Source organism: Balaenoptera physalus, assembly GCF_965194825.1.
Source record: "Balaenoptera physalus genome assembly, chromosome: 2".
In the NCBI taxonomy this organism is placed as follows: Eukaryota; Metazoa; Chordata; class Mammalia; order Artiodactyla; family Balaenopteridae; genus Balaenoptera; species Balaenoptera physalus.
The window spans coordinates 152,381,855-152,625,647 of NC_138883.1; the positions used below are offsets into that span (position 1 = coordinate 152,381,855).

Consider the following 243,793-nt stretch of genomic DNA (forward strand, 5'->3'; position numbering starts at 1 on the left):
TTAGAATTTTTTCAAAGATGTCGTCTAAATTTACAGCACACCTGTGCCCACGACACAAGTGAAGATAGATCAAGATGAGCGGGCTATCGACAAAAAATACTTGACATGATATTTATGTGGTAATTTTTAAAAATAAATTATCAGAAATGCTGGGCTTAAAGTACACAGAAAAAGTGTTGCCATAAAACAATCTCTTGATTTAGTAAATAAATTGGACCACATTCCAGTCATCTAGATATTTAAGGTCAATAAGATGGATTTCATATTGTGTCCTGATCGTTGATCAATCCTGGCTTGTTCTTATAATATGATACTGCTTTGGACTTAATTAGATCCACGCACTCCCCCTGTGATAAAGAACAAAAGGCCAGAATTCTCATGTACCCAAATTATATGGTTTTATTATTTCAAACTATAAATTGCCTGAACAACCTACTGATTATTTTTCCAAATATATTATCAGAAAGAAAGGTTCTAAATAAAAATCCTCAAATCAAAAATTGTCTTTATAAGTTGTCCAATTTTTAAAAGGATGTTATTAGTTGTATAAAAGTGACGTGTATTCATTATAAAAATCCAAATAGTATCAAAGAGTACTGAAAAGAAAATAGAAATCATTAGAAATATCACCCTCCCAACCAAAGATAATGACTATTCTTCTTCTTCTTGGGTATTCTTCTAGGTAACTCTCTGGGTAAATATCTACATTTTAGGTCCATGAGTAACACTGCCTCTTCCAGGATTTCCATCTTAGGACCAAGGGGTGTTTTCCCAGAAGCCCGCAGGAGACCTGGACCCCTCAGGTTTCCTTCTCTGGCCACTAATAAGGATCTGGTGTCATGATTCTTGGTTTAGAACAGCCCCGGACAAGGTTTGCCCTCCCTGGGTGAAAAACAGAGACACCAGGTCTGCACAACAAAGAAGGAGGACTGTGCCATTGATGTCACCTGGAGGGGAGGAGGTGATAAAGAGTCTTCCTCACTCCTGTCCTGTACCCACTTCTGTCCTTGTGGTCCTTGTCTTGATCGATCATCTTATTTCATGAGTAGGCTTTTTGCATCCTTTCAGAACACTAATAATGTGACTCGTACACACATTATGCGTTAACACCTGCAGGCACACATTTTGGACATTCAGTTACAGGGCAGCTGCACGTACACAATTTCTTCTGATTCCCATCACAACCCTGTGAGGTGAACGGGATGTGTATTACTTTTTAAAGTCAGGCAGGCAAAATAAACTTCAAGAGGGAATGAATAATACCGGCTGGTACATCGCCAACTTCAAATGTGAACCAGGGTCTCTGACCTCAATTCCACTGTTTTTCTCACCATCCTTCCTCACTCACATGAGTGCATGTCTGCAGAAAACCCTTCCCGCTCATGGAAGTTGGAAATTCCAAAGGTATGGAGTAAGAAACACCTGGAATATTCCTTATTGTTAGGAAAGAAACTAAACATAAGAACGTGAATCAAACATAGGATTTTGTATCTTGGCCAGGATTCCAAAAGTTATGGTTATGCATTGAAACCACAAATTATAAAAATAAAGAAAAATCAAAAGTTTTCATATATCCAATACTTTGCTGTGGACTGAATGTTTGTGTTCCCCCAAAATTCATATATTGAAGCACTAACCACCCCCACCAAAGTGACAGTGTCAGGAGGTGGGGCCTTTGGGAGGTGATTGCATTGAGAATGGGGCCCCCATGATGGGATCAGTGCCCTTATAAGAAGAGACATCGGAGGACTCCTTCTCTCTCTCATTCTTTCTCTCTAGGTCTCTCTCTGTCTCTGTCCCTCTCTCTGTCTCTCACCGTCTCTCTCCCCCCTCCCCCACGTGAGGATATAACAAGAGGACGGACGTCTATAGACCAGGAAGAGGGCTCTCACCAGAATCTGCTGGCGCTCTTATCTCAGACTTCCAGCCTCTAGAATCATGAGAAATACATTTCTGTTCTTTACAAACCACCCAGTCTGTGGGTCTTTGTTAGGGCAGCCCAAGCTGACTAGGACGTTCTTAGAACTTAAAAATATTAAGATTGGCAATAACGGGAAGAGTCCTGATGTAGGAAAGAACTTCCTGACAACAGAAGATATTCTGCCTCCCCGGGTCCCCTTTTCTATGCGTCCTTTATACAACCAGGTGGAAAACTGACTTCCAGCCAGGTGCCAATCCTCAACCCAGAAAATTAAATGAGTGCAACTCAGGAGTTTCAAACATTTCACCATCTCAGAAGTTACAGTTAATTATCTAAAATGTTCTATTCATACTTACCAGTAAATCAGTGATAGTTGAGCAAAGTTTCAAAACCATGAGGGAAATTGTAACTTTTTGGTGGCTGTAACTTCAGTAGAATCTTTTATCAGAAAAAAAAAAGTGAAATGATATATGTGACTATTTCAATATATTTTCCTGTTGATTCTATCACAAAGGAAGAGAAAAGGTAGCATTTTTTAAAGGTATGGAATACTGGGTATGGATGAAGTCTATCAAATAATGAATCCTGGTCCTCTCGTGCCTTTTTCGCTTCCCCTAGATGATACTGGTTACGGCTTACGGGAGACCAGCGCTGAGGCGATGGCATTAATGCAATCAACATAATTTCATCAGCTTCATTTTTCTTACTTTCAGTACCTGCTGAAAAGCACTGAAAGCATTTTGAAAGATTGAGAACTTCTTTGAAAACCTTTTCCAGTTACAAATCCAAAAAAAAAATAGGTTTTCATCTGTAGTGCCTCTCTTTGCCTTGTAAATACGTTCATCCAAGTAGTAACATTTTCTTCTGTAACACTCAGTATCGATTTTCTTTTTGGTAGGGGGAAGGAATATAGGTACACCTGTTATGACGTCCACTGACCCAGTTAGAATGATCACTCTCTAGGTTAGAAAAGGTAGGTCAGGGAACATAGCACAGCAGGTGAGCTCACGGATTCTGGAGCCCTTGCTGGATTCTAATCCTTCTCCAAACTAGTAGCTGTGTGACCTTGGGCAGCTACTTAACAGTTCTGGACTCTGTTCATCTTATGCATAGCAGTGATAATAAAATATAAAGATGAACGTTTTAATATTTAAAGAGCTGAGGCCTGTGCTTGGCATATACTGTTACATGTGTTTGCTTAATAAAATACGTAAACAGACAGTCTGATTACAGACATAATCACTTCTTCTGATGCTGAGAAAGCTCTTTCTCCTACACCCCTGTCCTCCCGTGTGAGTCACTCTTTGGCACCTGCACAGATCAATGTTACTTTGACGATCTTAACTCACTGTCATCAAGAAAAGTAAAACTCTCACTAGAACATGATACAATGAATCACAGGGAGAAAAAGCCTTTTAAGAGAATTTTGAAGATGAGCGATATGGATGTTTTAATTTTAGTGAGATCACAAACCTGAAATAAGTTCTAACTTTTCTCTGCTCCATGCCTTCTGATTCTAGCAGCCTGCAAAAAAGTAATAATAAAGAGGTAAGAAACAATTCACTACATTGTGAAAGACCTGAGTTATGAAATCAAAGTTCAAAGAAAATAATTTCAGGAAGAAAGAGTGTAACATTTACTTAGTTTGACAGTGTTATTGGCTAATATATGGAACTACCTGTTATGCAAGCAAAAGTATTTCAAGGTGAGGACTGACATAGGCTCAAGAGAATTTTAAAATTAGTCAAAGGTGACACACCATATTGGGGCAATAAGAAATTAATGATGTTCAATTAACAACCCCTGGAACAACTATGATGTTTAATAAAACATACCCTATTGATACCGAGAATTCTGAGTTCAATGGGCTATTGATAAAGATATGGCATAGTACACTTTCAGACAATTCCACATAAACCAGTAAAGACGTAACAAAGCCAACTTATTTTTAAAGATTTTCCAGAAAGAAGATGCCATGATATTACATAATATTTTGTTCTAGCATGCAATTGCTTCCTTTTTTTTTAAGCCTGGGAAGTAAACTAACAGCCACAAATACATAGACGTGGGATTATTGTGCTGGCAGAAAACTCATATATATCTGCTAAGAAGTAAAACTAATACCTCAGGAAATCCTCAGCCAAGAGTTGAGAAGAGATTTACTACTGTCTCCAGAATTATGAGGTACTCTATTAACTTGTCATAGTTTGTAATTAATATGCATAGATAAGCAGTATGTCCTGACTGAAGATTTATGCCGAGGATACAAACAATAAAAAAGGAATGAAATGACACAATATGAACTGTGCCATCATTCACCTCTATGAAATATCACAAGGCTTCCTCAGACATTTTGGACCAACCTAAAACTTATTTCTCTCTCTTACACTTCAGCGCTATAACAGATATCCCCAGCACCAAGATGAATCAAGGCAAAGAAGGATTTTACTAAGTCGAGGCCAGCTGGTTGATAACCTCAGTAGAAGTTCCAAATAAGTGCAGAAGAATTGCACCAAAAAGGAAAAATGGGTCACTGAGCTGGCCAATATCTAGATCACCCAGTGTGAGTTCTGTATATCTATAGGTAGATGGTATCAACTTTCTATTTTAGAAAAACATGACTTCATCTTAAAGACAGTCTATCTCCAGACCGAGGGAAGTACAAAACTAAAATAATCTTATTTACAGAGTCGAACAACATAAAAGATAAACAATTACCCAGGGGTTAAAGTTGATATTTGTGTTTTGGTTTTTGGTTTTTCTTCCAGGGGATTAGCACATTTCATTTAGTTATGAACAAACTCACCAAATAAAGAAACAGAGTAAATTTAAACTTCAAAGATAATCCCCTTTCAGCCCTAATAGGGAAATAAACTGTATAAGATGATAAACCATACAAGATAATAAACTTGTAAGAGTGAACTATCAAAAACAACCTGTTCCTTACCTTCATTGAAGAAAAGTGCACATCACAGTAAAAAATGTCCAAGGCAAGTTCCTCAAGTTATTCAGCAGGATGGAGGCACCTTCCCCTCTTTGGTCCCAGCTCGGCCGCAGACCAGCCGTGATGCAGGGAGGATCCTGACTTCCTTCCTCATGAGGAGGGCTCTCCCCAACCTGCTGGAGTTGGAGGTGGGAGGGAGAGCAGATCCTGGTTTTTGGTTTTCTCACCCATTGTTAAGAAATCTGCAGATGGTAGAAAGCTACACAAATAGATAGCTCCTTCTAAACACTTATTTCTTTCCTTATTTTGGAGGTAGCATCTTTTTAATAAATAAATCTCACATAGCTGCATCCGTGGACCTTACAAACCTCTTGTGCACATTATATGATTCCATTTACATGAAAGTACAACTACCTGAGGACTGAAGTCACCACAGTGTTGTAATTTATTATTATATATTATGTATAATATATATAATTTTATATATGATAACATTTATTATTATATATTATACAGCTATATGTTGTATGTTATTAATATATACTATTATATACCACTGTATATTACATAGCTTTATATATTGTATGTATATGTTGCATATACATATTATATGTAAATATATAATGTGTGTGTATACACACACATACACACACACACTGGATATCTACCACTGAGTCTTGAGTTGCTTCACGGATTTATTCATAGTCTTGAGTAGCTATAGAGACCTACGTTAGTTAGCGCTCCTCTGCTAATTGAAAATCCAAACATCCCTCATCCATAAATTAGACCTTGATATTAACAAACACTTATCGAGTGATCAAGGGCACAGCAGGTACAGAGCCCTCACTAGGACCAGAGGTGACAACAGGTGACCAGGAAGAACAGTGAAAGGAAATGAAGGATAAGCACAGTCAGTCATCTGCAGCATCTGCATCATTTGCTGCAGGTGATGAACCACGTGCTCAGGCGAGGGAGGGAAAGGAGAGGGGGCAGTGGGCAGGCTGAGCCGGAGAGATCTGTGGGGTGGAGCCGTCCTGCTGAGAATGTCCTCCAGGTTTGGGGCCACTTCGAAGCCCTGGCCCATCAGGATATTTGGAAAGAGGCATTCTTCCTGCGTCCCTGGACAGGAGCTTTGGCAACAGGGAGAAGCCTATGCGTAATTGCTCAGGACCCCCAGGAAAACCATAGCCTCACCTGGCATAGACTCTCTCTTCCATTCTCACGTATCCCACATTGTCTGGTAGGACCTTGAAGAGACAGTAAATTATTGCTGAATTGAATCGAATTAAATTTCGTCACTTCCCAATTATGTTGTGAGGTCCCTTAAGCCATGCTGGCAAATTTACATTACTCTGCTGATAATGTTCAGTTTGTTTATGCGTAAAAACCTTCCATATGACTTAGGAAAAAAGGTCCTTTTCTTAGGCCAACCGTGAAATCAAGAGCTTGTTTCCTACCTTTATTGACTCATGATCTTTCTCCAAAACCAACTGTATTTGCCTAATTTTGCAGATGACAAAACAAGCAATCATAGGAGGATTATTTCTTAACGAAGGACAAACTCTCCCCTTGCTTTTCTATAGCTTGCCTTCAGATTATGGGACATTCATAAATAGGCAATTTCCTCACTAGTTTCTCTTTTCCTTTAAGCTACAGAGTTTAAGTTGTTTTTCTTTGGCAAGCATGTATTTGTGCTTTTGTCTGATTAGATTAAATTTGGCTTGCTTTAAAACTGGTGCATGTACATATATACACATGTATGTATATACTTATATCTTTGTGCAGGACAAATGGGGAGGAAACCAGTGCCCATCAGCAGGAGGTTCACATGTAAAGTGAAGCACTGAAGGACTTCTCAACAGTAGTTGGTGTAACTTGCTTCCCATGCATTTACAAAACTGCAGGTTTGGCAAAGTTCACTCATTACGTTCCTTGTGAAACTGCCAAAGGAGTTGGGGGAGGCTGTTGAAGCCTTGACAGCGATTGTAACAGAGACATCTAAACAAAATAAATCGCTACATCCCATTGCAACATGGTTTTTTTAAATACCCAATTTTAATGTATTCATAACCTTTAGCTTAATAGCGTTAAGTCTATTAACTGCCCCTTAAAAGCTCTCTGTGACCCCATTCCCCAGTCTTTAAAATGAGGATAATAATTGCAACTTTATATGGTTGCCATAAGATTAGAAATGAGTTAATAAATGTTGGTAAATTAGAACAGTGTCTACACATCCTGAGCACTTAAGAACTATTTGCTGTTTTTACTTCCCTCACTAGACAGTAAATTTTATGAAAGCCGTGATATTTGTCTGTTAGAAAAACTGCTTTTTCCCTCTTTGTTAATTCCTTTATGTACTAAATAAAGGAACAAATGAGTAGGTTAATGAAAGAATGAATATAATATGTCAGGTAAAGGATAACATTTTCAAACGGCAGACTGAGCTGTCATATCTTCAAATGGTTTTTTGATACAAGTAAGTTCTGTTTTGGAGGGATTAACCTGTAATTGATCAAATCTACCCATTCCCTAATGTCATTCCAAGATAGTGTTAGTACTCATGACCTTTACACATTTCTCAGCAAACTCTGAGTGGAGTCAGGTATTCACATAAATCATTTAGAAAAAATGTTTCTTTGAGGAAATAATTACATGTACTTTGAAGTATACTATTTGTAGCTATTTTTTTTAATTTTAAGGCTCTGATAGGGGAACTAAAATGCCATAAAAACACCACAGTTACTCATAGATAATTGAGTGATTCTTTTCAAACTAATATATGCATTTTATTCACAGATTAATTCCATCAAAAATAGTTTGGGACATAGAAAAAGGTAAAGAAGATACTGGAAAGTTTGAGTCATATCTTCAGGTTGTCTTCCAATCCAAGTTAGTTCTGTGTTGGAAGAAATAACCTATAAATGATAAAATCCACTTTAGTTTGAATATGAAATATTAAATTTAATTAACCTGTTGAAGAATAACCATAAGGCCATAAAAATTCAATTTTACACATTAGAATTATATGTTCAAATGATTAATTAAAAATTTATTATTAGTGCTACTACAGACCCCAGCCATTCTATAACTCTGGATCCAATCGACCAACATACATAATGAAGCAGAAACTGTGCTGAATAACTAGCTGTTGCTCAATAAAAACTTTACTGCTGGATGCTTACATTTCTAACGTGAAACATGGCTGCCACTCATGCCCCTGGGAACAGGTTGGGTTTGTTTTAACTCAGGTGGAAAGGAAATAGCCTCGTTCAAATTTAAAAGTTTGAAAAAAGAAGAACAAAAAAATTTTTTAATAATAAAAAAGAAAGAGATAAACCCAAAACAAGCAGAAAGAAGGAGATAATAAGCATAAGAACAGAAATCACTAAAATTGAAACAAGAAAACGGTAAAGTCAATAAAGCCAAAAGCTGGTTCTTTGAAAAAACAAATAAAATTGATAAAACTCTAGCAAGACAGAAAAAAGCACTAAAGATTATTAAGAGTGGGAGTAAAACATAGGACACCACAGCAGACCTATAGCCATTAAAACAATAATAAGAGAATATTACAAAAAACTTTACACTAATAAATTTGACAACTTAGAAAAGACCAGTTCCTTGAAAATCACAGACTACAAAACTTAACAAGAGTGAAATAGACAACTTGAATAAGAATAGTTTAAAAATTAATTTCTAATTATTAAAAAATATAAAAATTAAAAAAATTAAAACCCTTTAAAAAATTAATTTCTGATTATAATACTCCCGTCAAACCTCAGGCCCAGATGGCTTCCCTGGAGACCTTTACCAACAATTTAAATGAGAATTTACACCAATCTTATACAATATCTCTCGGAAAATAAAGAGGAGGAAACTCTTAAAAGCTCACTTTATAAGGCCAATATTACCTTGATACCAAAACCAGACAGACAGTACAAAGGAAGAAAACTACTGACTGGTATCTCTCATGAATTTAGACACAGTAATCCTCCACAAACTATCAGCAAATCAAATCTACTAGAGTAAAAGAATAATTATATACCAATATGACCAAGTGGGATATATTCCAGGTACGCAAGGCTCATTCAATATTTAGAAACCCATCAATGTAATGTACCATATCAATGGGTTAAAAAAGGAAAATAATATGGTCATATCAGTTGACACACACAAAAATATTTGACAAAGTCCAACATCCATTCATGGTAACAAAAAAGAAAACAAAAACAGAAACCTCTCAGCAAGTTAGGAACAGCAGGGAACTGCTGCAATTTGGTAAAAAGCAACTAAAAACTACCTACGGCAAGTGTTAAACTTAATGAGGACTGCATATCAGTTCCTAACATCAGGAATGAGGCAACGATACTCCCTGTCACTATTCTTGAGTCAATGTATTGATAGTACTGCATGTTTTGGCCACTGCAATAGAACAAGAAAAAGAAATAAAATGTATGCATATAGGAAAGGAAGGAATAAAAGAGTTTTCATTGTATTTATGGTTGATATGATTGATCATTGATGAATCCAGATACAGACTCATGCAGACATACCCTATTTGTTGGTATATTTTGCACAAAGGTGCAAATGCAATACAATGGAGGAAAGATAGCTATTCAACAAATAATGCTTGGGCAATTGGACAGTCTTGGGCAAAAAGAAAAAGGAAATGAATGACATACTGTCATCTTAAGTCTCTCAATTTATACAATTAACCCAAAGTGGATCACAGATTTAAACGTAAAGTGTAAAGTGACAAAAATTCTTAGGGAAAAAGCAGAAAAAATTGGGGGACTGAGAACTAGACAATGAGTACTTAGATTTAACACCAGAGGCACAATTGATTTTTTTTTAATGATAAATTAGATTTCATCAAGATTAGAAGTGTTTGCTCTATAAGAGACCCTGTTAAGAGGATGAAAGACAAGCTACAAATGGGAGAAAATATTTTCAAACCGCATCTAAAAAGGACAAGTGTCTACAATATATAAAGAACTCTCAAAACTCAACAGTAAGGAAGAAAAAATCCAATTGGGAAATATGCAAAAGACATGAACAGTCATTTTACTGAAGAGAATATACAGATGGCAAATGAGTACAGGAAAAGATGTTCAACTTTATTAGCCATTAGCAAATGCATACTAAAACCACAGTGAGATATCACTACTCTAAACCACTATCTGAATAGCTTAAAAATATATAGTGACAGCATCAAATACTGGCAGGAATGAAGAGAAGAAATGGATCCCTCACATATTGTAGTAGGAAAGCAGAATGGTATGGCCACTCCAGAAACAAGTTTCTCATAAAACTACACATGGAACTAACTATGACCCAGCAGTTACATTCTTGGGCATTTATCCCAGGAAAATTAAAACATGTTCACAAAAATGTCCATACAGAAGTGTTTATATCAACTTTATTCATAATAGCCAAACATTGTAAACAATCCAAATGTCCTTCAATGGGTAAATGGTTAAACAAAATGCAGTGCATGTGTATCATGGGATACTCTTCAGCAATAAAAAGGAATGAAATGTTGATACACACAACTTGAATAAATCTCCATGGAACTATGCTGGGTGGGGAAAAATGCCAATTCCAAAGGTTATGCCCTTTCTAATTCCATTTATATAACATTCTTGAAATGAAAAACAGATTAGTAGTTTCCAAGAGTTAAAGGCGGGGGTGAAGGGGTAGCGGGGGCCTGGGAGGAGAGAAGTAGATGCTTTTATAAAATAGCAGAACAAGGGACCCTTACGGTGATGGAAATGTTCTGTATCTTGACTGTGTGGTAGATACACAAACCCAGATACATGATAGCATTTCATGGAACTAAATATACACATATATAAATAAGTACAAGTAGAAATGGGGAAAATCTGAACAAGATCAGCTGAGCATATTAATGCCAGTATACAGGTTGTGATATTGCATTATGGCTTTGCTCAGTGTTCTCATTGAAGGAACCTCTGTAAAGGGTATATGGGATTTCTGTAATATTTATCACATATGCATGTGAATCTATGATTATCTCAAAATAAAAAGGTGAATTGAAAACAGTTTTTGAGGTATTTTTGGATAGATTCAAAGATCTCAAATTGAAGCAAATGACAATTATGAAAGGATGCATTCAATTTCTGGCAGCTGTTGAAATCCTGCTACTGCAATATGTAGTACTGCTATGATGCATCTCTACCCCATGTTATTTCCACTTGGCGTCATGACAACTTGGGTTGAGGATATGCTCATGGTTTGTGCAAACGACTGTATTATGTCTCATTAAGGATCATAAATACCAATCAACCTAATCACAAAAGTGCTGTTTCTGTGTTCATATGGCTATTTAATCTGGACGATGGTGACAAAGATGAATAATTTTATTATGTTAATCATTGCATTTACTGCCATGGAGAAGAGGAGTGCATCCCTTATGCTGTCTTGAATGAGTCACATCTGAAATTTTGCTTGTGAGATTTCTTTAAAAAGAGGAGAGGGAGGGAGAAAGAGAGGGAGGAAAAGAGGGAGAAGGAAGGAAAGAAGGAAGAAAGGAGGGCTGGAAGGAAGGAGGGAAGGAGGGCTGGAAGAAAGGAAGGAAGAAGGAAGGAAGGAAGGGAGGAAGGGGTGGGGGAAGGAAGACAAGCAAAGTTGTCCTTAGAAATAGAGGCAAGATAAAGACTTTCCCTAACAAACAAAAGCTGAGGGAGTTCATCACTGCTAGACCTGCCTTACAAGAAATGCTGAAAGGAGTTTTTCATGCTGAAATGAAAGAATACTAATTAATAACATGAAAACACACTGGCAAAGGTGAGTATACAGTCAAATTCAGAATACTCTACTACTGTAATATGGTGATGTGTTAACCACTTAATTCTAATACAAAGGCTAAAGAACAAGAGTATATAAAATAACTATAGCTGCAATAATTTGTTAATGAGTACACAACATAAAAAGGGGTAAATTATGACATCAAAAGAAATGATAATTACATGGCATTTTACAGGTATTTTAGCATTTTAGCTAAAGCCTCATGGTACCCACAAAGATTCAAAAAAAAATGTAAAGAGAAGCAAATCAAAGTATACCACTATGTAAAATCACCAACTCCCAAAGGAAGACAGCCAGAGAGAAAGAAAACAAAGGAACTACAAAACAGCAAGAAAACAATTAAAATGGCAAGAGTAGGTCTTTACCAATCAATAACTACTTTAAATATAAATGGATTAAATGTTCCAATCAAGAGACATAGAGTGGCTGAATGGATTAAAAAACAAAAAACCCAACTGTATGCTGCCTACAATAGACTTACTTCAGCCTCTAAGACACACATAGACTCAAAGTGATGGGACAGAAAAAGATAGTCTAGATGTTGTACGCAAAACAGTGCCCTAGGAGAGCTGGAGTAGCTATATGCATATAAGACAAAACAGACTTTAAGTCAAAAACTGTAACCAGAGACAAAGAAGGTCATTATATAAGGATGAAAAGGTCAGTTCATCAAGAGATTATAACAATTATAAATATAAATGCACCCAACATCAGAGTACCTAAATATATTTGGCAAATAATAACTGATATAACGGGCATTCTTCTAAGTAAGATAAGTCAGACAGAAAAGTCAGATATTGTATGATCTCATCTGTACGTAGAATTGAAAAACACTGAACTCACAGAAACAGAGGGTCGCTTGGTGGTTGCCGGGGCCTGAGGGAAAAGGGGAGATGTTGGTCACAGGGAACAGATTTTCAGTTACAAGTTGAATAAATCCCAGGGCTCAGAAGTGCAGTTAACGATAGTGTATTATATACTCGAAAGTTGCTTTGAGAGTAGAGCTTGAATATTCTCACCATAACGAGAGCAACAACAGAATGCCAGTTCTGTCTGGTGAAGAATATGTTAACTAACCCTATTGTGGTGAATATTTTGCAACATACACATGTATCCAATCATCACACTGTACACCTCAGACACACTGTTACTCGTCAGTTATAGCTCATTAAAGCTAGACAGGAAAAAAAAAGAATAGGCTTGCTTCAAGTTTGCTCTTCTGCTATTGGCTAAGGCAAGTCACATGGCCAAGTACGGGGTCAGTGTGGGGAGGAGGGGCCACACAGGGAGGCACAACTCATCAGGGGTGGTCATTATAATAGTCTTCCACAAAGGTTTGAAAATAACAATACAATAATATTACCTACTATTTATTGAATGGTGCGTTAGAACCCTGCTAAGCTCTTTACATTTAGCCTCACCTACATATCAGGGAGTTCATTTGACAGCTGAGGAGGCACGTTTGGAGATGTCCAGTGATTCAGGATACAGAATCAATTATGACAAATCCGGATTCAAACTAGGGTCTGTGTGATCTTAGATTACGTCTCTGTATTATGTCTGTATTTAACCACTGTGTCATACTGCCTCCCTAGGTATTGGGTTTCTAAATGAGAGTCTCAAAAATATTCTTGGGTTCTGACATTTTCTTTAAAGAAGATTTCTTTTCCATCATTTCGATACGAGAAAAAGATATTTCTGCATTACATTTCTGTAAGAAATATCAACAAAAGCCCTAGTTGTTTTTATGACTGGCTTTAACCAATCAATAGACAGTCATCAGAACCACATTTTTGTGTTGTAAAATGAATACTAAACTCATATAGTTAGAAGGGCTGGGTTTGAACTCCACTGTGTAGATGTGTGAATTCTGATGTGACTCATTTTTCCTTCCTGCACCTCCATTTTCTTATTTGTAAAATAGAGACAATACCCTTTTCATGGGGTTATCATGAGGATTAAAGGTGGCACTGGAGAAAAAAAACACATTTCGCTAATTATGAAATGCTATAAAAATACAATGCATTAGATTAATAAAAAGGAATCTGAGCTGTTCTTATGCATGACCATGCCTCTTTTGTTAAAATCTCTTAGAAGCTACTGCCATGACCCAATAGAATGATAGATTAATTTGGCTGGAATGAGTTTTCTAGCTCCTGGCTAGAATAATCATAATAAATATTTAATGTGGCATCTTTATAAACTCTTTTCTTTTAAATTCACCTTTATTCCCCTTGGATCTTTACACAATTTTCTCCTCGTAGCTGCTGGATAACGTACCATTTTTTTCCTCAGTCAGAGCTGGGATATGAGGAAACTGTGCTTTCTTATTCTCCTTCTCCAACTATCATTCTTGACTCGATGCATCGTATCTTCATCTACGTTCCCATTTATGATAAACTTCAGCTGTCTCTCCTGCGGGTTCCCCGTTCTTTTCCAACACATCACTTTCTATTTACCAGCACAACCCTGTAAGTCACATCAGATCCTGCCTTGGATACAGCAGCTTTCACACATCACTGTCAAAGTGCTTTTGATGATAGCGCATTTCTCTCCACCACTGCCAGCTACTTGAAGAGCTCTTGAAGAATTGCGTGCGTCTTTTTGACAGCGTCTGCCCTCCAACAAGGAACCCATGCTGTATTCTGGAACCTGGTCTCTGTAAACACTCAGGGATCATTCATTTGGCTCAATAAACCTTTACGGGGCACTTAGCATCTACAAGTCTCGGCACTAAAGGAATAAGTCAGAATTCTTGCTTTCAAGAAACTTAGAGTTTAACGGGAAAGGTAAGAATCAACACAGAAAAGTCTAACAAAAGGAACGAACCGTTCTTGGGTGATGCAAACACAGTGTGATAACGAACACCTGTCCAATTGGCCCACCTGAGCTTTGCTACATATTTCTTTTCTGGATCTTTTACAAACACTAAGTAAGATATTTTTAGAGTATGAATTACAAACAAGTATTAACCCATTTGGATCATCTGGATTTTTAATAAATACTTCTAAGTTTTTTTTATTTTATTTTATTTTGAAACCATTTCTCCTTACCAAGACACTTAAATTACACCTTCAGAATTATGGCAAAATGTTAATCTGTAGGATACTATTAATATATTCAGTTCTTTACTCTGTTTTGTTTTTACTGGTAGAAAACCAGACTAAATACTTACAGTATTGTATAATACTTATAGCCCTCATTTTATCAGATTCTGGATTTCTTAATTTTCATCATATTTTTAATATGTGGTTAGCTTCTGCTTATGTGAAAATTATTTTAGTTAGTTTATTTTAACTGATTTACTTCAAGCCAATGCATCATCTGATACCATTACTGCTTTATTCTTCTTAAACGCCTTTTCTTGGTGTACGCTGGTGCTAAAAAGACTTCTCACATTTTTTCTGAACTTACTGCCTCCGTTCTTCTGGTCCTTTTCTTGTTCCCAAACAAACACACCTTTTCACATCGCAGTGACAAAGGACAGTAAATTAGCACACACACTGCTATGCCACAGAACTGTTGTTAAAACCTAAGCTTTCCGTTATATCTATTGGTGCTGGTGATTTTATGATACAGTGTTTACTAGTGTGCATGTCTATTGCATCACTAGACTGTCATGATTGGTCACTTTTTAGCAGCATCCTGTGATTGGTGGTTTCTCCTTCCTCCCTCCAGAGGCAGCCTCCACCCTTCCCCACCCTGCTCTGTGTCCCAGGGGCTGACCTGCATCACTTCTCACTGGCCTCCAGCTGGACCTGGAGAAGGAGGCACCAGAAGATGGAAGAAGGAAAGGGAGCAAGTTTGGAGAGATGTCTCAGTCAGCTCCTGCAGCTGTAACAAAAATACCATAGTCTGGGTGGCTTACATAAACAGACATTCATTTCTCACAGTTCTGGAGGCTGGACATCCAAGATCAAGGTTTCAGCAATCCAGTGTCTGGTGAGGACCCTCCCTCTTCATGGTTCATAGACCAGGTATTCAGCTGTGTCCTCACCTGGAGAAAGGGGGGAGGGAGCTCTCTGGGGTCTCTTTAATAAGGACACTAATCCCATTGTGGGGGTCCACCCTCATGACCTAATCACCTCCCAAAGGCCCCACCTCCTGACACCATCAGCTTGGAGGTTAGGTTTCTACATATGAACTGGAGGACACAGACATGTGGCCCATAGCAAGATTTCATTCTCTCTGCCCCTCTATGTGGGAACTTCCTGGATAGTCTCAGTGATCAAGTGGCCTTCTCCACACAGCTGGACTGACTCCAGGTTACCTTAACCCCGACCACCAGACCTCTAGATCTAGGTGCTCACTGGCCCTGTTCTTACAAGTCTCTGACTGTCTTTTTGTTTGATTTTTTTCTTTACAATCTGCCCACACTTTTAAAAACAGTTCCTTTATTACACTCTTTCAAATACCCCATTTGAGTATGCCTACTGTCTCTTTTGGAGATGATTTCTTTTTCTGACTGATAGAACAAGCAACCAGCCCAGTGCCTGGCATGTGGAATTGTTTTATTTGTCGAATGAGATAAATAAATAGGCTTGTAATGTGACAATATTTCCTTGGGAAAAGGATGTTAAGGAAAAGAGAATTGCCTTTAGAGTTACCCTTCCACAGTATGCAAATGAGGAGGTGATGGGGACAACCTGCATGTTGCCGCGTAAATAACTTCCTTTGGAAATTTAGGTCACCACGTTCTCAGAGGCAGAATCCTAAAGTAAAGAATTGCACAATGACTCATGTGTCTGACCTCGATTTTGCCTTTTTAAAATAAATCTGACCTGGAAAACATATATTTTAAAAAGTGACCTATTTTATGACCCGGTTGGATTTCCTCAATGAACACATCAAAGACTCGGGTCAAGATGGAGAGTCTATTCTTGAGAGAGAGGAAGAGTGATGTGGTCCTCAGTACATGAGACATTATAGCTTATTTAAAGGGCTTGACAATACAGGGCCTGTCATGTTACTAATTTTAATCAATAAATAGGTCATTAGCACATAAAAATGGTCTAATTTCACCTTCCTGAGGCAAAGCTTCCCTTGAGACATAATGACTTCCACGAAGCCTGGCTGAAGTGCTCCTGTCCTGGGAATCAAGGCCTCCACATGATCAGAGCCAAGTTTCTAGGGTGGGAATAATCATCCTCAAGTGGGTTGTCCAGGGTCAAGGCGAGAGGGCCAGTCCCATGTCTGTCCCTTGTTGCACAAAACAGTGCTTTTCTCCACTAAAATCTCTGATATGCACAGAATTTTTTTTAATTTTGTAATTTTTATGGTAGACTTTTGAAGCCAATACCATCTGAAGCCAATAGTCATGACTTAAAAAAGCACAAGGTTGTATAAATGTTCTCTTCCTTCTCAAAAACCATATTCATTTTCTCTCCATGAAACAGGGCTGTGTGGAAAACCTTGAACCACAGTGGAACCCCCAGAGCTAACTTTGGTTCATCCAAGCAGGGTGTCACACCTAGGCCGGGGCCTTGGCACCTCTTTAAGTGTCCAAACCGGTGTCTGTGAGCCCGTATTTCTGAATGTCACTTGATGTGGTCATCCCGGCAGACCCTGTGCCGCCCACTGTTACTTCTTCACCACGAGGCAGGGACGGAAGGCAGAGTAATATCCCCCAACAAATCTTGGGAAAGTCAGTCATCCACTTTGAACCTCCATTTCTTCATTTATAAAACATCCCAGAATCTGTGACTATGTTATGATGTGGGCAAGGGGAGATTCTGGTTGCAGATGAAATTAAGGTACTTAATAAACTGACCTTAAATAGGGCAATTAACCTGGATTATCTGGGTGGGCAAGGACGTAATCACAAGGGTCTTTATAAGCAAAAGAGGGGGGTGTAGAGTCAGAGTCACCCTAGTCCCCAGGACCAGTGAGTTTGTTACCTTACTCAGCAAAAGGGACTTACAAGTATGGTTAAAAGTATAGACCCTGAGATGGGAGACGACCCTGGGTTACCCACATAGCCCATCTAATTACATGGGTTCTTACAAACAGAGAACCTCTACCGTCTGAGTCTGAGAGATGAAACAGAGAAGAAGGAGGAGAGATTGGAAGATGAGAAGGACCTGACCCACTGTTGCTGGCTTAGCAGATGGGGGAAAGGGACTGAACTAGGAGTGCCACAGTTTCTAGAACCTGGGAGCGGACCTCAGATGACAGCACTGTGTGAAGTGCTAATGCCAGTCCTACAAGGCTGTCTCTGTCTGTTCAGCTGCCCTAACAAAATACCATCTACCAAGTGGCATATATACACCAGACATTCATTTCCCACAGTTCTGGAGGCTGGAGGTCCAAGATCGAGGTGCCGGCAGATTGGGTGTGTGGTGAGGCCTCCTCCTGGTTCATAGACAGTCTTCTCGCTGTGTCCTCACCTGGAGGAAGGGGTGAGGGAGCTCTCTGGGGTCTCTTTTATAAGGGCATTAATTCCATCATGGGGGCCCCACCCTCATGACCTTGTCACCTCCCAAAGGCCCCACCTCCTAATACTATCACATCGGGGGTTAGGTTTCAACTTGTGAATTTGGGGGCACATGGACACTCCAACCATACCAAACAGTAAATATATTTATTAGTGGAAAGAGTGACATGTTAGAGTTTGGTGATGACTTCGAGTCTCTATGATAGATTACTGTATTTTTGTGATTCAGAAGAGCTGACAATGTGTAAACCTGGTAGATGCCCATTGGTAGCTGTGACTTCCCAAAGCTTATACAGCTGGAGAGGCAACAAACAAACACATGGAAAACTTTAAGGGGGAAAAAAAGCTATTTAATACAATAACACTGGAGCTGTCCCAAGGGAAGTTCACTGTCAAGGGAACGAGACCAGCGGTGAGAGCTCTGTGGGTACAGGGGACAGCAAGGTTGGCCGTGTCCACTGTAAGATTTGCTGAACACTCTGAGCCATTGGCCTGATGTTGCCCCTCATAGGAGGTGTATCATCCTCAGATACAGGCCCACCTAACATGCCTCTGTGCTGGAGAAAACTTCAGTCATTAATCAGGCATCTGTAACTCCCATTTTAGGCTTGTTAACCCTAATAATAGACTCAAAGAAGTGAAGAAATTACTTATATTACTAGGTTCCGTATGGATTGGGGATCTACGTGTAAGACTTTTTCTTCAACCTGGCAACTGGAATAAAGTAAAGAGAGAAGAAAAGCTGGCTCACTTTCTATTTTAATCAGTTTTTAAGAGAATTTTTAAAGACGAATTTCAGAGTCCCTGCTCGGCGGTGAGAGGAATGGCAGGAGAGGCTGTCACCATGGACACGAGGTCGTCAGCTGGCTGGGACAACACTTGATGCCTTTGATCACGCGGCTGCCATTAGCTTCGGCGGCTGCCTCTTTGCAGCCTTGAATATGAACTTGTTTATCTCACTGCCAATTACATTTCAGAAGATCCACCACACTGAGCCTTCTCCATCTCGCCCATAAATTAGCCTGAGGGTTGCCTGTCTCCTTCCCTCTGCCACCCCTGCCATCATGCGCACGCACGTGCATGCACACACACACACACACACACACACACACACACACACACACACACACACTGATCCCCTTCCTTCTCTGTGTTCCAGTCCATGGTGACTGTAAACATTGTATACATTTCATGTGTACAACATTATATTTCACTTCTGTGTACTCTACCGTGAGCTCACTAAAAATTTAGTTTCCATCCATCACCCTACAGTCGATCCCCTTTACCCATTTCTCCCTTCCCCCCATCCCTCCCCATCCCTCCCCTTCTGGTAACCACTGCTCTGTTCTCTATATCTACATGTTTGCTTTTGTTTGGTTTGGTTTCCTCATTTATTTAGGATTTTTTTGGCTTGTTCATTTATTAGTGTTCTATATCCTACAGATGAGTAATATCATACAGTCTTTCTCCACCTGACTTAGTTCACTTAACATAATACCCTCAAGGTCCCTCCATGTTGTTGCAAATGGCAAGATTTCATTCTTTTTTTTAAGGCTGAATAATATTCCATTGTAAATATGTAACCACATCTTTATCCATTCTTCTGTTGATGGACACTTAGGTTGCTTCCATATCTTGTCTATTGTGAATAGTGGAGCTATGAAGATGGAGGTACAGGTAACTTTTCAAGGTAGTGCTTCTGTTTTCTTTGGATAAATATCCAGAAGGGGAATTGCTGGATCATATGGTAGTTCTATTTTTAGTTTTTTGAGGAACCTCCATACTGTTTTCCACAATGGCTGTGCCATTTTACATTCCCACCAACAGTGCACAAGGGTTTCCTCTTCTCCACATCCTCACCAACACTAGCTATTTCTTGTCTTTCTGATAATAGCCATTCTGACAGGCATCATAATCGATTTTAAAACATTTTCCTTAGTATGTTTTCCAGTTTTCATCATCATCACATGTTTATTGGTTGCTGGGTATCTGGGCTACAAAGACCAGCTTCCCTAAGCTATTCACACGAAGCCTCTTTATGTAAGTGATAATGAAGCCTGCAAGGGGAGGTGGACCAAGTGCTAAGGGACCAGCACAAACCAAGGATTTCAATGGGCTCTTGAGGAAAGAGATGGTGCTGTGGGTTCCTTCTGTTGTAGACTTTACAGCAACTGGCCCCAAAGTGAGAGCATGCTGCGGGCAGCTCAGAGTCAGGGGTAATAATGAAGTACCGTGTGATGTTCCCACAGATCCTGACTCAAACTTCAACCTGAATACTTTCTCTGGAGGTGATGGGCTGCATCCAAATTATGTTGGGGATTATTTTAAATACAGCTTCCTAGAGCCCACATTCCCAGAGACCCTCAGAGGTTCTGGTGCAGCTGGGGTAGGACTCCCAGTATAGGGGCCAACACATACAGAGGAAGCATTGAATTAGAGCTCTTCCTGAAGACGGCTTTCTGTGGGTCGTATTGTCTTTATGCTCATTGCAAAAATAAATAAGTAAATAAATAAATACAGGAAAAGATGAAGGCTGCCCATGTTTCCACCAACCAGAGAAAACCACTCTGAATATTCATATCTTGGGGACATTTTCTACAGGAATCATGATAGATACGAGACACATTTTATTTCTACACAGACAAAATTTGTACTAATACTCCATATACTAAACATGCCACACGCCTGTTCACTTAGCTGTGACCTCAGTGGGCCACAGAAGGTCTCCTTTCAAAAACCCAGTCTTCTTCATTTATTCTTGACACAAATAGATACTGAATGCCTCTTGTGTACAGGGCGCGCTTCTAGGTGCTCGGGATACAGCAGCAAATCCAATGGACAGAGATCCTGGCCCACATGGAGCTTACATTCTAGCAGGAGGGAAGGAAAATAGAATAGAATAGAAGCATCTTAAGCCAGTAAGTCATACGGTATGTTTAAGGACGAAAGCCAGGTGAAAGAACCAGGGGTGAAGGATGGAGGCAGGTGCAAGTTAAATAGGGCGGTAGGAGTCCCCACTGAGGATGCCAGCCTCACCAGACCTGAAGAAGAGGGGATGTGACCTGTGGGATAAGTGTGGGGCGGGCTTCCCAGGCGACGGGGGCAACGTCGGGTGCAACTGACCTGATGGCCAGCGTGGTTCCAGATGAAAGAATGAAGGGAGGGTAGTGGGGGATGAGAGCAAAGGGCAGGGCGATGTGGGGGAGGCTGACCACACAATGATTTTAACCCGAGCTTTTGCTCCAAGTGAAACAGGAAGCCATTTCAGGGTTTATGACAGAGCAGAGATCTTAGGTTGTAAAATATTGACTCCAGCTATACCGCTCTCTGCCCAGGTTCCAAGACAGAATCAGCCCTAACGCTCTAAGACACCTATTGAACTAACGTCTCTTCTTTGCATCAGAAATGGTACCAGTTAAGTACCATGTTCGAAATTGTTGAACATTTTTTTCATCAAATAATTTTCTGTGTTCTGTAGTTTGGACGAAGAAGGCCAGGCTAGGCACCTGTCCTGCCCTACCCCCACCCCACCCGGGGATAAGTAGAAGCAAGAAGTAAATGAAGAGAGAAAGTGACAAGGAAATGATACTAACGACTGAACATGGAATCAAGCTTCAGAGGAGAGAGGAAACCTGGAGGCGGCGAAGGGCATCAGAGGCGACGGCAAGAAGAGATGCCCAGGACGCGGTGGTCAGGGGGGTGAGTGCTGCAAAGGGGAAGGGATGCTGGTGTGAGGGTCCCTGGTGGGATGAGCACAAGGTCAGCAGCTGCTGGTGGGAGAGACTGGCGTATGCATGTGACGGGGGCGGCGAAGGAGAGATGGCTGACAAAGAGGACAAGAGGGGCGGAGGGGCCAACAGCTCTGAAGCTCCCCTCCGTGTATGTCTAAACCACAGAACTAAAGCAGTGGTGATCTTGGAAAGAGCTGCACCGAAATTATTGAGAAGTGAGGGATGACCAAAATGCAGGGACCACACAATCAAACGATACAGTATTGGAAGCTGGACGTTCTAGGAAGGAGGAGGGAGAGAGGTCTTCAAGTCTCAACTGAGGAGCAAGAAGACAATGGCGCTTCCTCCAGGCCCAGGAGAGACAAAGGACCCTCCCTGTGGAAGGTTCTGGAAAAAAGAGCATCCTCAGTAAAGAGCCAGGTGTCCCCCAGAGCAAGATGAAAGCACATCCGGAGCAGAAATGACCGGTCGCTGAAGGGTTTGGTCCCTGCCCCAGTGCTGAGCCCTGGACATTGTGTCCGCACAATGTGAATTGATTTTCTCCATCATAGATTTTACTGAAGCAAAACCTACAATGCAACAGTCACTGTCACACAAAGAGTTGATACTTACTAGTTCAAGGTGCCTGTGACAAAACGAACACCACGTGAATCGGGCGGAAGTAAAGCCCCAAGACAGTCAGTCAGTCCTTCCTGCAAACTCCCTTTTCATCCTCCTGCTGCGTAGCTCAGGGGTCGAACCTCCTGAGAGCTCTGGGAAGCGCCCCAGAGGGGGCTCTGCTGGTGGATGGCACGCGTGTGCAACCACTGAGGCTGCAGCTCCACCCAACTCCTCTGATTGGGTCAGATTTACAGTTCCTGTAGACCTGAAAGTGTCATTTGTGGTGGTGCCAGGACACTTGCTCACCGAAGAATCAGATGATCTGTAAGTCATTCTACCTGATGGCCAGCCTCGCCCATTCCACGCTTTCAAGCGCACGGATGCAAAGAGAAACAGCTTTGAACGCTTGCGTGATTTTTCACCAATCTTCTATCCTGTGCATGGAAATGATTTTCACATCCTCTCTGCATGGAAGGCAGTGTTTAGAGACCTCTAAAGCAATGTTTCAAAATTATTGTCCTGCTACCTTGATCTTGAACATGAATTTTACTTTATGTCTATGTGTGTGTACCTTTTTGACTGCCTTCCAAAAATCAGCTCTTGGAATCCTCTCCTAGTTCTGATGTTTTCTGACTTCTGTTTAATTTAATTTCTGATACTATATATGCTTATTCATTTCTCCTAGCATTACCTTTTTTGCTTTTACAGGAAAAAAACTGAATTTATGCATATATATTCTTGTGATTCATATATATGCTTTTTAGTTTAATAATAAGATCTCTAAACATGAGCTTTCTTTGGAGTACAATTTCTACTGAATAATATGTTTATAACACAGTATTATTATACTTAGTTCCTACCTTGTATATAACTGCAATTGCTATTTTCTCTCTGAATCAAGAGATGAATATTTTTTTCAAAATTATCCAAATCAATTCGTTTTTATTTTATTGTTGTTAATTGCTAGCTTTATTATGGCTAAGGAATGTTTTCTACATTCAATTCCCACTTTGGCGTATTTATTCATGTTTTCTTCGAGTCCAATTTTTGTTTATGTTCCAGAAGTACTGTACTTTGGAAGAAAGTGTATTCCCTTTACACTGCACAAAGTTCTGAACTGAGCCTAATAATTACAGTACCTAGTCTTCTGCTGTTAATTTACATGGTTTATTTTTTAGATCTGTCAGAAAAAGAGAACTCCATTATGCTTATAGTTTAACATTTTTAATATTTCTTGTTGATACCATGATATTCATAAAACAAATAGTCATAAATATTCTATCTTCATTGGAGATGATCAGATTTTTGCCTTGTATTCTACGTTTTCCAATTTATTTTAGCAATACATTATTTTACTTGCATATGCTTAGTATATATTTGATAGTCCTTTCATTTTTATCTTTTCCATGTCCTGTTTTCTTAGATCTCTTTGTAAATAAATATCATGTTTCTTACTCCATATGAGACATTTTGTCTTTTAATATCATGAAAATGAATATAGCTGGTAGATATCATGACTGTCATCATAGTTACAATTTCAGTTTTGCTATTTCAGGCTTTCTTGCTATTAATTCTCACACTTTTCCTACAGTCTGATGTGCTTCTCAAGTCTTCCTGATATTCTTTTTGTTTTTTCCAAGTTATTTGGAATTGAATGAAACTTCTTTTTATCCTACAAATATGTAAAGCATGTTTAAAACTCCATTTTCTACCACATCAAGAGTAATTGACTCCACTCAGTTTTACCCTCTGTATAGAAAACTTGGTTGTTTTATTACCCAGTTCCCTAACACACTTAGAAATTCCATTGGAATAATCAGTTATTGACCAAGATAGCAATCATCAATATGTCTCATAATATATATTTTTTCTTTTAATAATATTTATATTAGCATTAAAACTTAAATTTCATATTTACATAGATACAGTGTGAATTTTTACATTTATTTTATATTTTATATTTTGTATATACATTTTATATTATATTTTTATATGTCATAAGTATAATGTAAATAAATGTAAATATGTTAATTTATATTTACATTTATATTAAAATTCATAAAATTTCAACAATCTTTTTTTGAGAATAACTTTTGTTTTTAAGTGGTCAAATGCTCAGAGCCATTTCCCCTTCTGTGTCTCATTCACCTCCCAAATGAGCATTTTGATACGTTCGTCTCTAGGACAGCTCATAATCTCCATCTCCTTATCTGTCACGTTTGGGTGTGAGGATAATTTCCACAGCTGTTTCTGTCTGCAATAAACAATCAGATGTTTTAATTCAGAAATCAGGTTTTTCTACTGAAAGCAATATTTACTAAACTTAGGTTGCTCTATTTTGATGCAATGTAATCTCAAATCTTGAAGAGAATACAAATCTTAGTGTTGAGCTTTTTTTGCCCTATTTTTTTCAGGATGTAAACCCATTTCAAAAGAAACTAGTAGTCCTGAAACTTTACAAGATTTCTTTCTTATGAAGAAATGTGTCTTTCTGCCTATTTCCTGGTTTTTCTGTGCTCTTTGGTAGAGTGATACCCACATTTATCCCATTTGGAAATCGCACTGAATTTTTCAAAGATCATGTTAAACTCTATTAGGTCCTGACAAAGGAAAAGGGGAAATTGACATTGTCTCCATCTTCTCTTACTTAATTGAGGGGTCTGACTGTCAAGAGCGATGCAGGCTTCCCCCCCTCCTCAGTGCTGCCTCCAAGTCTATGCTGTGTGCAGCCACTAAGGGTCTCTTCCCAAAGCCAGCTGCCCTCACCTTCAGTTCTAATGAGTCTAAAAGCCCACTGGTCAGAGCCACAGCTGCCCTGTGGTGTTGCACGAAGACCCAGTGCTTAAGGAAGGGCACCTTGTTTTATTCAGGTATCCAACGTTCAGCGGATACTCACCAGGCATCCACCACTGTCAGGGTCTCCGAGCCCCTGCTGTGCACTGCGTGTTTCCCTGCCTCTTCCCCATCATCCTCAGCAGCAGGCACTTTTCTGGGGTTTCCAAATCTGATGCTACTTCTTGAATTCTCCGTTCGACCAACATCCAGTCCTGAGAAGCCCTGATCCGTCGTCCAGCTGAGGTTTCCTGGGCCCCTGTGCCTAATTATACAGGGCTGGCTTTACTGTTTCTTCAGTTTAGATGTGCTTGAAAGCCTGGGCAGGTCCCATTACCACAGGCCTAACTTACAGAAGTGAATGAGTTACAGGTGAAAGTCCATCATTACAGGCTCAGTGGGTCCTTAGACACCTCCTTTTATTTTGACTCAAGAAATACATGAGGGCTTCCCTGGTGGCGTAGTGGTTGAGAGTCTGCCTACCAATGCAGGGGACACGGGTTCGAGCCCTGGTCTGGGAAGATCCCACATGCCGCGGAGCAACTAGGCACGTGAGCCACAACTGCTGAGCCTGTGCGTCTGGAGCCTGTGCTCCACAAAAAAGAGAGGCCGCGATAGTGAGAGGCCCATGCACCGCGATGAAGAGTGGCCCCCACTTGCCGCAACTAGAGAAAGCCCTCGCGCAGAAACGAAGACCCAACACAGCCATAAATAAATAAATAAATAAATAAATAAATAAATAAAAATTAAAAAAAAAAAAAAGCAGCACCTTATTGAGATGAAGTTTAAAAAAAAAAAAGAAATACATGAAAACTTAGTTCACAGCAGTAAGTGTAAATTTTAGCATACGAAACCTAATTTCTTTCCCTACCCCATAATTGTACTTGCTAAAACACGATCAAGGGCTTCTTATACTTCACCATCGTGTAAGAAAATGTTTGACTATGCCCGTCCTTGGGGTATGGGACATGAAGCAGCTTTTGGTTTGTACACTCATAATTCGCAGTTAACATCTTACCTCTTAACATCCTACCTCTTCTTTACCAAAGGGCGCTGTTCTTCCTGGAAACCCCAGCTGCAGCACCCCCATTTTGCTCAGTGAATGCCAGGGCGCTTTCCAATCACTCCACATGCCAGGGTCTGGGACCTTCAGTGTGCTCTTGGCTCCCTCATCCAGGGCCCTGAATCTTGTCCACCTTTGAAGGACAGAGCCATCCTTGTCAGCTGGAAAATCACAGAGGTTGCAGGAAGACTCAGCAAGAGACTATAACCCTCTGTAGCAGAATCTTCCAGACTTCTCCCAACCCCAGAGTTCCTTTTTCTTGCAGTTTGTTTCTCTGAAATTCTCTAAAACCCTCATAAGCCCCCTTGCATCACGAGGCCAGCTTTCCCAGCTGTGTCTGGCCACCGACAGTGAATGGAGACCCGGTCAGGAGCAGGGCAGCCTGTACACGTCTGGAGTCCTACACCTCCCAGCTCTGAGCCTGCGGTGCGGAAGGTTCTAGGGTTCCTCTGGGGGAAATCTGTCTACTAAGTGCCTCCATGGACCCTTTCACTGGCTTCTCCCATGATCTGATCTCATGTGTGTCATATTCTCCAGACACGTTTAAAGTGTCTGTTTTTTTGGGAACACCCTTCTCTGTTTTCCAGTGATTTTAGATATTTTTCAAACTCTCATATTTTAAGGTCATTTTACGAGAAAGAGAAAAAAGCAGAAAACTGGGGAGAAAACTGTCATCTTAAAATTCAACGTCTCTTCTTGAGCCTGACATCAGCTTCCTTTCTCCACGAGTCCCAGTGATTTCGGAAAGTTTAAACACCAGTCCTCTTGCCACAGCACAGATGTTAGTTTCACTGGACTGCCTGGGATGCCAATTTGATACACAAGTGATTTTGTTGTAACCAAGCTGAAGCAGGGCTGTAAAAATTACTCATGAGTAGCCTGTGGGGCTTTCTAGATTTACTGAAATTCCTCTTTCGAGCAGATGTGGATACTCCTTGTGTAATGACCTTTTGTTTGAACAGTTTCTCTTTCATATTTAGGTCTTAGTGACCAAATTCCCGCCCCTTCCCAAAATTTCCAAGTGGATTTTTCTCTCTCTTCTGCTTCTTCCCCTCTTCTGGCCTGACCCCAGCCAGACTGGGGAAGAGCAAAGGGGTCTGCATTGTCAGTGGAAGGGCTAAGCTTCCAGACAGAAGCTGAGAGGACGCTACCTGATGCGCTGAGCAAAGCAGGTGACAGGTGATGCAGACCAAGCAGGAGCGGAGATGAACGTCCACGTGGAAAAGGAAGGCGGCAAAACACCCGCTCAATACTCAGGACAGTGTCTAGAAATGCACAGCCCAGGGAGTGATGGGGCTGGAGGGATGGGTTAGAAGCCAACCCAAGCTGTATCGGAGAACCAGGAAGCTGACGAGGAAGGGGCAGGTCCAGGGGCGCAAGAGGGCAGGCAGCGTGATGGACACAGCACTGGGCCATGACCCCTTCCGTAAAGGCAGAGTGCTACTCCTTCTTGGGGCTGACTTCTTACATTTCCTGCCTGCTCCCCACGGATGCCCCTCCTTGCCAAGTTGGACTGTCACCCTCTCTGTCACTTGTTCAAAAAGTGGCCTGCACTCCCAGGACTGGCTCACACCCCGTGCAAGCAACATGGCAGGAAGGCACTTGCGCGCTGACTAAATCTTTGATGTCCTATTAAATCCACGTTTGCATTTTTTAGCAACAATGTATTGATCAAAAAAGTGGTTTCTGTCTGTGGAGAGAAATGGAGCTACACATCTGGCTTGTGTTTGTTTCTGTTTTTTAATGTTTTGTACTTTTGCATTATTCATACACCCAGAGGCTCCACATGACGGCCACATTTTTATAAATCCCCCAAATAAATAACTAATAGCCTACTTAGAAAAGCTCCATTGGTTTACCCAGGACCGTGGCCGCGGGTGTCTGATGTGTCACACGTAGCCACGCCAGCCAAAGGACAGGCGACGGCAGTGTCACCCGGCATGCTCCAAACAGTGGAAGTAAAAATTACAGCGTCCCTCCAATGTGTAAGTTGGATGTGGGTACTGCAGGGCACTTTGCTGTCAAGCTTTCCTCCTTTGCTTTATGCAGAAATCCAGCTCACTCATAAATTCTGGACAACACATAGATAATCGAATGACAAATGACCTTATGAATGCTCTTTCATTAAGAAAAAAATAAAGATATTTTTGTTAAAAAGCACTTTTCTTTTAAACTTTTGTTTGCCCTATGACCCATGAGGCTAATAGTTACTCCAAGGTGATTTAGCCAGGGTTGATTCACTTTGGCAGACCAAGATGGAAAAGGAAGATAATTTCCCTTATCATGCTTCTGTTTTTGAAGAAAAGAACAGAGGGCGTGAGTTTTCCATTGGTGCAAATCTGGCATTAATCTAATTCTCTGGGAAATTCCTCAAGTCTCCACTAGCCTAGACTCACTTCCATCAAACTGTCGCCCTCCACCGCGGTGTTTCCCCCTGAGAGACACGGACCGAGGCTCTGATGCTGTTACACCATGTGACTTGCAATGAATAAAACTCATTTAAAAGGATCCACATTGCATTGAGATATTTCCTTCTCCGCAATTTATCTTATGTCCTCTAATTGCAAGGGCAAATCTCCATGGCAACTTGCTGGGTTGTCATGAATCCAAGGCTGTGCCATGGATGCTGAGGTTCTTCCTTTACTGGGTCGTATCAGGAGGACTTCAGGCTCCTGAATCTTCCCGTTCCTCCCCTCCTGGATGTTTCACTTTATAAAGCACATTTTATGCACACGTCCCTCACTCTCTCCTTTGTGGTGAAATGCATTAAACTCTCCCTTAGTTTCACTTTGGCTGAAGATCAATATTTCGACTAAATTCATATCTTTGATATATAGCATTTCACTAGGAGAGTATAAGAAGTCATATATTATTTTGCTCTTAAGAAAAATGGGAATCTGATCTGGAGATTACCTGCTAAGCGGTTGTGAGGATTTATTTGAATTCCCCTAAGAACCTGTTAGTGTATAATTTGCTGCACAGGATTTATGACCCTCCCAGGAGATTTCATTCACCGCATAAGAACATTTCCCTGACATGTCAAAGATGTGCCACAGAGCCCGGGACTTTTGTGTATTCAGGACGGGGTTGCCACGGTGCTTCTCGTGAAGATTTGGCTACCCGGAGAACACTTGTCTCAGAGCTGTTTCTACATGAGGACCACGTGGCACATTCCCTGCCATGGAGCCCATTCTCATCATCAAATTCATCGTATTTTAAAATTCAACCCAAGTTGGCCCTAATGTTCTTTGTCCTCTCAAATCTCTACAATGGGTATTCGTTACAACAAAAGGGTCTCTGACAGTGTATACATGTCAATCCCAAACTCCCTAACTGTCTCTCCCCTCCACCCTTCCCGCTGGTAACCATAAGTTCGTACTCTAAGTCTGTGAGTCTGTTTCTGTTTCATAAATAAGTCCATTTGTATCAATTTTTTAGATGCCACATATAAGCGATATCATACGATATTTGTCTTTCTCTATCTGACTTACTTCACTCAGTATGACAGTCTCTAGGTCCATCCGTGTTGTTGCAAATGACTTTATTTCATTCTTTTTAACGGCTGAGTAATACGTACACATGTACACACTGCTATATTTAAAATGGATAACCAACAAGGACCTACTGTAGAGCACAGGGAACTCTGCTCTATATTATGTAACAACCTAAATGGGAAAAGAGTTTGAAAAAGAATAGATACATGTGTATGTATAACTGAATCACTTTGCTGTACCCCTGAAACTAACACAACATTGTTAATCAGCTATACTCCAACATAAAATAAAAGTTTAAAAAAAAAAAGGATCTCTGGGTTTCATTGACCTTATAAAGCCTATGAATTATAAGAATATACGAATATGACTGCAGCCAGAGAGAATGCCTTAGTCCCTCTTAAGTCTCTTCTTAAAACTGAGGGACAACAAGTAGGACCTCAAACACAGGCAGGTGGCACAATTTCCTGTGCCTTTACTCTGTTTCTCAGCCAGAGCTTCAGGATTGTACGATAAACAAAATGGGCAGCTAAATTCTGCAGGGGCAGCAGAGCTAGGCCCTCTGTGTAATTTCTCATCCACACCCGGTACCCGGGAGTAAGAGGGGATGATATTGGCCATCTTGTTGACAAGAGCATCAGTTAAGACCATCCCAAACAAACTGGGACACAGGTACCCCATGACCATCTGGCTTCAGATGGTTAGTTCCCAGATGACGTCAGCAACGCGGATTGCCCGCCCAAATCCCCACTGTCTTAAGCGACACGGAAGTGCGTTCAGGGCCAGGGAGGGACGTGGTGGGGGGCAGGTACCGAACTCTTGGAATCATGGAGATCATCGTGAGCCCTGAGGCCCCTCCTCTCGTGTGGTCTCCAGCCAGCTCTGACTCTGAGCTTGAGTTTGGATTTCAGAGACCCCTGTCTGTCACTTTACCTCTCAAAAGGGTGGAGAGTTGTATTACTCAGCGGAGAGAAAGTGATGGGTCTCGTCGACTTCAGGTGAAATAAAGAAAAAGTTCAACGGAGATATTTAGCATCCAAAAGTTAAGACACCGATCAGACAGGCCTGTGCCTGGACTGTCTCTATCTAGGTCTCCTGTTTGCTCGGGAAATCAAGGGGCAGCGGGACTGGTTTATAAACATCCTTGGCTTTGCCCTCGGGAAGAGGAGGGAAGTCGGACCGCGGAGAACAGAGCGGGCGAGCTGGCCAAGCCTTCGGTCTATGCCGTCCCGGGGAGCGCCTAGAGGAAGGATCAGGGCGCCGGAGGGCATTAGGGAAATAAAGCGATTTTAATGTGTCTGGTGGTCAATAAGACGTCAACTTTGAGCCCTGGAGCAATAACGTCCCACACGCTGCTCTCAGAAGGAGAGATCACGTGTGTGTGTGTAGAGGGAGTGGTCCTCCCGGCCCACGTAGGCAAACAGCCGTTTTCCCAGTTGAATTGGGATCAGAGTACCTGGGCCACTGGCCTGGAACGAGAAACACGCTCATGAGGCTGAGACGGAAACGTGCGTCTGACCCGCTTTCTCCCTCAGGCACCACGCAGCACCTTGGGGACCATAATGTGGGTCTGGATTGGGTCAAGTTCTGGCTTCTGGGGACGTCACTCAGAGCTGATCCAGCACTGGGGCGTGACTTGCTTTCCTAAATTAAGTGGATGTGGAGTCAGCCCTGCGAAGATCCTGTTTCCTATCCACCCAGTGAACACACCATCTCTGGGTCCTAAAGAGACCAACGCTAGTGTCAGAGCACTTGGATGAACAGCCACTGACTCCACCCAGGTTTGGGAAGGAGATCCACCTGGCAGGGTCTAAACAATAAGGATAAGAAAGTATTCTCTGGATATGGGTTCACAAAGTTAAGAAAATTTTTTTCTTTTGACTTGAGGTTTAAAAGATGAACTTTGACTTTTTTTTTTTCCGCCAAAGATTTCTAAGTAAAGAAGTTTCTCTGGTGTATTAGGATTTTTTGGCTGCAAAGAACAGAAATAAGCCGAGTCAGCCTAAATAAAAAGCAAAGCTGTTCCTGAGAGACCCGTGCATCTCACGTGTCAAGCTGAGGTCATGCCTGGGCTTTTGGAAAGAAGCCAAGCTTCCTGGCTTTCCGTTTCCTGTCTCTGCAGGCTGGCTCTGTCTGCTCCCTACACCCCAAGATGGAAAGTAGCGTCCACCATCCCCAGGGAGACAGCAGTTAATCAAGCCCGCAGTCTCATGGATTGATCCCAGGTCCAAGGGTAGCAAAGATGGAGCCTGTTCAGGCAGGCGTCCCTCCAGCCCCCCCTTCACGTGGCATGTCCACTGGCTCTTGGTTCTGGACACCCCCCCACCGATATGCCCAGCCCTTCATATTTTGTTACTTCTTCACACTAAAGGATGAAAAGGCTTTAATATACTTTACTGCAAGCTTTCCAAGCTTGCCACTACTCTTGACATTTGGGGCCAGATGATTCTCTGTGGGGGGCCGTCCTGGGCACTGAGCGAGGTTGAGCACCATCCCTGACCCCAACCCGATGACAGGAGCACCCCGCCTTGCTTAGCTGTGGCCCCAAAACGCCCCCCAGCCATTGCCAAACGTCCCCAAGGGGCAGAACCTGGTGAACTACTGCTTTAGAGGGAAAGATACCTGCAATGACACCCTAACTCCTGAGTTCCATGTGATTTTAGGTAAATTAACCTCTTTGTGCCTCAGTTTCTTCACCTGTAAAGCAAATTTTAACAAAAATAAAAATATTAATAACGGGAAAACATTATGATTTACATGGAAGAATGTAGGTGAAACGTAACACAGGAGCATGTCATAAATACTCAAAAATTATCATTATTATTTACAAAATAAATCCAAATAACAAGCTAAATTCTTTTATTTTATAAGAACTATTTTATAAATCATATAAGTGTCTATGGGTAGTAAATTATTCTTTAAATAATGAATTCCCTTTAGCCAAATTCTTTGTTAAAGTGTATTGACTAGATGAGTCTTGCCATACTTTGTTTATGAATATCTTAAACTATTATTTACTTATTTATTTCTTCTCCACCCTCTCAAATTTTTATTTCCAAAGAGGCTTAAAATTTATATTAGCATTCTTGAATTCATCCTCCCCCAAATATTACCTTTTTTAAAATTTTCAAAATGGAAGAGATGAAAGGATAAAAAATGAAGGATGCGAGAGAGAGAGATAAACAACTTTGAATTAAAACATAATAATGAAAGTCTGAGATGAAGAAGCTACTAATACATTTCTGGAAGTGAAGAGATATGGTGCATAGTGATATTTAAAATATAAGTCTTGTGCTTTAGCAACGAAGGATGAAAGGACCTCTCAGCAGAGCATGGCAGCCCCGAGGCTGGGGTCTCCTATTCTGGAGAGTCTCATTCTCTTAACACTGGAGATGAGAAGAGATTTGACTCAGATTTCTAGAAAGCTCAGGAAATTCTCAAGGTACAACACAGGGCTTAGCCTGAATTCACAAGCGTTTCCCCAGCTTGAGGCCAAGAGTACAGCCGCCGCCCACCAGGCTCAGGACCGCCAAGGATACTGTTAGTCTTGTGGGAATTGCTCCCTGGGGTGCTGAGTCGAGGCCCAAAGGAAGGTGACTCAGCTCCACACACACACATCGTCAAACAACATCACCTGCTTTCCTACAGATCCTGCATGGTCAGTCCGTTCAGGGACTCGCAAGTTCCCACACAGACACCCCCCAGCCCAGCTGACACCTTGGAGCATCAGAGCATCCATGAAGGGGAGATAGGAGCTCTGGACAGTGGGGCCAGCAGGCGTGAGGGGCGAGATCACCAGCCGGACTCTGCTGGTCGCTGAAGACAGAGGATGTGTTCTCAGCCTCAGGGCCTTTGCACATCCAAAACCAGTGGCCTGGGCAGGGAGAGGTGAATAGGTGAATAGGAGGAGCATAGAGGATTTTTAGGGCAGTGAAACTACTCTGTATGACACTATAATGATGAATACATGTCTTTATACATTTGTCCAAACCCATAGAATGTACAACACAAGAGTGAGCCCTAAGGTAAAGTATGGACTTAGGGTGATGAGGACATGTCCATGTAGGTTCATCAATTGTAACAGATGCACCATCTGGTGGGGATGTAAATGGTAGGGAGGCTATGGGGAGAGGGTAGAGGGTATACAGGAAATCTCTGCACCTTCCTCTCAATGTCGCTGTGAACCTGAAATGGCTCTAAAAAATAAAGTCTACTTTTTTAAATGGGGCGAAAGCAATGGCCTGGTTTTTTTCTTTTAATCACAGATATTTCAGTAACCAATGCTGCACGCGGGGCCACAGCCCTGCAGCATGACCCCGGCTCTGGACCCCCATTCATGGCATGTGCTTCCTCTATGTGAGCCCAGCTGGCCAGGCTGCCATCCTGAGAAATCCGGGTGATTCCTCATGAGAGAAAGCACGGGGCCACACCTCGTGGCCACACCTTGTGGCCCTTGCTGCCGTGGCCCGTACTTCCGTGGCCCGTGCCGCCATGACTGCGGGCAGCACCGTCTACCAGCCTGCAAGGTCTGTCCCCGACTGTCTGTCAGAGAGACAGATGGTAGCTCTCTTCTGCACCTCATTTCCAAGTGACTTCTTTTTTTCTGTAATTCATAAATCCTTACTTTCATGTGAGGCTTCTTTATGATATTTTATCAAATGCCTTTTGAAAGCCTCTGCAGAAAATAGAACCTATGTCCTGGACTTCCTCCTCTCAGCTATTTCTTCAGTAATGGAATCAATTTTTTAAAAAGGGAGATGTGCAGCGGGGCAGCACGGCTCTTGGATACACTGTGGCTCCCCCGTGTGGACCCCAAAGCGCTTCATGCAGACTCTGTGTAATTTACCCTCATCATGCAGCCTCTGTGACAGGAAGAGATAAATTCTAGATTCTTCCTGCTGCGAAAACCTCCACTTCCCTGAAACCCTTTAATAGGCGCACTCAAAAATAATCCTACATCCCAAATTGGTAGGAAGCATATGTTGTCTTCACGTAATGACAAACAGTGGGGCTTCGAGAAAACATCTCTGAGATGGGGGTCCCTCCACAATGCTGTCTTCTGAGCTCTTCTGCTGCCCCAGCACATGAAATAAGGGGCTTTCTCCTTTTTAAAAAAAAAAAATTATTTTTTAAAGCAGTTTTAAGTTCACAGAAAAATTAAAGGGAGAGTATCTGCAAAGCAGCTCAAAGACATTGTTATGCAGAGAGTAGAGAGTAGAGAGGCTTCCATGTACCCCCTGCTCCCCCACGTGCACAGCCTCCCCACCATCAACACCCCCACGGGATGGGATGTTTGTTACAACTGATGACCCTACATGGACACGTCATCATCACCTAGAGTCCGCAGTTGACGTTAGGGTTCACTCCTGGTGTTGTACCTTCTACAGGTTTGGACAAATGTATAATGATATGTATACACCATTATAGTGTCATACAGAGTAGTTTCACTGCTCACCACCTGGTCATCCCTCCCTCCCACTTAACCCCTGGTAACCACTGATCTTTACTGTCTCCATAGTTTTGCCTTCTCCAGAATGTCATAGAGTTGGAATCATACAGTCTGTAGCCTTTTCAGAATGGCTTCCTTCACTTAGTAATATGCATTTAAGTTTCCTCTCTCTTTTCATGGCTTGATAGCTCATTCCTTTTTAATGCTGAATAATATTCCATTATCTGATAGACCACAGTTTATTTATCCATCACCTACTGAAGGACATCTTGGTTGCCTCCGAATTTTGGCAATTATGAATAAAGCTGCTATAAACATCCACATGAAGGTTTTAGTGTGGACATAAGTTTTAAACTCCTTTGGGTAAATACCAAGGAACATGATTGCTGGGTCATATGGTAAGAGTATGTTTAGTTTTGTATGAAACTTCAAAACTGTCTTCCAAAGTGGCTACATGATGTTGCATTCCCACCAGCCATGAATGAGAGTTCCTGTTGCTCCACATCCTCACCAGCATTTCGTGTTGTCAGCATTCTGGATTTTGGTCATTCTAATAGGTGTGTAGTGTTATCTCATTGTTGTTTTAGTTTGCATTTCCCTGATGACATAGGATGTGAAGCATCTTTCCATGCACTTCTTTGCCATCTGTGTATCTTCTCGTGTTGGGGGTCTTCTCTTCACAGACCATAACCTAGAGACCACAGCCTGTACATTGCCTGCTCTCCCTCCTGAACTCTTCCTGCCTCCATCACATCTCTGTTTGCAATTTAAGATGCAGACCTACCCAGGGGCATGAACTGCTGCCTCCAGGTAGTTTTTACACTGCTATATTTAAAATGGATAACCAACAAGGACCTACTGTATAGCACAGGCAACTATGCTCAATACTCTGTAACAACCTAATTGGGAAAAGAATTTGAAAAAGAATAGATACAGGTATATGTATAACGGAATCACTCTGTTGTACACCTGAAACTAACACAACATTGTTAATCAACTATCTCCAATAGAAAATAAAAAGTTAAAAAAAAAAAAAAAAGATTAGCCACTGAGTCCTCTTGATTCACAGAATTCCAGCATCACAGGGCTGTACAGCACTGTTTTCTGACCATTTTCTCATGTGCCTGTGTTATCCATTAAAAGAATGAACTTGTGGAGCACGGCACTGGGCATTGAGCGGAAAGTCCACCCACAGAGACAGTCTGCTGCCCACAAGGGGCTCCCTGTGCTGCTTCTTCAGGTGGTCCCTCAAGTATCTGGTCTCCTTTTTCTCACCCTTTCAAAGCTGAATCCAAGCCCTCCCAAGACCCTACATGATATGGAGGAGGACCCCGTGGAGCTCCTGAGCACAAAAGACTTTCTGTGTTTCCCTGTCTCTTGTTTACAGGAAATAGGCTTCATTCAGCCCCCATGACCTTCCCTGAGTTCCAAGGGGCAGGTTCAGTTGCTAATCAGGGAAGGGAGGGGACCAGGAGACAGGGGAGGAGCAGTGAAGAAACAATAGTGCAGCCTTGGGGCAGGGTCCTGGGGCCCCCTCAATGGGTAAGCATAACAATGTCTTTGAGCTGCTTTGCAGATACTGAAGCCCACACCAGGTGGGAGAAGTTAACTGTGTGCTGCCCACAAGCATGTAGACCCCAGACCAGTTGGAACCAGAAGGTCGATGATGCTGACTCCCGATGACCTCACCACCAACCAATCAGAAGAATGTCTACAAGCTGATCACGCCCTCTTTGAACCATTACTATAAAACTCCTCACTACCCCCTCCAGGTCGGGCCGCACAGTCTTGAGGGCGTCAGCTCGCTGTGGCCCCCTTTGCCTGGCAAAGCAATAAAGCTATTCTTTCCTACTTCACCCCAAACTCTGTCTCCAAGATTTAATTCGGTGTCGGGGTGCAGAGGCCGGATTCAGCTTCATACATTCACACACAAGGAAACATACATGCCAGACCCCTACGAGACCTTTCTCCTTAACTGTTCCTGCATAGAGTCCGTCCATAGGAAGAGAGAACTTTGCCTATACGTCCCAAAAAGAAAAGCCAAGTTCAAATTGAGTTCATTTAAGTTATCTCACACTTTACAAAGAAATACAAGTATCTAAATTCACCTCTTGATAAAAAAAAACTTGAGAGAATTTTTTAAAATAGCATTCTTTAAAAACAGCTTCTACTGTAGCCGTTATATGATAAGAACCTAGGACAGTAATAGCACAGTGATTTGGGGCCAATTTTCCTTAAATACCTCTCCCATAAGGTATTGAGCCCTTTTGATATTTGGAAGCTTCGGGACTCTGTCCTCTGAAAAGGCTGCATAAATTGAGGACTTCTCACAATGAGGTTTGATCTAATATCTCCCCAATCGTGACTTCTCAATGGCTCGCAGTTCTGGCTGATGGGGCCGCTCAGCCAGAACCCCCATCACAATGGCGACTCCGCTCGGGGCTGGCCGCCTCTCCTTTATCAAACCGCTTTGTCGGAGCTTTATAATTTAGCTGTAAAAATCAGTGTGAGCCAAAGCTCAAGCTACAAGCTGAGGAGACCTTTGAAAAAAAGTCACTTAAACTGCATTTTCAGGCACTGTGAGATTTGGAAGGTGGGAAGCTGGTGATGAGAGAAAATGATACTTCGTCCCTTGTCTCAATTTTCTGCTTAATCCTAGCGTCCAGAAGGAAATGTTGATATTTTTCCAAAGCATTTCCGACTCCAGGAAAAATACTTTCCTTCTAAAACTTCCACTATCTCTTTGGATGAAAACTCATTATTTAGAACATGTAATGTGTGTATCTGGAAATACATTGACTCACCCGGAATATTGGTCACGTGTTCAGTTTAGTGAAGTAGGCGTGAGCCTGTGGGAGCCGAACCAAACTGGTGATACCCAAGTGCATCCCGTGGGTCCTCTCTAAACCCCTACCCCGAGCTCCACCCTGACCTTCAGAATGACAGTCTGTGGAACAGAATCGGACCTTTACCGGCTGCCCTGAAGATTCGCCAGCTCACCCATGTTCCACCCCGAGGTCAGGCTTAGGCCTTTCACCGTGTCCATAAAGCTGAAGAAAGCCTGGGATTTAACTAAATGCTCTGTGTGTGAATCAAGGACACAGAATCTGGAAACATCGTTAGGGCAAATGTATTTATTTGTCTAGGAGCCTTTGCCTCTGCCTGACTCCCGCAGGAGACAGACCCCATGTCAGCAACGACTAACGGATTTACCGAAATCACACCCCGTTTTAGCTAGCCAGAGAAAGACCATCTAAAGCACGTGGAGATGGTATGTGAATGTTTGTTTTTCAGATGCAAAGATTTAAGGAGAATTGACTGACAAGTAACTAAATGTGGCAGAGATGACGAGGTTGGAGGGATGCAGAGGCTGTGAGTCTGGTGCTGAACGTCCCCCTACGAGGGGGGGGCCGGAGGGGGGACGGGCTGGGGGGAGGCCCCGAGGAGGCTCAGATGACGGCATCGCCTAAATGTGGGGAGTGGCTGGAGGCGGGTCGCTCCTGGTCAGAGGGACCAGAGAAGGAAGCACAGACCAGACTCCAGGCGCTCCAAGGAGCGTGGGCTTCAGCTTAGAACGGGGAACGCTTTCCAAGCACCTGGATCAAGAAGGAGCAGATGCCAGGAAACAAAGTGCAGCTTATTAAGAACCCGATTTATGTGCAGAAATGGATTCTGGGGCAACCCCTGCAATAGTGACGGCAGAGGCTGCTGTGTGAGCAGCAGATGAGCTCGTAAAAAGAAAACAGTCAAGCTTCCCTGGTGGCGCAGTGGTTGAGAATCTGCCTGCTAATGCAGGGGACACGGGTTCGAGCCCTGGTCTGGGAAGATCCCACATGCCGTGGAGCGACTAAGCCCGTGAGGCACGACTACTGAGCCTGCGCGTCTGGAGCTTGTGCTCCGCAACGGAAGAGGCCGCGACGGTGAGAGGCCCGCACACCGCGATGAAGAGTGGTCCCCGCTCGCCGCAACTAGAGAAAGCCCTCGCACAGAAACGAAGACCCAACACAGCCAAAAATAAATATAAATAAATAAATAAATAAATGTATTAAAAAAAAAAAAAAAAAAAGAAAACAGTCAAGCGAGTATCAAAATGAGACTGACATCAAGGGTGGGACACAAATCCAACTTCATAGTTTATTGTTCCTACTTTTTATCTACACCCCAATGTCCATCAGCACCTCCAATCCTTTCGCTTAAATATGAAGTCATAATCTGCAGCCCCCCGCAAGCAATTAGAACCCCTGCTTGCAAACCCTCCTTCCTGTAAGGCACCCACTTTCTCAATCACTCAGGTATAAAACCATCAAACCTGCTACCGATTACCAAAGATTTTTACGTTAGCCATATGCCCAGGATTCAATTTCTCCCTCCCCTCCGGGGCCGTTGCCACCAGCCTAGTTCATTTTGCACCCCACCTGAGTGCTCATTATCACCCCCATTCCATTCTGGAAGGATCTGCAGCATTAACCTCCCTGATCAAGTTGGCCCCATCTAGTCGCCAGCCACCACCAGTCCATACAGCTGCCATCAGTACAAAGGACACAGCTCAGATTCCAAGCCATCCCCAAAATGTCCCCACTGGCCACGCACATCCCACAGGGCAGCTCGCCTCCCAGGCACCATGCGTGTGTGCTGCTTCTCGGCCCGACCCCACCTCTGCTCCGTGCCGGGCAGCCCCCCATGCCCTGGATTCCGTTCCCTTACTTACTTCTCTCTGAGCTCACTCTTCAATCACAGAAGTCCCCTCCGAGGCTTTCTTAATCCCTCCCTTCTGTTTTCTAATTTCACATTCGCGAGCATCCCTATTCTGGCTCCTCTCTGTCTTCCTCCTCCAAACACCTAAATCTCTAACTCAGCTTCAGTTACTCCAGTTTTTCCCTAAACCCTGGATCCTCCTATCCCCATGCTCTTTTCCTAGAGCCTCTTTTTCAGGACTTTCCCACCTCAGCCTCATCTATTGTTGGCAATTTATTAAATGATGGGACAATTCTAATGATTTCAGATTACAAGTATTGGTAACACTTGTCATGAATCTCCCCATGGCATGAGCTGCACACGGATAAAGACACGTCGGGAACATCGACCACTTAGCCGCCTCCGCCAAGACTGTCAGGAGAAGGCAAAGGAGTGGATGGATCTTCGTTGGGGCTGCTGGGGGAGCCAGGACTGGCCTCCAAGCCACCGGGATTCTGTCCCTGAGGCCGTGGAGCCGGACGATGTCTGCCTTCCAATCCCCCACGTCAGCAAGATGCCAGGACTCATTTGCTTTCTGCTCTTTCCTTCATCTGAACCCGCTGCCCTGATTTCACAGATATTGAACTAGGTCATTCAAACAAGCAAGATGGCAACAATAAAGAAGGGGCCCACGTCACCATTCTGAATCCAATCTGCCACCTCACCCTGGTGTCCGTGACTCTGTGACCTCCTGACCTCCTGCCCTGTGGAGAAATGTCTACCCAAGTTGCTCCTGGCATTTTCCTTTCCATTTTACCATATTGTGACTCAGCACTTTCTAGACAGTCCAGGACCTCTGGCTGGTGTGAAATGGCCTCATTCTCTCCCCCGTGTTGCCACCAGCAGAAACTGAGGCCTTGGACGTGCAGGAGACGCTCCTCACCTGTGAGAAAACTGCCACCTCCTCTCAGTGTCCCCTGGGGCACCTGGGTTCCAGCCCCAACTCCTACCCCTCCTCAGTCACCTGTGCACAGCCAGCTACACCGACTACAAGCTCCCAAATTAGGTGTTTATTGAATAAATTATCATAAAAGCAACAAAATGCCAGGGGCCTGATATCCTCTTTACATTGTTATAAGTTGGCTATCCTTGCCTTTCTGTTTCTGTTCCCATTCTTAGTTTTATTTATTCTTTTTTAGAGTTGGAAGAGACCCCAGAGAACAACTTGGTTTTACTAAAATCCACTCTCTACTTTGCATAACATACTTGAGCTACATGGAGAAAATAATGAGAAAATATGACTTACAGACACCGTGTCTACTCCAAGGGTTAGAAGACAAAGCTCACATGTGTTCATTTCAGGGATAAAAATGTGTTTGTGATAACTAGCTGAGGTAACATCACCCTTGTGATATTTTCTGGATTAACTATTCTATGATGACCCTGCTTCCGGTTTTTATCCCATCAAGTAAAAAAATGGGGTTGAACCTGCAGTCCAGAGGCCTGGGGGGGGGACGGGGGGATTAGGGGGCAAGTGTGTAGTGAGGACAGATTTAGTGGGTCATCATGACAGGTCTGAGGGACAGTCAGTATTCAGAATATCCTTTAGAAGTAGAATTTCCTAATTACAGATACCATACAAATGACTCTCAGTAGGACCATTATTTAAGAGTTATGCCCTCCCCTTTCATTCATGCCCTCCAGGATGTTTGGTCTGCTGCCGACCCCTGGCAGTAGAGACATTCTTCTGAGTTGAATTTCTGTAGTTTGCATTAGGAAAACAACAGCTAGCTGTGCTTTTTCCAAACTAAACACCATTCCTGAGTGGATTTGTACATCCCACATCCCTTCCCAACTGAGATGGACCAACTAAACCAGAGACACGGCCCTGGAAACTCCCCATTACTCTGAGAGCCTCCCGTTGACCTCGGTCCCTCAGAGCCCTCTTTTTCAGGAACCTCCACTAAGCACACAGTTAACTTCTCCCACCTGGTGAGGGCTTCAGTACCTGCAAAACAGCTCAAAGGTATTGTTATGTGTATCCCTTGAGGGGGAACCAGGACCCTGCCCCAAGGCTACATGATCGTTTCTTGACTACTTTTCCCTTGTCTCTGTATCCTCTCCCTTCCCTAATTAGCAGCTCTTTGAACCTGCTCATTGGAACTCAGGGAAGGTCAAGGAGGCTGAAAGAAGCCTACTTCCTGAAATCAAGAAATGGGGGACACAGAAAGGCTTTTGTGCCCAGGAGCCCCACAGGGTCCTGCTCAGTTTCAATCCCTACGTGTAAATAACATTCCATCAGACAGTGTGTGAGGGTGACAGGAGAGCCAGGACACACCCCAAGCTTTGAGGAACTAACAGCAGAGGAGACTGAACATACACAAGATGGACCCTCTTAGGAAGCGAACCTTTTGCAGAGAACCAGTGCGATCAGTAAGAATACCTGTAGCAGGTCCTCAACACGTGATGTGACATAATAAGCCTCCTCCTCCCATCCCACTGAGTTTAGACTTCCTGGATAACTGGACAGGTCTCCAGAGCATCATCCTCTCCCCTTCCCTGCATCCTCTCCGTGGAGTTGCTTCCAGCACGATGTTCTGAGGTCAAATCTGATCATGCTGCCCCACAGTTTCTACCACCTCTCTTTCTCTCCATGGCTGTCACAGATACAAAGCCAAATCCCTACACAGGCTGGGCAGACAGGAGGAAGATAACACTGGAGCTCAGTTATAACTGGTGATGGACACTTGGTCTCACTGCAGGGTGACACTGTGGAGGGGTGAGGACTGTGGCAAACTGGAGCCTTTGTCCAGGCTAAAGGAGGAGGAGCCACTCAGCTCCCACTGAATGTGGCCCAGGAGGCACCTGGGCCTGGGATCACCACAGACTTTGATTTCTCAAGAAAGGCTAGAAATCTGAAATTTTAATTAAACTCTCTAGAGCTTTAAATGTTGAAATCCGATACAAATAAATGATATGCGTTAACTTCATGCACATCAAACAAATCACAACTGTGGGCCAGGAGCCCAGTTAGTTACCTCTAGCCTGTGAGATTAAGTCAAAACACTTAGCACGGTGTCCGAGTTTCCCTAAGACCTTCACAATCCTTCCCGATCTGCTGCCACGTGGCAGAATCACCTGATAGAACACATGCATGCACACACACGCACACACACAGAGCTTATTCTCCAGCCCCATGAAATGCCTTGGAGTCTCATGCTCGTCCAGGGGGTTGGAAAAAAACTGTGTGTGCACCTGAGCAGGAAAAAAAGTGGGATTCTGGTTACTAGAAGGCACTGACCTCATGAACCCCTTTTTTCCCTAAGGAAGGTAGGTATGAACGATGGCATGATGGTGGACACTGGGAGACAATGAGCAGTCTTTTTTTTTATTATTATTTTTTATTTTTGGTTGGGTTGGGTCTTCGTTGCTGCACTCAGGCTTTCTCTAGTTGCAGCGAGTGGGGGCTACTCTTCGTTGCAGTGGCTTCTCTTTGTTGCGGTGGCTTCTATTGTTGAGGAGCACGGGCTCTAGGCGTGCAGGCTTCAGTAGTTGTGGCGCATGGGCTCAGTAGTGTGGCTCACGGGCTCTAGAGCGTAGGCTCAGTAGCTGTGGTACACGGGCTTAGTTGCTCCGCGGCATGTGGGATCTTCCCGGACCAGGGCTAGAACCCGTGTCCCCCACATTGGCAGGCAGATTCTTAACTACTGTGCCACCAGGGAAGTCCTGAGCAGTCTTGATTGCCTCCTGAACCTCCCATTTTAGATCTGGAAAATCACAACTTCTATTCAGAGTATGCTCAGAAACTCCATGGGTAAAATCTTAGAAAGTAACTTTCTGTGAATTACAAATTCACCACATCTACTCTTTTCCTTAACACAAAAGAGTTTTCTCTTCTACAGTCTTAGGTGTCTTCTCGCCGTGTCCTCGCATGGGGGAAGGGGTGAGGGGCTCTCTGGGGTCTCTTTATAAGGACACTGATCCCATCGTGGGGGCTCCACCCTCATGACCTCATCACGTCCCAGAGGCCCCACCTCCTGCCACCATCACCTTGGGGGTTAGGATTTAACACAGGAATTTGAAGGGGATACAGACATTCAGTCCATAGCAGGGAATAAAAAAGGAAAATGGGGATCTGAGAATATAGTGGGGGAAAAATGGACACAGTATAAGTGATACAATGTTAGAAATAATTTATACTGAAATGTGAACATGTAATTTCATGGGAAATGAAACCAGTGAATAGATCAGTAGTAGGAAAAAAATACTTTCATTTATAGTATTTTCTTTACTCGCTTTTTCCCCAAAAAATATCTACTCAACTACGTCCTGTCAAAATCTGAAAGACAGTATCTATGAACACGAGCTGCGCCCTCTGGCAGAGGAGCTGCATAAATCGGGTGGTTGTTATGGTGCCAGGGAAAGGTTGCCAGGTCAACGAGGAAAAGACAGAACGCCGGAAAACAATGCATTTGTCAGGAGCCTAGCTCCATTGTTCCAGCACCAGCGATGGTTCTGAGAACAGAGCGGGCAGGAGTGTACACTCATCAGCGGAACGCAGGCTACCTGGAGGCCGAGCTAAGTGTCTCTCCGTGGACCCGAAATCTTACTGAATTTCTCACTCTGAAAGCTTTCCTTCTTGCCACTTTTTAAATCCGTGTCTCTGATTCATCCCTGGCTTCAGCCCAAGTCATCCCATCCACTCCTAAGTGCCAGCAAAGGCCACCAAGTGCCAGTGGGCCCCGAACTTCAACCCTCCCGCGCCAACGGATGGGCTTGAGGTGGGAGCCAAGTGTATTTTGATCTGGATTCTGTGTGTTCAGCATGTCTGCCTCACAAGAAACACTGTCGGTTTCTCCCTGGTATAGAGCCTAAGACATGATAACAATCTACCCAGAAACGGTTTATCTGTCCTGCCCAGGCGGACAAAGCTTTGTCAGTCTCCCCAGGAAGGTTTAATCAGATGTCTTTGAATATGTGAGAGGGAATACAGCCCGCTTAATAAACATGTCTTGCTTAAAAACTCTTTGTAATAGCTCAAGATTTGTTTCCTTTTCTTCCCTTCACTTTTTTTTTAATGCCTTTGAAAGCTGCCATTTGAAGCTCCTGGTGTCTGAACTTTCCCTGCTCTGCGTGCACACACACATGAGAAGAAAAGCCGGCTATTGTGAGCCTACTCTGTTTTTTGGCATGAGAGATAAGGCTCCAGAGAAAGCTGCCACACCGCCCTGAAATTTAAGAAGACATGCAACCCAGAAGTGCCCGACATGCAACCCAGAAGCGCCCGGTGCTAGGCTTTTAGGAATGCTCTTATATTATTTACATGTAGAGACAAAGATACAAAAAAAAAAAAAAAAAAATCCCCTTAGATGGGAGAAAATAGGGCACATCAACACCCACCGTGAACAAACTTATCAACCATTATGAGAGCATGAAAGCAAAGCACACGTGAGCTTTTTCTAAGGGGTGAAACTTTCTGGGCACTGGCTGTGTTGAGATGCAGAAACTAACCATTTCTGTGGTTTGCTTTTGTCCTTTTTCAAAAGCTAGAACTCTACGTCCTTTACAAAGGTTACTGTCCTAAGAATCATGCTGTTTATAGCCTCCCCCACCCACAAAAATAATGCACATTATGCTTCAAAACTTCTAGCTGCCTGGTTATTCAGACTCACATCCAAAGATACACATCATCCACCTGGGAGAGTCTGGGACGCGTGGTCCTCACACACCAGCCCCGTGTTTGTGGACATCACTGCACAAATATTTCTTGCCGTCGTGTCAAAAACGTGGGTTAGGGCTTCCCTGGTGGCGCAGTGGTTGAGAATCTGCCTGCCAATGCAGGGGACACGGGTTCGAGCCCTGGTCTGGGAAGATCCCACATGCCGCGGAGCAACTAAGCCCGTGAGCCACAACCGCTGAGCCTGTGCGTCTGGAGCCTGTCCTCCCAACAAGAGAGGCCGCGATAGTGAGAGGCCCGCGCACCGCGATGAAGAGTAGCCCCTGCTAGTCGCAACTAGAGAAAGCCCTCGCACAGAAACGAAGACCCAACACAGCCAAAAATAAATAAATTTTTTTTAAAAAGTACTGATTTGCATAAAGAAATAAAAAAAAAAACAAAAAAACAAAAAAAAACGTGGGTTACTAGTCGAGCCAACTTGGAGGAATCTGAGCTATTTCGTTTCACACCTGCGACCTCAGCCCGTTGACTTAATTCCTCTGCACCCAGGCCCCTGTCTGCAAACTGACGACCACCTCCCAGACCTGGGTGGATGTAAATGAGATACTGGATGTAAACTCTAGGCAAGGGCCTGGCACTCACATTACATCATTCCGAAGAGGGACTGCGTGCATTGGCGGTATTTTTGCTCTTTACATCCTTCCATGGGCCAAAAGGATTCCCATTTGTCTAATATCTGGCCTGAAATGATTTCTAAACAAACTGGCTCAAACGGTCTGAATAACTTCCTTTGCCACTGTCAGTTCGTCTTTGATATACAATGCATTCTGACACATTTTTTGCATCAATTCACAAATCACCCTCTAAAACAACATTCCCTGGGAAACGGTGAATTTATGAGACACAAGCCTAGGCCAAAACGACTCAGGCCAACAACCTGAAATTAATCGGTCCCCATGCATCTTTATAATTCCGTCCTTTGCTCTCTTGTGAATTTCTGCTTTGTAAAACAGAAACTGGTGATCATCCAAATACATAGGAAGGAGCTATAATGAGTGCTCTCAGCGTGGACTCACTCATCTAAAAACGGGGGTGCTTTTGTGTAAAACAGTGTGGGATCCCGGGGCAGTGACGTTGCTATAGACCTGCCGACACCCAGCCTCTCTCCCTCCCCTGCCCGCCTCTCCCTCACAGTAGGACGGGACAGGATGCTTTTCAAGGAGACGTAGGTGAGGTTTACGTGGGAATCTGTGGTGGTTAATCTTACATGTGGTCTTGACTCGGCTGAGGGACACTCAGGTAGCTGGTAAAACTACTTCTGGGTGTGTCTGTGAAGGGGTCTCGGGAAGAGGTTAATGTCTAAATCAGCAGATGGAGTAAAGATTGTCCTTCCCAGCGTGGGAGAGCCGCAGCTGAGGGCTGATGAGGGCCCACACTGAGGGCATGAGTAGATCAAAAAGGCACAGAATGGGGGGATTCACGCTCTGCTAGAGCTGGGACGGCCGCCTTCTCCTGCCCTTGGACATGGGCACTCCTGGTTCTCAGCCATCAGACTCGACTGTATCACACCACCGGCTCTCTTGGGTCTCCAATGCAGATGGCAGATCACGGGACTTCTCAGCCTCCATAATTACATGACTCAATTCCTATAATAATCTCTTCTGATACTTAAATCTATCTATCTATCTATCTTCCTCTCTATCTCCTATTGGTCTGTTTCTCTGAAGAGCCTTGACTAATACAGGATTCTAGGAAATTTTCCTGTTCTGATAAAAGTCAGTTTGGGGCGCTATCCCTCCCACTTCTGCCTTGAGCATGAACGGGCAGCCTGGAGTGGGTTGGCGTCTGGCAGCCCTGAAGCACCAAGAATGCACCCCAAGTCTGGAGAGGCCTCCCCAGTGGACACCAAGATCCAGGACACATTTTAGTACTAAAACAGGAAGTGGGGTGCAAAAGATATTTGTGGAATTGTTAAAGCCTAGTACGTAGGGATTCTGTTTTCCCAAGGTACACGGTCTGCTCTGAAATTGGTGACTTATGTTAGTCTTTTTCTATTAGTTAATAAAAGTATTCTTTTAACAAAAATAAGGATATCTATGTTCGGATTTCAGGCAATCTTATTTTATGTCATGAGTTTCTCAGTGCCCTTGAGGGAGACTTTTGGGGACAGCCAGATCATTCGATCTTCCTTTGTTTTTGTTATTTTATTAACATTCCATTTTTAAATTAGCAAATACAAATACATCACCCCTTAAATTCTTAGATTTATGTTATTTTCTTCTATATATAAATGTAGTAAGTTTAGCTGTTATTATTAGGGGGGGGCTTTCAAAACTCACTTCATTAAATGCTCTGAAATATTTTGATCTGTATTTATGAATTTAATTTATTATCGTTTCCTTATATTCACTTCAGTGGTCTCATAAACAAAAACCTCCCATATATTTAACAACGCAAGTAAATGTAATAAACTGAATTTATAAATGTAGTGATTCTCAAGTTCTCTTAGACATTCCATTCCTGTATACAAATGTTACTAAATTATCTTACGCCTTTCAATTTAAAATAACAAGTCTAAATTTAACTAAGCAATTACACATTTTAATTTGGAATCATGAGTCTAATCTCTTAGATACTCTGTGTGTCAAATTCTCTTAAATATTACAATTACTTGAAATACCAAATATAAACAGATTGTTCCTAACTGCCAGAAAGTGTCTACACTCGGTTTGACTTATTTTATGCTCGTAGTCTTCGTTCTAGATCTCTCCAAGGTTAAAGACACGTGCCCTTTAATAAAGAAATGACACCGGCCCAAGGAAATCAAGCAGCCCCTCAGACAGTTGAGAAGGGAGAGTGAGCCCCAGAAAGCTGACACCCTAGGGATTTTTACTGTAACCCAACTGTCAGGTTGAGCCTTTTTAAAAATAGTTGCTACCCTCAATTTGGGTGATTATTCCCTCAAACTGGGTGATTTTCCAGCCCTTTTCCTCCTGAATCGGTTACTTCTGACCCGATTCTTCTGAAACCTCTTTCAACATTCTCACCTGATCTGGGTGTTTGAAATCCTGTGACCCTCCCCAGGTCAATGCACCAATGCCCCGGATTCAATAACCTATTTTCCTCGGATTTTGCAGAATCTGACCATAGGTCTCCTTAATTAGAGAAACGTGATGTTTTAATGAGTTTTTTTTTTTTTTTAATTCTTTCCAAGTTCTGCAGTGAGCTTCACCCTCAGCTGCCTCTGCCTGGTGATTGATTCCCAGAATGTAAAGGAAAGCTGAACCCAGTGTGTCTCCCTTACATTCCCAGATGATTTCTTCGCTTGGAGTTAATTAATTTCAAAAAAGAAAACATTCTTTATTCATCTACAAAAGAATCCACGACAGCCAAGTGCTGAATAACCTCTTCAATAATCTCTCTGGCTCCCTGAGCACCCAGTGACTTTCAAAAGTCCCCTGGAGTGACCTCATCTCAAAGGCTGTGAAAAACACAGTCTCAGAAAGCCGACACTTGGCTCTAAACCGTATCACATCGGTATTTTGAAAACAGAACTGGCTGTGCCCCCTGGATTCTCCTCCTTGATGTGAAGGAGTCACTCTTGTTCTGAGTAGTAAAAATATATAAACATTTAAAAATATTGACTATGGATTTACAAGTACCAAATTGAAAGTTTTTCCTGCTACTCCCTAAGCTGAGTGACACAATCTCTCTGGACCTCAGTTTCCTCGTCTGTAAAAAGACTGATTTGGACTAAGGGACCTCTAAGTTTTCTTTTTTTATTAATTTTTATCTGAAGTTTTTTTTTTAATATTGGAGTATAGTTGATTTACAATGTTGTGTTAGTTTCAGGTGTACAGCAAAGTGATTCAGCTATACATACACATATATCTATTTTTTTTCAGATTCTTTTACTGTGTAGATTATTACAGAATATTGAGTACAGTTTCCTGTGCTAAGGTTTCTTCCTTCTAAAAGATCACAAGTTAATGGGTTGGCCAGAGAGAGCAAAAAGAACCCAGTAGCAATTATTTTTTATCACAACCATTGTAAGTGGAAAGCCAAAGTGGTTGGAATTTTCCTTTCCAAATCACTTACCCTACGGTAGCAATATTTTCATAAACGGACCTGAACTTCCTGAGATAAGAAAAAACATGAACTTTCAGATGACCGAAATGGAATATTGCAAGGGAAAAATACTGTGAAAATTATGCTGAGATTGCTATCCTGATGGAAATTTGGTAAGTTTCTCCTTATCCTAGGGAACCACTTATGATCAGACAATCACAGAAAGATTTTTTTTCTTTTTTTTTAAGGATGCACTACTACATTTCCTAGACTTGCTTATACAACCAAAGGTTTGAGCGTAAATCCTTGTGCTAGCCAGGTGCCACAATGCACATTCCAACAAGACCTATTTCTCAAGGAGTCATAGGAGAAAGGAAATGGGTTTGTTGGCAACAATCAGAAACACAGGCAGTGTCATTACACTGCAAGGGCTGTTCTAAGCACATTAAGAACATCATTTCATAATCCCTATGTCATTATTCCTGTTTCAAAGGCAAGAAAACTTGAGTCCAGAGGTAAAATCACTTCCCGGACACCAAGCTGGTAACTGATGGATTCCAGACTGAACCCCCTGAGTTCAGAGTTAGGGATGGTTTGTGTACCTCTATTGGAGCATTCTTCAAATGACCCTTTGAAATCAGATTTTCCCCCTTTTCACACAATGTAAGTGAATGCTTGAAGGTGGGTGCTATTTATAATTTCATGAGAACAGTTTGATCCTAGACAGCAGCCTACATTTCTATTACAAAGAGTCTGTTTCACCCTGAGCTTCTTTGGAGAAAATGGGGTTATTTGGAGAAAACGGCTTCAAATGTTTGACTGGGTACCTAGGGCAAAGGAGGAGAGGCCGTGTGTGAAAGGAAGGTTCACAGAATGAACAAAGAGGGAGCCTCTAACATACCAGCCAGCAGTAAATAAACTAGGAGAAAAAAATGTAAAGAAAATGAAACGCTTAAACGTCATTAATGTAAAGAATTTTTTCACGTGACCGCACTAGCAGAGGAAGCTTTGAGAAGACCTATACCCAGATTTCCAAGACTCGATACTTGGCCAAAAGGACATACCTCTCCCTTAACGTTGAGGGTGGGAAGGCTCTATTTGGAGGAAAAACAGTTCGGTTCACATGTGAAGTAAGGAAAAAAAGATGACATCACAGGTACCCTCTGAGACCATTTTGGAAAAACCAGTTGGCATTTGGTGGGTGGACCCGTAGCCTTCAGCTCTGAGGCTCTGGGAAGGGCGAAATCTTACAGCTGTCGCTGAATCAAGCTGTTTCTATTTTGATTTATAATGCAAGACTCTGACCTCATGTTATTTAAAAAAATAAATAAGAGCAAAGCAGCTTTAAAATCATTTTAAAAACTGATTTCAAGTGATTGAACCTCACAGTACTTTTCCTCCAGAAATTCTGATTATTTTCTACTTTTCAAGGAAGGCACCGTTCATTTTTTAAGAAAGGAAGAAGAGATTTTGCATAATGTAAATGGCCTCCTTTCCACAAACCTGGTTCCCTCAAAACTTACATAATCACCTTATACAACACGAGGACCTGGGGAGCTATGGAGTGGTGGGCTGACCCATCCCTAATTGTCCTAATTTGCAGTCATCTTGGGCGCTCTTGCCTTTGCTTGCGCTGTTTCATACCCTGCACATCTCCGCGTCACACACTGCCGCTCCCCACCTCTCTGAACATACACACGTGTCAGGACTGGGAGCACACACATTAACACTTCCTCAGCAGACGAGAATGTGCCAATCAGACAGGGCACTGTGCAGACACACTTGACAACTAGCCACTTGGAGGCCAGGCTCACGGTGACCACAGGGCACTGGGTACCATGATAAACACAATAAGCATTTCAAGGACTTATTTTTTTTTCCGTGACATTTTAACTCTTACTCTTATTTGACTCTTATTTCCCAGATGGAACTCAATGAGGCGTTCCTTGACAACTACGTAGGACATTTTTACTAGCTCTACCTAAGCTGTCAGTATCCAAAACATTAGTGTGTGCTGCAGAAAAAAAACGCAACCCAGCTAACAGCGCGCCAGCAGAGATGAAGAAGGGAGAAAGCGCTTGCTTTGAGGGGAAATTCTATCTTGCTTGACAACAAAATCATCCAGCAGAGCGACAGGATCCGACTTTGGAAGAAGAGCTATAGCTTCATCAAGGTGAATGTCTTTCAGAGAGAGACGGTACACAGGTGAGCTTCTCGAAGGACTATGGGAACTTGAATAGAACCAAGAAAGAGGGGGCTCCACGCCTAGGATTGTAGGGAGTGGGCGCGGCCAGCGGAGCGAGCAGTAGAAGCTGTACCCTTGACTCCAGGGCAGTGGGTCTCAGCCTAAAGATGAGAGACAGCATGAGATTTCCCAAAATATCTTAAGGACATTTGAACTGGATCCGGATCCCTTCAAGCTTCTGTACAGTTTCTGTGCCGTCACCCCACTGGGATACCCAGGGAATAATGAACTTGACAATAGGCGTGATGGTGAGGGTCTAAATCTTACCTTGCTCCTTTCCTGCAGCAACAGAAAATAGCAGTTCTCCTAGCAAGCATGAATGCGTGTATGTGCGCGGGTCGGAATCCCAAACATGCCCATTAAGACAGAACTCCAGGGCGGGACCCACCATCCGTATTTGTAAAGCTCCCAGACACATGGCCGAGGTCAAGATCCCACACTCCAAACAGCCTTGGAGATGCAGGCGTGTACCTGGGAGGGTTTGAAGACATGCAGCGGTCTACATGGGCCGGAGCACAGTCATATGAAGGATTGGAACTCCATCTGAAGGATGGGGACCCTATGGCATAAACTGGGAAACCGAGGGCAGGTGGCAGGTGCTCCTGATGGCCCGCAGAGGACAAATCCTGCTCCGCCCCCACGAGCACTGCCTGTGCGTCTCCACTGTGCGCACATCCACAGGAGAAACCCTGCACTTCATCAGCGTGTTGTCAGTTTTGAGTCTCGTGTTGCATGAAGGACCGTTGCACGAAAAACAGCTGCAACCAACCTCCCAAGCAGCTGTTCATCAGCTTACTTTTGTCACAATGTAGAAGGCTAGCGTTTTTTTTTTTTTTTAAGAGGAGGAGGTTAAAGGGCAAATTTTAAGTAAGAAGGAGTTTTACCTGGTAATTAGGAAAGAAAAACAGTTGAGAAGCCTGAAGCTAAATTTGATTTCTGCCAAGGTTTCACGTCTCCTGGCTCCCGGCTTTCTGAGTTGCAGTGTCGGCTCTTGAGTATGTTCTGAGCGTCCTCTTGTGGATGGAGCAGGTATCGCCTTAGGAAGTTTTCAAAACGCCTTGTTTGGGCTGCACAGCTTGTCCTAAGCCTGTGCATTTGGGATGGGAAATGAGCCTAGGGCTTGCTAACGGGTTAGTCAACGAACGCCCAGAGCAAAGAACCATCTGCTTAGTTGTTCTCAATTAGGCAATTTTGCAAGATTGAACAAATTATCAATTTGACACTGCATTTACCAAAAATAACTGAATTCTGTCTTCTCTTCTTCCCACATCAAATCATTTTAATTTACGAGGAAAAGGGAAGGAGACATTAACAACTTCTATTTATCAAGACTCTGCTGATTTGTTTTTTCCTTGAGAAACTGTGAACCATCAAAAGTCAAGACGCAGCTCGGGTCAGAATGACAGCAGCTCAAGTAGCTTCTTCAATTCAAAAGTGTCTCAGATTGACTTTATTTGTTTTTCTTTTAATTTTTTATTTTTTGTAAATATTTTATATATGTATTTTTTATTGGAGTATAATTGCTTTACAATGGTGTGTTAGTTTCTGCTTTATAATGAAGTGAATCAGTTATACATATACATATATCCCCATATCTTCCCTCTTGCGTCTCCCTCCCACCCTCCCTATCCCACCCCTCTAGGTGGTCACAAAGCACCGAGCTGATCTCCCTGTGCTTTGCGACTGCTTCCTGCTAACTATCTATTTTACATTTGGTAGTGTATATATGTCCATGCCACTTTCTCACTTTGTCCCAGCTTACCCTTCTCCCTCCCCGTGTCCTCAAGTCCACTTTCTAGTAGGTCTGCGTCTTTATTCCCGTCGTGCCCCTAGGTTCTTCATGACCATTTTTTTTTTTTTTTTTAGATTCCATATATATGTGTTAGCATACGGTATTTGTTTTTCTCTTTCTGACTTACTTCACTCTGTATGACAGACTCTAGGCCCATCCACCTCACTACAAATAACTCAATTTTGTTCCTTTTTATGGCTGAGTAATATTCCATTGTATATATGTACCACATCTTCTTTATCCATTCGTCTGTCAATGGGCATTTAGGTTGCTTCCATGACCTGGCTATTGTAAATAGTGCTGCAATGAACATTGGGGTGCATGTGTCTTTTTGAATTATGGTTTTCTCAGGGTATATCATCACCACGCTTGAGATGTAAATGCATCAAGGTGCTCACTTCCTTTCCTCCTTAGCCCTGGCTGCACTAGGGATTCAGACCCAAGGACCCAGGGTCTGAGGAAGGATGTTTCTATAAGTGGATCATTTCTATTACTGTTCTGTCTGTGCAAGTTGGAAACTCCACGGCTGGAATGACATGACCTTGGACACAAAGTCTCTCTGGTTCCTTTCAAGTGTTTGATGCTCTAAGGCCCTGAAGAAGCAAATCATACTAATTTACTAATCCAGGGTGTGGGGAGCTCCATGGATCCCAAACGCATACGTTGAAGTTCTCCTGCTTAGAATCTCGATGCAATTGTTGAAGACGCCAGACCAGGGCCTTAGGTATCGCATTACTGTGTATTTATATGACACCACCAGTAGGCTAAGCATTTAATATGCATTATCGCATGTTACCTCCATGGAAACGTAAGGTGAATTCTACCATTACCCCGCTTCATTGATGACACACAGAGGTGAGAAAGGGGGAGCATCTTTCCCAAGCGGTAAGAGGTGCTGATGAACCTGGGTCTCTGTTATCTCACACCCTGAGGTCGCCTGTGGTCGTAATCTGCTTCCTCAGAGTGTTTTCCACATAAGAGCACTAGGACATGGGACAACTACATCCTGAACCTGGATTTGTGTGACTCGAAAGGCTAGGCTTTCAGCCAGATTCCTCTACCTGCCCTACCCTCTGGGTTTGCTACACATTCAACCTACCTGTGGAATCCTGTATTCCACCCAGGGTTCCTGTAAAAGTGAAACAGAAAAGAACAACACAGACTGGTGAAACCACAAGCATGCGGAAGGATGTGCCCGTGGGGAAAGGCAGCAGGCTGGTCCTATTTCCCTGGGCTAGAGGAAGCACCGCTGAACAGTCTCGGAAGCTGGCACACAGGTGTACTACGTGGCTGGCCACTGACCTGGTTTTGCTCGAAGTCGGATCCCTAAGCCTCGTTCCCTCCCCACCATCCTCTTCATTACACTGTAGCGTTACATGGAATTCTGGCTCACGGCCTCGGTGAAAAGTAGGGTTTTCAGAGGAAAGTCTTCAATTTTCCCTTGTGTTATTCTGCCCCTGCAGTAACTTGCACGGTCTGTGTTTAAAGGTTTTCGTAATTGAACAGGTGCAGGAAACGAAAGTGGTCGGTGGCTCTATTTGTACTGTGTCACAGCACAGCCGCAACTTACAAACAGTTGTTGAGTTGTACTTATCCCACCTAATACCACATGGTGTGTGTGCATGTGTGTGTGTGTGTGTGTGTATGTGTGAAGCCCATGACGTCCTAAGAGAAGGCATGGTGGGGGGCGGGGCGTGGAGAGGAAGCCCAGGCAGATGCTGGGCTACTTGCCCTTAAGGTACACAGGGCTCAAGATTAACTGAAAAACCAAGAATATGTGACCATACATGTGCTTTGAGTGTGTGGAGTGATAAAACACCATTTCCAAGGCTAGAAATACTACTGCTATATAAAAATAAAATAAACACATGTCTAAGAATGTACTTAACTGATTAATAAATGAGGAACCAAGAAGATATCCAGACTAGTTCAACAGAAACTGTGAACAGCTGAGATGTCAGAATGCTGAATGCATTTGCCAATAGATACAAAATGGCTGAATGTCCTATAGGCATATAAAAAGTAATACCTGGGTTATACTTTCTATAAAAAGGAAATCAATTGTATCTCTCTACCAGGTGAAATTCATTCCCATTGCTACAGACAAAAGCTATCTGCATTAATGTCACTTTTTCTGCACTAACTTCTATTCCTACAGATCTGTAAATAGCCTGGTCAATAGAAAGTGAATGAAAACAGCCCCCTCCCCCCACAGAATGGGATCCCCAAGGGCCCGCCAGGCCATACCCAGCTTTCCCCGTGAAGGACCCCAGGCAATTCCTTCGCCTGCACCCAGATCTTGGAGGCTATCTCCAGCAGGAGCAGTTGTGCCGTGGTTACAGACACATGTGAAGGACTAAATCCCAGAGACCAGCCGTCAAGTGAGTGTATCGCCTGGAATTCACAACTGCAATCACCACCCCCACCTCGACTTTGCAAGCTGGAGTTATTCATAATTCCCGTGAGACAAATTCTTGCAGGAAAGCATCCAGACTATGGGAAAAAATAGAATTAAGGATTGACTTGGGCAGTGCAGTGTCCAAACATCACATCTGATCAGAGCTGAGGAGCACAGAACGTGTCCAAAAGCCCTTGTACAAGCAAAGTTCTCTGCAGAAGCAGAACAGAAATTGTATTCAATCACCAGGGCTGCATTTATCTCAGATTTGAATTGGCCACCCCAGCATTCACATCTAGAAACATTAAATTAAGGGAAGACGTTTCCTCTCTGGACCATCTTAAATTCCTATGCCCCGAATCAGACTCAGCCGCAGATTTCTGGGAATACTGCTGTGAGAGACAGACCATCTGTAGGCAGTCATCAAACGTTTCAACGTGAAAAGATATTCAAAGACACCACCTCGAAGCTGGCTGTATGAAAAAGACTTTTTCAGACAACTATCTGGGCACCTCTTTTGTTCAGTCATTATTTGGTTCTAATTAGAAAAATAAAGCACATTCATTGCAAAAAGGAAGAGAGAAGGGGGCAGGGAGGGAGAGAGGGAGGGGGGAGGATTTTCTTCTGTCTCCCGTGATTCCACAAGTCCAGCCAGAGAAACCATTAATAGTTAGGTCTAGGCACCTCTTTAATTCGGTTTTGCTGAAAGAAATGATGATCCAAATTAGCAATGTTCATCACACCTGAATTAACACTAAGATTTCCATCAAATTAGAATCATTTTTGCAAGACTGGAATTGTTTCTGCAATGCCTGAGGCCCAGAAATGGAGGCATGACAGTGAATAAAAATCAGAACATCAAATGGACCGCTGCCAGAATATTGCCGCTCTTCCAGCTGGGGACTGGGTGGGGGGGCGGGGAGGAAATGATCTCATGCAAACTTGACTCAAAGATTGTCTTCAGGAGGGGTGAGTTGCACAGGGAGCCGAAGCCTTTGGAAGGCCCCCGCTTTCGCAGAGCAGTGGTCAGCACTTCAGGGTCTGGCTGTGTATCGACCGACATGAATCTCCAGCTGGCCTGACGTTTGTGGACACTGATTCTTTCTCAGACCTGGAGAGCTCTGACTGAAAAGTATCCTCATGCATTTGGCATCCTTGAAATACAAACTGTTTTCTATAGCATCCAATTTTAAGGGAATCCATGGAACAAAATGAGAAGTGAAGGTGTTGGTGGATTTCACATGTATGTTGTATACAAATAAGTCTTTTATCTGTATCTCTGTGTGTGTGTGCGTGTGTGTGTGTGTGTACACATATATATGCAAAATCTCTTCGTAGAAATGCACAATTTTTAGGTAGGTTAAATGGATGCTAGATAAAGGATAGATTTCTCAAAGTTGATATGCTGTTGAAAAGAGTCTTGAATAGACAGGATAAAATGCCTTCCCATTGAGCATAAGTGGAAGCATCTCAAATTAGGCAAGGAAACCATCCCGTCCTGCCTGACTCCTCAATGGGGGCTCTGGCCCCACTGACTGTGAGCTGCCCGATGGTACTGATGGTACAGAAATGAGGCCTTTCAGCCCAGGAAAAATGAGCTAACTGCTTACACCTTTGTGAAACAATGGGCAACTGTATTATCTTCCCAAAATCTCTAGAAAGAAAGAGAGCTCAAATTAAAAACAAAACCAAAAAAAAAAAAAAAAAAACCACAGAAAAAGTTAATTTAAAAAAAAACAGTAGCTATCTGAAATAGTGGGGATAAAAATATTGGATGATCAATTGGGGGAATCACTTAATTGTCTGACTATAATTACATTCTCACCCTTTCTCAGGTCATGTTTTTCCGCTTGCATTCACTAACTTGAAATGAACTTGTACTGACATTGACACATAAAGGAGAAGAAAACTCCGGAATTGTATATTGGTTCATCATTTGCAAAACTGTTTACTGCAGGTGTTATATACCAATGTTTGTTTCTGAATGCACATATGAATACACAGAATGCTTTTGTAAACTTTTTTTTTCAAAAAGAAAGAAGAAAGGAAAGAAGGAAGGAAGGAAGGAAAGGAGGGAGGGAAGGAGGAAGGGAATTTCTAGTTACAGAAGAATAATGTCTGTATTTGAAGAGTATATAATACATATCTTCATCAAACAGCTATACTATTTTATTTATTTTAATTGACCCATAGGGAGCCCGAAACTGCCTACCTAAAGCACCTAATAAGGAAGAGCAGTAGAATGCACCTTTATTTCCTCTACCTGCATTTCCTTCAGCTCTCAGAGTCTTTGCAAACATCCCAGGTCAATGACTGGCATCCTCTCAAGGATATTCATACACTTGTCCACCTTGTTCATATTAGTGTCTCTGTTTCCTGGTGCGTGCTCCTGTGTTTTCATGTTGATTCTGAAAACCAAGTTGGAACATCGGTACCTCCACCATGGATGCTTGGTCAACACTACCTGAAAGGCAGCTGCCCACCTCCACACTGGCAACCGTTTCCCCGAACCCCTCAACTGGAGGTGCCCTGAGGGCACTGTCTTCCCGCACGCCCACCCCTGCCCCCAGCTTTGTTCCATCCTGGGCTTCACTTGAAAACTCCATGAGTGGGGTCAGCAGCTCCAAGACAGCCCCCGTGATCCTCCCGCCTCCTGGAAGTCACCCGAGAAGCCCCTGCACCCCTGTTGGTCTGTGAGAGACAGTGTCCTTCCCATTGTTAGGTGGGACAAGAAGGCATTCCTTTTGGGCAGCTTCACTTGTTCTTTCTCTCTCTCTCTACCTCTGTGTCTGTCTCTCTCTGGTCATCTGTCTCTCTGCCTCTCTCATCTGTCTCTATGTCTCTCTCTGTCTCTGTCTGTCTCTCTGTCTCACTCTCCGTCTTTGTCTATTTCTCTCTCTCTTTCTCTTTCTACCTCTGTCTCCATCTCTCTCTCTCTTTCTGCCTTTCTCTCCCTGTGTCTCCATCTCTCTCTTCCTCTCTCTCTCTCTGATCACTGGCTATGGGGGAAATCATGTTTAGGACAGCACTATGGAGAGGCCCACTCAGTGAGGAACCGAGGTCTCCTGCCCACAGCCTGTGGGTGAGCTTGGAAGTGGATCTTTCATCTGCAGCCAAAACTTCAGGTGCCATGGCCCCAGCAACCTCGCAAGATGCCCTGAGCCAGAACCACCAACTAACTCACTGGCATCCTCCCGACCCTCTGAAACAGTGTTTGCTGTGTTAGCAGAATGGGCAGCTCACACAGTGCGACCTTCCCGTGTTCAGGCCCTAAAAGGTACTCCTGGAATGTCCTCCATGTTCTCCTTTTCCTCAAGGCTGCCACCACTCTTGTTCATCACGGCACCAGCTTTCCAAGGACTGTCAGCCCTCGTATCCATGGGTCCCACATCAACAGATTCAAACAACGTGGATCAAAAACCTTGAGGGGAAATTCCCAAAAGTTCCAAAAATCAACACTTGAATTTGCTGCAGGCCAGCAACTATTTATATAGCATTTCCATTGCATCAATATTAGGCATTATAAGTCACCTTGAGATGATCTAAAATATACCACACCATTTTATATAAGGGAATTGAGTGTCCCGAGATGTTAGTACCCGTGAGGGGTCCAGGAACCAATCCCTGGAGATACCCGGGGAGGACTGTAGCCTCCTGGGGTCCATCTCGTTCTCTTTCAACTCAACCTGTGCACTTAGCCCATATTAATAACCTTTACCCAGACTTTCAGATTTTTTATTCTTTCTCCAAAAATCTGACTTGTTCCTCATCAAATTAAATCTAAATCCGTCTTCCCAGATTTTTTTATCCATGACTTTTCAACTCTCCCTATAAAACAAAGGTATGACTTTTCATTAATAACAGTTAATAATAAAGACCTTTTAAGTCATAACAACCATTAACACTTGTCATTTACAAACCTGATTTCATATATATTCATTCTTTTTGCCCTTTAATTCAACCAGCATCAAAGATGCTATTTAAAAATGTGGAAGATCATCAAGTGGGTCTGATGTATTAAACAGAACTATGTCACTTGTCGGTGACACAAGTACAATGCAAGCTGGCTTGCAAGTGAGGGCAGGGGTGTATTTGTGCATCTGTATTTCTGTTTCTCTCGCCATTTCTTTCCCCCTTTCTCTGTATGTTTTGATCTGACAGCCATGTTCCAGAAGATGGGAAAGATGGTCGCAGGAAGCCCCCAGCCTGCTCTTCAAGGCTTTAGCCAAAAGGAAGTGAGCATCGCTCCCTTCACCCCAGCATTCATATAACAAATCTCCATGAGAATTCAGGTCACCACGGCTCAGAGGGAGTCGCTGTGCACAAGACAGACCACAGGAACTTGGACAGTGCAGCTGGGACATGAGCTTATGGCTGTGCTAGGGATGGAGGGTGACCAGGAGGGAAAGACCGACCAGGACCATGGGAAGTAGGGTCCCCAAGAAGAGAGAATGCCTCTCCAAGGAGCTGGGCAAGCAAGACCGACAGCCGCTACCTCCCCAGGGGCATCTGCCCCAAGTACTGGACTCTTCTCTCCACGACACTCTGTCTTACACCTCGCCCAGCCCATTCTTGTTCATATGGGCCATTCAGTCTCTTCTGGTTCTTCCTCACATGTGGATCTCCTTCGGGTGGTCTCTCAATGTGTTCAAATTCCATTCATCTGTCCAGTTTTCCCCCTTCCATCATTCATTCTTCTCTCACCACCTCAACACATTGACCTTGTTTTCTGATCATATTCTATAGTGTCAGTAAGGGTTTTTTTACTAAGGCAGACATGGACACTAGAAAGAAAAAAATGGAGAAAAGGTGAAAAGCAGAGCTATAGTAAAAAAAATTTCAGTGTAGCTTTGCACAGGACAAAGAACCCAAACAAACCACATCCAGGCATTAGAGTAGCATTTCTGCATCTGATGAGGAAGAGGCTGAGATCGGGGATTTGGGAAGAGCAGGTTGGTGGAGTCGGGTCAGAGGTGCTGTTTTCATGGCAGAGCTAAAGCCATGCATCCTTATTTACCAAAGAAAACTCTGGAGAAATCTTCCTGGAGGCATATGGATTTTACCCACTTGTTATCCTGAGCACAGCAGTGCAGTAGCGGCTACCCAAAGTTTTCCTATTACGAACATCTCCTCTGCTTCTTTGGGACCAGGATGAATGTCACTCAAAAGTTTCATGAGCACCTACTGTGAGCAGGGACTGGTCCACGTGCTGGGAATGCTCCCAGCTGGATCATAAAAAACAACTACAATGAACACTATAGGAATTTTACCCCCCAAAAGTTTTTAAATAATATTTCACACTTAGAAGAAAATACCACCTATACTACCCACCCCGATTTATTCTCCCAAGAGTTGTTTTTGAGGAAGCATCAAAGTAGAACATCAATGCACTGCCCAAGCCAAGCCCAAGTCCCCCAAACCGTCTCCTACTTTGGTGCCACCCACCTGGAAGGACACCATGGCAGATGGATTTTTAGGCGCTCCTGTCTTTCCTTGACCTTTTCAGATGTAAATATTCCTGGGAGAAACAATAGATTAACGTGCACTTTCTGATGGACATCTTGTCTGTTAAGTCCAGGCACGTGACCGTGAGGAGCCCAGGTGACCTGAATGGGAGGGAGGGAGCCCTGAAGGGGAGCAGAAGAACTCTTGTCCTTCAAGGCCACCATGGGCCTCACACCTGCACAAACCGACCTAGTTAGGGGTGCTGGACAACTTGCAAAAGAGGTCAGTGTAGCTTCAAGAGGTGGCCGTGCACAGCATTGACCCTCACGCCCACCCCCCCGACAAAAACCGAGGTCCTTCTGGCCTTCCCCACCCCACCCTCACACTCTGTCACCAGGGTTGTGGTCTAATTCCGCACCTAGAGGCCCCTGGGGACACTGGTCAACAAAGCTGTGTCCCTCCCCCCATCAGAAACCTCACTATGCTGTTTTCTAGGTGAGCAAAGATGCACCTGCTACAAAGATGAGGCCACATCTATTAATCTCCAATACTGGCATTCCAGAATCAGATTCCTTAGGATCAGAAGTTTGAACTTGGGCCAGCCACTGCTGTCCTAGTTGAGTAAATCTTAGGGATTTATTGTTAATGGAAAATTACTTTACAAAAATAGAAACAGTCTGAAAGATTTCGAGAGAGGTGGACTCAGCTGCCATCTTTCCTCCCAGGGCCATTGGTCAACAGCGTGTGCAGTCGTGGGGAAAGAAAGACTCCATAAAGAAAATGTCAAACAAATACTCAAGATATTTGTACATTTCTCTCAGAAATCCTGAATGCTTTGCATGATTCAGTTAATAATTCATTAACATGAATTATGTTGAGCACTTCATAACCTATTTTACCACCCTCTTGTCTGCCTAAATCCATCCCTTTGTCACGAATGTTTTATACTCGGGTCACTTTTTTCGGTTGTGTTTGGTGTCTTACACCCTCTGTAAAAATAAAATTGCATATTCACATGGATTGATGGGCATAGCTGACATGGAATCTGTTTACTTTCAGTAATGGAATTTAAGTCTTTTACTTCTTTTTCACTTCAACAAAATATTCAGCATTACTTTGAGCTGGTGCTACGGGGAAAACAAAAGTGGATAAAATGCGGTTCCTGCCTTCAGACAGATGACAATCTGTAGATATTAGGACAACGTGTAAAGGGTCAGCCCAACATGCAGCTTCTAAGACAGTTGGAATCCTTGTTCGGTCGCTTACTGCCTTGGAGACCCAGGACAAATTAGTTCCAGAAACATCAGGTCCTCCTTCGAGGAAATGGAAGTAAAAATATTAACCTTGGCAGATGATGATGAGTAGACACAATATGTGCAAATGCCCTTTTAATTACCAGACCCCCATGGAACACATTATAATTTATCCCACTGAGAGCTGGGGTCACCCCGTCCTGTGCAATTCAAATAACGTTAGCTGGAATCCCCCATCCCTCATGAGGAATGAACACAATATATTGCCCCATTTATTTAATTCTTGTTTAATGTCTCTCAGCAATGTTTCATAGCTTTCAGTGTACAGCTCTTGCACATCTTTGGTCAGATTTATCCTCAAGTATTTCATTTTTTGATACTGTTGTAAATGTTTTTCATTTTTAAATTTTGATTTCCAGTTACCAGTTGCAAATATATAGAAATACAATTAACTTTTGTTTATTGATCTTATATCCTGCAACCTTGCTAAACTCCCTCATTAGTGAGTTGTTATTATTATTATTAGTTGTAGTAGCTTTTAGTAGATTCCCGATAACTTTCTACATAGATCATGTCATCTGCAAACATGCTTAGAAAATATTTGTTGAATGAATGAACAGTTCTGTAGTTCCAACCAAAGCTAGAAGCCTGAATTTGAAAAGTGAAAATAGGTAACATTTCGAAATGGATCATATAGCGTGAAAAAAGAAGGGAGAGAGAACGGAGAGGGAGCCGAAGGCTGAATGTTATTACAGTAGAAACATGAGAGGGGGTTCCAGAAACACAGGACTTTCCAAAGTTTTCATTTACTTCCCAGGATTTCTTTCTTTCCCTGAGTAAGTGAGACTACCATGAGCTCTCTGTACAGCTGCACTTCTATATACACAGAAAACAAGGCAGTGCACTTTCACACGCTATTAACCAGCAGTATTTGTATGGACTTGCAAGGAAGTGCAGAAGAAGCTAGAAATGAGTATCTCAGTAGAAAAAATGCCCAAAAATGAAAATATACGTAGGGAAAAAAATGATGTTTGAAGACCATTTTCCAACAAGTTTATGATTCTATGTGTACAAAAAGTACAGCTATGATCTAAAAATTCATCAAGTCTCTCCATATGTCCTTGTCATATCACTGTGTGTGTGCGTGCGTGTGTGTGTGTGTGCACGTATATGTGTGAGTGTGTGTGTTAGTTCATCAGGCGCCCACAAAATGATGGAACTCTTCTCAGAACCATGCTCTTCTCACGGCAGGTATTTTTAAAGGCATCAGAAGCAGCAACAGTGTTTTGTAGGGAAACATTGAGCAGTAGAATCAAGGGCATGATGCAGCCCTGTGGAGTCTCTGAGCCACAAGACAGAATGAACTGCCTGTGAGTCAACGCAGACAGCCAAGCAGCCGACACTCTGGGAGGCTCCCTTCAGCAGATGCGCCTAGAAACTCAAGTTCTTTCCACCGATTCGTGTGTGTTTCTCTTGTGAAGGAAAATGACCCTTTAGCTGAAATGCAGACTTCGCAGTGCAGGAAAAACAACATCTGGAGCCTTAGCCGCGAGCAAAGCAGGCCAGGCGATCGGGCGTGGTCCAGTGGGAACCAACTGTGGGATCCGTGAGTTGCCCCGTGTGCCACACCGACAGCATATGTTTCCATGCTAATGAACGCTGGGCTCATTTAGAATAAATTTGCATCCATCAAAGTCAAACAGCCAGCAAATGTTCTGTGATGTGTAAACAGCCCTTGGACACCAAGGGAGTTTGAATCACATTCCCATCCAACTTCCGGGACATCGTAGAGGGGAGATGTGGACCACAGGAAAAGCTGGGAGCCTCGGGTTCATGGGCACTCGGAGTGACCTTGTGATTGACACAGAGACACACCCCTGGGAGTGGTTTTGAAGGGAGGGGGAGACTGGGGCGGTGGAGGAGCTGGAGAAATGAGGGTGGAGCCCTCCTCCCAAGGAGGACCAAGGTGCCTTTGCAAACACCCGGGTCAGGTCTTGTTCTGCCACAGCTTCCATGGAGCGCGTAGCAGGTCACTTCCTGCCTCCAGCTTGTCTAATCTTCCGTAAATGGAAGGTTCGATTAGATGAGCTTTCAAGCCACCTGCGGCTACAAAGCCCTCTGGTTCGTGGACACAGTGTCATGAGAGTTAACCATCTCTTTTTAATAAGTTACAGGTAACCAGGCTGACCCCCTGTGCCAGCCAGGGTCCCCCCAGAGTGTGTTGTCACGTTCAAAGGGATTCTTTAGAGACGGGTGGGCAGGAAGCGCAGATGGCCATCAGGTATCCCATCCCCAGCGCAGGCAAGAGAAGGTGTGATTTTATCTTTTCCCAAGACTCAGCACATTCTCTGGGCTCTGTCCCGTGTTGCCCGCGTGGGCCTGCTCTCAGGGGTTGCTATAGCGTGTGGACCTCCCTGCCCAGCCCCAGGCCTACAGACCATGCAGCCTTTGGAGGTCTCTGTGTCCCCTCCCTGGCAGCTGGCGATTTTCTGCTGCCAACACATCATCACCTCCTCTTGCCTTCCTTCCCCTCGCCTTAAAATAACAGAGCAGCATCACAAGCAGGGAAAGGACAGACCACGAGGGCTGTGTGTGCACTCACAGACCATCCGCAGGCTTTAAGGAAGGGCTGGGGTGACCCCCGAGGAAACGGCATGAGCTGACATGGCCTGGACTGTGTGATGCCGTCTGCTATGGGCTGAGTCATGTCCCCAAATATCACATGTTGAGGCCCCAATGCCCAGTACCTCGGAATGTGACTGTATTTGGAGATGGGGCCTTTAAAGAGATGATTAAGGTGAAATAAGGTCATGTGGGTGAGACCCTAGTGCAACAGGACTGGTGCCCTTATGAGAAGAAGAGGTGAGAACACAGACACACACACAGGGACAACCTTGTGAGGACACAGGGAGAAGACGGTGTCTACACCGCAAGGAGAGAGGCCTCAGGAGGAACCAGCCCTGCCCACACTTCGACAGGGCTTCCAAGTCTTGAACCTCCAGCCTCCAGGACTGAGAGACAACAAATGTCTGTTGTTTATAAGCTCCCCCATCTGTGGTGCTCTGTTACAGCAGCCCGAATGGCCTAAGAGAAAAATCCATACATTTTAACATATGTGTTGTTTAATTTGTTTGTTTACTACATGTCTCCGCACTGGAATCTGACCCCATGGAAGCAGAAGGGGTGACTCACCAGCTCACCAGTGACACCCAGCACCTCAATCCATGCCCACCACGCAGTAGACATGCAATGATTATTTATCACATGAACACATGAATAAATGAAAGCCACATTAAAAAACGAGTGGCCTGATATTCCAAATTTCTAAGTTGCACCAATCTCTTGCTAGTGCTTCTCCCCAGTAGAGAAAGAAGCCCTAAGGTTCACACATTTCCTGAGCCCATCTGCCTTCAGCAAGTCCGCCCTCCTGGTGCAGCACCCCCGTCCTGAAGAAGGGCTTGCTTCTGGCTTCTGCCTCGGTTTCTGAGCACGTCTGCTTTCTCCTTCTTGCACCCAACGGCTCAGAGCTCAGGCTTAATTTCACACCCACAATTAGTAAGATTCATATTCCAGAAGAAAGCTAAATTGTTCATTTGTGTTAACTCTGCACTTGGGACCCATAAGCTCACTGAGAGGAAGCAAAGCCACATTTTGTCTTTTCAAAACGGGCCCTCGGCTCTGCTACAGGAGGACCTTCCACCCTCAGAACCAAGCCCTCTCCATCTTGCTTAGAAACAGCATTTCTACAAAAGTCATCTTTCCCGACTAGACATACAGAAATATGATGCCATTTTAACATTGAAATCTTGGGAGAAAAAGGAGAGGAAAAGTGTACGTATATTTATATAACTGAATTTTCATTTGATTTAAAGACTCAAACCTATTTTAACTGAAAATATCTCACTGAATCAAACTTCAGGACACACAAGACAGGGGCTTTCTGTTTCCACGCAACTGCCTTCATGTGTCCAATAATTTGGGTCTGCATAGACCCCCGTGCATTGTTTACTTTTGACAACATCCATCTTGAAGCCTTTGAAGTGCTACATACAACAAAGGTCAATAAAGTAAAAATTCACATCACTATCTGTCTTCTCTTCCCAAATTGCATACGATTCCTTTTACTAAAAGTCTTCGTTATTCACCCATGGTGCTTTCTCTTGATGCATTTTCCACTTTTACTGTTCCTTTCCGTCGGTAAAATTTAACACAGCCCCTTCTGGGTTACCTTTTGTCTATCCAGTAGGTGGGGATATTTTGTCTGATGAAAATAATTTTCTTTTCCATACTGTTAAGCAAAACTGCTCTTTCTGAAGCAGCCAAAACTGTACTCTTCTCGGAGATGAAGTCTCTCAAAGTATAATTCAAATGAATAAAAGAAAGAAAAGAAGGAAGGGAGGGAGGAAGGAAGGAAAGAGAAAGAGAAAGAGAGATGGAAATAGAGAAAGAAAACATCCCCAAAGTTCTGAAGCGCAGCTGCTGGGTTTATAGCAAAAGCAGTGACACATTCCAGTAGCTGAAATGAGAGTCTGGCTCTGCTGTTGGGAATCTATGCATGACCATTTGTCCTGTGTACTTTTAACAGCAAGTTATAAAGCCATTTGTGCAGCTACCAGACCAGGACTTTTCTGCCTCATCAGCAGAGACTCAGCCCAGTGGGAGGGGATATGCAGGCCGAGGGTCTGAGGATGGAGAGGAAGACAGGGAGGGGGACAGAACAGAGGAGTGAGTGCCTGTGATCCTTCTGGGATGAGCGGCTCCTTAAGACCACAGACCAATCTCACATGTCCCAGAGCTGTGGATTAAAACTGGCTAAAACTCTCAAATCAAATCAAGGGAGCAGGCAGATGGGTAATTCTACACAGGCATCAGTGCAGGAAGGAATTTAAACTCCCTCACAAACCCACACGTGCACATGCACACGTCTCATCAGATCGCCCGTAATGACACCACGGAAGGGCCTTAGCCTAAAAGTGATTGCAACCAAACCACCGATGCAGCAGGACTCGGCAATCACGGCCACGAGGCATGGCTTGTTATTTTCTATCAATCGGCATACGATGAGTCTTTTACATAATGTGAATCACTGTCTAATTGTGAGTCTGATTTCACCTATCGCCAGCCATCGGAGAAGCAAGGGAGTGAAAAGGAAATTACAAAGGACCGACCTTTTGTACGTCGTGAAAGGAAAAGAAAACCGGCCGCAGGAAACCACACCAGCTCCGAGGATTGAAGGAGCAGAAAGTCCCCACGGCTCAGGACACGGAGTAAGTCGCAACACGACAGAGCAGAGAAGCATCTCATGCACCCAGGGATACAGACTTTAGAAACTGCCACCTGCTGTGTGGCAGGGCATGATGGAAACCCCAGGTGCCCACACCCAGCAGACCTGGGCTCCAACCCCGCTCTGTCACCTCCTATCTTGTACACCTGGGCGGGTTTCTCTTATCTCGGCTTGATGTAGAGAGAGTCAGGATTAAATGAGGTCCCGCTAAGGATCTAAAAGCATGGATGGTTGATTCTCGGCAAATGTTAATTACGATCGTCTTCCTTGGTGAAAATTAAGTCCACTTATGAACATACTAATCAGAAGGTCAAAAATAAGTTCTCAACCCATCTGTAATTGAGCAAACTCCAGTCTCCCTGACCCTCATCCTCCCCACCTCCTCTGCTGTTTAGGACACTGAAATCGAGTCTTCCTTTTGGTCTGTTGCAGAGGCAGTAACTCTGGGGCACCACAGCGTTTGTGCCCATCAGTCATTACCTTCAGAAACCACCATCAGGCAAACAGGATGCCAGAAGGAGGAGCAATGTCACGAGCTACCCACCAGCACCTCTCATCACAAGCGTACGGCCAATGGGAGGTGAGTCCTGGCCTGGGAAGAAGGTCAGTGCCCATCCCTGTCAGTCCCAATTGTTTTCTGAACCCAAGGACCCACCCAGGTGGGGAGTTGTAGTGGGTGGAGGAGACACCAGGTGCCTAGGCAACAGCACCATGTTTCCCACGTGGTTGCCATGGAGACTTGCCCCCCCAGATCCCTTTCAGGGAGGGCTCCACAACCCGCTGGGAAGAGTGGGATGGGCCGGCAGCCTTAACGATGACCTTTCCCCACGTCACGGTGTCCTGGAGGAGGACAGGTGGCAGAGCACCCCAGCCACACCCAGGAAGCCCCTGGGTCAGGCCTGGTAAGTGACGTGCACTTGCTGGCCAGGCACTGTTCAAGCACCAGCCACCCACAAGAGGAGTGCCTCACCTACTACTGATGATAACAATCACACAGGTGAGGTGTAAAGACACCTCTTAACCAAGTCCACACATTCAGCACGTGGTGAGAGCATCACTCAACTGGAACCCAAAGTAAGTCAAGACCATTGTACTTCACAATGTCTCCTTGAGTCATTGAAAGAGAAGCTAGATTACATACAAATATCTACCTGATTACCTGGATGACTCGGGTAGGATTTTGTAGATCTTGTGAGATCAAGTATACATCATCTTCAAGTATCAAGTATCAAGTATACATCTATGCTTATGTTTTTACAGAAACAGACTAAAAAGCAGGATGGTGTACAGTGGTGTGTATGGGATTAGGAATTAGCATATTAGCTGCATTAGTAGGTGTCTTAGTCAGCTGGGGCTGCTGTAACAAGATGCCATAGCCTGGGGCTTCAAACAACAGAAATTTGTTTTCCCTCAGTCTGAGGCTGGTGTCAGTAGGGCTGGCTTCTGGTGAGACCTCTCTTCCTGGGTGTGCCTGGCCTCCTTCTTGCTGAGTCTCCACAAGGTGGAGAGAGAAAACGAGCTCTCTGGTGTCTCCTCTTATAAGGACGCTGATCCTATTGGACCAGGGCCCCACCCTGACAACTTCATTTAAACTTAATTACTTCTTAGAGGCCCCAACTCCAAATACAGCCACACTGGGGATTATGGCTGCAACATATGAACTGGGGGGACATGAACCTTCAGTCAGTACAGCCTGTGACCTGTGTGATCTCCTGCAGGTGATTTAACACCTCTGGGCGTTCCTCGAAGCTGCCACAAAGTCATTTGTCTGCCTCGCAGGGTTTCTGTGAGGATCAAATAAATATACATGAAGATGCATCGCAAACTATTAGAAACCACAAACAGCCACTAAATAAGAATGAAAGGAAACAGTCAGCTAGATACACAATGTAAGGCGGGTAAGTCGTGCTGGACCAGATCATTTATTAGTCTGGATCTTTCTGTCCTTCTAAGAAAAAAAGCAAATGGCTATAGAAGAGAAATCATCTTTTTTAAAAATCCAGGGTAACAGCATGAATCCTCCCCCATCAATTTCCCACATTTCCTTCCAGACAATGAGAAATGAGGCCAGACTCTTATTAAAATTCTAACAATGACAACAAAGTTCACTAGGGTAAGAACAGCTGGAGTCATGTCAGAAGGAGCTTCACAATCTCTGTTGAGAGAAGAGGAGCTTCTGTCTAATGAGGACACACAGCTAATCCCGTGGGTCCAACCTCGGATGCGCTGCTGAGATTTGGTTATATTTAACACATTTGTGATGTGCAAGGTGGCCCCCTAAGTGAAGGGCAAGATTAGCAGATGGTGCTTCTGAAACCAGCTCTGTGAGCATAACTTTTTGTGGACAGTGGCTGTTTCTCAAATGCATCCCTATCTGTCCCAAGGATTCCTCCCATTGTCCCCTTATTTGTGCATTTAGATGAGGTCAGTCCTACTTTTCACCCACGGGGATCCATGTTCCCTTCTGCAGAAAATGACTGATAGATCCCAGGAGCAAAAGGAAACCATTGTCCTAAACCAGATTCCAGGAACTTCGGGTCAGAGTATCTTTCAACAAGCCCAATAAAGCAGAAAGCAGGGCAGAAAGTCGGGCAGGAATGCCGTGCTCTGTGTACATCTGTCCCTTAAATCTGAGCTTCCCCTGCCTGTGCCATGTTTGTCCCCCTCAAGAAAAACTCAGAGAAACTGTGTCCGTGCTGTTTTTTCACTAACACTGAACACCAGTTTACTTTAAGAGAATGTTATTGAACTAAGATCCTGAAAGTAGCTGGGTTTCCCACTCAAATTTGTATTTTTCAAACTTAGTACTTTTCTTGAGAAAGAATTTGTAAGTTAGTTTTACTTTTTCTTCCTATTCGTGGTAATTTAATTGTATTAAGAAGAAACCAGCTGGGTCCCCTATGGAAGCTCGACAACCCACACAGAATAGATTGCATCTGGGTTTTTAAAGCAGAGAGTAAATTCCCATCATCCTGAACGCTCGGAAAGGGCATCGCCTTGGGGTTCAATTTTATTCCAGGTTTCAGCTCAGGGCAAGTGAGGAAAAGCAGGGGAGCCCCCCGCAGGAGCAGGTGTTTCCTGCCCGGATGGGCCAAAACCACATTGTGATAGGATCTCCTCCCCCAGGTCTTGGGGGAGAAGACGGCATTCGAGGAACTAGGAAATGCCTTCTGTAGGGGTTTCATTCCCACCTCTCCGCCACCTGCCCAGCTTGACACAGTTTATGATAAATCTGTTAACCTTAAAAACCAAGAAAGGGGGGACCTTCAAGATGGCGGAGGAGTAAGATGTGGAGATCACCTTCCTCCCCACAAATACATCAAAAAATACATCTACATGTGAAACAACTCCTACAGAACACCTACTGAACATTGGCAGAAGACCTCAGACTTCCCAAAAGGCAAGAAACTCCCCATGTACCTGGGCAGGGCAAAAGAAAAACAGAGACAAAAGAATAGGGACAGGACCTGCACCTCTGGGAGGGAGCTGTGAAGGAGGAAAGGTTTCCATACACTGGGAAGCCCCTTCACTGGCGGAGATGAGGGGTGGGCGGGGGGGAAGCTTCAGAGCCACGGAGGAGAGCGCAGCAACAGGGATGTGGAGGGCAAAGCGGAGAGATTCCCGCACAGAGGATCGGTGCCGACCAGCACTCACCAGCCCGAGAGGCTTGTCTGCTCACCCGCCAGGGCGGGCGGGGCTGGGAGCTGAAGCTCGGGCTTCGGAGGTCAGATCCCAGGGAGAGGACTGGGGTTGGCTGAGTGAACACAGCCTGTAGGGGGCCAGTGTGCCACAGCTAGCTGGGAGGGAGTCCGGGAAAAAGTCTGAACCTGCCTAAGAGGCAAGAGGCCATTGTATTGGGGTGTGTGAGGAGAGGGGACTCCTTCCCTGTCTGCCCACAGAAGGCAGAGCACTGCCTAAACGAGCTCCAGAGACTGGCGCGAGCCACAGCTATCAGCTCGGACACCAGAGACGGGCATGAAACTCTAACGCTGCTGCTGCAGCCACCAAGAATCCTACGTGCAAGCACAGATCAGTATCCACATGCCGCCCCCCTCCGGGGATCCTGTGCAGCCCGCCACTGATCCCATGATCAAGGGACAATTTCCCAGGGAGAACACATGGCACACCTCAGGCTGTTGCAACATCACCCTGGCCTCTGCCGCTGCAGGCTCGCCCTGCATTCCAATTATAACTACTGTACCCCTCACTCCCCCTGGCCTGAATGAGCCAGAGCCCCTTAATCAGCCACTGCTTTAACCCCGTCCTGTCTGGGCAGGAACAGATGCCTGAGGGTGCAAACGAATTGCAAACGAGTCAACAGACAAAGGATTAATCTCCAAAATATATAAACAGCTCATTCAGCTCAATATTAAAGAAACAAACAACCCAATCCAAAAATGGGCAGAAGACCTAAATAGACATTTCTCCAAAGAAGACATACAGATGGCCAAGAAGCACATGAAAAGATGCTCAACGTCACTAATTATTAGAGAAATGCAAATCAAAACTACAATGAGGTATCACCTCACACCAGTTAGAATGGGCATCATCAGAAAATCTACGAACAACAAATGCTGGAGAGGGTGTGGAGAAAAGGGAACCCTCTTGCACTGTTGGTGGGAATGTAAATTGATACAGCCACTATGGAGAACAGTATGGAGGTTCCTTAAAAAACTAAAAATAGATTTACCATATGATCCAGCAATCCCACTACTGGGCATATACCCTGAGAAAACCATAATTCAAAAAGAGTCACGTACCACAGTGTTCACTGAAGCACTACTTACAATAGCCAGGACATGGAAGCAACCTAAGTATCCAACAAGAGATGAATGGATAAAGAAGATGTGGTACATATATACAATGGAATATTACTCAGCCATAAAAAGAAACAAAATTGAGTTATTTGTAGTGAGGTGGATGGACCTAGAGTCTGTCATACAGAGTGAAGTAAGTCAGAAAGAGAGAAACAAATACTATACGCTAAAGCATATATATGGAATCTAAAAAAAAAAAAAAAATATATATATATATATATATATATATATGTATGGTTTTGATGAACCTAGGGGCAGGACAGGAATAAAGATGCAGACATAGAGAATGGACCTGAGGACATGGGGAGGGGGAAGGGTAAGTTGGAACGAAGTGAGAGAGTAGCATTGACATATACACTCTACCAAATGTAAAATAGATAGCTAGTGGGAAGCAGCTGCTTCGCATGGGGAGATCACCTCGGTGCTTTGTGACCACCTAGAGGGGTGGGACAGGGAGGGTGGGAGGGAGGTGCAAGAGGGAGGGGATATGGGGATAGTTGTATACATATAGCTGATTCACTTTGTTATACAGCAGAAACTAACACACTATTGTAAAGCAATTATAGTCCAATAAAGATGTTAAAAAAAAAAAAAAGGAAAGAAAGGCCCATGACCTCTTCCTGCTCTCCCCCAGGAAGGCTGCGTGTCCTTGGAACAAGGTGGGCCTGCGCTCCCCTTGCCACTTGGCCTTCCCGCTGCTGGGGGCGTCGACCGCCCACGCACCTGTCCTCCTGTCACCACCCAACACGCAGGCCTTGAAGGCAGCACCCCTGAAAGTCTTGGGAGAGGGAAGGATTCATGAAGGGGAGTCATTGGGCTCCCAACAATGTGACCCCCGGCGTCCAGCCCATCATCGCATGTGGCCAAAGCTATTTAAAAAAGGCGGCTGGAAAGGGAGGAGGAAGAGGTTTAACCCATTCACATCGTTCCTGATGGACAGCATCCTAATCCCTCAAATCCTAATCTCCAAATGTTCAAAGTGTTCAAAATGGGTGTATCAGTTGATGAAGCCAGGAATGTCCCCTTCTCAGGTGTGTTTCCATCTCAGATAAACTAGACGTCTGACAATCTCGCCACACAAGGGCGCTTACCGGCGAACATGCTGGAGACACAGCCGCTGCCCCCAGCGCTGGTTCTGCAGGGGCCCTGACGGCAGAGGGCGGCAAAGCGACCGCTCGACGGCCTCCCCTGCAGCCCCGGTCCAATGGCGTGAGGCTCTCACCTGGGGCCCCAAAAACTTCGGTCATCAAGGTAAGTCACATTTTCATGCAATATTTTTAAAAATCAAAATTTATGCAAAAATGTCCATGATGAACAAAAAGTCAAAACTGTACTTCAAGACAGGAACTGACAGTGCTGTTTTGAGCCAAACCGAAGCCAGAGGCAAAAAGAAAGACGTGTGTGTGCATGTGTGTGTGTGTGTGTACGTGCGTGCATGTGTGTGTGTACATGTGTGTGTTGTCAGGAATTTTTTCAATGACTAATTTTTTTCCAGAACCTTAAGGTAGTTGAAAACTGTTGAAAAATTGAAAAGTGGGTATGTTAAATCTCACAGCATTATGTTAAGTTTACATGTTTTATTTACATTGGAAAAATAATTTATTAGGATTTTACTTTCCTGACATGAATGGAAGCAAACGCTTCAATCATATTTTCAAAATCTGCTTCTTTGCTTTCTCGTTTTCAATGGGGAGAATTGCCCATTGAAATTGTTGCCAATTTCTCTCGACCAAGTAACAGTCTTAACATTTCCTTAAATTTACCACTTCTTGAGTTACCACCGTGACTCATTTTGTTAAAAAAAAATTCTCAATACCGCTTCCAAATTTAGATCAGATTTCACTGGGCAGAATTCACAAATGACTTTTAGAAGATCCAGACATGATGCTTGTTTTATATTACAAATTATTGACAAGGCAGGCTGCCAAAAACCAATGATTTCTGGTGAAATTTGTCCAGGATTTAACTTGTCAAGATTTTCAGAGGCGAGACAGTGGCTGCTTTTTGAAAATCAGATGTATTCATGCAGAACAACTTATTTTTAGTTGAAAATTCAAAATCTGAAGATAATGTATTTAATTTTGCATTTCTCCATTTCAAATATTAAATGAGGACATTTATAATCTCCCAAATTTCGATTTGATATCCAAGTTTCCTATAATAATTGATACCCTCATCTGATGAATCATACATTTCTAATTTTTTCCTTTCCATTTATTTTCAAATGCAGGAAGAATATTCATGTCTTTTAGTAAAGTTTTTCAATTCATCAAACACACTTTCAAAGTCACTCTCTCTCATTTGGTTTTATTCACAAGTCTTATTGAAAATGAGGTCCTCAAAGAAGTCAATTTTGGAAGTATTATTGATGACTTTGCTTCCATTAAAGCCAACAAGGGAAAACTATTATAAATTCTGGTTTGTGTATAAATAAAATATTTAAATTAAAATAATGTGAGTTTTAATACTCTTAATTTTCAATGTTTTTTTGCATACTTTTTATTTTGGGAAAAAAATCAATCATTAAAAAATGCATACCTCTCACATAATGTAAGGTTCTCTCATCAATGAATACAGCCTATTCTAGTTTAACTCTCCCTGCCATGTTTCAGACTTAATGTATTATCCCTCCTAGATATTCATTCCTAAGGAATGAATCTCTAATGGTGTAATTTCATTCCCCATGCCCCCCTAGTGGAGGAGAGTGTTTCCTGGGATGTTCCTCGAATCCCATTCTTTATTCTAAATAATGAAGGGAAAAGGTGCTCAGGGATCTGGAGAGGCCTTGCTGTGGTGAGGACTGGAAAGAGCATTAGTTTACACTGCTGTGTTAGTTTCCTAGGCCTGCTGTACCAAACTACTCCAGACTTGCAGTGTATATCACCGGACCCTGATCCTTTCACAGTTCTGGACACCAGAAGCCCTAAATCCAGATGTCTACAATGTTGGCTCTTTCTGGAGGCTCTTAGGGATGATCCTTCCTGCCTCTTCCAGCTTCTGGTGGCTCCAGGCATCCCTAGGCTTGTAGACACACCACTCCATTTCTGCCTCCGTCTTCACATGGCTCTTCCTCGGCTTTTCCTGTGTCTGTGTGTCTCCTTTTCTGTCTCTTTTAAGAGCACCTGTCACTAGATTTAGGGCCCACACTAACCCAGCATGATATCTCAAGATCCTAACATTAGTTACATCTGCAAAGGACTTTATTCCAAATAAGGCTGTACCGTCTGCTTCCAGACAGACACGTCTTTGGCGGAATGTCCTTCATCCCACTGCAGCTGACAACCACGTTTGGGAGCCTGTAGGAGGGGCACTGACACTGCCCTGACCGTTGAGTCAACCTCACTCCCCCATCCCTGACAGCGGGCTGTGGGGAGACTCCACAAACAGGAAACAAGGGGCTCAGCTGTGGATGGGACTCCCCTGCTGGCCAGCGGTCTAGGAGACCTGACCCAGCAGGGGAAACCCTCTGATACTAAACCACCAGCCGATAGACCATGCCGGCTCCCTTCTCTCAAATTTCTCCTGGGAACTGCCAGTTTCCAGGTCTCTGGGCAGATGCACCATCACTCCTGGGGTTGCCCTCAGTGGCATCAGGGGGACAGGGTGTGTGGTCAGGCCGACCCCCATTCCAGACATAGCACAGGGTCAGTATGTGAGATTCTGTAAGGCGGTGACCCAGAGTGATGCTCAGTTCATTTTCAGGGGCGAAGTCGTTTATTTTCTTGCTGTTACTTTCCAAGTGGTCCCAGGGCAGCTGCTCTCCCCACCTGGTCCACCCTGTTGCCCACTTCTCGGGGCGCCCTGGGGAGACCCAGAGAAGGCAGTTAGCGATGTCCCCATTCATGGGTGGGGGGTTTTTCTCCTGCTAAGCACAGACAGTCTGCTGCAGCAAACCAGACAGCTGAGCACATCCCAAAGGCTATGGCTTTCTCGTCCTAAATCAGCCAGCAGCAAGGCGCCCTGAGGTCCCAGTGTCCAGGGAGCAGCCAAGGACAGCCCCTGCCACGCAACCCCGTGGCTCCTTCAGTTCCTCTGCATCCGCAAGGTGCTGTCAATGCAAACATGTTCTCTCTCAATAGAAACACCTGGTTCTGAATCTCATGATCACTTACCCCACTGAGGGACCGTGCCTGTGGTCCAGGGAGAAGAATCGCTAAACCGCTCATTAGTCAGTCGCTAACCAGTCCCGCACAAGACAGCGAACCCTTAGGAAAGATGGGGCTGGAAAGAGTTTTAAGTTATAGTTAAAAGCCTGACTGTGCAACGTTAGCATCTATGGTCTCCTGTCTGAATTGGGAAGTAAGTAGAAATGTCCACTCTGGGCAAAATCAGTGTGTTACTTTGGAAAATGATGAGAAGGAGAGAGAGAAAATAAGAAGCATTAAAGGCCAATTCATGCACCGCCTATGAAATACTCTTGCTAAAATGTTGAGTGTGAATGTGCCCAAGCTGCTACAAAGTACTGTCCAATCGAGCTTTCTGCAATGATGGAAACTGTCCACATCTGTTCCCTCCAGTGGAGCAGCCTCTAGAATCGTGTGGCTACAAAGCTCTTGAAATGTGGCTGGTGTGACTGAAGAATGGAATTCTTAACCGTATCTACCTTTAGGTCGTTTAAATTCAGATAGCTACACGTGGCTAGTGCCTACTGCATTGGACCGTGCAGCCCTCGAGTGAGCTCCTACTGATGGGAAATGTGGGGGACAGAGGAGTCATTAAAGGGCATGGCAAGGAAGCAAAAAGACACATCCAGATTGTGGATTCATGAAGGCTCTCCAGAAAAACAGAACCAAAAGGATGTGCGTTAATAGGAGAAAGGTGTGTGTTAAAGAGATTGGCCCATGCAATTATGGAGGCTGGGAATTCCAAAACCTGCAGGGTGAGCCGGCAGGCTGGAGACCCAGGGAAGAGCCCATGCTGCAGCTCGAATCTGAAGGCCGCCTGCTGGCAGAGTTCCCTTTCCCTGGGGAAGGCCTGTCTTTTTGTTCTGTTCACGCCTTCAACTGATTAGATGAGGCCCACCAAGTTTAGGGATGGCAACTGTTTTACTTAAGTCCATGGATTTAAATGTTAGTCTAATCCAAAAAACACCCTCACAGACACACCCAGAATAATGTTTGACCAACTATCTGGGTACTCCATGGCCAGCCAAGTGTACACATGGAATTAATCACCACTCGGGCCTTTTTCAAGCCAGTGGCAGGGAGGAAAAGGCAGAGATTCAGAGAACCCCCATAGATATGTGGACCAGGTCAGATCCTGACCAATGATGTCCACTGCAAAAGGATACTGCTGGGACAATTGAGGAAACCGGATTGGGCATTAAATAACACCAAGAAGCATCCTTAATTGTGTTAAGTGTGTAATGGCATCGTCAGAGAATATTCATATGGTTTAGAGATGCAGAGTGAAGGAGGTAGTGTTGTAATGATCTTTCACGAGAATTGCATTAAAATAATTCCATAAGGAAAAAAATAAATAAATGAAGCAAATGTAGCAAAACCTGGAAATGTGTTGAGATTCGGTAATGGTCTGTGAGGCTGCATGATACTCCTCTCTGCTTTGGATATACTTGCAAATTTACATAACACGGTTTCAGAAGGTGATTTGAAGTGTTATTTGGACCCTGTGGTTAGAGGATCCACACTGAGCATAAATATATTTGCTAAGCTAGCATTTTTTTATCAATATCTTCATGGATCCTCTCACTGTTCTTCTTTTCCATCTGAAATTCATGACTGAAAATAGCAAGGCTGTTTTCTATCTCTCGCCACATAAAAGCAATCAGATTTGGAATTATGTTAATACAGTTTGCCCAAGTTGGAGGGAGAGCATTTGCAAATTCCCACTGTGAGAAGATCTCTAAATATTAGTAAAACATTAGGTGGCCACAGAATGCACATGGAGGATTTTGAAGTGTGTTAATGGCGGGCTTATGCACAACTAGCTAGTTTGGCTTAAAGATATTCCAGGGATATTTTTATCTTAATTTGTGTTCTATTCAGAACTCCAAGAAAAACAGCAATACCATGTAAATCATGGAACACTTCATCCTTTCTCTGAATGCACCATTGTTTTGGCAATCTTAAAGGGTAGCAGGAGTCCTAAAATGTCACGTGGAGCCATGAGCATGAAATCTATTTCAATGTTTCTGAATAGCATGTGCACAAATGAGGTTTGCAGTTGGGGACCCTCGTATTTTCCCCAAACCCCTCATTTTTGTATGTGGGTTTTTAAATGTTTTCTAATGCTCTAAAAGAAAAAAAAAAAAAAAGACAGATTTTCTTTCTTTAAAACTAAAGGCTCTTCTCAGTAATAAATTTTCACTTAGAACTCAGTAGGGTTTCTTGTGAAAAGAAATGAAACAGTTTTGTTTTTCTGTCTTACTGAAAGGAAGATTTCCCAAGCTGTCTGCAAGTCATAATTAAAGCAGTAAAAACTCCCATGGTGAAATATACATATATATCCCTGCGCTCCACTGAAAGCCAAATTTCACCAGTTAGGTGGTTACCTAGATGTTATTTCCATGGCCTTGCTGCATTTGGAAGAAAAATGAAGACCCTAACTAGAGCCTGTCCAAGCAAAGGCAACAGCAATGTTGTTATAACTGAGGAGGTAACACCAAGAGACCCTGGGAAACAAAGCCTTTGTCCCCTTCGCTTGGCTGAGGGCTATTCTTTTATCTGTTTCCACATCTGGACCTGAACCTGCCATGCCTTTCTTTGTTTGCATGCGGAGTAGTAAATACAAATATAAACACATTGCTTGTAATATCGCTGCAATTGGTAAAGATCTCAGAGCTGAGTTTTCTCATTCCCATGCAAATCCAGGCAAACATTTCACTCAAAATGTGCTTTCCTGCAAGTCTATGACGATGAGCTGGGAGAGTGCTGCCAGCGGCCAGGCCCCAACCTCCGCCCGTGCGGCCCCATCGTCCAGGCCGTGTACCAGACTCTGACCTCATGCAGCCAACTGTGGAAAGCAGTCGTGGAGGTCACTGACACCTCGGTGAAAGCCGTGCAGATGGCGAAGCAGCAGCAGGGCAAGCAGATCTGTTGGGGCAGCAACAATTCTGTGATGAGTCTAGCCATCAGAATGGAAGGGGTAACCTGGAAACACAAGGTCTTCAACGATGGCCTGCCTACTGGCCTGCAGTAGCCCCCATGTTCCCCGGGCTGCCCTGCGCATGCTCCGTGCTTTCAGCGATTGGGGGCGGAGGGGGGGGGGCGTGACGAGCGGCCGGAGGTGAGGCGGGGCGGTGTGAGCTGGGGACAAAAGAAAGCTCAGGTTCTCAGAAGTTGCCTCCAGCCTACTTTTTTTTTTTTTTTTTGTAACATCTTTCTTGAAGTATAATTGCTTTACAATGGAAAAAAAAAAAAGGGCTTTGCCCCGCCAGCCAGCAGGCTACCCCGAGCTGCAGGATACGGCCTGTCCTGAGGACAGGACTCTCTCTATGCTTTGGGGGTTTTCTTTGTTAATGGAAATGAATGCCAACCCATTGAAAGGAGGGCCCTGCAGTATAACTTCTAGCAAATTCCTAACTGTTTAAAACAATCAGAAATCCCCTCTTTCGGCAGGTTATGCAGATGCCTCAACCAAGTAGGTGCTAGTTCCACGGAGTCACGGAAGAAAGGTTAACCACCAGAGTTAGAAATTGAAATTGGGAAGAATCAAGTCTTTCTCTCTTGAACGTATTCCTCCTGCATGCTGGATTTTCAAAAATTCGATCATTTTTTCATCAGGTCAATTTCCACAACAGGCAAAATATATTCAATGCCCAATGCGAATGCTGTTGAATTATCATAGAATATTTGTACACAACTTGTAACTTCACTTCCTCTCCTGGTGCCTGAGGGCGGACAGAGTGAAGCAGGCAGGCCATGCCTTGATCGTCATTCTTAAGACATACAGGGTGGAAAGCAGAACTCTCTTCCCCGAGTAAGAATCGGTTATCTGATGAGAGGAAGCCCGTCCACCCAGCAGACGCAGAGGTGCCAGCACCATTAAACTAACAGCGAGATGGAAAGTAACGTGGTTTTGGAAGCAAACCCGTGACGGTGCTGATCCCTTTCCAAAAACAAGACTGTCTGTCAGGCCATGAGCTGTCCTTTTGAAAACACCGCCGTGCCGGACACGGGTCATTCAAACCTGCCTGGGACATGAAATGAAGCATGAATCACCCGGCGTGCTCAGCAGACTGCCTCTCATCACCATACAACTAGCAGGGCGGCATTCCTGTAAGTGACCGGGGGGGGGGGGGGGGGGGGGGGTCACACAGAGCTAGTTATTAAAGGTAATGACAGGACACGTTAGAAAGAAGAGCATCAGAACACGTGCAGGTTTGCGGTCATTGGAGACGTGAGGACGAATCTCCCGCTCCCCCCGCGGCCCCCGCCGGCTCTGGTTCTTCCCGAACGAGGGCTGGTCCACCTGGGATGCAAGTGGTCCAGAGCCCAGGGCAGGATGGGAGGCAGAAACGAGATGTGGGCTGCAGATCACAAGTGAACCTCAGCTCCCGGCCATACATTTCCAGTAAATAAAAATAAAATGTAAATCCTCCTCCCACTTTTATGTACTCTTAAAGCCTTTCTTTTTATGGTTTTGCTTCCATCAGTGCGTGTGTGTGTGTGTGTGTGTGTGTGTGTACGTGTGTGAGACTGGAGAGTGTGAAAGACAGAGATTAATGGCTCTCCCGAAGATCAAGGCCTCGCTATTAGCTCGCCAGCGCCCGCGTTCACCACATCACTCATCTAAAATACCTTATAATAGTCTGATTGAATGGGAAGGTGATTTTTATGATGTGAGTTAAATGGAAATTAGGGTGATTTTTGAAACTCTAACATATGGCCCTTACTGATTGCTTTTCCCAACAAATTCTTCTTGTAGTCATAATCTAAATTTAAATAAGAGTCTACAGGGGGAAAAGCAGGGGTATGAACACCCTGTGCCCTCAGGCCTCCTAGGAGGACAATAAAAACCAAATTTCCTGAAGTCAAAGGAAAATGTGAGGCAAGTGGAAAATTAATGGTCAGGAAAAAACACCTCCAGAAAAAAACTCCCTGCAAATATCTTTCCTAACAATAGTTTTCAGCTGGAAATGACAAGAGAGAATGGAGATTTTCTGATAAGCCTGTAGCCAGATCTGCTGCAGATTTCCTGAAAGGAGCTTTGCAAGGCAATCAGCCCAAATACCAACATAAAATGGCTTCAACCGAGGCCACGGTCCCTTCTAGATCATCCCTCCCAATATAACGTATGCGGTGAAAACTTCCCTAAAGGATCTGTGGTCTTTCTCAGTCTAAAAACACCTCTTTTTAAATTATAAAAGAAACACATGTCCACTCTGGAAATTTTTGAAAATGGACAAAAGAAAAGATAATAATCATTCAAAATCCCAAGACCCAGAGGTACAAGCTGTTATCAGCTATTACCATTTCGGTACTCTCTAGTTCTTTTGCATCAGGAATGCAAAAAAATGCATTTTCCTAATCTAATATATTTGAGATTGCACTGCTCATAAATGTAGGGTACTCCTCCTTACTTAATTTCATAGGCTCCACATTTTCCCCTGCCTTTAAGACTCTTCATAAAATCCTTTGTACAACCGTAAAAACGTGTGACTATCCACGGTGTATGCCATCTGCATAGGTACCACGCTTTAATGATCATTTTTAATTTCCCTTCTCCTCCACCAAATCCCTAGGCCTAATGTTACACATTTGATAAATTAACAAAATATGGGAACACATATCGATGAAAGAATTTGTATTCTTTTTCTTAAGATCAGAGACAGTTTAGGAGCTGTTGCTTAGATGCCAAAATACTGGAACGTATGGAAATTTTCAGTGGCTTTGGAGGTATTTGGGGCCGAACACCAGAAATTAAGTCTTAGTTTCAGGTGTACAGCAAAGTGATTCAGTTATACATATATACATGTATTCTTCAGATTCTTTTCCATTATAGGTTATCACAAGATATTGAATATAGTTCCCTGTGCTATACAGTAGGTCCTTGTTGGTAAATCAGCTATACTTCAATTTTAAAGAAAAAAAAAATAAAAGAAGTTAAGTCTTTTCAAACTATTTGGGAAGGTTTGATCACTTTAACACAGCCCATTCCCAGGGATTTTAATGTCACTTATGACACGTGGTGTCGTATCTGCAAAAAGAAAGATGCCTTCTGTGACAAAGGCAGGAAAAATCTCCATGTGTGTTAGGATTGTGGCGGTTGCTCTGGAATGGGGGAGGGGGGTGGGTAGGGGATGGGGGGAGGGTCCAGGCAAGGTGGCCCAGAGCCAGAGGGTGCAGGGCTGGTCCCCCACATCCTCATCTGTGACTGGGGGTTTCAAAGGGCTGCTGAGAGCCATGCAAAAGCTCAGTTATCTTGCCCATCACATAAGCTGTTCAGGACACTACTGCTGCTGTAGTTAGAGTTGCCAATAACAAGCCCTAGTACCCAACACACCACTGTAGTTATTATAATAACATTGTTATTGATGATACGGATGCTGCTAAAAATATAGTTATTATAATAGTACAGTAATTAGTGATACAATGTTAATAATAATATTGTTAATATAATATAGCTACTAATAATATGTGGTATACTATATTATTAGCAATATTTCTTGTGAGTGGTTTTGTGCAGGAAACAAAATGGTATTCACATTCTAAAGATTTGATTATACCTGTTCATTTTCAGATATGTGTAATATATATTTGTGTATGTACATGTATTAGATACGTGTGTGCATATGAAATAGATTCCTTAAGAAAAAAACTAGTTTTTAAAGAACACTGGAGAATTCTTTAACTCAAGAGAAGCAGATGATTTGGGAAAAGTAATAATGCGTTTTGTCTAAATGTTGATGCCAAAATTGGCTATAAGTCCATGTTGGGACAGCACATGCAGGAAACATCTCAGAGTAGATGGGACGTTTTTGATCCTCAGTGGTCTGGGAATAAAAGATGGTAAAGATGGCTTGGGAGGAGGTATAAACTAGCCTGGAAGGGAATCCGAGGAAATTTATTTTGTTGGCAGGAAACAAAGAAGCGGGGTTACTCTGGAAGGAACAGGGTCTTGGCCACAGGCCACCTGGCCTGGAGTCCAGGCCTCTCCCTGAAGCTCTTCCCTCACCTCCTCAGCCTCTCTCCCTCCAGAAGGGAGAGAATTCTACCGTGTCCAAGTGTTCTCATGAATCCTTACTCAGTGAGGCTCAAACCACTGCAACGCCAGCCCCAGCACTGGGATTCAGCATGTTAACTGTTATTTGAAATCAGCTTTATACCTGGAGGAAATTACAGGAGGAATAAATGAAGTCCAAGAGAGAAGTTTTAAAAAGTGATTTGACTAAGAAAAAGAAAGCTGACGTAAGAAGGCGGGTAAGTCACATTGACACATCACAGGGGTGGGAATGTCACACGTTGGACACAAAACCGGTCTGTGGGAAAGAGCCAATCTCAGCCCATTACCTGCAAGTGAGTGTTTAAGATGCCTGCAAAAGAAAAATAAAACACTGCTTTCACTGGGGTTTATAATAAATCTAAATGCTTTACTAATTGCCTGTCACTACTACAAATAGCTTTTTTTTTTTAAGGCCCTGGAAATAAATCAGAACTTTTAACTCATTTGAAGACAGATGGAAAAAAAGAGGGGGGGGGGCGCCTCTAGGATAACAGGGTGATCTGGAGCTTTACCTGAAAGGTGTTACTGTGTGATGTGAAAACGAGAATATAATCGAAAGTCATCAAGAAACCGTTTCCCAGACAGTGTCATCCATTTATCCAAACCCGGAGAACGTACGACACCAAGAATGAGCCCTAATGCCAACTATAGACTCTGGGTAATAATGACATGTCCGTGTAGGTTCATCAGCTGTAACAGATGCACCATCTGGTGGGGATTTTGATAGTGGAGGAGGCTATGGGGAGGGTGGGCAGCGTATACAGGAAATCTCTCTTCCTTCTGCTTAATTTTGCTGTGAACCTAAAATGGCTCTTAAAAATGAAGTCTATTTAAAAATCTATAGCAAGTTATTGACCAAGGCTATTAAACTTCATTCAGAATCAAACTGGGACATTCCTTTTTTCCAATGTGACTATGAGTTGACTTAAATTAGGAAGATCTTGTGTGTGTTTACCTGAGAAGGAAAAAGAATGTGCAAATCCCTGCCATCGGGAGAGAGTTTGAGGGGGAGGCCGAGGAAGCATGAGCATCTTCCCCAGGCGGCATGTCTAACCCTTGCCGGAGCGATAGGCAAACTTCCCTCCTCCTCGCACCCCCAGGTCCACAGGGATCCCCGTCCCAGTCCTCGCCTGACCTCTCCCACCCTCTCCTCCGTCAGGTCACCCATGACCAAATCTTGACAGTTGGAGGACCTCTGGGGTCGAGGACCGCACGCGGCCACAGGGCCATCTGGACGCCCACCAGCGCAGGTATCAGATAGGGACTTCTTCGCTGGTCCTGGGGCTTTCAGATTGTATTTTTGAAATTTGTCAAAGCAATACCTTCCTGGGAGCAGGGGAGGGAAATATTCAGGTCTATTTACCGGTCCAGGCACTTGGGCCCATCCCCTCTCATTCATTCCTGGACTAACAGTGATGTTCCTCAGCAAGGCAGACGCCTAACCAGGCTTTGGGACCTTAATTATTTGTCGGTGAAAATAACTAAAGGACGTGACGTTGCATCCTGCTGTTTCATTTACAACGTGGTTTTTCCAGGATCACTGCATAAACCCCCACAGCCATCCTGCCCCATAAGCAGTGTCATTACCCCCTTTATATACGAGGAGACGGAGGCTCAGAAAAGCTGAGTAACACCCCAGGTCACGGGACGGGGTGGCAGGGGCCTTGGGTTCAACCCCCAGGTCTTCTTTTGGTACCAGCAGCACCCCTGGGCCACTCTCTTCAGCTCTAGGAGCTCCAACTCTTTGAAAACAAGAATCATCTTGTTTTTAGATCCAACCACATCCCACAACTGAAGAACCCACGAGGTAGCACAATCATTCCGGTATTTTGGTCCTCATTGGAGCAAATGTGGGTGCAGTTAATAATATAATAGCCAGCACTTAACAGGCCCCCAGGGCTAACTGACCACATTAGAGCGAGTGTAACACAGGTCCAGTCTGAAAATGTATTTGTAGGTTTTGCCTACACCAACGGCCAAAAAAAAAAATCAATTCTATCTTATTGTTCATTATGGAAACATGGCAGCCATGTAAAAAACAATAGGAAGACAGGCAGAGGCAGTGAATTTGTTTAAATAGAATTGAAGTTCCACTGCCTGCTTGGAAACAAAAGCCTTCCGAGCAAAATGATCTATAAATAAAAGAGGAATAACTACCATGTGTTATAAATGATGCCTTTCCTGCCCTGTGTATCATAAAATGCTTCCTGGAATCTTACAAAATCCAGCCTGGCAGGAATATAATGAAGAGGAGAATGGCCAGAATCAGAGGGACGTGTGGAGGCCTGTGTAGCCACTGGAAAGCAGCCAGGCTCCTGGCCTCGTGTTGGTTTGTGATCCTTAATAAACAGCGTGGCAATAAACCCAGTTAGAATGTAATCCGTGTGGCGGGACCAAAATTAGTATCATACCATCTATCACCGCTGATTTCATCTCACTGAGAATGAGGGGGGAAAAGACTTTCTGACATGAGAATGAATTTTTATGAACCACGCACATTTCCTGACACTTTAAGGGGAGAAAAAGATGTGCCATGCAAGGCAACATATTTATTTAAGGAGTAAATGCCTGAATTTTTCAGCAAGATGGATCTGAATGAGTGAAGGCTGGAAAAAGTGGGCCGTAAATATGACGAGCAGCTGGGTGTCCATAATCAGAGCACCAATCCCCGCCAGTGGCGCGATCAGAAAGAGGAAGCTTGCACATAGAACCCGGGACTCGCCTTTGTCCACGTTTGATGGATTTCCTGATAATTCACATTAAGACTCAGCCTGTCCGAGAAAGCAGAGAAGAAAAGGAAAAAGGCTTTACTTGTCACATTTCAATAAAGCCAAATGATTCAGAGGTCACAAAACTGGCAGAAATGGGAAATGAGAAAGGTGCTCCATGAATTACTGGGGGGACCTCTTTTAAGTACCTCTTAACTGACTGTATTCTCAATATATTCCCCCATTCATTTGTTTTACTTTTTAAAATAATATAACAAATGCAGAATTACTTAGGAGAGTGCTGTCGACTTGAAATACAAGCAAGCACATTGGGAATTTTTAATTTTCTAAAGCACTTTGAAAAATAAAAGAAACCAATGAAAGTAATTTTAATAATACATTCTATGTGACCCGATGTATCTAAAGTTGTATTTCAATAAGTCATTGACACAAAAAAATATTGATGAGGTCATTATACTCTTTTCATCATACCAAGTCATCAGATCCGGTGTGTGTTTTCCACCACCCGCTCACCTCAGGTCGGATGGGCCACATTCCAAGTGTTCCGTGGTCACACGTGGCCAGGGGCTGCCACCTTGTACAGCAGAGAATTCAAATCTCTGTCTAACCGGGTTCTAGAAATCAGATGTTCTAAATAGAATTTTATTATAAAATGTATTCTATGCTACAAAATTATTTTCTTGGCAATTAAGATGAAAAGAGAGCAATTTTGTGGGATCGGGGCATTATTTTAAGTCAAATACAAGTATATTTGACATGTATATTTAAAGAGACATTTCTTATTCCTAAATGTTTTGATTGGATGATCTCCTATAGATCAAATAAGAGTCATAGTTCTCAACATTTAGGAGTTTGGGAAGAGTTAGAGGATTATTAGTGGAATGATTCCATTCTGCTTTTAACAAAACATAGAGTTTTTTAAAAAGCTGAAATTCATAATATTAATAATAACAACAACAATCTAGTGAATATAACAAAACAGAAACACACTCACAGATATAGAGAACAGACTAGTGGGTACCAGTGGAGAGCGGTAAGACAGGGGTAGGGGATTAAGAGGTACAAACTACTATGTATAAAATAAATTAGCTACAAATATTTATTGTACAGCACAGGGGAATATAGCCAATATTTCATAATAACTTGAAATGGAGTATACTCTTTAAAAATTGTGAATCACTCTGTTGTACACCTGAAACATATAATATTGTACATCAGCTATAATTCAATAAAAAAAAATAAAGTCTAAAAAATAGAAATAACCACAACAACACCAAGCGGACCCTAGATGCCAGATCCCACGGTCATATAGTCCTCAGAACTCTATGAAATAAGTACTATATTAACTTCATTTTAAAATTTAAAAAAAAAAAAAACCCTGGGACTTAGAAATAAGTACCTTGCTTAAGGTCGCGGAGCAGGAATAGTGCTGAGCCCGCCCACCGTCCCTCCCACTCCCGCAGGGGCCCTGGACATGGGGGACCAGGTCCACCTCTCAGGAGGTGCCCAGCCCCTCTGGTGGCCACGTGGAAGTCTCCCTCCCACATCCCAGAGGCTGTGCACTTGGGACGGTGTGATTCCAGGTCACCCGTGTGTCCCAAGAACATCAGAGGGAAGCATTTTCCTGGCAGAACAAAGAGTACAAGAAAAGTGGAAAGGAAACGAACCCCTAAGAATCACTTTTGACCAACTTACTAAATGTTTAGAATGGTGTTCAGGAACCAAAACCAAATGCTGCGATTTGAACCTGTTATTTGGGACCATCGTGGTGAGAGTGGGTTTGTTCCCTGAATCTCTTGGTTCCCTGGATGCACAAAGCAGGAATTGGGAACGTTTAAGAAGGTTGCTAAGAAGAGGGAAGACGATGTAGGGGAGAGAGGAAAGGGAGGAAGGGAGAGGGAAAAACGGAGAGAAAAATGGAAGGAAACACCAAAAAAGGACAGTATCACAGAGAAGCTTTGGGGTTTGTGTTTGCTTTTTCCCTTCTCGCTGGAGAGTTAAGGAAGCTTAGCTTAGTCAGGTGCTTCCCTCTCGTGTCTGAAATGCAGAATGCAGATGTCATGCTCTGAAAAAAATTAACAAAGCCATAAATTCAGAGCCTTTAGCCTGATCTGCACAGAAGTGGGTTCTTTCTCCATCCTGTGCTGTGAGCTCGGCCCCTGGAGAGCCAGGCCAGGTTCTGCTCCTTCCCTGAACCAAGGACTCCCCACTGCTTCTAAAACTGATCAAAACAAATTAGCTTTAAAGATACTTGAATGCAGAATCCATCTAGACATTCAAAATTTCTGTCGTTTGTAGTCATCTCCACACCTGTGATTCAACCACGTGTGTTAGTTACTCGTTTTTAAAATATATTCAAGTAAACCTTCCTGGAAATATATTCAAGTAAACCTTCCTGAAAACACATCTCACACATTCTTTCTGATCTCATGGTTCATGGGTTTACCTACTATTTAGTGAGATGATGACATTTTCTACTATTTAGTGAAATTAGGACTTATCTAATATTTAGTAAAATTGTGAAATTATGAATTAACTAATCTTTTTTTTTTAAATTAATTAATTTATTTATTTATTTATTTTTGGCTGTGTTAGGTCTTCGTTTCTGTGAGAAGGCTTCCTCTAGTTGTGGCAAGCGGGGGCCACTCTTCATCGTGGTGCGCAGGCCTCTCACTATCTTGGCCTCTCTTGTTGCGGAGCACAGGCTCCAGACGCGCAGGCTCAGCACTTGTGGCTCACGGGCCTAGTTGCTCCGCGGCATGTGGGATCTTCCCAGACCAGGGCTCAAACCCGTGTCCCCTGCATTAGCAGGTAGATTCTCAACCACTGCGCCACCAGGGAAGCCCCTGAATTACCTAATCTTTAGCTAAATTTTGAAAGGATATCAATACAGATGGCACCAACTTGGCAACAGTAATAATATTCATTGGCCAAGGCACCACCTGTGGGTGCTGTGCGAGCCACAGGTATCGGTCAGCGGAGGGTGGGCTCTGACTGGTGCAGCCCATGGGACAGGCAGAGTCTGGGAAGAGAAAGTCCCCTGGGATGTGTCTGCACTGCTCATTCCCCTCCCCAGTCATAAGGTCTAAAGGGAACGTGGCTATTACCAACGTGTTAACCTACCATTTCCCGTGACCTTACCCGATGTGAACGTTCAGGAAATAGTCATTTGAATAATAATGTTAATAACCCTGAACCCTCTTACTGAGTAATGGGCTACACATCAGCTGGAGACTCTCTTTTCCAAGATAGAAATAGAGGCTGGAGACAGGATTGTTAATCACTGTGTCTCGTGTCCACTGAACTTGTCAGAGTGTCAGGAGGATCTGTGAAATATTACAGTTGAACCTCCTCTTAAAAAAAAAAAAGTGATAGATTTTCTGAATTCCAGTGAGCGGGAGCTACAAAATAACTGGCTTTTGCCAGTTCTCCGTACCAGTCATTCACAGGCTCATGATTCTACGAGCTCTTGGTTGCCGCGAGGTCGTAGCTGAGGGACTGTTTTTACAAGGCCCTTAGCTTAAGTGTACACCCTATGTCTACACGTTTTTATGATGAAGATTGTTTTCAAGTATTTGAGAATCCAGTTGAAAAAAAGACTCCGAGAGACATTTAATGAACTTTAAGTTTTGCCCCGTCATACATAAATAACAACTTCCATTATTTTTTAAATCAACTTGGGAATAAGGGTGGGAAATTTTAATCCTAGGACTTTACTATTTATTGCTGTGTCATTTCACCGCATCTCCTGATGCTGGCCTGCCGGCCTGAAGCGATGCTTGTATTGTGGGACATAGGTGTGGAATGAAGGAATTTCTTTTCACTTTTTCATCAGGAGGGAGGACCTGGGCATCTGTACAGTCCTTGCCCCCAGGGAGCAGGTCACAGGCTCTCTTTCATTGGGGGTGGCCTGGGAGGCCCCTGCGGGGCAAGGAGATTGGTCTCCTGGTGACTCCTCCTCGTGCTCTGGCTGCAGGCCTCGGAGCCACACCACCCACCGCCCTTCCTGGGCCCCCAGCAGGCCAGATCAGATCTGGTCAGATCAGGGGGCCTTCTCAGCCTCCAAAACTGCCTGTGGGCTCCTCACAGTAAATCTACATCCACCTCCTATTGGTCTGTTTCTCCTGCTCCCCACCCTACCCCCCCTCCCTCGTCCTCCTCCCGGGCCCCTGCCCTCCCTGCCCCAGCCCCTTCTTGTAGTAAGAGGCTCACAGGAAGCCCTAATGTTGGAAAACTGAGCCACTCTCTAAATGCCCACATTCCCTTTTCTCTCCTCCGACTGGTTTCACATCTAATATTTAATTTGCCCTGTGTTCACCTCCCTGTAAAAAAGAGTCACGTCACAATAATAAAAAATAAAACCAGTAGTAACAATTAAAAATGAAATGGGGGGCTTCCCTTGTGGCGCAGTGGTTGAGAGTCTGCCTGCCAATGCAGGGGACACGGGTTCGAGCCCTGGTCTGGGAAGGTCCCACATGCCGTGGAGCAGCTGGGCCCGTGAGCCACAATTACTGAGCCTGCGCGTCTGGAGCCTGTGCTCCGCAACAAGAGAGGCCGCGATAATGAGAGGCCCGCGCACCGCGATGAAGAGCTGCCCCCGCTTGCCGCAACTAGAGAAAGCCCTCGTGCAGAAACGAAGACCCAACACAGCCATAAATAAATTAATTAATTAATTTAAAAAAAAAATGAAATCTCTGCATTATCACTCATTATTGCTAGGCCTTAATGGTACCTGAAGTTGGAAAACAGAAAACACATTATTACAGGTTTTTACATCTTTGCCAAGATGAAACTTTTTAAAAAAATATTGTCGAAGAACTGGTTTCCTGTGTTTAAACACTTTGAATATTCCTTGAAAGGGAACTGAAATAGGAAAAGGGTAACAGAAGAGGAGGAAGCTCATTTGACCTTGTAAGGTAATAAATCATCCCCCCAGACACCCTCATATTTGTCTTCAGCCTTCAGTCTTGAAACGGATTTTTCCTCTCTGGCTCACCTGTGGGGAATGTAAGCCATTCCTGGAAACCTCATGTTTCTGTGACTTCCTGGTCGCAATATTGCTTTTCCTCCTATTTTCTCCACAGGTTCTCACTCTCCTGTGATTTTATTTTCTCCTTAGTTGTCCGGTGTCCTCTACCCCCTCCTGTGAAGTTCATCTGCACTTTCAAGGGTAAATCCCTTTGTATCAGAAAGACATACGGTTAGTTAAATGGAGTTCAGGTTTTCTATTTGCAGGGAGACCCTGAGCACGACTAACTTCAGTTTCTACCATGACTAACTGAATGCAAAACAGGGAGAAGCTATCCCAGGCCCCATCATTCTGTGATGTGCACATGCCAAGGACAATTGTTTCCCTTCTGGATCTCAACCTTTGCTATCCCCTATCTTTTCCACCAAGTGAAGGCCACCTACGTAAGGATGAAGCAGAACTATGAGACTGAGGGGGCCCAGAGCTCTGACACATGTCAGCCCCAGATCAGCCGAGCTGCATCAGGACCGCCCTGGACTTCCTGGTCATGAGAGCCAAAAAAAATAAACAAACAACCACTACTACACTTTTATCGACCCAGTTCATGTTGTGTTTCTGCGATGCTCAATAAAGAGCCTTTACTAATACAGTGGCAAAGCCTCCTCATCCCTTCTAGTTTCCTTCCCAGCGTGTTTCGGATGCGGACAGGATACCTGTGTTTTACACAACCAAGAAATCAATCAATTGCACACATAACTAAGATAGTACACAACAACACTTCTCATCGTGATGCTTTAAAATAAACTACTTATGAAGATTTCAACCTATATTATAGAGGACAGCAAATACTGTCTTAAGATATTTTAAATATCTTTACATATAGAATTAGCTTGCTTACTCTAAATGCTACGTACACAACCTAAGGAATAGACTATGTGTAATGTTTTATTTAAAAAACTATAATATGTTATTTCAAGTCATTAAGAAAATGCCTAAATTTATCATTAACATCTGGGTTTTTTTAGATAGAGTATCATTTTTTCTAGAATTCCATTGCCAAATTGGCTAACCTTAATATGCCTTGATATATATCTGGGGGGGGGGGTGGAGGGAGATATTGCAAGGGAGACAGACAGAGAGAGAATGTCACAGAGAAATGCATCTTTATAAAGAGGATAAGTGTTTTAATAGTGTTTATAACAATGAACATATGTAGGACATATTTACCATAAGGAAAACATAATGTATACTGAACAATAATATCAAACATAAGAATGAGGCCCTCAATATTTTTTTAATTAGCCCATCTGTACACAGGTCACCATAACAAATCTCTGTTTGGAAGAACATCCCTCCATCACTTTCCTGTGGGCTAAAAGAACGTGGTCAGATGCTCCTTTCCACTGGCCTTCTTATTTCCCAGAAGAAATCAGACACATTCTAGGGAGTGTAATCTCATCCTAGAAATTACATTTAAGAAAACACTAAGGTTTGCTTGGGACCACCAGTCTTCCAGCTGGCAGGGCGAGCCGCTTCCACATAACGCGTACTCACCGTGCCTTCTGAAACCTATGGGCCTCTGAGTCAAAAGCACTGCCTTGCAGGATCACAGAGGATTATTTCATACGTCCTGCAGGTGCATTTCAGAGAGTAGAGGGGACCACTCATGAATCTCCCACCTGCGTGTGAGGCTCTCCAGGGCTCCACTGCTGCCTGGCTTGCAGATATAGAAGGCACATTGCAGTTTTGTGATTCCAGCACAGAACAGAGCTGTTTCTGCCCTGAAACAGGTTTCCATTCCTGAAGTACATCAAAAATCACAAGAAGCTCTTTAGAGTCTGTTCTGATAGACTTGTCGTTTTATCATTTGCCCAAGAGAAGCTCCTTTGTATGTTGTGAATTTTATTTGTTAAATCTCTTGAGTGGTTCTGTCCTATCTTCTCTGTTAAAATAAAAATAGTGGTATGGGACATTCTTCTGAAAGCTTACACTTTTATATACTTATATGTTAAATATTGCCTTATTTCCTGGTTCAGCTCAGAGCTAAGTAAGCAGTTAGAACAATGTATATACTGTACTTGTTGCTGACTTATCCAGTAAATTCAATGACAAAAAGAGCTGAATTATAAATATTATAGAAAAAATTAAAAGGTGAACATTTAAGGAAATGCCAGAAAGACACAGTATTGAACCAGAACATATTACTACACATACCTCAGTCCCACTGAGTTTTTCTTTATACACATTTTTAATACACTGGTTTTCCCTGTACAAAAGCTCTTTTATTTCTCAATAGCTGATTTTCTGAAAGTCTCTCCAATGGTCAGTATGTTCATCAACCTAAAGGGATTGCTCTGCTGTTCTGTCATTCACGAGGAATGTGCAATGGTGAGTCTAAATGATGGCCGAGACTAAATGTTTCATTTTTGTCAATTTATGTTATCAGGCCTTTTTTCCCCCAAAAAAACACTAGTGTCACCTGTTTTGAATCTGATGAATCCACCACCATCTTCCCCCCTCCCCCTGCCCCCCACCCCCATTCTAAGGTGCCTTCTGAACCATCAGCAGGTAAGGAAGAGGTATGAATGGTGTTTCCATCCACTTCAGTACTCTGATTAAAATAGTTCTACAGTGTTCCTAAATTTTTTAATCAGTTGCTAACATTTGAGAACCTAGAGATTTTACATTTTTTAAATCCTAATTTCTCATGAGAACTAGAAGTGGTCAAGCTGGTACCCTGGTCATCTAGACTTGGATCTGCCCCCATTTCTCTCCCTGTATTCACAGCAAGACCCCGATAGCTCCATTTTCCCAAGCTGTAGAATTAAGGAATCCGTGGTCTCTGAGGATCCTCCAGCTTTAACTATGATTCCGTAAACCCATGTTGCTATATCCGAAAGCAGCTTTTACCATGTGTGGTTGGAAAAATAAATACTTCATTGACTTAATTTAAAATAAACCTTTTTTTATATAAAGAAGTGAAAGCATGAAAGTAATAAAAATTTCTTGGCTCCTGTCCCCAAATCGAGGATGTGTGTGTCAGACCACACATGACCTTTTGGGTCTGGCTTCTTTCCCTCACTTTCATGTTTTCAAGGTTCATCCACACTGTAGCCTCTGTCAGTGCTTCATTGCTTTTTATGGCTGAATCATTCTCTGCTGTATGGATGGACCCGTTGTGTTTATCCATTTGTCTGTTGATGGACATTTGGGTCATTCCCACCTTGGGGCTGTCGTGAATAAAGCTGCTATAAGCACTCATGTACAAGTTTCTGTGTGGACCTGTATCTTCACTTCTCCTGGGTATATACCTAGGGATGGAATTGCTAGGTCATGTGGTGACTCTGTTTAGCCATTTAAAGAATTGCCAGAAACCTTCCCAAAATGACTGCACCACGTTAAATGTCCACCAGTAACATATGAGGTTCAATTTCATTTACCACATCCTCCCAACTCTTGATGTTACCTGATTTTTGATTCTAGCCATTTGAGAAGGTATAAAGTTGTGTGTCACTATGGTTTTCATTTGCCTTTCCCTGAGGACTAATAATGTTGAGAATTTTTTTCTTGTGCTTATTGGCCATTTGTGTATTTTTATGGCAAAATATCTGTTCAGATCCTGTTATTTGTCTTTTTTTTATTGAGTTCTAAGTGTTCTTTATAATATATTCTAGATACAAGTCCCTTATCAGATATATATTTGAAAATATTTTCTCCCATTCTGTGGGTTGTCTTTTCACTTTCTTGGTGTTCTTAGAACAAGAGTTTTTAGATTTGCTCAAGTGTAATTTATTTATTTATTTTTCTTTTGTTGCTTATGCTTTTGGTGTCATATCTAAGAATTCTTGACCAAATCTAAGATCATGAAGTTTTACCTCATGAGAGTCATACAGTTTTGCTCTTAGATTTAGGTCCTTGATCAATTTTGAGTTAATTTTTGTGTATAGTGTAAGGCAAGGGTGCACCTTCATTCTTTAACATGTGACAATCCAGTTGCACCAGCACCATTTGATGAAAAGACTATTCTTTCCGCATTCAGCGGTCTCATTGTGTAAGTGAAAATCTACTTATAGACCCTCAGTTCTATTCCATTGATGAATCCTTGTGTCAATACTACAGTATTTTGATTACCATTGCTTTTAAGTATATTTTAAAATTCGGAAATGTGAATACCTTAAATTTGTTTTTTTTTCAGGATTGCTTTGGCTATTCTGGGTCCTTTGCAATTCCATATGAATCTTAGAATCATCTTGTCAGTTTCTACAGGTTAGACAGCTGGGAGTCTGATAGGGATTGCATTTAACCTGTAGATCATTTGGGGGAGTAGTGCCATCTTAACAACGTTAAATATTTCAATCCATGAACATGGGATCTTTTTTCCATTTACAGGCAGACCTCAGGGATATTTCGGGATTCGTTCCAGGCCAGTGTAATAAAGCGAATATTGCAATAAAGCAAGTCATGCAAAATCTTTGGTTTCCTAGTGCATATAAAAGTCTAGTTTACACTAGATTATAGTCTATTAACAGTGCAATAGCATTATATCCAAAAAATGTATATACCTTAATTAAATAATATTTTATTGCTAAAAAATGTTAACCATCGTCTGAGCCTTCAGCGAGTCATGGTAGTAGCACTAAAGACCACTGATCACAGATATCATAACAAATATAATTATAATGAAAACGTTTGAAACATTGTGAGATTGAGCAAAATGTGACACAGAGACATGAAGTGAGCAAAAACTGCTAGACTTGTTGGATGCAGAGTGGACACAAACCTTCAAGGTGTAAAAAAACACAATAAAGCAAAGCCCAATAAAATGAAATATGCCTGTATTTAGACTTTCTTTCAACAATGTTTTGTAGTTTTCAAAGCATACATTTTGCACTTCTTTTGTTAAATTTATTCCTAATATTTTATTCTTTTTGATACTATTGTGAGTGGAATTGTTTCCTTAATTTCATTTTCAGATTGTTCATTGCAAATGCATAGAAACACAATTGATTTTAAATATTGACCTTCTATCCTGCAACCTAGTTGAACTCATTTATTACTTCTAACAATTTTTTAGTGAATTCTTTGGGATTTTCAATATACAGATCATTGATTTTCATTATTTTCTGTATTGAACAAACCTTTCTATTGTGTATACTGCTTGCCAGGCACTGTTTTAAGCCCTCTGTAAATATGAACTCACTTAATCCTCGGAATCAGCCTCTGACTGTTTCCATCCCCCGTGGCAGATGGGGACGCGATCTCCTATCAACCTGAGATCAGGGCACAGGACCGTGAAGGTAATTTCAGCGCACCCTGTCCTTTGTCCTGTGCTCACGGGGCAGCACAACACGCTTTGTCCGCTGCAGTCACTCTGTCTGGGCTTGTCCCCCTTTGCTCCCACTCCTGTCCTCTCAGGGTTGAAATGTCGGCTCTCTGGCACTGCAATGTTCATCCTCCTCCAGGGAAACAGGCCGCTCACAGCCAGAGCTGTTTTCTGGGAGTTACCTCAATGCTACATCATTTCCCTCGGGGGTCAGAAATGGGCAGCTCCCCCCGGCCAGTGCCACCAAGCACCTGGGTTTGAGTCCCCAACGTGCCATGAAGTCCCTGTGTGACTTCAGGAAAGGGTCATAGGCTTTCCAAGGGCTGGAGGGTGGGGGGGTTGGGAACCTCGGGGTCTAATTACAGCGTGGTGACTATAGTTAACAATAGTGTATTGTATACTTGAAATTTGCTGAGAAAGTAGATCTTAAGTGTTCTCACCACAAAAAGAAAAAAAAAACGTAATTATGGGAGGTGATGAACATTAATGTGTGTTAATTAGCTTGATTGTGGTGATCATTTCACAACACACATGTGTATCAAACCATCACATCGTACACCTTAAATAGGCACGATTTTTATCTGACAAAAATAAATAAGTAAATTTAAAAGACAGACAGTCAAACTCAGACACAGAGAGCAGGATGGTGGTTGCAGGTGAGGGGCCGTTGGATCGATGCTGTTCAACGTAAAGTTTCTATTATAAAGACAGGTCAGGTCCAGAGCCGTGTGGCTCAGTATCCTGCCTGTGAAAAGGGGGTTTCTTTTCAACAAATAGCTAAACTGAGTCTCAGACTAAGTACAGTCAGTCCCCTACATATGAACGAGTTCCGTTTCGAGAGCACGTTCGTAAGTCTGATTTGTTCACAAGTCCACCACAGTTAGCCTAGGTACCCAACTAACACAATCGGCTATATAGTACTGTACTGTAATAGGTTTATCATACTTTTCACACAAATAATACATAAACAACAAACACAAAAAATAAAGAAAACACTTTTAATCTTACAGTACAGTACCTTGAAAAGTACAGTAGTACAGTCAAACAGCTGGCATCCAGGGGCTGGCATCGAGTGAACAGGCAAGAAGAGTTACTGACTGGGGGTGGGAGATGGTAGAGCTGAAGGATAGTCACCAATAGGAGATGGAGGGCAAGCTGCAATTTCACTCACTCCTGATGTTGATGGCACAGGTTCTGGTTCCCTGCTGGATTCAATTCTACCTACCCTCTTTATAAAACGATCCACTGATGTCTGGGTAGTAGCTCTTTTTTCCTCATCATAGATGACACGGTAGCACTGGATTGCATTCTGAAGGGCTGCTGCAGCCTTTGTGTACCGTGCTATGTTCGGGTCCTGTGGCTCAAAAACTAACAGTGCCTCCTCAAATAAAGAAAATCCCCTTGCCATTTCCTGCATCGTGAATCTCTTCGGTTCTTCAGTTACTTCTTCTTCCTCTTGTCTCTCTTCCTCCTTTCTCAGGGCACGTTCTCATCTTTGAAATTTCACAACTTGAAGGTTCGTATGTAGGGGACTTACTGTAAGAAACTGGCAAAGATGACCCAGCCAGGACTTTGGTCCCCGTGGTCGCTCTCAGCCAAGCTCAGTGCCCTGCTCCCTGTGAGGCCCAGACAGGCTACTCAGTGTCCTGGTCTGTCTGGACCTCCCCACGCGGCTTTGTGAGGTCAGGTGGGTGAGTGTGTGCAGTGGGTGGGAGGAGATCGCCTTGCCCGGCCAGCACTCAGCATGACTCACTCCACACAGCACACGTGTCATGCGTGTCACCTGGCCAGCGAGAGGGGACCCTCAGAGCCCTGAAAGACCCAACCAGCTGAGACCCAGCCGGCCCCAGCTACCTGGGCTCAGGATGCAGGGGTGCTGCCAGCCACAGAAGAGCTATCATCGCCTTGGACCAGGTTGAGGGGGTGGTGACAGGTCAGAGGATGGCCTGGTGACTCAGGGGAACTGTGCAATTTCCGGCAGTGGGCACCAGTGTCAGCTGTTCTGCACCCCAGGCAGTGCCAACCACTGCTCACAGGTGGGAAAGGTTTGCACTTCCATGACAATTTGTGGTGTTGGTCACGTTTGCTTCCTTGGAAAAAAGAACAATCTGTTGCTGGTGCAGGATGCTGGTGCCCCTGGTTTGTGCTGACCCGAGGGATGCTGTCAGCCCAGGAATCTGCCTGCTTTGTCCTTCGTTCATTTGCATTGTCCTAACTAGCCCTTCGCGCTGGGCGCAGCTGGCGGGGTCAGAGGCTGAGACGTGGGTGTCCTCCAGCTGAGGACGGAGACTAATCAGACCAGGGACTGTGCACGCGTGGCCCAGCACCATGCTCCCTCTGGTGGTCTCCGTGCAAGTCTGCACATCCAAGAGATGGTCAGGGTGACACAAGGAAAACCACCCCAAGGTGTATTATTTATCCAACAGCACCAAACACCAGAAGGAATCCACCACAGCATGTGATTCCTTGTGCTCCTGGAGTGACTTGGAATAAAAGGATTGAGGGGTTCGTAGTTTTTCTGCAAAGTTGCCTGCCCTCGAGGGTTAAAGGACAAGGCTTGCATTAGTGCAAGACTTTCAAAAGTTGGTGTGGATTGTATGAACCGGTTGTAACCACCGATGCTACATGCTAAGTTTCATCCACGTCGAGTCCGTGCGCTCACGGTGCACAGAGCCGGTGACCCAGAGGCAGCTCAGGCGTGTCCATTGCTGCACGTGGCAGGCACTGCTGGAAATCACTTCATTTAATGTGCGGGAGGCTCCCGATGGCTTGGGCACTTGTGTTCTTCCCCCTTACCCACAGGTTGAGGGATGCCAGGGCTGTGGAGCCGGCAGGGGGCAGTGCCTGGGTACCGTTCAGGCTGCTATAACAGAACACACAGACTGGGAGGCCTATAAACAACAGACACGAGTTTCTCACAGCTCTGGAGGCTGGACGTCCAAGATCAAAGTGCTGGAAGATTCAGTGTCTGGTGAGGACCCACTTCCTGGTTCCTAGACGGCATCTTCTCGCTGTGCCCTCACCTGGAGGAAGGGGTGAGGGGCTCTCTGGGGTCTCTTTATAAGGGCACTGATCCCATCATGGGGGCTCTACCCTCATGACCTCATGACCTCCCAAAGGCCTCACCTCCTGACACCATCACCTTGTGGGTTAGGTTTCAGTACATGGATTTTGGGGGAACTCATTTAGTCCATTGCACCTGGGTTCTCAACATCCTTGTGTGTGCTTGCGTATAAACCTGCTTTTAATCTAGAAACATTGTCGATGTGCTCACGGTGCCTCTCCTCAGAGGTGATGAACTAAAATGGATCAGCACTCCTCCACTCAGCTGTGGCCTCCGGGCTGCCCCATCCTACCCACCTCCCTGTGTGTCCTTGTCACATTGTGGGCCCATGTATTCAGGTGGCTGGGACAGAGGTAGAAAACTTGACTTTGTCATTAACTGCTGTACACTGAATGCTTGTGTCTCCCCAAAATTCATATGTTGAAACCTAACCCCGAAGGTGATGGTGTCAGGAGGTGGGGCCTTTGGGAGGTGATGAGGTCATGAGGGTGGAGCCCCCATGAATGAGGTTAGTGTCCTTATAAAAGAGACCCCAGACAGCTCCCTCGCCCCTTCCAGCTTGTCTACCTTGGCTGGGGGCCCAAGATTTGAGTGTAGGACTGTAGACAAAGTAACCATATATTTTAAAAAATAAACAACGTGTAAGACAAAACAAAACAAAAATACCGTACTAGGGCAGTGGTTCTCAAAGTGGACCCAAGGACCATGGAACAGGTTAGAGATGCAGGTTCTGGGCTGACCCTAACCCAGGGAACAGGAGTGTTGGGTGTGAGCCAGCAGTCATGTTGGAACAAGCCCCCAGCTGATGCCAGGGCTGTGAGAGCTGAGGACCCCCACCCTGGAGACAGGAGCATGAGAAAGCAGTCAGTACAGATCAAACCAGCAGTGATCCCGGGGGCAAGAGGGAAAGGCCCTGGCGAGAACTGAGCAGGAATTCCAGGAGCGAGTACAGAGAAAAAGTCCATGGGGACATTTTCGCAGCAGAGGTGGGGGCACCTGCTTAGCCCCTGCTGCAGCAACCACGTCGCCAGCCAGTCTCCCTGAAGCTCCGTGCACTGACGTGTCGCCTCCCACTTTCCTCACCAGTCATGGTGGCCTCCTCTCACTTGGTACTGGAGCATCACACTAAGTTTACCCTGAATATGATTCTCTCCAGTTCTCATCACCTCCGTGAGGAAGATAATGGCCTCCCCCTCCAGCCTCACTCACTGAAGGCTCATCCAAACTTCTTCCCTTGCTAACACTTCCACTTTCACTCAATAAATATTTTAAGCTTTGTGGCAGTGACTGCTAGTTATTCTTAAGTATCCATTTTTCCTATCTTCCCTATAAAAAGAAGCCACAATTCGTAGCTGGGCACCTGGCTCTCCAGAGCTGTACCTTCTCAGCCTTCCTTGCAGGCTGTGTGGTTCAGACTAGGTTCAGGTCAGTGGGATCTAAGCAGAGGTGGCAGCTCCCCAGAACCTTCCTTAAGAGGTAGCTTGTGCAAACCCTTTGCCCCATTTTCTTCAGCCATTTCTGCTTCTTGTTGAGTGGAATGCAGGTGTGATAGCTAGATCTGCAACAATCATTTTAAGGTCGTGAGGTAACCATGGGAATGGAGGCTGAATATAGTGGAGCAGGGAGAGAGAAGGAAGCTGGCCCACTCCAGCCCTGAACTAACTACTTCAACTCTCTCTCTCTTTTTTTTTTTAACATCTTCATTGGAGTATAATTGTTTTACAATGGTGTGTTAGTTTCTGCTGTATAACAAAGTGAATCAGCTATACATATACATATATCTCCATAACTCCTCCCTCTTTTGTCTCCCTCCCACCATCCTTATCCCACCCCTCTAGGTGGACACAAAGCACTGAGCTGATCTCCCTGTGCTATGTGGCTGCTTCCCATTAGCTATCTATTTTACATTTGGTAGTGTATATATGTCCATGCCACTCTCTCACTTCGTCCCAGCTTACCCTTCCCCCTCCCCCATCCTCAAGTCCATTCTCTACAACTGAGTGTTTATTCCTGTCCTGCCCCTAGGTTCTTCAGAACGATTTATTTTTTTAGATTCCATATATATGTGTTAGCATACAGTATTTGTTTTTCTCTTTCTGACTGACTTCACTCTGTATGACAGACTCTAGGTCCATCCACCTCATTACAAATAACTCAATTTCATTTCTTTTTATGGCTGAGTAGTATTCCATTGTGTATGTATATAATATATATATTACATCTTCTTTATCCATTCATCTGTCGATGAACACTTAGGTTGCTTCCATATTTTGCCAAATATAAATAATGCTATGAACACTACGGTGCATGTACCTTTTTGAATTAGCGTTTTTGGGTTTTTTGGATATATACGCAAGATTGGAATTGCTGGGTCATATGGTAGTTCTATTTTTAGTTTTTTGAGGAACCTCCATACTGTTCTCCATAGTGGCTGTATCAATTTACATTCCCACCAACAGTGCAAGAGGGTTCCCTTTTCTCCACACCCTCTCCAGCATTTATAGTTTGTAGATTTTTTGATGATGGCCATTCTGACCTGTGTGAGGTGATACCTCATTGTAGTTTTGATTTGCATTTCTCTAATGATTAGTGATGTTGAGCATCCTTTCATGTGTTTGTTGGCAATCTGTATATCTTCTTTGGAGAAATGTCTATTTAGGTCTTCTGCCCATTTTTGGATTGGGTTGTTTGTTTTTTGATATTGAGCTGCATAAGCTGCTTGTATATTTTGGAGATTAATCCTTTGTCAGCTGCTTCTCCGGCAAATATTTTCTCCATTCTGAGGGTTGTCTTTTTGTCTTGCTTATGGTTTCCTTTGCTGTGCAAAAGCTTTTAAGTTTCATTAGGTCCCATTTGTTTATTTTTGTTTTTATTTCCATTTCTTTAGGAGATGGGTCAAAAAGGATCTTGCTGTGTCAAACAGTTTTCTGCCTATGTTTTCCTCTAATAGTTTTATAGTGTCTGGCCTTACATTTACGTCTTTAATCCATTATGAGTTTATTTTTGTGTATGGTGTTAGGGAGTGTCCTAATTTCATTCTTTTACATGTAACTGTCCTGTTTTCCCAGCACCACTTATTGAAGAGGCTGTCTTTTCCCCATTGTATATTCTTGCCTCCTTTTTCAAAGATAAGGTGACCTTATGTGCATGGGTTTATCTCTGGGCTTTCTATCCTGTTCCATTGATCTATATTTCTGTTTTTGTGCCAGTACCATACTGTCTTGATTACTGTAGCTTTGTAGTATAGTCTGAAGTCTGGGAGCCTGATTCCTCCAGCTCCGTTTTTCTTTCTCAAGATTGCTTTGGCTATTCGTGGTCTTTTGTGTTTCCATACCAATTGTGAAATTTTTGTTCTACTTCTGTGGAAAATGCCAGTGGTAGTTTGATAGGGATTGCACTGGATCCGTAGATTGCTTTGGGTAGTAGAGTCATTTTCACAATGTTGGTTCTTCCAATCCAAGAACATGGTATATCTCTCCATCTGTTTGTATCATCTTTAATTTCTTTCATCAGTGTCTTATAGTTTTCTGCATACAGGTCTTTTGTCTCCTTAGGTAGGTTTATTCCTAGGTATTTTATTCTTTTTGTTGCAGTGGTACATGGGAGTGTTTCCTTAATTTATCTTTCAGATTTTTCATCATTAGTGTGTAGGAATGCAAGAGATTTCTGAGCATTAATTTTGTATCCTGCTACTTTACAAAATTCATTGATTAGCTCTAGTAGTTTTCTGGTAGCATCTTTAGGATTCTTTATGTATAATATCATGTCATCTGCAAATAGTGACAGTTTTACTTCTTCTTTTCCGATTTGGATTCTTTTTATTTCTTTTTCATCTCTGATTGCTGTAGCTAAAACTTCCAAAACTACGTTGAATAATAGTGGTGAGAGTGGGCAACCTTGTCTTGTTCCTGATCTTACTGGAAATGGTTTCAGTTTTTCACCATTGATAACAATGTTGGCTGTGGGTTTGTCATATATGGCCTTTATTATGTTGAGGTATGTTCCCTCTATGCCCACTTTCTGGAGAGTTTTTATCATAAATGGATGTTGAATTTTGTCAAAAGCTTTTTCTGTATCTATTGAGATGATCATATGGTTTTTATTCTTCAGTTTGTTAATATGGTTTATCACATTGGTTGATTTGTGTATATTGAAGAATCCTTGAATTCCTGGGATAAACCCCACTTGACCATGGTGTATGTTCCTTTTAATGTGCTGTTGGATTCTGTTTGTTAGTATTTTGTTGAGGATTTTTGCATCTATGTTCATCAGTGATATTGGTCTGTAGTTTTCTTTTTTTGTGACATTTTTATCTGGTTTTGGTATGAGGGTGATGGTGGCCTTGTACAGTGAGTTTTGGAGTGTTCCTCCCTCTGCTATATTTCAGAATAGTTTGAGAAGGATAGGTGTTAGCTCTTCTCTAAAAGTTTGATAGAATTCACCTGTGAAGCCATCTGGTCCTGGACTTTTGTTTGTTGGAAGATTTTTAATCACAGTTTCATTTTCAGTGCTTTTGATTGGTCTGTTTATATTTTCTATTTCTTCCTGGTTCAGTCTCAGAAGGTTGTACTTTTCTAAGAATTTGTCCATTTCTTCTAGGTTGTCCATTTTATTGGCATAGAGTTGCTTGTAGTAGTCTCTCATGATCCTTTGTATTTCTGCAGTGTCAGTTGTTAGTTCTTTTTCATTTCTAATTCTGTTGATTTGAGTCCTCTCCCTTTTTTTCTTGATGAGTCTGGCTAATGGTTTATCAATTTTGTTTATCTTCTCAAAGAACCAGCTTTTAGTTTTATTGATCTTTGCTATTGTTTCCTTCATTTCTTTTTCATTTATTTCTGATCTGATCTTTATGATTTCTTTCCTTCTGCTAACTTTGGGGGTTTTTTGTTTTCATTCTCTAGTTCCTTTAGGTGTAATGTTAGATGTTTTATTTGAGATTTTTCTTGTTTCTTGAGGTAGGATTGTATTGCTGTAAACGTCCCTCTTAGAACGGCTTTTGCTGCATCCCATAGAATTTGGGTTGTTGTGTTTTCATTGTCATTTGTCTCTAGGTATTTTTTGATTTCCTCTTTGATTTCTTCAGTGATCTCTTGGTTATTTAGTAGTGTATTGTTTAGCCTCCATGTGTTTGTATTTTTTACAGTTTTTTCCTGTAATTCATATCTAGTCTCATAGTATTGTGGTCGGAAAAGATACTTGATACCATTTCAATTTTCTTAAATTTACTGAGGCTTGATTTGTGACCCAAGATATGATCTATCCTGGAGAATGATCCATGAGCACTTGAGAAGAAAGTGTATTCTGTTGTTTTTGGATGGAATGTCTTATAAATATCAATTAAGTCCATCTTGTTTAATGTATCATTTAAAACTTGTGTTTCTTAATTTATTTTCATTTTGGACGATCTGTCCACTGGTGAATCAACTCTCTCTTATTGGAGTTTCCTGTTCTCTTCAGCCAAAACTCAATGTGACAATGCAAGTTTCTGCTGTATGCAAGGCACTAGTACATCACAGGAGATCCTAGATGAGCAGATAGACACAGATCCCTTCCTTGTTATTCAGAGACTGCTGTGTATGCAGTGTGGGGTAGAATAAGTGAGTACAAGTCAAACTCCACATCCTTGTACCTTGATGTGGATGAAAGGAAATGCAGATGGGCCAGAGAATAAGTGACATGAAACAGTACTCCTACTGAGAAACTAGGCCTTTGGAGAAGCATCCAGTGCCAGGCCTGGGGAAAGTGTAGACAGCTGGACATCCATGATGCTGAGGAAGCTATCAGTGATTAAGGGATGAATCAAAATTACTCAAGAGCCCATGTGAAGAGGCTCCCAGTGGATAAGGATAGGACAATTGTAGCTTCAAAAAGGATGATAATTCAAATGAGGAAACCCTCAAATATAGTGAAGTCCATGAGTTCAAATGATATTAAGTCACAACCAATTGCTCATCTGTGGAGGATGATAGAGAATCCATTCGTTGTCCTGAGAACTAGGAAATGTAGGAAAGAATCAAGCATTGATCCTCCCAGGTGGACCCAGTGGGTCATCAAACAGTCGATAAAAGAAGCCATCTCTTTACAATGTTGTCTACTTGTAGGGGAAGGAGGGAGCCATCCTAAGATAATTGGGCCACAGCAAATGGGCAGGGCATCTCGGGCATAACGGCCAAGGTCTCTTTCTCTATGAAAGACCTGCCTTAGGATAATTCATTAGTCCATATATTCATTTTGTGTGTTTGTTGTACCTATATTCTATTTTATGATGGAACAATTTTTAGACAGTATGGCAGGCTGTTGCAAACCTATGCAGATAGGTTTCTGATTTTTGTGCATCCTCTGAAAAAAATGTATAATTCACCTGTGCCTACAGTTTCAGCTGGACGTTCCTTCTCCCGGCTCCACTATGATAATACTTTCTGTTGTTTCATCATTCAGCAAGGTCTATCTTTTCCTTCCTTCACCCGGGAACTTTCAAATTCTCCCACAGGGAGGAAGAGCTCATGGGACCTTTATTTCTTCAGGCTGATGAGAGCAGAGTCATCCCTTGACAGGCCTGGGCTTAGGCAGCCTCGTTTTACAAGACCGCCCACAGCAAATGGCCAGCTGCCCTGTTCCCAGCCTTCACTTTGATCATTTCGTCACTTTGCCCCCAAGTCACCCAATACCAGTCTTCAGAGTACGTGTGTTCCAACTGAATCCTCGCCCTTCAGTCATGCTATGTCTCTTGGCTGGGTGTCATTACAAAGCCACGTCCCCACCTCACACCCCTAGCACAATCACGCCTCACAAAGGACGAAGGTCAGCCCCACAGCCCGGACTCCAAGCACGAGGGCGTGATGATTAAAAATAAGATATTCTCGTTGGAAGGAGATTTTAAAAAAAGGGAACTTTGTCTCTCTAACAGAATGGTACCAGAATGGTACCAGCCTCACGTTGGAGGATAACGCCACGGCACCTATTATCCATGAAGGAAAATTGAAAAGTGACCACCTGGCCCGTGGTTTTGACCATGAGATCATTCGAGGTCATACCTGAGAAACTTCTAAGACCTCGTGTGTCTAACCGCGGGGCCCAGAGTGATTATGAGCATCAATAGAGTCAGACTAACTCCTTGCCAAGTTAGATCGCAACTGCGGACGCTGTGTTTACTGCACAAAAAGTATAGCCATCTGCTCGAGAGGCCTGAGAACCTGCTAACAGCGTTGAGGGAAATCGGAGGAAGCTGGCCTTGGGGGCGTTTGGGGCGAGGAGAGAAATCGAGGGACAGAGTGGCTCCAGCGACTTCCCGGAGGCCACGCAGCTCTCGCCTTACAAATAGAACCTCCGCGTGTGGGCGCGGAGCACATTAGGATAAAGTGAGGTTGTATTTGCCGGCCTCTCCTGATGCTGCCTGTTACTGCCACCTCCAAGGGACAGAAGGCATCCGCCAGTCAGGTTATGACCTGTGATGCTGAGATTTGTCTCCTTCCTTTGCTTCCAGGATTTCATTTCCAATCTCCTGGTTCTAGGAGAACAGAATCGTTTGTTTTTCCTGACTTTACTTTCCCTCCTTAAGTATAATGTTTCGTTTCCTTAATGACAATTTGCAGCTTTCTTACACATTTTGCCCAAACAGTTTTGTCTTATAATCCACATTTTCCTCCCTTCCGGGCAGAATGTTTTTCATACCCATGAACACAAAACCTCACCTACGTGAGCACTCTCTGTAAGTACAAATCTGGGGTGCTGCCCTAACAAATCATAAACTTAGACTTAAGAGAATTCTGTATTAAGCCACTTCTTTTTAATTGAAGTATAGTTGCTATACAATATTATGTAAGTTACAGGTGTACAATATAGTGATTCACAATTTTTAAAGATCATACTCCAATTAGAGTTATTATAAAATATTAGCTATATTCCCTGTGCTGTACAATACATCCCTGTAGCCTATCTTACACCCAATAGCTTGTGCCTCCCACTCCCCCACCCCTATGTTATCCCTCCCCCTTTCCCTCTCCCCACTTGTAACCACTAGTTTGTTCTCTATATCTGTGAGGCTGCTTCTGTTTTGTTATATTCACTACTTTGTTGTATTTCTTATATTCCACATATAAGTGATATCATGCAATATTTGTCTTCCTCTGCCTGACTTATTTCACTTAGCATAATGCCCTCCAAGTTCATCCATATTACTGCAAATGGTAAAATTTCATTCTTGTTTATGGCTGAGTAATATTCCATTGTGTATGTATATAATATATATATTACATCTTCTTTATCCAGTCATCTGTTGATGGACACTTAGGTTGCTTCCATATCTTGGCAATTGTAAATAATGCTGCTATGAACACTAGGGTGCATGTATCTTTTTGAATCAGTGTTTTGGGGTTTTTTGGATATATACGCAAGATTGGAATTGCTGGGTCATATGGTAGTTCTATTTTTAGCTTTTTGAGGAACCTCCATACTGTTTCCACAGTGGCTGCACCAGTTTACATTCCCACCAACAGTGCACGTGTAAACTGTTACTTTAATGTGTGATCTAGAAGAAAAGGAAGAAACATGATCCGAGAATGCGTGACAAGGAAATCTGGGGAGAGGCGGGTGGGTGGACTTCGCTGAAGGGGCAAAAATGTAAAGATGTTTGTATCCCACGTGAACACCCACCAAAGGGTGACCTCGGCAGAGGAGGATTTTAATTCTCAAGTGGGTAGGATTCCTTGGTCTGTGGGTACCAGCCAGCCTCTTTCCCAGCCACCCTCGTCTTTGGCCAGTGGGCTCCTGAGCACAGTGGCCGAGGTGGCAGGGATGGACTTCCCTCCCCAAGGCTGGCCTGGCTACGGCCACTGCTAAGCACCCAATCAGCCAGCAGCGGAGACCAACACTGAGTCCCCGATATGGCACCACTGCCCGGGGGAGGCTGGTTACATTGGACCACTTCCCTCCTGGGAGAGACAGCCCTGTGTTCTTGCTGGAACAGACACTCAGCGGGGATATGGACTAAGCAAGCCTTCCCTGCATGCAAAGCTTCTGCCGAAACTACCATCTTCAGGCTCCCAGGATGTGTCGTCCATATCGTGATGCTCCAGAGCGTTGCGTCTGATCAAGGAACTCACAGCACATCCAGGGCAGTGTGGTGACAGGCCCTGCCCCGTGGACCTCACAGGTCTGACCGTGGGTCTCCCTGCCCTGGGCGTTCCAGGCAGCATCACACTGTCCACCTCACTGATGACAGCACGGCCAGCAGGACCTGTAAGCGGCTGACGGCAGGGTCTCTGGACACCCTGATAAGTCGCAGGCCTGGCAGAGGATGGATGATAAGCCTCACAGACATCCCTGCACTTGCAACGTGATGAGGTTTCTGGAGCTCTAGAACCCAGGGCTCACCCAATTACAGCCTCCAGGACAAAGGACTGTAAAGGTGCATCGTGCAATTCCCACCAGTGGGACAGAGACAGGCCCTCGGAGGCCTCTTCCTGTTGTGAAGACGGCACACACAGCGTTTGCCAAGTCGGGGGCGGGGACGGCGTCGAGCCCTGGGTGGTGTCCACAGCGAGTGCCTCGGGCATTTCCCCAGGGACCCAGGGGCGGGCGCTGTCAGAGCAAACACACGGACCCCTAGGTCCTCATAAAGGTCACGTGGTGTCGCATGGGACCGCTTGGTGTTTGAGAGCAGCCCCTGGAGGTGTGGGGGCCCTGGAGCCTGGAGGGCGGAGCTGCCAGAGGACCTGTCGCCAGGTCCCAATGTGCAGAACTTAGCTTCACGTGGATTCAGTATGAATCTGAAAGAATGACTTTAATGTGTCTTCAAGACTCATCCACCCAGAATTGACTTCCAAAGGACATTCAATAGTTTATTCACCAAGAACTGATTTTACACTACCAAGGGCCACATCCGGGGCACACAGGTGTGAATTACAGAGCCTCTGCCCTCAGGTCTAGGATCACATGAGCAACGTAGCACCTGAGGCTCATGGTTTGAATCCCTAAGGTCATGTAGGGCTAAATGCTCAATGGCTCCTCCTTGAAACTTTGACCAAGGCAATTATTTTTCAGTGACCATAAAAATGCAACTTCAATCTAGGATTTTTAGACTTCTTGGAAAGTGTACCCAATGATAGTTGCTAACTTTCAATGCTAACATTGAAAGAAATAATGGTAATCTCTGTTTATTATTGTGGTAAAATATACATAACATAAAAGTTACCATTTTAATCATTTTTAAGTGTACATTCAGTGGCATTAAGTACATTCACATTGTTGTACAAACATCACCACCATCCATCTCCGGAACTTTCTCATCTTCCCAAATTGAAAATCTGTCTGCATTAATTATCAACTCCCTGTTCCCCTCTCCCCCAGACCCTGGCCCCCACCATCCTACTTTCTGTCTCTATTACTTGACTCCTCTAAAGACCTCATGTAAGTGGAATCATACAGTATTTGTCTTTGTGACTGGCTTATTTCTCTTAATATAATGTCTTTAAGGTTCATCTATGTTGTAACATGTGTCAGAATTTCCTTCTTTTTTAAGACTGAATAATATTCCATTGTGTGTTTATACCCAGTTGTGCTGGTCTATTCATCTATTAATGGACACTTGGGTTGCTTCCATGTTTTAGCTATTGTGAGTAATGTGGCTATGAACATGATTGTGCAAATATCTGTTTGCGTCTCTGCACTCCATTGTTTTGGATAAATATCCAGAAGTGGGATTCCTGGATCATATGGTAATTCTATATTTAATTTTTTGAGAAGCTGTCATTCTGTTTTTCACAGGGGCTGTACCATTTTACATTCCCACCAGCAGAACATGATGGTTCCAATCTCCACAGTCTGACAACACTTGTTATCTTCTGTTTTTTGTTTTTGTTTTTTGTAGTAGCCATTCTAATGTGTGTAAATGGTATCTTATTGTGATTTTGATTTGCATTCCCCTAAGGATTAGTGATGTTGAGCATCTCTTCATGGCCTCATTGGCCATTTGTATACCTTCTTTGGAGAAATATCTATTTAGGTGCTTTTCTCATTTTTTATTTGGTTTTACTTTTTGTGTTGAGTTAATAATGTTAATCTCTTAACATACATCAAGACCCTATGATGACATTCCAAATATTCACTCATAAAAGCTTTTTTATTTAAAAACTTCTCCAAGGAAATTCCCTGGCATTCCAGTGGTTAGGGATCCATGCTTCCACTGCAGGGAGCATGGGTTCAAACCCTGGTCAGGGAAATAAGATCCCTCATGCTGTGCAGTGCAGCCAAAAAATAAATAAATAAAATTTATAAAAAATAAAATAAAAACTTCTCCAAAAAATCTTAGCTAGGAGTTATGAAATCTTACCTTTATCCAGGGAGAATTATGTAACCTCAAGCAAGTTCACATAAGGTAATTTAACATTCAGGGCAGTAAATGCTTAATTCCCTGTGTATAAGGTCAAAACTATGAAACAATTTTTCTGTGACCAGAAATGCCCTTTTTTGTGATACAATCAAGACAGGAACATTATCTACAGTGGTCTCTCCTGATTCCTCAAAAGAACACATTTTCTAAAACAAAGCCTGGGGTTCAAGATGGTGGAGTAGAAGGATGTGCGCTCACTCCCTCTTGCGAGAGCAATGGAATCACAACTAACTGCTGAACAATCATCGACAGGAAGACACTGGAACTCACCAAAAAAAGATACACAACATCCAAAGACAAAGGAGGAGCCACAATGAGACGGTAGGAGAGGCGCAATCACAATAACATCAATTCCCATAACTGCTGGGTGGGTGACTCACAAACTGGAGAACACATACCACAGAAGTCCACCCACTGGAGTGAAGGTTCTGAGCCCCACATCAGGCTTCCCAACCTGCGGGTGTGGCAATGGGAGGAGGAATTCCTAGAGAATCAAATTTGAAGGATGGCGGGATTTGATTGCAGGACTTTGACAGGACTGGGGGAAACAGAAACTCCACTCTTGGAGGGCACACACAAAGTAGTGTGTGCATCGGGACCCAGGGGAAGGAGCAGTGACCCCAGGGGAGACTGAACCAGACCTACCTGCTAGTGTTGGATGGTCTTCTGCAGAGGCAGGGGGTGGCTGTGGCTCACCATGGGGACAAGGACACTGGCAGCAGAAGTACTGGGAAGTACTCCTTGGCGTGAGCCCTCCCAGAGTCCACCATTAGCCCCACCAAAGAGCCACGTGGGCTCCAGTGTTCGGTTGCCTCAAGCCAAACAACCAACAGGGAAGGAACCCAACCCCACCCATCAGCAGACAAGCAGATGAAAGTTGTACTGAGCTCTGCCCACAAGATCAACACCCAGATCTACCCACCACCAGTCCCTCCCATCAGGAAACTTGCACAAGCCTCTTAGGTTGTCTCATCCACCAGAGGGCAGACAGCAGAAGCAAGAAGAAATACAATCCTGCAGCCTGTGGAACAAAAACCACATTCACAGAAAGATAGACAAGATGAAAAGACAGAGGGCTATGTACCAGATGAAGGAACAAGATAAAACCCCAGAAAAACAACTAAATGAAGTGGAGATAGGCAATTTTCAAGAAAAAGAATTCAGAATAATGATAGTGAAGATGATCCAGGACCTTGGAAAAAGAATGGAGGCAAAGATGGAGAAGATGCAAGAAATGTTTAACAAAGATCTAGAAGAATTAAAGCACAAACACCTAGAAGAATTAAAGAACAAACAAACAGAGATGAACAACACAATAACTGAAATGAAAAATACACTAGAAGGAATCAATAGCAGAATAACTGAGGCAGAAGAACGGATAAGTGACCTGGAAGACAGAATGGTGGAATTCACTGCCGAGGAACAGAATAAAGAAAAAAGAATGAAAAGAAATGAAGACAGACTAAGAGATCTCTGGGACAATATTAAATGCAACAACATTCGCATTATAGGGGTCCCAGAAGGAGAAGACAGAGAGAAAGGACATGAGAAAATATTTGAAGAGATTATAGTCGAAAATTCCCTAACATGGGAAAGGAAATAGCCACCCAAGTCCAGGAAGTGCAGAGACTCCCAGGCAGGATAAACCCAAGGAGAAACACACTGAGACACCTAGTAATGAAATTGACAAAAATTAAAGACAAAGAAACATTATTGAAACCAACAAGGGAAAAATGACAACATACAAGGGAACTCCCATAAGGTTAACAGCTGATTTCTCAGCAGAAACTCTACAACCCAGAAGGGAGTGGCATGATATATTTAAAGTGATGAAAGGGAAGAACCTACAACCAAGATTACTCTACCTTGCAAGGATCTCATTCAGATTCGATGGAGAAATCAAAAGCTTTACAGACAAGCAAAAGCTAAGAGAATTCAGCACCACCACACCAGCTCTACAACAAATTCTAACGGAACTTCTCTAAGTGGGAAACACAAGAGGAGAAAAGGATCTACAAAAACAAACCCAAAACAATTAAGAAAATGGTCATAGGAACATACATATCGATAATGACCTTAAACGTGAATGGATTAAATGCTCCAACCAAAAGACACAGGCTTGCTGAATGGATACAAAAACAAGACCCATATATATGCTGTCTACAAGAGACCCACTTCAGACCTAGGGACACATAAAGACTGAAAGTGAGGGGATGGAAAAAGATATTCCATGCAAATGGAAATCAAAAGAAAGCTGGAGGAGCAATACTCATATCAGATAAAATAGACTTTAAAATAAAGAATGTTACAAGAGATGAGGAAGGACACTACATAATGATCAAGGGATCAATCCAAGAGGAAGATATAACAATTATAAATACATATGCACCCAACATAGGAGCACCGCAATACATAAGGCAACTGCTAACAGCTATAAAAGAGGAAATCGACAGTAACAGAGTAATAGTGGGGGACTTTAACACCTCACTTACACCAATGGACAGATCATCCAAAATGAAAATAAATAAGGAAACAGAAGCTTTATATGACACAACAGACCAGATAGACTTGATATTTATAGGACATTCTATCCAAAAACAGCAGATTACACTTTCTTCTCAGGTGCGCATGGAACATTCTCCAGGACAGATCACATCTTGGGTCACAAATCAAGCCTCAGTAAATTTAAGACAATTGAAATCATAACAAGCATCTTTTCTGACCACAACGCTATGAGGTTAGAGATCAATTACAGGGAAAAAAACATAAAAAACACAAACACGTGGAGGCTAAACAATACGTTACTAAATAACCAAGACATCACTGAAGAAATCACAGAGGAAATCAAAAAATACCTAGAGACAAATGACAATGAAAACACGACGATCCAAAACCTATGTGATGCAGCAAAAGCAGTTCTAAGACGGAAGGTTATAGCTATGCAAGCCTACCTCAAGAAACAAGAAAAATCTCAAGTAAACAATCTAACCTTACACCTAAAGGAACTAGAGAAAGAAGAACAAACAAAACCCAAAGTTAGCAGAAGGAAAGAAATCATAAAGATTGGAGCAGAAATAAATGAAATAGAAACAAAGAAAACAAGAGCAAAGAACAATAAAACTAAAAGCTGGTTCTTTGAGAAGACAAAGAAAATTGATAAACCATTAGCCAGACTCATCAAGAAAAAGAGGGAGATGACTCAAATCAATAAAATTAGAAATGAAAAAGGAGAAGTTACAACAGACACTGAAGAAATACCAAGCATCCTAAGAGACTACTACAAGCAACTCTATGCCAATAAAATGGACAACCTGGAAGAAATGGACAAATTCTTAGAAAGGTATAACCTTCCAAGACTGAAGCAGGAAGAAACAGAAAATATGAACACACCAATCACAAGTAATGAAATTGAAACTGTGATTAAAAATCTTCCAACAAACTAAAGTCCAGGACCAGATGGCTTCACAGGTGAATTCTATCAAACATTTAGAGAGGAGCTAACACCCATCCTTCTCAAACTCTTGCAAAAAATTGCAGAGGAAGGAACACTCCCAAACTCATTCTGTGAGGCCACCATCACCCTGATACCAAAACCAGACAAAGATACTACAAAAAAAGAAAATTACAGACCAATATCACTGATGAATATAGATGCAAAAATCCTCAACAAAATACTAGCAAACAGAATCCAACAGCACATTAAAAGGATCATACACCATGATCAAGTGGGATTTATCCCAGGGATACAAGGATTCTTCAATATACACAAATCAATCAATGTGATACACCATATTAACAAATTGAAGAAGAAAAACTATATGATCATCTCAATAGATGCAGAAAAAGCTTTTGACAAAATTCAATGCCCATTTATGATAAAAACTCTCCAGAAAGTGGGCATAGAGGGAACCTACCTCAACATAATAAAGGCCATATATGACAAACCCACAGGAAACATCATTCTCAATGGTGAAAAACTGAAAACATGTCCTCTGAGATCAGGAACAAGACAAAGATGTCCACTCTCGCCACTCTTATTCAACATAGTTTTGGAAGTCCTAGCCATGGCGATCAGAGAAGAAAAAGAAATAAAAGGAATACAAACTGGAAAAGAAGAAGTAAAACTGTCACTGTTTGCAGATGACATGATACTCTACATATAGAATCCTAAAGATGCCACCAGAAAACTACTAGAACTAATCAATGAATTTCATAAAGTAGCAGGATCCAAAATTAATGCACAGAAATCTCTTGCATGCCTATACACTAATGATGAAAAATCTAAAAGAGAAATTAAGGAAACACTCCCATTTACCATTGCAACAAAAAGAATAAAATACCTAGGAATAAACCTACCTAGGGAGACAAAAGACCTGTATGCAGAAAACTATAAGACACTGATGAAAGAAATTAAAGATGATACAAACAGATGGAGAGATATACCGTGCTCTTGGATTGGAAGAATCAATATTGTGAAAATGACTATATTACCCAAAGCGATCTACAGATCCAATGCAATCCCTATCAAATTACCAATGGCATATTTTATGGAACTAGAACAAAAATCGTAAAATTTGTATGGAGACACAAAAGACTCTGAATAGTCAAAGCAGTCTTGAGGGAAAAAAACAGAGCTGGAGGAATCAGACTCCCTGACTTCAGACTGCACTACAAAGCTACAGTAATCAAGACAATACAATACTGGCACAAAAACAGAAATAATGATCAATGGAACAAGATAGAAAGCCCAGAGATAAGCCCATGCACCTATGGTCAACTAATCTTTGACAAAGGAGGCAAGGATATACAATGGAGAAAAGACAGTCTCTTCAATAAGTGGTGCAGGGAAAACTGGACAGCTACATGTAAAAGAATGAAAGTAGAACACTCCGTAACACCACACACAAAAATAAACTCAAAATGGATTAGAGACCTAAATGTAAGAATGGACACTCTAAAACTCTTAGAGGAAAACATAGGAAGAACACTCTTTGACATAAATCACAGCAAGATCTTTTTTGATCCACCTCCTAGAGTAATGGAAATAAAAACAAAAATAAACTAATGGGACCTAATGAAACTTAAAAGCTTTTGCAAAGCAAGGGAAACTACAAACAAGATGAAAAGACAACCCTCAGATTGGGAGAAAATATTTGCAAACAAATCAATGGACAAAGGATTAATCTCCGAAATATGTAAACAGCTCTGCAGCTCAATGTTAAAAAAACACACAACCCAATCAAAAAATGGGCAGAAGACCTATATAGACATTTCTCCAAAGAAGACATACAGATGTCCAAGGAGCACATGAGAAGCTGCTCAACATCACTAATTATTAGAGAAATGCAAATCAAAACTACAATGAGGCATCACCTCACACCAGTTAGAATGGGCATCATCAGAAAATCTACAAACAACAAATGCTGGAGAGGGTGTGGAGAAAAGGGAACTGTCTTGCACTGTTGGTGGGAATGTAAATTGATACAGCCACTATGGAGAACAGTATGGAGGTTCCTTAAAAAACTAAAAATAGAATTACCATATGACCAGCAATCCCACTACTGGGTATATACTCAGAGAAAACCGTAATTCAAAAAGACACATGCACCCCAATGTTCATTGCAGCACTATTTACAATAGCCAGGTCATGGAAGCAACCTAAATGCCCATCGACAGACGAATGGATAAAGAAGATGTGGTACATATATACTATGGAATATTACTCAGCCATTAAAAGGAACGAAATTGGGTCATTTGTAGAGATGTGGATGGACGTAGAGACTGTCATACAGAGTGAAGTAAGTCAGAAAGAGAAAAACAAATATCGTATATTAATGCATATATGTGGAACCTAGAGAAATGGTACAGATGAACCAGGTTGCAGGGAAGAAATAGAGACACCGATGTAGAGCACAAACGTATGGACACCAAGGTGGGAAAGTGGCAGGGGGTGGGTTGTGGTGCTGTGATGAATTGGGAGATTGGGATTGACATATATACACTAATATGCATAAAATGGGTAACTAATAAGAACCAGCTGTATAAATAAATAAATAAAATTCTAAAATTCAGAAAATAAAACAAAAAAAAAAAACAAAGCCTGGCAGATTTTTTTCCTAATTATCCTCATAATTGTGTTTCTGTCCAGCCGTTTGTACTGTAGCACTTCAGAAGCTGGTTCATGCCATTTCACAGTCTGTTACTCAAGCCTCCCAAGCTCACCCAGGTGGTGAACAGGGGAGTGGACACTAAGCCTGGTCAGCTGGGATGAAGTCCTCTGCCCCTCCCATGACATCGCAGAGCTCCGAGCGCGACACTCATTCTGTGCTTGTCATTCCTGCCCCTCCCAGCCCATGAAGTACCACCCCTGTCCTGTCTTCATAAACATGTTAAATGTTTGTGAGAAGGCCAGCGTGCTCCAGAGAAAGAGAACCAACAGGATATACTGATATCTTTTTTTTAATATATATATAGAAAGAGATTTATTTTAAGAAATTGGCTCATGTTATTGTGGAGACTTGGTAAATCTCCCTCAGGATGGGGGAGGCCAGAGGGCTGGAGACAAGAGCATAGTTGCAGCTGGAGCTCAAAGGCCATCTGCTGGACAATTCCCTCTTGGTCCAGGGAGCTCAGTCATTGTTCTATCCAGGCCTTCAACTGATTGGACAAGGCCCACCACACAAGGCGGGGGGGCACCTGCACTACTCAAGGTCCACTGATTTAAATGTTAACTTTGCCCATAAACAGCTTCACAGAAACATCAAGAATGTTTGACCACATTTCTGGGCACCGTGGCCCTGCAAATGTGACACATGAAATCAACCATCATAGCCAGCTAAGAAAACAGTCCCGTCAGAGAAATCACCTACAACAAGGGGGAAAATGGAATGTAAAAGCAATGCCCACACAAACTTGGATACACTGAGTTGTCTTTATTTATTCACCTATTTCTGTGGCCTCTGATTTTCTTAGCTGGACTGAATGACCACAAGGAAACAAGCAGAAGGGCATTTGAAAGGAAAGGAAGGCTCAGAGTTAGGAATCACCCAAAACCCACATCCTTTAAAGTGTGATCCAAGACGTTTTTCCATCTCGGAAATGAGTCTTGCCTCCCCTCCCCTCCCCATTTCTAATTTAATTTTCCACAGATTCAGGAAGGGGGAATTAGAAAGGGAAGAAGACAGTGCTGGCCCCTCATCCAGCTGCGTGGGACGAGACAGGAAAAAAAACTCAGTTCTGTTCCTGGCTGCAGTGAGAAGTTGTGCAAGGACAGGAGGAAGTGGGCAGTCCAGGATTGGGATGGATACCCCCGCAGCGGCAGGCAGGGATGCTCGTCTGATTTAGTGCTCGCTCTCTGTGTAACGTCACTGCCTGAGCAGCCGGGGTGAGGGGAGACGGGGTCGGGAAGGGCAGGGAGAAAGGGACGGGCACTGCTCACCGTTACACACACGTCAGCCAAGAAATCCACACAGTAAAGCCACATCTTGCCTTCGTAACATCTGGAAATGAAGGGAAGTCATTTTCAGCCCCTAACAGGTGTGGGGCTGCCCAGAGCCGGCCAGGCTTCTCCACCGCTTCAGTGAGACGCGCGTGTCTTGGGTGCAAAGATACCCAAGCTCAGCGTTGACATCTCACTTGAATATTTATTTTTTTAACCAACTAAACCTATTTCTTTCATTTTCTGTCAGCTTCTCTAGAAGGAGAGGAAAAATGAGAAGGACATCCACAACTGAAAGCCAAAAAAGACATGGAAATTGGGCATGGACCAACCTCCCAGAGTCTTGTAGATTTTGTGTGGACCTAAGCTGTCTACAAACCATACGATGATAGACTGATGCTGCCCCCCAAAGATGTCCATGCCCTAATCCCTGGAGCCTGTGAGCGCAGGACCTAACGGCAGAAAGGACTTTACAGGCGTGATTGTGCTAAGGGTCGTGAGATGGTGAGATTATCCCGGGGGATCAATGTGATCACAGGGGCCGTCATGGGAGAGAAACCAGAGAGAAGCAGCTACACTCCCGGCTTTGGAGAGAGACGGGCCCTCAGCCACGGGAAGCAGGAGCCTCGATGCCGGGAAAGGGAAGGAACAGGCTCTCCCGGGGCCTCCAGAAGGAACCACCTGCCGACTCCTTGGTTTTAGCCCCGTGAGACCCACCCTGGATATCTGACCCCCAGAACCGCAGGATATGAAATGTATGCTGTTTTAAAACACTGAGTTTGTGGTCATGTGTTACAGCAGCAAATAGGAAACTGATCCACTCACCTGATACCAAGGAGGAGCTAAACAGTTTCCCACGATGATCTGGGCACAAACTAGACCAGAGCGAGGACTGCGAACACCTTGGAGTGAGCCTGGTGGTGACCTCCAGCCGCAGCAAGTGCTGGAAGTGACTTGGGCTGGGAGCAGACTGGACACAGCACCAGCTCCACCAGCTGCGATATCGCGGTACCCGTAATACCTGTCATGGTTCTGCGGCTGCTTACCTGCCTCCTGGAGACTCGCTCCTGCCTGAGAGGCAGTATTGTACTGTGGTTGACATCACCAATCCAGGGCCAGATCTGAGTCCCAGATGCACCTCTTCCTAGCTGTGCAACCTTGGGGCTTATTACTTAACCTCTCTGTGCCACGATTTCATCTTCTGCAAAATGAGGAAATTAATGTGACCTGTTGTAGGGTCAAGTTTCATTTTCTATCAGGGAAAATTGCTCATTCCTCCAGGACTGGGGAAAGTGGCTAAAGGCATCCTGGAAGTTTCCACCTCCCAGGCACTGGTTCCAGAAACAAAATGCAGAATAAACGTGACACTCTTCAGAGGAGCAGCTTCTCTTGAGCAAGCATCACTGACCCTATTTACAAGCTCCCCGGGTCAAAATGACACTTATCCCATCATCTCCCACAAGGGCCCCGGGAGGGAGCCAGGGTCAAAAATATTATTTAATTGTAATAACGGAAACAGGGATTTTGTTCTTGCTGCCAGATTTTAGGTGGCTCTACATTGCCATTGTATTACATTTAAAATGTAAAAAACGGTAAATTGTTATAGTCTATCCTAAAATAGCTCCATCCGCGTGTTTCCCATTAAGCCAGATGTGTAAGGTTTACCGGGCTTCACTCTCATTTAGAACATCAGATAATAGCAGTGAACAACAATGACCCAGAACACCAACATTTAAATAATTTAGAACCTAAGGGATTGCTTACAGAAAGATAATAGTATTGATTCTTTACAGACATGAAAGAAGTGCTTCGTGACTTGAAACATAACCTACTGCTTTGATTCCTTTACAGTCTTAACCACCAACATTAAGTTCTAGAAGAAACAAGAACACTTACCTTACTGGTTAATTGAACGCTTACCTTACTAGTCAAATTGCTGAACGCACATCCAAATGGAATGTGTTTCCTACCTGAAAACTAATGACACAACCGATAAACCATTAGTACCTAAAACTCCGTGCTGGGTGACGGTAGAAAGTCAAGTTTGTGACAGCCCCGATCTTGGAAAGTAACTTACAAACTAGTATTGGATATGATATGTGCATATTACAAAGTAAAATATAAACACCAAAAAGCTGCATAAATGTTAATGTAGCTCCAGAAGAGGAAAACGGATCTTGGAGGATAAGGGGGAGGTAGACTTAAATCACCTTATAGAACCTAAGATGCAGTGATCTTTCCTTGGAACCTGTCAAGAGTGAAAATATAAATTGCTGCCATCGATAAATAGTGTGTTATTCCACAAATACTTTGGAAGATATTTTGAACGTGATCAGTGATGTGTCTGGGGAGGAAGAAGAGACCATCAATATGGTACCACTCCTGCTCATCCACACCCAAGAGTTTCTGTTGCCCAGAGACGCTGCCCCTGTCATTTACGGAGGCTGGTGGATTAGAAGAATGGATATCTCATGGCTCAATCATTTACGTGCAAGAAGGTAGTTTCCAAAATTCCTTGCTTTTAGCCATACTTTTTTCCTACTCTTTTTGCCTTATTAATACTTAATCAGTTGTTAATTAATAGCTACTTCCAAAGGGCTACAAAAGCCCAGGTGCCCTGCTGGATGGTTAGTGCACTTTCTCTCGTTATGTCAGTAGCCTGACAGGTTGGCTTATTCTTGCTTCACAGACAAGAAGACACAGGGGCAAAGGCAGTTAAATACGTTTCTGAAGTTCACCCTGCTAGTAAGTGGCTCAGCTAGACGCCAGCCAGAGTCTGACTCCAAAGCCCAAGCTCATTATCTCTAAATTATTATTATATTTAAAAATATGTTTGGCTTCCCTGGTGGTGCAGTGGTTAAGAATCCGCCTGTCAATGCAGGGGACACAGGTTCGAGCCCTGGTACAGGCAGATCCCACATGCCGCGGAACAACTGAGCCCGTGTGCCACAACTACTGAGCCTGCGCTCTAGAGCCCGTGCTCCGCAACAAGAGAAGCCACCACAATGAGAAGCCCGCGCACTGCAATGAAGAGTAACCCCCCGCTCGCCGCAACTAGAGAAAGTCTGCGGGCAGCAACGGGGACGCAACACAGCCAAAAATAAATAAAATTATTTTAAAAAATTAAAAATAAAAAATTATAAAAAATAAAAATATGTCATTTGTTGTATGGGGAGGTCCTTGAGAGCAGCCGCAGAGCGTGTAGCTGCTGCCTGGGCCACACTGCCCACACCTGCCCCTCCCGGCGGTGGTCGTGGGCAGAGTCACGGAGGTCAGTCACTCAATGCCCTTGTCTAGTTAATGGGGACTAACGGGACCTTCCTCACAAGGTTATGAGGCTGATCATAGGAGTTAGATATGCTTAAAGGGCTTGGCATAGCGCCTGGCCTGGGGCATCACAGTCGTTGGGAAACTACTCAGCACGGCACATCCCAAGACCGCACTTAAGTTGACATCGTGTGACTGAGACCCAGGACTTGCTGTGCTTTGCTTCTTCAATAAAAGCTCCCCAAACGGGGCAATGTTATTCTGAATTGTATCATATTAGTATCTGCACAGTATTTGTTGGGTGTGACTTATAAACATAACCAACACAAGGGGAAAAAAAGATTGCAAAAGAGCAAACTCATGAGTTTGCTTTTTACCCTCGATAATGGATACAGCACATGTCTCCTAGGACAATGTGGACCCCTTGGGAAAAGACCCTTAAAGGATATAAATTCTTTCCTGGGTCAGTAAGTATGACAGATATTTAGGAAAGACTCTCAATTATCTCAAGGTCAAATATATGCGGCATCTTCGTTTAACAAAGTAGAAAAAAATGAAGACATAGTAAAGAGTTTTAGTCGGAAGTTCCTCTTTGTCACAGTGTAATTTAAAAATAGCTTTGTTTTAATAAGAGAATTTGAGGAATCTGGAGGCATCGAGTGAGTCAAAGTGACCCCTTTCCTCCAAGGATTAGGAAAAGTAGTGAAGCTATCATTCTCCTGTCCTTTCTGTGTAACTCTGAATTCCATTTTATCACTGTGACTAAAATAGTAAAGCTGAGAGTGTGAACCTTCAATGTTGACATTCTCAGCTTCCCCTTCTAAAAAAATTTAAAAACTTGAAATTAATAAATAGCAAAATTCCCAATGTTCTCAATGACCACATCAGAACCCAACCACTCCTTTAAACATTAGACTGACTGTTCCTAAGATTTGGGGCATTTTGTGTGTGTGTAGGTTTTTTTAAATAAATTTATTTATTTATTTATTTTTGGCCGTGTTGGGTCTTCGTTTCTGTGCGAGGGCTTTCTCCAGTTGCGGCAAGCGGGGGCCACTCTTCATCACGGTGCGCGGGCCTCTCACCGTCGCGGCCTCTCCCGTTGCGGAGCACAGGCTCCAGACGCGCAGGCTCAGTAGTTGTGGCTCACGGGCCTAGTTGCTCAGCGGCATGTGGGATCTTCCCAGACCAGGGCTCGAACCCGTGTCCCCTGCATTGGCAGGCAGATTCTCAACCACTGTGCCACCAGGGAAGCCCCTGTGTGTGTGTAGTTTTAAACCAAGTCATTCTTTTAGGACTTTTCCCCCTCCCCCCATTTTAATATTTAATAAATCAATTTTTCTATAAACATGGGAACTTCATGTCCAGAAGGAAAGCTCAGCTCCAAAAGGCATTCATCATGATTCAGCATCATCTTAAAAAGATTCCTCAGAAGACTCAGAGTAATAATTAATTCATGTCTCTCTAAGGCAAATACTGCCTTCATTAGACCCAGAGAAACACTTAGGGCTGACTAATGATGGTTTGAAAAATAATGCAGTGTATTCATATAACACAACTTCCTCAGCCAGAAATTGTCTTCCTAAAGTCCAGATTCTTTAAGGGGGATGTTAACATGATGCTTTGCATTCCTTGGCACCAAATTCTTCACTGCCGACAGCCAATGTCAACCCAGGACATCTAGAGCAATTCATTTAAGTGGAACTTCATGAAAACAAAAAACAGCAAATTATTCACCATACTCAATAGAATACGAGCCATAGAGACATTAAAGCGACTTTGGTTCTATTTACTCAGAACTTCTCGATAATCAGGGATCACCTTTATCTACTGTTACTCAGGAACATTCTCCCCTGGTCAAGGCTCTGGGTCCCACTTAACTCTCAGACCCCATCAAACTGAGAAGTCTACTTCTCCTTTCAAGGTTTTTATTCCAAAATGTAGTCTGTGACAATAAATTTGTTCCAAGTATAGTCTGTATATCCAGTTGATTTATGCTAAACTGTGCTCCTCTCTGATATGTTCTGGAAGATTTGGGACATGGCTTATAGGAATAATGCATCTCTCATCTGAGTGTGTGCCCTCTGTTCCTCTTGGAGGATTTGTTTTCTTCTTTCTGCTGTGGCAACGAGTGTGGGGTTTCAAGCTCATTTTTACTAGAAACCACTTTTTACCTAGAAGAGGAATTAAGAATGAGCCCTTTGTTTGAGTAACACTGTGACGTGTCCTATGTGATAACACCAGACTCTCTCTCTCTCTCTCTCTCTCACACACACACACCAGTACTATTCAAGAACACCGCTGTTTATTTCAAGCTCAATGTCATATGGGTTAAACACAATTATAAAGCATTTGAGACTTGATTATATTTACACTTTGGCTGACCAGATGTATAATGAGAACCATTCACTAGAGGACTCTACGTAACATTATTGCTTTAGCATTATAAAAGAGAGTTTCAACATAACCATGATGAATAACTACTTTTTTTAACAGGACAACACCATCTGCGCTGAGAAGCAGTCGACTTCTGAGTATGGGAGATTTTTCAGCAAATTTGAAATTTAAGATTCTGAAATAAAATACTGTTTGTCTACATTTACAAGTGACTGATGCTATGCATTTATTATAATAAATTCATGGCTGTGTAAGTTATTTCCTGCTAAGGGAAAATATTTTGTACAGATATATTATCTTATAAACGCTTAAGCAATAATGAGCCATTTCATTCTCAAAGCAAATCTGTTGGAGCATAAGATACAGAGTTCCATCGCCTCAGCCTTAAGCATTTCTGCTTGAATTTAACAGAGTATCCGTATTTTCACATCTTACAGAATGCATTGCACACATCTTTCTAGTCTCATTTGTACATATTTCCCTTGTGAAGAAAGAAATACTTTCTAGAGAAGTTTTAAAATGCAGGTTTTATTATTATTCAGGGATGGTGGGGCCAACAGGTCAGGAGACCCTGTCCTTGACAAGATGGTTTTCTCCTCACAGCTCCAAGAGGAGGGGGCAGGCCACACCAGCAGGGCCATGATGGGGGCACCAGGGTAGGTGGGGAGGCAGAGGAAGGGGGGGTATGTGCATGACAGCCAGACGTGGAAGGGCAAGTAGGCTTAGGATTGGCTACTTTGAATAATTTCGGTGGGTTCTGACCAGAAGGGGCCAGTTGTCAGATACCTGGCCCTGGGTGACTAGGGCGGGGGAGAGAGGCTGGGCATCTAAGAGCTCAAGAAAGGGGAGGTTTGGGGGTTGGGCTCTGAGTTGGTTGGTTTGCAGACAAAAGGCACAGTCCCAAGCAAATCCTTTCATACGTCTAGGAATCAGCTACGCTGGGGGGTGCCTGGGGTGGTCATTTCTTCCAGATACCTGAAGCCCCATATGTCAAAGTATCGGGAAAAAACCATGCTTAACACAATAAGGAAGAATGAGTATATGAATCAAAGCCGGTAAGGATCGCATCATTTCAGAGCCTTGGGGAATAAGGCTTCCAGAAGAAAGGAGGAAATGGAATTTTAGTGAATGGCAAATGGCAATGATACACAAGCCCACAGCCATGGAGGTACTGGAGGGGGAAACAGAACAAATTAGCAATTCAGGATAGTGAAAGTATTTGTATAATGCAGTTTAGAATCTCAGACTCTAGAACATTCATGTAGATTCATAATGAAGGTCAGTACATCAGAAGCCACAAATATCAAATAGTGAGGAATAAAAAATTTCGTTTTCTATCACTATCTCATAAAAATAAAAGAAGTAAAGGTAGGTCATGAATACAAGATGGTAACAAAATACCATCTGTTCAAATATAGATAACTCTGAAATAATGGTTTATTTTTAAGGGTTTGTTTATCAGAAATTAAATGCTGGGGAAGGACTTTTCTAGAATTGCCAGCTAGATTCATGTGGCCCAGTGTCCAGGGTCCAGGATGAAGGGCCTGGCTGGGATGGAGGGTGGACAGGGTCCCTGGTGGGTGAGGGCCCGGCTCTGCTGTCAGGCTGTGTGGGTTCTAGTCTTGGCTCCTTCATTACTGCTGTGTGGCCACCTGAAAGTTTGTAGCCTCTCTGAGACTCAGCTTCCAAAGTGATAAAATGTGGCTCCTGAGATCCCTGCTTTATAAGAGGGTGATGAGGGTTAAATAAATTGTTCAAATTGTTCAAACCAGTGTCTTGCACACAGCATGTGCTAAATAAACTTCAGCTCCACTTATATGGCAATAACACAATTCTAAAACCCCTGGGAGATTGCCTGTGTGTTTTTAACTGTCCATCAGGTGATTCTATCCTGTGATGAGCAGATTAACTAATGAAGAAAGGGCCATGGTGAAGGTTCCAAGGTCAGAGTGAAGGATGCTGCAAGATCTGAAACCAGAAAGAGGAGAGAAACCAGCAAATTTGTGCCCATGAGCCCAGCATTGCACACGTGATCTCATCCAATGGCTTGGTTACTGCTGATAAAATCTAAAAATCTCCAAGGACCCAAAAGGAAAACAAAAACAAACAGTGAAAGGTGGTCCCAGGGGTCTTATGGATGTTTTTGCCTAGATGTAAAGGCGCATTTTCTAGTTTTTGTTTTCGTTTTAATTATTTTTTGACTGCATTGGGTCTTCATTGCTGCATGCAGGCTTTCTCTAGTTGCAGCGAGTGAGGGCTACTCTTCGTTGCAGTGCACGGGCTTCTCATTGAGGTGGCTTCTCTTGTTGCGGAGCACGGGCTCTAGGCGTGCGGGCTTCAGTAGTTGCAGCACTTAGGCTCTAGAGTGCATGGGCTTCAGTACTTGTGGGGTGTGGGCTCAGTAGTTGTGGCTCATGGGCTTAGTTACTCCGCGCCATGTGGGATCTTCCCGGACCAGGGATCGAACCTGTGTGCCCTGCGTTGGCAGGTGGACTCTTAACCACTGTGCCACCAGGGATGTCTCCATTTTCTAGTTTTTATGGAGAAGCAGAAGTGGTCACTTTCCAGGGAAGGAAATTCTGCTCATTTGTGAAGTCAAGACCACTTTCCGCTTTTCTGGGGACTGTGCAACCATGATGAATTATCCCTCTTTGTTATCAATTTCTAACAATTACCTTTTTCCCTTTGTACCGTGAAGCACATTTTTTAACATTTTAATATCTCCAACTCAGGATCCATAGTACAACCAGAGGCCTTTTTATTTGCTTGTTTGCGGTCAGTACACAAAATAGTGCTTCATTGTAGAGCAGATGGAAGTTAAGATTCAGTGACATGCAATTTGACTGTTGTGACCCATAAATGAACAAAGCCAGTTTACAAAAATAAGAAACTGAAACTTCAGCCAAATTTCCTCAGAAAACTTGTATCGTGATGGGTTCAAAACATGCTATCATCCAGGGAAAAAGAGCAAAATAAGACTCACACTGCTTCCTTTCAAGTGTCTCTATCAATGCTAAGACACCCCAGGAATGTGGCACTGGGGAAAGGACAGACACACGGATCAATGGTAGAGCACAGAAATAGAGTCACAGTTATATGGCCAATGGATTTTCAACAGAGGTGAAAAGGTGATTCAATGTAAATGGTGAGTCTTTTCAACAAACGGCTCTGAAACAGTGCAGCATATTCACTGCACATGAAAAGAAAAAAGGATAAAACTCAACCCTTACCTCACACCACATACAAAAATTTATTGTGAAATGGGGTTAGATAAAAAAATATCTTAGAGATGGCACCAAAAGCACAATCATAAAACTCCTTAAAAATTTATGAACTGGACCTCATCAAAAGTCAACAGCTTTGATCTTCAAGGTAAAGGCTGGAAGAAATTATGTGTGAAACATATACCTGACACAGGACTTGTATCTACAGTTTATAAAGAGTTCTCACAATTCAATAATAAGAAAACAAACAACCCCATTGAAAAGTGGGCAAAAGATTTGAATAGACCCTTTGCTAAAGGTGATACACAGATGGCAGATAAGCATATGAAAAGATGCTGAACACCATTGGTGGTTAGGGAGATGCAGTTTAAAACCAGTAGGAGGTACTTCCACACCCCCCCAGGAGGGCTAAAATGTCAAAGGCTGACTCTGCCAAGTGTTGACGGGGATGTGGAGCAACTGGAACTTCACACGCTACTGGCGGGGCTGTAAAATGGTAACATGGTGCGACCATTTCGACAAACAATTTGGCAGTGTGTTTAAAAATTAAACATACACGTCCATATAACCCAATCATTCCCCTCCCAGGTAATGACCCAAAAGAAATGATAGCAGATTCCCACACAAAGCCTTGTACACCAGTGCTTATGGCAGCTTTTATTTGTAACAACCAAAGCCTGGAAATAACCTCAACAGCCATCAACAAGTGATGTCCATACAATGGAAAACTGTTCAGTAAATAAAAAGGAAAGAGCTATGGATCCATGCTACAGCATGGCTGAATCTCAAAATCATAATGCTCCGTAAGAACAGCCAACAAAAATAAAGTACATAACACATTATTTCATTTGTATACAATTCTAAAAAATGTAAATAAGTCTACAGTGACAGAAGGCAGCTCTTTCTGTGAGGTTGGTGGGGGTGAAGGAGAGAGGGCTCAGGGAAACTCTTGGGGTGATGGACACCCCATCATGTTCTTGACACACACAGGTCCGAACTCATGAATTCATGTTATCAATAAGTGCAGTTTACTGTGCTTCAATGATGCCTCAGTGAAGCAGCAAGAAAGGAGAAAAGGACAAATGCTATCAGAACAGCAAAGAATCAAACACATTTTGTCCTTTTTAAGCCTCAAAAATATATGATAAGGCTTTACCTTCGAATTTGAAGGTAGACAGATTCATATAAAATACTGAGCTCAGAGGTACTTCTGTAAATCTTGCTGTCCTAAAAAAAAAAGAATAAATTCTGAGTTGGTTACTATTTATTTCAAATCCACACTACGTCTGAGGAAGAGACCCATTAATCCCTGACTAACGGGGACCCATTAATCCCTGACTACGTGGGAAATAAATTCCTTGGAAATAAATGGATTTCAAGTCTATTCGTTAGGGAAATTATTCATTCTCTTCTCATTTTTTATTGAGGTATAATTGATGCACAGCTATAAGAGGAGTACATTCTGGGGATCTAATGTATAGCATGGTGACTGTAGATAAAACTGTATTGTGCACTTGAAATTTGTTAAGAGGAGCATTTAAGTGTTCCTCTAATTTTTTAATCAGGGAATCTATATGACTGTCAAAAGGGCTGACTAAGTCTCCACATCCACGGTTCTGGGGCCATCATGCGGAGAGGAAGAAGAGCCCAAACGTCAGAGGTTTGCATGTATCTCTGTTAGAGGAAGAACAGGGTAAAGATGGAAAAGGCTGTAGGGGATGGCAGTTGTCTAAAGCTTAGGGGTCTTCTATAAAAGCTTAGTGATGAAATTGCTTCTCACAATTTAATACGCATAAAATCACCTGGAGAATGAAGCCTTAGGATCCGCATCTCTAACAGGCCCCGGGGGTGTAGATTCCCAGGGCACAGACCACGCTTTGAGAAGCAAGGCAGTGAGGAGAGATGGAAACAAATTCCAAAGGGTTTTTTTAATATCTTGAGATAAACCCAAAGAAGAATGTAGTATTACATCACACACACACACACACACACACACACACACACACACACAGTTTCTCTGACTGCAGTGAAAAGCTTTGGCTAAGCTTAGATCTCAGTGTTCCCAGCCAGACCGAGCTGGGTGAGGAGACAGAATCTTGCCAACTCTCCAGAAACCAGTGAAATCCCGTCTGCTTGGTCAGGATTTTACTTTCTCAATATTCAGTCATGGTACCACTTATATAAAGCTTATTTATTTGAAACTGATTTTCAGGTATGTATATATTCTCTAAATCCCAACTTGAACTAGGGAACAGGGTAAAGATGACGTGTCTAGATTCCTGTTATTCCCAACAATAGAGATGGAAATGCACACGCAACTCAGCTCCCATTCCAGAATGAAGGTTCAGGTCCAGCAGCACCTGGGGCACTGGGTCCCTGTGGGACGCTGAGCGAGTACAGCCCCGTCCTCAAAAAGCCTGGCCCTGTGCTGGACAAAGGCGCTTAGGATGAAGGGGCATTTTCCCCTGTGGACACGGATGCCACGTCATCTTGCTCTGTGTCCTACTAAGTGGCCCTGTGGGGCCTGGTCCCAGCCTTCAAGGAGTAACAAGAAGACACCCAGCGGGAAAGAAGGGCGGGAGGGAGGAGGAGAGAGAAAGAGAACAGATGCACCATCTCCCACATCCGTGCGGGATTTCCAAATGATATTTTTAACAGATTTACTGAAATATCATGCACTGAAACCATGTTTTACAAACCATGAATCCCACAAAGAAAGGAGTCTTATGTGACTGTCACACCTCTGGAGTGTTTCACAAAACAGCAGTTTTCTTGCTAAATGTGATGCATTCATATATTTTCTATCTTCCTTCTTTGCATTAAAGGAAACACCGTGGTCGCCACCCCCCGAAGCTGATTCCATCGCCCAGACGCAGGGGTCCTACCACCTGCAGCGGACTTGCCAGCCCTTCCCTGCTGCCTGAAAAGAGGCCCCGAGCGTCCTGGCCTTGTGACCACAGGGACTACAGCTCCGGCCTGTCTAAATGTTCCTCTTCCGCCCGTCCCAGCCTCTGGAATCTGCCCAGCACTGCCCCAGACAGACTCCTCCGAAGGGGTCCAGGGCAGGCGCACAGCTCCAGGGTTTGGCCATACAAGGAAGTCCTGGGCAGGGAGGGCGGGGAGGGCGGGGCAGACAAGGCCTCCTTGGCAGTACACACCATCTTGCTCCGGTATGTTTTCTGGTGGAAAGTCAGAGGCCCTCACTGAGTGACACCTCTATCCCGCTTCTCCCCACCGAAGAGAGTAAAGGGAACCACAGGGTCTGGAGGGAGGAGAGGGTGCTGTATTAATTTCAGCACGTCACCGCCCAGTACTGCAGAGGTGACAGCCCGGGTCTGTCCCGGCCCCCAGGGTGAACAGCAGGGGTGTGGGGACAGCAGTGACTCCACACCCCCAGCGCGAGGACCGTCTCTCCCGTCTCCAAGGTAACCCCAGGGGCAGCCCCCTGCCGTCTAGACGCTCAGGGTCCCTCCCCCAGCACCTGCCCAGCTGCCGGCCACTCTCCCCACCTGCTCTCCCCCCGCACCTGCGCTCTCCCCCCACCTGCCAGCTGCTTCTCCTCCAGCTCCCCCGATACCCTTCCTGGCCACCGCCCAGCAGACCACCCACACAAAGCCTGGCTTTCTCCCCACTCACATCCTTCTTTCCCGTGGCCTCGGTCTAGAACATTCCCAGCCCTTACCTGTCCCTCTAGTCACAGGTCACATCACCACTCCTGGAAGCCGGTTTGAAGGCCCTAGGGACTCTGCTGAACGCTCCAATACGCTACCACACATTGTGGCCGTCCTCCCTGAGCTGCGGACCCGGTGCCGGCTCGGCGACCGTGGCAGAGATGGGGCATCAAAGAGACAGCAGGTGAGTAGGAGGCGGAGGAGGCCAAGTCCCAGGAAAGGGGTGCAGGCCTGAGGCCGAGTCCTTGGGGAACGTCCCTGATCCTGGAAAACAGGCTAGCGCATGGCTGGGAACAGAACGCAGGGTGACAGCTCCCCCTGCTTCGCCTCCTGAAAGCTGGGGACGCAAAGGAAGCTTGTTTAATCTGCTGGTGTGCGTGTGTGTGTGTGTGTGTGTGTGCGCGCACACGCGCACGTGTACATTTGTCCACACACGCATATATAGCAATGCAGAGAACAAACATGCGTCAGGGAACAATTGACTTGAAGGAGCCTCAGGAATCCATAAACACAGTCTGTTATCAGCCGCCTCCAGGGAAGACGTCCAGGAGCACGTTTCATCAGAAGAAATCTGAGGGCCCATTTGCTAATAAAATTGGAGCCATTCCTGGACCATCACCAGGACACAGCTAACGAGATGTGAAAACAAGCTCCAGACACAGGGCCTCATTTTCAAAATGGAGAGTGAAGAGCAGAACAAGAACAGCCAGAGGATGGCATGTTCCAGAAGGAGAGCTGCAGCACCAGCTGTACCAGCCTCTCTCCAGAATGCATGTGGGGCAGGGGAGGGTGGTCTGGATAACCGGCCCAGGGTCTTTGGGCAAGGGTGATGAGTCGTTCTTCCCTCTCTCTCTCTCTCCCTCCCCACATTCTCCATTTCACATTTTGGTAGAAAATTCCCATCAGATAATCCATCATCCTTTGTACTCATTCCATTTATACAAACTGCCCCCTGGTCTGTACCCCAGCTCCTAATTCTTCTGCCCACCTGGGAAAGCCCACACTGCTCGTAAGAGGTCCTGTGGTATTATTTCTATGACTCCAAAACACTTGAACTTAAGAAAAAGTCTGTAAAACCCATTAACCAAAAAGTGGGACCTGACAGAGAATCTCAGCATTTCCTTATTTTTTTATCTATTTTATTTGGTTCCAGGTGCCAGGAAGCTCACAGCCCAGCAAGCCCCCAGTATGGTAGCCACACTGAATGTTAATACACATGCATATTCCATTTCATCCCCTAAACTTTCCACTTGCATCTGACTCACCTTACTTTGGTTGTGTCCTTTATTTTTTTTGGTTGCTTGACTTAAAAAAAGAAAATCTGAGAATCAGTTTAAAAAGATAGTTTCTGAACCCTCCACTGAGGTCAAAATCTTGGAGACAGAGTGGAAGACCAGTAGTCGAGCAGCCTGAGACCAGCACCTCCTGCGCCAGAAGCGGACAGCCAGTTGGGGACAAAGGTTTCTGTGTGCGGCTCCAGTGGAGAGAGTCTGGGGAAGTATTAATAAATGTGTTCTAGCCAAAGAGGCCGAGGTCAGGTGAGGCAATGACAGGATGGGCTCATTCCTTGCCCACCTGGGGGCTGGGTGTGAGGCCCACAGGTTGGGGGAGTGAGAGCTGGGATCCATTCGATTCCCTTCGTAGGAGAATCTGAGACTCTGACCCACTGAGCAGGGCAGACCTTCATCCCCACATCCGCCCTGTGAGTGCTGGCATATTGAAGATGCTATTTTGAATATTGGTACTTAACCGAATCATCAGTAACCCCCATAGCTAGAGAACTATCTTCATGCTTCTAGTGGCCAGTTACATTGTCTCCAGAATAATTTTGTCTTCCTTGCTAATAGCAGTCCTCCTTCAGGCTGTTTCCTGCCCTACTTATTGGGTTTAAACTCCAAGCCCACAGGTATTCTGAGTGAATCAGAACATGTCAGGGCAAGGTGCATCCCAGAAGGGGCTTCAAGTCCCGTGAATCAGTAATTCTGTGTTAGAATATGTTAAACACCATGGAACAGATTGCATGGGACTAACCAGGTTTCCCAAATGTTCTCTCTTCCAGAATCTCTGGGACACAGGACACAGGAGGCACCAACCCAGCGTAATGAAAATTAAAACAAAAAAATTTGGATGCAGGAGGAACCTTGAGATTCATGCTTATTATCTGGCATTTTATTCTCCACAGAGCAAGTCTAAATGCTAAGGTTCTCATTGTAACTGTGAGGGAAGGAGACCCAACGCTTTCTAAAGAGCATAAACCCACGGACAGAAATCATTCCTGAAATGTTTGACCTTCTCTTCATTTACATTCACCATCATTACTTGTGTTCTATTTTAATGTTAATTCATGTAAAATCACAACCAAAAAACAAACAAAAAAATCCAACCTACAGAGGGTTTTAGGAGGAGGTATTAGAAAATAGCACCATAGAGTTTAGAAAAATATCAACAAGAAGCAACCGAGTAATTGGTTTCAAAAGCTGTTTTATTGGCTGGTTGTTTGGACAGACAGTTGGTGACATTCAGAAGTTTCAGAGAAGCTGTAGTAGAGGAAAGAGGACTTCAGGGAGTCTGAGGGAGTGGGAAAGATGTGGAAGGAGGGGGGAGTGGCAATTTTAAACATTTTTGGTGGTTATCGTAGCACAGAAGCAGGAGGGTAGCTTGAGTGAGGAGCAAACTTAAGGAATGTTGTGATTTTGCTTTCTCTCTCTGGCTCTGTCTGTCTGTCTCTGTGTCTCTGTGTGTCTGTCTGTCTCTGTCTCTCTCCCCCATCTCTCATCTCTCTGTCTTCGCTGTGCAAACTCTCTCCACCTGATGATCCAATGACCCCAGAAATGGTCCTTCCCATGGGCTCTGGCACTAAAGGCTGGGGTGGGAGTGCCTGGAGGGCCTTCATCCTATGGCCCTCGGTGACCTGGACAGAGGAAAGGAGAGAAACCCCTAAGTGACCTGGAGAGCAGCTCCAGTGACTGGCTGCCCCCAGGGCCCTGGGGGATGAGGGAGGGGCAGGGCCATGGCCGAAGGGACTCAGATCACCTCACATGACAAAAAGATCAGCCCCGACTGCTGCAGAAATGCCTCATGATTGCGGAAATATGGCTCTAAGTGAATGGCCTATGCTGGTAAAAAGGTTTTATAGACAAAAGAATAGTCTGCTCCTAAAGAGGATCAAAGGACCACGTCATCAGTGGAGAGACAGCTGGAGCTCTTAAAGCGATGCTTTCCAAACAGCATCACAGGGCAGGGGAGGGGTGTTTCCCCCAGACTCAGGACTAAGACCCCAGTGCTTCCCCGGGAACGGGCCCCCGGTCCCCATCTGGCCTGAGCTCGGCTTGGGCTCTGAGATAAGACAAGGTCCCAATGGCGAACGGTGAGCAGCCAGAGGGAGGCCGCTTGGGAGGACTCAGCTTTCCGCCGCTTGGACCTGTGACCAGGCTCCATCCTCTGTCCTCGGCTGTGGCCTGGTCAGTCACCAGACTCATGAGTCCCCTACACCGTATGCAACACGCCGGGGGCTGTGTGTGTGTATATATGCACGTTCGGGTAGAGGAAGACATCTGTGGCTTACATGGGAATCTTAGAAGTTTTACACCCCAAAACGTTCAAAACTTCTGCTACATGCTGGCATTGCCAATCACACACGCATGGTCCACGTGTGCCCGTCTGCGAACTGAAAAAGCACTATTGTTTATAGCTTTGGTTTCGGATATTTCAGCACGTTTGCCCTTGAATGCTGGCCATGAAGCGCTTCGATTCTGATACAGAAGTAAGGGAGCTTTGAGAACTTGTCACTACAAATTCAAACGTGTAAATGCCATCAGGGACACAGGACTCTGTATAGACCATATGCAAATTGGTATTCAGATTTAGCATCTCACAACTAAAACATAGAATGAACATATTTAACCAGAGTGTATGTACTAGTCAGGCTCCTCCAAAGAAGCAGAACCATTTTGATATATATATATATATATACACACATGGGGAGAGAGAAGGAGGACAAATTCACCCTTCCTCAGGCCCTCAGCGGGTGGGCTGGGCCTCACACCTCCACATCAGGGAGGGCATCTGCTTCACTCAGTTCACTGATTCAAATGTTAATCTCATTGGAAACATCCTCACCATCCCATCCAGAGACAATGTTTTGCCAGCTATGTGGGCACCCGTGATCCAGCCAAGATGACACGTAAAATTAACCATCACGTGGCACACTGCCAAGATCATCATAATTTCCTTTCCTAACTGGGAAATTCCTGTATAACTCATTTTTCAACAGACAGCCATCTCTCCTATCCTCTGTTTTCTGAAATAACCGCAATTACGGAAGTTCCTCTGAAAGAACAGGTCAGTTTCTTCTGCCTTATCAGCACCTGTGCTCTCCTGTTACGAGAGAAGTGTTGGAATTTTGAGGAAGTCTCCATTAATCAACTTTCACCAACACAGGAGAAGGAAATAGTTGTGCTGTGAGAGGGTCCAGTTCACATCACCGATGACATTTCCTGGAGGGGTTAAAACTTTTAATGGCCACATACTTTGCAGAAATAATGAGACGGGCTTTCTTTCCATTTTCTTTGGAAAGTGTTTAAATATTGACTTTAATTGGTTCAGGACGACATGATTCTGCGTCAAGGTCTTGGAGGGCATCCAACTCTTTTATATATAATTTAAAGTGTAGCTGCTAGATATAAAGCAGAATTATTTCTCAGTTTGGACAAAGACACTGAAAGACAACTGGCGGACGGGGGGAGTTGAAGGCAGCGTTTCCTTGTTTAGCAAGTGGTTGCATTTGTTCTTGGGCTTTGTAAAGTCTAGGGAAGAAGGCCAGGGAAGATGAGGCACCAGGAAAAGGGAAGATGGTTATGGAGCTGTGGTTGTAGATTAGCTCAAAGTCAGCTCAGGGCTTGGGACGGAAGGAAACTGCCAAGATGAGGGATCAGATGAGACTTCGGACCCCGGCCGATACCTTGTTGCAGCTTCTGAGACAAGGAGCAGAGAGTCCAGCAAAGCCCTGGGATGATATTCCTGTGATGTAAATGGGTGCTCATGTAAGCCACAAAAGCTTGGGGTAATTTTTTAGGCGGCAATGGAGAACTAAGGCACGTGGCATGTCCTGCTGGAGGTAAGCTGTACCCTCCACATGCCCTGCAGCTCTCCCTCTTGTATCAGAGAAGCCTCTTCTAAGGCCAAAGTTAAAACAAACAAACAAACAAACAACCCCACCACCAGCTGAAGAACTACTAAAATGCATGTACTGCAAAAGAAAAAGAAGGGAGAGATGGCCATGTCTTTCCATAGTTGCTGCAGCCGTCTGTATCTTACACCCTGATAGACTGAGCGATGGGTCAGAGCTCATGGGCCTAACTGGAAAGAATAAGGAATTACCTGTCTGAACCACAATGCTGCCTAAAGAGACCTCAGCTTTTGCAAAACAGACATAACCTTGGCGGTCTGACAACTCTAAATTTTATTGTTTTTAATGAAGTATAATATTTTATTCCAAAAACAATACTTGTTCATTGGAGAAAAAGACAATACCTATAATAATAAGAAGAAAGGAAATTAAAATATCTAAATTTATGTACATCTAAATTTACGCTCGTGCACGTGCGCGCGTGCACATACACACACACACACAACACACACACACACACAGGTTCACGGTATTTCTGACCCTGCTTCTTCATTTATTAATATATCCTGAATATACTTCCATGTAAATGGATATTTATCTTCATAACCATACCAGCAATAGAAAACTACGTATATATTTGTATCAAAATTTACTTAACCCATCGTTTGGACTCTTAGTTTGTACCTATTGTTTCCTATATGACAGACAACTCGATGACAAATGGCCAATCCTCTAAATTACAAAACTATCAATTTTATAAGAAGCTAAAGGCCTTTTGGCTAAAATAAAATTCAGTGTGTACCAACTTTGGAAAGTGTAGAATGCCCTAGAAAGGGATGGATGATTCTACAGCACAAATCCTGGGCCGGGGACACCTCTGGGCGGAGCTGCACAGCCTGGCTCCGCCCTCCTGCGCCGGGAGAGTGAAGGGCACCCCGGGGACACCTTTAAGATGCCCAGTATCTTCTCAGCATCACTCGCTCAGGCTCAACCCGTTAGAACAGGTGCTCTCGGGTTCTGCAGTCATCAGAATGCGTTGGAACTTGTTAAAAATGCACCTTTTCTGGCAGCACTCCCAGAAACTGGACTTCCGTGGTTCTGGTGGAGAGGGAAAAACCAGGCCAGGCGATTCAGATGACCACGGGTGTTTAGAAGCTGCTCCATTACCTCCGGCCCGGGGCAGAGATCAGATCTCTGGCCTTGTCCACAGCAGGTATTTGTTTATTTACTGCAATAAATTTTTGATGCTCAGAGGGATGAACAGGAGGATAAGGCAAGAAAAGAGCCCGGCTTAAGTGCGCGCACCCCCTCCCCCTCCTCCGTCCGGGGTGGCCCGGAGTAAACAGCTGGCAGCCGACCACAGGCTGCTCCGGGTGGATGGGACAGCCTTGACTTAGCCTGTTTTCCCTCTGTATCCACCTGACGCACATCCGTTGCGCATGTAGTAGGGGATACTGTGCCGTCCCCACCAGGAACTGCTGATGCGGCCGCTTATGAAACTCTTTCCTGGGGATGACCCTACCCCAGGCTCAGCGCTGTGTGCGCCGCAAGACCGCGCCCGGAGAAGCATCTGTCCGCACATCCGCGGCTGGAAACCAGCCTAGATTAAGCTCCCGGAAGAGCCGGCTCCCTGTTCATCCATCACCCAACGGACTGGACGTGAGCGCCTCAGTCCCGGAGCTCCCAGCGGAGCTGCGAGCATCTGGTTGGCGACACAGGACACCGCGGTTTCCTTCGCAAGCACTCGGGTCTTATCGCCCCGCCAGGACTTTCCTGCCCTTCTTCCGCCCCTTCCATTCTCAGCGCCCAGCCTGGCGCCAGGTGTCGCCAGGGTGCCCGCGCGTCCTCTACGGCCACGTTCCTTCTCCTCGTGCGGCCAGAGCCTCTCTGGGGACGGAACCGGCGCTTCGTCGTCGCCAGGCAGCGACGCCCACGTTCGCCCACCGACTGGAGGATACGCTGGTGTGTCCTTCCTCCCTCACCTCAGGCCTGAGGAAAAGCTGGGGTGCCCCCGGCTCCGAACGCCGCCCCCAGAAGGAATCTTGCGGGAACGGGCGTGCGCCTGCGACGGTTCGGTCCCCGCAACTGCCGCGGGCCCGGCGCTCCCACCTGCGGCGCTCCCACCTGCGGCGCTCCGCACCCCCGCCCCAGTTTACTGCGCTCCCCGCGCGTGATGCTGCCACGCTCCCACAACTACGGTGATCCAGCCCACCTGTAGCGCCCCGCCTTCCCCCTACTCCCCCCACCTGCTGCGCTCCCCAGAGATGCTCCCACCCAGCTGCTGTGCTTTCCCCCTACCTTTCGCGCTTCCCCCTCTCGATGCTCCTCCCACCTTCGTTGCACACCCTCCTAGGGTGCTTTCCCCTCCCCCACCAGGGATGCTCCGCCCACCTGCGGTGATTTCCCCACCCACCTGCGGTGCTTCTCCTTCCCTCTGAGGTGCTTCCGGCTCGTAACGCTCCTCCCACCTGCGATGCAACCCCCCCAAGTGGTGCTCCCGGCGGGCCAACCTCCCTCGCCCGCGCGGCTCCCTGAAAGCTGGCGCCCCCGGTCCCGCCTGCCCCGCCGCGCCCGCGCCCCTGAGCCCGCCCTTGGCCGCCCATTGGCGCGCGCCGCGCGGGCGGGGCCGGCGGTTCCAGTGGCGGCGGCGCGGGAGGGGCGCAGTGCCTGCCGAGCACCCTCCCGAGCGCGATCTCCGGCCTGCTCGCCATGGGCGACCACGACGTCTCCCCGAACCCCAAGGGCTCCTTCCGAAAATTCCTGGAGCAACTCTCCGGGGCCGGCAAAGCCATAGGCGTGCTGACCAGCGGCGGGGATGCCCAAGGTGCGCCACCGCCTCCCCGGGTCCCGGGCCGGAGGCGAAGGGTGGGGACTAGGGAGAAGGGATGTGGGGGTAACCGGGAGAAAGGATGGAGGTACCGGGGAGAAAGGATGGGGGTGCCTGGGAGAAAGGATGGGGGTACCGGGAAAAAGGGATGGGGAGCAGGGACCAGAGAGAAAGGATGAGGCTCCAGGGAGAAGAGATGGGGGAAGCAGAGAGAAGAGAGGAGGAGAGCGGGTACCGGGGATAAGAGAAGGGTGGGGGAGAAGCCCCGCGCCCAGGAACCTCGGGGGTACCTTCCTGTGGCGGGAGCGGGTGCGGGCCGTGCATCCTCAGAAGGAGTCACTGCGGAGTCGGGGCGGGGGAGGGTGGGAGGGAGGGATATGGCAGTAGGATCCCTTACCAGGAAGGTCAGTTTTCCGCCTCCACGTTTATTTTTTAAATTGCGACTGGCTACGGGGTCGCCTGGACCGCGCTCGGAGGTCATTTGTCTTCCGAGTCGTAGGATGAAGCCAGACGCCCCTCCAAAGCGTGGCTACAGCGCGGCCACTTCCGATGCCGCGGCTGCCTCCCCAGCTCCGTCACCCACTCCCCACCCCCAATGTCGTGGAAAAAACCGCTGGGTCCCTGCGACGCGTCTGCAGCCTCGCGACCCCCGCGCGGCGCGGGCGGCGTCCCCGCTGCTGTCCAGCGGGACGCGGCGGGGGACGCACGGGGGTCCCTGCCCGGGGTTGCCCTGCGGCCCGGCACCACCTCGCGTTTCCGCTGGGAGATTTTAAAAACGGTTCTCCTCCGCTCTAATCTCCTGTCCCCTTCCGGCTCGTCACCAAACTGAAAGCTGAAATGGGTCACTGGGCCCTCCCCGCCAGCCTCCCCTGGATGGGAAGGAACAGGAAGCGGGGACTCCGGGGCGTCACCAGCCCCGCGAGCGCGGACTCCAGCAGCCGCCCCCCACCCCCAAGCGTGGAAGCTGATTTCGGGGAGAAGGGGACCCAGGCTCGGTGCCCGCGGACGCACGAAGAGAATATTTCAATGTAAAGCGAGGGTGACACAGACGTGCCCCGGGCCCCTAGCGCTGGGCGCACATGGGGGCGCAGGGGTTCCCAGACGCTGGGGTTTCCTGATCCCGGTGAATCCCTGGGTGGGGCGAGCCAACCGCTAGAAAGTAGCAGGGCTGTGCTCAGGCGGCTGCGTCCTTGGAGCCTGAGGATCGCAGGCCGGAGACGCCTCTCGAGCTAGGTTTTGGTTTTTATTTTACCTTCTTCCTCCTGTCCCGGATGAGCTGAAAGGCCCTGATGCCTCATTTTCACCACACACGGTGCAGGGATGCTTAAGTGTTGGGCCCGGCGCCCTCGCCTGCCACCCGCCCTGCCCGTGACCTTCCCTTCGCCCTTGAGCCGGGCGGGGCCTGGGGGGGTGCGGCAGGTGGGGCGCTGAGGCTGCAGCCCCGCCCGCCGCGGGCGCGTACGTGATGCCTGGCCAGTCACCGCCCGTGCGCCCCGCGCCCTCGACCCTGGGCACCCCGCCTGCGGCGGGCTGGAGGCGTGGGGATCCCCGGCGCGTGGGTCCCTTGGAAGCCCCTCCCTGTCCTATTGAAGGTGGCGCTCGCGACATCAGTCACTGTCGCAGCCCCACAAGCCTGCCTTTGCGTCAGCGCGAGGCAGGGCTGGTCTAATTTGGTATTCTAGTAAAGTGGCCCCTGGTATAAACACTGGAGAGAGAAAATGTTGTGATATAAACAAGGCTGGGGTTGGGGAAGTGGCAGAGTGAAATAGATGACATCGTCCAAGTTACTTAAATGATGTGCCGGATGGGGTCTGGCGGCGTCGCGGTGGGGCTGAGAGAGGCTTCCCCGTCAAAGGGCTTCAAAAGCACGTGCCTCTGGAGACGTGGGCTAGCCGAAATTAGGAAGCATCTTGAGTGACTCTTACCCCGGGCTTGGAAAGAGAATAAATTGTTGGCACAGGAAAAGGAACTGGTCTCTTTTTAACCCTCCAGGCTTCAAGGTCAGAGTTTCAAGGTCATTTTAGAATTAAGGTGCTCCGTCTGTTGAAAAAAATATAGGTCATTCTTTTGAGTTCTTGTCCAAAAGTCTGCTCAACTACCTGGTAGCTGGTGCAAAGGCAATTGAGGTAATGATGCAATAGACAGAACCAGCATTTTTTCTGCTACTGATACTTACCTGCTACTTATCTCTGCAGCTTGTGAGCAGTTATGAATAATAGAGGTCAGTAAGTCCACCCCTCTTCTTGTCAGTGGAAAAGATACTTTGAGAATCAAAATTATATGAGAACGTGGCTTGGTCAGTGTATTGTCAGGTTAACAGGAGATCGCCTGATGTTCTGAACTGGCACATCTGGGCGGTCCCTGGAGAGCCCACCACGGCCAGGCGTCTGGGCATTTTCCCTCAGGCAGAGCTGAGGCTGTAGTCTCCATTTCTTCTTGGACTTCATGCCAAGAGACACCTCTTTTGATCCTACCTGAGACCTGACTGAACAGTTGAATGCATTTCTTTCCAAGAAAGTTCACCTTAAGATGTGCACCCAGGGGCTGGTCTCGGCAGGCAGCAGCAGACTTACAGCCCCTTGGAAGAGGTTATTCCTAGAGATGCTGTCTGTTATACCCCTATCCTTTTACCATCTTATCTTGACTCTAAATGGTATCAGTGCTTGATTTTCCCTGAGAGAAGAGAGTTTTGCTCACAGCTAAAGACCAAGGAGAATAATCACACGTCTTAATTTCAGGATAGTTTTCTAATCAGATGTGAAATTATGGTAAAATTCCATGTTGAGATGACTATAGCTTCTAGTTATTGAGCTCACTTGATGTTCTAGGAGCTTTATGGTTCTTATCTCCAGGCCTGATTACCTGGCTCCAAGACACACACATCTTCATTTCAGAGGTGGGGAGAGAGGCTCAAGGGGAGAGAAGTAACCTCATTAAGGTGGCAGGCTCATAGGTGGCCCATGGTAGGATTTAAATGAAGTTCTGTGAGGTCTCAACCCCAAACACTTTTCAGTAAGCCCTGCTTTTACGGTTGCAACAACTAATTAATACTCAGAGGAGCAAAGCCTGGTTTGCTCAAAATTATGCAGATGATTTTTTTTCATAACACCAGAATTTTATTTGGTAAGGCGGGTGGCATTTTCTTTCCATTTTGCAGATTAAAAAATCAAGAAGTATTTAAATAATTTGCCCCAAATCAAATATTTTTTTCTCAAATTAGAGACAGAAAAACTTAAAATTTTTTCAAAACTCAAGTGGAATTTAAGATTGTGCTTTACAAATTACATTGGAAAACAGGACCACTGTGTGAAATTCCTCATACTAAAAATACATGAACTATATAATTGGTATAAAATGCCTTAATGATTTCTTCACTAAGTTAATGAAGAGGTAAATTATAATCATCTAAAACAAATAGTGAACCTAAAATTTCAGATAGATATTTAAACATGAGACAATAGCTACCCTACTTATTAGTCAAAAGAAATGGAAGGTATTACATAGATTATACAGATGATTTTTTTTTTTTTATACAGATGATTTTTACACAGCTTTGATAACAGAAAACGCGTTTGTACAGTAAGAGCATTGGGGTGGCTAAACTGATGTAACATCTGTTACCAAAGTGATGAAATGCTTGTTTTCCAGTGGAATTTGTATAATATGATTATTGAACAAAATGAAAATCCCCCAGCTATATTCCTGAATCCCCCAGCCCTGGCCATTAAGGAAGACTATTTCTAAGACTAATTATTGGTTTTTTTCATTCTTTGGGTTGCTTCCATTGTCACAAGGAATGTCTGCAAGTTTAAACTGATTTTCACTTTAACTAAAAATAAGTTCCAGGTCAGTGGACAGACTTACCACGACTAGGTACTCACCCCCAAGCAACATTATGTCACACGCCAAAAATGACTCATTGTCTTAGACACAAATTGAGGGCTTCTGGAGGGCCATGTGCAGCTGAGAATGCAGAGCAATGGACCCAGAGGGTAGACTGAACAGGAAAGCTGAGTCCTTTTTGGCCTGTGGCAAGGTAAGCATGAAGACATTGTTCGCAGAAAGCTCACATAGATGGAGTCTGTATAAGCCTTTCCGCTAATAGGAAGAATTAGCCATAAAAAAGAATGAAATAATGCCATTTGCAGCAACATGGATGGACCTAGAGAGTATCATACTAAGTACAGTAAGTCAGACAGAGAAAGACAAATATCATATGATATCACTCATATGTGGAATCTAATTTTTTTAAAAAAATGACATAAATGAACTTATTTGCAAAACAGAAACAGACTCAGATTTCGAAAACAAACGTACGGTGACCAAAGGGGAAACGTGGAGGCGGGGGGAGGGATAAATTAGGAGTTTGGGATTAACACACTACTATATATAAAATAGACAACCAACAGGAACCTGCTGTATAGCACAGGGAACTCTACTCAATACTCTGTAATAACCTATATGGGAAAAAGAATCTGAAAAAGAATGGATATATGTATATGTATAACTGATACACTTTTCTGTACACCTGAAACTAACACAACATTGTAAATCAACTATACTTGAATAAAATTAAAAAAAAAAAAGAGTGACTAACATCGAGTGACCATTTGCTTAGCAGTAGGCACTAATGCTTCCACGCAGTGGCTCATCTGTTTCACGCACGAGCAAGTGAGCTTTGAGATGAACTGGCCAGGACATGTGGCTGCAGTGAGAAGGGGTGGCCCAGGACATATGTCCATTCACCAGGGTGTGCCCCAGCACAGTACGGGGCACTCGGCAGGTACCCAGATGTTTGCTGAATGTCTCCCTCCTGGGATCTCACCGAGTGTGGACCACTTCCTTCTGCAAAATGGTGGGCGACTAGATGTTCTGGCTGTCTTTTCTCATGAAGTCTTTTTTTTTAATATGCTTTTTAAAAATTAATTAATTTATTTATTATTTATTTTTCGTTGCATTGGGTCTTTGTTGCTGTGTGTGGGCTTTCTCTAGTTGCAGCAAGCAGGGGCTACTCTTCGTTACGGTGCGTGGGCTTCTCATTGTGGTGGCTTCTCTTGTTGTGGAGCACAGGCTCTGAGCGCGTGGGCTTCAATGGTTGTGGCGCTCGGGCTTTGTTGCTCTGTGGCATGTGGGATCTTCCCGGACCAGGGCTCGAACCTGTGTCCCCTGCATTGGCAGGTGGGTTTTTAACCACTGCGCCACCAGGGATACCCTCTCATGAAGTCATTTTGACGAATTAAACCTTCACTAATCAAAAGCACTCTTTTTTTTTTTTTGGCCCCGCCGAGTGGCTTGCGGGATCTCAGTTCCCTGACCAGGGATTGAACCCGGGCCAGGGCAGTAAAAGCCTGGAATCCTAACCACTAGGCCACCAGGGAACTCCCACACAAAAGCACTCTTTTATCTGCAGAGCTGTATCTGGGAACAACTAATGTCTCAAGATTAGAACTTAAAAACCGTCCTCAGAAATGTGCAGTACTAGTCAACCAAAGCTGGGTGCTGGTTGGTTCTCCCCTGAACACGTGTTTCTTGAACACAGCATCTGGGCCCTGCTTGGGTGGGTTCCTTCCATGCCCACCCAAAACTCTGAGGACCTGAGAGCCCAGTAAGATGAGAACAGTGGGCATCTCACCTCACACAGCTCTGGGGCCCTTCCTGCCCTGGTTCTGAGCACTTATGTTCTGTAATGGGATCTTTCCCACTGACAATGTAATCATTAATTTAGCAAAACTTATTGGGTCCAGGAGGCCGTGCACTAGAATGCTAGTGTTCACCCCATGGGTACCGTGGAAAATCCATGCAATTGCACCCTTTTCTAGGAGTGCAAATACTGTTGTGTGACACACTCAGATGACCTTTAGAAACTAGACATTTTGTCATCTTTCCAAAAAAGCATGTTTTCCCCCTCGGTTCCAGAAAACTGAAAGCTTGGATACAGGACTCAAACCTTTTATCCGGGCGAATTGGGGCTGTTTGAACACGGATCTGATGGGGTGCCAGAAGCAGTTACAGTAGAAATATGGGGATAGGGTAGTGACATGTTACAGGCAGACATAAGGGCACAGATGTATACCCGCCATGATTGCAATCATGTTGGAAGGTGTCTTTGCGTAAAGAACAGATGGCTTTATGTTAAGAAAATAGCTGAGTCACCTTTTCGAGTTATTCTTTGCAGCGAGCTCTGTAGGGTGGTGTATTTTATTTGTGAGAAAGCATCTTCCGGGGCCCCAGTTTCCTCCCACCCTCTCTTCCGCATGTCTTCACCACCACACGCTTAGGGTGTTGGGAATCACAGCCGTTGTGCTGTCAGGACAAGAGGCAGCATAGTGTGTGGCCGAGCGGCGTCCTGAGCATGAAGGGACTTCCTTACAGGGTCCGGCTCTGCTCTCCAGTCCTGGTGGGACAGGGCCTGCGATTGTTGGTTTGCAACACGAAGTGGAATCACGCAATCCCTGTCTTCTCCCCCCTCTTTTTTTCTCCCCTTCCCCTTCTCCCCCTTCCCCTCCCCCTAAGACAACCTTGAGTCTCAAGCAGGACCTGCTGGAGAGAAAAGGCAGCACTACTCAGGCCCAGGGAGGCCCTGCTGCCCCCGAGGGCCCTCAGCCTCCTTCTTTATCCTGGATGCAGACAGCTGCCCGAGGGTCTGGCTGAGATGCAGATTCTGATTCTGTGGGTCCAGGGAAGGCCTGACAATCACACCCGCAGCGACGGGTCCCTGTGGTCGGCCGAGGACCTCGCTGGAGTCCTGGGTCCAGGAGGCGGTTCAGACCATCTGATGTTTCCTGTGATGGTTTTCTGGTGAGGATTCTGATGGGGAGATCAGTGAATGGAGGCCCCTTGTGTAAAGGTGTGAGCAAGTGGTCGGGCAGGGTTCTTTTGATTACAAGCGTTGAAGGGTGGCCAGGGGGACCTCGAGCTGCCATCCCTCCTTATTTTTTCAGCTCTGGTCGATATTCTCAGGTTTTGTTTTCTTTCTCGTTAGATCGTCCCCCAGATGAGTGACAGCCTCCTCGGCCAGCCTTAGGCTGATGGTGGAGCCCCTTCTCCCAGGGACGGCCCCCCCCACCCCGCCACGGGAGGGGGAAGGGGTGACCAGCAGGAAGTAGCCAGGAGCAGGCAGGGCTGGGAGAGAGCGGCTGGGCCAGTGTGGGGGGCGGGGACGAGGCCAGGAGGGGCCATGGGGAGGACTTTGGATTTACCTCGTGTGACCTGAAAGCCACCTGGGTGCCAGCTGCCTCTGATGAGGGCGGCTTTGTGGAGAGAGGAGGGGAGGGGTGGGGAGGGGCCCCAGTGTCCTGAGGAGCAGGGCTGGGCCGTGGAGGGTGGGTTGGGGGTGGGCTGTGTCAGTGGAGCCTCAGGCTGGAGCTGGTCCACGCAGCAGGAAGAAAGGCCGAGCGAGGAGCCCAGGTGGGGACAGGCAGGTTGGCAGAAGGACATTCTTGACACAATGTTCATACCAGTGAATAGTGGGAAAACCAGCGGAAAATCGTCACAGGGAATGAGCTGCATTAGGATCCTGGGTGGGATATGCATCGCTTCACGCTGGTAGGTGTGGCAAGATAGACACACGTTGTTGGGGGTTAAAAGCAGGTTCAAGATCGAGGGAAATGGCAGAGACGAGGCTTCCGTGTGATTGTGTAATTTTAAACTGGTCACCACGTTTGGAAATGTAACAGAAACAGGTGAAATTAATTTAAGCCTCTGTTTTATTCAGTCCAATGTTTCAACCCATTGTCAGTACAAAGGTTGTTAATAAGCTGTTTCACATTCTTTTTTCCATCTTGAGCCTTTGAAATCCAGCGTGCGTCTGACCCAGTGCGTGTTGGTGTAGTCGGTGGGGAACCCAGTGGACGGGGGTCTAGAGGGAGGGGTGTGTGAGGCGCTCAGGTTCAGACGGTCCCTCCTGCGTGTTCATGTCACAGTCAGGGGCCACGCAGGGGACCTCTGGCAGCGGTCTGGTGCCCACAGTGGCCCTGGGCCTGCCGTAGTCCTCCTTCCCAGACGTCCAGATGGCCACTTGGCCAGCCTCCGTCACCGTCTCCCATTCTCTCCCAAAGGGCGCGTCTCAAGGCGGCTGCTCCAGCTCCCCACCGATGGCTGCTGCCCCTCTGCACACCCCCATGGCAGCCCCCAGCCCTGCTCTGCTTTCCTTCTTTCTCCTCCGCCTCTGGGTGAAATGTGTGTGTTTGTTGTGTGTTGTTTACCGGCTGCAACAAGCCCCACCAGGCCCACGACCTTCCCCTCTTTTGTCACTGCATCGCCCGGCAGTACTGGCAGAGAGAAGACACCCCATCCGTGTGTCCTGGATGGACGGACGGATGAATAAATGAATGATTGGACCCGCTCAGAGATTTATGTCACTGACATCTAAGACAAGACTCGGTGATTTGGACCCTGCAGGATGATGAGAAACCCCCGGTTGGTAACTGATTCACAGGGGATCCAGCATCCTGACACTTTCTCCTGAGGACGTTTTTCCCCTCCCACACCTGAGTTATTAAACAAGGAAGCTTTATGGAGAACGTCAGTAGCAAGAGCAAGATAAGGTGCGCTTTAAGTTTGTTTTCTGACCTATGCTAACATCCTCGCTTTGGTACAAAGGTGAAAACTCCATATAGTCAGGGAGAAACCAGTAAGAGGATTAAGCATCAGATCTTATTTTTCAAAAGGGAATTTAAATATTGAAATTAGTCAGGGAGTGGTTATGAGCACTGAGAAATATGCAGGGGAAGCAACTCAACACAGTCCTAAAGGGCTAAGTAAGGAGGTTTATTAGACTCTTCAGACCACATAAGAAGTAAAACAAAGCCCCAGTTATTTCATTGGAATCAACACAGTCCTTGTTTCTTACAAATTACTTGACGTTTAAGTTTTATCGGAGGGACTTCCCTGGTGGCACAGTGATTAAGAATCCGCCTGCGAGGGCAGGAATAAAGACACAGACATAGAGAACGGACTTGAGGACACGGGGAGGGGGAAGGGTAAGCTGGGACGAAGTGAGAGAGTGGCATGGACATATATACACTGCCAAATGTAAAACAGCTAGCTAGTGGGAAGCAGCTGCATAGTACAGGGAGATCAGCTCAGTGCTTTGCTACCACCTGGAGGGGTGGGATAAGGAGGGTGGGAGGGAGACGCAAGAGGGAGGGGATATGGGGATATAAATATGCGTATAGCTGATTCACTTTGTTATACAGCAGAAACTAACACACCATTGTAAAGCAATTATACTACAATAAAGATGTTAAAAAAAAAAAAAAAAGAATCCGCCTGCCAGTGCAGGGGACACAGGTTCGAGCCCTGGTCCGGGAAGATCCCACATGCTGCGGAGCAACTAAGCCCGTGTGCCACAACTACTAAGCCTGCACTCTAGAGCCTGTGAGCCACAACTACTGAAGCCCAAGTGCCTGGAGCCCGTGCTCCACAACAAGAGAAGCCACCGCAATGAGAAGCCCGTGCATCGCAACGAAGAGTAGCCCCCGCTCACCGCAACTAGGGAAAGCCCGTGTGCAGCAATGCAGACCCAACACAACCAAAAATAAATAAATAAATAAATGTTACCAGAACAGAATCTCAGGAAACCTTTGGGTCCACGGCCTCCCTGACCTCAAGGAAGAAGTTATCTTTTTTTTTTTTTTTTTTAACATCTTTATTGGAGTATAATTGCTTTACAATGGTGTGTTAGTTTCTGCTTTATAACAAAGTGAATCAGTTATACATATACGTATGTTCCCATATCTCTTCCCTCTTGCATCTCCCTCCCTCGCACCCTCCCTATTCCACCCCTCTAGGTGGTCACAAAGCACAGGAAGAAGTTATCTTAATGACTATCTTACATGCATGATGCTTTAGTAAGAACCTATTTGAGAATATGTCACCTAAAGTAATTTTCTCACATTTTCCACTTAGCTGCTCCCTGGTTCTTTCAAGATTTGTTTATTTTTGGTTCCCATAGCAAGTCTGCACATTCCCTGAGGACGAGGGTTTTAATTTTTGCAAGTGATGAAGAGGTTACTTTCCAAATACTAAGATTCTCTCTTGGTGGCAGGATGGTGGTTTCCCATGGAAACAATTATGGAAGTTGTTTGAACTCCCGAGCCTGGCTGCCAAAACAAAACCAAAAGCAAAAGGAAGGAACCCAACTATGTCTGAACGTTTACTGAAAACAGCAGCTGGAGTGCCCTGTGCTCTCTGTGGACAGTACAGGACAGGACAGCCTCCAACAGAACCAGAAAACCAGCACTGCTCACCCAGGAGGCCCTCAGACCCCAAATCATATGTCTGAATCCCAGTCTCGTGTGTCAAAGAGGCTGTCGGTGAAAATTGGCCTTTCCTGTGTCCTTGGTTTCTGTCTTCTGGGCCCTTCCTTGAAGGCACCCACCTGTGGGCCCAGCACCAGATAGCAGCTCTGTCCTGTTCTTCCCAAATTCAAGTGGAGAGCCGGCCCCTCCCCAAACAATTACACAAGAACTGGGGCCCCATGGGCATTTTTTTCTCCAAGTTTCCTTCCTACTAGAGGAAATTATAATGGCTTTTAAGTTAAAATAAAAGGAAGAGGAGGGTTTACACTCCAGCTTTGCCTTTTACAAGTTTTGTTCCCTCGGCTCTTAATTTATCCACTTAGAGCCTGACTTCCTCATCTCCCAGGAGGACCCAGGCCCCGCATGCTTTCTGGGAGCATCAGCTCAGGTGTTCAGAGGACTCAGCCCTGGTTACCACTGAGAATAGCTCCTCTCAGGCCCCAATCAGAAGGCGGCCAGCTCCGGGCTGCCGGGAAAGGCAGCAGGTGTAGCCCAGTTACCTTAATGACCCTTGAATAAAAGCCGTGGGGGTTGGCGCTGAGGCTCAGACGCGCGGAGCCTCCTCTCCTGGGAACTTGGGAGAAATACGGTGCTCAGGACCCTCCCTGACCTGGGACCCCCCCCCACCCCCACCCCCATCCCCAGGCCTGCTGCAGGCTGAGGGGGGACCAGCCCCGAGGGGACAGGCCGCTTTCCCAGGTGAGTACAGGTCAACCCCATGGGGCAGGGAAGGAGTTCAGGCCCCAGGCCTGCTGTGAAGGTGGTCAGAACTTTCAGGCAGGGGTCACCCTGGGCATGTTTTTCTTCCACATGGGGCCCCCTAGGGTCACCTCTGGATTGTGTCCCACTTGTTGTTCCTTCTGCCATTCCTTCTCCACTTGCACTTTCTAAAATCCCCCAACTCCTCTTTATTCATGCCTTTATGAAAGCCTCCCCCCACCTTGACCCGCCAGAAATGAGGTCTTCAGAAGCACATGGGGGAGGGCGGGGGCCAGGGAGTCGGCGTTAACCGTGCGCTTGCGTCCTGGTGATGGAGGGGTGGTAGGGCTCCAGCGTTTGGTGGTCAGTCTCTTGATTCCAGGGCCACAGAATAAAGTCCTAGAATCGCGGGGTGTGTGGGAAGGGGCCGAGAGGAGCTCGTTTATCCCTTCGGTTAAGGCCTGAGAGTTGAGGCTGCCTGCATGAGATGCAGGTGTGTCGCCCAGGTGGGAGCAGTGAAGGCCGGTGAGGAAAGGCTGGTGGGGAAGCCTTCCTGGAGGTGCAGGAGCCTCGTCCCTCCCTCCTGGAGGTTGAGAGAGGGCGGTTCCGGGACGTGGTGGCAGTTCTGGGGGAGCTGCAGTCCTGACGTGTAGAGGGGCATCCAGGTGGGACTGAGCAGGTAGGAAGAGCCCGGGCGGGGGGGGGGGGGGCCGGAGAGCTCACCTGAAGAGCTTGGTTTTACGAGCACAGGCCCTGGGGAATCCAGGGAGGAACCTGGGCGTTTTTGAGTTTGAGAAAGAGACTGCTGATGCTAACATAGAAAACATCTCAAAAAAGTGTGTGAGATTACAGCTGGCACAAGGAGAGTGCGTCTACAGGGTGTATGCACTGGGTTCCAAAGGGGCGGGCATGGGAAAGCAAGACACGGCCTCATCTGTGTTTGTTTTTTTAACCGTGTTTTTCAGAGTTTTAGATTTTAGAGCAAAACTGAGGGGAAGGTCCAGAGATTCCCCTCTATCTTCTGCCTCCACCCATGCAGACCCGCCCCCCCAATCAACATCCCCACCAGGTGGTGCATTTGTTATAACTGATGACCCTGCATGGACACGTCATCCTCACCCAGAGTCCATAGTTGATATTTTAGGGTTCACTCTTGGTGTTGCCCATTCTATGGGTTTGGACGAATGTATAATAACGTGTATCCATTATTATAATGTCGTACAGAGTAGTTTCACTGCACTAAAAATCTGTGCTCCACCTGTTCATCCCCCTCCCCCAACCCCCGACAACCATTGATTTTTTTTTTTTAATAATTTTAATTTATTTATTTATATATTTTTTTGGCTGTGTTGGGTCTTCGTTTCTGTGCGAGGGCTTTCTCTAGTTGCGGCAAGCGGGGGCCGCTCTTCATCGCGGTGCGCGGGCCTCTCACTATCGCGGCCTCTCTTGTTGCGGAGCACAGGCTCCAGACGCGCAGGCTCAGTAGTTGTGGCACACGGGCCTAGTTGCTCCGCGGCATGTGGGATCTTCCCGGACCAGGGCTCGAACCCGTGTCCCCTGCATTGGCAGGCAGACTCTCAACCACTGCGCCACCAGGGAAGCCCCTGTAATTTTTTTTAATAAGAAGAATATATTTATAAATTACTTGTATAATAACAAAAGAGGAAAAGCTCCTTTACTCATTCTGGCCATAACGTGAATAATGTTAGAGGGAGATGGTGGATTCAGGGGAAATTTGGGGAGGGAAATGGCAGTTTTATGGGCAGGAGCTGTGGAGGGTATCAGGAGTATCCAGCTTGTGCGCCAGTGAAAAGTTTTGCTGATCCGAGTGAGAGAATACAGGAAAAGGAGGAGAAAATGATGCAGGTGAAATGATTGATTGCATCTTGAAATGCTGAGTTTGAGGGTATGAGAGAGAGCCACCAATGAATCAGTAGGTCATTAAAATCCTTCGTGTAATAAACTAGGTTTGAACATGAAGTGGTGAGACTACCAAATACATAATGTCTACGTGTGCGTAGATGTTAGACATACGTTTAACATGGATTTATTTCCAGTTTTTCCGGCTCCGTGAACATTGTAGCCTTGTAAAACTGTCACCTTTCAGAGGCAACAATCTCATTCCAGATTTCCAGACCTGGCTCAATGTAATTTGAAAATTTGTAACCATCTTCTGAGCAGGTTTACCATCCAGATACATACAAATTTAATCTCCTTGTCTGTGGAGTATATTCCCTGGGACCCAAGGTGCCTTCATTTGTTTATTTACTTACCAGAAGTACCACTTACTGTATGGTCCACGTTCTCCAACACCTTTAGTCCTGATGTTCCCAAAATTTAAATTTACGAAGGAGGCTGATTAGAACTATTGGGGGCCCGGGAGCAGTTAGGCTGGATGCCCAGGTGCAGCATATTCGGAGGCTCAGGGCTGCATCCCTAACGAGAGGAACGGCCCTCCCTTCTCACTGCTCTCCTGATGGCCTTGCTCGTCAGCTGATATGATGATACAGGGTTTTACAGATGTGAAATCCTGACCTGTTCACGTAGGTCTAGACTATGGGGGCTTCCCTGGTGGCACAGTGGTTGAGAGTCTGCCTGCTGGTGCAGGGGACACGGGTTCGAGCCCTGGTCTGGGAGGATCCCACATGCCGCCGAGCAACTGGGCCTGTGAGCCACAACTGCTGAGCCTGCATGTCTGGAGCCTGTGCCCCGCAACAAGAGAGGCCGCGATAGTGAGAGGCCCGCGCACCGCGATGAAGAGTGGCCCCCGCTTGCCGCAACTAGAGAAAGCCCTCGCACGAAACGAAGACCCAACACAGCTAAAAATAAATAAATAAATAACGTAGCTATTAGACTATGGTCCATCGCACAGCTGGCTGCCCCCAAATGGGGCTTCAGTGGAAAGCAAAATGGGGTGTAGCAGTTTTATACAAGGATACATTGCACTTTTAATTTCCTTCAAGGCCCTCTGGGGAAGTGTGGAAAATGGCCTAGATTTATCTTGATTAGGTATTATTTATAGTATACTGGTTAATTTGATCTTTCTTTTAATAAAATTGCATGATTTATATTTAAGGCCACTGACTAAATTATTTTCTTTTACACTAGTAGCTGGTAATAATTTTTCATCTCCTCCCCAGACCAATGGCCTTTTCAGGCCTATTTTCTTTGAATTTGGCTACCTATAAACAAACATCTCTCCTCTCTGTTGTTTTGCAATTGGATGGAATCAACCTACGAATTCACACCGAATTGAGGTCGCTCATATTTCGAGTGTGTTTACATCGATGTTCTAAACAAACAGTGCTCCAGGCTCTGTTCATCTGTGGACGAGGCCACAACATGCTGGTCCCTGCCTTGTACTTTTTTCTCTTCCTCCCTGCACTAATCCTGGAGGTTTGTGTTGTGACCCCTTTTCATAGGAGGGGCCGTCCGAGAGGTTACACGGCTTCCCCACCGTCACAGCTAATTAAATGGCAGCACTAGATTCTCCCCAGCCTCCTCAATAACTGCTGTCCCTATTCCTTTGCAGGTATGAACGCTGCTGTCCGAGCTGTCGTGCGCATGGGAATATACGTGGGGGCCAAAGTGTACTTTATCTACGAGGTCAGTGTCACGTCCCCTTCCTGCTTTCTCTCTCAGGAATCGCTGCCTCGTACTCACTGGGGGCCTCATGCCTGCCTGGGGCTGCTGACTGCAGGCGAGAGGCAGCAGGTGACGGGCACACTTGGGTACCAATAGGGGAGCCCAGGTACCAGGAGAAGTTACACCCCCGGTCTAGATGCATATCTGTGAGATTTGTATTAGGGAGCAAGGGGAGAAAGGTGATGAAACGGGGCTCAAAATGCCATTTTGATATCCAACTAGTGTTCTTGTAGGATTAATGATATCAAACTGGTTGTATTTATTTGTAGTTCTCATTCCTTATAGAAGTGATATAGTCACTAAAAATGGGGGCTGAATTTGAATAAACATTAAGCTGAATGGGGGGAAGAGTGGCCACTTTGGGCTTTTCATCATTAATGTAAAACCCAGACCACCTCCCTAGTATCTTTATGCCTTAACTTCAAACTGAAGCATCTGAAAGCAAACAGATGGCCCATTATCTCCTGCTTTCGAGGTCCTGGCAGCTTAGAAGTAAGTTGTGTTTGGAGGGAAGGCACCAATACAGCTTGGACCACATGATTTATTTCAAAAACTATTAGAAAAAATAACATATTTAGTTTTTAAATTTATAAAACAGAATAAAGCTTAAAAAATGGAAATAAGAGAATGGTTTTTTAAAATTGCTTAATTCTTCCAAAATCAGTGTTAGTGTTTTATTCTGATTCTTCCCAGTGTAATACATGTGAAATACTGGAAGGAAATATATACATTATTAGCACCATAGCAAATGTATTTTGTATACTATGTTTTTTACCTGCCAGTATGTTATGACAGTTTTGTATGTGTTAACGTACATTCCACAACTATCGCGTAAATGTCTGTGTAAAATTCCATCAACCTGATGTCTCATCATTTACCTGACCCCTCAGCAGCTTGATCCTTGCATTCCTATGCCACCAGAAATATTTAGGTCACTGCCCATTTTTCAACTATCCTAACACAGCAAGCTCTAGATTAATATTTGAAGCTGTTCTATGCTTTGTATCGTTGCTGTGATCCCAGGATACGGCGTCCGCCGAGTTAAAAGGGGTGGTCGTCCTAACGGGTCTCAGTGTGTCTCGCCAAAGTGATTTCTTTGTTCCATCCCAGGCCCACGCCGGGCACACAGGTGGCACCAACCCTGCCAGTTCTGTGTGTGCAGCCCACCTTGCTGAGAGCTGGCCGGGGCTCCAGAGTCTGTTTACTGAGTCATTTTCTCTGCTTGAGAAGTAGCTGCTCACAGATTTTGCTCGTTGGTCCTAATGACCATGTGTTTATCGTTTGCGGGAAAGATGGTTTTTCCTGGGCTTAGGTTTGCTTTTTATTTTTTTATTATTATTTTTTTATTATTATTTTTACTTAAACAGAAAGTCACAAAAATTATAATCATCCTCATCAGTTCACTCAGTCCCATGTAATTTTTTTTTCATCTTGATCTTTTATTAGCACTTTTATGAATTCATCAGTTTTCCATTAGAGTTCTGAAAATGCTTATTCATTCAGTTCAGCAGTATAGTCAGTTACCAGAAACCTGTACTTGTCAGAGTCTTTTCCATGAATTCCTTGAAGATGAAACCCTTTCATAGGAACATTTTTGCGAAAGCATCAGAGTACACCCAGAACTGTCTGTAAATGACAAAAGACTTAAAAATGACCACGGTTAAAGATTTGATAAAAGTTTGTAATAATGCAATTGACAAGGAAATTTAGTTATTTCTGAGATATACATTTTAAAGTAATAACTAGAATTATGACTTATAGCATTATACCAGAACGTACAAGATTTTTAGAAATTTCATGTAATGTCTGAAACATTTATATTAACATATTTCCATACAAATAACCCAAAGAAAGTTTAGTATTAGTTGTTTTTTGTTTGTTTGTTTTTTTATACTGCAGATTCCTATTAGTCATCAATTTTATACACATCAGTGTATACATGTCAATCCCAATCGCCCAATTCAGCACACCACCATCTCCACCCCACCATGGTTTTCCCCCCTTGGTGTCCATACGTTTGTTCTCTACATCTGTGTCTCAACTTCTGCCCTGCAAACTGGCTCATCTGTACCATTTTTCTAGGTTCCACATACATGCGTTAATATACGATATTTGTTTTTCTCTTTCTGACTTACTTCACTCTGTATGACAGTCTCTAGATCCATCCACGTCTCAACAAATGACCCAATTTCGTTCCTTTTTATGGCTGAGTAATATTCCATTGTATATATGTACCACGACTTCTTTATCCATTCGTCTGTCGATGGGCATTTAGGTTGCTTCCATGACCTGGCTATTGTAAACAGTGCTGCAATGAACATTGGGGTGCATGTGTCTTTTTGAATTATGGTTTTCTCTGGGTATATGCCCAGTAGTGGGATTGCTGGATCATATGGTAATTCTATTTTTAGTTTTTTAAGGAACCTCCATACTGTTCTCCATAGTGGCTGTATCAATTTACATTCCCACCAACAGTGCAAGAGGGTTCCCTTTTCTCCACACCCTCTCCAGCATTTGTTGTTTGTAGATTTTCTGATGATGCCCATTCTAACTGGTGTGAGGTGATACCTCATTGTAGTTTTGATTTGCATTTCTCTAATAATTAGTGATGTTGAGCAGCTGTTCATGTGCCTCTTGGCCATCTGTATGTCTTCTTTGGAGAAATGTCTATTTAGGTCTTCTGCCTATTTTTGGATTGGGTTGTTTGTTTCTTTAATACTGAGCTGCAGGGGCTGTTTATATATTTTGGAGATTAATCCTTTGTCTGTTGATTCATTTGCGAATATTTTCTCCCATTCTGAGGGTTGTCTTTTCGTCTTGTTTATGGTTTCCTTTGCTGTGCAAAAGCTTTGAAGTTTCATTAGGTCCCATTTGTTTATTTTTCTTTTTATTTCCATTACTCTAGGAGGTGGATCAAAAAAGATCTTGCTGTGATTTATGTCAAAGAGTGTTCTTCCTATGTTTTCCTCTAAGAGTTTTATAGTGTCCGGTCTTACATTTAGGTCTCGAATCCATTTTGAGTTCATTTTTGTGTATGGTGTTGGGAGTGTTCTAATTTCATTCTTCTACATGTAGCTGTCCAGTTTTCCCAGCACCACTTATTGAAGAGACTGTCTTTTCTCCATTGTATATCTTTGCCTCCTTTGTCATAGATTAGTTGACCATAGGTGCGTGGGTTTATCTCTGGGCTTTCTATCTTGTTCCATTGATCTATGTTTCTGTTTTTGTGCCAGTACCATATTGTCTTGATTACTGTACCTTTGTAGTATAGTCTGAAGTCAAGGAGTCTGATTCCTCCAGCTCTGTTTTTTTCCCTCAAGACTGCTTTGGCTATTCGGGGTCTTTTGTGTTTCCATACAAATTTTAAGATGATATGTTCTAGTTCTGTAAAAAATGCCAATGGTAATTTGATAGGGATTGCATTGAATCTGTAGATTGCTTTCGGTAGTATAGTTATTTCCACAGTACTGATTCTTCCAATCCAAGAACATGGTATATCTCTCCATCTGTTTGTATCATCTTTAATTTCTTTCATCAGTGTCTTATAGTTTTCTGCATACAGGTCTTTTGTTTCCCTAGGTAGGTTTATTCCTAGGTATTTTATTCTTTTTGTTGCAATGGTAAATGGGAGTGTTTCCATAATTTCTCTTTCAGATTTTTCATCATTAGTGTATAGGAATGCAAGAGATTTCTGTGCATTAATTTTGTATCCTGCAACTTTACCAAATTCATTGATTAGCTCTAGTATTTTTCTGGTGGCATCTTTAGGATTCTCTATGTATAGTATCATGTCATCTGCAAACAGTGACAGTTTTATTTCTTCTTTTCCAATTTGTATTCCTTTTATTTCTTCTTCTTCTCTGATTGCCGTGGCTAGGACTTCCAAAACTATGTTGAATAAGAGTGGTGAGAGTGGACATCCTTGTCTCGTTCCTGATTGTAGAGGAAATGCTTTCCGTTTTTCCCCATTGAGAATGATGTTTGCTGTGGGTTTGTCGTATATGGCCTTTATTATGTTGAGGTAGGTTCCCTCTATGCCCACTTTCTGGAGAGTTTTTTTTTATCATAAATGGATGTTGAATTTTGTCAAAAGCTTTTTCTGCATGTATTGAGATGATCATATGGTTTTTATTCTTTAATTTGTTAATATGGTGTTTCACATTGATTGGTTTGCATATATTGAAGAATCCTTGCATCCCTGGGATAAATCCCACTTGATCGTGGTGTATGATCCTTTTAATGTGTTGTTGGATTCTGTTTGCTAGTATTTTGTTGAGGATTTTTGCATCTATATTCATCAGTGATATTGGTCTGTAGTTTTCTTTTTTTGTAGTATCTTTGTCTGGTTTTGGTATCAGGGTGATGGTGGCCTCGTAGAATGAGTTTGGGAGTTTTCCTTCCTCTGCAATTTTTTGGAAGAGTTTGAGAAGGATGGGTGTTAGCTCTTCTCTAAATGTTTGATAGAATTCACCTGTGACGCCATCTGGTCCTGGACTTTAGTTTGTTGGAAGATTTTTAATCACAGTTTCCATTTCATTACTTGTGATTGGTCTGTTCATATTTTCTGTTTCTTCCTGGTTCAGTCTTGGAAGTTTATACCTTTCTAAGAATTTGTCCATTTCTTCCAGGTTGTCCATTTTATTGGCATAGAGTTGCTTGTAGTAGTCTCTTAGGATGCTTTGTATTTCTTCAGTGTCTGTTGTAACTTCTCCTTTTTCATTTCTAATTTTATTGATTTGAGTCCTCTCCCTCTTTTTCTTGATGAGTCTGGCTAATGGTTTATCAATTTTGTTTATCTTCTCAAAGAACCAGCTTTTAGTTTTATTGATCTTTGCTCTTGTTTTCTTTGTTTCTATTGCATTTATTTCTGCTCTGATCTTTACGATTTATTTCCTTCTGCTAACTTTGGGTTTTGTTTATTCTTCTTTCTCTAGTTCCTTTAGGTGTAATGTTAGATGGTTTATTTGAGATTTTTCTTGTTTTTTGAGGTAGGCTTGTATAGCTATAACCTTCCGTCTTAGAACTGCTTTTGCTGCATCCCATAGGTTTTGGATCGTCGTGTTTTCATTGTCATTTGTCTCTAGGTATTTTTTGATTTCCTCTGTGATTTCTTCAGTGGTCTCTTGGTTATTTAGTAACGTATTGTTTAGCCTCCATGTGTTTGTGTTTTTTATGGTTTTTTCCCTGTAATTGATCTCTAACCTCATAGCGTGTGGTCAGAAAAGATGCTGGATATGATTTCAATTTTCTTAAATTTACTGAGGCTTGATTTGTGACCCAAGATGTGTTCTATCCTGGAGAATGTTCCATGTGCACTTGAGAAGAAAGTGTAATCTGCTGTTTTTGGATGGAATGTCCTATAAATATCAAGTCTATCTGGTCTATTGTGTCATTTAAAGCCTCTGTTTCCTTATTTATTTTCATTTTGGATGATCTGTCCATTGGTGTAAGTGAGGTGTTAAAGTCCCCCACTATTACTGTGTTACTGTCGATTTCCTCTTTTATAGCTGTTAGCAGTTACCTTATGTATTGAGGTGCTCCTATGTTGGGTGCATATGTATTTATAATTGTTATATCTTCTTCTTGGATTGATCCCTTGATCATTATGTAGTGTCCTTCCTTGTCTCTTGTAACATTCTTTATTTTAAAGTCTATTTTATCTGATATGAGTATTGCTACTCCAGCTTTCTTTTGATTTCCATTTGCATGGAATATCTTTTTCCATCCCCTCACTTTCAGTCTTTATGTGTCCCTAGGTCTAAGTGGGTCTCTTGTAGACAGCATATATATGGGTCTTGTTTTTGTATCCATTCATCAAGCCTGTGTCTTTTGGTTGGAGCATTTAATCCATTCACGTTTAAGGTCATTATCGATATGTATGTTCCTATGACCATTTTCTTAATTGTTTTGGGTTTGTTTTTGTAGATCCTTTTCTTCTCTTGTGTTTCCCACTTAGAGAAGTTCCGTTAGAATTTGTTGTAGAGCTGGTGTGGTGGTGCTGAATTCTCTTAGCTTTTGCTTGTCTGTAAAGCTTTTGATTTCTCTGTCGAACCTGAATGAGATCCTTGCCAGGTAGAGTAATCTTGGTTGTAGGTTCTTCCCTTTCATCACTTTAAGTATATCATGCCACTCCCTTCTGGCTTGTAGAGTTTCTGCTGAGATATCAGCTGTTAACCTTATGGGAGTTCCCTTGTATGTTATTTGTCATTTTTCCCTTGCTGCTTTCAATAATCTTTCTTTGTCTTTAATTTTTGCCAGTTTGATTACTATGTGTCTCAGCATGTTTCTCCTTGGGTATATCCTGCCTGGGAGTCTCTGCACTTCCTGGACTTGGGTGGCTATTTCCTTTCCCACGTTAGTGAAGTTTTCGACTATAATCTCTTCAGATATTTTCTCTGGTCCTTTCTCTCTCTCTTCTCCTTCTGGGACCCCTATAATGCAAACGTTGTTGAGTTTAATGTTGTCTCAGAGGTCTCTTAGGCTGTCTTCATTTCTTTTCATTCGTTTTTCTTTATTCCCTTCTGCAGCAGTGAATTCCACCATTCTGTCTTCCAGGTCACTTGTCTGTTCTTCTGCCTCAGTTTTTCTGCTGTTGATTCCTTCTAGTGTAGTTTTCATTTCAGTTATTGTATTGTTCATCTCTGTTTGTTTGATCTTTAATTCTTCTAGGTCTTTGTTAAACATTTCTTGCATCTTCTCACTCTTTGCCTCCATTGTTTTTCCGAGGTCCTGGATCATCTTCACTATCATTGTTCTGAATTCTTTTTCTGGAAGGTTGCCTCTCTCCATTTCATTTAGTTGTTTTTCTGGGGTTTTATCTTGTTCCTTCATCTGGTACATAGCCCTCTGCCTTTTCATCTTATCTATCTCTCTGTGAATGTGGTTTTTGTTCCAAGGCTGCAGGATTGTAGTTCTTCTTGCTTCTGCTGTCTACCCTCTGGTGGATGAGGCTATCTAAGAGGCTTGGGGAGGGACTGGTGGTGGGTATAGCTGACTGTTGCTCTGGAGGGCAGAGCTCAGTAAAAGTTTAATCCACTTGACTGTTGATGGGTGGGATTGGGTTCCCTCCCTGTTGGTTGTTTGGCCTCAGGCAATCCAACACTGGAGTCTACCTGGGCTCTTTGGTGGTGCTAATGGTGGACTCTGGGAGGGCTCACACCAAGGAGTACTTCCCAGAACTTCTGCTGCCAATGTCCTTGTCCCCATGGTGAGCCACAGCCCCCCCCACCCCCCGCCTCTGCAGGAGACCCTCCAACACCAGCAGGTAGGTCTGGTTCAGTCTCCCCTGGGGTCGCTGCTCCTGCCCCGGGTCCCGACGTGCACACTACTTTGCGTGTGCCCTCCAAGAGTGGAGTCTCTGTTTCCCCCAGTCCTGTTGAAGTCCTGCAATCAATTCCCACTAGGCTTCAAAGTCTGATTCTCTAGGAATTCCTTCTCCTGTTGCCGGACCCCCAGGTTGGGAAGCCTGACGTGGGGCTCAGAACCTTCACTCCAGTGGGTGGACTTCTGTGGTATAAGTGTTCTCCAGTCTGTGAGTCACCCACCTAGCAGTTATGGGATTTGATTTTACTGTGATTGTGCCCCTCTTACCATCTCATTGTGACTCCTCCTTTGTCTTTGGATGTGGGGTATCTTTTTTGGTGAGTTCCAGTGTCTTCCTGTCAATGATTTTCCAGCAGCTAGTTGTGATTCTAGTGTTCTCACAAGAGGGAGTGAGAGCACGTCCTTCTACTCCGCCATCTTGGTTCTTCCTCCCGGTTTGCTTTTTAAAACTCTGTTTCTGTGGGCTTGGGGTTTGTAGTCATCTGATTTGGGCAATGTTGAAACAGTGGGTCTTATCAAAACCTTTCCAGAACTATAGTTTTGTCGTTTTCTATTCGGATGTGTTTAGGGTCAAATTGCTCTCGTACCCATCTGTCCTTGGCCTCGCCTGGCACCCATGGCCCCACCACTAACATGGAGGGAGCACGTTAGCCACTGTGATGAGCTCGCATACCTTGCTTCTTCCCCTTCCTCTGACCTTGAAGCTGATTCTTTTCCTGCTGCTGCTGGAGAGTGTGCCTGACATACAGTTTCCTCTGCCTTTTTGTTTCATTTTACTTTGGGGAGGGGTTGCTCTGCCTTAGAAATTGAGAGAAGGCACCCCAGCCTGGCCTGATGAGTGAACGTGCTTTAAACATCTGAGGGTGGAGCACCCTTAGATTAGGCTTTCCTGTTCCGAGTAACAAAATGCTTTCAGACTCGCAGTAGACGAATGTCCTTAGGCTTCCGGTTTGCAGCCTGTTCCCCAGGAAACCTTTGATCACCTGGCCCACTGCCCTTCTTGTTGCCTTCCTGGCGGGGGTCCAGTTCCATCCCTGCAGTGACTCACTTGATCTTCAAGACCACCTTGCAGGTCCGGAAGGGAAGGGAAGGAAGTTGGTTGAGTTACTTCACTGAAGAACTGGACTGGTTGTGGGCGGTTCACTTTCTCTGCGTCACTTCTCGGCACTGGCAGGGCTAAGATGGGAGCTTACACCCCCATCAAACCAGTGATGGGAGCATGTCTCATCCCCAGACATTGGTGCCTTGGAGACAGTTTTTGATCGCCCCGTTATTAGGGGGCTGGTGGTGCCGCTGGCATCTCGTGGGCCAGGGATGCTGCTCAACATCCCACATGGCGCAGGATGCGTCAGGGGTGCCGAGAGCCGGTGATGCCCTGCCTTAAACCAAGGGCCGCATCTGTGTTTGGCATGAAAGTCGGTGGGAGGGGTGGGGGGATGGGGCATCTGTGGGTACTGGAACCAACGTAGTGCCTGGTCAACTTTACATCATCTTTCTCAGATCAAAGAGTTTTGTTGTTTTTGTTTTGTTTTGGTTTTAGTTTTTTATTGGCACTGTGTCCTGCGGCTGTGTCTGTATTCTGGGGACATTTTGGTGTATTTTGACTCATACCTACCAGACTTTGCACATTTCAGAATGAAGGAGTTGGTGGGGGTTGCATCAGGAGGGCCTGAGCCTACCAACACTTGGACTCCCTTTTAAGAACATTTGGGCTCACTTTGGAGAAATCTCGACACAGAGGAGCCAGATTTATTCCCACGTTGCCAACCAGAAAGGGCTCCTGGGCCCACTTTGCTCATGGGTAACGGGGATCTTATTCCTGATGTCCTGGGGCCGCACTCTTCACGTCCTCTCAGGATGAGGGTGAGTGGGGGTGAGGGGACGGTCGGTCGGTGGGAGCCCCGCTTCCTGCCCTCCCTCAGGTGGGCCGTAAGGCGTCCTGAGCCTGAACAGATACACCCCCTTTAAGGGAGCAGGGAATTCTGTGGTTCCTCCGTCAGGAAGATGCCAGAGAGAACCCTTGTGTGGAGTAGCATCAGAGTGATTCTGATTCTCATGAAAACCGCTTTATGGGCATCTCAGGGCATCCAGCTGAGCACAGCCTTTGTGGGTCGGTCCTAGGAATGGTCAGAACGTTGAGGTTCGTATGTTCTGGAGGGAAATAGAAACAGCCTAGAGGTGGACACAGTTGAACCGAAATCACCTGTTAGGAGGTGATGCCGTGTTTCTCGTGACACCCCTCCCCCACCCCAAAAAGAGAGTGATTCTAGTGAACGGGGCCTGTTGTTTACGTCCCCATGGAAGGGGGTCCTCAGTGTCAGCCTTGCCTCAGGGCTCACTCAACCCAGGGCCTGGGCACTGACAGTATCCACATTATCTCCCTAAATCCAATCATCCCTTCACTACAGGTGTAACGACTCAGCATCTGTAATTCTGGAATCCAAAAATCTCTAAAATCTGCCAGTTTTTCCCGAACTCCTTTGGGCAGCAATCCTTGGTGGAGCTGCATGTAACCCGGACTCGCCCTCTAGTGTGACTGTCCCCGGGGCGGCGGCGGGGGTGGGGGGGCGCGAGGAGGGGAATGGGGAGGCTTGTTCACGCTGCTGACGGTGCCAGGTGACACGTAATGTCCGTACTGCTTCTTAAAATCCCAGCCTTCCAAATTCTGGCACACCTCCCGCCCCTAGGGTTTGGGGGAACGATTGTGGACCCACCTATGTAGCCGATGGCTGGGAATCAACACGTTAACCTTCTGGCCCTGCTTCCTCGTCTGTCTGGTGAAAATCATATTTGCCCTTCCTGCACTTGGAAAAAGTCTGTGCACAAACCGGGCAAGGGGGCCGTGATGCTGCAGGTGCCTTCGACTTCTCTGGTTGTTGCCAGGCGCAGAACGGGGGACTCGGGTGTATCACTTCCCTGTGGACCGTCTCAGGACTGTGGACGTCCACATGTCTGCGGTCTGGATCACGTCCCGTCGGGCACGGCTTCCTTCCTGGCCGCGCCAGTGTTGGCATCTGCAGCTGGAGGATCTGGGGGGTGGAGGTGCTGGGCTGTGCACCCTGGTTAGAGCCCCTGCCCACCGGAAGCCAGGACCCCCCCCGAGCCCACAGCAGTGACAGCCAGAAATGTCTCCAGACGTCAGCAGATGTCTTCTACTTGGAGACCACCATCCTATACCCACTGGGGCTCAAATTTAGAAGACGTTTGGTTTTGTGTGTGTTTTTTTTTTTAAAGCATCATTTGGTGATTTAGCCAACACATTTGTCCATCCCTAGTCTAGTTTCTAAGTTCAGCTAGAGCTTTCCAGGTTACCAACATCAAAACAGTTAAACAGGTCAGCGTCAATTATTTAAATGGAGGTTTTTTGGCTTTTTCTTGAGTAGAAAGCGTGTGGGAAACATATTGATCGGAAAACACTGGTATTTCTGCTAAAGGTCTGGCACGGGATTTGTTCTGTCTGGCTGCCACCAGGCCTGCTGTAAATCTGGGACAAGTCTACGTGTGATACATGCCAGCCCTTGGGCGCCATTCGGGGAGGGATGGGGTGGGGTGTGGATTAACCCATTCTTTCCACCTACCAAGCCAGTTGCAGATTTATTTCTGTTTTTTTCCTTTTAAGATAGGGGTTTTCCTTAGAAACTTACAGGTGCTTCCGCTTCTTGGAGACAGTGAGGGCGAGTACATTACATACCTTTTGCGAAAGACTGCTCAGGGGGGACTGTCCCAGGTTTAGGTGGATGAGAAGCAGGGTGGGAAGAGTCCTTAACTTACCTGCTGCTCTGATCTCGGCTACAGAAATAGTCTAGATGTGTTTCACTTAATATGCAGGTTCAACATCCTATTAGGTGCAGGTTTTCCTGCAGATTAAAAGAAGTCATCATTCTTATTATAGCTCTTTAACTATGACTAACTTAAAAGTCTTTCCTCTTTAAAAGAACTCTTAACGGCTTGGCCCTCCTCAGGCCCAGCAGTTGTGAATATCAGGCCCAGCCATCATCACCCATTGAAGAAAGGCTAGGAGTAAAGCATCATTTTCAGCAGCTAATCTTCTTATTACAAACAACACATTCTAAATGGGTGAGGGGAGTCAGGACTTCCTACTGTGAAAGAACAGGGACATCAGAACAAGATCGGGAGCTAACGTTCTGGTCTCCTCGGCCATCACAGGAGGTCCAGTGAGCGGCTTTCTCACGGGAGCCCTGGGTCCCTCTCGGACCAGCCTGGAATCTGAGCTGCCCTCGGTCAGGGCCCTGAGCATCCCGGCCTGGCATCCTACGATGATGAGCAAGCTTTAGTTGTCAGTTAATAGACTGGTACCCTGTCTCCCTTCCTTGCCTCTGTTTGCCACAAAGGCACGTTATTTTTCTTCTTGTATATGGTGAACTGCCCGCTTTCACAATTTTCCAAGTGAGCAATGTCACATTGTGACCAAACGACAACAAAAACCCACTTTCCCAGCAAGGGCAGCATGGGCGATCCTGCCCAGAAGCCGAGGTTCCGCTCTTCTTTTTTTTTGAATTTTATTTTATTTATTTTTTTATCCAGCAGGTTCTTATTAGTTATCTATTTTATACATATTAGTGTATATATCTCAATCCCAATCTCCCAGTTCATCCCACCACCGCCTCCGCTCTTCTGTCTGCAGCCCGGGCTCGTCCCTGCAGGGGATTCGAGCAGGAGGGAGGGAGGGAGACGCAGGTGGCTTTGCTGGGTGTCCTGTGATCCTGGGATGCGTGGGCAGGACAGATGGTAAAGTCACCCACCCGCACAGAGAGCAGGTTAGAAGGTCAACTTTGGGGACGTGTCTGGCTTTGTCACCCCTTTGCTCTCGCCTGCGGTCACCACCCTCACCTGCCCCCCCAATAGTTCCGTGAAGGCCAAGAGAGGTGACCAGAATCATGTTGTCTCATTTCCTTGAGGTCTTACACGTACCATTTCTGCATTTTAACTTCTTTAAAGACAGAACTCCTTAACCACTAACTGCCCATCTAAAAATAACAACAGTGATGCCGGAAGGTATAGGTAGAGGCTTTGCTGTGCAGCTGGGAGAGAGGCGGTGCCGCCGGGCCCTTCGGCTGACGTGCCCCTTGCTGGATTGGTTCAGTTCTTTAAATTAATTCACAAAAGGTGGATGGCCTGGGGAATGCAGGGCAAGACCTACTTTCTTGGCGGCAGGCTGGCTTGTGCTCCCTGGAAGAGTGAAGTGTTACGGCCCTGAGCACTCTTTTAACTGCAAGCCTGCTCTCTGCCAGGCCCAGCTGAGTCCCCCCGTGTGATCTGCCTTGATCCTCACACCGCCGACATCTGCCTTGGGCTTAGACCATCTAGTTCTGGGTACCATTTTAGTGCCCAAGTTGCAAAAAAAGATCATCTCCCTCCCTGCCTCTGCCCTTCCAGCTGATACCGCTAATTAAGTACATCATTCACTGTGAGATAAGAGGGCTGGCTTCTGCGACTGGCTTTGTCCTGCTGTGACTTTGAGTTTATAACATACCAGGAACTGTGTATTGTGAGCTTGGGCTTAAAGAAATCTAATAGCACCAGAGGGCTCAATAAATCATTGGGTTTCCAAAAGCACGAAGTTCAGGGCTGTATCATGACTCGTAGTGTTGTAACCCGTTCAGAAGTTTGGAGTTGACCAGATCTCACCAGGGACAAACCCAAAGGCATTTTCCCCAAAGCTGTGAAATCAGCGAGCAGGGGTGACTTGGTTCCCTGGACCAGAGCGTCTGTGCATTTAGAACCTAGTGGGGGCCGAGCAGGCTCTGGGTGAGGGAGGAAGTGTGTGATCTGAGGTTCTGCGTGTGAGTCTCCTATGCGCTGAATAAACTCATGGTCCCCAAACCTTGAAAACCATCAACATGGAGAGCCGTCACCACCTGCCTCTCCTGCACCCACACCTGGCTCTGCACAATGTACCTACTAACCCTTGAGCAGTTCAGAGCCAACCTCTCTGTGCTGGCTCTTAAATTCTATAAGTGAAAAGTTTATTTATTAAGGAATTAACTTGGAAAAGCTTCATTCTGTAGGAAACAAACACAGGTATTTACTTGGAACCCCTGGAGAAGTCTCTGAACGTCAGTGATAACACACTTCAAAAGTGTTTTCTAGATACTGTTATCTTTTTAGCGATTGTTTCCTCTGGTCCTTGGAATGCTTGACGTTCAAACACAGTTTCTGACTGAAGAATCCAGGATTTGGGAAAAGCATCACTAAGTCGAGAAGACATGGGGACCCATCCGACGCTTTTCTGAAACAAAAAGCCAGGACTGAACGGAGCAGAAGCATCTTACCTGGCTTCAGTGTGAGAACTGGCCTTAAAGCTTCTGTATTTAATTCAACTAATCAGTGGGCTGTAAGTAGAAAGGACTAGAGGCGGGCTATTAGACCTCGTCTCTTTGAAAGTAATCAGAAAAATGAAGGCAAAGTTGCCATCAGGCAGAGTTAAAATACCAGTAATTTTCTTTCACCTTCACCTTTGTCTTCAATTGGTATATATTCCGAATATCTTTTTAAAGTTTTATTAAGGTATAATCGATATACAAAGGACTGTACATAGTAAATATGTACGGTCTGAGTCTGGACAAAGGCAAACACTAGTGATACCATAATTATATATAGATATATACCTCCCAGAAAAAATGAACAGAAGATAAAAATTTTTTTAAAGCCAACTTTGTTATAGCATAAAACTGTAATTTCTCGCTCAGAAAAAAATAAAAATGGGATAAATTAAAAATAAATTTTTTTTAAAAAGCCAACTTTGCCATAGCACAAGATCGTAATTTCCCTCTGGGTCTTTAATTTTAAACAATACACCTGAGATTTCTTATAAGAGCAAGCCACCCACAGGTGGACTAGCTCTTACCCTATTTAGAACAGATTTAACAAATGCCTATAAATACCCCTACAAGTGGCACTGTCTCCTACATAATCAGTTGGGAGACTGTGCCTGTTTTGCTCGAAACAGTCCCAGACGAGAAGTCAAGATGTTTTCAGAGCCTCTGGCATGTTCTTAGACAGATCAGCTCTGGATCTGATACAACCAGCCGAGGGTCTGCTGGGGTCACCTTATGAACCAGGACCAGCGAGACAGTGTTACTTTTGGTCCAAAACTAAGCGTGGCTTCCAAGGTTTTATGGTTTGCCTTTCTTGTGTGAATCATAGAACTGGCTCGGAAGGCAGATCCTGAAACAGAATTTGAGAAAGCATTTTGGGCTCTGGCTGTGTCAGAATGAGTGTTCAACCTTCTAAGGAGACTTGAAAAATCTCTGAATTTATAAATCATGGTACATTTGTGTAAAACTAGTCTCCCTCACTTAGTAACATCTTCTATGTTAGCAAAAGGCAACTTAAAACTGTAGTTGGTAGTTATTCCTTAGATGTTCCATGGGCCTAACAACTTCACAAATTACAGAGTGAGTGAGTCATTTCCTAGGACCCAGCCCATGGGCGCAATAGAGAGCTGCTTTGAGTGCAACCCTCGCAAAATGATCCACTTTCTTAGTCACTTTCTTTATTGTATGTATTTAGGCTACACAAAATAAGCAGATTGTTTCTGGAGAACATTTTACCTCTCAGGATAAGCGTTATGGTGTGTAGAACAGTTTGCCATGTTCTCACTGTAGGAGCAAAGGGATTTGCAAATGTTTTTATTAAATCCGTGTTGAAATTCTCAGAAATAATCAAGGGAAAGGAAATGTTTCCATTCCCCACAGGGCAGGTATTAAGCACTAACCGTCCGTGGTGTTTGGCTGAGGAGCAGCTGCTGCAGGAATCATCTAGAAGTTGGTGCTGTCACCTGCACGGCTGACACAGCCCCACGGCAGTCCCTGACCCTGTAGCTATGTCGACGTCATCCTTGTAAGCATCCTTGTGAGAGACTAGGGGACTGGTTCCCTAGTCTCTTTATTTACCTAGTGGCTGAGTGTGCAGAAATCTCCTCGGCGGCTCTCAGCGTGAGGGCATGAGAAGATTTTCACTTTCTGTTTTGTCAAGGCCTTCGGGTCAGCCCAGTTCCCGATCCTGCTCTGCCAGAGTCGGTCTGGGTTCGTGGTGCCGGCTGTTCGGACTGAATTACCGTCAAGTTTCCTCTCATTCTCAGAAGCGCTTGGGTTTGGATGATTAAACATCACCCCTCCCCGCAGGGTGCATGTCAGCACAGCGGTCGAGGGTCTGAAACTTGGCTCCAGGCCCTGGGGCTGCTCGCCTGCTCCTTCCCTGCCTCCCAGGCATCTTAGAAACGAAAGTCCACTGACTGGTTTGTTCAGTTGCCCTGTGCACGCGCGTCATTCCCAGCAGGGGCCTGGGAGTCTGGAGGAGGGAGAGGTCGCTGAAAGGGCAGCCCTAAGGCCACATTCTCCCTCTCTCTCCCGTCTATCCTCCGCCAGTATCTCTGATCCGCGTCACCTGTCACCTACCATCGGTTATCTGTCCGCCACTGTCTAGCTGCCTATCATCTGTCTGTCTACCTATTTTTAATATTCTGTGGAAAGAAGCTCCCGGGGGGCCACTTAGGAGAGGACCTGCTTTTGCGGCCGCTGCTGGAGCGGCAGGGTGGTCTGCGGGCCAGCCCGTCCCAGGTAGCTTACATGGCGGGATGTGACTTCAACAACACCTCTGATAAGCGCTCCCTCTCGGGGGATGGGGGTGCTGGATCACATCACACTCGCGCTTGTCACCCTTGCCCTCCACGGTAACAGCCACGCCAGGCTCGGTACTTTAAATGGAACATGCTAAAAATGTACACCGTCTACGGTTTCCAGAAAGAAGGGAGATGGGGACAGAAAGATAAAAGTGATCTTAGAGTTGGACCGAGGTGTGTCTGGAGGAAGTTCCACTGCTTCTGCGTGAAGGCCAGGCCGTGGGAGTCCCTGTCCCAGCCCGTCGTGAGGCCGAGGGAGCATCTGTCACGTGCGTAGCACTAGACTGTACACACACACATGGGTATAGATGTATTTCTATACAATATTGATATTATATGTATTATAATTATATATAATGTGTGTAATATAATTATACTGTATATAATGTATGATAGTTATATATAATGTATCAATATATAAATACATATGTGCATGTGTGTATAGTCTTGTGTTAATATGTGTGACAGCTAGGAAAGGGAAAGAGCATGGAATCAAATAGAAAAGGGAGAAGCTGAGAGCAGGTTCATTTATAGAATGTACAAAAGTTTATGATATATAATATGTGTATATTATATATGAACTATATAAATAATAAATATGTCTATAATCTAGTGTTAGGTTATATAACATAGTGTTATACATAAGAATTATAATGTTATATATCATATATAATGTGTATTATATTTTGTTGGGAATTTTACACTTATAAATATGCAAATTGATCACCCATAAAAGTGGCTGCACTGTTGATTAATTTTTGCTCCATACTCCATGGGCTGTTTCATTTTTAAAAATCTATATTCCTTTTTTTCCTTCCCTCTTGACTTTCAGTAGGCGGGAGATAGGAATCCACAACAATAATCTATTATGATAAACTTTCCTAAATGGCTAATGCCTATTCCTTTTCAGGGGTAAATGCCCTGGAAGTTGAGTCACATAGATAGAGATGCAAATGAACATTTCTGTCATTTCCTTTTTTTTAAAAAAAAGTATTTATTTATTTATTTGGCCGTGCCAAGTCTTAGCTGTGGCGCAGGATCATTCTTGATCTTGTACATTCTGTGGGGAGAATGAGATGCATTTAGAGTTGAAATGTAATTGTCTTTGGTCAAATGTGCATCGCCGTCCAGGTTCACTCAGGGTCTCCCCTCAGTGTAGTAAACTGGCACTAGTTGGAAGGTAAGGCAGATGAGGATGGGTGACATCCAGCTGTGCTTTTAGACCCTATTTCATGTGTGTGGAGAGTCGCGGATTACCCGGCAGATGCTTTCCTGTACGCGGTGTGATTGACACCACTGCTCTCCGTGAGTTTGTGTGGAGTCACCAACAGTGTTAGGGTAAATACGTCCCTTTTCAATCTCTCAGGAGCCAGTAGACACCAGGCAAACTATCTGACTCCCCGTGCTACTCTGGATGAGTCTGGGTGGAAATTCCCAGTGTTGGAGTTGAAACTTAAGAGGCTTTCCCACAATGTACCACTTGGAAGGAGCACTAGTATTACGCTGTGTCTTCTCACCATGGGGCTCTTAGGAGTTTGGATTCATTGTCATTGGAGTTTCCATTTTATGTAACTCGTGGATCAATTAATGTCTCAACACAGTTGAACCCAGTCTTAAAAAGATGTTCCTTCCCTCCCCCAGGGTTACCAGGGCATGGTGGACGGTGGCAGCAACATTGTGGAAGCCGACTGGGAAAGTGTCTCCAGCATCCTGCAAGTGGTACGTGCTGAGCTGCAATCCTGCTTCTTTCTCTGAGTAACTCTTTGGTTTGAAACCTCTTGTGCTTATGCTCCCGTAATACCTACAACAGGTTAAAGTGCTGCCTGGCATCACTCGTATCTACTCGCATGGAAAGAAAACATTCTTAATTTGCCATTTAATTAAATTTTTTAAGAAGCTCTACACCATGCACACTGAGGAATTATCCTTGCAAGAAAAAGTTATATGTGATGGCTAGTGGCACTTGAAGGGGATCTGGTATCTTTTTTTAGAGCAGATTAACGTTGAGGCAGTTTTGGTTTGTTGGTGCTGTGTGTTTAGTGGCAAATCTCCTTGCCTGTTGGGTTTTGGGAGTCATTTGGCATCAGTGTAACAAAGCATGGGAAAGATCCCGACTGGCAGCCTCCAGGGGCTGTGGATTTAGTGGGAACACAGCATCCCTTTTCTGCCCTGACCCAGAGAGGGCTGATTTCCTTGGTGTGCACAAGGATGGAGTAATCACCACTTCAGGCGAAACAGTTGCTCACGTGGAACTCAAAGGAACCTCTTGCCTGAATATTTCATGCCTAATAAATTCCTGGAACAGTGTAGCTTAGTGAAGACTCCAAGTCAGTTGAGAAATAAAGAGATTACATGGAAGGAATGGACTTCATGAAAAGCTCTTTACTTGCGATTTGATCTTTTGAAATGTATGTATTCATGTGTGACTCATGTTGAGTATTTTTTTAATTGAAAGAAAAGAGATCGGTCCCATTCCCTCTGAAGGTGCTACTGCAACAGAAGAAGGGATGACAAAATATGGTATATAGATATAAATGGAATATTATTTGGCCATAAAAGAGGAAGTCCGGCAATGTAGGACAACATTGAGGACATTATGTTACATGAAACAAGCCAGACACAGAAAGACAAACCCCGCATGATCTCACTGATACATGGATCTAAAAAAGGCAAACTCAAGAGAAACAGAGTAGAATGGTGGTTGCCAGGGACTGGCGAGGGGTTGCAGAAGTGCTGGTCAAAGGACACAAGCTTCCAGTTATAAGATGAAAAAGTTCTGGATCTAATGTACAGCGTGGTGACTGTAGTTAACACTACCGTATTATATACTTGCAAGTTGCTAAGAGAGTAATGTTCTCACTACACATACGCACACACACACACACAGGTAACCAGGTGAGGTGATGGAGGTGTTAATTAGTTTGATCATGGTGATCATTTCACAATGTGCACCAATATTGAGGTATCATGTTCTATACCTTTAAAAATATTAACCATGCTGTATTATATATTTGAAAGTTCTCACCACAAAAAGGTAGCTATGTGGATTGATAGATGTATTAACTAACCTTATGGTGGTCATCATTTCACAATACATACATGTATCAAATCATCACAATGTGCACCTTAAACTTACAAATGTTGTGTGTCAATTGCATCTCAGTAAAGCTCGGGGGGCGAGGGCGGATGCTAGTGGGGTGTGAGTTGAAATGCCGGTCACAGACTTATAAGTCTGCACTTGAGGCTTTTTGCTCTACTACTCTTGGGAAGAGGCTGAAGGAAGGTTGGACAACCATGGATACTTAGGCAGAGTAATATTTGCAAAAAATCAGGACATTGTCATCTGAATTCCAGACAGGAAACCCACGTGTGAGGAGAGCATTTCCACTCTGCTATGGTGATTGTGAAGAAAGATAGGAAATACAAGTATGGTTGGGGTGTGTGTTTGTGTGTGTGTGTGTGTGAGAGAGAGAGAGAGACTGGTGTCCACTTCTTTGCAACCCACTCGGTCCTGGGTTTCATTCCTGGGGCCCTGTCCATGTTATCTCCTCAATGTTTATGGGTTGCTGACTTCCCGTTGATAGAAATTATGCGACCCTCTAATCGCTCTTGGTCAAATCAAAGTCCAGAGGACTGGCTTATCTTTGCTCTGCACGCTGCACCTTCTACCCAGGCTTCCCGTTGCTGTGCCAGGTCCTGACGTCGCCCCTGTCACACTGACCGCCATCATTAACCCAGGATCACTTCTGCTGATGGGCATCTTGCTTTATGAAGCGGGCGTGCACTTGGAAGGTCATGCACAAACTGTTTATCAGTGTGTGCAGGGTTTGTGTAAAGCCATCCTGCATTTTTCTAAATACAACTAGGGATCCTTTGCTTTTGAAAAACAAAGTATGAAAAATCATGATTTCTCTCTCCCAGAAGTTTGGATCATCCAACTAAGATTTAACCTTGAAAAAGGGGTGTGGGCAGGGAGGGGTGGGGCAGATCTCGTGCAAAAATAGATCCCTTTGGCTCACAGATTTCTATTTTGCTGGCACTTGTGGGGAGCCCTGACTAACAGAAGGGGAGTCTTATTACCTGGGGCCGCTGGACACGGTGCTTCTCTGGCTGTGGCTGTTGACCGGCCGTGGGCCCGTCTTAGGCTCAGAGAGTGCGCGGGGCCCCGCCCTCCCTGTGCTGCACACCTTCCCCACGGGGCGGCTGTTGTTACCTTGCAGACTCTTCTGCTCCGCGCATTTAGCTGATGGCTGCCGTTCATCCTTGTTTCCGTCCCCTACTCTGTTCCCCTTGGGAATGATGCAGCGTCTTTAGCCATTGAATTCTGGAATAGAGCTAAAAATGGGAAAACTCTAAACTTTCACAGTTGATCGATTCAAAAGATGACAAGGAGGGAAACCTACGCTTTGAAAGTCCTGTGTCTTTACATCAGCACTCACATGCGCCAATCTGTCCAAATGGGAGGAAATAGATAAACACGGTTTTATTTCTTTTCCAGGGAGGGACCATTATTGGCAGCGCCCGTTGCAAGGACTTCCGTTCTCGGGAAGGCCGCTTGAAGGCTGCTCATAACTTGGTTCAGCTGGGCATCACCAACCTGTGTGTGATCGGCGGGGACGGGAGTCTCACCGGGGCCAATATCTTCCGGAAGGAGTGGAGTGGGCTGCTGGAGGAGCTGGCCCAGGAGGGTGTGTCTCTGTCTCCGCGCACATTACTCTCGTGGGGCTCTGCCTCCCCCATTCGTCTCCCCATCCCCTCAGAGAGCTTTGAGTGCCTACATTCTGCCTGCTTAACTGTCCCAGAGGTATTTGCTGCCGGTGACGATGCAGATCTTACAGTCGCCACCTCAGCACTTATATTCGTGCCTCAAATAATAACAATAACGATAATAAGAATAACATTCCACCATCCTACGTGCCAGGCACAGCTCCACTTTTGACATAGGTGGTTTTGTGCACTGCTCGTGACAACCATCTGAGAGGGTTTGTATCGATCCCCACTTTACAGAGGAGGGTCAGGGGCTCGAGGCGAAGCCAAACAGCCGTGAGGGTAGCTCCGGCTCACACCTGTTCTCAGATGCCCGTGGCTGCCCCCCACCAGCTCCCCGGGGGTCTTTCTATCAGTTGTTGCAAGACTTGAATTTAGATGGTAACGACCTGCTGCTGGATGGTCCTTTATCATAGGAAAGGATTTTCGAGAAACCTATATATTCTGTGGTTTTTGTCTTTTAAACATGTTGTTACAAAATTCCACTTTAATATAAAATATGGCCAGTGGAAGCAAATTGAACTAATAGCAACCTTACGAAAAGCATAAACTTGAACTAAAGCGATGACCCCAAGTTCTGTGATGTCTGTTTGGGGGATGGAGAGGGGCTGTCAGATGCCAGCAGCAAAGGACTTAACGATGTCTCTGCAGCCTACTCTGGTGTAAGGCAGGCGCGTGGGGTGGTAACTCAGGAGAGGGATAGCTGCCTCCCCCTTGACCTTGACCTTTCTGGTCCCATTTAAGCAGCTCTACCATCCCCGATGGTCTTTCCTGAGAGCACTAAGTAGATCTCTACCAACTAATTAGCCCCCATGGGCCTGTAAGGAGTCAGTATACCAGTTGTACAATATTCTTTGAGACTTAGATCTGGGGTGGTGACGTGTCTTATTCGGAGCCAGGCCGTTTTCCAAGGCCGTTGTCAGACAGAAGTCAGATTGTATCCACCGATTGCAGCGTGCGATCCTTCCTTCCTTTAATTTTTACACCTGGGTCGGTGTTTTTGTCTGGGTGTCAAATGACTGCTCCTATCTTGTCCCCAGCTCCACCTTTGTGTGGCTTTTCTCTCCGTCAGTATGCAGGATCAGGTCGTGTACAGATCTGATACGGTGGGTAGGAAACCCGTGTCGAAGCGTGCATTCCACCCCCCTCCCCGCGTCATCCTGGGCGTGCGGCTTGTCCCCCCACAGGCAAGATCAACACGGAGGAGGTGGAGAAGCACGGGTACCTCAACGTGGTGGGGATGGTGGGCTCCATCGACAACGACTTCTGCGGTACCGACATGACCATCGGCACAGACTCTGCCCTGCACCGCATCATCGAGGTGGTGGACGCCATCATGACGACCGCCCAGAGGTGGTGACCGTGGGGACCCGGCGGGCGGGCGGGCGGCCCTGGGCTTGAGACATGGGCTGCGGAGACCTCAGTGCCCGCTCTGGAAGGTTCCACAAGCCTTGTCACTTGATATTAGAAACAATTTTGTATTGGTTTACTTTTTATTTTCAATTTTCAAAAGTCACTGCTTCCCAATTGTAAAAGAAAAACGTGTTCTTTGGAGAGAATTTAGAAGAAAGAAAGAGACAAAGTCAGCATTACATAAAGTCCTACCCAAAGCTCTCCTGCAGGAATCGCAGGAAGTAAAGCCCCGAGTTTGCACGGCTGTCGTCAGAGCTGGGCGAGCCTCCCCCCGTTCCGCTTCTCACCTGTGGATTTCCCAGCATGCAGATGAGGCAGAGACCTTCTGTCCCCGTGCTGTAGACTCGCGGCAGAACCTTTACCGTAATGCCTTCTGTGGAGCCCTTGGGTTTCCGAAGCACTTTCACGAAAGCCACGTTGGAGAGAAAATGGAACACGTGCCGGGTGTGGACCCGACTCTGTGATTGTCGTGTCCTGCCTTGCTGCGGGCGGTCTCCAACCCACGGTTGTGGCCCGAGAAGCAGCTGACACTGCCCGGCAGAGCCGTTGTCTTGGGAAGAGCGCACACACGTGTCCTGGTAGCGTGAACGTGTCTGGCACAAGCACACCTGCTGTAAAACACAACCGGGAGGTGCTGCTCGAGACCGCAGCCCCTTTGCTCAAAAGAGCTTGAAACACACTCACAAGAGCATTTGCTTGTGTAGAAAGTGGGTCATTTGCGGGGCAGCTCAGGTACCTGCTGTAAATACAAAGCAGGCTTTTCTGTCTGCTTTTCCTGCTCTTCCCGGTGGTGCTAAGTGGATGTTTCCTTTATCTCTTTTCCAGCCACCAGAGGACCTTCGTTCTGGAAGTTATGGGGAGGCACTGCGGGTACGTACGTGCCTGGGACGTGTGACTGGGACGGAGAGGACCCCTAGCACAGTCCCTGCGGGGCCCCGCACCCCAGCACGAGGGTGCCGGGAAGGGTTCCCGAGGAGCCAGCGGCGTCCTGTCTGCCGGGGCCGGCCCTGAGCTCGGGGTGCCCGGCGCAGCCCCACGAGGTCATTGCTGTCTCCGTGCAGGTACCTGGCCCTGGTGAGTGCGTTGGCCTGTGGGGCCGACTGGGTGTTCCTTCCGGAATCTCCACCAGAAGAAGGTTGGCAGGAAAACATGTGCATCAAACTCTCAGAGGTAAACCCACATTTTGCCTCTTTTAACTGCCAGCGATTCTGGTTGCGCTGCCCCGGCCGTGATTTGCGGTGGCCATTAGCATGGTCGGTTTGGACGGAGTTTTAGACAGGTGACAGCTTTCTACTCAAAGTGGCTTCAGGCTGGTTGCTGGGGGCTTCGACCCCTCATGCGTCCATCCACCTCCCACTGTTGCAAAGAGTGATTCGAGGGAAAACAGCTGAAGCTTTTGTGTTTCTCGCGCAAAGCAGCAGCTACAGCTGTAAACAGAGGAGGTGATGTGAGAGCCCAGGGTCTGGGGAACATGGTGCCTCCCTGATCCCACGTAACAGGGACGGGAGACCTGTGTGTTGACTCCATCCGAATCCCCCATCTTGCCGTGTGGCACACGTGGTGACAGCTCCTTCCGCTGCGGGGTCCCCACCGTGCTGGCCTTGCTGTGGGTTGGGCTGCTGTCTCCTCTGAGCCAGGCTTTTCCTTCCTTCTGTCTGTGGGTTGGGCTTGTGTTTCACCCCGTGGATTATCAGTGTCGGGCAGATTTCCTCCAGTTAAGCCTTCTAACTAAGGCATGCGAGGCCTCGTAGAAAACAACGGTTAGCTTTCGGGACAGAAATCCCAATGCGTATGGAATTTCCCTTCTCTTATTTTCATAACCATCTTATGGCTGTTCCATAGGCAAAAAAGTAAACATATGGCAGAGGCTAATTATCGCTGTATTCAGCAAACACGTAAGCATTGCATACAGCCAGGACCCACGTTTCATAAGACATGGCCATTGCCTTCAAGGTGATGGGTTCCAAGAAAGGAATTCCAGCAACAAATCAAATAAGCTTTGCTGACCCAGAACCTCTGTAAGAAACTGTTGGTAAAGCTGTCCTTTTACTACGGAGAATCATGCACCCTTTTGAGGCTGGAGCTCTAGGCTGCAGCAGGCCAGGGGCACGTCCCAGGGATGACTGTGACCACTGAAGTAACAAACGAGTTCATCATCTCTTGGTTCTGACCTGGGGACCTGGGCGGCGTACTGTGCCGGCCAGCTGGTGTGGGAAGGTACGTGGCTGGTTGCAGGAGTCGAGCACTGGCCCTCCTGTTAGGCAGGTCCTTCATCGTGGCGCTGAGGACATCCACTTGATTGCCATTCCACGGGGCATTACTTGAGGGACGTGCCTGTCCCTGCATCTGTCCCTTCTCCTCCCGAGTCCCTGCCCTCGTTGACGATGACACTGCACAGGCCAAGGTCTAACGCCCTTAGAGAGCCGGAAGCACCCTGGACGTGAGGAAGCGCCTGGCCGGTCAGAAGATCAGCAGTGAGGCCATGGGGCTGAATTTTAGGTTTCTCCATTATTTCTGTGACTGTATGGTCTTATCTGCAAACCTCCTTGAGTTTCAGACATTGTAAAGTGCCCTGTCAGCTAGGACGTGTTTGGATCCCCCCTTAAGCGTTGGCAGAGTTAGGACTAATGGCTTTAGCTCACTTGGGTGGAAACGCTCGATATTGTAGTGCCTGTCATTAATTTCTATCGGTTATCAGTGTAGCACTGTGAGAGTCTCTCTAAACACCTTACCGGATAATTGGCCCAGGAAGCAAGCCCCAGAGCATCCCCCAATCATGGGCATTTCGGTATAAAGTTGGAAAGGACTCAGGGGCATCAGAAGTCCCAGGGCTGGATCCTGGCTCTGCCACCCACGGGGCAAACGATATTTGGACAGACGACCTCCCCTTCATGTCCTAAGTTCCTCCGCTGTAACTCGGGGTCATGCTGCTGCTCCTTAGAGGTTTTGTGAGCATTCAGTGAATGAGTGACTCCATCCGGGTGGGGGACCAGGAGGCAGTCAGTGAACTGCACAGACAAGCTGCCTGTCTTCCCACTGAGTGGATAGGTGACCCCATTCTTTTTTTATTTTTTATTTTTTTATAAATTTATTTATTTATTTTTGGCTGCGTTGGGTCTTCTTTGCTGCTCACGGGCTTTCTCTAGTTGCAGCGAGAGGGGGCTACTCTTCGTCGCGGTGCATGGGCTTCTCATTGCGGTGGCTTCTCTTGTTGAGGAGCGCAGGCTCTAGGTGTGTGGGTTTCAGTAGTTGTGGCTCATGGGCTTCAGTAGTTGTGGCTCGCGGGCTCTAGAGTGCAGTCTCAGTAGTTGTGGCTCACGGGCCTAGTTGCTCCGTGGCATGTGGGATCTTCCCGGACCAGGGCTTGAACCCATGTCCCCCTGCATTGGCAGGTGGATTCTTAACCACTGTGCCACCAGGGATGACCCCGACCCCATTATTTTTTTTTAGCCACTTTGGAATATTGTATTTTATGGATGAAGTATGGCTATTTGGCCAATTCCATATTTGTGAACCAGTCATTACTTCCATTTTTGCTCTTTCAAGTGATGCTAAAATAATCATTCTTGTTGTTGTATCTTTATACCTTTTAGAAAGTACTCCGATTAATAAGTTCTTCAAAGTGTAGCACATTTTGGGACTTCCTTGGTGGTCTAGTGGTTAAGACTCTGACCTTCCACTGCAGGGGGCACTGGTTCGATCCCTGGTTGGGGAACTAAGATCCCGCATGCCACGTGGTGTAGCCAATAAAAAAAAAGAAGTGTAGCACATTTAATATCTATCAGAAACCAACAAGACAGCACGTGTGTTTGTGATGCAGGACGGGCCGAGTCCCCTTGGCTGACATCCTCAGGTGCTGCCCACTCTGGGCTCACCGCCCCACACAGCTCACACCCCCCCACAGGAGGGTCCTTGATTGGGGACTTGATGGAGAACAGACTCACTGAGAGTGATTTGGGGCATCGCAGGATGCTGGCCGTGAGCCCGGGGGCACCATGGCCCCCAGTGTTGGACGCTGCCAGCCTGGCTTTCCCTGCAGGGCGGCTCCGACCCCGCCTGGGCCCCACATTCCCCTCTGTGCCCCTCCTGCCCAGGCCCGGGGCTGGCGCTGCCCATCACAAAGGCGAGAATCGGTTTTTAAGCACTGATTTTTATTCTCCATTATTTCTATAACTGTATGGTCTTACGTGCAAACCTCCTTGAGGTGAGGTGGCAGGAAGCTCTGCCTTCTGGGGGAGTTCTCGGGCCTGGTTTGCAGTAGAGACCCCCCTCCCCGGAGAGCCCAGCCTCAGAGCTCATCCCCGTCCGGGGGTCCGGGTCAAAGGCGCCGGGGGCCGGCCTCCGCCTGTGGTGATGTCACAGCAGCTTCTGCGTCTGCAGGCCTGTCCCACCTGCTCACCTAGGGCACCTTGACCTGCCCGTGTCCTTAGGAAACATCGCGTGTGAAATCAGGTGACCGTTTCTCCCTGGAGAGAGGCCGGTTCAGGTGGGGCAGAGGCCCTTGTTGTGTCGTTAAGAATGGTTTAGGCATTTGAGGATTTCATCTTCTGTTTCCTTAGAACCGTGCCCGGAAAAAAAGACTGAACATCATCATTGTGGCCGAAGGAGCCATCGACACCCAAAACAAACCCATCACCTCTGAGCAAATCAAGGAGGTGAGTGTCTCAGGCTTCTCACCCCCTGAGCCTGTCTAGAAACGGGAGATTTAGACACCCCGGGCAGGGCGGGAGTCTGGAACCATGCGCTATTATTTAAATACTTTTTGTTCTTCTTGCTCATTAAAAATATGTTCATAATGACTCATAACTTTATTGGCATCAGAATCATACAGCTCCTGGCTTCTGGAAAGCCCCTGCCTCTGGAATACTGTTGGGAATATTCCCAAAGGCCCCGGGCTCCCCTGACAGAGACGGAGGAAATGCGATCGGGTGGGGTTAGAAGGTTCCAGCTCTGGGTGCCGGCTGCCCAGGAGCTAGGAGGTCAGCAGAGTTCCCTCTCCCACTGGAGCATCAGCTGAGCATGGCCTTACTCACAGAGACAGCCGCTCGGCTGGCCTTAGTCACTGCTCCTCCGCCCTGCATGGAGGCCGACCCCGCAGTCCTGTTGCCCGAGTCCTTTTGGGCTTGGTCGGCGGGTGCTGGCTTGTCTGGCCCAGGAGGGATCTGCTGTGCTCCCCGGTTGCCCAGGTAACTGGGCAGGTTCTGGACACAGTGCTGGGGAGACAGACTCAGGCTCTGGTGGAAGCCGCCCGTCAGGGCAAAGCACATCATCACCTTGGCTTTGCAAGTTGGTTTCTCTGATGCCTTTTACGTATTCCCTGACCAGCTTTTCACCTGATTATCAAAATATCTGTGAAAGTCATCTGCCAGTATTTATAGAAGTAATCAATACAGTCAGGGCAAAGATATTCCTTCCCACTTAACTGAAGTTGAGATTGGATTGTGGAATATTAGAGCCAAAAGGGACCATGGAATTCCTATGACCCAGCCCCATCATTTTTATAAAGTAAGTGAGGGCCAGTCAAGACAGGTAGCCTGTTCCGGCCACCTGGCTGGGTTCACCTGGGCCCTGGACTGAGGGGATGCTTTGATTTTACTGTATCATGCTTTTCAAACACAACCTTACAAATTCAAGGTGGTTTCAGGGAAATGTTTATGTTTTTACAAAGTATATGCTTGAGATACAAGCTATAGAAACAGTGTTTTTTAAAAATCGTGTTACTTATGTTCACTTGCGAGGTAGGAGCACAAAGGTTTTATTTGATGATAAAAGTATTCTTTAAAAAATATTAATTTCAGCAAGCCGTTAAACATTCTTTCAGGAAGTGAAATTTAGAAACTAGAACATTCTTCAACATAGATGTGTAGAAAGGGGAGAGAGACCTTCCCCTGCTCCCAGCCCCCGTCCCTAGAACAAGCTGATGTGCTCGGCCATGTCCTGTGTTTCCCCTCAGCTCGTGGTCTCACAGCTGGCTTATGACACTCGGGTGACTATCCTTGGGCACGTGCAGAGAGGTGGGACGCCTTCAGCCTTTGACAGGATTTTGGTAAGTGAGGTTGGAAATGGTCAGGCATCGTCACAAGGAAAGGAACACTTCTGGGATCGCAAAGGGACCAGTCTGCTACGAAGACTGGGTGATCTTGAGTAGAGCCATTGGTAAAGGGCATCTCTGCCCACAGAGCCGGGTGACTTGTCCCTAGGGTGCTACGGCCCGTAGTCTCATAGGGAGACCTGCTAGCCGAGGGGGGTTCCTAGGCCCCTGGTGACCCGAACACTGAGGGACCCTGCCAAACGTGGGGGACAAACCCAGAAGGTGGAAAGGGGGTGTCCACAGGCAGGTTTCTAGCAATGGACCCAGGGACCACAGAGACCCCGAGTCCAGTTCTCGGTTTCCTGCTCCACACGCCTGTGACCCCCCGCCCCCCAGCGCGCCGGTTCTTAGCGGAGTTGATCTCTTTGTTGGAGGCGGGTTAGAAGTAAGCGGGAAGGGCTCTGAGTGACTAACAGGGACTCGGTGCAGGAAGAGCGAGGGGGCCTTGAGGACGGAGGAGCTGAGAACGCGGCTGGTCCTGTCTGAACGAGGGGGGCCTCTGTCTGTGGGCGCCGGGCTGGTCTCCGGGCGGGCACGGGGCCAGCTCTGACCATCGTGATGTCATTACCAGGCCAGCCGCATGGGGGTGGAGGCCGTGGTTGCCCTCCTCCAGGCCACCCCCGAGACCCCGGCCTGCGTGGTGTCGCTGAGCGGGAACCAGGCGGTGCGGCTGCCGCTGATGGAATGTGTGCAGATGGTGAGCGCGGGGCCGGGCCCCACCCAGCACAGGAGGGGGACCTTCCCCAGCACGGAGGGGGTGTGACCTTCCCCAGCACGGGTAGACGACCTTCCCCAGGTCCCAGGGCCCCCTCCCCGGGCCCGTGACACCGAGCATGCGGGCCCCCTCAGCGAGTCTAGTCTGTCGGAGGGGGGGTGTCCTCGGGGTGCCCGGGCGCTTCCTGTGAGCGGGTCAGAGAGGCTGGAGACGGCTCTGCAGGGACCGTGGGGGGATTCTCGGGGTGGGGAGGGCACCATCCAGCTTCTCCAGGGTCAGCTGCTCCCGCCCTCCCGTCCCCAAGGCCCTCACACCTGTCATGTGACATGGGGATGGCCGACTCGGGGGACCCCAACATGCGCCGCCTCCTCCAGGTGTGGAGTGCAGGCTGGTGGCCACGGGGAAGTGGGGGATGGTTTTCCAGTTGACCGTCCAGTAGCTGCGGTGGCCGTGGAGTTGCGTTAGGAATTGTTACTATTTTTTATTTTTCAAAGTCTATTCACGACTCTCATTTTATTTGGTCTTCCCAGTGGCTCTGAGGTGTATGTATTTTACAACATGTACAGAGTGGTAATTAAGTAATTAAGTCACAGGACTTGTTGAAAGTCACCCCTTAGAAACATACTTTCCAAAAGCCAATGGCAGTAAAGGAAGTCTCTGCGTGTGTGTGCATGTGTGTCTGTATGAGGGTGTGTGCATGTGTGTATGAGAGTGTGTGCGTGTGTGTGTGTGCATGTGTGTCTGTATGAGGGTGTGTGCATGTGTGTGCATGCGTGTGCATGTGTGTCTGTATGAGGGTGTGTGTTGTGTGCATGTGTCTGTATGAGTGTGTGCATGTGTGTGCATGTGTGTCTGTATGAGGGGGTGTGCATTGTGTGCATGTGTGTGCATGTGTGTCTGTATGAGGGTGTGTGCGTGTGTGCATTGTGTGCATGTGTGTGCATGTGTGTCTGTATGAGGGTATGTGCGTGTGTGTGCATGTGTGTCTGTATGAGGGTGTGCATGCATGTGCATGTGTGTCTGTATGAGGGTGTGTGCGTGTGTGTGCATGTGTGTCTGAGGGTGTGCATGCGTGTGCATGTGTGTCTGTATGAGGGTATGCATGTGTGTGCATGTTTGTATGAGTGTGTGTGCATGTGTGTCTGAGGGTGTGTGCATGCGTGTGCATGTGTGTCTGTATGAGGGTGTGTGTGCATGTGTGTATGAGTGTGTGTGCATGTGTGTGCATGCGTGTGGACTGTGAGGATGTGGCTCAAAAGAACAGAATGTGGAATGATGAGCAGCAGTTTATTGTGAGCACATTTCTTCTGTCCAGTGTCTCTCTGTCCGTTTTGAGACAGACAGCCAGTAGGTACCACTAGCTTGTCCTTGAACGACCGTACGTCGTGGTGCCTCAGCCAGACTGTTCACAAGGCCACAGCCAGCCCCTCGCTGACCACTGCTTGCCAGGTATCTTCCTCAGGGCCTGCAGCGTTGGCCGCCACAGTGACAGTGGAAGTAGGGGCATTTTCCTCACCACACAGAGGAGGAAGCGGAAGCTCAGAGCGATGGGTGACTTGCCTGGGATCCTGAGGTTGAAGGGGGGCCGGTGCTGGTCCCGAAGCACTCCGCCCCCCTGGGACAGTCTTTCCCCCGCCCCTGCCACAGCGTCACCTGCGTCCTCTGCTCCCCAGGGACAGGGGTGGTTCTGTTTGTTCTTTCCTCACCAGCGTCAAATGGGGATTTTTTCAGAGCCTGGCCTGGGAGATCTGCTTCCTTGTGGCCTCGCTCTCATGAGCCAGAATCCCTAAGATTTCAGGACCCGCTTACTCTGGCAAGGCCGGTGGTCCCACCTCGTCCTTTTCTACAAAGCAGCCTGGGTGGGCGGCCTAGGCTTCCCCCCATAGCCAGGCAGTGCAGGCTCGCTGACCCCAGGCTGCCGGCTACAAGGTTGGACGTGAAGGGACCCGGATGGAAGGACCAGGCTGGTTCCAGGTCCCTACCCTGGATCTGAGGATGCACTGTCTTGACATGTTCTTTCTTCCTTTCGTTATTTCCTTAAAGACCCAGGAAGTACAAAAGGCGATGGATGAGAGGAGATTTAAGGACGCTGTGCGACTCCGAGGAAGGTGACTCTTCTGAAAAAAACTGTTTTACTGGGAGCCTTTGTTCGTCAGGCCTGGTGTTAGAATGTGCCTCCAGGCGGTGCTTGTTCTGTATCAACATAAGAAGTCAGAAATTAAGACAGTATGCAGTCCAGGCACTGTTCCTAAAGGTCGATGGTCCGGGTGACTAATTACAGAGAAATTTGTTCATTTTTTGGCAGGGTCAGGGGGTCGTTTAGAAGCTGACGAAATTAGGATAGAGAGTGGCATGTGGCTGCTAGCATTTGGGGGAAGAAACTTGCTGCATCCTAAACGCCCCTGCCCCTCAGCCCCTTAGAGGACATCCATTCCAGTCACTGGGAACACCCGAGGCTGCCTTTCCTGAGAGCCCGGACACAAAGCTGGCACCTGCGGGCCATCTGCGTCCGGCACAAGTGTCCTCTTGGGCCCCTTCTCCCCAGATGAGCCCATACTGCTCCGTCCACATTCTAACCTTTGGTCCGACACCGTCCTTTTCTTCCAGGAGCTTCGAGAACAACCTGAACACCTACAAGCGGCTCGCCATCAAGTTTCCGGACTCCCAGATCCCTAAGGTAGAAGACGTTGCGGTGCGCCACGTCCCCGCCTCCGGCAATGCCTGGGTCCTGCTCTGGCCTGGGTGCCCTTCTGCCCTGGCCAGTTCGGGTCTTGGCTCCCAGGAGACCACCCCGCGCCCCGCCGACCCTTTCCTCCTGCCCCCTCCCACCTGGGCGACTCGGCTTTTCAGTTCTGGCGCCCGGGCCCCGCGCTCAGCCCTTACGCTCCGGCTCCAGGGTGCAACGGGGCGAGCCGTATGGGCCGCGGCCCGCACACACCCACACGCCCCCCCTCCCACCTTACAGAGCAACTGCAACGTGGGCGTCGTGAACGTGGGTGCGCCCGCCGCCGGCATGAATGCGGCCGTGCGCGCGGCCGTGCGCGTGGGCATCGCCGACGGACACAAGGTGTTCGCTGTGTACGACGGCTTTGAGGGCTTCGCCAAAGGCCAGGTGAGTCCCGGGGGCGCCTGGCGAGGGAGGTCCTTGCTGAGAAGGCAGATTCCGGATTTCTCAAAGGTGGTAGGGAGGGCCTCTCTGGGGTCCAAGGACCCGGGCATTAGGTGGGAAGGGGAGCACGTGCACACGAGGCTGCAGTGAGGTGTGCACGGGATGGCGTGGGTGATGCGCAAGGCCGGCGCGCTCAGCAGCCACTCCGATAAAAACTTAGGGAAAAGATTAACTGCTTGAGTGCTTACTGAAGACACTTACTGCTCCTCCGCGATTTACTTATTATGTTAACCCATTTGAATCTCTCAGTAATCTAAGATACTATCCCCATTTTCCTAATGAGAAAGCTGGGGCACCGAGACTTAATTCACAAGACCAAGGTCATAGGATGCAGGGTGCTAAACACGTGGTGAGGCTACAGACGCTACGCTCTCAGCCGGGTGCTTCCTGGTCCCCTCTCATCCGAGGTTTCAGTTCTGCGGTTTGTTACCTGTGGTCCAGGAATATTACATGGAAAATTCCAGAATAGACAATCTGTAAGTTTTAAATTACGTGTCGTTGTGAGTAGCGTGATGAAATCTCCAACTGTCAGCTCTGTCCTCCCGGGACATGAATCATCCTCTCGTCCAGGGTGTCTGCCCGTTAGTCACTTGGTGATCAGATCGACCCTCATGGTATGGCAGTGCTTAAGTTCAGGTGATCCTTACTTTACTTAATAACGTCCCCAAAGTGCAAGACGGGTGATGCTGGCAATTTGGATATTCTCTTACTGCGCGTATTTATAAGTTAAATTTGATCCTAGGCATGTACGTATAGGGAAAGAGGGATATGTAGGGTTCCAGCATCGCTGGGGGTCTTGGAACACACTCCCTGCAGATAAGGGGGCGACTGTGTTTATTCACCCAGTGACTCAGCAGCTACTTACTGAGTTCTTAGGCTGTGGAACCAAATTAGTGAAGAACGCAGACAAGACTCCCTGCATCTCAGGGAGGGAGATGACAGAGGTAAAAATCGATGGAGTGAACTCTCCAGCATATCAGAACGTGACTGGGGCTAAAAAGACGCAGGGGAGGAGGTGGGAGTGCCGTGGGCGTCTTCACTGAGGCCCCCCAGCCAGTGCTGCTGGGAGGTGACCCCTGACCAACGTGTGAAGGGCTGAGCGAGTGCCCTCGGGAACACCGGACCTAGGTCCCAGGCAGGGAGGACGGTGAAAAGGCCCTGAGCTGTTGGGGGGTGGGGTGGGAGGGGCTCATGTGACTGCAGCAGAGGGGCGAGGGGAAAGGAGGGAAGCGGATGAGGGAAAAGGAGGCGAGGGCCGGATGGTTTGTAGGTGATCCTAAGGGGTCTGGCCTTTGTTTTGAAAAGACAGGAGGGTTTGGAGCAGGGACGTGGTGCATTCTGACAGATTTCCATAAGAGGCAGGAGTAGGGGAGCAGGAGAGTAGTTGGGGAACTTCTGCAATAGCCCAGGCAGGATGCGGGGGGCTTGGTCCGATCTGGCGACGGCGGAGTCCATGAGAAGTCTTCCATGGTCTGGGTGCATTTTGAAGGCCTGGCCAATAGGATTTGCTGTAGTACTAAGTATGCACAGGTGTGAAGAAAGGAGGCAGGAATGAGTTGCAGCTGAGGGACATGGGAGATCTGAGAGGCGCTGGGACTTGGATGGAGTGGGAGGTGCCCATGAGCAGGTGACACCCCGTGCGGGGCCTTCAGAAGACCTGGGCGAAGGTGCGTGTCTGGAGGCTGGTGATATTCGAAACTGTGGCCGCCCCGAGTGTGTGAGTTGAGGGGGAAGGGAAAGCGTTTTGCTGTTATGGCTGTGGGGTGTTGTGCAAACACCTAGTGGGCATTTATCGGTGCTCGTAGGTGGTTCTCAATTTTTAAGAAGTGTTTTTTTAATCTTAGTTTAATTAAGAAAACTGTAATATTAATTTTTCTTTTACTTCGCAATGGTGGGATTTGGCTAACTAAAGCGTGCCTCTGATAGGCATGGCGGGGAACAAGATGCAGGGTCCTTCCTACATGCGGGGGGCTTTGCCTGTCCGTGTTCCTAATTGTTGAGCCTTAGAATCCGGTTCAGGCCGCAGCTCATTCAGCCTTGAAATGAAAGCCGTTTCCTAACATTTCTCAAATCCTTACAGACACGAAGCCTGTCAGAGGTGCGGACATCTGAGCTGTTTTTAAAGCTCTCTAATTCCTTTTTCTTTTTCGCTACAGCTGTTTCTTTCTGTTTGCACATTAGATAAAGGAAATTGGCTGGGCAGATGTCGGCGGCTGGACCGGCCAAGGCGGCTCCATTCTTGGGACAAAACGGTAATTCTCCTTTGTTGATTCTGACCTGAATGTTCTTGCGGAGAGCAGCTGGTGCAGATGTTGCTGCTTTAAGTTCCCATAAAGGAACCCAGGGGGAATTGGTTCACGTCCTGGCTCCGGTCTGGGAGGGACCCGGGTTGTGTTTTGGGGAGTTGATGAGATGTGACCTTAAAAAGAGACAAAGCAGGGGACCTGGAATGGCTTCCTCTGATAATTCCTTGTTTCCATTGATTTGAAGAACCCAGTGGTGGCAGAAACCCCTCATCTCGCTTGAGGTGATGAAGACAGGGATGTCTGAGCTGCGGTGACCTTGCTGTGTAGACAGGATTGATGGCGGCTCAGTGTCGTGGGGACTGCAGGCCTGAGCCGCCAGGTCCCCACAGCCGGACGGAGGACCTGGGGGGCTCCACACAAAACCACACGTTTCTGAAGTGCAGCCGCTTCTGTTCTTGGGCACAGCCGGGGATGGGGTGTGTTCCCGAGGCGCTGATTTAATACGAAGCTGTTTCTTCTCTGACCTCAGGGTGCAGCCATCACTATTTGGCACGTTTTAATGTGGAAAGAAAGTACTTGGTACTTAAGCCTAACGAGTGTTGCGCTCCGTATGCGTGTTAGCCTGTTTGTTGTGCAGGGGAATCGTCCCAGCCTCTGTCCTGCTGTGAAGCTGGGTGCCCGCGTCGCCCAGCAATCTGTGGAGCTGGCCTAGTTCTCCACAGCTCTTTTGGTCCCGTCACCCCCCAGCGCCCTCGGGGGATGGTGTTCTGACAGCGGAGCTCCAGTTAGGAGCCAGGGCCCTATCGGCTGCCTCCTACGCCTCTTCCCACCAACTGTAATGCCTCAGCATAGTCTGCTGCACGAGCCCCACCCCGGGGCCGCTCTGGGGTGGCTGGAGGGGCCAGCTGGCAGCGTATTCTCACGACGCTTAGACGCTGGCAGGGACCCTGTAGTCGACATCATGACCACTCATGTGCCCTGGCCACCCAGGCCCTATGACTTCTCTACGTCCACCCCAAGTATAAACCCCTGATTCCCCAGACAGCACAAGGGAAAGATCGGGGTGGGTGCTGGTCTCCGGATGGGGCCCGGCTGACTATCGTTTGTCTCTTCCACTTGCCGGCCGCGTTTGAACAGGTGGTAAAACGGGACAACATGAGCAAGTGTGCGTGGAGGTGACTTTAAATGAGCTTAGATGGGGTAAGGTACATGTACTCTGTACGTGACTCAAAAACTGGAAGTTTCCATCCAATTATCGTCGTGAACACTTGAAAGCTTTTGTGGTTCATTTTTTTTCCTAACCAGGCAGCAGCGTTCCTTGAGATTCAGGTGTTGGACAGCTGCAAAGTTTCTTCCCCTTTTCTTTTGAAAAGACCCTCTTTTGAGACCTGACTGCTGGCCACTCTGCCGCGTGTGGTTCCCCAGCCCCTCTGTCCACCAGCAGCGTGGACGAGGGAGCGGACATGCCCCTGTCCCTCAGTGCCGTGCAGCTCAGCCTCGGAGGGTGGGGCACCAAGGGGTCCTGCCTGACCGCCCCTCCCTTGAACCGTCCCCAGCACCCTCCCTGGGAAGTATCTGGAGGACATCGCCGCTCAGATGCACATCCATGGCATCAACGCGCTCTTAATGATCGGTGGATTCGAGGTACGTTCTGCTCCCCTGCTGGCTGGCTAGCGCTGTCAGTTTGGGTGGGGACCCCGTGCCGGCTCCCGTAAGCATCGTGCCGTCTGTCCCTCGGTGTGACCGGGGGTCATGCAGCCTCGGGCCCAGCGGCCACTGAGTAATGGTGATGCAGAGAATGAGAGGTGGCAGCACTCAGGGACAGACACTGGCCCAGCTATGTAAAGGGACTCGATCGGGAAGCGAAAGCTCGACTCCGTGTCTGGGGTCCGTCCGCTCAGGGAGTTCTCACTTCTGTCGAATCTGTAGAGAAGACCTTCTCTCTTGAACTGGAAGCCCATTGGCTATTCGGAGAGGAGGGCAGTGATGGGGTCAGATCATTATCTTTTAACTACATGTTGGACTGTCCACCTTCATTTTTGATATTCAGCCGAGATCAGTCCCATGATGACCTGTTTCCTTTAAAGAAAATGTGAGAACCTCAAACAGTCAGACTCTCGCCCGTGAGCGGCTTAGTCTCACCCCGACGGGACGATGCCCGCAGCCTCACCTTGGGCGCAGCGCTGCCCGTGATGGCGATGCGTTTCCCTCCCCACCCCCGTGCCATCCCCACAACCGCACACACTCATCTGCAGGCCTACCTGGGGCTGCTGGAGCTGTCGGCCGCCCGGGAGAAGCACAAGGAGTTCTGCGTCCCCATGGTCATGGTTCCCGCCACCGTCTCCAACAACGTGCCCGGCTCTGATTTCAGCATCGGGGCAGACACCGCCCTCAACACCATCACCGACGTGAGTGTTGGCAGCAGAGCAGGTGCCGCAGACCCTAACCCAGGGCGCCTGGCCCGCTTTTATCTACCTGTGCACTCGAGACAGAACCAGGGCGCTAGGGTGGTTTGCTGAAAAGTTAAAAAAAAAAAAGAAAAAAAAAAGGTCCAGTGGTTAAGACTCCGCGCTTCCAATGCAGGGAACGCGGATTCGATCCCTGGTGGGGAACTAAGATCCCATGTGCTGACGCAGCCAAAAAAAAAAAAGTCTGACAATCACCGATTCGGCTTCCAAAGATCTTTTGCCACTATTTTCCTGTGCTGCGGCCAGGGTGACGTCATCTGTAGCGCAGGTAGTTTTGGGTCACAGTGACGTGGATATTCATTTAAATGCCTTTTATTTTTTTGGCTGAGCTAAATTTACCAAAAGCCTAAAACACATTATTGTGATAAATCCTGGCTCCACTGGCCCATGCTTTGATATTCTAGGGTAGAAGCTGGACTAAAGATTTTATGATTTTATTCATTGACCTGAATCCTCTTTTAAACCATCGTATTACTTTTGGTTTCAGCCGATAGCCTCACCCTCATCTTCCCCTTTGTGGACGGGGACGGTAAAGCACATCGAAAATAATATTGATGTTATTTGAATGTGTTTTTGGTTTTTTTTTTTTTAGCCAAAAGGCCATAACAAACACAGAAATACCTCTTAATCATTGTATTTGTAAATCACGCTTGGGAAATCACACTGGAGTTTGAAGATCAGTATCTAACACAGAATGCATCACTCCCTTTTTAAAAAAAATTCGGCATCTAAAATTTTTCAGTAAATTCTCACATTTTATTTTCCTTGCAAGACGTAGATCTTGTGACTGTTTTTCTAAGCTTTTTTCCTTAAACCCATGGCATCAAATCTGTCTCTATAGTGCTGGTAGATAAAAGAAAAGCTTTTAAAATAGGATTTATGTGGTAAGCAATGCTTGTTTCTTGCTTTCCTGAGCCTCTTAAACTTTCCGCAGTTTCTTTACTAAAAAGCCCTCCGGTGTCGCCTGTGTCCCCATGCTGGACCTCCTCACCCGCGTCCCTGCCCTCTTGCCTGCCGCTGCTTGTGCCTCCCCGGTGACACCGTCTGTGCTTTCGCTGCTGTGGGACTAATTCAGCTCCTGATCGATGCTCAAGCTCTGAGTTGAAAGGTCATGTCTGTCGCAAAATGAATGTCATCGCTGTCTTACTGCTCCTCCTGCATAGCTGGATCTGAATCTGCTCACTCCACGCTTGCAGTAGAAGCAGCGGAAGTTCATTTCCTAGTTGTCACCTAACTAGACCCCCTTGGGGTGGTGGGGACCCGGGGAGCGGTCGTCGGTGGGTCCTGACCAAGGTCGGTGCTCCCGCCCTGTGATGTTTCATGCGCCCTCAGGCAGGACGGGATTCTCCCACTTTATAATTCCAGGCTCCTCTGCTACAAAGCATGATTTTTCCAGGTGATAAAGATTTCTTACGTGTGTTGTTGAAAATTTGAAAACCAGAATAAGTCCAGGGAAAATTCCAAATGATCCATCCTGCTTCCCTTCAAGGGATTTTGAGATTATTACGCGACCCTTTACATTCAGGTTTTTATTCGTACAAGTTTCTCGGAGCCGGGCTCACAGTTGTAAAGTGGGCAATGCCTGTCCGTGGCTGGGCCAGGGCCGTCCTTACAAGGTGGGTGGAAGTGATGCTTCGAGGGCCTAAGTAGGGTGTCTTGTTCTGGTTCATGAAGGATGGTCAGGCGGTGGTCAGGATGAGCCTCCCCAGGCCTGCTCAGTGGGATCCTGGAGCTGAGGGGACAGAAGGCCGGGCTGGCGTGTTGAAGTCTCTGGGTTTCTCCCAGGGTTGTGTGTGTTAAGCCACAGTGAGGTTGAGTCTCTTAGGAGGCCTGGGTTCGGGCTGGACCTCGGCTGGGCCGGACACTTACAAGAAGTGGGGCAGCAGGCAGGACCGTGCTGGGGGAGGGGCCTGAGGTGGCCAGAATGTCCCCAGGGCCTAGGGTGAGGACCCCGAGGTGGCCTCATGTGGTCAGCTGTCACATCCTCTGGACACTTAACCGCTGTCCTCTTGTCACCTACTCCTTGTCAGCCTGTGTGCTGAGTTTACAGACAGACATGTCACCCGAAACAGATGCCGGGGGATTTAATGCCTCGTAAGGTCCCGGCATCTCTGGGGCAGAGTTAACGCCTCAGGGCAGGTTTTTAGGGACTCCACAGGGTGAGGCTGTGCATTGCATCTACTCCTCAGAACCAGCACGCTCGTCCCCTTCAGAACCACAGCTGAAGCGACCTCGGTGCTGCCCGGGCCCCGGGAGGTGGCCGTGGCTGCAGCTCTGCTGGTGGCCCTGAATTACGTCGGTGTGGGTGGCTCAGCGTCGCCCCCAGGACCTCGGGCTCGCGTCCTGGACAGGGTTTTCCCCGGGCCCCCAGTGTCCCTGCCGTTTTCTTGGCGATCAGAGGAAAAGCAGGGGAGTGATGGTGTCCAGAGGGTGGAGAGCACCTGCAGGTGTAGAACCACCGTCAGATTTCAAGGTGCCGGCGCCCATGTCCGCCCCCTACGCTGTGCGCCCCCTGACCCAGAGTGTCCCGGGGGCGGGGGTTCAGACAGCCCAGGAGTCCGTCTAACTGTGGGGCTCACGTCCGGATCTGGGCGGCCCTGCAGGGGTCCTGAGCTGTGCTGGGGCGGAGGAGGGTCCGTGTGGGCACTGGGAGCCAGGCCGGGTGGAGGGAGCGAGAGGCAGGTGAGCAACCCCCTGGAGCTGCTCACCTTCCTCCCGGCCACTCCCTGGACTAACCCCCCGCGGGTCCTCCATCCACGCGTGCTTGGGCTGCAGCCCCCCGAAACCCGGCCTGTTAGGGACTCTAGGGAATGGATGGGGAGAGGAGTAGGGGGTGGGCAGGGCGCACGGCCCTCTGGGAGGCCTGGGTCCATCCTGCCTGTGAATTTTCCTGCAGAAGGCTCCCCGAGGTGGTTTTAGGCGGGAGGAACAAAGACGGACGGGGCGCAGGCCCATCGCGCACACGTTCTGCTGAGCATCTGGCCGTGTTTGGAGCTGTGGCTTCAGGGACCCGGGTCAGTAATGAGCCACTTTGACTAACACTGAGGCGGGGGATCCGGACCCAGACCTGTGCTTGAGAAGGCCCGCTTCTCTGACATCGGAGCCAACAGTTTCACTGGGATCCCAACCAACTCGGGGCTCAGGGCACCCAGCGCTGCTCTGTGTGAGATTCACAGGGCCCCGAGGGGAGGGGGCTCCCCAAGCTCTGCCTTCAGGGCTGTGGCAGCTGGCACTGCGTCTCCCATGTGGGTCCCAGCAGACTGGCCCAGCCCCTAAGCTCTCCCCCAGCGCCCACCCCCAGTGGCTGCCCTCACCTCCTCGCAGATGCCAAGAAGGGACAGGCTGTTTTCTCCAGCCCTAACCCAGCGCCGCCCCGGCCCCGCTCTGCTGCCCGCCTGCCTGGCCCCGTGGTGTGCCGGGTCCGGAACCCTCGCCTGAGCCTGCACCCCGAGGCCCCCAATTCTGAGTCTCCCCCCTGCACCCCATGTCCCCCCACACTGGGTCCCCTCTCCTGCAGCCCAGGCCCTTCACTTCTGAGTCTCTCCTCCTGCACCCCATGTCTCCCTAATTCTGAGTCTCCCCTCCTGCACTCCGTGTCCCCCCACTTCTAAGTCTCCCCTCGTGCACCACATATCCCCCCACTGCTGTGTCCCCCTCTTGCACACCAGGCACCCCATTTCTGAGTCTCCCCTCCTGCACTCCATGTGCCCCCCTGCTGGGTCCTCCCTCTTGCACCCCATGTGCCCCCACTGCTAGGTCCCCCCTCCTGCACCCCAGGCGCCCCACTTTTGTGTCACCCCTCCTGCACCCCATGTCTCCCCACTGCTGGGTCCCCCCTCCTGCACTCTGGGCCCCCACTTCCGAATCTCCCCTCCTGCACTTCATGTCCCCCCACTGCTGTGTTCCCCCTGCTGCACCCCAGGTGCCCCACTTCTGAGTCTACCCTCCTGCACTCCATGTCCCCCACTGCTGGCCCCCCTCCTGCACCCCAGGTCCTCCACTTCTGAGTCTCCCCTCCTGCACCCCATGTCCCCCCACTTCTGAGTCTCCGCTCCTGCACTGAATGTCTCCCCACTGCTGGGTCCCTCTTCCTGCACCCCACGGCCCCCACTTCTGACTCTCCCCTCCTGCACCCCATGTCCCCCCACTGCTATGTTCCCCCTCCTGGACCTGGGGCCCCCCACTTCTGTGTCTCCGCTCCTGCACTCCATGTCCCCCGACTGCTGCGTCCCCCCTCCTGCAACCCAGGCACCCCACTTGAGTCTCCGGTCCTGCACCACATGTCTCCCCACTGCTGGGTGCCCCCTCCTGCACCCCAGGCCCCCCACATCCGAGTCTCCCCTCCTGCGCCCCAGGCCCCCCACTTCTGAATGTCCCCTCCTGCACCCATGTCCCCCCACTGCTAGGTCCCCCTCCAGCACTCTGTGCCCCCCAATTCTGTCTCCCCTCCTTCACTCCATGTCCCCCGACTCCTGCGTGCCCCCTGCTGCACCCCAGGCCCCCCACTTCCGTGTCTCCCCTCCTGCATTTCATGTCCCCCCACTGCTGGGTCCCGCCTCCTGCACCCCATTTCCCCCCACTGCAGGGTCCCCCCTCCTTCACCCGAGGGGCCCAACTTTTGTGTCTCCCCTTCTGCACTCCATGTTCCCCCACTTCTGAGTCTCCCCTCCTGCACCCGAAGTCCCCCCACTGCTAGGTCCCCCCTCCTGCACCCTGGGCCCCCCACTTCCGAGTGTCCCCTCCTGCACTTCATGTCCCCCCACGGCTGGGTCACCCCTCTTGCACCCCATGTCCCCTCACTGCTAGGTCCCCCCTCCTACACCCTGGGCCCCCCACTTCTGTGCCTCCCCTCCTGCACCCCATGTCCCCTGACTGCTGCGTCCCCCCTCCTGCACCCCAGGCCCGCCACTTCTGAGTCTCTGCTCCTGCACCGCATGTCTCCAAACTGCTGGGTCCCCCCTCCTGCACCCCAGGCCCCCCCTCCTGAGTCTCCCTTCCTGCACTCCATGTCCCCCCACTGCTGGGTCCCGCCTCCGGCACCCCAGGACCCCCACTTCTGAGTCTCCCCTCCTGCACTCCATGTCCCGCCACTGCTGGGTCCCCTCTCCTGCACCCTGGGCCCCCCACATCCGAGTCTCCCCTCCTGCACCCCAGGCCCCCCACTTCTGAATGTCCCCTCCTGCACCCATGTCCCCCCACTGCTAGGTCCCCCCTCCAGCACTCTGTGCCCCCCAATTCTGTCTCCCCTCCTTCACTCCATGTCCCCCGACTGCTGCGTGCCCCCTGCTGCACCCCAGGCCCCCCACTTCCGTGTCTCCCCTCCTGCATTTCATGTCCCCCCACTGCTGGGTCCCGCCTCCTGCACCCCATTTCCCCCCACTGCAGGGTCCCCCCTCCTTCACCCGAGGGGCCCAACTTTTGTGTCTCCCCTTCTGCACTCCATGTTCCCCCACTTCTGAGTCTCCCCTCCTGCACCCGAAGTCCCCCCACTGCTAGGTCCCCCCTCCTGCACCCTGGGCCCCCCACTTCCGAGTGTCCCCTCCTGCACTTCATGTCCCCCCACGGCTGGGTCACCCCTCTTGCACCCCATGTCCCCTCACTGCTAGGTCCCCCCTCCTACACCCTGGGCCCCCCACTTCTGTGCCTCCCCTCCTGCACCCCATGTCCCCTGACTGCTGCGTCCCCCCTCCTGCACCCCAGGCCCGCCACTTCTGAGTCTCTGCTCCTGCACCGCATGTCTCCAAACTGCTGGGTCCCCCCTCCTGCACCCCAGGCCCCCCCCTCCTGAGTCTCCCTTCCTGCACTCCATGTCCCCCCACTGCTGGGTCCCGCCTCCGGCACCCCAGGACCCCCACTTCTGAGTCTCCCCTCCTGCACTCCATGTCCCGCCACTGCTGGGTCCCCGCTCCTGCACCCTGGGCCCCCCACATCCGAGTCTCCCCTCCTGCACCCCAGGCCCCCCACTTCTGAATGTCCCCTCCTGCACCCATGTCCCCCCACTGCTAGGTCCCCCCTCCAGCACTCTGTGCCCCCCAATTCTGTGTCTCCCCTCCTTCACTCCATGTCCCCCGACTGCTGCGTCCCCCCTCCTGCACTTCATGTCCCCCCACTGCTGGGTCCCGCCTCCTGCACCCCAATTTCCCCCGCTGCAGGGTCCCCCCTCCTTCACCCGAGGGTCCCAACTTTTGTGTCTCCCCTCCTGCACTCCATGTTCCCCCACTTCTGAGTCTCCGCTCCTGCACCCTAAGTCCCCCCACTGCTAGGTCCCCCCTCCTGCACCCTGGGCCCCCCACTTCCGAGTGTCCCCTCCTGCACTTCATGTCCCCCCACGGCTGGGTCCCCCCTCCTGCACCCTGGGCCCCCCACTTCCGAGTGTCCCCTCCTGCACTTCATGTCCCCCCACGGCTGGGTCCCCCCTCCTGCACCCTGGGCCCCCCACTTCCGAGTGTCCCCTCCTGCACTTCATGTCCCCCCACGGCTGGGTCACCCCTCTTGCACCCCATGTCCCCTCACTGCTAGGTCCCCCTCCTACACCCTGGGCCCCCCACTTCTGTGTCTCCCCTCCTGCACACCATGTCCCCTGACTGCTGCGTCCCCCCTCCTGCACCCCAGGCGCCCCACTTTTGTGTCTCCCCTCCTGCACTCCATGTCCCCCCACATCTGAGTCTCCCCTCCACCTCAGGACCCCCACTGCTGGGTCCCCCCTCCTGCACCCCAGGTGCCCCACTTCTGAGTTTCCCGTCCTGCACCCCATGTCCCCCTACTGCTGGGTCCCCCCTCTTGCACCCTATGTCCCCCCACTGCTAGGTCCCCGCTCCTGCACCCTGGGCCCCCCACATCCGAGTCTTCCCTCCTGCACCCCAGGCCCCCCACCTCTGAGTCTTCCCTCCTGCACCGCATGTCCCCCCACTGCTAGGTCCCCCCTCCTACACCCTGCGCCCCCCACTTCTGTGTCTCCCCTCCTGCACTCCATGTCCCCCGACTGCTGCATCCCCCCTCCTGCACCTCAGGTGCCCCACATTTGTGTCTCCCCTCCTGCACTCTATGTCCCCCCACATCTAAGTCTCCCCTCCTGCACCTTAGGCGCCCCACTTCTGAGTCTCCCGTCCTATACCCCATGTCCCCCCACTGCTGGGTCCACCCTCTTGCACCCTATGTCCCCCCACTGCTAGGTCCCCGCTCCTGCACCCTGGACCCCCCACATCCGAGTCTCCCCTCCTTCACCCCAGGACCCCCACATCCGAGTCTTCATTCCTGTACCCCATGTCCCCCCAGTGCTGGGTTCCCCCTGCTGCACCCCAGGCGCCCCAGTTATGTGTTTCCCCTCCTGCACTCCATGTCCCCCCATATCTGAGTCTCCGCTTTTGCACCACATGTCTCCCCACTGCTCTGTCCCACCCTGCACGCCCGGCCCTCCACTTCTGAGTCTCCCCTCCTGCAATCCATGTCCCCACACTTCTGACTCTCCCCTCCTGCGCCTCATGTCCCCCCACTGCTAGGTACCCCCTCCTGCACTCCATGTCCCCCCACTTCTCAGTCTCCCCTTCTGCACTCGAGGCCCCCCTCCTCTCAGTCTCCCCTCCTCCACTCCATATACCCCCACTGCTGGGTCCCTCCTCCTGCACCCCATGTCCCCCCACTGCTCTGTACCCCCTCCTGCACCCCAGGGCCCCCACTTCTGACTCTTCCCTCCTGCACTCCATGTTCCCCCACTGCTGGATCACCTCTCCTCCACCCCATGTCCCCCCACTGCTGGGGCCCCTCTCCTGCACCCCATGTCCCCCCACTGCTGGGCCCCTCCTCCGGCACTCCACGTACCCCCACTGTTGGGTCTCCCCTCCTGCATCCCATGTCCCCCCTCTGCTCTGTCCCCTCCCTGCACCCCTGGGCCCCCACTTCTAAGTCTCCCCTCCTGCACTCCATGTCCCCCACTGCTGGGCCCCCCTCCTGCACCCCTGGCCCTCACTTTCTGTGTCTCTCCTCCTGCACCCCATGTGTCCCCAATTCTGAGTCTCCCCTCCTGCACCCCATGTCCCCCCACTTCTGAGTCTCCGCTCCTGCACCGCATGTCTCCCCACTGCTGCGTCCCTCCTCCTGCACCCCAGGGCCCCCACTTCTGACTCTCCCCTCCTGCATCCCATGTCCCCCCACTGCTGGGTCCCCCCTCCTGCACCCCAGGCCCCCCACTTCTGAGTCTCCCCTCCACCCCATGTGCCCCCACTGCTAGGTCCCCCCTCTTGCACCCAGGGCCCCCCACTTCTGTGTCTCCCCTCCTGCACTCCATGTCCCCCGACTGCTGCATACCCCCTCCTGCACCACAGGCATCCCACTTGAGTCTCCGGTTCTGCAACGCATGTCTCCCCACTGCTGGGCCCCCCTCCTGCACCCCGGGTCCTCCACTTCTGAGTCTCCCCTCCTGCACCCCATGTCTCCCCACTGCTGGGCCACCCTCCTGCACCCCGGGTCCTCCACTTCTGACTTTCCCCTCCTGCACCCCATGTCTCCCCACTGCTATGTCCCCCCTCCTGCACCCTGGTCCCCCACTTCCGCATCTCCCCTCCTGTACTTCATGTCCCCCCAGTGCTGGGTTCCCCCTCCTGCACCCCAGGACCCCCGCTTCTGAGTCTCCCCTCCTGCACTCCATGTCCCCCCACTGCTGGGTCCCCTCTCCTGCACCCTGGGCCCCCCACGTCCGAGTCTCTTTCTGCACTTCATGTGCCCCCACTGCTGGGTCCCCCCTCCTGCACCCCAGGACCCCCATTTCTGAGTCTCCCCTCCTGCACTCCATGTCCCGCCACTGCTGGGTCCCCTCTACTGCACCCTGGGCCCCCCACATCCGAATCTCCCCTCCTGCACCCCAGGCCCCCCACTTCTGAATGTTCCCTCCTGCACCCCAGGTCCCCCACTTCTGTGTCTCCCCTCCTGCACTCCATGTCCCCCGACTGGTGCGTCCCCCTTCCTGCACCCCAGGCCCCGCACTTCTGAGTCTCCCGTCCTACACCCCATGTCCCCCCACTGCTGGGCCCCCTCTCCTGCACCCCATGTCCCCCACTGCTGGGCTCCCCCTCCTGCACTCCACGTACCCCCACTGCTGGGTCTCTCCTCCTGGACCCCATGCCCCCCACTTCCGAGTCTCCCCTCCTGCACTCCATGTCCCCCAACTGCTGCGTCCCCCCTCCTGCACCCCAGGCCCCCCACTTCCGTGTCTCCCCTCCTGCACTTCATGTTTCCCCACTGCTGGGTCCCTCCTCCTGCACCCCAGACGCCCCACTTTTGTGTCTCCCCTCCTGCACTCCATGTCCCCCCACATCTGAGTCTCTCCTGCACCTCAGGGGCCCCACTTCTGAGTCTCCCTTCCTGCACCCCATGTCCCCCCACTGCTGGGTCCCCCCTCTTGCACCCTATGTCCCCCCACTGCTAGGTCCCCGCTCCTGCACCCTGGGACCCCATATCCGAGTCTCCCCTCCTTCACCCCAGGTCCCCCACTTCTGTGTCTCCCCTCCTGCACTCCATGTCCCCCGACTGGTGCGTCCCCCTTCCTGCACCCCAGGACCCCCACTTCTGAGTCTCCGCTCCTGCACCCCATGTACCCCCCCTTCTGAGTCTCCCCTCCTGCACTCCATGTCCCCCCACTGCTGAGTCCCCCCTCCTGCACCACAGGCGCCCCACTTTTGTGTCACCCCTCCTGCACCCCATGTCTCCCCACTGCTGGCCCCCCTCCTGCACCCCAGGTCCTCCACTTCTGAGTCTCTCCTCCTGCACCCTATGTCTACCCAATTCTGAGTCTCCCCTCCTGCACCCCATGTCCCCGCACTTCTGAGTCTCTGCTCTTGCACCGCATGTCTTCCCACTGCTGGGTCCCCCCTCCTGCACCCCAGGGACCCCACTTCTGACTCTCCCCTCCTGCACCCCATGTCCCCCCACTGCTATGTCCCCCCTCCTGCACCCTGGGCCCCCCACTTCCGAGTCTCTCCTCCTGCACTTCATGTCCCCCCACTGCTGGGTTCACCCTCCTGCACCCCATGTTCCCCACTGCTGGGCCACCTCTCCTGCACCCCATGTCCCCCACTGCTGGGCCCCCCCTTCTGCACTCCATGTACCCCCACTGCTGGGTCTCTCCTCCTGCACCCCATGCCCCCCACTTCCGAGTCTCCCCTCCTGTACTTCACATCCCCCCACTGCTGGGTCCCCCTCCTGCACCCCTTGCCCCCCACTTCTGAGTCTCCCCTCCACTCCATGTCCCCCACTGCTGGGCCCCCCTCCTGCACCCCAGGCCCTCCACTTCTGTGTCTCTCCTCCTGCACCCCATGTCTCCCCAATTCTGAGTCTCCCCTCCTGCACTCCATGTGCCCCCACTGCTGGGTCACCCCTCCTGCACCCCAGTTGCCCCACTTTTGTGTCTCCCCTCCACTCCATGTACCCCCACTGCTGGTTCCCTCCTGCACCCCATGTCCCCCCACTGCTGGGCCCCCTCTCCTGCACCCCATGTCCCCCACTGCTGGGCCCCCCCTCCTGCACTCCACGTACCCCCACTGCTGGGTTTCTCCTCCTGCACCCCATGCCCCCCACTTCCGAGTCTCCCCTCCTGTACTTCATGTCCCCCCACTGCTGGGTCCCCTCCTGCACCCCATGTCCCCCTACTCCTGGGTCCCCCCTCCTGTACCTCTGGCCCCCCACTGCTGGGTCCCCCCTCCTGCACCCCATGCATCCCACTTTTGTGTCTCCCCTCCTGCACCCCGTATCTCCCCACTGCTGAGTTCCCCCTGCTGCACCCCATGTGCCCCCACTGCTAGGTCCCCCCTCCTGCACCCCATGTCCCCCCACTGCTGGGTCCCCCCTCCTGCACCTCACATGCCCCACTTTTGTGTCTCCCCTCCTGCACCCCATGTCTCCCCCCGGCTGGGTCTTCCCTCCTGCACTCCATGTCCCCCCACTGCTGGGTCCCCCCTCCTGTACCTCTGGTCCGCCACTGCTGGTTCCCCCCTGCTGCACCCCATGTCCCCCCACTGCTGGGTTCCCCCTGATGCACCCCAGGTGTCCCACTTCTGAGTCTCCCCTCCTGCACTCCATGTGCCCCCCACTGCTGGGTCCCCCCTCCTGCACCCCAGACCCCCCAGTTCTGAGTCTCCCCTCCTGCACTCCATGTCCCCCCACTGCTGGATCACCCCTCCTGCACCCCACATCCCCCCACTGCTGGGTCTGCCCTCCTGCACTACATGTCCCCCCCTGCACCCCTGGGCCCCCACTTCTGAGTCTCCCCTCCTGCACCCCAGGTCCCCCACTTCTGTGTCCCCTTTGACCACATGGATGCACGTTCCCTCTGACCCCGTACCCATCCTGCTTCAGGCTCTCCACAGCTCGCTGGGCTGTTGAAGGAGTGCGATAGCTACCCGGAGTTTTGTGTCCTCGTTTGCGTGGTGCCCGCCACTGTTAGCAACAACGTCCCAGGCACAGACCTGAGCGTGGGCTGTGACAGCGGACTGAATGTGGTCATGGAAGTAAGAGCTTCTGTGTTTGCCGTCGTGGTTTGTTTCTTTGCCGCAAGAAGACAGCCCATCAGGTGGAACCCGTAGGGTCTGTCTTTCCCCCTCAAGGAGAAACGGAAGGGGGACCCCATCCGATCTTCCAGGACAAATGAGTCCAGTTTACCGTCAGCTCAAGTTTGCGTCACTTCCCACCCAGCTTCTCTTTCCCTGGGGGGCGGGGTGAGCCCGGGGGGTGAGCCCACCTGTGCCGACTAAAAATAGGCTGTTCCATGGGGGCTCTGGGTGACCCCTGCTCCTGCACCCCCTAGACCAGAGGCCTGAGGTGCCTTCCAGTGTGGTGAGGCTGCTGCCAGGTCCCCAGGTGACGAGCTGGCCGCGTGGTCCGCTGGAGGAGACGGGACATGGAGCAGGTTGGGGCAGGGGAGTGTAGACGGTCCCAAGGGGCGTGAGAGTCCAGCCGCGGGCCACGGGGAGGAGACGCCCTTCCTTGTAGTGTGAGGGCGCTGCCCTCGGGGGCTTCACCCGCAGCCCCTCCCCTCCTCATCCGAGTGGGGGTCCAGCAGCTGAGGTGTCACCCGCGCTCTGCGGGGCCAGCGCCTCCGAGCCCCGCCCACCCGGCTTCTGCTCTGGGGCGTGTCCTGCCCCATCAAGCCCCCCCTCCCCCCCACAGAGGTTCAGAGCCCTCTGTGCTGGAGGGTTCTCGCGCTCAGCTGGGCACAGACCACTGGGAAAGAGCGGTTCAGTGCAGGCTCTGACTGCAAGGCGGGGAGGCCGTCACCAGGACCTCCGCCGTCCAGGCCGACGGGCACGTCTGGGGCATTCTGCTCCCCAAGATGGGGGCTCCGCGGGCCCAGCACTTAGCCCCCCCGCTTCCATCAGGTAGCCCCGGCCATAGATGCTGGTGAGGGCGGGCATCCCCCCCACTCCTCCGCAGGGCGTTGTCTGCACCTCCAGACGCCCGCCCTCACTGTCACCCTCCCGCCCCTACCTGGCACGTGTCACCCGCCACCCGGCCTCACCAGCCGCCTGCGCCTTGTGGATGGGAACCCCCAAGGGGGTGCGTAACTGCGCGCCGAGGTGTCTTCGTGCCCGAGCCCATGCGCTCTTTCCCATCTTAACGCCCTTCCAAGCGCCACCTCATCTTTTCACATTGGGCTTTATGTTTACAACACCCACGTGGCAAAATGTGAGCAGTTCTGGGACTTTGAATAACTTGAGGATTTTCCTCCAGTGGAGAATTCCCGGGGATTTTTCTTGGGGAATCCTCTGTCCCCGCCAGAGGGCGCCAGCGCTGGGCGAGAGGGGATGTTCCCGCAGCGGCCGTGGCGGCAGGGCTGGTCCGGGCCGGGCAGGGGCGTCGGCCCTCCTGGATGCCCTCCTCTCACCCCAGAAGTCAGAGCCAGCCCGCCCTGTACCACCCACCAGGGACTGGGGCGCGCGGTCCTGCGGCCTCTTCCGTGCCAGCCCTGCTCTCGGTAATTGGATGAGACGCTGCCGGGAGGACTTGCTATTTTTAGATCAAGTGAACTCAAGCCTCAGACACAACCTGGGTGAATGAGAGAGTTGACAGGCGTTTAAGCGCCTGGCTCCCCGGGGCTCCCAGCCGCCCAGGCCGTGTCAGCTGTCAGGTGCCCGCAGTGGCTCCCTCTTCACCGTCTGAGTCGGGCCGAGACGCAGGTACTCGCCTCGCAGGAGAGGGGCTTTGCCCTTAGGTGGTTACAGAGCTGCTCTCTGCGTTAGTGACGGTGACTCTCTGCCTTCAGTGTCAGGCTGGGTCAGGAAAGGAACCCACGTGACCTGCAGCTCTGGGAGGGGCCTGTGCACCCCCCAGCCCTGAATTCCTCTGAGACAAAGACCAGGCAGGGAGGTTTAAGTGCTTGAAGGCCACGTAAAGGAGCCCGTGGAAACCCTCCCGCCCCCTGTGACCCTCACACTGCCGGGCACCCGCATCCCCGCCTAAGTACCGGGAAGACAAGATGGGTCGCCTTGATGCGATTTCTTCTTCCCATCTTGGCTCCTGGAGAACGCGGAGCTGCCCACCGGCTGAAGCACGCACTGAATTTTGATTAAATCAATCTAACTGGGGAGGGTGATGATGCATCAAACACACTGAAAGTATAGTCAGGAATGATGGAAGGGAGCCTGTGTTTGTTCATCAAAGCGCTCCTTCACGTTTAACCCGAGGCACTGGAGTGAGGACCTCCCATTGGCGGTGTTATACTTCGGTGCACAAACCTCTTTTCCCCGAAACGTGACCCCTGGTCTCCCAAGCCCCCACCCCGACCCCCCATTTAAGATTTCACTCTGGACGCAGAGCTGTTCGGACGGATTTAGGGAACCCTGTACGGTTACCCGTGACTGGCTGATGGATGGGGCAGGATGCTGCCTGCTTTTCTTTCTTTCGTTGTCAGACACTAACTGAGCGCTGACTGTGCGATTCCCGTCTTCATGGGATTGGCAGTCTAGCGAGGAAGGCACCCCACCCCCGAATCAGAGAATTACTCAGTTGCAGAAACCTGTACTGTGGAGAGAGGCCTCGAGGTGTCACCAGAGCCCCTGGCAGAGGGGACCTGCAGTCCTGGCGACCACGTATCCTGGATTTCATTCCCACATAAGGGCTCGGTCTCAGGTTCCAGGCACGAGGCCCTGGGTGTTTTTGGGGGCCGCAGTCCAGCCCCCACGAGCAGGCCGTGAGAGGCCCCTGGGGCGGGCGGCGGGGACTGGTGTGATGCTTCTGAAGGGCTGAGCGAGGCCAGATGCGGACACGAGCGTGTGTGGTGGACAGACCAGGGCAGCGGCCTCGCAGGCTCCCCCGAGAGAGGACGGCGGCTGGACGGGTTTCTGTGTCCCCGAGGGCCCGGTGCAGGCGTTTCCTGGTGGGGGGGGCGGACGGCCATCTGTGTATCGGCGAGTCTTCCGGGGGCAGGTCTGGAACCATCGTCCGGCTCTGGGGAGAGGTGCCCCACGGGAGGTAGTCCAGGGATAGACTGAGGACAGCCAGATCCAAGCGTCCTCGGGGCTTTCCAGGAGAAAATAAAGCAAGGGATTTGCCCGCTGCCCGAGCCCGACAAGCCCGGCAGCGCAGCCCCGCGAGCCCGCGGGCAGAGGGCGCGGGGGCCCCAGCGCACCGACCGAGGTCAGGGCCGGGCTGTGGGGTGGTGTCGCACGTGGCCTGACCGTGTCCTTCTGTGCAGACGTGTGACCGCATCAAGCAGTCGGCCAGTGGGACCAAGCGCCGCGTCTTCATCATCGAGACCATGGGGGGCTACTGCGGCTACCTGGCCAACATGGGGGCGCTGGCTGCCGGCGCCGATGCCGCCTACATCTTCGAGGAGCCTTTCGACATCCGGGACCTGCAGGTACGCGGACACAGGGCTGGGGGTGCTGCCGCCTGATGGGTCGACAGAGGCGCTGGTGATGCGCCAGGTTCGGGCACCCGCCTCCCCCTCCTCGTTCCCTGACTGCACTCACGCCAGTGACGCGTTAGGGCTCTGTCCGCAGTGACAGGGTAACAGCAGGAACAGACACATTTCAGGGCACCTGCTGCTCTTTAACCCAAGCTTGTAAGTTTCTGTCTCTTACACTCTTGTCTATGAAGCAGTTATCGCCCTTCCTGGGAAGGCCCCACACCCACAGGGACGCGGACGTGTTCAGGGGGCCCGGTGCTTTGCCGGCTGATGGCTACGGATGTCCAGGCTGTGGGGTACACACAATGGCCAGAGCTCGGGTGTCCCTGTGGGGCTGAGTGGGGCGAAATGTGCAGCAGCTGGAGGACAGCACCCCTGCCCGGAGGAGCCCTTCGTCCCTTGGGACCGCAGGACTTAATGAGGGTTGCCCGGCGCCCACTGGGGAGGCTTGACCAGGCAGGGACGCAGCAAAGTAGGTGTTTTCAGCTAAAGCCAGGACAGGAAATACACTCACTACCTGCAGCGTGCTTCTTTCTAAACATGTTTGCTTTTGTGTCACTCTCTCCCTTTCTTGCACATTTTCTTTCTCAAGACACAGTAGTCCTTCCTTAGAAAATTTGTGCACCGATTTGAGTCTCTAGGTTTCTCCTGGCCTGAAAATGCTTGGTAGGCAGTTTTGCGAGTTTCTGTATAGTGAGGTAACAGGTATTTTTCTCTGAGATAGAAAACACTGTCATGGAAATGGATAAGGAGCAGCGGAGGAAAGTATCAGCTCTAGGCGAGTACATGGAATACACACACTGATGTGTTCAAGGGAAACCGTTCATCTGGGCAAGCGCCTCCCATGGACGCCATGCGTGGCACTGACTCAGTGACACCCCCCTCCCCCTGCCGTGGCCGTGGGCTGCTGGGTTACAGGTTCCCTGGCGTTTGTCACTAGCTGATACGTCACTCGTCTGCTGTCCTCTCCGCTACGAGGTGAACTCGGAGCAGCTGCCCCGACTTCCCCGCTGCCACTGTCACAGGGCCGGACAGTACCCGGCACACAGTAGGCACTTAATAAAAGTGTCCTAAGGGAACACTCTTTCCTAGTCCAACGTGGAGCACCTGACGGAGAAGATGAAGACCACCATCCAGAGGGGACTCGTGCTCAGGTAAGGGGCCTCTGGCTGCCCCCAGCTGAGCCCCGGCTGCTCAGAAAGAACCCGCTTCGCCTAACCCCCCGCGAGCGGCCACTTCTCTGCACGATCTCGCTCTGAATCCTGCAGAAATGAGCGGAGTCACTGTGCTGCTTTGTGTTCAGACTTGTGGGCATTTAAATAATTGGACGGTAATTTTTAAAAATTCATTTTTGCTGTGTAGTCAGTTTTCTTGTTTAAGATTCTGCAAGTCATTTCTTTAACTAAGCCGCTGACCTTGATAGAGAAGGCCGTGTGCAGCGGCGGGCAGGATGGGAGCAAGCTGCCGTGTGTTTCAGGAACGAGAGCTGCAGTGAGAACTACACCACCGACTTCATCTACCAGCTCTACTCAGAGGAGGGCAAGGGGGTGTTCGACTGCAGGAAGAACGTGCTGGGTCACATGCAGCAGGTGGGCCGCGGGCTAGGGAGGGGGCCAGATGCCTGTGACTTTTCTCAGATGGGTGTCCTATTTTAGCCATTTTGGAAAAAAATGTGTATTCATGGGTAAATTCCAAGATGATTAAAATCAACATCTGAACTGTGTTATTGTTACACCAGATATCACCAGCCTCAGGAATCCTTTCCACTGTTTGTGATATTTGGGCAGATGGGCTTTTTAAGGAAAGCCATCTACTTTCATATAAATAGTGACACCAGTTGAGTGGATAGACATTCAAATTAAGTACTTGATTCAGTATCAGGCCTTATTACCCATTTCAACTGGAATCTCAGACAGATGATACTTCTTTGAGATTTGCATCAAATTGGAGCGATTTGGGAAGAATCTTGGGGTACACATGTAAATGCACCCAGACGACAAGGCAGGCGGCGGGCATGGAGGGACCCGGTCCCCTGACGGCAGGCCTGTCCATCACCACCGCTCAGTCCTGTGTCTTAGGAACTTGTAGCCCAGGGCCCATTAATGCACTGAATCCCCTGAAACTACATGATGGACTGACTGGTGGGCATGTGTGCGCCTTTGTGAAAGCGAGCCCACAGAGTTGATCAGATTCTTAAAGGAACTGTGACCACCTCTCCCCATCCCCGTAACCCACCCCAAAACAAGGTTAAGGAATCCTGCTGAAGATTCTAAACTAACAAAGATGCTTGTTGACCAGTTGGTTGATTAAAAGCCTCCTCCTTCGGGGAAGCACTGAGATGCCTGATGGGCTGGGCTTTGGCTGCAGGAGTTATGGGGTTTGTTTTGGTTTGTTTGGTCCCAGCCATATACAAGGAGATAGAAATATGCAACAAGAACTCCCCAAAACCCATTACAAATTTGAGTCTCTCAGAAATGTGATGTGAATTTTGTTAAACAGTCATTTTAATTTCTATTCCATTTAAAAAAACTAACAGTCAGAAAGGTGTCGCTGTGTAACTAACATTCAGGTACTTCTAACCACCAACAGGGTGGGGCGCCTTCTCCATTTGATAGAAACTTTGGAACCAAAATTTCCGCCCGAGCCATGCAGTGGATCAGCACGAAGCTGAAGGAGTCTGCGGGGAGAGGTACCAAGTGGGCAGCGGGGCGGCCGCAGCGCTGGGGGGGCCGTGCTCCGGGCCCCGGTTTCTCCCTGGCTTCCACCCGGCCTGGGACTGCACGGGACAGAACCAGCTCTCACTCAACTCTGCGGCTGCTGCTTAAGGCTCAGGTTATAATTAGGAATAAAAGTAACTAATGAAACAAAATGCTCATTACTGAGGGAGGCATTCCAGTCACGTGGCAACATCTGTCTTCCTTTAATGGAAGACTGCCAGCTCGTGAGGGCTCCGCCAGCAAGGCCCCAGATGGGAGCTTTCCTGGCTGTGTTTCTTTGCCTCGTGGACGCTCTGAACTGGCTTTTACTTAAGATACTTGGCTTCTTCATTGACTCCTTACGGCCTCTTTTTGGAGAAAATGACGGAGGATGGGGAGGTGCCTGGACTATGTCCTCCTTGGCGGGTCCTCCCTCCACGTTTGACTCCGTCCCACTGGCAGCAACGTTGGGATTTGGTGATGTCATTCCCCGGCTCTCCTTCAGGGTTTCTCTTTGTAGGATTAAACCTTCAAAGGCTCTGGTTTTGTGGTTTAGGTGAGAGAAGCAGAGTGCGTTTTCCTGACCTGCCTCTGATGCGGCTGTAGGGCCGGCTTCTGAGACCATCGCCGTGGCCCACCTTTGCCCTCCTGCCACCCGGCTGGACCAGGGCCTCGGTCCCGCCCTGACCCGGGAGTGGGCCGGTTCTCCAGACCAGTCTCACCCACCACAGGCTCGCCTGTGGGGCGCGATCCCCTCCCTCCCTGGGCCACACCCGATGGACCCGTCACCTTTGAAGTATTGCTGTGACGCTGGGTGGGACTGAGACAGGCCCCCCCCCACCCCCGCGGCTGTAAGTGGCTAAACCTCTAGGTTATGAGGGAAGCGCCAGGCCCTTCCTGCCTACGGATCATTCTTGTTTATTCTGTTACTGCTTCATGTTATCTGATGATTTCTTGTTTTGTCTGTATCATTTCTTAGGATTTAAAAATATTTTGATTATTTTAGAGGAATTTTTAATATTTTATAAGGAAGTTCATATTTTATATTCTGTCGAAGTCACATGTTGCAGACGTGTCTCTCCCATTTGTGGCAAACCCTGTCATTTTCTGCAAGGTTATCTTTTAATGAGGTGCTTTTTTAACACTCATTTTACTTTTTACATTTTTTTTTTTTGGCTGCACTGGGTCTCAGCTGCGGCACGTGGGATCTTTCGTTGTGGCACGTGGGCTTCTCTCTAGTTGTGGCGTGCGGGTTCTCTCTCTAGTTGTGACGCGTGGGTTCCAGGGTGCGTGGGCTCTGTAGTTTGCAGCGCGCGGCACAAGCTCGGAAGTTGTGGTGCCTGGGCTTAGCTGCCACGTGGCATGTGGGAACCTAGTTCCCCAACCAGGGATCGAACCCGTGTCCCCTGCATTGGAAGGCGGATTCTCTACCACTGGACCACCAGGGAAATCCCAAGTGCTCTTAATTTTAATGTACCCAATTTTTTTAACTTTGTCCTTGAAAATTTGAGCTTTTTGTGTTACTAAAATATTCACCTCTTACATTTAGTTCTTTAATCCACTTGAACTGATATGCAGTTTAAGGTGTAATATTTTCCATGTGTTCAGTTGAGTGCCAGTCATTGAAAAATCCATTTTTTTCCCCCACCCTGCAGTATAAACTCCATCATAGATCAGGTATCCAAAAACATAAGGGACTATTTCTGGATTGTTAGGTTGATGTTTTGGCATTCAGTTACCGATCCGTGCCAATGTTCCAGTTTTGTGAACAATTACTAATACCTAGTAGGGCAAGTCCTACCTGGGCCTTCTTCCAGTTTTGGCTATTCCTGGCCCTTTGTGTCAAGGTCCCATCAATTATGTTGGATTTTTTTTGGGAGGGGGGGGTGGTGGTTACATTTAAATATAAATCATTTGGAGGAAGAATTGACATTTCTAAAGAACTGAACTTCTAACTCATGAACATTTAATCTCCATATATTTAGGCCTTTTGTTATCTTATCAAAGCATTGTTTTACATAAAGATCTTGCATATCTTTTGATAAGTTTATTCCTGACTTAGTGATTTTAAAAATAAATTATTGTATGGGACTTCCCTGGTGGTGCAGTGGTTAAGAATCCCCCTACCAATGCAGGGGACACAGGTTCAATCCCTGGTCTGGGAAGTTCCCACATGCCGCGGAGCAACTAAGCCCGTGCGCCATGAGCCTGCACTCTAGAGCCCGTGAGCCACAACTACTGAGCCCGTACTTTGCAACAAGAGAAGCCACCACAATGAGAAGCCCACGTGCCACAACAAAGAGTAGCCCCTGCTCACTGCAACTAGGGAAAGCCTGGGAGCAGCAATGAAGACCCAATGTAACCAAAAATAAATAAATTTATTAAAAATATATATTATTGCAAATGGTATTAGTTTCTTATAGCTGGTGTACAGAAATACCACTCATTTTTGTACTCTGATTTTTGCAATCAGTAACTTTCTACACACTCTCTTAATTCTAGTAATTATTTGTAGATTTTTTTTCTTTTGGTTATTATCCACACATATGGCATCTGTATACGACCTTTTTGGTTTTTCCCTTGATACTTTTTGTGGGTGTTTGTGTTCCCTCCAGAGAAATCCTGACATAGTGACAGCAGAACTCGTCTTGTTCTCGACCCTAATGGCACAAGGAATGCCTTCAATGTTTCATGACCGAGAATTCTTACTAATATTTAACTGAAGTCTTTCTTTCTGCAACTTATTATTTGCTGATGGTCTTTGATAGTTACTGGATACCTCTGATGTTCATTAAGTAGTTTTCCAGTCGTGAAGGCTATAACACTTTTGAGTCGAATGAGACAGTCACTTGAATTTCCTTCAGCCGACTTGCTAGTGCTAAGCCCACCTTGCTTTCCTGGGGTGCGTCCCCGACACCCCCAGCTGTGCATGCTCTTCTCACTGCAGGCTGGCCCCATCCACTCTGTCCCTGTCCATTGCAGGGGGTGGGCAGCCTTGTTCTAGCTTTTAAGAGGCCGGGGGGTTCCCCGGGGAGAGCATTTCTAAGGCAAGTTTTGTTTTGATTTTTGGATGTTTGCTAAACCTCTACCTGCATCCCAGCTCTGCTTTCTGTGCAGGGAAAGCTGACAGCTGAATTTCTTCAGTGTTTATAGACCTGCTGGTGTTTGTTCCTTGAATCTGTCTTTTATTTTCCACGAAATTCTCAATTCATCTAAATTTTCAGAAAACTTACCATGAAAATCTTCGTAATACCCTCTTTTCTTTTCAGTGCCTGCAGCACTTCGCCCTCCCTTCACTCCAGACCTTGGTTATTTGTGCCGTTACCTTGACTTCACCCCCTTATTTTCTTACATCATCATTTTTCTGTCTTATAGGAAAAAGATTTGTAAGTGACGATTCCGTCTGTGTGCTGGGAATAAGCAAAAGAAACCTGCTCTTCCAGCCTGTGGCCGAGCTGAAGAAGGAGACAGACTTCGAGTAAGTGCACAGGGCCCTGGGGGAGGGAGGCCCGCTGGGTGGGGGGCCCAGGCCCTGCTCAGCCACCCCTCCCCCTCCCGCAGGCACAGGATCCCCAAGGAGCAGTGGTGGCTGAAGCTGCGGCCCCTCATGAAGATCCTGGCCAAGTACAAGGCCAGCTTCGAGGTGTCGGATGCGGGCCAGCTGGAGCCCGTGCAGCCCCGTGGCCCCGAGGAGCCTGCCACCATCTAGATGCCCCACCTGCCCGTTTTGTAATGTTTAAGTTATTTATGAGCACTTTACGCGAGCATTGTCCAAGTGAACCCTGAGCGCGGCCCGCCTTCCCTGGCCCCCGGCACGGGGTGTCAGCAGTGCTGTCTTCTGTGTCCTGCTTCACCAACTGTGGATCCTGCAGAATTAAACGTTTGCTAAAAGCCAACCACAGTGCCTGGTTTCTTTGTTTTCTAAGTGGGAGTTGAAAACCTCGGGGTGTGTGAGTGGCTCTCAGGGTTTTGTCGGCAGATACAGGCACATGTTTTCTGGGGAGCCAGGAGACAGGCAAGGACAGAGGCACCCGGAGGAAAGAGGTGGTGCTCTGACTGGCTGGCAGGTGCGTGGGTGACTCGCCAAGTGCACCAGGTAAGGTGATACCCCCCGGGGGGGCGGGGGTGGATGCGCACCTGAGTCTTTAGACATGAGCTCCTCTGCCCCTGCTGTGCGCCTGGAGGAGGCGGAGGAGGGGATTCAGTTCCTTTCAAGGCAGGGCCGGCAGTTTCCATTCTGTCTGACAGCGTGACGGGGTGGAGGAGTCAGATCCCGGAGTCAAAGTTGATGCCGTTCCCCAGCCCCGCGTCCTCCAGGCCGGACCACCGCACCCGCTGCTCCGCTGCCTTGGTATGGCCCCGCCGCTGGGGTGAGTGGAGAGCAGACGTCGGGACACCTCTGTCCCTTGGCTCGTGCATTTCTCCATAAAGGCCCTAAAAACTGCTTTAACAAAAAGTGATTTAAAATAATGATGACTATAAAGCATAGGTAGGTCAGAGTCACCTTTTATTTTTAAAGTATGTGTTCTAGGATTAATAGGTAAAATAAGCATTCATAGCATTAGACAGTCTTAAAAACTATAATCTGTGCATCTCTGGCACTTAGTGCATGATTATTTCAGTTAATTTCTTCGTGATCACTCTATTTCCTTCTTCAAGACAGAAACGTTTTCGTCTGACTTGACTTGCCAGGCAATACCTTAGGCAAAATCATAAGAATGCTGTATACATATACATATGATCAAGAGTTTTGCAAAAAAATAATAACTTAAAGGTCAGAAAAGCACAGAGCTCAGTGTCAGGAGGCCTAAGGCTGGGCCAAGTCCCATGGAGTCAGGGTCATCTGCTACCTAATCACCCACGACGGGTCCTTGGCGATGCTCGCATTGTCTGGTCCGAGCAGAGCCACGCCGTGTGTGCTCCTCCCGGCGCCCAGGTACCTGCAGGTGGACGGGTGGGAGTCACTCAGGCACCAGCGAGGGGCGCAGGGTCTGGGCACTAAACCACCTGGCTCCTACTCACCTGTTGCTCACATCGACCAGATCTTCGTGGCGGACGGCGAAGAGCTGCTCGCGGTGCGCCTGCTTCACCTCATCCGAGAGGCCATACAGGAAGCAGTCCAGGCCTGAGTGAGCACAAGTGACAGGATGGAGGGGCATGTGGCCACCTTGGCCCTTTACAGCCTGTTTCCACCAAAGGTCACACTGCTGCCCATCACGCACCCACAGCACGCTCTCCTCCCGACTCAGCTGAGACGCATGGAGGCTGGGAGGGCACGAGCCCGGGGAGCCACGTGGGGGGTCCTGGCTGTTGACACCGCGGCTCGAGGCGCGTCACCTACGCCAGATACCTTTGTCTGAAGGAGCCACCGGAGCGTCCACGGCGGCGAAGACAGACAGCTTTGCCTCGTTGATGTCCTGCTGCGTGAACCTCCCAGACTTGGCCCAGTCGATGGCCTTCAGGAAGGACTGCAGCGTCTCCGTGGAATGCGGGTCCCTGGAGACCCAAGGAGTCAGACTCACATGTTTGGCAGAAAAAGTATAGGGGACACCCAGGCACGACTTCAGTTCTTCCACGCTTCGGGGTTGTTAATGGCTGTTTTAACAGTCCAGACAACCCAGTACTCTGGAAATTGACATGTGGCCACACAAGCCACCGACACACTCTCTGCAGACCTCGCTTGTCACCCCCACTTAGCCACCTGATCCCTGACTACACCGCTGTGACCCCGGAGAGCCGGGGGGACCAGCCGGAAGGAACAGAAGATGCTCGTAAGATGCACCCAGAGGGCACAATGATCACCCCTCAGAGGCCAATTTCCACGGTCCTCCCCTGAAGAGAAAGCTCCAAGGCCCCTCATTCACACGTGCATGTGGTCCTGAGGGTGTCTTGTGGGAAACGCCTCGTCTTTCATGTCCCTCGAGACCCGTGGCCCCCGCATGACCACATCAGCCCATGTCACGGGACGTGAAGCGGTCGGGGGCAGAGAGAAACCCTCTGTCCCTGAGGTGCCAGAGAGGCAGCAGGGCCACAGAACAGAGATGTAAAAGGGCAGAACAGTCTGGCCCTGAAGACCCAGCCCAGCCCCGGAGAGCTTCCAGGTCATCTCCTTACACACCCTGGTTACCAAACCCCAGAGCTATTTAAGGCCAGGGTTTTCTGTACCCTCCTGCTGTCCCTAAGGCCTGCAGCCAAAAGGACCTTGCTGGGTGGGGCTACACACCGGCCCAGGGACAACAGGGGAAGCGTTTTTCTGAAGTTCGCTCCGCGTGTGAGGACACTGGGGCCAGACGGCCCGACTCACCTGTACGAGTAGAGCGTGAAGATCCCGCCATAGCTGAGTCTGGCGCCTCCACCATAAGCACCGCCTTTTTCTCGAATTTCCGTGTGCAAGAATTTAGCTGTCATCAAGCGTGCCAGGATCTTGAGACTGAAAAGATGAAAAAAACGTGAGTTAAAAACAACGCGGCTGGCAGGGCAGTACTGAATATATAAACGCGGAGTAACCCAAGACGATGGCAAGTGTGTCTGAGTAAGGACAAAATTAGAACCAAGTAAAACGATACATACATCATGACCTTTTTTAAATTTTAAAATAGAAGCCAGGAGAAAAATGTGAGGAAGATGAACTTTCAGAGGCTTGGGTGAGGGGGTGGGACAGGAACGTCCCTCCTGCTTGACCTGCTGCGGCACACGGAACGTTTAGCAGTGAATGGTCTCCGCGGTGCAGGCGAACATGTGGCCCGTCACTTACTTAAACCCCTGTGTCGCCTGTGCGCTCACGCGTGTACACACAAGGCGTCCTCCCTCAGAAAACACTCCAACAGCGTGAGCTTCTAGCAGGGGGCCCACGTCCCCATGGCTTCCATCGTGAGCAGTGACAGCTGCTGCCCCAGCGCAGCCGAGGTGGTTCCGCAAGGACGGCAGCCAGGCCGACCCAACGGGGGCCTCGCCCGCTCACACCCCGCCCCGCCCCCCGACTGGTCTTTCTACAACAGAGCAGGCGACACAGGCAGAGGGGACGCGAGTGGAGGAGCGAACCTGAGGCTCTGGGAGAGGGTGGGGACCCCGTGCAGATAGGCCCTGATCCCCCACAGGGACGGGGCTACACCCCCCACGCATCTTTTTTCAGAAACTTCTGTTACGTAAAGGAAATTATAAAATACAAAAGAATGGAAAAAACACCTATGATCCCAGCACCCAGGAGTAGGTACCTCTTGTTTTTGTTTCTGAACCTACATCTTTCTATTCAATATAGAAACACACGTTCCTACTCCTGATGGCCTGGCAGAGCGTGTTTGATTCCTGTAAACACGGAAACAAGCTGACGGAGAAGCTGAGGTGTGCTGACACTTCCCACACAGACACCCTGCCCCTTGAGCCCAGCAGCAGCGCCGTGCTCCAGAGCTGCTCCGCACCCACCATCAAGCGTCCCCAGCGGCGCCCCTCCCCCTCGCACCTGGCGTGGGCCGGGGCCGCGTACGGGGCAGTCCTGATGCACTCGGCTACGTAGTTCACCGGGAATGGGAACAGGAAGTGCGTCTTCATCGGGCAGGGCTTGAAGGTGGGGTCCTGGGGGCAGAGGCCGTCACCACCGTGTGGCCCAGGGGCCAGCTGGGCAGGTGCCCCCGAGTACCCAGACCCCCGCATTGCGACGCCCTGGGCAGCACCGGCCACGTCGCCATACATAACAGCCAGGCGCTGATGACCTCGTCCCGCACAACCTCACCTCAGAGCTGAGATGAAGTATCCTACCCCCAACCCAGACTCCCCTGGGACCATATCATGGCACGCCATTCCCAGGGCAGTGTGTGTGACCTTGCTTGGTCACTCCCCCAGGACACGCCAGGCCAGCTGCCAGAGCCACCAGAGCTCAGGGGCAGCGGGGCGCACGGGAGGGGAGGTGACCCCCACGTGGCAGTGACGTTTAACCAGAGGTGGACTGAACACGAGGCGTCCACACAGACAGCACCTGGCGGTCCTACCCGACAGACACCCAGCTGGTGACGGAAGGGCCCACGGATGCACAGCGGGCAGGGCATTAAGCAGAAGGGACTCACCGTCACCAGCTTCCTCGTGACCAGGGAGTGCCTGCCAGGTCCCTTAGGTGCAGGTTTCTGAAAGTAAAATGTTTCCCAGAGAAATGAGAAAACGCCCAAGCTCAGGTGAGCAGGTAAGGTACATTCCAGGAAGTGCACAGAGCTCACGACAAGCGTCAGGGTACATCTTCTCGAGGCTTCAAGCTCTGAGGCTGCTGCATCCCCAGCCCAAGTGGCCCTCCAATCAGGAGACTTCACTGCAAGGCTCAAGTGGCTACAGGGAAGCACAGGATCGAAGGCCAAACTACAGGGTTTAGATTCACTGGGTTTCCTGGCCCTACGGGCAGGCAGGGGGCACAACCTCACCTCCACCACGTGCGGGGGTGCAGGCTTCCGCTCCTTCTTACTCCGGCTGAGGGTCCTGAGGAAGCTGTCCACCGAATTCTCCACCTGAGACATCTGCTGGGGTGTAGCATTCACGGAACATCTGTTTAAAAAAGTCTATGTGCAGAAAACCATTACTATGAAAAATAAAATGTTACATTTTGCATAATTAAAACAAAGATAAATCACATACAAAATAATGCTCAAAAGTGTAAAAACGTTTACATGTAAACGTAAAAACAAAAACCGAATAAAACAGCAGCCAAACAAGGCAACACTACAGCCGTCTTCCTTCACCACGTTTTCCAGGTACAAAAAAGCCTGTCCCTTATCTCAGTGTCTTACAGACAATAAAGAGCCAGTTCTGCTAAACTCTGTGCTCTCCTGAGAACAAGGAGGATGCAGAGACTAGATCTCCAACAGTGCCTTCAGGGCTACAGTATCAGAGGACTGAAAACATAATTATTTTCTGGAAGAGAATGAATCGGTCATTAAAGTAGAAAAGTGTAAGTAGGCAAAGAACTGCCACGCTCCCAAAAAAACATTTCTCTGTGGCTCTTCTGAACTCTACAGAATCACAGATACCATCATACGTACAGCACACTGACAAATGGTATCCTTTCTGGTTTTGGCCATAAATCCTAAGTCTTATTTTGGTTGAAATAACAGGTACCATGACAACAACACTGTGTTCTAGGCTCTAGACCAACTGCTTTGCAAACATGCCCTCCCTCCTTGCCCTAAATCTGCAAAGGACTATTTCATGGAGGAAACAGAAGGTCCCCGTGGTTAAGTTCCCCGAGACGCCAGCCATGAGTGCAAGGGCAGCCCAGGAACTAACTGGGCGCCGGCTCTGCTGGCCAGAGGCCCCCAACCTCCTGCTGCCCAGATGGTCCGGGACAGCCTGCTAGTGACTCCCAAGAACTGCTGGGCAAAGGTCCTGGGGCGTGTTCCACAGAGGGAGCTGCAAGCTCATCTAAGGCGGCGGCGCTGGCGGTGAGGCGGGTGCTGCCAGCTCAACAGCCGTCGTCCTCTTTAAGTCTCTTTCGTGTCACAACCTGAGCTGAAGGCCAACCACGTGCAGAGGCTGGTGTTCACCCCAAACTGGTGCACAATCATTCTTACGAGAACCTCTGCGCTTTCACCGTGGCCTCGGGCAAGAGGACCTCGGCGGGGTCTCACTGAGGCTCATTTACGGAACATCCGCTGTTGACTCGTGCAGCAGGGAGTCCACCTGTGGCTCCAGGTTAAAGCAGCCTGCCCTCCTCCCCACCTCCCAGGACACTTGTTCAACTTCTGTATAAAACAGCTCTTTCACTGTTAGAACATCTCGAGTCTAAAACGATTCTGTAGCCTCCACCAAGCGTTTTCTAAAAAGCATCTAAAACTACACTTGGTGACACAGGATGAGGATGGAGTCTTTGCTTAGAAACAAAGTGCAGCCCCACCTGAAGTTATCACAGTTCAACAGATGCTTCTTGATGCGCGGGAGCTTCCTCAGGATGGGCTTGATGTCCGTCATCTCTGCGACGCTCTTCATGAGCCTCACCTAAGCCAGAGAACCGACAGGTAGAGATAGACGCACCTTGGCCTGGACCAGACTTCCCTGACACGGGGTCCCGCGGGGACACGGTGGGGCCAGGTTCTGTGCTCGCGGGGGACGCGCACTTGCTCGGGGTGGGGGTGGGGGAGGGGCCGCAGGCTGGGAGGAGGAGGGTGAGCGAAAAAATTTTCCCCATGAAACTTGGCCAGTTTGAGTTAGCCTTCCTGAGACACGAACAATCTATTACGAACCCTGGAGACCCAGCTGCCCCTGAGCGCATCACCTGGTCCATCCCCCCGAAGGTCTCCTGCAAGTCCCCCGCGGGCGCCAGCGTTCTGCCCGCCCTGATGGACGCGTAGAGGTGGCCTGCATCGGGGACCCCGTTGGACAGCTCCTGAGCTGTCATCTTCACCAGCACTCGGAAGTGCTCCTCCTCCTCAAAGCAGGGGCTGCGGAGAAAGAAAAGGTAGTAAATGAGACCCAGTCATGCCCCTTCAACAGCAGGGAAATTTGCTAAGTGTAGGTTCTTAGATGATGTAAACCGTCCCTGGAGATGTCATGAGTCCATAGGAGTCACAGGGGGAAAGAAACCAACAACCAACAAAGGCATGCAGCTTCCGCTCTCAGGACTCGGGTCTCTGGTATGTCTGGGGATTTACGCCTTTGCAAATACTTACTTGTTAAAGATTTCACTCCACAGATGCATCATGTCTGGTAGGTTTCTATCGAGGCAGAAAGATGAAAAGAGCACACCCTAAATCATGACAGAAGAAAAAGAATAAGGAATTAATTATGATGTAATTTAAAAGAAAAAAAGACGCCGGAGAAGACAACCGTCACCACCCTGTGCTGAGGAAACAGCCACCTGCTCGTAGGTGTCGAGGTGCGAGTCGTCGGGGAGCACGTGGGGGGCGGCAGCCAGGCCCCCCGTCTTCAGGTCCACCTGCTGGGCCAGCTCCCTGTAGTCGAGGCCGCCGCAGCCCAGCCTGTGCAGGGAGAGCGCAGAGTCACCGGGGCGGGCCGGGTTCCCACGCGGCGCATCCCCCCAACACCGCCTGCCAGCCCTGCAGCTGCTCCCGCCCCCACCCAAACTCTGCAGGCTGCAGCCGCTCTGCTCAGGTAGTCTTGGGGGTGAAACCTGAAGAACGAGCCTTAAGAAAAAAAGTCACTTCAACTTCTTTTGTAGGAAACATTCTAATCACTGTTCCTAATGTAAGAACTAATTCAAGCCAAGGCGATGACTGAGTTTTTCCTGAATCCACGCTGCCGTGGAAGGGCAGGCGGTGGGAGCCATACTGATAAAAGAGCAGAGAACTCGGGAAAGGTTCACCTCCTCCGGGGGTGACCCCCAGGCCTACGCGTCATATTTAAAGGCTTACATTTTCTGATGAAAATAATCAACTCTTCATAATCTTAAAAAGAACTCAATTGTTGAGATATAGCTATATCTGTATTACCTTGCGCTCTACATTTATAAATATTTTAATGTACTGTATTTTAGTAAGAAAGTATGATTACCATAAGGAAAATTCTCAACAAATACACCATCCACCTTTCTGTAACACTACGGGATTTGAAAATTAAAATGACTCACTGAAAATTGATACTGATACATTGAAACAACACACACAGAAAACATCCACTACTAAACATGCGAAGATGTGCAGAGTTCTATAAATGCGTGTCTTCGCCCCAGAAGGAGCCCCTTACTTGGTGAAGACGTTGCAGAAGAGGGGCACATAGGGCCGGAGCTCCTCGGGCAGGGTGTTCAGACTCGAGAAGGCTCTGAAGTAGATCACGCCATTGGTGGGCTGCGTGCAGTACTGGACGGGCGTGTCCCCAGCTGCAGGAGCAAAGGCACTTCTTTATAATTTTTACCAGTAAAGTTTTAACCATGTAACCGTCATTTAATATTTTTAAAATGCTAAAGCTTTTCAAGGATGGAGGTTTACATTTTATATTAGCCAAAAAACACTATTCATTTGCCATAATTCAGACAAATTTCCCTCTTGTACTTTCATTACAATAAAAGCTGAAAGTCTTCAACGCTAAGTAACCCTTGCGCTTCGTGAAAAACGAGAGCAGAGTAAGAACGTTCTTGGGGTTTTCTAACCACCCCACAGTCCAGCTGCAGTCCAGCCGCCCTCCTCGCCTGCACCCAGACCCTCCTGGGTATCGGCAGGGACTCTGGCAGGCCACTCCCACAACAGGTGACCTCACTTTCACCCACCCCAGACGCAACTCACCCCCTAACAAGTCCTGTCCCCAAACCCGAGGACCCTCATGACCCACAGCACACTGGAACCCACCCCGCTCGACACCCCAGGCCTCCGTGGCCCCAGGTCCCTCACAACTGTGTGTTCTACTTTTTACATCCCGAGCGCAGTGCCCTGAACCAGCGGAAGAACTAAGGCATCTACTGATGACGAATTACTTCACTGATTCCTTACTTGAACACAATGAACTTCACTGATAAACCAATCCTGAGGGGGTTAAACGATCAGTGGGACGTGAACCCCGCTTCCCAGAGGCCTGGGCCAGAGAGGAGGCTTCATTTACATGCGCAAATGAATCCATCAGGTGTGGTAAACGCGACGGGCCCCGGGACAACAACAGGCATGTCACACAAGTCAAAGGGATGCCTGCACACAGCCTGAATCCTAAGCTAGACGCGGGAACCAGTGAGGGTGTAAGGCTGTTGTCAGACCTGCTCAGGAAGGAGCAGCAACCTCACATCACGGCCATGTAGAGAAGTGTCAGCACCACAGGGCATGTCTCCTGTGTCCAGCAGAAGCGAGTGATGGGTGCAGACGTGGGGGGATGCCGGGAAGGAGCGGCTGCCACCCCCTCCGTGCCCCACAATGCGACACCTAGTGCTGTGGGCCTCTGGACCCCGGCTGGGCTAAGGAGCAGGCGTGGGTAAGGGGCCCAGAGGACGCCCATGCCCTTGAGAACTGCATGAACACACACACAGTGGAACCTGAGGCCTCCCCGCCCCCAGAGGCAGCTCGGCCCTGTCGGACCCACCCAGGGAAAAACACACGCAGGCCCTCGAGTCCACATCTGCCATCGCTGAGCTGGACTAGGAACGGGGCTGGAACGTCCTATGAAGACACCCACTGGTGACTCTCCCCCTGTGGACGCTGAGACGCAGCCTAACCCCCAGCCGGGGCACCAAGATCCGCCACTGACCTGCCAGAGCCACCTCCACCTCCGTGAACAGGATGCGGGGCTCGATGTCCGACACCTTCAACGCGGGCAGACACGACGCGTCCTGAGGTTGACTTTGCTGAGCCTGTAATTTCAAACCTAAGAGGAGAATGAACATCCAGGACGATACTTAGAAAGTCTTACTCGGTTCAGCTCCTATTTATTAACTTATATTAAGACCCAGCATCTCCCATGCCAAGCGTGGGGAGCCCGTCAGCACTGGGGTTCAGAGGTTTCCCAAGAAACCAGATTTAGAAGCATAATAACCGGCCCGGCAGGCAGCTCTCTTCCTAATTCTCATTCTCAGCGATTTAAGAGAACGATTTTGCTGGGGGAAGGGGGGAGCAGTTTGCTCAAGCAGTTTCCCCTCTGCCCCCAAACAAAATTTTCTACTAGACACTGAACTAATGGATTGAAACTTACTAACTTTTGTGCTTATTTATTCTTATGTCATTTTCACAAACCTCAGCAATACGCTTGTGTAATCACATAAAGTTCACAAATTACAAACATGGGTAAAATACATTTTCTGGGCCTGATCAGAGGGTAGATGCCCCTTTTGTACAGACTGGGCAGCCCGTGGGGAGGGGCCCCAGGCTGCAGCTGGGGGACGTCACGGGGTAAAGTCAGCGCTCCCGCTGTCACCTCGCCCCCCACGCCTGCCTCCCCGAGTCCCCAGCACCAGGTCCCCAGGCCCGCGGACGGGTTTCGGCGCAGCTGCTCCCGGGCACCCACCTGTGCCCCGTGGAGGCCCGAGGACCTGGCTCCCCACGCTCTGAGGAACCCCCTGCACTTTCAGGGCCCCCCACCTGGCCCTCTCCCCGCAGTCAGGCAGAGCACCCCACCGCCACCCCTCAGACGCTTCCCATTCTCTGCGTCTGGCCTCCTGCCCTCGTCCTGGCGAACACGCCCGCCGGCCCCGGCTCAGCTGCTCCCGTCAGGATGCTGCTCTTCTCTCAGGGGGGACGCATCAGGGCAGCAGAGGCTGCGAGCACCCTCTCCTCCACCAGACACAGGCTCCCAACGGCCCAGCCGCGCCCCTCCACACGATACACACAGACCCCCAAACTGGAAGATTGTTCGACGTTTCCAATAGATTAATCTCCCATTCCCACTTCTCATTGGTGTTCATCTCCAGATTGGACCCTGACTCACTGATTCTCTGCACTGAAGTCCACACTCAAGACTTACTGACCTGACATAACAGTAAATGCTCTAGCACTGTGTCCTACTTAAGGGACTGTGCAGTGATCTGGAAGACAGAAACACACTCTTTAACCAGGCCCTCCAACCCTTCACACACACCTCCACGGCCAGGCCAGACGCCTGACAGACAACTCAGGGAATGCACGGTCTGTGCTTAGGCATGGAATTACCTTCTGTGCCACAAATGGCTATAAGCACAGATGGAAGATGGGTGGGACCACATCAAACTAAAAGGCTTCTGACAGCAAAGGAAACTGTCACCATGAAAAGGCCATGTACACAGCGGGAGAGAAAACTTGCAAATCAAATATTATCTGGTAAGGGGCTAATATCCAAAATACTTAACGAACTCAATAGCAAAATACAAACAATCCAATTAAAAAATGGGCTTAGGACCTAAATAGGCATTTCTCCAAAGAAGCACACAGATGGCGAACAGCTATAGGAAAAGGTGCTCAACATCACTCACCAGGGACATGCAAATCAAAACACATGAGACATCACCTCACACTTGTCAGAATGGCTATAATAAAAAAGACAAGAGATAACAACTGTTGGTGAGGATGTGGAGAAAAGGGAACCCTTGTGCACTGCTCGTGGGAATGTAAATTGGTGCAGCTACTATGGAAAACAGTATGGTGGTTCCTCAAAATAATAAAACCAGAACTACCATATGACCCAGCAGTCCTACTCCTGGTTATTTATCTGAAGAAAATAAAAACACTAATTTGAAAAGATATATGCACACCAATGTTCACAGCAGTACTATATACAATAGCCAAGATATGGAAACAACCTAAATGTCCACTGACGGATGAATGGGTAAAATAAGATGTGATACACACACACACACACACACACACACACAATGGAACACTACTCAGTCACAAAGGAGATAATGCTGCAATTTGCAACAATGTGGATGAACCTTGAGAGTATTATGCTTAGTGAAATAAGTCAGACAGAGAAAAATAAATACCTATGATCTCACTTATAGGTGCAATCTACAAAATAAAAACACAAAAAAGCAAGTTCATATATACAGAGAACAGACTGGTGGTTGTCCGGGGCGGGGGGAGGAGAAATGGATGAAGGGGTCAAAGCTACAAGTTTGCAGTTCTAAGTAAGTCCTGAGGATGTAATGTAAGCACTGTTACTAAAGTCAGTAATACTGTATTGAGATTTGAAAATTGCTAAGACGATAAAATTTAAAAGTTCTCATCACAAGACAAAAAACTACATGTGGTGACGGATGTTAACTAGACTAATTGTGGTGACCATCTCACAATACACAAATATATCAAATCAGTATGTCGTACATCTGAAACTAATACATTATGTCAGCTATTCCTCAATTTAAAAAAAAGCTTAAAAAAAGGAAGATGAAACTTGTCAATTGGCACTCACAAAACGGAAGTTTATCATATTAATCACAATTAGCATGTTAAATTTACGGAAGACATTTGTAGCAACATGGATGGACCTAGAGATTATCATACTAAGTGAAGTAAGACAAAGAAAGAGAAGTATCATATGATATTACTTACATGTGGAATCTAAAATATGATCTAAAAAATAAAATAAAATAAAATAAAATATGATACAAATGAACTTATTTACAAAACAGAAACAGACACACAGACATAGAAAACAAACTTCTGGTTACCAAAGGGAAAGGGAAGAGGGATAAATTAGGAGTTTGTGATTAGCATACACACTACCATGCATAAAATAGACAAACAACAAGGTCCTACTGTATAGCACAGGGAACTATATTCAATATTTTATAATAGATTGGTTCAAGATGGTGGAGTACAAGGATGTGCGCTCACTCCCTCTCGCGAGAGCACCGGAATCACAACTAACTGCTGAACAATCATCGACAGGAAGACACTGGAACTCAACAAAAAAGATACCCCACATCCAAAGACAAAGGAGAAGCCACAATGAGACGGTAGGAGGGGCACAATCACAGTAAAATCAAATCCCGTAACTGCCAGGTGGGTGACTCACAGACTAGAGAACACTTATACCACAGAAGTCCACCCACTGGAGTGAAGGTTCTGAGCCCCACGTCAGGCTTCCCAACCTGGGGGTCTGGCAACGGGAGGAGGAATTCCTAGAGAATCAGACTTTGAAAGCTAGTGGGATCTCACTGCAGGACTTCGACAGGACTGGGGGAAACAGAGACTCCACTCTTGGAGGGCACACACAAAGTAGTGTGAGCATCGGGACCCAGGGGAAGGAGCAGTGACCCCACAGGAGACTGAACCAGACCTACCTGCTAGTGTTGGAGGGTCTCCTGGAGAGGCGGGGGGTGGCTGTGTCTCACCATGAGGACAAGGACACTGGCAGCAGAATTTCGGGGAACTACTCCTTGGCGTGAGCCCTCCCAGAGTCCGCCATCAGCCCCACCAAAGAGCTCGGTAGGCTCCAGTGTTGGGTCACCTCAGGCCAAACAACCAACAGGGAGGGAACCCAGTCCCACCCATCAGCAGGCAAGCAGATTAAAGTTTTACTGAGCTCTGCCCACCAGAGCAACACCCACCTCTACCCACCACCAGTCCCTCCCATCAGGAAACTTGCACAAGCCTCTTAGATAGCCTTATCCACCACAGGGCAGACAGGAGAAGCAAGAAGAACTACAATCCTGCAGCCTGTGGAACAAAAACCAAATTGACAGAAAGACAGACAAGATGAAAAGGTAGAGGACTTTGTACCAGATGAAGGAACAAGATAAAACCCCAGAAAAACTAAATGAAGTGGAGATAGGCAACCTTCCAGAAAACGAATTCAGAATAATGATAGTGAAGATGATCCAGGACCTCGGGAAAAAGAATGGAGGCAAAGATCGAGAGATGCAAAAAATGTTTTAACAAACACCTAGAAGAATTAAAGATCAAACAAACAGAGATGAACAATACAATAACTGAAATGAAAAATACACTAGAAGGAATCAGTGTGATACACCACATTAACAAATTGAAGAAGAAAACCCATATGATCATCTCAATAGATGCAGAAAAACCTTTTGACAAAATTCAATACCCATTTATGATAAAAACTCTCGAAAAAGTGGGCATAGAGGGAACCTACCTCAACATAATAAAGGCCATATAGGACAAACCCATAGCAAACATCATTCTCAATGGTGAAAACCTGAAAGCATTTCCTCTAAGATCAGAAACAAGACAAGTATGTCCACTCTCGCCACTATTATTCAACATAGTTTTGGAAGTCCTAGCCATGGCAATCAGAGAATAGGAAATAAAAGGAATACAAATTGGAAAAGAAGAAGTAAAACTGTCACTGTTTGTAGATGACATGATACTCTACATAGAGAATCCTAAAGATGCCAGCAGAAAACTACTAGAAGTAATCAATGAATCTGGTAAAGTTGCAGGATACAAAATTAATGCACAGAAATCTCTTGCATTTGTATACACTAATGGTGAAAAATGGCAAAGAGAAATTAAGGAAACACTCCCATTTACCATTGCAACAAAAAGAATAAAATACCTAGGAATAAACCTACCTAGGGAGACAAAAGGCCTGTATGCAGAAAACTATAAGACACTGATGAAAGAAATTAAAAATGACACAAACAGATGGAGGGATATACCATGTTCCTGGATTGTTAGAATCAAATACTGTGAAAATGACTATACTACCCAAAGCAATCTACAGATTCAATGCAATCCCTATCAAACTACCAATGGCATTTTTTACAGAACTAGAACAAAAAATCTTAAAATTTGTACAGAGATACAAAAGACCCTGAATAGCCAAAGCAGTCTTGAGGGAAAAAAACAGAGCTGGAGGATTCAGACTCCCTGACTTCAGACTATACTACAAAGCCACAGTAATCAAAACAATATGGTACTGGCACAAAAACAGAAATACAGATCAATGGAACAGGATAGAAAGCCCAGAGACAAACCCATGCACCTATCGTCAACTAATCTATGACAAAGGAGGCAAGGATATACAATGGAGAAAAGACAATCTCTTCAATAAGCGGTGGTGGGAAAACTGGACAGCTACATATAAAAGAATGAAATTAGAACACTCTCTAACACCATACACAAAAATAAACTCAAAATGGATTCGAGACCTAAATGTAAGACTGGACACTATAAAACTCTCAGAGGAAAACATAGGAAGAACACTCTTTGACATAAATCACAGCAACATCTTTTTTGATCCACCTACTAGAGTAACGGAAATAAAAACAAAAATAAACTAATGGGACCTACTGAAACTTCAAACCTTTTGCACAGCAAAGGAAACCATAAAGAAGACGAAAAGACAACCCTCAGAATAGAAGAAAATATTCACAAACGAATCAACGGACATAGGATTAATCTCCAAAATATATAAACAGCCCATGCAGCTCAATATTAAAGAAACAAACAATCCAATCCAAAAATGGGCAGAAGACCTAAATAGACATTTCTCCAAAGAAGACATACAGATGGCCAAGAGGCACATGAAAAGCTGCTCAACATCACTAATTATTAGAGAAATGTAAATCAAAACTACAATGAGGGGGCTTCCCTGGTGGCGCAGTGGTTGAGAGTCTGCCTGCCAATGCAGGGGACACGGGTTCGAGCCCTGGTCTGGGAGGATCCCACATGCCACGGAGCAACTAGGTCCGTGAGCCACAATTACTGAGCCTGCGCGTCTGGAGAGGCCACGATAATGAGAGGCCCCGCGCACCGCGATGAAGAGTGGCCCCCACTTGCCACAACTAGAGAAAGCCCTCGCACAGAAACGAAGACCCAACACAGCCATAAATAAATAAAAGTGTTTAAATAAATAAAAATAAAAATAAAAAGCCAGCTTGTATATCACCTGCTCTTTAAAAAAAAAAAAAACTACAATGAGGTATCACCTGACACCAGTTAGAATGGGCATCGTCAGAAAATCTACAAACAACAAATGCTGGAGAGGGTGTGGAGAAAAGGGAACCCTCTTGCACTGTTGGTGGGAATGTAAATTGATACAGCCACTATGGAGAACAGTATGGAGGTTCCTTAAAAAACTAAAAACAGAATTACCATATGACCCAGCAATCCCACTACTGGGCATATACCCAGAGAAAACCATAATTCAAAAAGACACATGCACCCCAATGTTCACTGCAACACTATTTACAATAGCCAGGTCAAGGAAACAACCTAAATGCCCATCGACAGATGGATGGATAAAGAAGATGTGGTATATATATACAATGGAGTATTACTCAGCCATAAAAAGGAACGAAATTTGTAGAGACGTGGATGGATCTAGAGACTGTCATACAGAGTGAAGTACGTCAAAAAGAGAAAAACAAATATCATATATTAACGCATATATGTGGAGCCTAGAAAAATGGTACAGATGAACCGGTTTGCAGGGAAGAAAGAGAGACACAGATGTGGAGAACAAACGTATGGACACCAAGGGGGGAAAGTGGCGGAGGGGTGTGGTGTGGTGTGACGAACTGGGAGATTAGGATTGACATATATACACTAATATGTATAAAATGGATAACTAATAAGAACCTACTGTATAAAAAAATTCAAAAAATAATATTTTATAATAAACTATAATGGAAAAAAATCTGAAAAAGAATCTATAGCTATATCTGAATCACTTTGCTGTATACCAGATACACAACATTGTAAATCAACTATACTTCAATTAAAAAAATATTTATGCAAGAGCTTAAAGTAACTGACTCTTTGTATGTCTAAAGAAGAATTCAGAGATTATAAATAGGTTACAAGTTGACAGTAATTGTGTCTTTACAAAATTATACCACCTCCAACTTAGCATGATTAAATAGAATTACTTACTTTTCACTTAAAGTCAAATCCACCTCCCGACAAGCCTGATAAATTCTTCATGTAATCCCAGCCAACTTTTGTGGGGGGGGGGGGGGGTTTGGTGGTGTATATGTAGTTGTGTATACTGTGTGTATGTATATATATATTAATAAACTTCATTATTATATAAGTCACATACGATAAAATTCACAACTTTAAAGATACAACCCAATGGATTCTGACAAAGGTATCACGATGCGGAAGGTGCCGCCACCCCAGAAGGTTCCCCGCAGGTGATCCCTGCTGTGCTCCCAGACTCACCGGCCTCAGTCACTAGAGCATCAGCATTTCTAGGGCTTCAGGTAAATGAACCTGTTCCACAGGTGTTCCTTTGTGCCCCTAACTTCACTTAGCACAGTGCTTTGAGACTCACGGATATTGAGTGTATCAGTATTTTGGTCCCCTTTATGGCTGAGCGGCATTTCACTGTGTGGATATTTCACGGTATTTCCCTGTGTGGACACCACGTGGGAGAAACGAGGCTGGCTCAAGTTCTGTGTGGACCGATGCTTTCACTTCTCTTGGGTAAACGCTCAGGAATGGGACCACCGGGCTTTACAAGCAGTGCAAGTTAGCACTGGAAGATACCACAGACCCGTTTCTGTGCTCACAGCGCCTGCACCACAGGGACCGGGGTGGGGGGTTCCATGAGGAACTCAAGGCCTGTGTCGCCCCGAGACCTGCCTCTCTCCTGAACCCACAGCTCACACTGTCCACAGGGCCCGTTTGCAGTTAACTATGTACTGCAACGCAACACATATTCAGTGGCCTATTACAGCCCCTAGTACAGAGAAGGCATTTGTAAAATCTGTGAATGAATAAACCTTATAAAGCCACCTCTTTTCCAGTATGCCTGCCTTTCCTGCTGAATCACAGGGTGGATTTTTTAAAAACAGGGTCAATCCTACTGGGGTTGAACCCACCGCACCAAACAGAGAACTCCGTAGGCACCCAACAGAGGATTGTTGGCTGAAACGACACTTATTCCTAAACAGCTCAGTGGGGCTGGGTGAAGGTAAGGGAATTACCAGGCCTGACCTTTTTCATAGATCTGCTGCTTGTCTTCCGGGGAAAGAGAGTTGACCTTTTGCTTCAGTTTTTCTATTTCCAGCTGCATTTGTTTCTCGGAATACTTGTCGTCTGGTTTCATTGATAAAGTCAACTTATGCTGATTATTCTGCAACAAAAAAGCCAAATTAAAACAAGATTTTAACATGTCCAGCACCGAGACAGCCTCGAGCACGGTGCTCTCGGCCCTGCAGTTCTGTTTTCCCATTTCACAGTCACGACGACAGAACTCGCCCCAAAGGGCTGTGTGCGGAGAGCCTGTGAGCCACACGCAATCCTTGAGGTCCACACGCAATCCTCGAGGTCCACGTGCTCTGCGGGGACGACGTGCTCCACACAGGCCGGTGCTGTTACACGACCACTGTGGTTACTACGTCTTAACCACAAACGCGTTGACATTCAACGTTCCCTTTACACGTTGGTTGTACAAAGAAACTGCTTGCACTTTTTAATATTATAAATCTTTGGCTTTAGTCTAAATCGAAAATAACGTAGAATAAAGTAATTTAATTTTTATCTAGTCTTCATTATACTGTTAACTTCTCAAAGGCTGGGACTATACTCTGCACTCAGTATTTTATAAATTATGAGGACAAAACAGATGCTGCCCTAACGTGAAAATAAATGTTAGGTAACTTAATGTGCCCCTGATTTACGCAGCCTCTAGAAACACACGCACACAAAAGGCTCACCTGTGACACTACACAGAGTGGGAGAATTATAGCACGACAAGCACTTCATGTGAAATAACTCGTAACTCAAGAAGAGACTGCTGGCCGAACGGTCCCAAATGCTGGTGCACAGGAACGTGGCTCTCAGTCATGGCAGGATGGTGTCGTCCACCCACCCCCCGACCCCCGGGGCAAGGGAGGTAGATGACATTCTGTCCTATCAGTGACCATCCACTAAGGAACACACATCAAGCACAAAAGCCCACAAATCTGTGGAGACAAACAAGCGAGCACCAGAAGACGCCTTGGTAAAAACCACCAGAATATTTACACATTTAGGCGACTCTTCTCGTATTCCATGTATCCTATTACCAAAACACGACAAAAACACGGGCAGATGTTTTGTTATACACATACCTACACGCATTCATATGTAAAAAAACATGCACATATTCATATAAAAACCAACCTGCCTAAGAATCTGGAAAATTGAATTTTTAAAGCTAATATGACCACTTACAATTTTAATTAATAAGTAAGAAATTATGTCACCTGTCTGTTAGCAGAAAGGGACTTACACAGTGTAGATTATATTCCTAATGTTCCCTTCATTGTTATAAAATTCAACTTCAAAACTACAGACATAAATCCTCCAAGTTTCTTACCTTAAAATACTGTTTTACTTTCTCTTGCAAAAACTTTGGATTTTCCTCCAGGCACTTCCGGAAACGAGCCACCTGACTCCCGAGCTTGAGGAGCTCCACAGGGTCCCCATCGTGATTCCAGCAGGAAGCTATGTACTGCAACGGGGGTCACGACATGCGGCACGTTACCTGTGAACTCGGCATCGGCTCAGCCAACATCCAAGCCTGTCTTTTCATTAAGACTCAGTTTCCATATTTAAAAATACTACAGATGACTGTTCATGACAAAAATTAAGTCATTCTTTGGCTAGAAGAAGGAAAACTAAACTCATTTTATGTGAGTTTTTTCCCTAACAAATTAAGAAGCACAGGTTCAAAAATTACTTTTTGGAAAATATAATTACTAATAGTTATCATAAATCCCTATCCGTTTAAAGCACTCTGCATAAATCTATTAAAAAATAAGACATCGAAAAGCTAATGAAGTAAGCTAATAAAAAGACAAGCAATGTATTATTAAAATTAAATTAACAGTAATTTTATATCCGATCCAAAACACCACAACTTTCAAGGTTCAAATGAAAGGTGCTGTGAATAACAATCTATATTTTCGAGAACCACTAATTATAAAGGTAACAAAAAAAGAGAAATGAGGTGTTTGAGCAATACACACAGACGTCAGGGCGAGTCCAAAGCTGACAGACTGGTGCTTCATCTGTATCTCAATTTTATGAAGTAACGCTTCGATTCGATCATCTTCAAATCCTTTCCTATAGAAACACCAAGAACTCAGATGTTGAGAAGAAATCCATGTTTCTGAACAAGGCAGCTCCCATGAAGGAGCGTGTGTTCTGTGACGTAAAGTGCCCCCTGCACTAAGGAGGGGGGACTCCAGCCCAGCCCCACACACACCACACATACTCGATGATGTCATCCAGCGTCCTATCCACGAGGTCCCGGACTGTCTGAATGTCCTTCTCTGCGATACCCTGCAGGCCCACGCTGAAGTAGGCCTCCCGTGTGCAGCCATTGTACCTGGGATACAAAAGCAGGTAATGCGTTAGAATCTGTACAGCCTCCATCACTCGTTTATAAGATGCTTTACTGAGATCAAACCCTCTACAGGACACAGGCAAGGACTGCCCCATGAGAAAGCCAGTAAAGCAGCGTCCTCGGGTATTTGCTGCTCAGATACAACTGGTCACATTTACATTCATGTCCTTTTAACATTTCTAAAAATCACAATTTAAATTTTAGATTTAAGGCAGAATAAATCTGGAGAGTTTTACAAAATCTTAAGATTTCAAAGAATATTTAATGGCCTGATTTTTAAAACAGGCAGCAGTATGCCATTCTGAGATCTTGGAAGAGCTACCTTGTTGGGTTTTGTTTGTTTGTTTGTTTTTGCCAAATGTCCCCTGCAGGGGACACAAACAGCCTGTCCTGGAACCATAGCTGGGGCGGGAAGAGGGCCGTCCTGTGACTATGGGATGTGGAGCATCTACACCCCTGACCCCCCCCGCCATGAGCTGCCAGTTGTGACAACCTAAAATGTGTCCAGACATGGTGAAATGTCAAAATTGCCCCTAATCGTGGACTAATGATCTGATCTGGTAATAAAACGTACCCAACGTCAGGGGAAAAGTCTGTGCCGAGTCCAGATTCAATGAGGGCTTTGTAGAAGGGGGAGTTGGGGCCACTGATCAAGAGTGAAGACAGAAGGTTCAGCGTGAAGGCTTCAAATGTGTCAGTGATGCTTCATTTATAAAAACGGGAGGGGGAGGGAAAAAAGGGAAACGGTTGGCCCTTATAAATGTTCTCAAAATTACTAAAATCACTACTAAATTGACACTTATTTCCCCCCAAAACTGAAATTCTACTAGAGATTCCTGCATTTCAACCTCTATTTTAACAGTTACATGGATAAAGAGAGTATTTTTTGATTTTCAAAGCTCTCATATGCTGGGATTCTGGGGCTCCCAAAGCCTGAGGCTAACAGAGCTACACATCGCATGCTAGCACACGACAGGGTGCCCAGCACTCTGACGCGCACTGTTTCAGTATAACCGCACCGCCCAGACGCAGATGAGAGACACACAGGAAACGGGGCCATTCGGTCAGGCTGTGCAGCTGCAGAGGGCAGACACCGACAGCGCGGCAGGACCCCTTCCTGCCCACACGCCCTGCGGGCCCAGGCCTCTGGGATTACAGTCGTGTGAACAGTGTTCTTTCAAGGCCACAGTTCACAGTGCTCTTATCACGCACAGAGGCATCCCTGACCCCAACACTAAACCCAAACCATCCCAGACGTTGTTATAAACACCCCACACCTACCACTGCTGGACTCCCGAATTCTTACCACCCACTCACTTACGCCCAAGTGGAGCGTCCTCCGCCCCCGACCTCCCAGGTACCCCGTCCCCACTGGGTCGGCAGCGTGAGCTCTACGCACACTCACTCTGGCAGGAGGAAGCTGACGCTGATGGTCGTCTGCTCTGAGGAGCCCGCGGCCAGCGAGTCCGGGGCACACATGACCTGGAACTCCCTCTGGAAGAGGACAGAGCGTGTGTGAAGGGGTTCAAACAAGCACAGGTTACCTGATGTATAAAACAGTCCACGGGATACCTTTCACTAGATTAACTTTCCTCCCAAATAACTGCTCTTCCAGCTTGAGAAGCTGTTACGTACATGGCACAGCCCACGGCATCTGAAAACCCTATTAACACATGCCCGCGCCTCCATGTCACGAATCTGACAGGCCTGGTGACACTGATGACTCTGGACCTGGCACTTACAGGCTTATCCCAACGCTTCTGGGCTGGCACTGCGGTACGTGGCTTGATTCTCTGAAATTTACTCAGTGCTTCTTCATGAATTTGTTTCAGATGCTGTTCTAGCGGAAAATTACCGTAAGTGAAGAACCTGAAATTTTGAGAGAATACCTTAGTCTATTTTAGGTTAAAAGATTAGAAATCAACACAGACGGCTTAGTATGAACTGGAGGGTGTGCAGGACATGACAGCCGATAACATGCCACTTTCCACGCTGAAGTGAACTTCACACAGGAACACCTTTTTTCACTTAATTTAACCACAAACACCAAAGAGGCTTTTGCTCTTTTTACAAGATGTGGTTCAAACAAAACACAAATTGTACAAAAGGGATTAATTAAATGTAGTCTGGCAAAAATTGCTCTTCATTTTGAATCTACTATAAAGGTGTTTCAAAAACCAAATAAGTTGCACATTAAAATACTTAAGACCTTAGCTACAGTAACACAATAATCCACCTAAGACTACCAAACAAAATTTAATTCACAAACTTCAAACTTAGGCTACAAGTTTCAGGTCACACATGTTTTTAAGACAACATATTATTCATCGGGGATAAAGAAGACAATGACAGACTTCATCTTTGTAACAGAATGCTGTATGAGCTACGATTAAGGGCTAGGGAAGTAGCATCCGCAAGATCCCGTCACATCTCCCATTCGGAAATTTAGAATGTGATAATCCAGTGGCAACAAGCACCCCTGGTGCCGTTCAAACACAGTCTCTATATGCCCATCTGCATTTAGCTCCAGAACTCCCTGGAGAAAAGGCCAGCTACGGATTGGGAGCAGGCTGAGCCTAGATTTGGGGCTGGGGCAGAAACCAATGAAGTTACTGAAGACTAAAGACCTTCAGAAAGACAGGATGACTGTTAAGGGGCTTCCTTAGGCCGCAGTGGGGCAAATTTGAGCATTAAAAAAATTTATTTTAATTTCCCTTGATCACACCTTAAATATACACATATAGGAAAAACGTTTCCATGAGGTTGTAATGATATTTTAAAAAATGAAATAATTCAAACAAGACTAAAAAAAAGTCCTTTCTGTCGTCATTGGAGGAGTGCCAGCCCCCAAAACTGGACAGCCAAGGGAAACCTCACTCCCACTGCCCACCCCCCGCCTTTCCCGGAGAACCGTACTTCAGGGTAAACTCTTCTTTACAGAAACCCAGCCAATAAATATAGAAGAAATTACAGAATTCTTTAGAAAATTTGCAAACCCTATCACAGGAAATGCTCCAGGCAACAATTATCACTTAACATAAGAGCCGCTCCCAGGCTGTGAGGAGCGTGACTACTCTCGGGGCCAGCACGCCGATCCGGCAGCCGGCCTGGGTCCGCAGGGGGAGCAGGGCTTTCAGTGGGGGGAGGTCGCCATCACCATCCTACCAGCCCTGGCATTCCCGCTGGGTGCAGCAGGCACGCAGGCATCACCTACGAGGGTGCAGGCAGTCTCTGGACCCACGTCCAGCTCTCAGGAAACACAGGAGCACGTCCGCCGATACCAGAGAAGCGGCGAGACGCCCCAGGAGGCGAGAAAGTCAAGAGGGGGCCTGGCCTAATGTCTTCAACTAGTCCATGAGAATGAGGAGGGGGCACTGTTCCACTAGAAAGGGTGCTTAGGAGACACGGCGGGGAAAGGCAGTTTGTGGGCCTCATCTGATCAAACATTTTGGAGACAACTGGAAAATCAATTTGGGCTGAGGTATAGGTGGTTCTAATCAATTATTTTTTATTTTGTTAAACGTGAAAATGGTATTATCTTACGTAAAAGAACATCCTCGAACATATCTGTGTGTATCTGTGTGTACCTACGCACACGTCCAAAGGACGAAGCTACGCGGTAAGTGTACGGAGTTCGTCGTTCTACTCTCTACACTCTCCTGGATGCTTTAGACTTTTCATAATTTAAATTTAAACATTTCACACTTAAAATAATCTTGCAAGTATGACTTTACATGAACGCTTAATGTATTTTCAAACACGGCTATTAGTGTTTTATTATTAACGATATCTAACACAAGCAATCTATCAGGAAGTAAATCTCTGAGGTTTAATGATGCAGCCGCCACTTCGGGGGCACCTCTCCAGGGACCGTGTCAGCCTGCGAGGAGGACCTGCCAGCCTCCCCTGTCACCCCCTCAGCACAAAGCTGGGTCGCAGAGGAGGTGGGCGGGCAGGCTGGACCCTCACTGTGCTGGGAGTGTGAGAGTTACTGCTGCAGACCCGAAGGAGTGTCTAAACGCACACAACTGTTACGCAAACCTTTCCAAGCCAAACTGGAGAGAAGCATGACAGTGCAAGGAAAGCAAACACCTGGCACTGAGCTTCACAAGGCAGAGTCACCTGGCGTTGCTGGGGTGGTAGTGTGTGGCGTGGAACTGTCTGAGCTGCTCCCACGTGAGATCTGGGATGCACAAGGGGTCCCCTCCGGAGACCACTGAGTACGTGTGGTCGGGAAGCAGGCGGCTCTGAACGTGCTGCGAGAATATCCTCTCGTTATCTGTCTTAAGTAAAAGTACACGTGTACGTGAAGACCAACGCAGGCACTGTTCATGTAATTCAACACATCAGCCACGCCCTGGGAGCACACCCACCAACATCCCGCAAGGACAACCGTTCTCGTGGTACGTGAGGACACCCACTGATGCATCTTTCAGCCATGAAGTGATGTTAATTAAGGTGTGTACGATGTTTTTTCGGGCGTGGTGCTACCGCACACTTTTAAACCCTACAGTAAAGTGTACACATAACTTTTACACGCACCGGAGCCAAAAAAATCCCTGTGACCCGCTTTACTGAGACATTCACTTTATGCAGTAGTCTTTACTGAAAACTTGATTTGTAATTAGATCTGTAAACCCCACCGTATACTCGGGCAAGAGAGAGTGGAAAAGACAAGGTCTCGGGACCGTCAGGAACGCGGTCTTCACCTGGCTGAGCCCCTGCAGGTCACAGGGCACTGTGGCTCCCACACCACAGCTGGGAACTGCTGCCCAGCTCGCTGTCCTGCGGCCCTGCTCACGGCACTGCGCCCGCTAATTCCAGTTCTCACAGTGAGAAAACTGTGACGTGGCAGGACGCCAACTAGCTACCAAGCCTATTTGTACTTCAACACTTTATACAGTAAGATAATTTAACCCAACATGAAAAAGGAAAACACTCACAAACGCTCCCTTCATTTCGTTAAAGACGACTCCTTTAAAGACCAAGGGCGTCTGGGGGTCACGGGGATCCTCATGCTCTAGTCGCCATCCTTCCTGACTAAAGAGTAACAAACAATTACATGGGGACGGTCACTCTATCATTAAGGTAAAGATCAATTAACCGATCACAACATACCAGAAATCCAGTTCCCGCAAGCAGGGAAAGAAGGCTGCGTCCAAATACACGGATAGGAGGTTCTGGAAGTCCTTGGGGTTTTGTGTGGAAAATGGGTACAGGGTGTAATCACTAGCTGGACACAATGAAGAGGGAGATTTTAAATACAGCAGTTCCCGCAGGACTCCTCCACCTCAGCCCCGTCTCAGCCTCACGGCAGGCCTGACCTGGCAGGGGCACAGAGGCAGCAGCGCCCACTCCGGGTGGCAGGTCTGGCACCAGGGTCACCCGCGGGCCCAGAGGACGGCCTGGCCTGCAGAGCGCCCACTGCGTGTGCCCAGCCGCCCCCGTCGCCGGCCCATCACTGCCCGGCTTCCTGCAGTCACCACCCAGACACCAGCACCATCACCGCTAACCTAAGCTCCAGAGACCGAGCTTTATAACACTACTCCCCAAAGAAAATGGCTGTCACCTTTTCCAGAAAAAACTCAGACACATTTCTCCTAAAACTCCAGGTTTTATAATCAACCACAATTTGGCTTTCCCAAATGATTACGCTTCTAACGTCCTCCAGACAGGGAATGGGAAATCTACCCCAGTCTCCTGAGTGCCAAGACCCCACCCCCTCCCGCCATCTCAGAAACTGCGGGAAGGCAGGGCTGTGTCCCCAGACCGCGCCTCACCCGTGAAGGCGTTCATGAACGTAGACAGTGACCTGTTCAGCATCTTGAAGAAGGGGTCCCGGCAGGGGTACCTCTGAGAGCCGCACAGGACCGTGTGCTCCAGGACGTGCGGGGCGCCGCTGCTGTCCGCGGGGGCGGTGCGGAACTGCACGCTGTGGGGACAGGTCCACAGCCGGTGAGCCACCGCCTGGCCGTGGGGAGCGGAGGAGGGAAACTCCTCGACTCTCCCGGTTAAACTGTTGAAGGTGCGGTAGATGCTCCAAGCAGAGCATCCAGGCCGTGCCCTCAGGACGCAGCACACACCTGAACAGGTTGTTTCTGTCCTCTCTGGCCAGGTGCAAGTGCTGTGCCCCCGTGCTGTCATGGCTGAGTTTCACGGCGGTCAGCGTCAGCTCAGGAACAGACGTTACCTGAACCAACAAGGAAAACAGGAACAATTCAACTCGGCTGGAAAGGCGTCCGGGATGGTAACAGTGCATCCACGGCTGCGGGACCAGCTCCTCTGCCGGAGGCCAAGGCAGTACTGGCAGGAACCACCATGTCCAGCGTCCACAGACCAGGCAGGCAGGACCCGGGGCTGAGGACAAGGCACACCCACACCTTCTCTCCTCAGTGCTCACTGTTGCCTAGGGATCTCCTGACTGCGCCACAGGTAACGCTGGGAAGCAAGCGTTCCCACCCCATCAGGGTGATGAGGCAGTTTGCTGACCACAGAGCCTGGATTGAGAGCCCTTCTGTCACACCAGGCTGCCCCAAAGGAGATCAGGCTTTCGTCTGGAATGTCTGTGGTGTCTCTCGCACACCTCATCTCCAGGGACGCTCAGAACAGCCCCGCCGGGAGGTAAACACGGGGATGGACCTGAGCCTGGGGCACCTGAAGGATGTTCTTGGGACTAAACTTTGCTTCTACTGGTTTATGAGTTCCTGGCGGTGAGCTGGAGCTATCGCCAGTTACATGTTCCTAGTGGGAGGGTCCATGAGGGTACAGATCACTCCCCACAGAGGCAAACCCATTCTCACCCCTGGTGGAGGTTGTGTGTGCGTGCGTGCTTCTGTAACTTCCACTGTCCTTGCTACTAAAGCAACTGTGTCAAGGCCCCTCTCCTTCAACCGCAGTACCGCGTCATCGTAACCACCACACAGCCGTGAGACTGACCTGTCTTCGCTGACAACTTACTGGCAGGGCAGAGATTAGAACTCGGGTGTCCTGAGCCTGCTCTGGGGGCCCTGCCACAAAAGCTATGTGCTTCAAGTGTTCTACTGATGCCCACGTAAGTTATACCCATGAAATCATTTATGTCTCGAAATCACTTACACCTCAGAGCTCACAACTGTACTTTGTAAGATGTGATCAATGAATTTAAAACCAGTCTGCCTCTTAAACAGCTTTCACAGTAACTGTTTCTAAAAAGCATGATAGCCTATCATAAACTAAGTTTCTACAAAACCTGAAACATCAAGGAAAAGAATCAGCCTCTGAACAAGGTATTATTAACCACAACTGTATTAGAAATCCCAAGTCCCCTGAGAAGTCTTTAGGGGCCTCACAGTGCTCTCGCCCACAGCCATGAACCCCTCTAAGTGGCTCAAAGCTCCTGGACCCTGCCTTGAACACTCCCTGCCCCTGCGCTGGGCCCGCTCCCGTTGCCTGGAGACAGATGGCGGCTCTCCTTTCCTGCTCCACAAACCCGTCCCCACCCAGCGCCCAGCAGCCCCCTCTCCTGCGTCTTCCTCTTGCCCTCTGCACCTCAGCACGCTGTTCCTTGTCCTGCAGCTGCACACGTGTCCTTCTGACTGTGAGCTGCCTGCCTTTGTTTTCATTAGAGTGTCAAGCACAGTGTGAAACCAGCAACCAGTCACATGTGATGTGCATTGTTTTCAATTATAGCATTAAAGAAAAAAACAATGTGAAAGTTTAAGCCAAACAAAGCAATAACCAAATAAAATCCATTTTTACATAAACTTAAGTACCTATAGGCCCACAATCTCTTTTCTATAATCCTGAAACCCAAATGGCTCAAAAACAGAAAGATTTTGCCTAAGTTTGAAGCAAACTCAGCCGATGGTGAAACTTGACCTGAATAGATGTGGGGCCTTCAGTCTTCATTACCAGTCATGACTGATGCAGAAACAAAAACCTGACACAGGAAGAGCACACAGGGCCTACCTGGCTGACTGTGAAGCCGTGGATCTTCTCTCCGACCCGGTACCGCAGCAGCGCTCTCTCACAGGCCGTGGTGCTCGCCCACCTCCATGCTCCGAAGCTGGCGCTCCTATGTTGAAGGAAAATAATCAAAGTTACGTGATTTGCAGGGAGACTGGCTAACATAATTCAGCAACATAATGAAAACACTGTCATGGGATAAAGAATTCAAGGAAAAAGGAAAACCTGCATCTTCTAAACACATTCCAGGAAATTTCCATTAAAGTTCTTTCAGTTTTATCTCAACTCATGCAACGTCAACTAATAAATAAATGTTGAAAACCTGTTATTTGTACCTGTCCATAAATAACTATAATACAATTATGACACCAATTTCCCTTGTGTAGAAAACAACTCATGTCAAAATCACAGTATCCCAATAAACTCAGTCTACAATAAAGTCCCATTACGTACCTTCCAAATGGGTGAAAACCAAGAAGTCTAGTATTACCAGGGACTCACACACAGCCACCGGGTATGCACACTGCATGGAGACTGCGGAAGAGCACTGGCCTTATTCAGATTAGAAGTTCATTCCCCTGGACGTACGTGCCCTGGAGACCTGTGCTCATGCCCCGGTGCGCGCGCCCGTACACACACCCACCCACACACACACACACACCCACACACACACCCACACACACACCCAAAACACACACACACCCCGCCCCCCCCCCCGCATACACCATTCCCAAGAGCCCCAAACCCCAGTGGCCCAGATGTCCAGCAACAGAAAACACGTAAATTGTGGACTATTCGGTTGATAAACTTGGTCCTAAGAATGAACGGACTACAGCTACATGTATCAAAGACGTGGGCACATGATGCTAAAGCCAAAAAAACTACAAAAGACAGACACAATATTAGTCTAAACATGTACTGTTCAATCAGGCAACGCTGTATCGTGGGAGTATAGATGGATGGTAAAAACACAAAGAAAAATAAGGAGGTTATTTCTGTAAACCAGAAGGGCGATTTCATTTAAGAGGGAGGAGAATTATGACGTATGATGGGTAAGGGGTAATCTTAAACTGGGTAATGGTGACACAGCTTATTTTTAAATAATTTTTCTCTCAACTGCATTATACGTTTTATGGTGTCTTCTACGTTAACGATGTATCCCCAAAACACTTCTTTTATGTAAGATAAGCACAGAATACACCGACTCATTCAATATCAGGCAATAGTATAGGGATGTTCTATAAACAACTAGCATCTCCCTCCCCGATTTAGCCACTCTTAGAATTATGAGCTAGAGGATTTTAACCCAAAACACCAATAAGGGCAGCCCAACAACAGACACCCCCCTGCTCCCTCCCCTGGGCTAACAGCAGCTAAACTCCACCACAAACTCAACAAGATTCTCTGAATTAGCGTGAAACTAAACAACTCATCTTTCTTTAAAACGTAAAGTGTTGCTATATTTTACAAACTCAACAAGATTCTGTGAATTAGCATGAAACTAAACAATTCATCTTTGTTTAAAAAGTTTAAAAAGTATTGTCCTACTTTACAAACTCAAAAGAAATGATTCTCATTCAGGGTTTGCAGCTAAACACACTCTTTTTCCATAAACCTTCTCATTAAACACAAAGCTCCTCCACTCCCGGAGGCGCCACTCTCATCAAGGCCGCAGGTAAGTAAGCGCAGGTGCGGAGCCTGAGGCCTCCCTGCCCACAACTACACACAGGGAAATGGAGTTAACGCCTAATGAGACCCGTAACTACCGCCTAATTTTATTCTCGCATTAAAATCCACACCAAGGACAGTCTTCACCTCAAAAGCCCCGACAACCTGCACGCAGGGCCACCGCTCTAGGAGGCCCGGGGTCAGCGGGGTCACGCCAGGTCCTCGACGGTTATATCCCAGTCTTTCCTGGCTGCAGCACCCCAACCCTGGTAACTGGACAGGAACTCGCTTCCTCTGGGGGGGAGGCCCCTGGAGGGGCTGCTCTGCCATCCCGATGGCCTCTCGGAACGGGAGGTCCCGGGCGAGGGGCCCCGGGGTGCACGAGCCACCAGACGAGAGGGCCGGGGGTGCGGGAGGCCCCAGCAGAGGAGCCCCGGGGTGCAGGAGCCCCCAGGCGGAGGGACCGCGGGAGCCCCAGAACAAGGAGCTGAGGTGCGGCACCCCAGACCAGAGAGAGACCCCAAGGCCTCCACCCGCCCGCCCACCGGGCTCCCGGCGCCCTCGCCGCCCACCTTCCCTCCCCGCTTCACTTTCCACTCCCCTTCCTCGCTCCCCACAAACTTCCCCCTTTCCTCCTCCCCGCCCCGCGACCCCCGCTGTCTCTCACCGGCCGCTCAGCCTCCGCAGCACTCCCCCGGTCCTCCAACCGCTGCGCCACATGGCTTGTGACCGGCGCACCGCCGGCCGTGACCCCACTTAACCCGACGCACAGCGCGGGGCGGGACGAGCCGGCCACCACCCTATTGGTCAGCGCGCAGGGCGACGGCCACTCCAATAGGCTGGCGAGGAAGGGGGCGGGCCCCGCTGCTGCAGACGGGACTCGAGGGCGGGGAGGGCGAGGCGACGGAGGGGCGGGGCTGAGAGCCACGGGCAAGCGGAGGGAGGGGTGGGGCCTGCGCAGGGGAGGGGCGGGCGTGTGCAGGGGAGGGGCGGACTTACGCTGAGCCAGGTGAATTGCGTGGTCCTCTGGCCACAGGGGGGCGCTGGTCTCCAGGATGTAGGTTGTGCGTACGCAGGCGTCCATTAGCAGGTCTCGGGCAGTGAAGTGAGAAGGGCGTCCAGCTTCAGGCTCCTGCCGGGTGCCCTAGCCCCGGGCTGTGTAGCTTCGTGGATAAGGTTCGAGGGCTGCATCACCTGCTTTCCAGGGCCACGATTCCATGATGTCATGCTCTTACTTACGAACGGTCCCAACCAGAATATCCCCAGCAAACCGCAGGACAGCTCCCCACCGGCATTTCGTGCCTTGGGGGAGAATACACACGTGGCCTTCTCGAACCTCAGGGATTGGCTCCAGGAGGGCAGAGCATGAGTGGGTGGGCCGGCAGGCGGCTGTGAGCTGTCAAGGGCATTTGGGATTAAACACACCTAGGCACGGTATGGGAGGGACTTGGAAGAATGCAGGACCCGAGTCTGACCTCAGTTTCTCAGAGCTTTTGTTTCCTCCATTCTCTAGACTCCCGCATCCCACCCATCCCCTCCCCCATCCCACGACTTCAAAGGGACTCATATCTCCCTGCCCCTTCCTCCAGGCTCTAAAGAAAGAACGCTAAGTAGAACAGGTGCAATTGATTTTAACACGAAACGCTTTGACAGCAACGTAAAGGGTAATAAGGCAAGGAAAAGTAACCAAAGCCTACAAAAACCTCTCCACAATGCAGAGGATTCTGCAGTTAACCAGTTATTCAGAGGAGAATCCAGCTGAACCAGGACAAACAAGGGTAATGATGAGAAGGTAAGGACACAAACATAATCCGTGCAAATACCTTTCCTCTGATGAGAATTTGGGTGATAAATGTTAGACCCACAACATCTCT

General features: G+C 47.0%; 2 protein-coding genes and 3 long non-coding RNA genes across 11 annotated transcripts; 3 read left to right on the forward strand and 2 right to left on the reverse strand.

Annotated features, from left to right (window-relative positions):
- Nucleotides 1-76,944: 76,944 nt before the first annotated feature.
- On the forward strand, nucleotides 76,945-133,962 carry LOC309655264. Of its 2 annotated transcripts, XR_014260722.1 has the most exons (6): nucleotides 76,945-84,323; nucleotides 85,286-85,376; nucleotides 130,749-131,348; nucleotides 131,618-131,778; nucleotides 132,748-132,785; nucleotides 133,654-133,962. It is a non-coding gene; the product is annotated as an uncharacterized lncRNA (long non-coding RNA). The 2 variants fall into 2 exon arrangements; XR_014260721.1 differs by having other exon boundaries at nucleotides 132,748-133,962.
- A 96-nt stretch (nucleotides 133,963-134,058) lies between these two features.
- LOC309655270 lies at nucleotides 134,059-146,766 on the reverse strand. Its single transcript, XR_014260735.1, has 2 exons — nucleotides 140,802-146,766; nucleotides 134,059-137,950 (listed from the first exon to the last, which is right to left on the reverse strand). It is a non-coding gene; the product is annotated as an uncharacterized lncRNA (long non-coding RNA).
- PFKP (phosphofructokinase, platelet) lies at nucleotides 139,348-212,515 on the forward strand. The gene is made up of 22 exons (XM_082450244.1): nucleotides 139,348-139,546; nucleotides 154,082-154,155; nucleotides 171,803-171,880; nucleotides 174,660-174,849; nucleotides 176,116-176,281; nucleotides 177,167-177,211; nucleotides 177,403-177,511; nucleotides 180,901-180,996; nucleotides 182,295-182,387; nucleotides 183,004-183,129; nucleotides 185,191-185,255; nucleotides 185,755-185,824; nucleotides 186,113-186,259; nucleotides 188,498-188,568; nucleotides 190,119-190,206; nucleotides 190,818-190,970; nucleotides 205,711-205,875; nucleotides 207,016-207,077; nucleotides 207,401-207,512; nucleotides 208,513-208,612; nucleotides 211,995-212,097; nucleotides 212,181-212,515. The coding sequence occupies exons 1-22, from the start codon at nucleotides 139,432-139,434 to the stop codon at nucleotides 212,326-212,328; spliced, it is 2,376 nt and encodes a 791-aa protein (XP_082306370.1). The 5' UTR covers nucleotides 139,348-139,431; the 3' UTR covers nucleotides 212,329-212,515.
- On the forward strand, nucleotides 146,911-153,497 carry LOC309655278. The gene is made up of 2 exons (XR_014260745.1): nucleotides 146,911-148,095; nucleotides 149,598-153,497. It is a non-coding gene; the product is annotated as an uncharacterized lncRNA (long non-coding RNA).
- A 594-nt stretch (nucleotides 212,516-213,109) lies between the features above and the next one.
- Nucleotides 213,110-242,704, reverse strand: PITRM1 (pitrilysin metallopeptidase 1). 6 transcript variants are annotated; one of them, XM_082450231.1, is made up of 27 exons: nucleotides 242,587-242,704; nucleotides 240,255-240,360; nucleotides 238,391-238,497; nucleotides 238,088-238,239; nucleotides 237,426-237,540; nucleotides 237,251-237,347; nucleotides 236,430-236,590; nucleotides 234,050-234,176; nucleotides 233,713-233,801; nucleotides 232,882-233,010; nucleotides 232,176-232,289; nucleotides 231,928-232,024; nucleotides 231,276-231,410; nucleotides 229,910-230,048; nucleotides 221,778-221,894; nucleotides 220,296-220,428; nucleotides 219,451-219,571; nucleotides 219,263-219,339; nucleotides 218,869-219,034; nucleotides 218,491-218,591; nucleotides 217,025-217,145; nucleotides 216,680-216,736; nucleotides 216,079-216,191; nucleotides 214,924-215,049; nucleotides 213,970-214,115; nucleotides 213,642-213,744; nucleotides 213,110-213,559 (listed from the first exon to the last, which is right to left on the reverse strand). In XM_082450231.1, exons 1-27 carry the CDS (start codon nucleotides 242,637-242,639, stop codon nucleotides 213,466-213,468), a joined length of 3,096 nt encoding a protein of 1,031 aa, XP_082306357.1. In that variant the 5' UTR covers nucleotides 242,640-242,704; the 3' UTR covers nucleotides 213,110-213,465. The 6 variants fall into 6 exon arrangements, with proteins under 6 accessions (XP_082306357.1, XP_082306355.1, XP_082306354.1 ...); XM_082450229.1 differs by having other exon boundaries at nucleotides 233,713-233,879; nucleotides 233,957-234,176; XM_082450228.1 differs by having other exon boundaries at nucleotides 216,680-217,145.
- Nucleotides 242,705-243,793: the final 1,089 nt, after the last annotated feature.

Excerpts from the sequence above, each read along its gene's own strand:
- PFKP (XM_082450244.1), top strand. The coding sequence starts at position 139,432 with ATGGGCGACCACGACGTCTCCCCGAACCCCAAGGGCTCCTTCCGAAAA. Across the intron at positions 176,282-177,166 it reads ATCATGACGACCGCCCAGAG|CCACCAGAGGACCTTCGTTC; the intron begins GTGGTGACCGTG and ends TCTCTTTTCCAG. Across the intron at positions 188,569-190,118 it reads TCCATTCTTGGGACAAAACG|CACCCTCCCTGGGAAGTATC; the intron begins GTAATTCTCCTT and ends AACCGTCCCCAG.
- PITRM1 (XM_082450227.1), bottom strand. The coding sequence starts at position 242,639 with ATGTGGCGCAGCGGTTGGAGGACCGGGGGAGTGCTGCGGAGGCTGAGC. Across the intron at positions 218,592-218,868 it reads CCTTCGGGGGGATGGACCAG|GTGAGGCTCATGAAGAGCGT; the intron begins GTGATGCGCTCA and ends TCTCTGGCTTAG. Across the intron at positions 213,560-213,641 it reads CTGGTCGATGTGAGCAACAG|GTACCTGGGCGCCGGGAGGA; the intron begins GTGAGTAGGAGC and ends GTCCACCTGCAG.